The sequence below is a fragment of the Schistocerca nitens genome, chromosome 3, assembly GCF_023898315.1.
Source record: "Schistocerca nitens isolate TAMUIC-IGC-003100 chromosome 3, iqSchNite1.1, whole genome shotgun sequence".
Taxonomy (NCBI): Eukaryota; Metazoa; Arthropoda; class Insecta; order Orthoptera; family Acrididae; genus Schistocerca; species Schistocerca nitens.
This window is the reverse complement of record NC_064616.1, coordinates 437769146-438057503: the sequence shown is the minus strand read 5'-3', so window position 1 is coordinate 438057503 and position 288358 is coordinate 437769146. Positions and strand designations below refer to the sequence as shown.

Sequence of the window (288358 nt, the reverse complement as noted above, 5' to 3'; positions counted from 1 at the left end):
CTTCATCCATCACCTCATCAGACAGTTCTACCATCTCATAGAAGCCTTCGATGTATTCTTTCCATCCATCCGCTCTATCCTCTACGATTAACAGCGGAATTTCCTTTGCACTCTTAGTCTTTTCGCCCCTGCATTTCATTTCATAAAAGGGTGTTTTGACTTTTCTATACTGAGGCAGTCCATCCGACGATCATTTCTTTCTAGATTTCTTACAATATTTTTCCAACAGTTACTTCGCCATGCCTTTTTTCCCTTTCCTATTTATTTCATTCTTAAGTGATTTATATGTATGTATTCCAGTCTTTCTCTGAACATTTTTGTACTTCCTTCTTTCAGCGATCAACTGAAGTAGTAGTTCTGTTTTCTTTGCCAATTTTAAGTTACGTTACGTATCTCTGCTTTCATCTAACGGTTAGGATCGCTGATCCGACGTCCTCAATCAATGTACACGTGCACAAAGGACCGCTCAAACTAGGCACAAAGGGACCCCAGGCAACAGCAAAAAGGCAGCTTTGTGAAAATTATCAACTCTTGAATTATCAATAACCACGACCTGTATATCTTACATACCATAATGCTACACCGTGGCATCATCACAGACTATTCCTTGTCTTTCTTCAGGCCTCACAGCAAACATAAAATGACGAATAATTTATAGTTAATATTTGATACATTATATTCAAGCCGCTCTGATCGTGTCAGAGACCGATTTGCCAGTAATTGAGATGTAGCGATACAAGTTTGCCAGCCCTAAACAGTGTGACATCACAACAACCTCTGGAGAGTGTCTCCTAGAATATCAGAGGCCTTTATTTCCTTTCAGTTTCCGGCTTTGGACTATGTTGGTGGGAATCTCTTCTTGTGAAGGAACTATTTCGTCAGTTATCGTCACATCAACAAAAGAAAAACATTGTAAAAAAAAAGGTTAGTACGCTAAGGTATTCATGAATGGCAATACAATAAAAAAAAACATATGTTTATCACTGCATTCATAAGCAAAAGTAAGGAATCCGTTGTAATGACCTCGGCAGGCGCATTGTTCACACACTCATACACGGTGTTTATGTAGAGACGATGTACTCTTCTAGGGGGTGGGAAGAGCACAGCTGTCATTGCCGCTGGAAGGAAAGACTCCAGGGCAGCCGGCGGCCTGCAGAGGGCACTGGCGTTAACCTAATTCGGCGAGTTCCCGCCGCGGGCAGGCAGGTCTAACTTCTGGACGGTGATCGCTCTCTCCTGCCGCTCAGGGCACCTGGAGAAATACAAAACTCTGAGCTACCGAGTATACTGGACCGGAATTACACTCATAAGGAGGAGGGCCAGTTTTCCGCAAATGCAGTGGACTGATTACGGTGTTACTTCGTCACTTGGGAGCCGCAGAGCTGTGTACGACACTTTACTTTCCTCAGTCACACAGTTGAGGACCTAACTACTTGGAACAGCTTACAGGAGTGCGGTGTTTTATCAACTCCACCCACTGTCGTGGTTCTGCTTATTACACACTTGTTACTGCCTACTATGTATGAAATTTACACGCATTTAAGCACAGTTATGGTAAACCTTAGCAATTTAAACTTTCAGCTTAACTTGTAGAATTTATCATAAATAGTAAACTGCAGAAACCAGGAGTGAAATCTTCCCCGTGACTAATAGGACATTCATTGTAAAAGCTTCCATCCCAAACAGAGTTCCATAAAGAAAACCGTAAGTAGGGTTTATCTAGGAGCCCAGATGTGCTCGGTTGCGTTTGTTGGCACTTTTTGTGGAGGTTACCCATTACTCTTAGAGCCCGACAAATGCCCTATATCACATAAATTAATTAGAAAAGTCAAACATGTTGCACCCAGATGTAGCTCACCGGAGCACCAGAATTTTTATTGTAAACGTGGGATATATACAAATAGGTCAAATGTCTCTGAGCACTATGGGGCCTAACATCTTAGGTCATTAGTCCCCTAGAACTTAGAACTACTTAAACCTAATTAACCTAAGGACATCACACACATTCATGCCCGAGGCTGGATTCGAACCTGCGACCGTAGCGGTCGCGCGGTTCCAGGCTGAAGCGCCTAGAACCGCTCGGTCACATCGGCCGGCAGGGATGCATACGTGTCAATCGTTCAACATCAGTATCCAGCGATCACAGTCCCTATAGACCCTGCACCACTCCCAAGAACTGCCTCCATTTCTTTTCTGTTTTGTCGTCGGTTCTTCCAGGAGTCTTCAATCCCCAGCACTGCCAGGTCCTTCGCCAGGCCGTCCGTCAAGCGTTGCCATCAGGTTCTTCTTCTCTTCAACTTCTGCGAGATTGTTGGTTGTCACAAGAAGAGGTATATTTGGTCACTCTTCTTCTTCCTTCATTCTTCTTTACCTAAGATGGGTCCCCATATGTTCGTTATTACTCAAAGAGAGCAAAAAATAAAAAATCACTCATTGCAATGAAACATAAGGGTCATGTTCGGTTATTAATAGTTTTTTTTTACACCGAGAGGAATATTTGCAAAGTCTTTAATTGGTGGGAAACACCTCGCCAAGAGTAATCATGTCTTAGATAAAGGAGCGCAACGTAATAGCTTGTCATACTGACAGCTATTTTACACGCATGACGTATTTCCGACATACTTGTTTCTTTACTCACACAACAAACTGCGGCAGACACTTCGGAGTAATCTTCACCTATTTATAAACTGAACTGGATTAACCCCTGCAGACTGTTTCTTGCCAATGGTTAGTATTGCAAAGAGTAAGTGCGTGGAGGCTGCCTGTCCTTTTTCTCTTGTTACAATACTAACTCTGTGCTAAGTGAATAAAAAAGTGTGTGAGAGGGGGAAGGGGGGAAATAGAAGGGAACAAAATTAAAAAGGAATAGAAATGAAAATTGTTGATGGTCGTCGCCTGTCCCATCTTATCTTAAAAATTCCTTAGAGCAGAAGCCTCAGACAACTGATCGTCTAATCCAGTGACAGTCACGCCGATGCTGGCAACCAATTGCTAAGCTTCAACATTTCGGAGAATATACTGTGTTTCTATACATGTTTCAGGTGTGTGGAGTGTAAGTCGACAAGACGTCATGTGGGTGTTGTGAGAAGAGTAAAGCATTCGGAATACCTGAACGTAGTGGTTGTTGTAGCCAAGTTCCAGATGCAAGACTTTCAAAACAGATGCTTTCGTTCTGTCAAGGTGAGGGAAGATCCAGGCCAGACTACGAGGGCATCTTCTCACTCGTGTAATATTTATCACTGCCCAAAGGCACTACACCTCGTTAAACAACAAATTGGTACTTGTATCAGAATGCTTAACTCTAGATCGGGCATGCACTTGACAGATGAATTATTTGGTTTGAAAGAGTGTTCCGTGGGATGACTGAACTATGTAGGATAAAATATAAAACATCCTTGAAGAATATTCAACAGTCACATTTACATCTAGTGTTCCTTGCCGTCCAGTATCAATCAATATAGGTATTTTGCTTATCTGCCTTTAAGAAATGGAATTCTTGAACTTACTATTGATATGGTTTCCACTGTGTTCTCCAGCGTTTGGCTGAGGCAGAAACAGTCAGCCCCTACCCTGTTTTCTTCACAAAAATGTCCGTCGTATGGAGGACTAAACTTAGCTCTCTTACTCTCCATGGTGACAGACTTTTCATGGTTGAACTAGGATCAAATCTGCCGTGCAAAGCTGGGTATACTTGCGTAGTTCACCATTTCGTATATTCGTTTACTTCCTTTAACTCGCTATCTTTTCTAAAGCCGTCACAATCTTTGTTACCGCACTAGCCCTGTCCAGAGGAAAGGTCAACATTTTTTTTTAATATGTGGTGCCGTTCCCCCTCTTCGAAACATTAAGTCCTTATGCGTGGGTAAGCTGGTCCATCGAACAGTGATGCCGATTCTCTTGTGCACCGTATCTTAACTTCGACGCCCTGAGATCTAGTTGTCCTTCCTGGTGATGGAACGTATTTTACACTCGCTATGCGCGTGACCCATAGCATATATCATTCGAATATTGTGCCTCGGCTCAATCCTCAGCGATCGCTAACTGCTGCGAACGTTACTAATTGAGAATTATTGTCATGGTCATCTTTGTTTAGGTGACTCGAGCACAAGATTTTTTGACCGCCATTACGTTCCATTCCAACGAGAACTCATCCTTCGCCGGCAGTAGTTCTGACGCTCGATCTATCCTTTTCAATGGAACACTCAATAGCTGTCAACGCGTCCAATCAGGTAGTCGTTCATGTTATGACAGTAGTCCCTCCTGGCCCATAAAGGGCGAGATGCTGGGTACCATACGCTTTTTAGAGCCAAATATAACGCGTCGTTCCAAATTTCGGATGGTAAGAGGCTCCGGTCATAATCCGGAGCTTAACCTGCTGCTGTTGCGCCCTACCTAAACACTGCAACAGAAATTCAATGTGTTATTCCCTGAACATCCCGAAAAACTAATCTGTCAACTCTCGCCAAAGCTTTTTGTGTGATAGGGGGTTTCAACTGAATAATATAAACTTCTGGGTATCTGTCAGCTGAGCAGAGGCAAATTATTCCCAAAAATATTCAACGAAATCTAGTGGGTGAGTTTGAGTGCCGAAACCTCCAAATTTTTCCCATGTGAAACTTAAATTTACGCATGGCGCAGCAATCACTTGCATGAGTTTGCTTGCGTTTTTCCTGCTTGCTATTCTAATTACTCTTTGGTCACAAATGCCATCAGCTATTACTGAGTCTGATGTTGCGCTCACAGCATAAAGCATGTGCAACTCCCGTTCGTGTAAACATGATCTTTAGGCTAGGTTTGCTACCTGCAGACGAGATCCTGAAATCATCCTAGGCCTATGCAAGAGCTCCTCCATGACCTTCTGAACTACGCTGCTTTATCAGAGCTCATCAGGGGACTGACCGCTTCTCCACACTTCGGAAATGGTGCACGATAGGCTCCTACTATCCGCTGAGAAGTTCCACATGCAGAAACCTACCTCTCTAGGGATGCGCTGGCCCTCTTGACAATCAACAATCTTAATATTTATAGCGTTAACTACTGATTTAACACTACTCTCGGTCCTACATTCTCTGAAGCAAGTTGAGTGAGATTACTGGTGAGAGAATGTAATTCAGTTTTCAATCTCTTCAGTTTTCTCCCTTACTGAAAAACTTCACTACGGACATCAGCGAAGTAAGGGCTGACTTCTGCAGATCTAACTGCATGTTCATGCTATCCATTTTTCTAGACTGATAATTTAATTTAATGTTTATTGCATAAAATTGTTTGTTTAAACTATCAGATTATTCTTTAATATGGTTCCTAGTTCAATAGTGGTCATTTTCATAAATTTTGACGGAGATAGATTCTTTAGCATTGTCTTCTTCTAAATGTCAGGATCGCTGCTCTGACGACCTTGCAACACACATAAAATCAGCAATAACTTATAGTAAACATTGAATATCTTTGAGAACCTCAAAGACTCGTTAGCCTGTAATCCCGATCTGGCTATAATAATTTGCCGGACATAGAGAGTGTGAAATCACAATAAACTCAAGAAAGTGTTGCCACACCTTGCTACCCTATCAGTTTGCAGCTTAGGGCTTTAATAAAGAGTTTCTTCTCTAGTCGATTAACAGTTGCTACTCTATTATCGTCACATATATAACATTTTTTAGAGAGCATATTGTGCTCATGTGAGAATTCCTGCGATCTTAGCAACCAGTTTATTGTTTTACAAGCATTAGATCGCTCCCACATGAGCACTCTGTGCTCCCTACAAAATAGTATGCCAAGCCAGGAAGTGGGAAACATTTATATAACATGAATTCCTGCGATCTTGGCTATCAGTTTATTGTTTTACATATACAAAATCAAAGCCATTACACAGTCAGTAGGTTATACGCCAAACTGTTCATAAATGTAAATACAACAAAGAAACGACATCATGATACTCGCAAAGAAAGGAAGGAAAAAGTAGTAATAACTTCGACAAGCACATTATTCCAACATACAGACACAAACAAACACACACGTACACACACTCAAACACACACACACACACACACATACACACGCACACACACACGCACACACACACACACACACACACACACACACACACACACACACACACACATACGCGCGCGCGCGAGGGTGAGCGCTCGTAAGCACGCACCGTCCTTGTTTATGTGTGGACAATGCACTCTTCCACGGTGGTGGAGAGCTGGCACTTTTCACAGTTGCTGGTCGAAATGTAGGTCAGGTCCTTTCAGGGAGCAAGCAGTCTGGAGAGCAGTATTTACCTTATTCGTCGAGTTACCACCGGTGAGCAGGTAAGTATAACCTCTGGATGGTGATCGGCGTCTATATCCTCAGCAGGCACCTGGACGAATACAGAGCTCTAAACCACCGAAAGGTACTAGACCGCACCCACCCTGATAAGGAGTAGAGCTCAGGCTTTCGCAAATGCAGCCGAATAATTACACTCTTATTTCGTCAGGTGGTACCCACACAGTTGTCCAGCCCCCTTTCCTTTCCAAAGTTAGACGATTAAGGAGTCAACAAATTTGGCGCAACTTGCAGTGGTGTGGTGTGTTACCAACTAACCTGTCTCTCTCCAGAGATTTGATACGGATGGCACGTATGTCGATGGAGAATGCTTAGGGCATGCTCATGCCACTTCCTCTTGTAATTGCGGGGGAACTAAAGTATGGATCAACTGCAAAAGTAGCAAGAACATTAATTTCCCCGTCTTCTGTGATCACTTGATTCCTTTTGGTACGTTCATTAGGTGTTACACACCACTGTCTCGTAACTGATTGAAGATGCTGATAAACAATTACCAAGACAGTTAACGTCTATGGGGATATCTTGCCGCATACACCGTACAATAACAAACTGCATTCTTCTTACAGTCTGCAACAGCATAATCATGTCGGTTTTTTTCTGCATTGATAAACCCCATCGCCTAATAACGGCCTACTGCCATCAAGTCGCAGTGTACTCAAGGAACACACAAGCAAACTCTAAGAAAACATAACAACATCGTACCTAACAACTACGCGGGTTGAGTAGCACAAACAAGAGTCGATGCGGAAACTTTTCACAACATGGTGCCTCGTAAACGACTCGCACTAGATTCCTGTAACATATACCACTGACACTCTAATTTACCCTACTAATGTCCACAGACATGATGACTGGGTGTTGTGTGATTTCCTTAGGTTAGTTAGGTTTAAGTAGTTCTAAGTTCTAGGGGACTGATGACCATAGATGTTAAGTCCCATAGTGCTCAGAGCCATTTTTGAAAATTTAGGCGTCCAATTGCACTTAATGGTCCTTATTCAAATCCTCATGGAGGTTAGCCATTATTTTTATATCCAGACAAATGTAGTCGATGCAACACAATAATTAAAAAAAAACTGACTTGGTAGACTGCTATGTAACTCTTCTGAGCAGCAGAACATTTAATGCAAACATAGCATATATACATATGTAAGAGGCCAAACATTAAGGAATCACTTAGTCTAATGAGAGTTAAATGCTGTGTTCGGAGTTTACTTAGGACGAAGAGAGGTATAGTTGTGAGACCCTACAATGAGTGGGGAACATCAATCCTAGGGTAATCACCCTAGCCATTTCTTAGTGGGATGGGCAGACAGTAATCTCTGGACGTAGTCGCAGTTGTTTTTATGTTCATGATGTACTTCTGAAACCCTTTTTCTATACTCACAAAAATAAAACTGATCACACAAAATGTTTTTTACACATACTAGACCGTATGTGTTCAACAAATGTAAACAGAAGTGCTATTGTCTACCCATTTGTATAATGTAAAAAGCATCTGGAAGCAATATGGGCATGACCTTTTGGGTAAGATGCTGTGTGATTTTAAATACACACACCAAAAATAGTTTGCATCACCTCGGTTCCGAGAGTTCCGGAACCTGTACAGAAAATTGGAATAGAGATCAACATAAACATCATTTCTGCCCTTTTTATTGCTCATGAAAACCACACATTGCATGTTGTCGCAGCATACAGCGAGACCTTCACAGGTAGTGGTCCAGATTGCTTTACACACCGGTACCTCTAATATCCTGTAGCACGTTCTCTTGCATTGGTGGTTAGTGTTTAACGTCCCGTCGACAACGAGGTCGTTAGACACGGAGGGCAAGCTCGGGTAAGGGAAGGATTGGGAAGGAAATCGGCCGTGCCCTTTCAAAGGAACCATCCCGGCATTTGCCTGAAACGATTTAGGGAAATCACGGAAAACCTAAATCAGGATGGCCGGAGACGGGATTGAACCGTCGTCCTCCCGAATGCGAGTCCAGTGTGCTAACCACTGCGCCACCTCGCTCGGTATTGATGCATGCCTGTATTCGTCGTGGCGCAGTATCCACAAGTTTATCAAGGCACTATTGGTCCAGATTTTCCCACTCGTCAACGGAAATTCGATGTAGATCCCTCAGAGTGGTTGGTGGGCCACGTCGTCCATAAACAGCCTGTAACACTTCGCTACTGCGCACGATACTTATTACAGCCTGTACTATGGTAAGTTGACGGGCTTCACCTTATAAGAAAGGATTTTGGTGTATATGTTGACCGTGTGTACCTGAATGGAGGCAAAATCAGACTTTCACCCACTCAGTAACAACAATGATACGTCAAGCAAGCCTGAAGTGCAACTACACGTCAGGACGGACAAGAAACAACACAGCAGACGCTACCAAATTGTTAATAATACGGTCGCCAGCCTAATTAGGCATTGACTGAGTTTCTTCCCAGTACAAGTTGATGCACGTTCATACAAAACAACACGTAACAACACTGCATACTATGGTAAATTTTAGAACCAGAAAATCTACTGAACTAATAATTTCACTTTCTGTACTAATATTAACAAGCCATAAATACACAACAATACACTATAATGTTTACTACAAACTTCGTACTGTCTATTGATCTGATTAAAATCGGGTATAGGTTACCCTAGATATAGCACTTTCGAAACACACATACAATGTCAATTTTGGAAAAGGTAAAACACTAATAAATTTTGATTTTATATTGACTAAATTTTGCTGGTCAAATCAGTTCAGTACACTTCAGAATTTGAATGAATAGAAAAGAAAAAAGGGGGGGGGGATGAAACTGTTATGATCACTGTACTGAGATTTTAGTTTATCGAAATCGTTAAGCACTCAAGATTTCCAATACATGAGTTACTACTCTTTTTGTCTTATTTCTTGCTTATTTAACTATCATTATTTTTGTCTCAAATTAATTAAACTTCATTACTAAACCAATTTCAACATTATCTTCCAACTTAGTCAGACCTATATTATTTGACTATATATTCATTAACAACAAAGTTCTTTAAACATCATGCTAACATAGATCAGTCTGCAGGTAATTATTATTAACAAAACTTTAACCCTTCATTTCGGGACACTCGGATTGCACAACATGTGGAAAGGAACCTGTCTAGGTTAGTGATGAGGATAATTAAATGATAGGACAGTTCTGGTAAAAATTAAGTTATTATTGAACAGTCAGGAACAAAAGTAACACTGGTCCACACGAATACAGTACTAAAAGTTTCAACCTGTTCGTGTCGATGCGGCGGTTGGCGGACGGCGAGATGGCGAGGCGCAGAGCACACATACAATCACAGCTATGGCTCTTGATGTATCGGCACTTTACTTCCTCATAGCGTCGCAATAATTTTCCATTTAGTGCCTATAGAATTTTGCCATGCTGTATAGTCATCGGAACCGGCACATCCGAGGCTCAATGAAACTACGTTTTCCAGGAGAGCCTCCTCGATCCAGAACGTGTTTCTCAGACCGATGCCCAAATCCGACTACTACTGCTGAGCCCGTTATCCCGTGCCGCGCCAGTGTGCATTTTCCCGCGCTCGCCTGCCATCCACCTTTTACCGCTCCCCTACAGACAGGGTATTCACCAAAGGTTTTTCATTCCACATATCCTAATACATTGCCTACGTATGGACCAGGCGCATAAATACAACTTTAACATCTTACAACAGTTTCAACATTCCTTACATTTCCATTTTGTTATAATATTGCTTGCAATTTGACATAAACATTAATATTCACATCGAAAATTGGTTACAGTTCCTTTAACATCATAGCATGAAAAGAAAAAAGAAATGAAGTCAGAACATCGCTTACACCAATTTATCGAAAATCAGAAGAAAAAATTTATTATATGTACAGCTGTTGTTGTTACACATGCCCCTGTTTCCAGTAAATTTCACTAAGTGCAAATTTGATGGGAACACTAATTTTTATATTTATACAGTGGTTCTGAATCTTTGTGTGACTTTCCCATCCAAAAAAATTTATACCACAAGCTTCCTTTCACTCACATTATATAGGTCTACACTTTTTAACATATCAAGAACATTTACTTATAATTTACTTAAGTGCCTTTGGCACAGTCCACTCTCCTATCACAACATTATTTAAATAGCAAATTACTCATTTTTTCTAAATTTCTCAAAGGAATAATTTCAAAATCTGGAACACAAACATTTAACTACAAAAGGAAATGCAAATATCTATATACACAATAAGACAATTTATTGCTGCTTGCATTGAATAGCAGTTCATTTCCTTACTTACTAATAAACACACAATAATATTTAGAAAAATCTCTACATATATTTGCTGCCTATTATTCAGATTTGGGCAGTCCATTTCGCATCATTTTACCACATCACCTGTACCACACTTACAATTCTCCATTGACTATTTATCTGCCCTCATTGGTGTTTGGCAGTCCTTTATATTATGACTCATATACTGCCCACTTTGATTTTTGACAGTCCCGTCTTTTATTTGGCTTGCAGCATTTACCCTTTCTTTTCATCCCTTTTTTCCATACATCTTTACATTTACAGTACATTTGGTAATCTGAAACTCACATAAGTACATTAGCACACTGATATTGGTAACTGTATATTTACAAAGATTAGTTACATTTGGAATAAATTAGTTTCAGCATAAGATACAGCATATTTACCGCAAATTGCTCTCTGAGTGTACTTAGGTCACTCACTCCTAGGAACATACAGTTTCAGGTCCATAACATTTCTTACACCTAAAGGTTTTTTTGGCATTTGGGTAGATCAGGCAGTAAGCATTATCGTGTGGAATGTTCTGTATTATATACGGCCCATTGCAAATATATTTAAATTTGGAAATTTCATGGTTCAGTTCACTAGACTTTTCGTGGGTTTTTAAAAGAACATAATCCCCAATTTTAAATTTTGAAACTTTCAGATTTTTATCATGTCTTTTAGATCTAGATTCAGCTTTTTGCTTTGCCCTTGTTCTGACAAATTCTTTCTTTTGACTCAACCCTAAACTTGTACAAGGTGGAAACTCTAGTTTTTCCTCAATTAAACTTTTACTTCTGCTGCCTAACAAAATTTCTTCCGGTGGGAATCCAGTAGATTCATGATGTAAGGTGTTCATGACATTCTCAAAATCCGATATAAATCTACCCTAGGCTCTATGGTTATGACTGCAGTACGTTCTACACAATCTCCCGATTTCTCGCATGTACCTTTCAACCGGGTTGCTAGCAGGATGATAGGCTGCGATATATTTAACCTCCACTTCATTTTGTTCCATTCCTTCTTTCCAAATTTTGGATATGAACTGGGGACCATTGTCAGATAGTACTGCCTTGGGTTTCCCAATGGTTCTGAAGTATTCAACCATCCTACTAAATACAGCTTTTGCTGTTGCTTTTTTCAAGGGGTATAATTTCACAAACTTTGAGAATACTTCCAAAATTACTAAAATATATGCACAATTTCCCGAAGTCTTTGGGAGGGGACCATACAAATCTACAGATAATAATTCTAGGGTGTCTTCAGGTAATGTACTTTGCATTGGACCTCTACTAGTTCTGTTCGGTACTTTGGCCTTTTGACAGACATCACACGACTTAATCCGTTCCTTTACCTTCTTACTGACACTACCAGCAATCACTACTACATTATTCAATTTATCCAAACATTTCTTTGACCCACTATGCCCCAATGCTAAATGAAAATAATCTATGACATCAGTATCAAACTGGTGTGGCCAACATACTCTCCATTCCTCAGTGACTAAATCTTTCCGCCTATATAAAATGCCTTTAAAAATTTTGTAATATTTCTTAATTTGAGGATACTGCACACTGTCAAAATTTACATTCACAGATTTCCATGTCGGATCCTCATTCTGATGGTATCTAATATTTTTACATATTTGCTCAATTTTCCTTTTTCCTGAAACCTCTTTCATATACCTGATCTGAAAAGTACCCTCTTCACCATTTTCATTGGGCGCTTCACTCATACCATTAGGCAATCGAGATAAAGCATCTGCCACATAATTCTCGTTACCCTTAACATAGCAAATCTCGTAATCAAATTGTTGCAGGTACAAAGCCCAACGAGTTAGCCTACCATTAAGTAAACGACAATCTTTAAGAAAAGTTAAAGCTTTGTGGTCAGTATGTATGATGAGCTTATGGCCCCACAGATAATTTCTGAATTTCTTTAACCCCCATATAATGGCTAAAGCTTCCTTTTCCGATATAGTGTAGTTTCTCTCGTATTTTGTTAGAGTTCTACTTGCAAACGCGATAGTCCTGTGTTCGATTTCTTTGCCATCACAGATTTCTTGGAAAACTTCTATACCAATTCCATAAGCACTGCTGTCAGTACTCATGTGGAAAGGTTTTGACAGTATGGGGTGATGCAAAATATTGTTATTCAAAAGTTCACTTTTTAAATTTTCAAAATCTCTCATGCACCCTACAGTCCACACAAAAGCACTATTTTTCTTAAGTAGATTATTCAAATGAGGACTATTAAAAACTTGCCCCTTGACGAATTTTCTATAGAACCCACTTAAACCTAAAAAGGCTTTCAACTGTTTTCTATTTCTAGGAGCTGAACACCCTGCTATTGCACTTAACTTTTCCGGGTCCTTGCCAATACCGGTCGTAGTAGTAATGTGCCCCAGAAACTTTATTTCCGACTTCACGAATTCACATTTTTTCCACTTAAGTGTCATGCCCCCTACTTGTAGAGCACTAAAAACTTTTTGCAATAATTTACAATGCTCTTTCCATTCTTCTGTAGCAATCAGTAAATCATCTACGTAAATGGTTAGCCGGGAACTCAATTCTCTCCCCAATACAAAGTCCAGTGTCCTAATAAATACTGCTACAGAAGTGCTAAGCCCAAATGGCACTACTTTATACTGATATCATTTCCCGGCGAATAGAAAAGCGGTATATTTGTGGGATTCTTTACCCAATGGGATTTGCCAGTATCCGGCGGTCATGTCCAGACTGGTTAAATACTTCACGTTATAAAATTTTTGGAGCATTTCGTCCAGATTTTCAGGTCTGTCTATTTCCTTCTTTACAATTTTGTTCAAAGTCCTGGCGTCAATAACTACTCTCACTCCCCCATCCCTTTTATTCACGATGATAAGGGGATTATTATATTCGCTGCTACTCCGTTCGATTACACCCCATTCTATCATTTTATCTATTTCCACTTGCACAGTCTGCCTCTTTGATATGGGTACCGAAAACGGTCTTACAAAGAAAGGTTTATGCTCTATTGTCTCAATGTGGTATTCGAAGTTCTCAACTAGGCCAGGTTTGTCCGAAAATACGATACTATTACTTTCTAAAATATCAAGCAATTCTGTTTTCTGATCAGGAGATATCTCCTTCAAATTTTCTACAATTTCTTTAAAATTATGCCCCTGCTTGTCACTCTCATCTATTAACCTCTGGACATGGTACACCTCATACATGTTTGTCAAACCATCATTCCCTTGGTCGATCACCAGCAATAAAGAATCAATTTCTGAATCGAACACCTTCCCATTTTTCTCAAATTTTAATTCCAAATTTCTATATGCATTATTAATTTTGATCACTTCCTGGCTACAATCAATAATAACCTTTTCTTTATCTAACCAATCTATTCCCAGAATCATTTCAGTACTCAAGTCTGGCACAACCAAAAAATCGTGTTCAAATTTTTGTCCTTTTATACTAAATTCAACCAAAATCTGGTTCTTTACCGGCTTGCTAGTTTTGCCAGTAGCACCAACAATTTTTACACCCGTCATTGACATAATTACTAGTCCAGGCTTATCACAAATGTGTTCGAAAAACGACTGGGAGATTGCACTTATCTGAGATCCAGTATCAAGAAGTACTTGCAATTTCATATTATAAATTTCAACTGGTATTACAGTTTGTTTAACCGTCAAATGCTTTTCATTGTTGTGGTCTTCCCTAAGCAAATCCGGGTCGACGATAACATTGTCCCAAGATATGCTTTTAACATTCACCTCACCTATATCTGGCGGTTTCTTTGGTTCCGGGAGTTCAAAGTCATTGATTACTTGAACTCTTTGTAAAATAGACCCTGAGTCGTCAGGTGGCTCTTTCTTTCTTTGTTCAGTCTCAACATCTGGGTTTTGTTTTGAAACGTCATCATCAATATATACAATATCGCAATTAACTGTATTTCCATTATTTCCACTATTACCGAAATATTCGTCATCTGAACTATCGTCAGAATCCGACCATTCTGGATCGCTTTCAGGTTCTAACATAAAAGCTATTCTGAGACAGGCATTAAGTTCTCCCTCTGCATTTTCGTCAGGCTTTGATTTTAATTTAATATCCTCTTTTGGCAAAACGGCCTCATTATCAGCTTTACTCACATCCACTGTTACTTCATATTTAATGTAATCCTCGTGGACTTCAATTATTTTCATGTAATCACCTGCCTCTTCCCCACGGTGCCTTTCGGTAGCAGCTTGTACTGTTGGCAGATCATTAACGGAAAGTTACTTCCTCGTCTATGCTGAGGATTTCATTCTCCAATTCCTTTCTATCTTTAACCTTCGACATATCGGCAGCACGCGTACTTTGCGCGGCGCTATTTACTCTCTCCTCTTTAAACTCGGGCCACGTCACCCTATCGACGTCCCTACTATCTCCTTTTTCACTAATTAACTTCCTTGCTTCATACTCCTTCTTAAAATCCTCCCACTCACATTGCTTGAGGCCCTTGTACAGATCGTCGATCTGCACACGCCAATTACTTACTTCCGCTAATTCATTCTCGCCTTTCACTTCATTGCTAACACTGCTAACCGCACCTCTCTGTGTATCCACAGTTTCATCTATTATTTCCTTCGCCACGGAATTACCACTCGTAATGTATTCACCAGCTCTTACGGCAATGTTCGTATCTAATGCAGCCTCATCGCTAGCGGCTTCTCTCTGAACAGCTGTTCTGCTAGGCTGGGCCGTTGCCCTCTGATGCTCCAGTCGCCTGTTAACAAGTATCGCTCTGCGCGGCAAAGATGACTCATTCGCGCTCGCACCTGACGCTTGTTTAGCAACAACACTTTGCGTCGTTCCACGCCTGTCTCTAACCTGTCTCATAAATTTACTGTCGGTCCGGTAGCATTTCTTAAATCGGGGCCGGTATATACTGTCCGCTTCCATTTGGCCCGCAACGTTCGCGGAAATCAGTTTCCCGCGTCGTTATTATTTTGCGCGGTGTACCCTCTACCGCGACCTGGATAACTTCCTCTTCCTCTTCCTCTACCTCTACCTCTCTGTATCATATTGACGCGAAACCCATCGCCGTCATTTCTCTCGTAATTATTACGGTTATTCCTGTTACTAAAATTTTGATGATTGGCACGACTTTCGCGCCAATGTTCTTCGTCTTCGACCCTTTCGAGAAACGCTTGGAAGCTGCGATGATTGCTTCCAACATATCTCTTCGAATCTTCTGGAAGCTTTTTATATAACTCCCATATGATTTCCGAATCGGATCTTCTCCCTCTTAAATGCGTCAACTTCCGGTACCAATATTCGGAGAAGTCTTTCAAAGAATTCCTGCCCCTGTTATCATGAAGCTTGGCCATGATAAACTCGCGCCATAAATGATCCTGTTTTTGTTCGGACCAGTATTCTTCCGCAAACTTTTGCTTAAATTCTTCGAACGTCATTCGTTCGGTATTCAAATTAATTCCCCAGCGCTTAGCATCACCTGCTAAGGCGCTAATTACTACGTTTGTCTTTTCCTGATCAGACAAGTGTTCAGGAAATATCCTCTCGCAATTTATGATGAAATCTAACGGATGCCATCCGTTATGTTTCTTGGCGGGATCGAAGCGTTCCTCGCCTTCTAACAGCTTCGTAAGTGGTGTGCCACTACAGACAACACCAGGTCTATCTTTAATTTTACTCTCAAGATCGAAAATTTTGCCTTGAATTTTCGAAGTATTTTGTTCACATTTTTGTACACATCCGGTAACCTTCTCACCTAAATCTCTTTCAGTGTCTGAAACTGCCTTTTTCAATTGTGAGATTCCGTGTTGACATTCGTTTACGATCTCAGTTTTAAGACCGAAAACTTTTTCGTCTACTTTTGTTTCAACCAGAGGCTCTACTTTCTCTTGGATGTTGAGGATTTCAACATCAAATCTACTGTTAATGTTGTCAATTTCCCCCTGCATAGTATCCATATTCTTGTTAATTGTGTCAATTTCAAATTTCATAGTATTTACTACAGAGCTTAAATTACCCACTTTTTGTTCTACCTGTTCTATTCGTTTACTAATTTTAATTCCTTGTTCTTCGACCTGTGCTTTAAGCTGCCCAACGTGTGTTTTAAGCTGCTCGTTCTGTGTTTTGAGCTGATTACTTTGTGTTTTAAGCTGCTCGTCAACGTGTGTTTTAAGCTGACTAACCTGATTACTGACTTGTTTCTGAAGCTGATCATTCTGCGTATTGAGCTGCTCTGCAACGTGTGTTTTAAGCTGATTATTCTGTCCCGCAATTTGTTTGGTTAATTGTTCAAATACATCGTTCATGCTTAAAATTTTCACACTGTTTTGTTCTACGGAATCTGTGTGTTCCGATCCTACTTCAAAAGTTTCTTTCGGTTCTTTCTTTATCTGTGGAGAATCAAATATGTCAGTGGATTCATTCACATACCCACTATCATCTACAAAGTCACCCTCTACTTCTTGATTTATCCCTTGCTGTGTTCGAGGCACTCTCGACATTTCAATCTGTTCGTTAACATGTTCGTGATATTGTATGTACGCCTATTGTCTACCGCTAACGCCATCTGTTATCTGGCTGCGTACACTCCTGTCATTGCCAGCCGCATTTTCCATTACGCTCGGCACACCTACTTTGTCTACACTCCTGTCCATACTGAATGCAAATTACACCCCACTCCACCGTACGTGACGTTCACTGCTATTTACTTAACTAAATATTATTGCAATTCGTGCCACTGAACATCCACTGTTCGGTATTCACATTAATTTGTGACCGACAACAACTGGATGTCGTGTCACGGTCGCCACTTGTAACACTTCGCTACTGCGCACGATACTTATTAAAGCCTGTACTATGGTAAGTTGACGGGCTTCACCTTATAAGAAAGGATTTTGGTGTATATGTTGACCGTGTGTACCTGAATGGAGGCAAAATCAGACTTTCACCCACTCAGTAACAACAATGATACGTCAAGCAAGTCTGAAGTGCAACTACACGTCAGACCGGACAAGAAACAACACAGCAGATGCTACCAAATTGTTAATAATACGGTCGCCAGCCTAATTAGGCATTGACTGAGTTTCTTCCCAGTACAAGTTGATGCACGTTCATACAAAACAACACGTAACAACACTGCATACTATGGTTAATTTTAGAGCCAGAAAATCTACTGAACTAATAATTTCACGTTCTGTACTAATGTTAACAAGCCATAAATACACAACAATACACTATAATGTTAACTACAAACTTCGTACTGTCTATTGATCTGATTAAAATCGGGCATAGGTTACCCTAGATATAGCACTTTCGAAACACACATACAATGTCAATTTTGAAAAAGGTAAAACACTAATAAATTTTGATTTTATATTGACTAAATTTTGCTGGTCAAATCAGTTCAGTACACTTCAGAATTTGAATGAATAGAAAAGAAAAAAGGGGGGGGGATGAAACTGTTATGATCACTGTACTGAGATTTTAGTTTATCGAAATCGTTAAGCACTCAAGATTTCCAATACATGAGTTACTACTCTTTTTATCTTATTTCTTGCTTATTTAACTATCATTATTTTTGTCTCAAATTAATTAAACTTCATTACTAAACTAATTTCAACATTATCTTCCAACTTAGTCAGACCTATATTATTTGACTATATATTCATTACCAACAAAGTTCTTTAAACATCATTCTATCATAGATCGCTCTGCAGGTAATTATTATTAACAAAACTTTAACCCTTCATTTCGGGACACTCGGATTGCACAACATGTGGAAAGGAACCTGTCTAGGTTAGTGATGAGGATAATTAAATGATAGGACAGTTCTGGTAAAAGTTAAGTTGTTATTGAACAGTCAGGAACAAAAGTAACACTGGTCCACACGAATACAGTACTAAAAGTTTCAACCTGTTCGTGTCGATGCGGCGGTTGGCGGACGGCGAGATGGTGAGGCGCAGAGCACACATACAATCACAGCTATGGCTCTTGATGTATCGGCACTTTATTTCTTCACAGTGTCGCAATAATTTTCCATTTAGTGCCTATAGAATTTTGCCATGCTGTATAGTCGTCGGAACCGGCACATCCGAGGCTCAATGAAACTACGTTTTCCAGGAGAGCCTCCTTGACCCAGAACGTGTTTCTCAGACCGATGCCCAACTCCGACTACTACTGCTGAGCCCGTTATCCCGTGCCGTGCCCGTGTGCATTTTCCCGCGCTCGCCTGCCATCCACCTTTTACCGCTCCCCTACAGACAGGGTATTCACCAAAGGTTTTTCATTCCACATATTCTAATACATTGCCTACGTATGGACCAGGCGCATAAATACAACTTTAACATCTTACAACAGTTTCAACATTCCTTACATTTCCATTTTGTTATAATATTGCTTGCAATTTGACATAAACATTAATATTCACATCGAAAATTGGTTACAGTTCCTTTAACATCATGGCATGAAAAGAAAAAAGAAATGAAGTCAGAACATCGCTTACACTAATTTATCGAAAATCAGAAGAAAAAAATTATTATATGTACAGTTGTTGTTACAAGCCCTTTTCAATCTATCCCAGGCATATTCAATAGGGTTCATGTCTGTAGAGCATGTTGGCCACTGTAGTCGAGCGATGTCGTTATCCTGAAGGAAGTCATTCACAAGATGTGCACGATGGGAGGGCGAATTGTCGTACATGAAGACGAATGCCTCGCCAAAATGCTGCCGATATTGTTCCACTATCGGTCGGAGGATGGCATTCACTTATCGTCTCATAAAATTGTCTGGTTGAAGGTATATGCGACACACATCGGTGACGTTAACGTGATGCCAATCCCGAGCGGTCCATTCGGCATGTTGTTGGGCCAATCTGTACCGCGCTGCAAGGTGTCGTGGTTGCAAAGATGGACCTCGCCATGGACGTCGGGAGTGAAGCTGCGCATCATACAACCTATTGTGCACAGTGTGAGTTGTATCACGACGTTCTGTAGCTGCACGAACAACATCGTGGCTTCGTTTTCAGGGTTCCTACGAACCATAATCGGTAGGTTGTGGTCATCCACTGCAGTAGTAGACCTTGCACGGCCTGAGCGAGGCGTGTCATCGACAGTTCCTGTCTCTCTCTCTCCTCCATATCCGAACAACATCGCTTTGGTTCACTCCTAGCCGCCTGACACTTCCTTTGTTGAGAGCGCTTCCTGGTACAAAGTAACAATACGGACGCGACCGAACCGCGGTATTGACCGTCTAGGCATGGTTGAACTACAGACAACAGGAGCCGTGTACCTCCTTCCTGGTGGAATGATGGAAGGAATCGGCTGTCAGATCCCCTCCGTCTAATAGACGCTGCTCGTGCATGGTTGTTTGTATCTTTGGGCGGTTTTAGTGAAATCTCTGAACAGTCAAAGGGACTGTGTCTGTGACACAATATCCACATTAAACGTCTTCAGGAGTTCTGGGAACCAGGGTGACGCAAAACTATTTTTGATGTTTTTAATTTAGCTATGTCAAACGTTTATAATTAGGGAATCCGGCCCACTCGTCTCTTATAGGGGGCCTAGGAAGCTGTTTCCACTGATAAATAAACAACACACAAGCAAAACATGTTAATGGAGTTTATTACAGTCATTGAATTGACAATACTTAACTTCCGTTTCCACATGATGGTTCGCAAGCAATTGGCGGCATGGAAATAATCAGTGTCCTTTGACAGCTACAATTTCCATGCAAGCTAATCCCACAAGTTCATTAGTTACTGCAATCGCTAATATCACTGCGGTTCTTCTAGTGCCGGTCTACTAGTGCGGCCGCGTCGCTTTTATTCTCTTCGTGCAGATGCCGCTCCTGCTGTGGTGACGTCCTAGTCAGCGTGCTGTTGGCTAACGTCGTCTCACTGCCCTCTCTGCTGTATCGTTCTTGATATTCATGCAGGCACTCGTTGTTAGGCCAGAAGAATGATGTGCCAAGTTTTATCCACCTGACGTCTTGTGCATGACGTCAGAGTAAAATGAACATGGTTTACTAAAAAAAAAAAAAAAATTGTTTAAGACTTACAGATGACAGCAACGATTGTTCAACCGGTTGTCTTAAATAGAAAATATTTTGTACAATTTTGGCTTTTGAGTGGTATTGACAATTAAAACAGATGACTCTTAAATATTCTCTTAACGAGAAATTTCAATAAAAACCTGGGGCAGACACTTTGGTGCAATTTCGCAGTGTCAGTAGACCGAACTGAATTTACGAATGTAGACGGCCCTTGCGAGTGGTCAATACTGCAAAGAGAAGGTGCAATGAAACAGTTAGTATTTTTCTTGCCTTTGAGAAACTTATTATACGGCAAGTGAAAAGCATTTCGTGGGAAAACAAAAAGAATTGAGATCCATCACCTGTCCCAAGGAGATCACATTAATTTGAAGATACTTATATGCAAAGAATCGGGCATTAAAAAGTGTAATAGATCAGTGACCGTCATGATGATGTAGGCAATTAGCTGGTTCTTGTCTTGGAGGTTATAAGATTCACGCTTTAATGCAACTTGCTAAGTTTATACATTTTGGAATATCCACTGAGTACCTGCTCTTGTTTCAGATATATGGAGAGAGTCTTGTAACAAGGTGTAGACGAAGAACAAAGGACCTAAGGTACAGCATAAGTGAAAAACGAGCAGAATTATTCAGATACAAGTTAGGCGGACCTATCTGGGGGTGGGGTTCAAGTTCGATATTGCAATAAGTATTAGGAGCGTTACAAAATTATGCATATTTTTGAAAACCACCAAAAAAATCTATAGTTCTGTTAAAAATGAAAATAACTAAAGATGTAAATTCATCGGAATCGGAAACGATAACAGAGATAGGTACATTGTAACTAAAATAGCCACAGGCATAGGTTCTTTAGACTGAAAAATGACAAACATAATAAGTTCGCTACAATCGAGTGAAGTAAACTTAATAGCTCTGAGAACTGAAATGCAAGCAGACACTATCAGAAAAAAGTGATGTTGGAATCTATTAACAAAGGCTTCTTTTCCGTGAGGACGGTACTGGTTGCTATGAAGACAGGTTCTGATGTGAAAATCGAAACAGTGGAGAAGGAAGGTGAATCGGTTAAAAATATGTTTAATGAACGAATAGAGGCGACTCAAATCCGTTTAATGCGACGGATAAGCGAGGCACATGATAAAGTAACCGTCTAAATCAAGAACATTAGGGAAGGGACAAAACATAATCTTGAAACGAGTTTTTAGGAATTTGTTTTGACTTGGTGGGGGAATGTTATGAAAGGCTGTCTCGAATCGCGGACTGCACTGAACCACCGACCTATATGGGAGATTTAATCTATTTCATAGGCCGGAGGTTACGAGTGCAAGCACAAACGCACGTTAGTGTAGCAAACATCAATTTTCATCCATTTCTGAGTGAAATAAAACGAGTATTTATGTACTATAGCAGGGAAGAATGTCAGTAGTATGGGGAATGAATGAGATCCAGAGACAATGACAGAATAATGATTTTGAATGAGATAATTTCAGATGCAAATTAGGACTGAGAGGAGGAAGACATTGAGGATGTTATCGAGATGTATATAATCCGAGTGATGGGGAACATTATTGGAAAACGATTCCTCGCATCAGTAAGGGGCTCAGCTGGGCAGATACTGAGCAGTGGCCCAATAACTTTTACAGCTGATGCGTTCTGAGAAAGAGGAGAAGGAAATCGAAATCAAGTAGAAATAGTAATACCGAGGGATGGAACTAGTTTAATCATTGTGGAGAAAATAAGGCATTCTTATGGACAGTTAATTCAGGGAATTTATTATAAGAAGGAACAAGTGTGGATCACAATGAAGTAAACGAATCATAGCTGACGTTTAGGGAAACAGTTAAGGAGATTTGTCCAGAAGGTAGCCTGAGTAGTAACGAAAAACAGGGAATTTGAGAAACAAACATTCGAAAAGAAGAATGAGAAACCTGATCAACCTAACAAGAGACGAGAGGAAGCTTTACTGTATTTCATGGTGGTAGGGAAGAGGAGAAGGAGTCAATCACGAGTCTATAAATGATACTTTGAAAAACAGGTATCACGAATCTCGGTCAGCAGAGTAGTGCCCAGAGGAGAGAAAGCTACTTATTATGGGGGCAGAATTTGGAATATAGGGAGGAAATAGGTCAAAGTTAAGATACGACAGAATGGAAGAAAGAAGGAAATTATAGGCAAAAAAGATGAGTATGAAAATGAGACAGAAAATGATAACCACTATGAATAGAGTTTAGATGGAGTGGATTTCGAGGAGGAATTTGGAGATGATTCGAAGAAAGACGAACAGGAAGATATACTACGTGATTGCGGCACCGACAACGAAACAGTTACAGTATAAATACAAAGATTAAAAATAAATGAGAATGATGAGAATGCCGAAACTAAAACCCATACATATTATAATAACGTATGTATGAATGTTTACATGTATGTTCTACACCTACTCCTAAACCATTGGATTTATTTCAACCAAACTTGGTTCACATACCATTAACTGCCAGAAAGAACCACTATGTGAGTAAGGACCACCTAGCTCTGAAAGGGATTCGGAGTGACGGTGAAAAAGTAGCATAACTCGTGACGTGCAATACCCAGACTTCATACATCCAGTATTTCAAAAGGAGAGCAGTTGAAACATGTTCATAGCAAGCTGTTCATGAATATCTCAGATACTTTAATCCAGTTTGTGTTAGATAACAGGGGCGATAGATGGTTTTCGAAATGATCATAGATCCTTGCTCCATTATGAGCACAATGAAATTATGAACGATGTTGATGCTGCCGTTTCCATAGAGCAATTGATGCTGACAATCGCGATTCTGCCAACTGCTTAGGTCATTAACCAGTTCATGCAAAACGATTCACCAAGCGAACTGTGGATAATAGGGTGCTTGAAACCTTTTGGAGAGCAAGAATATTTATAATTATCATAAAAAAAGTCCTCATATTTTAGTAAAAAGGCTTATTCACAACAGAAAATATTTTTGACCAAGGATTACCAAATGATCGGTGTGACAAAGTTACGGGTAGTAGTTCTCTCATATAATAATGAGAGTGGGCATACACGATTGAAAATTAAATAATTGTAATAAATTTGAGTTTACAAGCGTTAATGACTGTGTCATCCCTAATAACGTAAATCCTGATATATGCAGTATCGCGGTATTAATTTTCATCTGGGTTAACTGCCATTGTCATAGAGGCGTGTTCTCTAGTTGTCACTTGTCGTAAACATTCTGAACAGTCAAAGAAAAGAGATCAGAATACCTACTATATAACAGAACAAAATAACAAATTCTACATAGTATCTCCTTTTACTCCTTTTTTCAAGCGAACAGTGTTTTTTACTGGTATTTGAGTAAGACAACACCATACATCCCATAATTTCAAGTGGAAAATTATTTGCACACTTTGATCATATGTTTCGCATGGACTTCTGTAATGTTGATAAGGTGCTGCCTATTCGAATTTAAGGGAGATGAAATTTCATCAGCAGTAACTGCAAGGCCATTGTGGGATATAATATTGGATACAGTTACTGATTTCAGAAATGTGCACCAACACCTTAGGTACGGTCTCATATAACGCCACTGTTTCGTGTGAGGTAAGGGGATGTGGCAATGTTGACGGGTATCTGTGAATCGCAGAGTCCAGTCAGTTCTTTTCAGCGACCATGTCAGTACTATTCAGGAGTAGAACACAGCTTATTCACTCTAAACACTATAATGAACTGATTTCACCGATACTCCGAAGTTATTTCAGTACAATTCAAAACTACTCACTCAAATGGATCACAGAGTCTGACCTAATAACGACGAGAAGTACTAAAAAGGTACAAAAGGATAATTACAGGTTACCATCTTATCAACGGCTAGATCATTGGAGAGGTACTGGAAGGTCGAATTGGACAAGAATGGACATATAAATCGTCCGGGCCTTGGTTTAGGAACCATCTTGTCATTCTCTTGAAGTGATATAGAGAAACCATTAAGCCTCCTCGTTCCATGGAAAATACTACGTGTATAATCATAGTTTTCTTCCTCATACTCTCTTGAAGAGAGAAGAGCTCTGGAGATCGAGTGGAGAGAAAACCGTCTTGAAACGCGTTCCATAATAGAGTATCTCAGAATAATGTTACATCACACATAGCGCTTTAAATAATTTTGCAACAAAACGAAAAGTGAAACATGCGCTCGGGAGAAACTCATTTAGAAAATGACTAGCAAGGCATGAAATGTGAACCTTCCTCCAACCCCCACTTACACACAGGCACAAATTGTCACCCACGGCCTGATTTGGGATATGTTGCAGGAGCTTGGAGTGGTTCAACACACATGCAGTTTGTCGAATTTGCAATAAATAATACAGCGCGTTCAGTGACGGTATGCCTAAAGCTGACTCCAGTCCATAAACTCAGTCCAACAGCTACACCTCAAATCACAGTGTCTAGTCGCAGGAAAACTTAAGTAAAACGGACCCTTTTCTCCAAAGAATCACACAGATATCGCCTAGTAACCACATGGTGAAGAGAGTTTGGTAGACCAGAAGCCCCAGCCTGTGCTGAGTCAGCCATACTCTATATGGAGAGCCGCAAACCACACCATAATTGAGGTTTCCAGATGCCACACTAATAAGCTGACATAGGTCTTGTCGATTGAGACAGAAGTTTAGTGTGACGGTCGAGATATCCTACAGCTCTCTATGTAACTTATTATTCCTGGCCACACTATAGGTTGTCCTCCTCTAGGCGGTTAAGAACCCCAGGCACAATTTCGTGCTTCGATCAGCACCCACCAAGCTGGTTTAAGCTACAGTGACATCAAGCGTACGTGGATTCTACTTGCACCCGCGAGTAAAACTTAACGTGATGCCACTGCAGCTCCTATTATGAGATGTAACCGTAAATTTGAATAGGTCTTGCCAGATATTGACGAAGTAATTACTGTTAAAAACTTTGGAAATTTTACATCTAGCTGAACACCGAAAATATATAAATGAAACGTACGCGAAACACTGAGAGCTTTGCGGAATCAACCACGTCTGAAGGAAAACTGAGCTGAACTGTTGAGAGACAGTTAATTAAAGCAATTTACAGATTAGACCAGGTGGTAGCGACAAATTTCAGCAAACCGCCGCTGAGTTCTAGCCAACACTACTAGTGAGGTGTTCACAGGTGTCTTACCGGAACTGTGGCACCAGCTCTAAGCACCATGGTACTTAACATCTGAGGTCATCAGTCCCCTAGACTTAGAACCACGTAAACCTAGCTAACCTAAGGAGATCACACACATCCATGCCCGAGGCAGGATTCGATTCGAACCTGCGACCGTAGCAGCAGCGCGGTTCCGGACTGAAGCGCCTAGAACCAATCGTCCACAGCGGCCGGCACCAGCCCGGATAGCCGCGCTCGTTAAAGCGCCCACTTCCGGAACAGAGAGACGCCAATCCTGGTTCAAATCCGTGCGGCGGGTTAGCGACAAGGATCGGTGTGCCGACCAGCTTTGGATGTGGTTTTCAGGCGGTTTCACACATCAGACTAGGTGAACACCAGGCCAATACCTACGTCCCATCTCAGAAACACGCTACACAAAAATTTAGAAAACTGTGTCACAATTTGACGTAGAACTTATTCTAGACACAGACAGTTGGAGAAAACTGATTGTCTCCTGAGAGGAGAGAGTGTAAATAATTGTCTAATGATCGTAGACAATTACTCTCCTTAAACCCATAATCAGGAGCAGCCGGAGCTGTGGTCTAATAATAATCGTGCGTGTGCGCGTTCCGAAAGAAAGTGTTTTAATTCCACGTGCAGTGTCTCTGAATATTTACTAATTGAATACACAGTTAACCCTCCATCAGGCATTCTCCAAAGAGGGACAAGGCTAGAAGCGCAGACTATGGTGGTAGCTAATTTAAAAAATAAATTTAAGTTTTTCCTGTATTTTGTTTTCATTTTATTTTGTAAGTTCCAACGCCCTTGCCGCAGTGGTAACACCGGTCCCCGTCAGATCACCGAAGTTACGATTCAAATGGCTCTGAGCACTATGGGACTTAACATCTATGGTCATCAGTCCCCTAGAACTTAGAACTACTTAAACCTAACTAACCTAAGGACATCACACAACACCCAGTCATCACGAGGCAGAGAAAATCCCTGACACCGCCGGGAATCGAACCCGGGAACCCGGTCGCGGGAAGCGAGAACGCTACCGCACGACCACGAGCTGCGGACACCAAAGTTATGCGCTGTCGGACTTGGCTAGCATTTGGATAGGTGACCGTTCAGTCTATCGAGAGTTGTTGGCAAGCGGGGTGCACTCAGCCCTTGTGAGGCAAATTAGCTAATTCATAGAGAAGTAGCCGCTCCGGTATCGTAAACTGACAACGGCCAGGAGAGTGGTGTGCTGGCCACTTGCCCCTCCGTATCCGCAATCGGTGATACCTACAGGCTGAGGATTACACGGCGGTCAGTCAGTACCGCTGGGCCTCCCGAGGCCTGTCCTGACGCAGTTTAGTTTACGAATTTGTGATTAATATTAAATTTTTTCATTTCTTCGATATGAAAGGGGCAAACGTACATAAAATCTCATTTTCAAAGCAAGCGAATAAACACTAAGTGACAAAAAATGAGTTTATGGAACAAAACAATTTAAGGTTATAGCTGTTTTTCATAACACAAATCAAAGACAAATGGACTGAGAATGTGTAAGAAGGAGGAAAAATTTAGATCAACATTACGGGAATTGATTTAACAAAAATAAATATCACATCATGAAACATTTTGTTAAGTTATTAAGAAAGTAATACTTATTTGAGTCACTATTACCTTTCTCATCACCAGCGTTATCACTTGAATTTTCCCGAGGTTCCTCTGTGTCGACTTCCTGTTCTGATTCCGTGTTGTCTTCACATTCCTCATAAAAGTCTTCCTGCGACTGATCTTCATCTACATCTACATCTACACCTACATTTATACTCCGCAAGCCACCCAACGGTGTGTGGAGGAGAGCACTTTACGTACCACTGTCATTACCTCCCTTTCCTGTACCAGTCTCGTATGTCTCGCGGGAAGAACGACTGCCGGAAAGCCTCCGTGCACGCTCGAATCTCTCTAATTTCACACTCGTTATCTCCTCGGGAGGTATAAGTAGGGGGAAGTAATATATTCGATACCTCATCCAGAAACGCGCCCTCTCGAAACCTGGACAGCAAGTTACACCGCGATGCAGAGCGCTTCTCCTGCAGAGTCTGCCACTTGAACTTGCTAAACATCTCCGTAATGCTATCACGCTTACCAAATAACCCTGTGACGAAACGCGCCGTTGTTCTCTGGATCTTCTCTATCTCCTCCTCGTCAGTGGTTCAATCACAATCGGCAGGCTGTCATCATCATCATCATCAGCATCACATTCGTTGAGCCTTTGCAGCATGATATTCGGGTCACTAGTATGTTGAACCTACTGTTTTCTTGATTATGACGTGTCCCAGTGAAAACAAGAATTGCTTTAAATTTGTAAAATAAAAGACCCTGATCTTTCCAGTAAAGAGAAAAAAAGAAAATAAACGTACCCTCAGAGAGTGATGACAGATGTTTAGTTTACTTACGAAGAATACGTTAATATCTGCTACAGCTCACTAAAAAAGGTACATGGCAAAGACATTTAAAATAGAAAATATGAAATCCGTTAAACTAAAAGAAGTAGAAAAAAAGCACTTTCGGAACCGAGGTGATGCAATACCTTTTTTGATGTGCTTAGTACATCAAGTGAACTGTCCTAAAGTGATTCTGGTAACCTGAAAGTACAGTACCCGACATGGGTTTGCAGACGGTTACATACAGGAGGGCACTGTTGTTATTGTTGTTGTTGTGGTCTTTAGTCCTGAGACTGGCTTGATGCAGCTCTCCATGCTACTCTATCCTGTGCAAGCTTCTTCATCTCCCAGTACCTACTGCAACCTACATCCTTCTGAATCTGCTTAGTGTATTGATCTCTTGGTCTCCCTCTACGATTTTTACCCTCCACGCTGCCTTCCAATGCTAAATTTGTGATCCCTTGATGCCTCAAAACATGTCCTACCAACCGATCCCTTCTTCTAGTCAAGTTGTGCCACAAACTTCTCTTCTCCCCAATCCTATTCAATACCTCCTCATTAGTTACGTGATCTACCCACCTTATCTTCAGCATTCTTCTGTAGCACCACATTTCGAAAGCTTCTATTCTCTTCTTGTCCAAACTGGTTATCGTCCATGTTTCACATCCATACATGGCTACACTCCATACAAATACTTTCAGAAACGACTTCCTGACACTTAAATCTATACTAGATGTTAACAAATTTCTCTTCTTCAGAAACGATTTCCTTGCCATTGCCAGTCTACATTTTATATCCTCTCTACTTCGACCATCATCAGTTATTTTACTCCCTAAATAGCAAAACTCCTTTACTACTTTAAGTGTCTCATTTCCTAATCTAATCCTCTCAGCATCACCCGATTTAATTTGACTACATTCCATTATCCTCGTTTTGCTTTTGTTGATGTTCATCTTATATCCTCCTTTCAAGACACTGTCCATTCCGTTCAACTGCTCTTCCAAGTCCTTTGCTGTCTCTGACAGAATTACAATGTCATCGGCGAACCTCAAAGTTTTTACTTCATCTCCACGAATTTTAATACCTACTCCGAATTTTTCTTTTGTTTCCTTTACTGCTTGCTCAATATACAGATTGAATAACATCGGGGAGAGGCTACAACCCTGTCTCACTCCTTTCCCAACCACTGCTTCCCTTTCATGCCCCTCGACTCTTATAACTGCCATCTGGTTTCTGTACAAATTGTAAATAGCCTTTCGCTCCCTGTATTTTACCCCTGCCACCTTTAAAATTTGAAAGAGAGTATTCCAGTCAACATTGTCCAAAGCTTTCTCTAAGTCTACAAATGCTAGAAACGTAGGTTGGCCTTTTCTTAATCTTTCTTCTAAGATAAGTCGTAAGGTTAGTATTGCCTCACGTGTTCCAACATTTCTACGGAATCCAAACTGATCTTCCCCGAGGTCCGCTTCTACCAGTTTTTCCATTCGTCTGTAAAGAATTCGCGTTAGTATTTTGCAGCTGTGACTTATTAAACAGATAGTTCGGTAATTTTCACATCTGTCAACACCTGCTTTCTTTGGGATTGGAATTATTATATTCATCTTGAAGTCTGTGGGTATTTCGCATGTCTTATACATCTTGCTCACCAGATGGTAGAGTTTTGTCATGACTGGCTCTCCCAAGGCCATCAGTAGTTCTAATGGAATGTTGTCTACTCCCGGGGCCTTGTTTCGACTCAGGTCTTTCAGAGCTCTGTCAAACTCTTCACGCAGTATCTTATCTCCCATTTCATCTTCATCTACATCCTCTTCCATTTCCATAATATTGTCCTCAAGTACATCGCTCTTGTGTAAACCCTCTATATACTCCTTCCACCTTTCTGCCTTCCCTTCTTTGCTTAGAACTGGGTTGCCATCTGAGCTCTTGATATTCATACAAGTGGTTCTCTTCTCTCCAAAGGTCTCTTTAATTTTCCTGTAGGCAGTATCTATCTTACCCCTAGTGAGACAAGCCTCTACATCCTTACATTTGTGCTCTAGCCATCCCTGCTTAGCCATTTTGCACTTCCTGTCGATCTCAATTTTGAGACGTTTGTATTCCTTTTTGCCTGCTTCATTTACTACATTTTTATATTTTCTCCTTTCATCAATTAAATTCAATATTTCTTCTGTTACCCAAGGATTTCTACTAGCCCTCGTCTTTTTACCTACTTGATCCTCTGCTGCCTTCACTACTTCATCCCTCAGAGCTACCCATTCTTCTTCTACTGTATTTCTTTCCCCCATTCCTGTCAATTGTTCCCTTATGCTCTCCCTGAAACTCTCTACAACCTCTCGTTCTTTCAGTTTATCCAGGTCCCATCTCCAAAATTCCCACCTTTTTGCAGTTTCTTCAGTTTCAATCTGCAGTTCATAACCAATAGATTGTGGTCAGAATCCATATCTGCCCCTGGAAATGTCTTACAATTTAAAACCTGGTTCCTAAATCTCTGTCTTACCATTATTTAATCTATCTGATACCTTTTAGTATCTCCAGGATTCTTCCAGGTATACAACCTTCTTTTATGATTCTTGAACCAAGTATTAGCTATGATTAAGTTATGCTCTGTGCAAAATTCTACCAGGCGGCTTCCTCTTTCATTTCTTAGCACCAATCCGTATTCACCTACTATGTTTCCTTCTCTCCCTTTTCCTACTGACGAATTCCAGTCACCCATGACTATTAAATTTTCGTCTCCCTTCACTACCTGAATAATTTCTTTTATCTCGTCATACATTTCATCAATTTCTTCATCATCTGCAGAGCTAGTTGGCATATAAACTTGTACTACTGTAGTAGGCATGGGCTTTGTGTCTATCTTGGCCAGAATAATGCGTTCACTATGCTATTTGTAGTAGCTAACCCGCACTCCTATTTTTTTATTCATTATTAAACCTACTCCTTCATTACCCCCATTTGATTTTGTATTTATAACCCAGTAATCACCTGACCAAAAGTCTTGTTCCTCCTGCCACCGAACTTCACTAATTCCCACTATATCTAACTTTAACCTATCCATTTCCCTTTTTAAATTTTCTAACCTACCTGCCCGATTAAGGGATCTGACATTCCACGCTCCGATCCGTAGAATGCCAGTTTTCTTTCTCCTGATAACGACGTCCTCTTGAGTAGTCCCCGCCCGGAGATCCGAATGGGGGACTATTTTACCTCCGGAATATTTTACCCAAGAGGACGCCATCATCATTTAATCATACAGTAAAGCTGCATGTCCTCGGGAAAAATTACGGCTGTAGTTTCCCCTTGCTTTCAGCCGCTACAGGAGGGCATATGTTTTGGAAAATAACACAAGAAGAGAGTTAGTAGTGCTGAATGATGGTTCGGTAACTGGCTTCAGCATACCTAGACAAGAAAATCCAACAGTTGAATAACTATAGTATCAGTCGAACTGCCTTGTATCATGACGTGGCACGTACTAGAAGGCACGTTATGATAGGAACACAACCGTTGCTCACAAACTTCCACTACCAGGAATAGTTGTTTTAAGCACAGTCATGTAAAATTGTTCAAAAAAGGGGACGTTTCATAGTCTACCGAACTTCGTTATCATTTGTATGTATGGGATTCATCTAAAGCTGGTTGGGATGACTACAAGAAATACAAGGATAACAACATGGCAGTAACTAAGGATAAACATGACATTTTTTATACAACTTTTACAGAAGCCTTCACCAAAGCGGCTACGACGTCGATACCGCAAAAGCAAACGAGCTTTTTGCGAAGATGAGCTCTAAGACCATGGTGGAATGAAGATTGTCAAGACGGAAAGGAAATAAATATTGATAGAGATTTCAGGTGATACAAGGAACGCACCATATCACAAAATTATCTTCCCCTTAAATATGCGACAGCACAAGCCAAAATTACTTTGTAACACAAGTGGACAAGGATCTAGGAAGACTTCTGTTCGACTTTAACAAAACAAACACAACTCACGGAAATTTGGCTGAAAATTACGCGCATCGCCAGCAGACGGAGGACTAGGTGGGAGATTTGTCCAGTAAAGAACCTGTTGAAGTTAGAAGGAGTACTGCAGAGCTGGTATTCCCTACGGCAGATCCCATTATATTACACATGATATTACAAATGGTGAACAGTTGACAATAAATGTTTTCATATCCCACCATCAATTAAAATGAATTTGTACGCTCTTGGGAGAACATGTTTTATTGTTTGCTTGAGTTCTTCTACACATTCCTAAATGTTATCATCAGGATCTATGATGCGATCAAGCTGTTTATTTCGCGTATTCACCTTTCGTTTTTACGCCTCATACATCATCCGGTCTCACAAACAAAAATCTAATGGCGCAAGGTCTTTTGGACAGTTAATTTCAATTCCAAGAGCAGTGCAGCTGGTAGAGGAAGTACAGTTTCGATGTTCCATCATACGTCTCGTAAAATGTGGAGGAGCTCTGTGACGCTGGCAGTACATTGCAGTCCGTGTGTCCCAAGGAACGTTTACAGGGTGTCCAAATAACGAATTTTCCAAAAAAAAAAATTCAACTAATTTTGTACCGTCATATACTGTTCTAAAACGACTGGACCTATCAACAACTGGACCTGATAATGTCGCACCAAACACTGACCGAGAGACGAACTTGTAAATTTATTTCCACTGTATCGTGCCAGTTTTCCTCCAACCATCGCGATTATTTCGTGTGTAGTTGATTCCATTCCGTGCCAAAGTGGCTCCATTAGTAAGTGGTATTAATGGACGCAAATGGTGATTGCGATTTAATCGGTAATAAAATTGAAATCGCTTGTCATTGTCTCCAAGGTGAAGTTTTTGGGCGCGTGTATGTGAAATGATTACAAGTCTTCTGCATGTAATGTTAGCCATAAACGTGTTTGTGGGACATTGATGTGTGCAGAAAGTTGATGTGTGGTGGTAGCAGGACATGGTGCCACATTATAATACTGTGTTGCTATTCCTGCACAGGTTTTTGAACTACACGTTGAGAAGAAAAACGCGAACTCATAAGAATACTTTTTCACGCAGTGTACTGAAAACTCCGGTAAACACTCTACGATCAGGAATTCGACTTGTAGGAAAGCACCGACAGATTAGTGTAGATGTGTGGCATTTTAACCAACGTGCCTACAAACACAGTTAATCGGTGTTTCTCTTTTAGGCACTCTCAGGCCCTTGCACTAGTTTAATCACAACACACCACGTACAACTGTACCTTCAACGGGATGATTAAGGGGAGAAAGACATCCCGAGCCAACGGGCTGAAAGCAAGAAAATACGTTGGGCTAGTCTAAACCGTCAGCGAGGTCGGGTGGGTAAGACACATACCAGAGCGTCAATAGCCGGAAAATATATGTACATTAAATGAGTTCTATCTCGCAAACCATTGGGAACAGGGCATATGTCAGTATATTGACCATTCATCCTGGGACACCCTGTATATACTGAAGGGATTTACATGATGTAGAGATTGATAACCCTAACATCATGCACTTTGCTAACGACCTTTGCATCTGTGCAAAGGGAGCGACACAAAAGTAGATAATTGAGACATCTATGTAAAAGATTTAGGACACGATCTCACCAGCCGTTTTTGATTGCTTGCAGACGATGCTGTCATTCACCTTGTAGTAAAATCATAAGAAGAACAAAACCAAATGCAACATGATTTGGTTAAGTTATCTGGTTAGTGCGAGGAGTGGCAATTGACTGTAATTAATGAAAAGGTTGAAGTTATCCTCATGCGTAACAAAAGGTATCCTTTAAATTTCGGTTACACTATAAACGCCAAAAATCTAAAAGCTGTAAAATCTGCTAAATAACTATATATTATAATCACGAACAGCATAATCTGGAACAATCACATTGAAAATCTGGTATGGAAGGAGAACCAAACACTGCGTTTGAATGACGGAACACTTAAAAAAGATGCAACAGTTTAACTAAAGAGATTGCCCGCATTACGCTTGTCTATTCTCTTCTGAATATTTCTGTGCGGTATTAGATCTTCACCAAACTGGATTGACAGAGAACATACAAAGTTCAGAGAAGAGCGGCTCATTTTGTTTTTATAGTGCTAACGGGGAGAGAGCGTCACAGATATAATAATTGATTTGGTATATCAACCATTGTAACAAAGAAGTTTCTCGTTACTGCGAAAGCCTTTAACGATATTTCAATCACTAGTATTTTCCTCTGAGTGCGAAAATATTGCGTTGACGGTAGCTTACATAGGGAAAACGATCATCGAAATAGAATAAGAAAAATCACAGCTTGCATGGGAAGATTTAAGTATTTGTGGTTTCCTCGCGCTATTCGAGAAGAGAACGGTAGAGAAATAGTCTGAAAGTGGCTCGACGAACCGTCTGCCGGCCACCTAAGCGTAAACTGCAGAGTAGATGTAGGACAACTTGCTACAATAGAAATAGCATTGAGCTGCTCGATAATACTTGTTGCTTGGTAAAAATAAAATTAATAAAAGTGTATCTAAAGTACTAATCAGATTTAAAACAACGTTGTGTTGATAGTGGATGCACCAAATCTAAATAAAATACCCCAACTGCTTGCTGATAGGTTTCAGTAATAATGTTTGTTGTCCTTAATATCACGTTAAATTTTGTGTGCTGGTGATAAACTCTACGTAATAAAATAAACTGAAATCTAGTTCGAGACCAAAATGGAGCGGTTAGCAAACACGCTATGTAAATAAAATTGGTGGAACACACAGGCGGTGTTCACTATTAAAATTAATCGATATGATACTCCGCACTAACATACGTAAATGGTATTTTATTCAACACACGATGCAATAACCTTGAGTGCCGATCAGTCTCGAAAGTATTTCAAGTTCCCTCTGGGAAACTTATTTAAACGTCATACTCAGTGCAAATAACTCAAAGCCTAAATCAGATTCTCACGTTAAAAGACAAGTTCTGCTGAGCAACAGGAAGAAATAAAACAAGTCCTGCCCGCCACAGAATACCTCTCTGGTCCCAAAGCAATGATGTGAACTATTTCCGTCATGACCGATAACACGGAAGTTTCTGTCACCGGAAACTGTGTTGCTAGATCACCGCTCAGGCTAGCACAAGACAAGAGTCTACAAAAATGTGTCAAATACTGATAAAGAGAAAAGTGGTCGAAGCCCTTTTCAGTGTTATTATCAGGAACCAAAGTAATTCATGATCTCTTTGTCTTCACTAATTGTAGTTCTGACACGTGTGACACTTCTACCTCACCGAAATATGCCTGCTCTTTCCACTACCACAATCAGAGCTAATTTAAGTTTGGTCAGTTTTGAATTGTGGTAAAACCGAGCAAATTTATAAAAAAATAATTAAAAATATTAATCTTACAAAATAAATGTTCTAGGTAGTGCGTAATCACGTCTGCCAACACGTACTTCATTGCTATCTATATAGCTGTTTTATATAAAATGATATTCTAGCTTTAATAAAAACTTCAATTAAAACGTCTCTTAAAGTTTAAATAGTAATTTTATGAAACATGTGAATAACTCAGTCGGTGAGCGTTAACGAGTGCTGCAAATAGACTGTTGGATCTATTTTGTGTACTAAAAATTGCAAAAATTTGTTAATTGTTCATTAGATTCCTGTCAAACATATGGAAATGCCGTTTGGCTAGGGCCTTCCGTCCGATAGACCGTTCACCTGGTGCGGGTCTTTCGAGGTGACGCCACTTCGGCGACTAGTCAAACATATGTGCTTGGCGCTATTCAGAGCATAACTGAATGTCAAGAAAATCGCCTTCACTTGCTGTTTGACATGACATCGGGCTTTTAAGTATCTACAATAGTTTGCGCTGCAAGTGCATAAACGTGGACAAAGTAAATCTACCCTTCCTGTTCGCTACCAAGGGAATCTAACATCATGCCAGGAGCATTCAAAATCTGACAGGTACACATGCGGGTCCGGCCATACCACTCTGCCAAGCCATGTCGACAACCGCATGTCAGAGAGTGCTTGCCTGTTCCCTTCAAAACAGTGTATGCAGACCAAACACAGTGTCCCACCAGGAAAAAACACTAATATTCAGATGTGACACGTCGTGTCACAATACCTTCATTTATATTATTCGTCACGCAGTGTGCAAGGTAAGAGAAGTAGCACAAAATTTAAACCATTTCACCAAAGAGAATTATGTTATCAGCAAAACTGAAATTCATAAATATAGAAGTGTAATATCTTATCTTTTGACAGGCTCGGTACATGTGGTGCGTTTTTGGCAGTTCAAACTAAACATACAAATATATGTATGTTTAACATTTCAAAATGAAATGAAACCACATTCTCATCCGGAAAGACTTCCGAAAGTAAACTAATACTGTGTGTACTTGTTCGTGTGAGACAAAGTAACACACTCTAGTCAAATAAAACATTTAAATATAGACACTGTCTCAGATGTAAGCAATCAGTGCCTGTGCTCATATGAGGTGATTAACACAATTAACACGAATTTAAAAAACAAAATTCTCTGGCTTTAAATGCCCCTTCTTTCAATCTGATGAGGACTTTTGCGGTACTTCGTAGTTTGTTTACAATCGGTCTTTGAAATAACACATTCGAAACCCTTTACATTTACTATACAAAGCACTTGATGTGTCGAACTGCTTACTGTGTTAGCCGTTCCCATGTGTCGTCCTGCGACACTGACAGTCTCAGTGCAACCATCATTGTTGCGTTGTTCGTAAACCTTGCCAGCCAGAGCATTCTCTAATGAAGAAAAAAATGCAAACCATGAGGAATCTGAACCACTAATCTGAACACGCCTCTCATAGGGAACCCAGGCATTCAAAATTCACATTAGAGAAATATCGTCAGAAAAGAGAGGCAAACACATACAAAAAAAAAAAACACTGTGTCGAGAAGAACACGGGCAACTATAGTTTTATTATTTCTGATGCTGTGATACGTGTCTTCACATAGACAGAATACTGACCACAACACTGCACCCATCTGAGAACGGCCTCTCACTTTAATCAAGGTCTGCTCAATGCGAACGAAAAAGTATCGAAACACCAGCTGTCACCATATACAAAAATACAACAAAAAACTAATAATTTAAAACATACACAAATTAATGAACTTGCAATGCTACCCCACCGCAAAAAATTTAAATCACCGGATTAATTACAAAATACATAACAAACACACAATCAATTACAAAATTCACAAAATATCTTAACATCTACCTACGTACAAGTTTGTCACCAATCTTTCACCAGCAAGCGAATCTTTACAAGCCTGGTCTGGTAACTGATGTCGTCTGCATTTTTGGTACCAACAACAGTCATTGTTCACAAATAACGATATCAATATTTACTCTGAAAACGGCTTCACTTTTAATTGGACTACTGTAACTTCCAGTAGTCTTTTTAAACATAACGCAAGTAGGTAGACACGCTGCATTACCCTACTATTTACATTATTAAATAATGATTCGGAGACACAACTATCGTTGCATAACGTATTAATGCACACTTCGCTACAAAATACAACTTCATCATCTTAATCAAATACTTCGTCAGAAGCAAGAGGTGTTGTAGTGGTATAAACTGACTTCCACTTGAACTAATTAGTTTCCTGGCTACTTTAAACTTCTCAGTCGCTCACCTTTGAGGTAACAACCTACTGTTTAACCTGACCTGCAAACTATAATATACTGTTTGGAATTCCCACTCCCCTTTACTGAGCCAATCAGATATCAACTCAACAACAGCAAATTACTCATTCTTATCAACAACAATTAATTCATTCTTATCAACAGATATGAATGTTCTCTTTTTATCCCGGCTATCAGCTATGTTTAGACTATTATTACTCTGATCAGAGCCCAGTATTCCACTCACTGTTAGCCGGCCTAGTGGCCGAGCGGTTCTAGGTGCTACAGTCTGGAACCGCGCGACCGCTACGGTCGCAGGTTCGAATCCTGCCTCGGGCATGTATGTGTGTCGTCCTTAAGTTAGTTAGGTTTAAGTAGTTCTAAGTTCTAGGGGACTGATGACCTCGGATGTTAAGTCCCATTGTGCTCAGAGCCATTTTCGAACCACTCACTGTTCCTGTACCATCGTTCACTTAAGTACCCTGCTGTTCAGTGAATATATTGTCAGCACACACAACACGCTTTGTGTGTCTGACCTCTACTTATGCCGCGATAGGTTTCACTTCCTGTACGCTAACCGCGAAAATTTCTACTGCTGGAACTGCTTCAGCCCGGTCAATACAAAATTTCACACTGCCTTCGCCATTGGTTGCCGATATTGATTCCACCCTCTGTTTATTCAGCTTTGGTGCTGCCAAGCCGACATCATTACCCCTTCACAAGATTCCAGATCAAATAAATCACTTAAATTTGCATGTATAGACGTAACTCTTTGCCTCTGTTTCTCTCTTATAATTCTCTCTGTTGCCTCCAGCCTCTCCACCTATCTTCGCTCCCCAGCATTGTTTCCCTATTAAACACTCGAGCTTCTATTGCGACTATCATTACACATTCTTGCAAATCCACCTTTGGTCTTATTTCCGTCATAGCGAGTCCTACTCCCTTGACGGTCCACAGTAGGGGGAAAATATATTTTTGTGGCTGCTGCCGCTGCTGACTTGCATTCTACTGTCCACTGTCTCCTTACCTACTACTATCTGGCCTTTGTCTGTTCAGCTGACTTCTGTGGTTAAGCAAATGATGCTGAAAATCACTTAAGCCTCACTGAATGCGCTCCTATTCTACACTCTGCAGTCCTTGCCAATTACTCCCTCCTCTAGTTTCATCATTATTTCTTAGATTCTCAGTTACCCTGTAGCGGTAAATTATGGCACCATGTATTCACTCAACAAAGTCAACGAAACCGTCAACTGTTTCAGTGGTCCTGAGGACCAAATCCCACGGTAAATAGTAAGGAAATCGTCTCTTCACAGTGGAAAGTACGGTAAGAGTGCCCAGCGCTTTGTCCATATGAACCAACTTTTAGAGTTCACACTCACAAAACTCGTACACACTACCTGTCTGAAAGACATGCTACTTCTAGAGTTGCCTTTTTACCCCAATATCCGGCCGGCCGGAGTGGCCGTGCGGTTCTAGGCGCTACAGTCTGGAACCGAGTGACCGCTACGGTCGCAGGTTCGAGTCCTGCCTCGGGCATGGATGTGTGTGATGTCCTTAGGATAGTTAGGTTTAAGTAGTTCTAAGTTCTAGGGGACTGATGACCTCAGAAGTTAAGTCACATAGTGCCCAGAGCCATTTGAACCATTTACCCCAATTTTTGTTTAGTAGAAGAGCCTCAAACAGAGGGTAGTCACAAAATGCTACCGCGTTTTGGTTCTCCAGTGTCTGTGCGCCACTGTCGAGCTTCCGCTTCAGAAATTTAAATCTTGCCTTGTCAGGAATGCCCTCAATAAAACAATATTTACACGGTGCTAACTATCTACCACTTGGTATTTGTTTTCCCCTCAATGTAGTGTAACTTAGGGCTTGCAGTGAAATGGGTAGACACTTACCCTACCTGACACGTCTAAACAATGCTTACTATCACCTTTAATATATGCAGTTTCTTTTGGTCAGGCTTAAGCGTCTTTAAGCAAGACAGAGTGTGGACTACTTGTCTGTAAAAATGGAATGGTCCAATAAGACAGGTCGAAACCTACCCTGAAATTTTTTACAGAGGAAGAAGACAACGAAAGAAATGCACTACCAAAATTTTTGCTGATAAGAGACACTGCAAGTATTAAAAAAAAAAAACCTGAATATTTCCAAATTCATAGCGCACCAGGCGGCGGTAGAAATGTACACCCCTGCTGGAGCTGTAACAACTGCACATGCTCAACTAGGCACACACACACACACACACACACACACACACACACACAGCCCATGTCGGTGCTACATTTGTAAACAGGAAACAGTTTCACAATAATGTTGAATCCAATTAACGTTCTCAATTTAGCAATGATGAAACATGGAGAACATGGCTTCCAGGCGAAATCACCTAATTCTCCTGACGACGTTAATATGTCATTTGTTAGTTGATGTCCTTGACATTCACTGTACTGATATCGACATTTCATTTGAAATTTTGGATACGTTAGAAACAATAGGAGATAACTGTGACGATTCCATGAATTGTGGTTGCGACGACGTCAGTGCCAGTAACAGTTCTGAAGAAGAATACCTTCCAAGCCAAAAAAAAAAAGTACTGCAACAGCTTTCAGCGACAAAGAAAAGACGGTGAAATACTTGCTAAACGAAGGAGGGAAAGAAACACTTGAAGTTACGCAGTGTGCGACGGCGTTTTTGTTTCGTAAAATCGTAGCGTGAACTGTACAAATTGAAGAATGAATTATATGAAGTAAAAAATATGCGCCAAACGGAAACCCGAAACCATCTGAATGAAAAGCTTTTCGGAAGATTTACAACTGGTCGTGAGAGGCTATGCATCGTTACAATGGAGATCTACGAGACTGGGCCCTCCCAATGGCATCTGACATGAACAGTGCCAATTTCCGAGCTTCGTCAACCTGGCTACGCACGTTCGAGAAATCGTACATAATGATAAATCTCAAAACGACCATGTTTACGTCACGTAAACGTGTAGAGCAGCTGCCAGTGATAAACAGTGCTGTAGAGGAATTCACGATTGACGTTAAGACGAAACTTGCTGTTCTCCCCGCAACTGCTGCTCCTAACGCTGATCAGTCCGGTTTCGTGAAAAACTTGCGTGCACACCGCGCTTTATCATTTAGGGGGGACAAAACGACGGAGTTGGTTGCCCAATCAATGAATGCAGTGACACAAGCATATACGATAATGCCAGTGAAAAGTATGAGTGGTTTACTGTTTCCGCAGCTGTACATCTGCTTTCAAGAACCGCAAGGCAAATTAGGATCAAAAATAAAAAAAATTGACTTGCAATCGACGTTTCAAAATCTAGAAAAATGGGAAACAATAATTTTCAACATTTCGTTCGAAACGTATTCTTACCAGCAGCAGAAACTAATTCGTGGCTTTTGTTGGATTCAAGGCCAGGATATAACGACGCCTCTGTTTTTGTGGAAGACGACGACAAATCTGTAGATGTAATGTGGATACCGCCTAGAATTACAAGTGCGATTCAATCTCTCGATAAAGAATTTTTTCGACAGTGGAAAGCATTTTTGAGGAAATTATCGGACAAAAAAATTTCCGGTACCTATCTCTCATTTGAGGTTTATCAGCGGAACAGTATTGTGAAGCTACAGTCATTTGTGCATTACCAGTTTTCTTCGCCACGCCTTACGACTTTCATCAAGTATGTCTGGTATGCAGCGCAATATGCAGAACAACGGCCGGACCATATCTGACTCCTTCCCAGTTCTGTCTAATAAAACTGGTGGTTACTGCGATGTGCCTGACTGCACCAAATTTTCCTTTGTCCGGTGTGTCTAATGCAAGAAAAATTTTTGTTTTAGTCATTCAATAGACACTTTGCATTTTTGTGATGATTACAGGCAATAAACAAAGAAATGTTTCATAGATAGCCAAATGTACAACATTCAAACATTATTACAAGGAATTGTTACAAAATGTAGTACCGCAAGAGACATTCCATTTCAATAAATTACAAGTCCTCATTGATGGAAGTCGTCTGTGACGTCAAAAACTGCTATGCTTTTATTTTCTCTGCTAGTGACTTTTATCAGTATTACATGTGCATGAATTGAACTGTCGATATTAAATCCATGTGAATTTAGTTGAAGAATAGCAATATTATCACTCGCGATAACCTTATAACGTGGATAACAATTAAAAAAAAATATATTTGTATAGTTTAAGCCAGGTTTTCCCCTAAGCAAACAAGCTAACAAGCACAAGCAAAAGAGAATTCTGTCTGGTGTACCCCGTAGGCCTCTTGTAGGTCTTTCAACTGGACGCCTCTGCAGCTACTTACGTGTCGCTAACATTACCCAATTACCTAATATGAAAATGGAGACCTGCAGTTTTGAGTGGTATCCAAACCACATGATTTTTGTGTCCACTCCAACGTCTGTGAAAAGTGAATGCTAGATTAAAAATCATGGTGAAAGATTTGTGGTCTTAACGGGATTTCATTTGCCACTAGACCAATTTTTAAAAAAAAGAAAAGAATATGTCCATTAGACGTTACATGCGTAGTGGAAGCGCTAACTGTATGACTTCTGGAGATGATGATCGACGTCGGTAATTAGTGTTCTGATAACAAATTTCCCCTCAATGGTAATGAGAAGCCAGGACAAACGGCAGCCGACATACAGAAAAATTTTGGAGCACTGCTAAGGCGAGAGGGAGATGCAATTCCGTGTAAAGTACACGATCTCCACACATGTCACACTTCCATACAAATAGAGACACTTAAATTCTTTCTTCCCTGCGCCATTTTACATACGCCGTCAAGAACAGTGCACTCGCCATGCAAAATAATCCTCACTGAATAGCAAAGTTTCGCATTGTGGCCGAATATTGCCTCGAAATCTAAAAACTAATAACACAGGGTTCACGGGCAATGTTCGCTACCTCGTGTCCTCTTCCGCTCCATCTAGTATAAACAATTCTACCCATATAAAAGCAAATGGTAGTGAATTTTCTGCAAATGCTCATTCACACGTGTTCGCTTCCATTTGCTCCATTTTAAACCAGGCTTTAGGTGTTTAAAATTTGTGTCTGTGAACTCCGGATAATTCCATTACCCGAAGCTGCATGAGTGATTTGCCGAGTCGCGTTTTAGGCGGGTATGGCTGTACAAACCGCTGTTGTAAGCTGTTCTTCCCACGGCAAAAATGTGTGACTTCACATTTTTTACAAAATAATTGCAGTGACCCTTAGCAGCTAAAATTTTGGCACTGTAAGTCTCTTTTTTTTGTCTTCTTCCTGTTTAAAAAATTTCAGGGTAGGTTTCAACATGTCTTATTGGACTATTCCCTTGTAAGTTCACAGAATTGATCTCTACTTTGACTTCCGTCTGGCACCGAAGAACCTGATCTATACTAGCTGACATTCATTTAGTGTAGACTCTGTGTCTTTTTCTCTGTTGTCACATCCAGTCTGTACAGTATCTATCCTCCCACCCAAATCTTCTCCACTGCATCTGTTATACCTCACGATTTTTCTCTACATCACTATTTTGTGTACTAAACCCCTCTAAAATAATATGGGTTTTAGGAATTTTAAACTCAAAATCCTTTCTAAGCCACTCGGGTGGGCTTATTACTGCAGACAATTCCTACATCGTGCACCGCCAAAGCGTTTGTGCATCTTTGTCCCCAAATATTTATTTTCTTCCCACATATATCTACCTGAACTTCCTATTTAACTATCTGTATGATCAGACCCACTTTCAATGGGCAACTGCTTAATCCCCTCAGTCATTGTTAGCTGGCTGCATCGCCAAAGCTTGTACAGTCACAAATGCTGCCAAAGCTTAACTTATGTGTTCGGTCGCCGTTTGCTGCTGGTGTCGATAGCTGCATGTGTCACGTGTCTAGCGCAACGGCACTATAGATTAAACAAAACTCGGATTATGGACTTCTACGATTGGCTGATGTGGAGGCGACAACTGCGTATCACTGTGAGACGTGCTGGAGATGTATCCTTGGAGCACACATGGACTGCGCAGCTGTTATAATGTGACTACTGTTTTGATGGTGACAATGCGCGTTCTCTGAGAAAATAAAGAAACCCAACTCCTCTATTGCAGGACACATCTGATTAACGTAACCTTCGGATCTAGCTGCCTGACAAACGGAGTCCCAGAGGAGCCCCCCAATTGTGACAACTCTAATGGAGTTATATTGGTCTATAAAACAGTTTTATTGAGAATTGTTCTTTCGTCAGTTCAAATGGTTCAAATGGCTCTGAGCACTATGCGACTTAACTTCTGAGGTCATCAGTCGCCTATAACTTAGAACTAATTAAACCTAACTAACCTAAGGAGATCACACACATCCATGCCCGAGGCAGGATTCGAACCTGCGACCGTAGCGGGCGCTCGGTTCCAGACTGTAGCGCCTAGAATCGCACGGCCACTCCGGCCGGCTTTCGTCAGTTATTGTAGCTTTAATAATAATATAAGTAATAAAGTTGTCTCCTAGTACTCATCACATTTGAAATAACGTTAGGATGATAGGTAGCTGCTGCCAATAATAATTCCAACTAGTGGTGGATAATTTTAACTAATAAGTTTTGTACTTCTTAAGGTCACACAAAATTTATAGGGCAGTGATGAACTCTACGTAATTACGTGAATTAAAAAGTAGCTCGAACCCCACATAAGTAACTAGCAAACACACTACCACTACTATGTGAGCAGGCCCAGTGGACCGCACGCATCTACAAGTTTCCTCCTCCACTGTATTCTGTCCATTGCTGCTATCCGCCATCCGCCCACATCTATTGACACTTAGTTTAAATCTTCATGGAGTCCATCCCTCCGACGTTTCTTGGGTCTCCCTGGCGGTCTCTTTCCTGTAGGTGTGAAATCCAGGAGTAAACACAAAAAAAAAAAAAAAAAAAAAAAAAATGCTGGGAAACGCAGACGGTATTCACAGCTAACTTTGATCTAAGTCAGCCTCCATATTAAGGCAAATAAATTGAAGTCTAATCGGCACACCATACAATGCTATTATGTTCTAATCAGTGACGTAAACTTCTGTCACCGGAAAGAGTGCAGCCAGATCACCGCTGAGACTAGCACGAGTGTTGCTTGTACCAAACAGTCCCAAACAATACGAAACTGAAAGATGGACCCGACCATTTAAGTCTTTAGCGCACACATCTCTAGAAAATTGAAGTGTCATTGTCAATAAATGTCTTCATACTATCATCCGCCTCTCCACCAACTTTTTACATACAAATAAAATTAGAAATCTTAATATGCCACCACATACATATTAAAAACCTTAGCCAAACAGGTACCTTATATTAAGTTCTACATGAAGTAGTTTGGCTATAAATTAATTTTAAATAATTGCAAATTTGTAGCAACATTAACCAAACTAATTCATAACCTCTGTGCCTACTTTAATAGAAGTATTAACATGTATAGCAAATTCTGTAGTGATCTGGACACACTGCTCAGCCGAGTCACGCCCACAGTCACTCATCAGAGGCACGCTCGCCGTGTCCCACGCCGCATTGTGCAAACCAAACAATGCATCCGACCAAAATTAAACACTAGTATTCAGATATGACACTTGGCCTTACAGACTGATGGAGAATATCCAACATTGGCTGCTAAATATCTGCTTGTGAGTATATCCTACTAAGACCTCCATCTGCATATTCGCTAGACACAAATGTGCAGACTTCAGTCAAATAAAACTAGGCCCATATACATTTCCAGTCAAGAGATATGCCAGGAATTTAGGCTTGGAAATATACTACAAACTGACATGAGACCCACATGTTGGAAGAGTAACACAAAAGTGCGGAAGAGTAATAACTATCCTACTAGCACTTTCGGGTATTCCTTAGAGAGCAGAAATTAATGTGACTAAGCATGTGCAGAGCACTGAAGAAAAACTTACCGTTAAAAACTTATACCATAGCTTTTAATTACTTATTGGATGATTAGTTTCAGGCTTTTCCCGTTTTGAAAGGCCACCTGTTGTTATTGAAATTTTCAGTACGTTTCGTCTTGCAGCTCTCAAATATTGATGAGAAGTAATTTTTTTTTTTAATTTTATTCCAAAGCTGTTAGTAATTTATTGGCTGAGTAGTTTCGGCTTTGCCCATTTTCACAAGTCACGTATTTAGTATTTAGGATATGTTATAAAGGTTTTCAGTACATCATGTCTTCTGCAGCTCTTGAATACCGAAGGAGAGACTCTTTTAAACTTTATACCAGAGCTGCTAATTAGTTATTGGCTGAGATTCCTCCAGAGTCTGAGAGCTGCAAGACGCGACGTACTGACAAAGTTTATAACATATCCTTAATACAACATGTGTGGCTTGTGGAAATGGGCAAAGCCAGAAAATAATCAGCAAATAATTGACAACTTGAGTGTAAAATTTTATGAAACATTAGACTGTATTCATTTTAATTGTTGTTGAGCTCCATTCCTCAGGATTATATTTTCTTGAGGAATAAAGGAACCACCGTCTTTTTTATGTATTTTTATTTATGCGACTACGCGTCTCGAGCTTTCACCCATCTTCAGTTGGCGTAATAGATATTTGCATGTTCAGTAAGTACATCTTTACAACATCGACGGCAGTTTGGACGCTGCAGCTAGCCTGTGCAAAATTGAAATTTGAAATTTGTAGTAAGGTCTTATGAGACCAAACTGCTAAGGTCATCGGTCCCTAAGCTTACGCACTATTTAATCTAACTTAAACTAACTTACTCTAAGGACAACACACACACCAATGCCCGAGGGAGGACTCGAACCTCCGACGGGAGAGGCCGCGCGGACCCTGACAAGACGCCTCAGACCGCCCTGCTACACTGCGCGGCTGTGCAAAATTATGTACTCGCTAAGCGTAATAGCCAAACAAAATTGTTACTTTTGCCCACGCCAGCCGCAGCTCCCATATTGCCATCGATGTCTTAGCGCTGTGCTTAATGAAGATTCAGCTAGGTATTACCCCAATTAAAGATGGTTGAAAGACTGAAACGCATATTGGCATAAATAAAAATACACAGAAAAGTGGGTGGTTGTTTTTCTTCAAATAACCTTTATACACGGTCGAATTACATGAATGTGCCACCGCCTATGTTCGACGTCAATGTGCAATAACCTCTCACAGACAGCAGATGGCCGGGCGGAGTGGCCGAGTGGTTCTAGGCGCTACAGTCTGGAACCACCCGACCGCTACGGTCGCAGGTTCGAATCCTGCCTCGGGCATGGATGTGTGTGATGTCCTTAGGTTAGTTAGGTTTAAGTAGTTCTAAGTTCTAGGGGACTGATGACCTCAGCAGTTAATTCTCATAGTGCTCAGAGCCATTTTGAACGGCAGATGGCAGCACTAGCAGTGGAGAGTATACAAAGGGTCACGGGTGGGCACTGATAACAATGCAGCCTTCTTCGTAACGTGGAAACAGAGCTATTAATTAGACATCCAAATGGGCACAATCATTGGCTTTTGGCCCAAGGGTGGATACATTTCCGAATGGCTAAGTGTGTAAACTGTTCGCGTGCCTCCATAGTTAAAGTATGCCGTGCATGGGAAAATGGCGCTATCCATAAATGGCACCGATGCAACTGTGATGCACCTCAGGCCACAGATGACATGGGTGAACGACAGCTGTGGACATATACTGAAGAGCCAAGGAAACTGGTACAACTGCCAATTTCGTGTAGGGCCCCCTTCAGCACCCAGAAGTGCCACAACATGACGTGGCATGGACTCGATTAATGTCTGAAATAGGGCTGGAGGAAACTGACACCATGAATCCTGCAGAGTCGTCCATAAATCAGAAAGAGTACGAGGGGGTATAGATCACTTCTGAACAGCACGTTGCAAGACATCCCAGATATGCTCAATAATGTTCATGTCTGGGTACTTAGGTGGCCAGCGGAAGTGTTTAAACTGAGAAGAGTGTTACTGGAGCAACTTTGTAGCAATTCTGGACGTGTGGGTTGTCCCATTGTCCTGCTGGAATTTTCCAAGTGCGTCGGAATGTACAATGGATATGAATGGATGCAGGTCATCAGACAGGATGTCTACATGCATTGTAACCTGTCATAGTTGTATCTAGATGTATCAGGTGTTTCATATCACTCCAATTGCACACGTCCAGCACCATTACAGAGCTTCCACCAGCCTGAACAGTCCCCTGATGACGTGCAGGGTCCGTGGATTCATGAGGTTGTCTCCATATCCGTACACATCCATCTGCTCGATACAATTTGAAACGAGACTCATCCGACCAAGCAATATGTATCCAGTCATCAACAGTCCAGTGTTGACGGGCCCAGGCGAGGCGTAAAGCTTTGTGTCGTGCAGCGATCGAGGGTACACGAGTAGGCCTTCGGCTCCGAAAGCTCATATCAATGATGTTTCGTTGAACGGTACGCACGCTGACACTTGTCAATGGCCCAGCACTGAAATCGGCAAGGGTCGCATTTCTATCACGTTGAAGGACGCTCTTCAGTCATCGTTGCTCCCGTTCTTGCAGTATCCTCTTCCGACCGCAGCGATGTCGGACATTTGATGTTTAATCGGATTTTTGATATTCATGGTACACTCGTGAAATGGTCGTTCGGAAAAATTCGCACTTCATTGCTACCTTGGAGACGCTGTGTCCTATCGCTCGTGCTCCGATGATAACACCACGTAAAAACTCACTTAAATCTTGACAACACGCCATTGTAGCAGCAGCAGCCGCTGTAACAACTGCGCCAGACACTTGTTATCTTATATAGGCGTTGCTGATCGCAGAGCCGTATTCTGCCTGTTTACATCTCTCTTAATACGCGTGTCTATACCAGTTCCTTTGGCGCTTCAGTTTATGTCCAGGCAAACAGACGTGCAACTGTTAAACAAGTGATCCCCCAAATGAACCTACGGGCTAGCAACAGTGTTTCCTCAACGACCATACAACGTACATCACTGCAGCAGGCACCTGGTTCGTGCTCCCATGCAGACTGCAGTTCATGGGCGATGAAGACTGGAATACGCACGCCTATACCGCAACTGGCCGTGCGCTCAGTGGCGATAGGTAGCCTTTTCTGAAGATTCATGCGTTATTCTCCATAGGATGTTGGCTGTTGCCGTCTACGGCCCTGCAACCATTGTCGGAAGGGACCAGGCTGCTGGAGAAATCGTCATGAGCTGCGAAAAGGCGCAATGGATTTAAAAAAATATGCATCTATCTCCTTGGGGTGCCAGTACGTTTTTTTCCTCGGGACGATGGCCTCTACAAGCAGGACAATACAATGTGACGCAGATCGCAGTGTACGTGAGACAAAATCGATCGGGCTGTTCGCGTCATGTATCGTCATTGGCATTGGAGTTGGCATGGCTCCACACACTGTCGGTACCTTCCAGAACTTCACTGACTGCCTCCTGCAAATTCTCGCCGCAAAATACGGTTATTCGGTTTTTTGTCAGGTGGTCACATCAATGTCACTGGACCGTGTAGTTGTCGAGTACTTATCTGTCTCTAACTGGACTATTCATGTATCTGCTATGGGTCTATAAGCACAACCATCCATTTAAACTATTCAAAATACAGCACAAAGGACTACGTATTTGTGTCGATGGTATCCCGATGGTGGCGCTCGAATTTTACCGGGCTCTATTAGGTCAGCAAACAAGCTCCGAGATAGATTGTAGATTACACTGAAATATAAGCTGAGCGTGATGCGCACCTCAACTCCAACGTGTTACGACAATTGTATCACACAAAAAAGTAAACCATTAAAATGACACCAATAATAATTTTCAGAGTATGATAAGGCGATACAAGAAGTGTTATACGACTCACAATGGACGCCAAATTGCTATATACAGGTGGGACCAAGAAAGCAAAAAGAACCGGGTAGCCGCGCGTGATTAGCCGAGCGGTCCAAGGCGCTGCTGTCCATCGACTGTGCGGCTGATCCCGGCGGAAGTTCGAGTCCTCCCTCGGGCATGGGTGTGTGTGTTTGTCCTTAGGATGATTTAGGTTAAGTAGTGTGTAAGCTTAGTGACTGTTGACCTTAGCAGTTAAGTCCCATAAGATTTCACACACACTTTTTTGGAACCGGTTACCGTTTCACTGGCCTGTCAACACAACCTTCTCGATATCGTAAGTTACCTGAGGAATATTAATTAAGACGATAAAAGCTAGCACCCATTTAGGAGCACTTAAGTCCGCGGGAAGCTGTATTGAGGGAAAACCATTATCTTCACCGTCTCCTATGCAGCATTCATGGTCCTGGAAAACCATTTTACGCTTCAAGAAAACTAACGAAACGTTAATGAAATAATGCACTAAGTAAGTAGGCCATAAACCCAGAAAAAGGGGTTATATTAATTTGGGTGAAATGCGACTGCGACAACCGCAGCAACACACAGGCCGACCAAGCAGCTAAACAGGAACGAAATGTCATCCAATGGTACCGCATACAAGCTCCGTACAACTACTTCCACTGTCGATTCGGATGATGTGGAACGAAGAATGGGTAAGGAGAAGCAACGGCAAAGGGAAACATCATAGAGTGATACACCTTGCAATTCCGACAAGCCATGGGTATATAATGCAAACGGTGCCAAGAGGAATTTATACAACCATTGCACGAATGAAATTGGATCACGATCGTTTTAAAAAACACTTAAATCATTTGGTACCGATAGACAAACCTATATGTACTTGTGGAGAAGAAGAAAGCATGAATCATACAATTTTAGATTGTCCCTAAAATACTATTGAGTGGTATGGGATACAAAGACCTCGACTGCGATACCACTCTTCTGAGAACAACAGACGTTAGGATATGTAAACTCACACAGGGTGACAATTATTGAAGTACATGAAATGAAATCGTCATAACTTCTGAAAGGTTTGCGTTAGGATGTTCGAACTGCACGGCTGTCCGCGGGGCATGATGGGAATTCGTATGCGCATGTATGGTTTGGTTTAGCGACACAGCCCACTTTTAATTTGTATGGATTCGTCAATAAGCTAAGTAGGCGCATTTGGGGTACTGAGAATACGAATTTCGTGATCGATAAGTCTCTTCACCCTCAACGGCTGACTGTGTGGTGTGCAATGTGAGATATTGCTTAGTGGCGCCCTGACTACCGACTGGTACGTGAGGGATTTGGAAGATGATTTCATCCCCATTATCCAAAGTGACCCTGATTTCGACACTATGTGGTTCATGCAAGACGGAGATAGACCCCGTCGAAACAGGAGAGTTTTTGATGTCCTGGAGGAGCACTTCGGGGAGCGCATTCTGCCTCTGTGGTACCCAGAGGTCACTGGCATGGACCTCCATTGGCTGACTGCCATATTCTCTGGATCTGAAAGCAGGTGACTCCTTTTTCTGGGGCTATATTAAAGACAATGTGTACAGCAATAACCCCAAAACCGTTGCTGAGCTGACAACAGCCAATCAGGAGGTCATCGACAGCATCTATGTTCCGACACTTCAGCGGGTCATGCAGAATTTCGCTATTCGTTTGCGCCACATCATCGCCAAAGATAGCAGGCATATCGAACATGTCATAACCTAAATCCGAGTATCTGTAGTGACGTTTACATGTTGAATAGAGGGTGTGCAAGACACAGTTTTTAACTAGTTTCCTTTTTTTTCATATAGTTCAGTTATTGTCACCCTGTATATACAGCTCTCCAAAAATTGCAAGGGTCCGTATGATCTATTGTGTCCGTAGTGGAGGTGGCCAACAAACACAGACAGACATCTGAAGACGGGTAACACATCAGTAAGTGTACTTACAATAGCCACACTTAATAAATGAGATATACGTAATTTTGAACAGCTTCAGGTTCCTCTGTGGTGCTGAATTACAAAGAGGGTAGTGTACTTGAGTGTAACAGATCGTGTTGAATGCTGATTCAGATATGTAAATTCCTGATACTCAGTAATGTTCAGCAGCGTCGTTCTACGTCGATGCATACTGACGTAGCAAATGGCATGGGATAGTAGGGCCAACATAGCACAGGTGTGTTGTATGCGCTCCACACGGCCCCTGTACCGATTGCAGTTGCATAGGAGGCCTTCTGAGAAGTAGTTGTGAAAGTTGTTTGTATAATATGCAACAGCGTCGTGAGCTGACGCCGTTCGAACTGAGTACGGTGGTCGGTGCCGGATGGGTGGGAATTTCGATTTCGGCAGTGGTGCAGGAATTCGGCTTCACACTTTCAGCCATGTCCACAGTGTATCGCGAATGGTTGAATGAGGGTATCACAATCCACAGCACACACCTTTGTTGACCGTGACCGATACCATCTGAGACGGATCGTCAGTAGCGACAGAAGGACAACAGTGAAAAAAATCACGGCTCATTTTAACACAGGACATGCTAGACGCATCTCCCTTTAAACAATCCGTAGTAACATGGATTCCATGGGGTATGGGAGCCGGCGACGCACACGGGTGCCACTCTTAACCCAACGTGATCGTGCACAACGTCTTGCATTTGTCGCCAATCACAAGCGATGGACACTGGATCAATGGCGTAACGTAATATGATCGGAACAGTCATGCTTTCAACTACACCATACCGATGGGAGGCCCTGTGTGTGGTGCAGACCACTTATGTCCATGTATCGCGCCTTCGAAGAAGGTGTGGTCCAAGGCGGTGGTGTCTCTATTATGGTCTGGGGTGCATTTTCCTAGAGTGGAATGGGCCCCTATTTGTTCTGGAACTGATTTTGGGATCTGAATGGTCCACGATATGTCGCGCTGCTCGGGGACTATTTCCATCCATTTTTGATCACCCAACGCACTGAGGGTTCTGCGGTGTTTCAAGATGATAACGTGCAGCCTCATCGCTCTCACATCGCCCGGGAATGGTTCCGGGAACATGCAGGGGAAGTCCAAAGACTCAGATGGCCACCCCAGAGCCCAGATACACATCGAGTGTATCTGTGATGTCATGACACGCAGGCTCCGTGTCATAGATTCTGCACCCACGAAATGACCAGAACTGGCTGCTGCTCTGCAAACGATTTGGTGTCAGCTGCTTCCAGAGGACTACCAGGGATTTGTAGACCCACTTCCAAGGCGTCTCACTGCAGTATGCAGGGCCAGAGTAGGCCCCACGCGATGTTCGGTGTTAAGCCCGTGTATTGTCCTCACAGCAGTTTTCCACAATAATGTCGAAAATTCTATAGATGCACTAGTGTGGGGACGAAACTCTGAGTGCGGCAGTTTAAAAAGATGCCGCAGCCAGTCAGAGTCGCGAGCAGTGAGGTCATGTCAATTTGTTCTCTGGCGGCTAGTACGCGTAACGTCACCCGACGAACAGCGAGCGACGCATAGCGAGCTCGTCCAGGTGGCGATATGGCTGAAGATTTTTAAGCGCCGTCTCTCGCGTAGCTGTGAGCGGCCCGCGGCGCAACGGGTGCGGTCGACAGAGTTTCCGTCGATACCACTTAATCAGCCACGGTAAAGTCTAGATCCTGCGAACGAAATGTCATAAGACACAAAAAGTGTAGTGAATTCACGTACGTTTTAATAAAAACAGTATTCCTTTTACTGTAACTGAATTTAATTTTCTTTGTATAAATAAATAGGCATAGTTTATACCTAGAAATTTTATAAGAGTTATAACGGTTTTGCTGTAAATGGGTTTAAATGTTGTACAGAGATAACTGTAAAATTGGCAGTGTTTTCCAATACGTATAGTTACGGTTGGCTGTATTGTTATGACACCAAAAGCCAATAAATAAATAAAAAGAAAAAAAAACTTGTTCATATGTGTACTCTGCAGAAAAATTTATTATGTTCATCAACCACCTTTCATGTGTTCTATTCATAATCGACAGCGATAAAAAAAGGATCAGACAATAAGTAATTGCTGAAAGGCTATTTGTGGGAGTAATCTGCCTTTTGCTTCGAAAATTCATTTCATCAACTAAGTAGAATCACTTTAGTGCATAATTCCAACTAAAAGGTGTGCTATTTTGATCTATATCAAAACGTTATCTTGATACTGGCGTTTACGAAGGTCGCCCTCTTTTACATGTGACCGTCTTCAGGATGAGGTACGTTTCTAGAAGGAGGGTATGCTAGAAAGCGCACCTCGTGGTTACGATGTCACACAACTAAGTGCTCGGCAGAGGTTAAGAGGATTGGGTTGTGGTGAGACGAATGAAAGTGTCATCGTTCCAGCTCACTGTAAGTTGCTGGTCTCCGCTTCCTCCAAAACTACAGCCAGTGCCCTCTCCAGAGTACCAAAAATGATTGTTTGTACAAGAAGCGGCTAACAATCTCTCAAAACCACAGCTCTCACACCTGAGAAAACGAGGGGGATCAGTGATTAAATAACCGCTCGACGAATCAGGTTCATACTACTGTCCAACCAGCCAGATTTATAATTTCTGCGATTTTCCTAAAACGGTCACTGGTAATTTCCAGTATACCATACCTCTCATCCTCAAGCAGTTTTCTATTGTCCTGGCTAATTCACTGAATCTTATTTCATTTCTTACTGTCGTCTTTTTCTGGTACCATGGTGTCCCAGGAAGAATTGCTAATATTTAGGGATGTGACAGAAACGACCTTAGGACCAAAAACGTCTACTGTATATAGGCTCTCAAATTCATTCCTTCAGAGCTAAGGGCACTTTTCATCTTCGATTATGTGAAACAAATTCCTTCTAATGCAAGCTATTTGCTACCAGATTTTGGGATTAGGTAGTGTAGTGTGCGTACTATAAGACCTGCGGTAAACACACCATCAGATTATTTGACTTGTCGCTCTAGCGAAGTAGGCGAGTGTCAGCAATATGTCTCGTGGTCTTATCGTGACGTGTTTATCTTCTGCCGTTAGGTCAGACGATAGATATGCCACTTGCACGCTTAGAGTAGCAGATTGACGGTGACCAACTTTAAACAGAACTTGAATAATTTTCACACACATTCATTAAAATAATAATAATCATAAACCTTACTTAACTTGATTCTGGATGCTATTTACAATTGACAATCTGAAGTACCTTTGGTCTTGGTACTTTACTCAAAAAATGGTTCAAATGGCTCAGAGCACTATGGGACTCAACTACTGTGGTCATTAGTCCCCTAGAACTTAGAACTACTTAAACCTAACTAACCTAAGGACATCACACACATCCATGCCCGAGGCAGGATTCGAACCTGTGACCGTAGCAGTCGCACGGTTCCGGACTGCGTGCCTAGAACGGCGAGACCACCGCGGCCGGCGGTACTTTAATCTTATTCTCACATATGTCTGATACTTGACAAAGTGCCTCTTCATTTATCTTCATGGCTATGTACAGGAATATGATAATCTTATTAGGCGCTGACTGAAACTTGACTACAGACTAATGCAGACTGACTAATCGGATGTCCGCACACTCGCGCGATCAGGTACCACTGCGCGAGTGTGATCCGCGAGGAGAAAAGGTTCTACGTTAGCAGCAATATCATTGGCTGCGTTACATATTAATAAGCGGATCGGCGGAAGCAGAATTTGGTCCGTCTCTAAGACAGCGCCATCTCGTAGTGCGGAGACGGACGAGCGCAGCGCCTGCGCTGTTGTGCTTAGCGGGGCGCGCTCTAATGGGAAAGTTGTGCACGCGCTTACTACGCGGAACTATGTACACAACAGGTAGTATGAACGAAAATAAGAAAAAAAATTCCAGTAAATACGGTACCCAAAAGGCGTACCTTAAGAGCTATGAGCACTTGTTCGGCAGCAGAGGTGAGTGAGTTTCACAGTAGCGAAGATGAACAAGTGCTCATAACTCATGAGGTATGCAGCTTAGAGGCCATGTTTAGTCGACATATTCTTCTTGTTTAGCTGTATGCCATCACCCCTCAAAATATGGAAAGCAAAGAGCTTGCTGTAGAGCTTTTTGTTTCAATAGTTTCGAAGATGAAGAAGAGCCCGTAGCTCTTAAGATAAGTATTTTAGATCCCATGCTTCGAGCGATCGTGCCTGTCACGTCCCTGAAGATTGGTCATTACTCCTACGACATTCTGTGTAGTACAAGAAGGATTTTCAGTCCCAACGAGTCATAGCTTGTTGCCTCTTTCAAATGGTTCAAATGGCTCTGAGCACTATGGGACTTAACATCTCAGGTCATCAGTCCCCTAGAACTTAAAACTACTTAAACCTAACTAACCTAAGGACACCACACACATCCATTCCCGAGGCAGGATTCGAACCTGGAGCTGCCATATAGGTTAAAATCAGTCATAGTGTGAAAAATCTGGAAATTAAAATTGTGAAATTTTCAACTATTTTTGAAGAACTTGGATCTTTGTTGGACCATCTGTCAGACAGAGGAAAGCAAATTATCGTTTCTCGGGGTTTCAATGTAGATTTTCTGAAAGCGTCCGATAGAAAGCTTGACCTTGAAGTATTACTCGGTCCTTTCAATTTGACATCACTTATTGATTTTCCTACTCAGGTGGTGCAGGAAAGCAGCACACTGATAGATAATGTTTTCATAGACCAAGATAAATTTATTCAAATAAAAACTCTTCCTGTAAAGAATTGGCTGTCTGATCATGACGCACAGCTAGTTGCAGTATATCATATAGCTCCATACAGTAACTCTGCACAGTCCTCCAAACCAGTGCGTTCAACTAACGATTTAACAATTCACAATTTTAGAGAAATCTTGTAACTGTTGGACTGGGATGAGGTGTACAGGGAACATGATGCTAATTTGAAATTTAACCTATTTCATGATACCTTTATGAGTTTATTTGAAAACAGTTTCCCTAAGAAAACAGTGAAATATAATTGTAAGAAACCATGTAAAAAGCCATGTTTTACTAAAGAAATAAAAATATCTTGTAAACAGAAATTAGAAATATATCCTACAGCTAGGAGGAGTAATGATCCCAAAACAGTGAAAAATTATAAAAACTACTGCACTGTATTAATAAAAGTTATTAAAAAGTCCAGAGATATGTGCTTTATGTCTGAGATTAGCACATCTAATAATAAAATTAAAACAAATTGGAATATTGTTAAAAGTGGAACAGGGCAACCGAGAGCACAGGAAGTCTGTATGTCATCACACACAATGAAAAGATTGTTAACAAGAAGTCAGAAGTAGAAAACATTTTTAGTAATCTTTTTAAGTGTTGTACAGAAAATAGGATCCACGTATTCGTTAGAAATTGCTAGACAGTATTTGGAAGAGGCAGGACCTATGCAATTTGATAAAATTGAAATTCAACCCACCTCTCCTACTGAAATTAAGAACATAATAAATTCACTCAGAAGTAAAAGCTCATATGGGACTGATGGCATTTCCAACAGAGTACTAAAGCTTGTTCCCAACAAATAAGTAGGATTCTCAGCCACATATGTAGTAGCTCACTGAAACAGGCAATTTTTCCAGATAGACATAAATACGCTATTTTTAAACCATTGCACAAAAATAGGATGTATCTGATGCTAACAACTACAGCCCAATGTCACTTCTGACAGCTTTATTCAAAATTCTACAAAAAGTGATGTATTCAAGAGTAGAATCAGATATCTGTAAAAATGAAGTACTAACAAAATGTCAGTTTGGTTTTCAGAAAGGCTTTTCAACAGAAAATGCTATATATGCTTTTGATCTCTCAAAGGCTTTTGATTGTGTGAATCATGAAATTCTACTAGATAAGCTTAACTACTGTGGTAAGAGTGGGACAGTGCACAAATGGTTGAATTCATACTTAACTGGTAGAATGCAGAAGGTTGAAATTAACAGTACAGAGTCCACTAACTGGGGAGGTATCAAGAATGGTGTCCCACAGGGTTCATTCTCGGTCCCTATTGTTGTTTATATAGATTAACGACTCGCCACTCTATATTGATGAAGATGCAAAGCTAGTTCTTTTTGCTGATGATAAAAGTATAGTAATCACACCCAACAAGCAAGAATCAGCTGAAGAAATTGCAAATAATGTCTTTCAAAAATTTATTAAGTGGTTCTCTGCAAATCGACTCTCACTAAACGTTGAGAAAACACAGTTTACACAATTCTGTACAGTTAATGGCATAACACCATTGATAAAGATAGACTATGAACAGAAGTCAGTTGCTAAGGCAGAATACTCCAAATTTCTGGGTGTGTACATTAATAAGAAATTGAACTGGAAGAAACAAATCGATGATCTGCTGAAACGGTTAAGTTCAGCTACTTACGCTATTAGGATTATTGAAAATAAAAATACCAGTAAATTAGCCTACTATGCCTATTTTCATTCTCTGCTTTCATATGGCATCATATTTTGGGGCAATTCGTCATTAAGAGAGAAAGTATTCATTGCACAAAAGCGTGTAATCAAAGTAATAGCTGGAGCCCGCCCACGATCACCTTGCAGACATTTATTTAAGGAACTCGGGATATTCACAGTAACTTCGCAATACATATATTCACTTGTGAAATATTTCATTAGTAACCCATCCCATTAAAAAAAAAAAAAAAAACTGCGAAGTGTATAGCTACAACACTAGAAGAAAGGATTATCTTCACATTCTGGATTAAATCTCACCTTGGCACAGAAAGGGGTGAATTATGCTGCCACAAAAATCTTTGGTCATTTGCCAAATAGTATTAAATGTGTGACTGATAGCCAACCAACATTTAAAAGCAAATTAAAAGAATTTTTGAATGTGAACTCATTCTACTCAATAGATGAATTCTTAGATATGAGGTAGTAACTGTAAAAAATAATTTATAAAATTAAGTATTCTGTGTAAAGAAAACTTATGTTAAAGTGATACGTTCCACATCATTACGAAATGTCGCATTCATGATCTATGGAACAAGGACTAATATATGTATGTATGTATTGCCGATGGGCTGCTGGTACGCCCTTAGATACACTACCTGCCGGTAATGGCGTCACTAAGCTCACGACATTGCCATATGTGGGGGCATACGTTGATTCGATTTTCGCTGCCCCCACTCCAACCTCGCTACCGCTGGATCCAACGCCAAGCTGAACTGCTGGCTGACGTCTCTATTAGGGGTGTTATCAGTCATTTTTATTTCCATGGCTTCTATAATTACATAATACCAGATGCCGTCAGTGCGTGTCATGATAAAGATTAAAATTATATCCGGTAACCGTTTTTCAGAACATGCTCATGTGGCACCTTTTTCTCGGAGTACGTTGTCCTACACTACGCAGCGTTTTTCCACCGTAAGACTGGCTACGCTCGCAAGATATCTTGTGTTCTCAGACATGCCGATACTTTAACTGGTCCCAGTAATTGCCGTAATTTTCTCGCAGGCCTGAAGATCGATTTTGTTTTGTGTCTTCCCAGCAGGACACGGAGCCACAGAACGGCAAAAAGCAAGTTTCTTTTCTGTTTCTCGTCGGTGCTCTTATTGTGATTTTTGCTTTATGGCTGCAAGTTCTAGCCTTCATTCCCAAAGACCTTGCGTTGGTTGTTCAACTCATAGGCCAGGGTATCGGCGTATGATATCGTTCTTGCACGTTCTGCCAATTTTTGTAACACAATTCGCGTCTGTGCCAGGTGATAAAGGATGATGTCGTGAAAGTATAGATCGGTGTGTGTGGGTTTTCTGTAGACGCAGAGGCTAAGAGATCCATTTCGTTTGCGGCTGACAGTGACCTCGTGGAAGGCCAGTGCATCGCCTTTTTCAAAAAATGGCTCTGAGCACTATGGGACTCAACTGCTGTGGTTATCAGTCCCCTAGAACTTAGAACTACTTAAACCTAACTAACCTAAGGACATCACACACATCCATGCCCGAGGCAGGATTCGAACCTGCGACCGTAGCAGTCGCACGGTTCCGGACTGCGCGCCTAGAACCACGAGACCACCGCGGCCGGCTCGCCTTTTTCACTTCCATGGTGAAGTGGATATTACTGTTAATGCTGTTGATATGTTTCAAGAAATCGTCAAGCTCTTCTAGTCCGTGGGACCAAATGACGAACGTGTTGTCAGTTATTGGAAGAAGAAACTAGGCTTCAATGGCTCCACGTCTAAGGCATTATGCTTGAAATTACCCATGAATAGCGTTGCAACAGCTGGCCCTTCCCATCGCGACGCCGTCAGTCTGATCGGAATACTGATCGTTGTACAGAAAATAACATGATGGGAGAATATGCTTAAATAGCTCGAACACGTCACTCACATAGAATTAAGTTACTAAGTAGAAAGAAATTTTGAGAGGCACATTCGTTAATAACGCCGCCGCATCATAACCGACCATAATGTCACCCTCACTAACTTGAAGACGGTTGATTTGGAAGATAAAAGCGGTTCAGTTCTTAATACGACTTTCACAGTGGAGGACATCCAGTTGATACATGTCTCAAGACAAATTTGCTAAAAGAAGAAAGAAGAATAAGTGGCCTGCATGTAAAGCGATGTGATTGCAGAAATATTTCGCTGTGTTGTATGTCGATGAACTAATGGTGGGTACGATGAGGTAAAAGAGCGCCCCTTCCTTTTCGATCGTCGGTGAATTATAAGCAGTAGGTGATATAGGTGCCTGAGGGAAAAGCTTATTGACCACACTGTCTTCCACTAAATTGCGCTTAAGAAACTCAAATGTCTTTCTTATTATTCTCGATGTTGCGTAGCGTGGGAGCTTCCGGTAACTATGTTCGTCCATTTGCGTGCAGATATTCGTATAGTTGTCCGGGTATTCCATCATTACGACTGTGTTGCCCTTGTCAGCAGGAAGCATCACAATGCTTTCGCCGTTGCGCAGTGCATCCAGGCTACTGCGCTCAGCGCTGGTCATGTTGAGATGCTGGTAGCTTTGCTTTCGCGAGAATGCGGCTATTTTCACGCCGTATTTTGCCCACTGTTTCACCGGGGAACTTGCAAACTGCCTGTTCTACGCCACTTAATATTTCACAGGCAGCGACAGTTCTTTAAGTACTCACAGTTCACTCGTGTGTGGGAGTATGTTTCTAGCCATCAATTTATGACAGTGACTTCTGAAGAGCAATGGTCCGCACCATTTTATGGTTGTTAAGCCGGCCTAACTTCCCTTACTGCTTCTCTGTAGTTTGTTCCTGTGATGACATTTGTTGGTAAACCGTAGTATCATCAACTCAGTGAGTGACCAAACCTGTGAGCGTCCTTGATAACACTTACAGAAGGACGTAAGATCGCACTTTGCCGAGGGAAGCTCAGAGCGGGTTCAGCTCCAGAGATCTGAAGGGTGAAGCGGCGCACCGAAGGCCTAGTCAACGCATGCTCAGATATAGCGATGCAGTGAGCATCAGTGGCGTCACAGCCGGCAGCTAGAGTGTATAAATGCGTACCGGCAGACCATCGACAGTCATGCCACTTGGTAATGGCGAAGGACTGCTTGATCGAATGCTCGTGCCATTTCAGCCTGTCATCGCGGTTGGAAGGCTCTAGAACATTTTATTCCATTATGGAAAAATTTCTAAATTTTTATCCTTACAGCTGTTCAGTCTTGTGTTAAAAGTTTATATCAAACTACACGCGTACATTTCTGCCAGTGGTTTCTGAATGAAGCGGGATAGGAGCAAAACTCTTCATGTTTTTCATTTCTTCAGATTAGGCCTTGTTCAGAATATCAGGTGAGGTGAACTCACAGACCATGTGTCATTATGCTTTAGAAAATCTTCATCATTACGTTGAACAGTTGTTGACAAAGTATTGCTTTTTGTGTCTGGTGTGCCATTTATGATCCGTTTTATCTCTGTTACACCATACTGACTCGTATTTACAGCCCTTGGGTCACTACAGGGACCACTTAGTAATAGCTAACGAGGGAGATGGAGCAGTGGTGGCGGTAATATTCACATTCGGAAGGAGCACGTTTTAGGTCTGTGTCTGGCTATATATATTTACATTTTGCGTAGGATCCATAAATCTTGTAAGGTGAATGATCCAACAGATGGGTCGAGAAAGACACGTGGAGTCCCCTTCCTCTCATCTCGAGCTGAACAGCTATTTCGTAAACTTATGACTACTTTATGATACAAAATCCAGAGCTGTCATTATTTATTCTTTATTCAGTTATAATACGAAGCTCACTTCTTGCTCGAGACTTCAGTTGTCTATCTTAGTGGGTTTTAGATGCGGATTAACGAGATTGTGGATGTGTGTTCGATATGAACATCAAAGGGAAACTTTAACCAGAAGTACCTTGAAGCATGTAGAATCTCATTACAACTAAATAGAGAGAAAAGATAACAAAGACACATAACTATTTTCAGCCAAATTCCTTTACCGAAGACCGAGGGAAGGTAGTGACGAGTTCTCGTCAAATGTCTTTTCGGCACAACGTTCTTAATCCGCCACAAACGGTTGCTCTGCGTAAGCAGGTGTGTGACGGAAGAAGTATTGAGCCTCGCAAGGGTTTACGAGTGGTTTTGGCGTTATGGAAGTGGCTACATGTTTACCTGAAGGTAATGAAGAGCTGAACCTGAAGCTCTATTTGAGCACCACACGAGTGCTCTGGGCATTGACTTACTGGGCTGATAGGCCCTCGCCTCCCTCTGAACTTTAAACAGACTTATCCATCCAGCTTTAGCGAGACCTACGTTTCAACATGGACTCCCAACTACGGTGGAACTCGGCATCTTCCCCATCAAAAACTGTCAGAGATGAAAGAAATGATAAGTGACACATAAATGTCCTGACCAGGCATGACCAGGGCCTGAACCGCAGACTTCCGTGTCTGTAGTCTGGCACTTATCCAGCGTTTTTGTTGTAAGACTGACTTCATGTCTACATGATCATTCAGAGGACCATAGTCATAATCATCAAGTAATACGGGCTGATAATTGATAAAACAAGTAATTATTAGTAACAAAACAAGAGGAAAAGATTCTGCGTAATCAGGAAACTAATTCACGACCTACTGTCAATTTTTTATTTATTTTTTTATTCTTTGTTCATTTATTTATTTATTTGTGGAAAAGAAAGAAAAGAATAAAACCAGGCTTCACGTGATTGGGAAGCAGAAACAGGGGCGAATCAGACAACATAGGGGAGCTAAACCAATGCCCTCTCGACGAAAAATAAGAAAAAGCATATTTGCAAAAAGCCCTCGATGACGTGGCAACCGCAGCCACGTCCAATGCGCACTCTCCTGATACTCGTGATAGACACAGGGATCAGGTAGTTCCCTCCTTCAGCAACATAGTGAACGCAGTGATCCAGGAGCCAGACGATCGTATTCAGTTTCGTCTCAGGAAAAAAGGATACTTCCGGACCAATAAGAAATTCATCCGATAGAGCTGATTCAGGCCCTCGGGAAAGAACAACCAACAGTCGACGAATCCAGAGCCAATGACCCCGTCCACAAGAGATCAGTCTGTGAATGAAGGTGTCAGTATGATGACATGCGTCAAATTGTTCAATCGGACGAACACGTGTGCGAAAAAGGCGATCGACAGTCGGTGTCAGACGATGAATGGCCCTATACCACGACGATGCGAGCTCCATCGGTAATATGGGAAGGCTAAAATGAGACTAGACAGACTGCCAGGATGTTGACCGGTAAGCTATTTCGATAAGGAAGGGGCAAGATCCTCCGAGCTTGCAGGGCCTCGCCACCACTTCTTACTGAACTCAGTCACTAAACCACCGAACGAATCAAATTTTAGATAAATTGATCTCAGTATATCCCCGGATTTGATTATCACAGAAGAACTGATGAACTGTAATATACAGAATATTATTTAAACTCCATCTCGATCAATCATGTCCATGTAATAGTGTGGCAGGAACAGGAACAACAGACATGCGTCTTGACGCGACGCAGAAACCAAGCAACAATTGAGCCAGTGGAAGAGTGCTTCATCACCGTAGCAAAAAAGATGAAAACCACCGTGAATACGACGTTGGTTTCTTTTCTCGATATGAAGGGGATAGTCCACCCTGGTACCACAGTTAAATAGCGTTACTCCTTTCAAGTTCTATGCCAACTGCTGCCGAAAAAAAACTGCCTGCGATGTTGTGCTGAAGTACTCGTAAGTGTCTCCACGCTCCCGAGCACACAGCGTTGGGCGTCCTGCAGTTTTTGGCGAAGAAGAAAGACGAAATTGGTGTCAAAGCCTCCCTATTTACCGGAATAGGTTTCCCGTAACTCATTTCTATTCTCTAGGGTGAAACGGAACCGAAAAGGGCGAGATTCGATGTTACAGAAGAACTGAAACAGAAATCGCTGGAGGCGCTACGCAGACTAAATACATACGACATTGAAATGTGTTTCCATCAAATGTAAAACGTTCGAACAAGTCTTTTAAGTACTATGGACACTATCGTGAATGTAACTCTAGTTTTCAAAAAATGGCTCTGAGCACAATGGGACTTAGCTTCTGAGGTCATCAGTCCCCTAGAACTTAGAACTACTTAAACCTAACTAACCTAAGGACATCACACACATCCATGCCCGAGGCAGCATTCGAACCTGCGACCGTGGCGGTCGCGCGGTTCCAGTCTGTAGCTCCTAGAACCGCTCGGCCATCCCCGCCGGCTCTAGCTTTCCAATTTTGTATGATGAACAAAAGGCATACAAGAATATTTGTCCTTACTTTTTGTTTCCCCCTTATACAACTCTCATTTCTTTATAATAAAGTACTTTTCAAACAACTGTCAGGTACTGATAACATGGAGAACATGCACAGACTGGAGAAAATAGACTGAAAGAAATCAATGTTAGCTTTGGATGCTTCGTCAACGTCGAAGTCATTTGAGACTGCTCAGCGTCTCAGGTCATGACGAATGACAAAAGGGAAGGAAAACTCCGACATTCTCACTCCTCTCTTCCTAGCGTCCATCCCATTGAATGGGCTTCACCATTTTCATGATTTGTCAGATTTATTTTATTTTAACCTTGTCGCCGGAATCCATTCTGGATGCTACAGTTGTCAAGATAACCTGAGGGAGGGAGGACATGTGTACCATCTGTTTGTGAATGTGTAAAATTTCTTGTGTGTGTTATCGTACATTAACGGCATGTGTACCCAGTTTTTTGAATTGAAGCTTGGAAACTCCAAAGTATTCACCTAAACGAGTGTGGAAAGGTGCCTAAGAACCTCAGACATGGTGGCAGGTGTGTCAGATAAAAGGTCGTTAGTCTACAGAGCTGATTCTATCTGGGGTTGAGTCACACTACAAAGAGGAAATTGCTGTGCAAGCCTCCCTATCTACCGGAATGGGTTTTCCGTAGCTTTTTTCTGTTCTCTAGGGTGAAACGGAACCTAAAAGTCTCGAGACTGGTGTGCTGAGCGTTAAGCTACACGAGCAGGTAAAATATTTAGGAACTCTATATTCATTACCGGTCAATCAAAGTCCTAGTAATGGAAAACATTTTTTATTGATTTCCACTAATCTAGGAAAACAAAAGATAAGTAAATTCCAATCATCCAGCTTGTCTGAAATAAACTACTCTCGATTCTGAATATACTGCTGTAAAATTTACGACTTTTGCATGATGAAACCTTAGGAATGTTTGTGTCTGTTCTTTCGATTCTAGTAACAAAATGCGTGTTCATCAACATGAGAACCTGTATACTTTTGTACTGAACTGAAGTCTGCTTAGCCAGTATGATCACAGTACATATAAATTATCCTTGTGGCTGAGGTCGATAGCTCGATGAACCTGTCCATGGATGGCGCAGTATTACAAAATTGCCGAAAAATGTAGAAGGCTCCGCAAAAGTCTGCTCTTGTTGAAAACACTGGCAATTAATATATTGCCATGCACGTAAATAGGAGTAAAGGACTCGATGCTGTTTGACTACTTCAGAGCCATCATTGTAAACAGTTGCAGCCTTCATATTAAGAGTGGAAATGGAAAACCTTCTAAGAGCCAAATCTGATATTTATCAGCAGAATGAAAAAAAAAAAAATGAGAAGGTACCTTGATACCATAATAATACTGCTCACCACAGCACCGTAAAAAGCAATGAGACAAATGGCAAAACAAATACTTTATTACGGAAATCCTAAGTGCAATACAACGAAACTAAATGGTTCTCAGTGCCAATAAAGTTTTTACACGTTGATTCTTGCAAAGAAGGAAACAGAAGTAATGCTATGCATTTGCACGAATAGCAGCGTTACCGGTTTCCAAACAATATGTTCATTGCCAGACGGTTGCTCTCGTTTATATTACATTTGTTGTTGTTTACATCAGTTCTGGCAGTTCTTCTTTTCGACAACCATGGTAAACAATATTTAAACGCGAACAGCATTCTCAAGATGAACCAGTCAGTTCGAGTAGTGAAATGGCGCTCTTTGTGTAAATTAGTAGCGTTACTAACAGTGCCAGGTTGCTGTTTCCTTCTTTTCAAGAACCAACTTGTGTTTTGTACACAGTCACTCAATCATGTCAGCTTTCGACAGAACAGCAGAACGAAAATTTTTGTTTTAAGTTCAATTAATACTGAAACTCTACGTTTTATTTTTTGATAGCATAAGCTCACGAATACAGCATTAAGATTTTAACTGGTAGAACTGTAGTCAACAAAATCCACCTATCATATTTTTGAAATGTTGTAATTCTAGAGTGAAGCACAGGTTTGCACTAGGACCATGGGCCTTCTACTAAGAAAAGTCTGAAACAATTTCTCCATGGCTTGGCTTCTGGATCAAGTCTAGGGAAATGCAACAGAAAACCGAGAACATAAAAGCACTAAATTCGCGTTTTGTAAAAACATGGCACTTAGAACGTTTTCAATTTCTACTTTTCAAATATTTACTCCTATCCATCCGGAGCGATTTAAGGTGGAAAGGCAGTATAAGCCCAGTTGTTGAGAACACGGATGGAAGATTCAAATTTATTGAAACCATCCAAAATAGACGTAACGTTTATTCATAAAAGTGGTACTCACAAAATTCTTGTGGGGCAGAATCTTGAGGTTGTAGCATAATACTTGACATTGTGCAACACGGTTTAAGCTTAATCTTTCCAAGAATGGTCATTTCATGACAAACGAAGGTACTTAATGTTTATTTTCCCATACATCTCACGCAATGAGCGCCACGGTAAAAACTGGAAGAATTATGGTTTTCACAGCATCACGCGGGCCTTTACTGTCCACCTGTTTCAGTCGTCAATGGAAATTAAAAGGAATGATGTCAGGACGGAAGATTAGTTTTAATTTCCCATCGACGACGATGTTATATGAGACAGAGCACATGCACTGGGAAAGAAATCCGCTGTGTCGTCTTCAAAGGAACCATATTGCAGTTTGCCTTAAGCAATGCAGGAAAAAAGACACGTAAAGCCTGAATATGGGTGCTCGAATGGGTTATTTGAATTTTGAAGCCTACTCCTGATAATGAAGTACTGCGTTTTAGCTACCTCGCTCGGTGTGAGCGAAAGCCAAGAGTCGGACGAAAGTGATACTTGTACGTTGTTACGAACGCGTATGGTGGCTTGTACGGTACCAATGTAGACAGAAACGTATAAATTGCATTACACATACAACTAAATAAATTCAACTCTTATATGAATTTCTACAACTAGTCACCTTGGTGTAAGTTTTAAATGATTTGTATACTGCTACCACATTTTTAACGAAGTTAAATAAATTGTGCTTAATATTAACAAAGTAAAAATAAGATTTTAGTTTTTCTAAAATGTATTTCACAAATTTTCAAGTACTTTATGCCAACAAATGGTATAACAAATACATACATTCCTTCATGCACGAAAAATTAATTATATTATTACAATGTGATATACTCAATCACTTTCCGCTCCCTTTTACACTAAGGATACGTTAGATCATGAAGATGGAGAGGCAATTGTCAGTAGGGGTCCATGAACATAGAAGAAAAGACAATTCACAAAGCTAATGTATACATTTTTCTAGTTTTTCCTGTGCCTTTTCTAACTCTGTGCCATTGTTCAAGTGGACTTCACTCACTACGATAATCCAAAGTGAAATTTTTGTCCAGTGCTGAAAATGGAATGGGGTGTTCCTAGAACAACAAACGATATCCAAGAATATTTTTCCCGTGAGTAAGAGTACTCAGGGTTTTACATTTGCGCCGACAACAATAGATTTCTATTCGGTGGATTATGTCTAGTTTGCAATGAAATCCTCATAAGAAACTATTCCCACTCGTTTATGAGATGCTTCATCAGTCAGACGTCTTTTATCGCTTGAAATATTTATCAAATAATTTTATGGTACCAGCATGTTCTTCTTTTCATGTGAATCTGCTGTGGAACATTGTGCTTGATCGGCTCGAATTTTAAGTAAGAAGTTTCGACACAGAACAAACGTTCGTTAGAGCGGTTGTACATGTCTTTCATTGGCTCAAGTAGCACTTTTGACTGTAATGTCGTATACTTTTGTTCCAATACAATTATTACGCTTCTTATCTCGTCTCTACGTAGTAAGCTATAATCTGCTTCTTTAGTAATTCAGAGTTTAGCGTACAGTATATCTCCTACAGCTCAAAATTTTATAAAGCACAATGGAGAACATCAGTTGTATCACTTTTTCTATTTTTATGTAGATCATCGTAATGTGGTATGCAGCCAGTTGAATTTCAAATGTAACAGATAATGACATGTCAAAATATTCATAAAGTTTGTCGAGATTGTTTGAGTATGTAATAGTGTTCCCACCCTATTATGAGTGTACTGTACGGAACATCGCCATACAGAAACAAGTGGTTAGCTCCACTCTGAAGTAGGTAGATTTTATTTTATTTCCTTCATAAAGGTCATTATCATGTCATATCGACATTAAACAGTGAAAAAGTTTTGCTATGCGTACACAACATGCCTTTCCTAAGGACAGATTACTTATGCAATTCTTATTTTTTGCTTATTTACAAATAAACATCGTACCATGCTGATTTTTATATATATATATATATATATATATATATATATATATATATATATATATATATATATATATATATAGTTTCTCATCCACGTTCCAAAAAATGAGTTCTCTTCCGTTCTGTGTCTTCTAAAACTGACTCACGAACAACAAATTTATTTTCTACCTGTATGTCTCACCTCAATCTTTCGTATATGAAGGAGGTATGCTACCAGCCTCTTTTATAAGGAGCACAATAACCAATCAGTCCTCTCTATGATGCATGAAGTTAGCATCCAGGCAGCGCTTCAGCCAATCAGTTAAACTGAAATCAGTTGTTCAATAACTTTTTTCGCAGCTGCCTATGTTTAACAATCATTGAATATATTCACCCAGTCTCGTATCTCCGAGGGCGTGCTGAAAAGTTATGCCTCCGAATTTTTTGTGAGATGACTATCCAAGTTTCTTATATGATAGAAACGTTATTAACATTCTACATCTTCATTCTTCATGTCTACTTATTTGCAGCCCTCTGCCGCAAGAGGGCTCCGAATTGTAGCATGTAACATGGCTCTGTGTAGAGTAACTATGTCGCTGCGTGACAAACAGCGTGCTGTATTCGAATTTCGAATTCGAAGCGTGGCTCCACACATGGAACACCCTTTCCTTCAGCATGAAAACGCCAGACTACACACGACTGCTGCGACATCTGCAACAATATATCGCCAGGGATTCTCTGTCATCGCTCATCCTCCCTGCAGTCTCGACTAGGCCCCACCCGATTTTCTACTGTTCCAGAAACTTAAAGAACACTTTCAAGGACTTCACTTTGATAGTGATGAGGCGATGCAAGCAGGGGTGAGGCTGTGGCTCCGTCAACAAAGTCAGACGTTCTACAACGATGGTGCCAACCAACTGATCTCTCGTTGGGAGAAGTGCGTTCGTATCCAGGGTGATTATGTTGAGAAATAAACATGTAGTCATGAAGAATAAAGACGTATAATGTTAATAACATTAGTTTAATTATAAAGACTTAAGAGCCTTCACACAGCTAATTGGGAGGCATTACATTTCAGCATTCCGTCGTATTTTCTCTACTGCCCGTTTACTATATGGTCATCTAAAACCCTGCTATACGTCTGCTGCTTCGTACTGCAAACACATTGTTACTCATATCGCCTGCTTGTCTTTGCTTATTTTCACTGACTATGGGACTGCTTATTGTGAAATGTGGCCTCCGTCCTTCGATAAGATATATTTACAAAGACTGACTTTTCTGTGTAACAGAAGTAATTATTCTAGATGGACGAGTAACAGTATTCATGACGACAATTTTTTCTTTGGAAGGAACTAATCTTTCTAGAATAACAAGTAACAAGTCAAGGAAACCTTACACTTAAATCGAATTCGATACCCTTTGAATCACACTGTACCAATGAAAGGTTGTTACAGTCTGTGAAGTGGCAGATTTGTATGCTTTATTGGCTAGAATAAGCACATTTCCTGAGTATACGCATAACGGAGACTCTCTGCATTAGAATGGTTAGGATGTTAACAAGTAGTTAGTTCGTGGAAGCGAGAGCAGCTAGGTTGTCGAGTGTTGTCGCAAACAGACGTGTGTAGTGTTGCGTAGGCCTAATTTCGGAATGCTGTTTCTGTAACCTGGAATGTATTAAAGAGGGTAATATCCAGCCGCGAGTGCTGGCTTTGCAGAAAATGTGATGCCGCATTTAGGAACTATTTTCAGTTTTGCTTTGTAAATTTTTGTAACCTGCGTTGTTTGTCTATCTGGTACTGCTGTTTCCGTATCTCGTACAATCATGAGCTCAAAAAATGAAGACATCACGCCTTAACCATTTTCACCTTTAAACACTGAATGCAACTTTTGTTTGAAGAGTTAGTTTTTAGAATGTTTGAAGTTTTGCCTACAGAATTTATTTGAAGAGCTTTGTGTTTGATGTTCACATTATAGTAACAATGATCAGTAATAGAGTCATGTGCAAATTTGTTTAATTTCGGTGACGAAAATGCTAACCTGAAGAGAAATTAGTTTTTCAGATTACTCGACGTTTATACTCTACATTCCATTTACTATTAAAAATTTTTAATAGAAAAATTTTTCGGATTCGGAGTGTAGTTCGTGGGATCTGACTGTTAGATGTATATTAAGCTGGCGCAGTACTTTGCATTTCACGTGGCAAGATTATTTAGATGTTGGCAGAGCAGTGTGATTTATTTCAGGCAGGCATTTGCAAAGCATAGCTGTTTATCCTTTGTCGCTCAGGTAAGCTAGACTGATTATTAGGGCTAGATCTGAATGCTGTCTTTTGCACTTATGTACAGTATTCGTCCATTTAGATTACATTCACATTGTGATATTATTTAGTTCAGTGGCAGTGTAAGTGTTTTCCACTGGAAATTTCAATACTGAAATTACTTATAAAGTTCATACAGCAATATTGTTATCACATGTGGTAGGGCAGAATATTACTACTGATAAGAAGTTCATACAGTCTGCATAATTATGTCCGTAGGTGCTTCTAACACATCACGTACACAGTCAGATTAAAGCCTACAGGCTGCACCGAGACGCATAAGTAAAAAGTCTCTTTTGAAAAATTACCTTACACTCACGTTGAATATTACTCTTAGCATGAAACTGACACTTGTAAAGCTGAAAGGTTACCATGAGTACCAGCACAGAAAACTTTAACCCAGTAGGTCAATTTGATAACAGCCGTTGAGCAAGTGTGTTTTTTCGTGTTCAGAAAATACTGGTTCTGTAATTTTGTACGCGCCATGAACTCTGTTTGCATATGTTATCTCAGTCGACATGCAAATGATGGGGAAGGACAATTTCTCGGACATCCCAGTAGAGCGCAATCTCTCACAAATTAATAGTTAAGATTTTGACAGAAGTATAGCGTTTTTTCCAAGAGCTACTTCTCCATATCATTCAAAGTCTGCGTGGTACCCTTGTACATATTTAAACAAACTGCTCCTGGAGCATTTATTTCATATCTAAGAATTTCTCCTTGGTTCAGTTGCTTTCATCTGTGGATTCTTAAAAATCATCGCTACCATTTATGCAACCTGCAAAAAATTAAAAGTAAGTAGTTGATCAGCCTCAGGTATTTTATCGACGTGCAAATTCACATGACACTTCAGTATCCTATAACCAAAATTTTTGTGAACTTTCTCTGTTATTGATACATATTATTACGCAGTTAACTGTGTTGAAGGGATGATGTAAGTGAAGTTATTATTGGATTTATAATAATTTTTGTCTTTTCACTGTTAGGAAGTGTTTGGTAATGTGTTTTGATGTTGTGATTTATGCATAGTTTAATACCGCAGAGAAGCACAGATGTTTGTCAAATAAGAAGTGAAGTGTGAAGTTGCGTAACATAAACAAAAGATTAAAAAATGGTTCAAATGGCTCTGAGCACTATGGGACTCAACTACTGTGGTCATAAGTCCCCTAGAACTTAGAACTACTTAAACCTAACTAACCTAAGGACAGCACACAACACCCAGCCATCACGAGGCAGAGAAAATCCCTGACCCCGCCGGGAATCGAACCCGGGAACCCGGGCGTGGGAAGCGAGAACGCTACCGCACGACCACGAGATGCGGGCTAAACAAAAGATTAAAAAGGGGGTAGCAGCGAAAAGGAAACAAGTTATGTTTCACTACAACTATGTATCCAAATTGAGATTCAGTTTTACAGGAAAATCTTTTCTTCCGTGACTGCTCATAAAATTTTCAACACCCGCTTATTTCCGGATTTCGGTGACGTTTTACTGTTATTGTATTTTTTGTCACCATAACATTTTTAAAGTAAACTCACATTCACTTGAACCAATTACAGTCACCATAATTACATGGTTATAAAGTGCGTTTGATGCATGAAACCGACATTTATATCGATTTTTGATTTACGTCGTTGCTTAAGCGATATAATGCTTCTTCTATCGAAATATAATAACTTCAGATGAAAACGAAGATCATAGCAAGCAAGAAACCAAACTTAAGAATGACAATATCCAAACCACAGCAGAAACATTTTGCTTAAAATCTTCTAGTACAGAAACTGTAGAAAACTTTGTTACAAAAACAAGAAATAGGAACGTTGAATCCTGGAAAGTGAATAAAAGAAAAACGCTAAGAAACCTTGGACAAGAATATAGTTGTACAGCAGGAAGAATTATGCATGGAAGTGTATTCCAGTCATTCCATTAACCATGAAGAGTATTGGAAAACTGGTTACTGACGACAAGAAAAGCTCTTTATAGTAAAATGTGTTTCATCTACCAAACCAAGACGCCCAAAACTAAACTGTAAGAAGTCGAAAACACAAGGTACTGAGATTAAACTGAACGTAACCAAATGTGTAACAAGCTCTTCTTTAAGGCACGAACTATAAACAATCGACGTTTTACCACTGCTGCATTAACCCAACCAAGGGAGGGAGGTCTATCTCTTGTTGGCAAATATAGTAAACACGCTCCAGAAAATAAACTACCAAGTGATAGCCCCTAACGGGGCACATAATCCTAACAGGAAATAACTATCACGGGAGTTATCTGTCTCAAAAATGAGTAAGCTTTATAATGGCAAAAGTGAAGAAGAAAATCTTTGCCAGTGAAGGCCTTCATTTAACGTCACGTGCTGAATTTAGAATTTAATCTGTCATTTTATGGGCTAACAAGTGACAACTGCTATAATTGTGACAGATCAGAAAATTTAATCAGAGCAGAGGCAGATACCATTAGAAGAAAATGGTTAATGCTTGAAAAAGAGCTCCACCTAAGAAGAGTTCATGAGGGAAGAGCCGCTAAGAAAGGAGATGTACAGATATGAAAATAAGGCTCAGCACATGTAATTACTTTCGATTTTGAAAAAGAGGTTTCCCTCTTTAATGCTAACTTCCTATGCTATTCACTACAAGAGACAGCTGTGGACATTTGATCTTGGAATACATGACTGAACCACAGATCACACTTTCGCATATATATGATCTGAGAATGTAGCCTCACGTGGCCCTTCATAAACTGATTCAAACTTACTGAATTATATGAAGTCGTTGCCATTTGGAAAATAAAAATGTTATTAACTACAGTGATAGTTGTGTTGGACAAAGAAGAAATTAAATAAACGCCCAATGTTGGTCCTATATTGTTGCTCATATACCTATTGAAAACATTGATCATAAGTTCCTCGAGACTAGTAATGGTTACCTTGATACTGATACAAATGGTTCAAATGGCTCTGAGCACTATGGGACTCAACTGCTTTGGTCATTAGTCCCCTAGAACTTAGAACTACTTAAACCTAACTAACCTAAGGACATCACACACACCCATGCCCGAGGCAGGATTCGAGCCTGCGACCGTACCAGCAGCGCGGCTCCGGACTGGAGCGCCTAGAACCGCACGGCCACCGCGGCCGGCGATACTGATACAATTTTTTCTCACATTGTTTGGAAGAAAAAGAAAACCCATTTTATACTTGTGCATCAGCATTATATGAATCGTGTAGTAAACGCCAGGACAACATTTAATGTGTACGAAATGAGACAAGGTGATTTCCTGTCTCAGAAATCTTTTGCAGGTCTTCTGACCAACAGAAAACTGGACACTGAAAAGCAAAAGGTTGACTGGTTGACAATGAGACGAATGTAATACAGGGAAGCTGAACCATCAGCTTTCTTCTTCGAGGAGACGTTGAATGAACACATATAATTTCGAAAAGAAAATCTTGTGAATCCATGTAGGCCTGGTATGGTACCTGTGCATCTTCCACCTCTTCAACATGGAGCTGTATGTTAAAAGAAAACAAAACTTGAAGACTTGACGCCGTTACTACAGTTTATTCCTCCATTGCGCCACAACTTTCATAAGAGCCTAACACCGATACTAATCATACCAGAAATCTAGCCTCGACGTCGCGGTTGTCCTCGAGGTCACGGTACAAATCAACACCACTTTCATACTTTCCGCAATACATTTCACAGCCGAACGATTCTGCACAGTCAAGTGATGAAGAATGCTACCCTGATAACTGTGAAAGTGAGGAAGCGAATGAAAGTGAGCAAGCGGAAAGATTGTATTCGTTAATGGAATAGTCATAAAATTGACACTTTACGTAGGCATCTTGAAGGCATACTGGTACAAGTGAAATCTCTGAACTTTTTAAATAGTGATGTCTTACACCAGGATCTTCAGTTACTTACCTTACTTACAGTGACGAGTCAAAACATTATGACCACCTGCTTAATAGCTTGTTTGTCCGTCTTTGGAATGAAATACGTCTCTGCTTCTGTGTATCAGAGATCCAACAGTTTGTCTGTAGATTTGTAGAGGTATGTGGCATTAGATGTCTACACACAGGTCATGTAATTCGCGGTACATTTCGGGCCGCTGACCTGCGTACGCGGTGGTGGCACCCGATAGCGATCCTGATGGATTCCATAGGATTTACATCAGGTCAATGTGGTCACCGAGACACCAACGTGAGTTCATTATAATGCTCCTCAAACCACTGTAGCACGGTTCTGAGATAAGGACAGTTCTACCGGTGAAAGATGACATCTCCGTTGGAGAAGACATCAAGCATGAAGGGATACAGCTGGTTCGTAGCCGTCAGCGTATCTTCGTTTACCACCACAGGTCCCACGCAAGAGCAGGAGAATGTCTCCCATAGCATAATATTGCTCCCACCAGCCTGCGTCCGTGGCGCGCTGCACTTTTTAGCCACCGTTCACTTCGATGACGGTGCTTGTGGAGGCGACCATGGACTTAGTGTAGCAAAAATGTGATTCACCCGAAGAGCCGAGACGTTTCCATTGATTGACGGCCGAATCCCAATGGTCCTGTGCCCACTGCAATCGTAACAGAGGATGTCGTTAGGTAAACATGTGAAAACCTATGGTTAGTGTGCTTCGGAGCTCCACGTTCAACAATGTACTATGAAGGGAGTGCTCCGAAATATTTGTGCGTGCACCAGCATTGTGCGCTTTAGGCAGAGATGCCACAGATCACCATCTATCGTACTTTACAGAACAGACAAGAATCCGAATCCTGTGTTTCGTGAAGAGTCGTGGACGTTCAAGTATTTAGCGCGTTCACTGTCCTTCTACCTTTTTACCGTGAATGCCCACGATAGTAGCACGTGAACGTTCTACCAGCTTCACCGTTTTCGTAATAATAATCTCCCCCTTGTCAGAGTCGCTTATTTCAGCGGAATACCCATTTGCAGCCCATATCTTCGCTACGTTGATCCCTCATCTGCGTCTGCTCCGCTTACATACTTTGGTCACTATGTGTCAGTAACGCCACCAGGCGTCATCCAACGTCGCGTTTTTTCTTCTTTTTCTGAATAAACTCTATGCTACTTATACCATTCTGATGTTTACCCTTTCAATTTATTGTCTGTCACTGTTGATGTATATGTTGGTGCCTGATCGTGAATGACAGAACAATCTTACGCAAGCTTCTAGCATTTTTTCTCAGTGAAAGTAGTTAAATTTTTCAACTTCTTCGTCAAATTTATCTTTCAGTCATCCCAAATGTTGTCTCGCTTAATGAAGTAACCATAGTAGAACTGTACTAACTTAACACAGGTTAAGTTAACTCACAAATAATCTTTCGTAGGAAAGCAAGTGGCAGTACAGTTGCTCGTTAGACTATAGTTCACACTTACTTCATCACACTTCTGAAGGTAAGAGCTCGTCCTCGTTGTTCTTTTTCACTTATGTTCATAAGGACGGAAAAAAAAACATTCTCGAAAATTACATATTTTGCAGCAGCAATTATATCGTAATAAACGAATTACCACTCTGACAACGAGACGTATTCTCTAACCAAAATATTGTGTAAGTAACATCTGCATTCCAGCCGACTCTGCTTCAATAAAAAAAGTCATTAGCTCTGTTTTAGCCTTAGACAGCCGTGACAGTGCTAGATAACGCTCATTACTGGTGCTGATGAAGGTTTGCGTTTTTTAAGCTGTTGAAGTTCGCGTCCGGTGCTATTCTTCTAGGAACTATGATTTTGTTTTGTAGAGTTTATGACAGCACGAATATCTTCTTTTTCTTTGGTTAGTTCTGATCATATGAATGCCTACAGTTGGATGTAAACCTAATCTGTACTGAAAACGTTACAGATTCTTTTTCATACTCGTCTTGTGGTTGAACCTCTTTTCTTGTCCGTGTTTGTTTCCTACAATGTAATAAGAAAATGATGTTCTGCCTTGAGCAGACAGAATTTTTCTTTTTTCAATACCCGTACAGGTTTCGGAGAAGTTTCTCCTTCTTCAGTGGGTTTAGTTATTCTTCGTTAAATGACACATAAAGTAGCTATGTATTATGATACATACCACTTATTGAGGATATAGTATTCACATTAATAAAAGTATAGACAAGAATATTAAAAGGAAAAAATAATAATATACCTTAGTATAACATATTGGGGTTCACATGGCTGCTGATATTTGCAGCACAACTACCCTTCAGTACGTCATCTCCAATTAAGAAGAGTTTATCAGTGTTTTGTTACCTACTTTGCCAAATTTTAGGCCTAATATGAATTTATCGATGATTCGTATTTCTACATTTTATAGCACTACTCTATTATACTTTGTCCAGTCACTTTAATGCGACAAGCTGCCAAAAACTTTAATAACCACATGTTGTAGCTCGGAGTCAGATTGTGCAAGGTGCCGACACGAATGTAGAGCCATTCCGACTTTAGTGACTTGGCCATCTGCGATATCTTTCTCAGTTGAGGATCCACGAGGTGGTCCCGAAGGCTCTCGACTGGGTTTTAATCCGGAGAGTTTGATGGCGTGGGGAGTCTTCTAAGCTCATCTTGGCGCTTTTCGAAACACGTACCTGCACTATGAGCCGTGTGACATGTTGCATTGTCCTTCTGATAGATGGCATCGTGCTGTGGAAAAACGAACTGCATGTGTGGTTGGACGTGGTCCGCCACGCTTTATATCTCATCCACTGCTAGTGCTGCCATGTTCCATCTGGTAGTAGTTATTAAACGATAAAATCGAACATAGACAGTTCATACATTAATGTTACTGTGCAGTGTATTACTTTCCGCTATAAACGAAGATTAACTATTTTACTCTCTGACTTGTCTTTTTTGTGTTAAAGTACAAGTTTACGTTGATGTTATAGGAGAGTGCGTGTCATTTTTTTTTTTTTGTCCTGTATGCCTCTTTTCAGACGTGTTGTGTTTGTTTGTGATATAGGTGTTTACGTTCTGTGTGCCTGTGGTTGTGTGTTGGAGTTGATCTCTTCGCTGATCTCTGCTGGATACGTTTTCCTTTTGGTTTAGCTTGCCTAACATGTTTGTTTTGTATCTACCTAGTGTTTGATTATTTTTGCGCCTGTCCTCGTTGTATTCAGTCTGTGTAGCATGTGTTGATAATCATCCCCTTTGGGTAATTGGATGGTTTGATTTTTGACATGTGGTGCTGCTGGTATTTGTGGGTTTTCTGAATATGGAAAAGTGATGTTAGTTATATTGTTTGCGTATTGTGACCAACCTTTCTGCTTGTAAGCTGAATTTTAAAATTGCTACACCACGAAGATATGCAGATGATAAACTGGTATTCATTGGGCAAATATATAATAGTAGAACTGACATGTGATTAACTTTTGACGCAATTTGGGTGCATAGATCCTGAGAAATCAGTACCCAAAACTACCACCTCTGGCCGTAACAACGGCCTTGATACGCCTGGGAATTGAGTCAAACAAGGCTTGTATGGCGTGTACAGGTACAGCTGCCCATGCAGATTCAACACGATACCACAGTTCATCAAGAGTAGTGAGTGGCGTATTGTGACGAGCCAGTTGCTCGGCCACCATTCACTAGACGTTTTCAGTTGGTGAGATATCTGGAGAATGTGCTGGCCAGGGCAGCAATCGAAACTTTTCTGTGTCCAGAAAGGCCCGTACAGGACATACAACATGCGGTTCTGCATTATGCTGCTGAAATGTAGGGTTTCGCAGGGATAAAATGAAGGGTAGAGCCACGGGTTGTAACAAATCTGAAATGTAACGTACACTGTAGAAAGTGCCGTCAATGTGAACAAGAGGTGATCGAGACATGTAACCAATGGCACCGCATACCATCACGCAGGGTGATACGCCAGAATGGCGATGACGAATACACGCTTCCAATGTGCGTTCACCGCGATGACGCCAAACACGGATGCGACCATCATTATTCTGTAAACAGAACCTGCATTCATACGAAAAAATGACGTTTTGCCATTCGTGCACCCACGTTCGTCGTTGTGTACACCATCGCAGGCGCTCCTGTATGTGATGCAGCGTCAAGGGTAACCGCAGCCATGGTCTCCGAGCTGATAGTCAAAGCTGCTGCAAACGTCGTCGAACTGTTCGTGCAGATGGTTGTTGTCGTGCAAACGTCCCCATCTGTTGACTCAAGGATCGAGACGTGGCTGCACGATCCGTTACAGCCATGCGGATAAGATGCCTGTCATCTCGACTGGTAGTGATACGATGCCGTTGGGATCCAGCACGGCGTTCCGTATTATCTTCCTGAACCCACCGATTTTATATTCTACTAACAGTCAGTGGATCTCGTCCAACGCGAGCAGCAATGTCGAGATACGATAAACCGCAATCTCGATAGGCTACAATCCGACCTTAAGTCGGAAACCCGATGGTACGCATTTCTCCTCCTTACACGAGGCATCACAATAACGTTTCACCAGGCAACGGCGGTCAACTGCTGTTTGTGTTTGAGAAATCGGTTGGAAACATTCGTCATGTCGCCACCGGCGCCAACCTTGTGTGAATGCTCTGAAAAGCTCATCTTTTGCATATCACAGCATCTTCTTCCTGTCGGTTAAATTTCACGTCTGTAGCACGTCATCTTCGTCGTTTAGCAATTTTAATGGCCAGTAGTGTAATAAGTATTTATCACAGATCACACTGCGACATATACACTGAGGTGACAAAAGTCATGGGATAGCGATATACACATATCCAGATGACGATAGTACCGCGTAACAATGTGTAAAAGGGCAGCACATTAGCGGAGATGTCTTTTGTACTCTGATGATTCGTAGGAAAAGGTTTCCCGCGTGATTACGGCCGCATGACGGCAATTAACAGACTTTGAACGTCGACTAGTAGTTGGAGCTAGAGGCATGGGATATTCTCTTTCGGAAATCGTTGGGAATCCAATATACCGAGATCCACAGTGTCAAGAGTGTGACCAGATTTCAGGCATTACTTCTCATCACGGATAACGCAGTGGACGACGGCCTTCACTTAACTACTGGGAGCAGCGGTGTTTGCGTAGAGTTGTCAGTGCTAACAGACAAGTAAGACTGCGTGAAATAACCATTTATATCGATGTGGGACTTGCGACGGTCGTGTCCGTTAGGATAGTTCGGCGAAATTTGGCGCTAATGGGATATGACAGCAGACGACCAATGTGAGTGCCTATCCTAACAGCACGACTTCGCCTGCAGCGCGTCTCCTCTGCTCGTGAGCATAGCGGTTGAACACTAGCCTTGTCTGATGAGTTTCGATTTCAGTTGGTAGGAGCTGATGGTAGAGTTCCAGTGTGACGCAGATCCCTCGGAGCCATGGAATCAAGTTGTCAACAAGGCACTTTGCAAGCTGGTTGTGGCTCCATAATTGTGTGATCAGTGTTTACATACAATGGACTGGTTTCTCTGGTCCAACTAAAACGATCATTGATTGGAATTGGTTATGTTCAGCTACTTCGAGATCACTTTCAGCCATTGATTGACTTCGTGCTCCCAAACAGTGATGAAATTTTTATGGGTGACAATGCACCATGTCACCGAGCTACAGTTGTTCGTAATTTGTTTGAAGAGCATTCTGGACAGTTCTTGCGAATGATTTGCCCACACACATAGCCCGACATGAATCCTATTGAACATTTATGGGACGTAATCGAGAGGTGAGTTCATGTACAAAATCCTGCACTGGCAACAGTTTTGCAATTATGGACGGATATCGAGGCAACGCGGCTTAATATTTCTGCACGGGAGTTCCAGCGACTTGTTGAGTCCATTCCACGTCGAGTTGCTCTTCTATACCAGGCAAAAATTGGTAAGACATGATATTATGAGGTATCCCACGACTTTTGTTACCTCAGTGCAAACAGTGTGTTTGTTTTAACTTGAGGCAGCTAAATATCTCGAAAACGACATATTCTACGGGAGAAAAATATTCTAGGTGAAAAGTTAATATAGTTAAAAAGGACATCAGTCCATGCTGCAACTGGCCATCTCCTAACCACCCCTCCTGCGTGGGTGGGGAGACCTTTGTATTTTCAAATGGGAAACACCCATTTTTATTGCATATTTGGATTCTATGCCAAAACCTACGTTCGGTTTACCAGACCATTGTTTCTCATTCGACAAATAACGAGTGTGCCTGTACTTACAATTAAGAAACGACGCACTTCATTCTACATTTAATTTAAGATATAAATCTAAATCTTTGTGTCTCGAAGGTTGATGAAGATGATCAAGCGATCCTTGAGTATTTTCAATTGTGACTGTATAATACAAATAATATGGCTAGACATTGACGTGTCTGGCAATTAAGCCACTTGATTGGTAACATAGTTTTCTGTTCCTCGCGAGGTTGAAATTGGTGAGTCTCCAAACCATCGGAATACGTCAATTCGATGGTCAAACTAGAACCCCGCCGTCAGGGTGACTGATTTCGGTATGTGTTTGCGTCCAACTTCCGTCACTACTGGCGGAATAAAAATCATAGCCGATGTAATAAGGTAGATCGTCCATGAAGTGAGAGTAAGAGACGCACTTGCTATGGATGCTCACCCAAATCAAGCACCCCGTGACGAGAGGCAAGCAGACTCAACGAAATCAAGCATCTCTATTGCACCGACTACATCATTCCTGGATCACGCTAAACATAGTTTCTAACCATATATCTCTATACAATCAAATTTGCAACACGACAGTACATTTCGACCATAAATATCAACTGTTAGAACACAAATACTTAGAGTTACATCATGAATGAAATGTAGAATCAAATGCGTCGAATCTTAGTTTCAAAAACAGACACACTTGATATTCGTCAATTACAGGGCCATCTACTGCGAATGGAAGAAAATGGTAAACCTTACGTGTTTTTTGGCACAGAATCCGAATATACAGTAAAAATGGGGGGCTCTCGTTTGAAAGTACAAAGTTGGCCTTGCCTACGCAGGAGGGATCGTTAGGAGGTTGCCAGATGTACCACACACAGATGTCCCCTTTAGTAGCACTAACTTTTATCCCACAAAAATTTTTTCGTATGATGGATCCACAAATAAAATTCACCTGAGAGGCAGGAAAGTGAAACAGTGCGTGTTAAGAAGATCCAGCAACCACGTTATAGAAGCGTGAAAACGAGACATCCACAAAAAATAAGTACAGACATTTACATACATAATCCGCCCACCATCCAACCACACTCGCTTTTTCATGTGTGTGTGTGTGTGTGTGTGTGTGTGTGTGTGTGAATTCCCAAAGGACCAAACTGCTGAGGTCATCGGTCCCTAGACTTACACACTGCCTAAACTAACTTATGCTATGAAGAACACACACAACCATTCCCGAGGGAGGACTCGAACCTACGGCGGGAGGGGTAGCGCAATCCGTGAAATGGGCCTCAAACCACGCGCCGCGCTTTATCACAAAGCCTTTTCACAGTCAGCATACAGTTGAACATACTTTTTGAAAACTAGTACTGCAACCTAGAAAATGCAAGTCAAAGAGTAAAATAACGAATCTTCGCTCAAAGCAGAACGTAATATCATGACAGTAGTGCTATAAAAAAATAGTTAACTTCATATGAGACCTAAAATTTGGCAATTTACGGAACAAAACATTGATAAACGATTACTAATTGCAGATGACGTAACACTCTTTTAAGTTATATTGCATAAAAATTTTGAAGTCTTATTTAACTGAGAGTAAATGAAAGTAATGAAGAAGGAGAAACTTCTCCGAAACTTACACGGGTGCTAAAACAGTGTTCACGACAGTACGATATTCCTTATTACGTATAAGGAAGCAAACACGGACGACAAAAGAGCTTCAATCACAAGATGATTATGGAAATGAATCTTTGTAACGTTTTCAGTATATATTCTTTTCGTATTCTTGTGGTCTGTGTAGCCAAATAGATTACGCAGATCAACAAAGCCTTAAGGCCAGCAACTCATATGTTCTTACCAAAAGGAGATATTACAAAGGGCAGTCAAACAGAAATGAGACAGACACGAAAACTTAAGTAAGCTGTTTAATATCTCAAAATTAATGGACGTAACTTCTAATACGTTTATCCTGCTTTGAAACAAGACGATCAGTGCCTTCATGGAAAAATGTTTGCAGTTGCCTATGGAACCATGACTGCACCCAGGCACGCACCTCTTCGTTCGCAGTGTCTTTCTCCAGTACTCCCAAAGCAAGTAAATCGCGTGGGGAAAGATTTTGACTCTCTGTAGGATGTGTAAGTGTTTTCCAGTGAAACTTCTGCAGCCTACTTGGAACAGCCTTGACAACATGGGGCTGGACAACATATTGCCAAAGTTGTCTGGACTAATACGTTTTCAGAAAACCGATTAATGATTCATTGAAAAACGTTGATAACGAGTTATTCAGGTGCTTTCTCTTTAACTGGATGATTTTTAGAACTTGTGTCGTCTGCAAACATTATTGGCTCTACTTGAATGTTAGGTGGAACCTTTCGGAGGTAATACATGATTTCCAAATTTCGACGGAGACCTTTTCGCCAGCAGATAGTCGAAAAGTTCATCTCCTTGTCCAGAATCTACGGTCACGGTAATTTTACGACCTTGGCCACGGACGCGCGTGAAACTGTATAGTTACGATGACACATTGTTAAGAGCGCGGACTCGCGGATGACATTGAAACTTGTCTGCGCGTTAGGTAAGCGGCTTTCTAGCAAGCCGCTCCAGCCGCGGCCAGTTCTCCACCAGAGAGCAGTGTGGGCGCCGGTGCGGGCGGCAGCAGTAAACATGTTCTACCGAGTGCGTAGTTCCAGCAGCGCTACTTCACCTCTTCGCGATTTGTTAATTATGCCGATTCCAACGCCTACGGAAGCTCGCTCCCTGTGGAACTGGAGATAATTTGTCGTTCGAAGTGTTATCTTAAAGAACAATGTACGTCTCTGCAGACTGGCATATGGTAAGGCACTAAATTAGGGCAGGCACGGTGATGGGTATTTCGGGAGTGGCAAGTAAAGAGCACGGCTGAGGTTCAAATAATCATCACTTTCTCTTCCCCTTCAAAGTTACTTGTGCTTCTTACGTGAGTAGTTGCCTTTAACACTGGAGTGCAACTGATGTGATTTCATTCGGAAGTTTGTGATGTATCCTTGCACCTTAGTTCGATATATTAGGGTTTAGTTGCGAATCCAGTTGAGTCATATGGCATTTACTCGTACGTTTTCACTGCAGTCTGTGCAGAATATTTTGTACGTATAGGCTTACCTGAACAGGCTGCGACGTGAACGTTTTAAAGACCAATAGTGTGAAGGCAAGCACTTGTGACATCGTTCTGTGGTTAGACAATGTTTTTTTAATGATTTTCCACAAATTTTGTTGTGTTACAAAACGCTTACTCCTGCCTAGTCCTAGATGAAACTGAATCATGGTTGTAGCTAAACTCCTGATAGCGAGAAGAAGTTTCTATGAATTGTTGCTTAGAAGACTTCAAGGAGCCGAGGAGTAGATGAAGCACAGTAACTGTAAAGCTGCGTTTTCCTACATGCATACTAATGCTTCTTTTTCGCGAAGTGTCATTTTCGTTTGCTAAATGTCTAGCGTAGGTGAATTTGTAGACTGCAGTATTTCGTTTGGAATATCGATAATAGACAAGTGAGATAGCGATTGTGGGTAACAGTACGGAATTCACTTCTCTATAAAGAGTGTCCCTATTCTTCCAATAGATCACTGTGCAGTGTCATGCAGCCTCACTTCGGGAGACATCTGGAACCGAATCCTAGAAAGGACCGATAATTTGGTGATTTACTGTTCGCCATCACCTCTCACCATCGAGCGACATATACTGATGAGAAAAATGTTTTCTGTCACCAGGAGTTGCAGTAGTACATTAGCAACCTTAACCACAGAAACAGATAGTTTGATTTAAAATACAAGCTTAACGGGAAAGACGATACAGAACCAAGTTCTGGGCTATGTGGTGCGTTAGGGTGCCATTACTTAGCCAATATGCGATACCCTTGAATTACCCTGAAGAAGAAAACGTGGTGCGTAAAATTAAATAATATCTTAGTTTATCATTTTTTCCTTCCCTTGCTAGGCTTCGTCAAGCATTTTGTCTGTTTTTGACATATTCCTGATATTAAATAGAAAAACCCTAAGTAAATGAAGCAAAGTGCAGGAGATCTCCACTAGAAATAATGTCATATCGAATGTTACTTAGCTCTGACGAAATTGTAGTCGGGCCCTCTACAGCAGCAGATATTCTCTTTCTTGGAATGAAGAATCCATGTCCACAGGGTGCGCGTACCCGAACACACATTATAACATGCATTGCATGTGTACTTTATTTCAATAAAATAACAGTCACTAATACGGTTTGTTAATAATCTGGTAGATGTGATGTATTTGTGTTTGTATCGTAATAAGTCACAGCTTAGCAGTAATTCAGATTTCTGAAATGTTAAATTCTGGTGACAAGAAGGGCTATGAAACGTTGAAATTTCTTCCCATCATAAGGATAGTGATGATAAGAATGATTGTATATTCCAAACAAAGAAAATTACTATTGTGTTTATTTTGGAGTATATGTATTCTTGGAACATAAACAGTAGTGCCCACAACGGATACTATGAATGACAGAAGCTGTAGATAAAATCCTTCCCGTAAGTTGTAGTCATCAATGTGGCCACGTGTCCACCAAAAGAAATTTTAAGCGCACTGGAGATAATTACACAATGAAAAGAAAAACATTTGGTACAGTGTCTATTGTGTTCAGTTGTTCTATAAGAGGAATCTGCAGTAAAGATAGATAGGTTGAATACAGGATAAATTTCAGATTAAAACCACAAGTAATTATGGCACATAAATAAGAAAGCTTAGCTACCAATTCCTATGATTTTATAAGTAGGTGGAAGAACACTCCTATCGAATCCATAGAGGAACACGAAATCACATGATTTGACTATAACTTAACCCGTATCCTCACGAGGCAAGTGTTAAAAAATGAAGGACCAGGCGTATCTATATGCCAGGAGCAACTGTAGATCTGTTGACAGATCTACGGAAACCTGAGAAGCGACAGCGTTAATTGAACAAAGGCTCTCGTCAGTGGGAAAAACGTCCGTAAAACCAGTAGATGGCAAGGTCAGCAAAAAACCGAGATCTTTGGCTGGTCTATGCACGTTTTCTTCCTTGCACGATTCCTAAATGATGATTAAGAGCTAATGTGGTTCGAGCGTCCAGCAGAACCGTTTATCGTAAGTAGATCAGGAAATGTTAAAGACACTTTCTAGTATCCTTGTGAACACCTCAGTTATAAATGTACAGTCTTCTAATATTCTTTCCCTTTCAGCTTTATTTTTTTGTGGTCATATAGTCGGGACCGTCAGAGGACCTAAATTAAACTTCAAACAAAATCTGAGGCGGTGGCACAATAGTGCTTGTTTTAAACGTACGGCTGTATCAGGTCACAGTACATCTACTGTAAGTTATAGTGCCTCGCTGAAGCCGAAATACAAGATTAATCTCGCAGTTTATCTCGTCTCTGACCTTTGTGAGTTTTCCGGCAGCTTGACTGTACACTGTGTATCTAACTGATGATTAATCAGTGAATTAAAAAGAGTGGTCTTTGTTGATATGGTTGTCGTTGTTGTTGTGTGGACGCAATTTTTTGCTTTTTTTGGAGCTAGTTTAAAAACTAGAAATAATTATACTTCTCAGCTCTTCGCTAAAATCAGTGTAGTAGACGAAGAACAGAAAATTTATGTGAAAGATCCAATAATACGATAAAAGCATTAAAAGTTGTGGCTCTTTGACCACCAATAGAAAACATAAGGGAGCAAGTCTCTCTGACCTTATTTACGTATGCTTTCTTTTCACTCGATTTCTATATGGTGAGTAAAATACACACACAGTTCAATGTTTAAAAATTCTGTAGTAGTCAGAGGATGAAATACTTCAAAGTAAGTAATGAAATAAAACGAGTTAACCTTTTTCTACAAATGGTTGTGATGAAAATCCTAAATAAAATGGGAAACAACCAATCACTCCTATGCAAGTTACTCACCTTTGCCATATTGTTATAGAGAACTGTGCTGTAATTTGACACTTCGTTGGAAACTCGTACAATCGTCGTCTACAATAGGAAGCGAGCCTGTAGGAAACTGTAGCACAGGAGAGAATGACGCTGAGTGTGATTCCTTGTGGGACGCTGCAACCCTATTCACACCGCTCTGCTACGAATTCCTCAACTCAGTATCTGAAATATACCTTAAAGGAATGAACCATAGAAAGACGGGTAGTCATCTACTTAAGCCGCATTGATGGAACTGTCTGACGATGAAATGTCTCCAAATGATCTCTTAGAACTTCTTCAAATCGAAAACGACAACTATGAACAGTTGCCTGCGTAGGTACGCCTCCAGCTGGGTCAAATTACCTATGGTGGAATCATATTTCTTGAATTGAAACTAGGGTCAAATAGAGAATCCAAAGAATATGGCAATTCACCACACATTCAAATAACTTTCCTACACTGTTCTTCAGAGGAAACCTACAATAGCCATTGACGCTAGTATCAAATGGTATTAGTACTTCGTAGTTCCATGAAACGGAATGAATGTCTGTCCTGTTTCAAATATCCTATTTAACACGGCAAAGAGGATTTCTTTTGCATTCCCTACGAGATGCCACAACTTGGTAACAGTGTACTGTGACCATGTGTCGTGTCACTAGTCAAAGACAATGCCGAATTCAGCTCCTCTATAGAAACCGGCATTTATAAACTTCCTTGGCGTCATATCGAAAGAGCAACCTGCCCGACTCGGCCACAGTGCTCTTACAATGGAGGACTATAATGAACGAATGATAGTAGCTATCAGTTTTACGAAATGTTCCTTATTTGCCTTAGTTATGTCTCCTTTGCTCGTGAGGTGAGAACCATTGTACATTATCCCTTTACAGCAGTTACTGGATACCCCCCATCTCAGTCTCAAATACTCCTGATAGTCTCTAATACTAATGTCTAAATGGTAGAGTGATGTACTTAATTCAGGAATGCCACCATCTCTTTTTGCTCTCTTTAACAATTTTGAGGTACTTTTCTCTACACGGAAGGCTCCGAAGTTATCTGCCACTTACTGATGTTTAAACCGTCGCTGCGCAGCACGCCTGAACCTGGCTGCAGAACAGCAATCCTCGTTCTTCCAGGGGTTGGTTGTCTGCTTGGTTGATCTGCTGGCTGTAATGGATGCATCAGTGGCGCTGTGGTTCACAGTCGTAATGTGATTCACTCATTCCTGGGTACTGACACCATGTCAGAACACAGACAGTTGGCTGTAGAGTGTCTAGTTATTAGTAATTTTTATTGTGTTACACTGACTATGATGTAGGCAGTAAAATTAGCAGTTTGTGGCAACCAGAAAGATAGTTCTTGTGGTGAGTAGATAAGAACATACTATTTGTGTTACCATATGGCTGCCAGAATACTGTAACTTGCTGTATAAACACTGTGATAGGTGCAGAGGACCGAGCGATGCCGACCAACCGCCGTGTCATCCTCTGCCACAAGCCATCATGCGAATGGTATATTGAGGGGCATGGCATGGGTACACCACTCTCTCAGCCGTTGTGAATTTTATAGACCTTTGTAGTCGCTACTTCCCAGTCAGGAAGGTTCTCAGTTGGCACCAGGAGGCAGTTCCAGTCCTTCCAACGAGGAAAAATCCTTAGTGTTACCGGGAAATGAACACGACTTCCCCGCCAAGCTGTCAGACATACTGACTAATCATCTATAGAGGCTCATAAAACATGCTACACAAAGCTAGTAAAAGGAGCATAATCTTTCTGGGAAAAGCTTTATTTCACTGAAGCCCATGTGGTGATACATTTTTCCTCATTTTCATACAACATGCAACGCAAAGTTAGTAAAAGGAGTATAATCTTTCTGGGAAAAGCTTTATTTCACTGAAGCCCATGTGGTGATACATTTTTCCTAATTTTCATACAACGGAACAGTACGTTTTTCACTATAGAGATCCCATATTCACTTTGTACAATTATTTACGACATTACAGTCATTCTACCAGTTAATTTCCACTAGTTTCCCTTAATAAATACATTTTAATGATAATCATTTGCTTTAATTTTTTTACTATTCATGAAATTTCAGTATATTTCACAATATATATAAATGACCTTGTGGATAACATCGGAAGTCCACTGAGGCTTTTTGCGGATAGCAGGTATATCGACGGGTTGTAACAATGGAAAATTGTACTGAAATGCAGGAGGATCTGCAACGAATTCACGCATGGTGCAGGGAATGGTAATTGAATGGCAATGTAGACAAGTGTAATGTGCTGCGAATACATAGAAAGAAACATCTTTTATCATTTAGCAACAATATAGCAGATCAGCAACTGGAAACAATTAATTCCGTAAATTATCTGGGAGTAGGTATTAGGAGTGATTTAAAATGGAATGACCATATAAAATTAATCGTCGGTAAAGCAGATGCCAGACTGAGATTCATTGAAAGAATCCTAAGGAAATGCAGTCCGAAAACAAAGGAAGTAGGTTACAGTACACTTGTTCGCCCACTGCTTGAATAGTGCTGACCTTAGCAGTTAAGTCCCATTAGATTTCACACACATTTGAACATTTTTTTTGTTAGGTATATGGAATGGAAAAGCACATTCATAATACAAGTGACGTAGTACTTTGGAGCTCATTGTGACGCTATAAGTATGGGAAGTCGTTTTGTAATGCGGGCTCAAATAAAATGTTCTTCGTTTTTTTAATGTATTGTGGTATCGATAATAGACAGGATGGAAACCCACTCCTTCGCTTCAAAGCGAATTCCAATACTCAGTACTGACAGATTTGTATAAGAAGTCAGAACCACGGAAGATGTAAGGAAAATTCATTGTCATCACTGATGTTTATTTGTGCAATGAAAAGAGAGCGAGAGAAATAAAGGATTATTGTTGTTTGTCAATGACAGAAAACTAGCACAACACGAGTCATTCGATGGTACAACAGTAGTAGCTGAAAGTGAATAGGAACTGGAGTGTGGGCTAAATGTAATGGGATATGTACTAGCTGTCAAAATGGCGAAGAACTAAATGTTACAGGTGGGATAGAGAATCTAGACTATATATACAATTTCATACCTACGACGCTGAATATGTAATCATGATAGGCACATGCATGGCAGAGAAGCAAGGACAAAGCCAAAAGTTTTTTTAACAATAAATAGCGGCTAATGTGCTAGAATATAAAATGTTTTCCTACTTGTGAATGTAATCCAAGGAGTTTGAAGTGCCGGCCGCGGTGGTCTAGCGGTTCTAGGCGCGCAGTCCGGAACCGCGCGACTGCTACGGTCGCAGGTTCGAATCCTGCCTCGGGCATGGATGTGTGTGATGTCCTTAGGTTAGTTAGGTTTAGGTAGTTCTAAGTTCTGGGGGACTGATGACCACAGATGTTAAGTCCCATAGTGCTCAGAACCATTTTTGAGTTTGAAGTCCATAAAGGAACTCTCAAAACGAGCTACAATTTACACACAGCATCAGGAAGTATGTGGCAAGCATGCGTATATACCCACAATCACTTCCTTTCGAACTGAAACATATCATGTCACAATGCTGAACGATTTTCTATGATACGGTTACGGCTCGGCTACTGCGAACTGTATGTATCGTATTACATTACGCACAGTTGTTATTATCATGTGTTACGTTTAGCATTAAGTAAGATATTAGTTTAATTATATTTCTCCTATTCGTACTACCAAAATCGCTACACCATTTAGTGACTGGGAATTATGGAAATAACAGCAATACAGACAGCTATTTCTCTGGTGACGTCATGCTATTCCTCTTTTACTACATGCCAGACTCTTAAAGCGCTGCCACCGTTCCATTGTCAGTTGCAACAGTGTTCAGTGGAACTGAACAAATAGTATGGACACTTCGTGTTTTCCTACACAGTACGTTGGTAAAGTCAAGGGGCATGCCTGGAACGATTTAAGGTTTAAAACTCACTATTGTTGAAGCTATGAAGGGAAAAGGCACACAGAAACGAAAATTATAACATCAGGAATGGATTGCAGACTCAACATTTTAAGTGCACTTGACTGGAACACTGTCCATAGTAAGACATTGGCAGTTAACTTTCTGATTTGGTAGGGATGCATTTAATAAGAAAATCACGTTGTAGAAGGGACACATTCTGAAAAACACAGTCCAATTTCCTAAGCTCACAGGTGCTAACGAAAATGTGAGGCTTGAAGAATTCATTTTGGCCTTGAAAGAATTACAGGGATACTTTTATCAAGATTTTGAAAGCATTATCAATCTTACATCTGTTTCCAAGCTTTTATCAAGACCGTTTTCCACTCCAGTTGAAAGCGCCCCTGTGCATTTGCAGATGTCACTGATTGACTTGCAGGGTAATTCTAGTTTTAATGATATATCTTTTGTAGTGTCGGCAGACTTGCCAACACTACGTACACTAATTGAAGGAGGCGGCCAAGATGCACGCGCTAACTCACGAAGGATGGAGTGAGGTCTGAAACAGGATTCGTAATGAATGTGATAAAGAAAAGAACGTAGCTACTAGAACACTTAACTTTTATATCGTCCTTTGGTATACAGCATTCTTGATGATACAAGTGAGACTATCTTGAGATACATGCAATGGTACAAATGGCGCCTTGCTAGGTCGTAGCCATTAACTTAGCTGAAGGCTATTCTAACTGTCTCTCGGCAACTGAGAGAAAGGCTTCGTACGTGTAGTCGCTAGCAATGTCGTCGTACAACTGGGGCGAGTGCTAGTACGTCTCTCGAGACCTGCCTTGTGGTGGCGCTCGGTCTGCGATCCTGACAGTGGCGACACGCGGGTCCGACATGTACTAATGGACCGCGGTCGATTTAAGCTACCACCTAGCAAGTGTGGTGTCTGGCGGTGACACCACATCTTTTAACGTTAAAACTGTTCAGGACGTCTACATTGCTTATCAGAGAGAGTTTCCACGTCTCCGTGAAGACGCTACAGAAGTACTACAATATTTCGATCGACATATTTGTGTAAAAGTCTCCTTATCGATTACGAAAGTAAATAAATCATGTATACATGGCCAACTGAGTGCGAAACTCTGTTAAATTGTCTGTGTCTGTCGGTACCCTGACAGTGCGTATCCGATAAAAATTACATTATGCCTTCAGGGGGCAAAAAATTATTAAATAATACTGAAAATTTGTTTTGTTAGTGACCTATGTTGTTGAGAAATGTGAAATACAAAACCAAGTTGCATGCAGTGCGGCTGTTCTGCCATTTTAATTCTGCGCTTTCGCAGTCTTCCCCTCTGCCCCCTCCTGGCACTCCGACAGCTTGGCGTAGCGGTGGGGGAAATATAATGCGAGGCTGAGTGCGTGGGCACTCATGCCCAGGCATGGCCCGCGTGCAGAAACCTTCGCTGCTCCTTCACTATGGAGTTCTGCGGCTGTTTATCATGGACTATGGTAGGTCAAGTCTTTGTTCCAGCTGCACCAGAAGAATATATCTTTCATGTGTTTGTGATTTTAAGAGCTTCTAGCTAGAACCAACTATTTTGCCTCTGTCCTTTCGTAGTATAGTTCTTGAATTTCTCACGTATTTGTGTAGTGCAGGTCTCCACCATGTTCAGTAGATATATGGACTGTGAATGCTGCGTTCGGATGCGAACTGAACTGGGGACCTTTCGCTCATAGCTACAGGCAGTGTTCACTTCGATCACGCTGAGGCCGTTGCCAGTGGGTATCACAGTGGTGGAAGGAATCTAGGGTTCCAAGAGATGTCAAGCACGTCAGATGTGTCTCCTGATCGGTCGGCTACTGTGGTCGGCACAGGTTGACCCCTCACGCTTCGTTGGGTGGAACTTAGTTTCAATGTGTGGCGGACAGCGAAAGACTTTTTGAGGGATCAATCAAAAGACCTCCCAGGTTTGTCTCACAAACTTGTTTAATGCGCTGTCTGTGGCTAGTGTAGATCCTGAGCCAGATGCAGTTGCTTTCCTTGTTCCAGAGGAAGCATCTTGACTTGCAAGCTCTGGGAATTCACAGAGTGCGGGATTACTGGTAGTTGGGAGCTCCTATGTTAGGCAACTGCAAGAGTCTGTTACACATATGGTTGCCAAGGAGGAAAAGAGGTCCAGTGTGCATTGTTGTTGCATACCAGCGAGAGTCATCCCAAATGTAGAACAAGTCCTTCTGGATGGTACAAAGAGCACAAGATGCTGCCGACTGCAGGTGGTGGCTTATTTATACTAATGATGTGTGTCGCCTTGTATCAGAATACATCCTCTCCGGTTTCTGGCGGCTATATGAAGTGGTAAAGACAACAATGTCTCTCCAGCAACAAAAGGTAGAGCTCACCGTCTGTAGCATAGTCGACAGGACAGACTGTAAACCTTTCTTTGAGAGCCGAAGAAAGGGTCGGATGGTTCTGCGACTGTGTAGGGCGCATATACCTTGACTCGCGCTATACTCTGATAGATTACAGGATTCCGCTTGGTAGGTCTAGGGTCCATTACACACATGAGGCAGCTACACGTAGTGGGTGCTGTGCAAAGTGAACTTGGTTGTTCTTTAGGTTACAGGGTAGAAAAAGTGTAAAAAGAATGGTTTACTCTCAAAGGCTGATGTCCAAGTACAGGATGATGGTAGAACCAAGAAATATTGGTTCAGTAGTCGTAAATTTTCGTAGCTGTGTTGGGAAAGAACCAGAGATACAGGTGCTCATTGAAAGCAGTGAAGCAAATATGGTATTAAGTACTGAAAGGTGGCTAAAGCAGGAGAGAATTTCACTCGAAGTTTTGAACCAAAAGCCTAATGCTATAGACAGAGGACACATTAAATTCACTTGGTGGTGGCGCATTTGATGCTGTCGGAAGTAACAGGTAAACTGAAGTAGACAGCCGCTGAGAGTTACGAGGTACGTTCAATAAGTACTACAACACAGTGCTTCTAGGCCACTTTCGGTGGGAAACAGGCGTAACTTGTTGTAGGAAACCATAGAAATTCCAACTTCAGCCCTCATAGATAGGTGGCGGCGCTATACGTAGACTTCAAAATAGCGTCTGTAACGGAGGTGCGTTCTAAACAGAGAGCTTTTGGCGGAAAAACAGAATAACGCAGATATTGATAGACACTTACAGAATGTATACGGAGACCATACAGTGAATAAAAGCATAGTGAGTCGTTGGGTGAGGCGTCTTTCATCATTGCAACAAGGACGCGCAAACCTGTCCGGTATCCCCCGTGCAGACCTGCCGCACATATTGTGAACAATTATTGAACTGAATGAAATAAAATCGTTATAACTTCTGAACGATTTGCGTTAGGACGTTCAAACTGCACGGTTTGCCGTGGGGGATGATGGGAATTAGTGTGCACTCTATGGTTTGGTTTAGCGACGAAGCATACTTTAATTTGGATTGATTCGTCAATAAGCAAAATAGGTGCATTTTGGGGACTAAGAATCCGCATTTCGTAATCGAGAAGTCTCTTCACCCTCAACTGGTGACTGTGTGACGTGCAATGTCCAGAAACGGAATAATCGGTGCGATATTCCTTCGTGGCGCCATGACTACCGACTGATACCTGAAGGATTTGTAAGATGATTTCATCCCCATTATCCAAAGTGACCCTGATTTCGACAATATGTGGCTCATGCAAGACGGAGGTCGACCCGATCGAAGAAGGAGAGTGTTTGATGTCCTGGAGGAGCACTTTCAGGACCGCATTCTGGCTCTGGTACCGAGAGGCCACTGGCATGGACATTGATTGGCCGCCATATTCTCCGGATCGGAATAAAAGTTACTCCTTTTTGTGGGGCTATATTAAAGATAAGTTGTATAGCAGTAACTCCAAAACCATTAATGAAATTAAAACAGCCATTCAGGAGGTTATCGACATCGTCAGTTTTCCGACACTTCAGCGGATCATGCAGAATTTCGCAATTCGTCTGCGCCACATCATTGCCAATGACAGCAAGTACATGGAACCTGTCACAACCTAAATCCGAATATCTGTAGTGACGTTTACATGTTGAATAAAGTGTGTTCACGGCGTAGTTTGTAACTAATTTACGTTTTTTTCATGTAGTTCAGTATTAGTCACCCTGTAGCTGTTACTCTAACCGTGTTGGAGTGTGCTGACAGTCTCATTCGAGATGAGCGACGGATCGCAATCAAACACCTCACTGCACAACTGGACGCCTCTGTTGCCAGTGCTGAAACACTCATCCACCAGTTGCGGTACTCAAAGGTGTGTGCTCGCTGGAATTCTCGCCGCCTAACGGAAGAGCATAGAGAGCAACAAAGGACCGACTGTGCGGAACTGTTTGAGCGTTACAAGTTTGATTGTGACGATTTTCTATTGAACATCGTCACAAACTATGAAATATGAGTTCACCACTTCAAACCGTAAAGAAAATGCAATCCATGGAGTGGCACCAAACCACAATCCTCAGAAGAAAAACTTCCAGTCCTTACCCTCAGCTGGTAAAGTCGCAGCGTCGGTATTCTGGTAGGCTGAAGGAGTTATTCTATTTGATGCTCTTCCTCATGGAGCAACGATCAACTCTTACGTTTATTGCACCCCCCTCAGGAATTTGAAGAAACCACTCCAGCGTTTTCGTTGCCACAAAAATTGAGACGTACTTCTCCTTCTCTATGACAATGCTACGCCTCACACAAGTGTGCACACCTGAGAGGAGCTCACAAAACTTCACTGGACTATTCTTCCTCGTCCACTCCAGAGCCCGGATCTCGTATCTTCCGACTTCCATCTGTTTGGCCCAATGAAAGATGCACTCCACAGATAGCAGTATAGGGGTGACGTGGAGTCTTTTGTTGCAGAAAGACGTTGGCTCCGAAGGGGACCATTAGAGTGCTACCATACGAGCATAGACGCTCTCAGTAAAGCGGCCTAAGGTCATCGCATTGAACAGATATAATGCTGGAAAATAGGGTTTAGTAGTCAAGAGAGTGGGAGTAATATGGAATCCTGGATAAAACCCACCTGCTTTGATCAAATAAAATATGTTGTATTACTTTTTAAACGCCGCTCGTAGTATGGGTAGAGGCTACACTCGACCACCGGAATAATTAATGATTGTATCCTTTTACCGAGCTCATGGCTCAGATGGGGTGAAGGGTTCAACGAAAATTCGAGTCTACTTTCGAATTGGTACCCGACCCCCACAGTTATAGTTGGTGTTGACTTCGATCCATCCACTGTATGATGGCGAAAATACATGTTTCAAGTCGCTGGTAGCCATTAAACATCGTCCGACATCTTACTACACGCATTCTTCAAAAATTATTTTGACCATTTACTTCAGGAGCCCTCACAAAGTGTAAATGTTTATGATGACATACGAAACCTCTAGGCAAGAAACAGTCCTCATCAAGTACGGAGCATGATTGGTACAGGGATTAGTGACCACAAGTCGTAGTAGCGAGACTGAATGCCGTAACATTTAACTGCATCAGAAATAAAAGCAAAATATATAACTGTTTAAAAAAATCAGAAAAAAATTCGCTTTAGCGTTTCCTAAGAGACAGCCTCTATTTCTTCCAAACGAATGTGTAAGTGTTGGCCAGATTTGGCTCAAATTTAACGAAATAGTATTGATAGTAACTGAGATAGTCATACCAAGTAAACTGTTAAGAGAAGAAATATATTCCTCATGGGACACAAAAGGGTCAGGACACTGTTACAGGAGAACAAAAAAATGTATGCCAGACTAAAAAGAACGGAAAATCTCTAAGAAAACATCTGTTTTACAGAAATTCGAAATGTAGCACAGGCTTCAATGTGAGATACTTTTAAAAATTTCGAGAATGAAACACTGACGCGATATGTGGTGGAATATCCAAACAGATTCTGGTCGTATGTATAGTACTCAAGCGGCAACAGGCAACAATATCTTCATTTCGCGATAGTTACGAACAACTAAAACGAGCTTACTATAGACAGATTTATGAAATTACTTCACCAAAACAGATACAGTAAATAAGCCAGAATCCGAATCAAGAACAGTTGCCAATATGAGTAACTTACAAGCAGAAATCCATGGTGTAAAGGGCCATCTAAATCAATTACCAAGCTTTACTCTTCCAGTCCAGACTGTATACCAATTAGGTTCATTTCGGAGTATGCTGATGAGACAGCTCCATATTTAGCAAACATGTACAACCGCTCGCTCGATGAAAGCCCTGTGCCTGTGGGCTGGAAAGTTGCGCAGGTCTCAAATATTTTTTAGGCAATGTGAGCAGCCTCTCAGGTTGTTTACAGATAATGCTGTCGGTTTCTTGTCTAGTAAATTCATCAGAAGATAAATACAAATTATAAAACTTTAAATTAGATATCTCTATGGTGCGAAAAGTGGAAATTTGCAACAACAGGAAGTGTGAGATCTTCTACATGCGTACTAAAAAGAATCGGTTAAATTTCGAGTACACGATAAATAGTAAAAATGTAAAAGTTGTCCACAAAACTAGATACCTAGGAATTACTATTACGAACAACTCAGGCTGGAACCATCATACTGAAATGTTGTGGAGAGAGGCGACGCAAGAGACTACATTTTATTATCAGTACACTGAGAAGATGTAACAAATCTACTAAAGAGACTGCCTATTCTACGCTTCACTATACTCTACTAGAGTATGGCTGTGCAGTATGGGATCCTTTCCAGACAAGATTGACACAGGACACTGAAGAAATTGAAGAAGGGCACCTTATTTTCCGTTATCGCGAAAAAAAGGAGAGAGTGTAACGGATATGATAACTGAACTACTGTGACAACCATTAAAACAAAGCCGTTTCTCGTTGCGGCGAGATTTTCGCAAAAATATTTAATCATAAACTTTCTCCTCTGAATGAAAAAATATTTTTCTGACTCCCATCTAAGAAGGGAGAAATGACCATCATATTAAAATAAGAGAAAAAAGAGCTCGCAGGGAAACACTTACGTATTGATTTTTCCCATGTTATATTCTACAGTGGAACTGTAGAAAAATAATCTGATAGAGAAATAGTCTGACAGTGATTCTGTTAACATTCTGCGAAACACCTAAACGTGAATTGGTGTGCATTGATGTAGATGTAAATGTATATGCCTCCTTATATGCCGCTGTGAACAATAGTCTTCAGTGAGATACCTGACTCCAGTTGTCCATTGCATGCAGATAACTTTGCAATGTTTACCCTTGATGTTTAAGACTGAGCTGGTTTTACTAACAGCAGCTGTCAATGTCGAATTTATATCAATTGTTATTAACAAGGCGTGACACCGGTCTGCTCTCCCTGTCGGTTACTGTCTTTCTAAGACCACTTTTCGAACGCCATGTCACTTGTATGTCAGCTTTACACCAGTCCTTGTACACGCGGTGTGCGGTTCGCGTTGATACACCAACAAATCGGGCTACTTCATTCAGAGTGTGGTCATGTGCATTTTCAAACACGATAGCTGCTTTCTGGCATTCTGTCACATCGATACATCTTACTGTGCTGATTCCATGCAACGGAAACATACGCACTATTTCATTGCAATAACCTGGGTCAGCTGTGAATGGTTACGTGACTGCCTGGTGTCATTTCTATGCTATCTATACACTACAGCGCTACAAACGAAACCGTGTGCTCTTTTAAGGGATTGATTAACGTTTTATCCGGCGGGCTTATGTATATATACGGTAAAAGGAAGTTCGTTTTAGAGTCATGTATTACTATTGGTGTTGTAATCTTGCAGACGTTCGTGCATCATCCATAAGGATAACGACCTCTCCTGATAGTGTGCTGGAAGTTTGTTTCTGAAAATACGACATAGTTAACGCAGTTATAGGGGTGGATAAAAATATGGAAACAATGCCATAAATGCACGCTTGAACACAGACGCTAGCCAAGCCTGCAGGTTTCGCTGTTGTATTTGACCACAAACGCTGCCTGTACAGTGTCCTCAATGTCTTGTAAGTGTGCTTCGTGGTCACAATGTTACAGTTGTGGGTGGATAATGGTGAACCTAAGTGAATTCAAAAATGGGCAAATGGTTGGTGTTCGTATGGTGGGTGCTTCCGTAACCAAGGCAACGGAAGTGTTAAGTGTTTCAAGTGCCATACTATGGAATATTTATACCGCATACAGGAAAAGCGGAAAACCTGATGCGCTAAGTCACAACGCGGTCGAATGTGTGTGCTGAGTGATGGTGGCGGAGTCATTGAAGAGGATTGTGACTAAAACTAAGAGGACAAGAGCTGCAAAAAATCACTGCAGAAATGAATGTCGCATTCGTGAAACCTGTCAGCACCAAAAGAGCGCGAAAGGAGATCCAGAATCGGGGAATTGAAGAGCCAGCTGGAATTGCATAACAACTCATCAGTAGTGAAAATTCCTGTAACAGGAAAATGTGGCGCCGCAGCCATAAAACCTGGATTATGGGGCAATGGGAAGATGCTATTTTGTCGGAGAAGTCTTGATTCAAACTGCTTCTAGCTGCTGGCGGAGTTTACATCCCAAGAGAGAAACATTGCAGTCCGATGATGATTTAGGCAGTCAAGTCGAGGTATTACGTGGGCCACGTGGTTACTCTGTAAGGTCTCACTTTTGCCAAGGGTTATGTGGCCATGTAGGCTGAGCATATGATACTGTAAGGCCAGATGACACGGCCCCTGTTCAAATAGCACGCATCTTCCTGCACTTGTTTTGTGAGCACGAGGATGAATTGTCGTATTTCCCCAGGCCACCCAAGTCACCAGATATCGATATTATTGAGCCTTTCTTTGTGGTCTACTGTGTAGGGAAAGGTGCGAGATCGCTATCTACCTCCATTATCGTTGCCTGAACTTGCAACTATTTTGCACGAAGAATGGTATAAGATTCCCTTGAAAATCATACAGGATCCCTATTTATCCAACCCGATACAAACGAATGCCAACGATTCTCCTACACCCTATTAAACGTCATAATGTGATGTGTTCGTTGCGTTTCCATATTTTTGTGGACTGCCTGTATGTTACTCGCCATGGGCTGCAGATGGCAGTCGACATAAGAAGAAAAGAATTCTTGGAACAACTGATGATCGAGAACAAAATTAATTTGCGGGCGAAATCGAAAAGTTTAGGTGAGTACTGTACTGACGAATAATTACTTAAGATAGGAGTAACTAATGACGATCAACATTTAGACGTTTTTGAAATCAACAACCAAAGGCTCATAAGCGTATTAACAATCAAGACGTTACGAAGACCTTCTAAGGCCACACGTCTGTCTGTGTACAATGTCGCATAAGCGTGTATTATCTAACGAGAAGAACAATCCTAGACACTGAAATCGTTGGAGTCTCAGTCCATGAGATTCCTCCACGGGTCTGAAGCTATTTACGTCACTTCTAATACAATATGGGAACCTCCCGCGGACACAGGATACAGTTGCCCAGTAATTTCTGTGAACTTTACAAGGATGTCCCCCTGCTGACGTTCCAGACGAAACTTGCAGTTAGCAACATGTGGGAGTGCGAATTCTAGCCATTACAGTCCTCGGACACACATTGATTATAAGCTTCACCCTAAAAGTGTGCACGCGCTAGGACTACCTAAGAAAGGTGCGGTAGCTGCTGTGATCCTATTGTCTATGAAATGCTTGACGGTTTCAGTGGCATTAGCCCACTGAGTCTAAAGCAAATAACTAATGCATGATTTTATTGCGTAATGATATTCGGTAGTGTATGTCGGTTAATATCCTTTACATTAGATTGGATCTACATCTGCATCTACATGACTACTCCGCAATTCACGCTGAAGAGTTTTGCATAGGGTCCCTACAACCACATTCAGGATATTTCTTGATAATTCCACTAAAGAACAGTACATACAAAAATAAATAGCTAAATCTTCCTGAACGAACTCTGATTTCTCGTATTTTATAAGGATTCTCCATTTCCCTGTGTAACTGGTGCTCGAGGAAACATTTTCGCATTCGGAGGAGAAGACTGGCGATTGAAATTCCATGAAAAAATTTCGGCTGCCACGAGAAACGCCTTTGGTTTAGTGATTGTTTCCCCAACTCGAGTATCACATCCGTAACAAACTCTTCCCTATTTCACTATAAAACAAAATTTTTTCGATGCTGACTCTTCACTGAAATTTACTCACTGTGGCGCTAGCTGACTATTAGTGTCTACTAGAATGGACTGATTCCCAGTTGCACGCTCTCCCTGCGTACTTTTCTTTCCGAATGACTATCCCGACACGTTTCGCTACCTGATGCCAATCTTCCACCTGTCAGTATGTCTGTGCTACTTTTAAGGCTCTACAGAGGCTATCATTCTCACTTACCACACTGGGAAAAGAGTATCCGCTCTGGAATGTCTTAGGTTCAGCTTTACAGTGTCCTTATGTGGCGGACTGTCACTCCTCTGAAAGTCGTTTGTCCCAGAGGAGAAGGTCGGTAACGTTTTCAATCTCTGCACAGTTCGAAAGTGTAGTAAGAGGCAGTTTTAATTATTTAGTTGTGTACTGCACATAAAATAAAAGGACTGTCCTGTTCCATATACGCTTATCATCTTCTCCCAAATCCTTTAATACGCGTTTTCATGAGCATATTATTAATTGCTTTTCGTTTGGTGTATATCTCAATATCGAATTTTTTTTGCTAAGTTCTTTCAAACGTTCCATATTCATGCAATATGCGACAAAATATCGTAGGTATGGAGGTACTTCAGTATAACTTACAGTGATGTGACAAAAGTCATGAGACTCCTAATATCGTGTTGGACTTCCTTTTGCCCAGTGCAGTGCTGCACCGCGGACGGGGCATGGACTTAACAAGTCGTTGGGAGCCCCTGCAGAAATATGGGGCCATGCTGACTCTATAGTTGTCCATAATTGCGAAAGGGTTGTTAGTGCATGATTTTGTGCACGAACTCACCTCTCGATTAGGTCCTATAAATGTTCAATCCATGTCGTGCTACCTGGTTGGCCAAACCATTCACATGAACTGTCCAGCATGTTTTTCAGAACAACGCGAAGAACTGTTGCCCGATGAGATGGCACACTGCCATCCGTAAAAATTTCATCGTTGTTTGAGAACATGAAGTGTCGTCGTAACTGCCGTCCGCTTCACGTCTGCTGTGCAGCGAGCTACCTTAATTTAAGTATCAACTGTATTTTTCTTACTTGTCACTTCTTCTTCCGTGTGTTTTTGCTTTTAGGAAGCTTTGTCGAGTGCTAGTAATAGTGTTCCATAGATTTCGTGTTGAATACAGTCAGAGAGAGTCCCTTTAGTCAACCATAGCGCCGGTAGTGCTAGTGTTTGTTTTCAATACAGTCCAGAGACAGGTGGTGCGATTTTCATTGTTTTCTACAAGAAGTGGCTAGCAACCACAGTTTAGTCAACAATCAGCCGCCTTTAGTGAATTAGCAGTCTAGTTAAAAGTTGATTAACTCTCTACAGTAAATTGATTTCTTAGGATGGATAGGATGTGTGACTGCTGTGTACGGACGCAGGAGGAGCTGGCCACTGTTCACGTACAGCTGAGCGTGTTGATGGCCGCGATCAGCCGTCTTCAGGCTGCTGCCTCGGAGTGTAGCGGCAGTGGGGAGTCTGTTGCGTCGCACGGTACACCCCGGGTGTTACATGCTTCACCCACTGTCCCTGCTGTCGAGACATCTTCGCGGGTACCGGGCGCGGTAGGGCCACTCTCTCCCCAAGGGGAGTGGCGGATTCAGCGGCGTTCGCGGCGCACGAGGCGGAGGGTAAATGTGGAGGCTGGCCGTGTGGCATCGCCCGCTCTGCCTGGGAATGGACATGTGGCCGCTCCTTCAGCAAGGTCCGAGCAGGCACACGAGGGGAGTGGTTTATTAGTTATTGGGAGCTCCAACGTCAGGCGGGTGATGGAACCCCTTAGGGAAAAAGCAGAAAGGTCGAGGAAGAAGGCCAGTGTTCACTCTGTCTGCTTGCCTGGGGGTCTCATAGGAGATGTGGAGGAGGCCCAGCCAGCGGCGATAGAGAGCACTGGATGCACCCGACTGCAAATTGTTGCTCAATGTCGGCACCAATGATTCCTGCCGTCTGGGTTCAGAGGTCATCCTCAGTTCGTACAGGCGGTTGGTGAAGGCGGAAAGCCTCGCTCGCGGGGTCGAATCAGAGCTAACTATTTATAGTATCGTTCCCAGAACCGATCGAGATCGTCTGGTTTGGAGCCGAGTGAAAGGCTTAAACTAGAGGCTAAGACGATTCTGCGGAGATCTGGGGTGCAAATTTCTCGACTTCCGCTATCGGGTGGAGAATTGTAGGGTCCCCCTGAATAGGTCAGGCGCGAACTACACGCCGGAAGCGGCTACAAGGGTAGCGGAGTACGTGTGGAGTGCACATGGGGGTTTTTTAGGTTAGAGAATTCCCTCCCTAGGCCCGACAAGACCTCTCCTGAGACACGGCAAGGTAGGATTAGGCTAAATGCAACAGGGAATAACAATATTAATGTGCTAATAGTAAACTGCAGGAGCGTCTATAGGAAGGTCCCAGAACTGCTCTCATTAATAAACGGTCACAACGCCCATATAGTACTAGGGACAGAAAGTTGGCTGAAACCAGACGTAAACAGTAATGAAACCCTAAACTCAGATTGGAATGTATACCGCAGAGACAGGCTGGGCAGTGAAGGGCGAGGCGTGTTTATAGCGATAAGAAGTGCAGTAGTATCGAAGGAAATTGACGGAGATCCGAAATGTGAAATAGTTTGGGTGAAGGTCTCTGTTAAAGCAGGCTCAGACATGGTAATTGGATGTCTCTGTAGGCCCCCTGGCTGAGCAGCTGTTGTGGCTGAACACCTGAAGCATAATTTGGAAAATATTTCGAGTAGATTTCCCCACCATGTTATAGTTCTGGGTGGAGATTTTAATTTGCCGGATATAGACTGGGAGACTCAAACGTTCATAACGGGTGGCAGGGACAAAGAATCCAGTGAAATTTTTTTAAGTGCTTTATCTGCAAACTATCTTGAGCAGTTAAACAGAGAACCGACTCGTAGCGATAACATATTAGACCTTCAGGTGACAAACAGCCCCGAACTATTTGAAACAGTTAACGCAGAACAGGGAATCAGCAATCACAAAGCGGTTACTGCATCGATGATTTCAGCCGTAAATAGAAATATTAAAACATGTAGGAAGATTTTTCTGTTTAGCAAAAGTGACAAGAAGCAGATTACAGAGTACCTGACGGCTCAACAGGAAAGTTTTGTCTGAAGTACAGATAGTGTTGAGGATCAGTGGACAAAGTTCAAAACCATCGTACAATATGCGTTAGATCAGTATGTGCCAAGCAAGATCGTGAGAGATGGAAAAGAGCCACCGTGGTACAACAACCGAGTTAGAAAACTGCTGCGGAAGCAAAGGGAACTTCACAGCAAACATAAACATAGCCACAGCCTTGCAGACAACCAAAAATTCCGCGAAGCGAAATGCAGTGTGAGGAGGGCTATGCGAGAGGCGTTCAATGATTTGGAAAGTAAAGCTCTATGTACTGACTTAGCAGAAAAACCTAAGAAATTTTGGTCTTATGTCAAAGCGGTAGGTGGATCAAAACAAAATGTCCAGACACTCTGTCACCAAAATGGTACTGAAACAGAGGATGACAGACTAAAGGCCGAAATACTAAATGTATTTTTCCAAAGCTGTTTCACAGAGGAACACTCCACTGTAGTTCCTTCTCTAGATTGTCGCACAGATGACAAAATTGTAGATATCGAAATAGACGACAGAGGGATAGAGTAACAATTAAAATCGCTCAAAAGAGGAAAGGCCGCTGGACCGGATGGGATACCAGTTCGATTTTACACAGAGTACGCGAAGGAACTTGCCCTCCTCCTTGCAGCGGTGTACCGTAGGTCTCTAGAAGAGCGTAGCGTTCCAAAGGATTGCAAAAGGGCACAGGTCATCCCCGTTTTCAAGAAGGGACGTCGAACGGATGTGCAGAACTATAGATCCATATCTCTAACGTCGATCAGTTGTAGAATTTTGGAACACGTATTATGTTCGAGTATAATGACTTTTCAGGAGACTAGGAATCTACTCAGTAGGAATCAGCATGGGTTTCCAAAAAGACGGTCGTGTGAAACCCAGCTCGCGCTATTCGTCCACGAGACTTAGAGGGCCATAGACACGGGTTCACAGGTAGATGCCGTGTTTATTCACTTCCGCAAGGCGTTCGATACAGTCCCCCACAGTGGTTTGATGAACAAAGTAAGAGCATATGGACTATCAGACCAATTGTGTGATTGGATTGAAGAGTTCCTAGAAAACAGAACGCAGCATGTCATTCTCAATGGAGAGAAGTCTTCCGAAGTAAGAGTGATTTCAGGTATGCCGCAGGCGAGTGTCATAGGACCATTGCTATTCCCAATATACATAAATGACCTTGTGGATGACATCGGAAGTTCACTGAGGCTTTTTGCAGATGATGCTGTGGTGTATAGAGAGGTTGTAACAATGGAAAATTGTACTGAAATACAGGAGGATCTGCAGCGAATTGACGCATGGTGCAGGGAATGGCAATTCAATCTCAATGTAGAAAAGTGTAATGTGCTGCGAATACATAGAAAGATAGATCCCTTATCATTTAGCTATAAAATAGCAGGTCAGCAACTGGAAGCAGTTAATTCCATAAATTATCTGGGAGTACGCATTAGGAGTGATTTAAAATGGAATGATCATATAAAGTTGATCGTCGGTAAAGCAGATGCCAGACTGAGATTCATTGGAAGAATCCTAAGGAAATGCAATCCGAAAACAAAGGAAGTAGGTTACAGTACGCTTGTTCGCCCACTGCTTGAATACTCCTCAATAGTGTGGGATCCGTACCAGATCGGGTTGATAGAAGAGAGTATCCAACGGAGAGCAGCGCGCTTCGTTACAGGATCATTTAGTAATCGCGAAAGCGTTACGGAGATGATAGATAAACTCCAGTGGAAGACTCTGCAGGAGAGACGCTCAGTAGCTCGGTACGGACTTTTGTTAAAGTTTCGAGAACATATCTTCACCGAAGATTCAAGCAGTATATTGCTCTCTCGTACGTATATCTCGCGAAGAGACCATGAGGATAAAATCAGAGAGATTAGAGCCCACACAGAAGCATACCGACAATCCTTCTTTCCACGAACAATACGAGACTGGAATAGAAGGGAGAACCGATAGAGGTACTCAGGGTACCCTCCGCCACACACCGTCAGGTGGCTTGCGGAATATGGATGTAGATGTAGATGTAGATGTAGAAGTCAATGAATGGCTGCAAAAGGTTTCTAGGTAGCCAAAATAGCCATTTCCAACCAAATATCAGTTCATTGGTACCAGAGGACCCGGTCCATTCCATGTAAACGCAGCGCACATCATTTAGGAGCCACCATCAGCTTCCATAGTGTCTTGTTGACAACTTGCGTCCATGACTTCTTGGGTTTGTGAAACACTCGATCGAACTCTACCATCTGCTCTTACCTGCGAAATCGGGATTTATATGATCAGGCCACGATTTTCCAGTGATCCAGCCGATATGGTCACGAGCCCAGAAGAGGCACTATAGGCCATGACGTACTGTTAGCAAAGGCACTCGAGTGGGTCGTCTGCTGCCATAGTTCATTATGGCAAAATTTCACCGCACTGTCCTCACGGGACGTCCGTCATAGCCCCACATCGATTTTTGCGGTTCTTTCACGCAACGTTACTTGTCTGTTAGCATTGTAAACGCAATGCAAACGCCACTGCTCTCGGTCGTTAAGTGAAGGCTGTCGGCCACTGCGTTGTCCGTGGTGAGAGGTAATGTGTAAAATTTGGTATTCTCGGACGTTTCTTGACAGTGTGGATAATGGAACAACGAATTCCGCAATGATTTCCGAAATAGAATGTCCCATGCGTTTACCTCCAACGACCATAACGTGTTGAAAGTCTGTTAATTGCCGTCGTGCAGTCATAACCATGTCGGAAACATTTTCATATGAATCACCTGAGTACTAATGACTGTTCCGCCAAGGCCCAGCCCTTACATATCTTGTGTACGTGATACTTTCGCCGTCTCTATATGTGCGTATCACTATTCCATGTCTTCTGTCGCCGCCCGTTACATTCAAGATGCGGTAGTAACTCTAACTTCCGTTCTGTGAATAGCAAACAGTTACGATAACGAAGAGATTTTCCTTAAATTTATGAAACAGATTAGACAGATCTTCAGTTAAAACTCTGATATTATTTTCTGCTGACAGTATTTCCGTGTAGACATACACCATGAAGAAGAACTTCATGACCACTGTCAACCGTCACGAATGGAGAATGGAGAATCATGCTAGCGACGATACGAGCCGCAACTGCAGCAATCCACTCACATAAGCGACTCTGACACAGGGAATGTCATTATGCCCCTGTGGCTGGGAACTGCCATATCTTAAACGTCAAAGATGGTTATCTGTTTGCGCTCTTACATCGTGAGCATCTATGGGAAGTGGCTTTAGGACTGTGGAACTAGGAGTAGACGACGGAGTGTTTGATGTACGCTCCTCATCACAGGCCATGGCGGTCGGAGACTTGCCCACACTGTGTAGCAGGATAGGCGGCGATATGTGTCAGGTCTGGATACAGGGCTGGAGCAAGTACAAGTGTTTTGGAGCACACCATTCAGCGCACATTGTTGAATGTAGAATTTCGCAGCACGCGATCCTTACGACACTGTCAGTGACGACTGCAGTAGGCTTATCAAAATTGGACGGTGGATTATTGGAAACGTGTCGCTTTATTGGATGACGTGCTTTTCTTGTTACACCAGGTTGATAGCTGTGTCCGGATGCACCGCCGTTTGGGCGAACTACTACTCGAAAGCCCTATGATACCTGTGGAACAGATGAATATCATTGCAGACCATATGCATCATTTAATGCTTGGCCGGCCGTTGTGACCGAGCGGTTCTAGGCGCTTCATTCTGGAACAGCGCCACCGCTACAGTCGCAGGTTCCAATCCTGCCTCGGGCATGGATAGGTGTGATGTCCTTGGGTTAGTTAGATTCAAGTAGTTCTAAGTTCTAGGGGACTGATGACCTCAGATGTTAAGTCCCATAGTGCTCAGAGTCATTTGAACCATAAAATCAGAATCACGCTATGATGCTCAGAATAGCGTAATAGTAAACTCAAATTGATGTCTTGCCCACCAGGAAGGCACCTGGAACGCCATGAGCGCCAAATACGCTTCCACAGTCCACCGACCAGTAATTTGAGGAAACTGCGTGAGCTGTGGTAGATATCTAGTGTCCCATACCACCTACCAAGGTCTCTGTCGAATTTATGTCACGCTCATCGGTGTATGTTCAGGGAAACTTTAGTAAAATTGCGGTATAAACTAAGTATTATTTAAGAAACAACTGTGAAACCCAAGCCAAGTGTAATGTCAATGTGAGGAGTACAGAGTAGACCGACTCAAAAAGAGAGTAAAGCGACCAAAAGGGGAGAAGTAAACGAAATGATACACCATCCCGGCTAGCAGTGCGGTCTAAAGTACTGCTTCCCGAGCTGGAAGGCGTGCCGGTCCCCGGCGCGAATCCGGCCGGCGGATTATTGTCGAGGTCCGGTGTGCCAGCCAGTTTGTGGCTGGTTTTTAAGGCAGTTTTCCATCTGCATCGGCGAATGCGGTCTGGTTCCCCTTATTCCGCCTCATTTACACTATGTCGGCGATTACTGCGCTCCGCTGGGGGCCGACCCGCACAATAACCCAAGGTTCGCTGTGGGGCGGTGGTGGGGTGAGTGGAGTGCTGTAGCCTGTTGTGGGGTTGTGTACCACTGAAGGCTACGGCGGGAACGAAGCCTCTCCGTCGTTTCTAGGACCCCAGTTCAATACATACAGACATACTTACAAACATAATGAAACTTAAGACGTTGAGAGAACGTATGGTGTTGTGTTAGTCATTACAAATCCCAGTCAGATTCATAAGGAACTTGGGCTTATGAGCCCAGCCATCACTACAACCCCATCTGACCTGGATACCTGTAACGATCCATTTGGGAAATGTGTCACATAGTGGTTGTATCGTCTTCGAGGTAAGCTGGCCCAGAAATGTAACTGACCCTTGGTATCCTGGGTACTGGCAATGGGATTTCTGAGCTGATCCCAGATATGTTCCATCGGGGGTAGATCTGAAGAACTCGTTGGCCACGTGAGTACATTTGCTTCACACAGATGGTTCATAATGACACGAGGTATGAGTCGACGAGTGTTGTTATACGAAAAAAGGCACCATGATACAATCATGTGATGTACCGTAATGGCCTCAGAATTTCACAATCACTGCCGCCATGGCTTGAAATAATACCCAGTGGTTCCACACACCACGACGACCAGAGTAACTCCGCTGTGTCCTTCATAAACCTTGAAAATATAGAATCTACCCTAGCTCAGAGACATTCGCCGACTATGGTTATTACAGGTTATGCAGAATCACGTATAATTCATGAACACAATGTGACAGAATTATTCAGCACTCCATGCTACACCACTCCAAATGAAGACGTTTGCATTATGGTATTAGCAGCAGCCTACGCGCAAGACGGTATGCCTCTAGTTCGGCTGCCATTAGTCTTCGACTAAAGCTGTGGGATGACACAGAATGATGCAGGAGGTGTCTTCCTTTTTTTCGGATGGCAGGTGCAAATTAGAAATTGTTCGACCATCTGGCCAAATGGAGTTCCACAGTGAGTTCCCTTTCAAAGTTTGCGAGTTGCTGATAACACTGCCTCACATAAGTACACGGCAGCTTTGTCTCCTTCACAGTGATCAATCAACATCTGACGCTATCTATGCCCTTTATATACCATATGTAGCAAGTAACAACACTAAATAACAAATGTCCAGTCTCGTTCATCTCATTTCGATGTGTCTCATTATATTACAAGACTATACTGGACTTGTGGTATGTTTTGGAAGGCGACAAGCGACTCTGAGTTACTGTCCTAACAGCAATCACTTTAACTACTAAACCTTAATGTAGACAACCTGCCCCATTCATCTACTAAATTTATTTTGCCATTTAATTGTTTTATTGTTGATAGTCTGCATTAGAGGTTATTACAGTTATCAGAATCTAAATGAACCAGAATACTGAAATAGTGTTAATGAAATGGTGGCCTTGTCATTATTTTTGTCTGCTGCTGATGGGTGATTAATATATCAACACGGGATTCATCTTTTATAAAAGTTAAAGCACAACTTTATTGATTAAAATTGGACAAAAATACATGTTAAGTGTATTGACAAAAAGAAATATGATCTGATGGTGGCAAAAGTATGCAACAGACAGTTGACAACAATGTGTGGCGGCTGGTTGGCAAAGACGAAGATGGGCCTGACTGAACTATTTACTCTGGCTCAAAATATGGATAACGCAATCTGAGATTACCTAATACTGAACAGACTTTGGTGGGTTTATTCTAGACAAAAAAATGTGCTAGTTTAGTGCAGCAGACAAAAAGTGGTGAGATTGAGATCTTATTTCCCCTAACAAGCAGGAGCAGCAATATAATACACCTTTTCTCGATTTGCGGCGCTGTCTCAGGTGACGGTCATGGTTCAAGCGTCTGCAGAGCAGCGATGTGTGGCGCCTGTAATTCCCTGCCACGGCCACGAAATATGGGAAGTCGCAGCTGGTGGTCTGTTAGATGGATCGCAATTACTCTCTAACGGAGCCCTGAAATCTCGGCAGATTCCACCGTATGACACTCCCATTGGCCAGTCATATAATGGACCAACTTGACTCACTCATACAGAAGTGCACACAAGGAGATCAAACATCAGAGCGATAGACCTGTCACGAATAAGACTGCCCTCAGCACAGAGAGTTGTCAGAGCCGTCAGTAGAGCTAAATCCTCACCATAGTTAAGTCCTCCCTCCTTAACACCAGTGCTAGAGCGGAGTAATTGACTGGACAACCGTCCCAAGGGCTCCCGCCCCCCTCCCCCCCCGCCCGTCCCCCCTCAAATAACAGAAGTCAAGACCAGTATCCTCTCCAGAACTGAATCTGAATCAGAAGACCCACTCGAGACAGGGTTCTGAATTGGGAGACTCACTCCAGACAGGAGTCTGAGTCAGAAGACCAGGTATCTCCTCTACTCACTTTCCATCAGACCTTGGAAAACTCCACAAAAGCACTCCCACAAGCACCCCCCACAAGGGTTTTGTGCCAATCACAAGACTCCACGAGCTCCATGTCTCGCCTCTGATTCGTCTGCTCTACTCATTGGAAAATACTAATCAAAGTTAACAATATTTTTCTCTTTGCAGGAGAAGCAACCAATCCCTGATTCGCAATTTCCTGTGCAGACAGTGCAGAGAGGATGAGATGTTGTGCTGCCAACCTGAATTCTCCCCGCAGCCTCTATAGACAGTGTTATTTTTGAGTTTCCATAAAGCTCTAAAGTGAACAAAACATTTATCACAGAGATCATTAGCTGGACGGGCTGAACGCTATTGCTTGTCCGACCAGGGGCCCTGGCTAAACCAAGAGAAGTGCTTTTGTGTTCCAAAAGGTTCAAATGGCTCTGAGCACTATGGGACTCAACTGCTGTGGTTATCAGTCCCCTAGAACTTAGAACTACTTAAACCTAACTAACCTAAGGACATCACACACATCCATGCCCGAGGCAGGATTCGAACCTGCGACCGTAGCAATCGCACGGTTCTGGACTGCGCGCCCAGAACCGCGAGACAACCGCGGCCGGCTTTTGTGTTCCAACATAGACCATTTCAGACCAACCATAAATGTTGCGTTTCTTCTAAATTTGTTTTGAAGGCTCGAGGCTTCCCAAAAACACTCTGCAGGCTGAGGAACGACCCCACTTGATGGGTGCTTCGATAGCGTCCTGTCAACGTTGAACATGGAAACTCTCGAATTTTCGTGGCTGTCATTCCTTTTCACAAAGGACATTTATGATGCTGTGGTAACATATAGGCTGGGTGACCTAGATTTCTCTCATACCCCCAACTCAGCTATGCCAAGAGGCGCCTAACAACTAGGTCTAGGTGTTACGTTTTCCCACCTCCTCGACCCAAACCGCAAGAGGAGTTCTTGAGCCCAGAATTATGTCCCAAGTAAGTGCTTTGAAATACTACTTTCCTAATAGCTGCACGTCACTTCCAAGCTCCAAACGTTCACTGCAAAATGTACTGTTAAATGACCAAGCTGCTTATTCTCAACTCCAGAAAAATACTATTCGAAGGAGAACAACCATAAAAATCCCATATGCATTAACAACGTACACCCTTCCACCAATGTTGGCTCATAAATACGATGTCTTGGATGAAAAATCAACATTAAATTGTACCCTCAAATATGGAGAATAGTGTGAGATTTACTTGTCCTCTCTCAGTACATTTCAAGACACAGAAATCTATGTAATACATATGTAATAGACTTGGCTCAACCAATTATTCCCGCAGGTTCAGTAAATCTAGGTTGCACCATCTTTCTAAGTCACGATAGATACAACCAACGAACGGCTTGAGTAGATGCGCACATACACTCTGATTTAACACTTACTGTGCTACACATATCCAACAACTATGAAGATAAACAGGTGGAATATATGTTCATAGAGATCAAATTCCTTAACAGAAAGTGCCTGATATGTGTCCTGTACAAAATTCCTAAAGTAGGCAGGTTTGCGCCATGGATTTGTTACTTAGCTGACATCCAGTGACTAACCCTCTCCGGCCGCGGTGGCCGTGCGGTTCTGGCGCTGCAGTCCGGAACCGCGGGACTGCTACGGTCGCAGGTTCGAATCCTGCCTCGGGCATGGGTGTGTGTGATGTCCTTAGGTTAGTTAGGTTTAAGTAGTTGTAAGTTCTAGGGGACTTATGACCTAAGATGTTGAGTCCCATAGTGCTCAGAGCCATTTGAACCATTTTGACTAATCCTCATTCAAAACTACTCAGCTCTTCTGATTAATCCACTCTGTGTTTCTACTTCTTTACTGGCAACACAATGCTCGCTACCTGGTTTTACACTTGTGGGTCAGCCTTTCGTAACATCTACAGGTCTGTTCTTCGATACAACATAGGGATGTCTGGATACCTTTGATTAGGTAGTGTATATCCTTCGCTTCGATTATAGATCCGAAGTGTATATACTATAAAGAACACACAGAGAAGCCGAGAAAGGCAGAAATCGAGAAACTGAATTTAATGTTGACATAGTTAAATTCCATATGTTGTTATAAGCATGTGTTCTTGAAACTGCAATGATGTATTAGTCAAAAGAAATTCGATGTAGGTTAAAAATCTAGAGGCTTTTATTAAGATTTTATCATTTCTTAATGGTTGTATTTAACGCTATCCTTTTTGGAATAGAGTTTCCACTGAAGTTACTAAAGTTGAGAGAACCTAGCCAAATTGGTTTTCGTGAGAGTTATTAGCGAGGACATTATTTTCAATTTCCTAATTGTGTGTAGATCCACTTTTGACCCTGAAGAGAAGTTCAGTATTGGGCATGACATTAATTACAAAAGTAGGCTACATGTGGATAGCTATCGTCCTAACAGCGTCAACAATGTTCTCTGCATGCTGCTGGAATGAATGGCGAGCTGGTGGTTGTGTTTGGTCTTTGAGTCTTGGGGCCTTCTGGCCCCATCCGAGGGCAGTTTTCGCCAAGGGCGCTCCACCAATAACAACTTGATATACCTGGAGTCTGCCATCCGAACGTCCTTTTTCCGGTGTCAACACCTTATTGCCGTTTCTTTTGATCTTACGAAAGCCCACGATACCACTTGGCCACAACACATCCTTGTTACCGTGCTTGAGTGGGTTGTCCGGGGACCGCTCCCTATTATAATACGGAATTTAACTGTCGCTCCGCACTTTCAGACTTCGAGTTGGTGATTCAGACAGTTCGCCCCATATTCAAGAGAATGGGGTCCCGCAGGTCTCTACCCTGAGCGTCCCACTCTTTTTAATAGCCATTTATTGTCTTGCAGCAGCTGTGGGGTCCTTAGTGTCCCCCTTTTCATATGATGACGATTTTTGTGTTTCCTTCTACTCCTCTTATATTGTTGTGTTTGAACACGACTGCAGGGAGCCTACAAAAGGCACAATCAGGGACCCTTAATCACGGCTTTCAGTTTTCAGCTACCAATACTTGCATCATGCACCTCTGTCGCTGTTGTACTGTCCACCCTCATCCGGGACTTTACCTCGATGACCAACTACTTAATGTAGTGGAGACTTACCACTTTTTACGACCGGTTTTCGACGCCCACCTAACTTGGTTTCCTCATATTTGTCAGTTTAAGGAAAAGTGGTGGCGGCATCTAAATTTTATTCGTTGCCTGAACCAGACCGACTGGGGTACAGATCACCCTATACTACTACAATTGTACAAAGCCCTTTGACTATGGGAGCCTGATGTATGGTTCACCATCGCCCTCAACGCTGTGGCTGCTACACCCTATGCACCACTGTGGAGTCTGCCTTGCAACGGGAGCTTTCTGAACGAGCATAGTGAACAGCCTCCTCGTGGAAGGTGACCTTCCTCCATTGCGGATCAGGCGACAATAGCTGCATGCAAATTATACCGCCGAAGCTCGTAGTTCACCTCATCATCCAAATTACCATCTCCTTTCCCTTCACACGGCGATCTGTCCCCCGCAACAGCGGTCCAGATTGGGGATTCCAATGGCAGTCCACGTCCTGTCGCTTCTTACTGAAATCGACACTTTCCCTCTATCACCTTTCCAGAGGGTCCACTCACGTACATCTCCATGGTCCATGCCTGGACCAAAGCATTGTTGCATCTATCGCAAGTCCTAAAAAAGCTCACTTCCACCTGAGGCCCTCCGTGACAATATTTCTCTATTCTCAGCGGGATCCAAGGCTCAGAAATAGTCTACACAAATGGCTCGATGGTCGATGGTTACGCTGGCTGCGCTTATGCTCATGTTGGCCTTACTGAACAGCGCAGAGTTGTCAGCCATCTCTCGTGCTCTTCAGCATATCTGCTCCTGCACAGGTGATTCCTTAACCATCTTTAGTGACTCCTTAAGAAGCCTACAAGCGCTCAACCAGTCCTTCCCTCGCCATCCTTTGTTAAAGACTATCCAGGTGTCTCTTTATGCCCTCAGAAATATAGGACGTTTAGTGTCCTTCATTTGGACCCCAGGACATGTCGAGATCGCTGGCAATAAATTTGCTGACAAACAGGCATAACACGCTCCAGTAAACTAATTCTGGAAATCTGCCTGCCTCAGAGTGATCTCTGATTGGTCTTAAGCTATAATTTTTTTTCTTTTTTTTTTTTTTTGGATTTGGGGTACTGAATGGCGCACCATCAGCACACCAAATAAACTACATGCTATCAAGGAGGCAACGAATGTGTGGGGGTCACCCATACGAGCCACTCGCAGGGACTCCATTTTCCTTTGCCGGCTCCGAATTGGCCATACTTAGGTGGCTCATGGTCACCCACCTCAGTGTCGCTCTGGTTCCCACCTGAGTATGTCCACATCTTCTTGGACTGCCCAGTTTTATAATACCTTCCAGAATTTTTTTCCTTTTTGTGTACGTTTTCCCCTTTTGGTTCGCTTATTTCGTTTTTTTTCTTTCAGTGTAATTCCCAGTTAGTTTTACACCTTTTTACTTTCCCCAACTCCTTTTGGGGATGGTTTTGACCCGAGACCTGTTTGAATGTAGGAAAAGGGACTGATGACCCTGTAGTTTGGCCCTTTACTCTCCAAACCAACCAACCAAATGTTTCCAGATACATATTTATGGGATCTTATGTGTAATTCTCACCAGGACTATCTGTGAGCATGAATTTGCCTGCTGATGGCATGGTCTGGAACTATTTTGGCGCTGGCTGTTCTCTGTAGTGGAAATACTCTGATTCTACCTCGTATTGTGGGTCAAACTGGTGAAACCAGCTTTGATCGCCTGGCATAGTGTTGTAAAAGATACCATCACCCTCACGTTCAAAATGAAAAAGAAATTGTTAACAGATGTCTAGTCTCCCCCGTTTCATGCCAGGAGTGAGCATTCAGGGCACCCACCATCACACAATTTTCTGTATCGCATTTCTGCTGTGACGGCCTGTACACGCTCTCGTGATATGCCACACTTACCCCAGAATTGTGTTGGTCTTATCCGACGATTTCCTCTAGTGAGTTCATCGCCCCGATTACAATGAGTCTCGTGTCCGTTGCCATACGTAGTCGTCCACATCGAGCTTTTTCGCACACGTTGAGGTTAACACCGCCGTTTTCATTATTAGGAACATGATAAGTAGAACGTCGCACATTACTGATGTTGGTGCAATCATCACCGTACACAGCTTTCACTTTTTTCTGGATTTCAATTGGAGGCACGTTTTCTTTGGTTAGAAACTCGATTACGGCATGCTGGTCCTCTCGCACCGACATAGTTACGTTAGATACCGCCATGTTACACACTACAGTTCGGAACCATCTAGCGGGAAAGTCGACCGAGTAATATACATGACATCCAAAACGCTAAGCGATTCTGAGAACAGACTAAGTAGTACGGAGGCATTAATATTCATTAGCCCTCATATGTCGACAGTTGCTATCATTTGCCGGTCCATAACACATAATCTCATCATGTTTGCCATTCCATATGTGGAAATATAGGTTTCCATTATTCTGTTCAGTACAGTGGTAAAACTACGAGGTAAAAAAGCATCTCACAAACTTATCAAAACAAAATCTGGTTCCATTTCAACTAATGCTTGTTCTGCACTTACCCACAGCTGTTAATATGGTTTACAGTAAAAAAATAAAATAAATAAATAAAAAAAGAAAAAAAATGTGATCTGCGTGCTGTATCCATGCACAATAACAGAGGAAGCGATTTCATTTGTTTACTGCATTCTGTACGTCGTTCATAACAGCAAAGAATTGGCAGTAGAAGAGTCAAGTTTCACAGTACTACAGTTGAATAAGGGCTCGTAACTGTCAAGATATGAGTTTCGAAGCGTATGTATCCTGCATTCTTTTTCTTCTTTCGGTCCACACTGCCACCTATCAAAACATGGAATAATTTTTTAAAACCTTGTCTCCTCCACAAGCTACCGTACAGTGCACGTCGGAGAGTTTTGGTATCAATGAAATTCATTTTTTGTCCCATTCTAATCACTTATTGAACGATGTTAAAATTACTGTCCATATGCATCTGCACGCCCCGATCTTTTGCTCGTTACCTACTCGTAATACACAATACTTGTAGCAGGACTGTCGCAGACTTTAATTAGAAGACGAATTCCTTGAATTCATCCTAGAGATTTTTCAAGAACTGCGTCGTCTTCCTTGGAAAGGTTTGTATTCAAGTTTCCCGAGAATCTGTTACAATTTCGTATGGCGCATATCGACCTGTAACGATCCAAGCTCTGTATTTTTGAATTCATTGTTTGTCTGCTGTCTTACGCACTTGATAAGGGCTTTACTAGCACTTTCTATGCGATTTTCTTCACAGACGTGCTACGCTTTCTTAGAGCCTTTCCAACTAATCTAAAGGCTACACTATTACTGAATTTATGTGATCGATCCATTTCACATCCTTTCTCTAATAATTACAAAGTCGGGTCAAATTAATTTGACACCGCCTATGTTCGACATAAGTGTGCAATTACCATTCATAGGCGCCAGATGGCTCTCTTACTCTTTTACTCTTTTATACAGTACTTACATTTAAAACATTTTCTTTCTGATAATTTTATAAACAGTACTTACTTTTCAATGATTGATCAGTATATATACATATATATGTATACCATGTGTGTGTGGAATGATGACTAGCAGTAGCAGGTGGGGGAGAAACGACACACACACTGAAATATATACATCCACATGTACATAGATACCTGCAAGCCACCGTAGGGAGCGTGGCTGAGGGTACCCTATACCACTACTTGTCATTTCCCCTCCTGTTCCCCTCGCAAATAGAGCGAGGGAAAACCGACTGTCTGTACGCCTCCAAATGAGCCCTAATTTTTCGTATCTTATTCTCGTCGTCCTTGCTTGATGTATGTTGGCGGCAGTAGAATCGTTCGGCAGTCAGCTTCAAATGCCGGCCCTCTACATTTTCTGAATAGCGTTTCTCGAAAACAACGTCGGCTTCCCTTAAGGGATCCCCATTTGAGCTCCCAAAGCATCTCCGTAACACTTACGTGTTGTCCGAAACTACTGGTTACAAATATAGCCACTCGCCTCCGAACTGTTTCGATGTTTCCTTCAATCCGACCTGGTACGGATCCAAAACACTCCAGCAATTCTCAAGAATAGTTCGCACCAGCGTCCTATCTGAGGTCTCCTTTACAAGTGAATCACCCTCTCCTAAAATTCTACCAATGAACCGAAGTCGACTATTTGCTTTCCCTACTCCAGTTTTCTCATGCTTGTTCCACCTCATATCGCTATACACACACACGTATTGCGCGCACAATATATACCCACACACAGCGTGCAGTCAGGCGTGCAAACTCGTATACATAATTATTACAGACAGTTTAACCAATTATTCTGGACAGATGCCCACTATTTTACAAATAAAGTAACCAGCGACACTCAGTGGATATTGTGAGTTCGGGAGGATCCCAATCCTATGAGCACACATTAACGTTTGTCGTCATGGTGTGACATTCCGTCTTTCAGCTGCTGTGCAGTAGGTTCCACTTGGCCTGCCTATAAGAATGCTACTTCGAGCACGATATACAGAACGGTGCTAATGTCCTCAACAAAGCTTCTCTTGTAATCCTCTATCGAAACAGACTTTGATGCTGCACAAGTCACACCTTTAGCCTATCTCCGTGTGGCACCAGAGTTTAAGCTAGCACTTTCTTGTTTTGAGTTGTTATTCCTAAAGTATTATCGGCCACGTATCCAGACTTGTCGAATTGTTCGTGAATGTATCTAATTATTTCGTATGGATCGCAGCATTTCACCCAGCATATAAAACTCCCTGTGCTGATACCAAGTAATTTGAAATAAGCAAAGTTTGGCTTCTGAAACTCATAGTGTTATCGGTACATGTGGAGTTTGGAGACATCCAGAACACGCATACCGATATAGATTAGCTTCGTAAACTGTAATGAAACTATATGCATCTATACAGCAACTAGTCCTGAAGATGGTGGCCAGCTTGAAACCAGACCAGACAATACAACGTCTTGTGCTATAACGCCCATCGCAGTGGTAAACTAAATGAATTTCACGGTTGTCTCTAACGGTTTCCACTGTTTCCCTACTAAAAAGTTTCATCCCCAGCGTGAGGCATTGCTGGAGACTTCTGTGGTGTAGAATACATCGCTGCCAATTCGTCAGCGTTGTAATCAGCTTGGGACTTGAACCTTTGTACAGGACTCAGCATTCCACATACACTCCCAAGTCGCAGTGCGCGTCATGCTAGTGGGCGGGGCATTCCAGCTCCTGCCTCGAGGACATAGGCCTCACCAGAATCTTCAGCCCCATCATGGCTATCTTCCTTCAGTCTGGCGATTTCCCTTTCGGACGTCCATTGGAACCATCCAGTTGGGGTGGACTGTTGAGTGGCATGCCAGTAGAGTTTTCTTACATCCAATTAGTGGATGTAACTTAAATCTTCAGGTGACCTGTATTTTTTTCTTTCCTCATCTGTGGGTTATTTACCTTGGCGTACCTGTGCACACACTGGCGAAACCCTCGCTGAACCCCGTGTTCAAAGCAGAACAGCATGTCAACATTAGTCAACAGTTGGACTGCAATGTACAGCTCGTATGATCGTTACCGTGTGCCGGCCGCTGTTGCCGAGCGGTTCTAGGCGCTTCAGTCCGGAACCGCGCTGCCGCTTCGATCGCAGGTTCGAATCCTGCCTCGGGCATGGATGTCTGTGATGTCCTTAGGTTAGTTAGGTTTAAATAGTTCTAAGTTTAGGGGACTGACGGCCTCAGATGTTAAGTCCCATAGTGCTTAGCGCCGTTTGAACCATCCTTGCCGTGTGAGGCTGACGTGCTGGGTTTCGGCAATGGAAAGTGCTATCTGCCTGCCACACTTAGTGCTCATCACACAAACGATATGCAAATTGGTGTAAGCCCTACATTGCCCTAAACCAACAAACTGCTAGTCACAGAAATTGAAAGTTCTATGTGATTCCAAGACTGTTAAACATAAATGGCCGAAATTCTCATCAATCGGAAACAGACCAGGCATGTTGTTACATTTCCGCTAGCCGCAAGCCCAACAGGGGAGAGCTGAAGCCGTCCTGCATTCATAGTGCTCCGATCACTCAGATCCGTCACTGTACCCTTACAAGCCTGCCTCAGCGATGTAAGGGGATCTTAACCAGAAGCCGCTAAAAATGTATTTCCTTCCAGCACAGTTAAGTATTTTAAGCTGTCAATTTTACTCATTATTGTAAAGCGATAAATGTGATGGTACTGTCACATCAGCCCGTCTCCTCCTGTTTTTAAGGAATAAAATCCTCTTGATGCGATTCACGATCGAAGCCTATTACTGATTCTACGAGAGAAAAGAATTCCATTCCAAATTAATCATCGGAAATCAAAAGTCCCGAAACGCCCAGAGACTCCCATCTATTGATAACAGAAAATCTGATAATATAAACTATGAGAAACTTCGTCCCTGAATCAATGAAAAATTAATACAGTAGCATCTTCAGCCTGGGTCTTACATGGCAGACCTGTAATGACATATAAACAGAGTTAATAACACTATCTGATTACAATGAGGTGACGAACGTCATATGATAGCGACATGCACGTAGACAGATGGTGGCAGTATCGCGTAGGCAAAGTATAAAAGGGCAATGCACTGGCGTAGCTGTGATTCTGTAAAGAAGTTTCCGACGTGGTTATGGCCGCACGACGGTAATTAACATCCCTTGAATGCTGAATGATAGTTGGAGCTAGACTCGTGGGGCATTCCATTGCGTAAATCGTTAGGGAATTCAATATGCCTTGATTTACAACATCACGACTGTGCCGAGAATACCAAATTTCAGGCATTACCTCTCACCACCGGCAACGCGTTTGCCGCTAGCCTTCAGCTATCGCCCGAAAGCAGCGGTGTTTGCGTACGGTTGTCAATACTGAGAGACAAGTAACGCAACATGAAATAAATGCAGAAATGATGTGGGACGTACGACGAACGTGGGCTATGGCAGCCTTTGCTGACAGCACGACATTGGCTGCAGTGCCTTTCCTGGGCTCGTGATCATATCGGTCGGACCCTAAACGACGGGAAATGCGTGGACCGGTCAGACGAGTGTGGCACAGATCACACGAAGCCATGGACCCATCTCAAGGCACTGCGCAAGCTAGTGCTGGCTCCCAAGTCGTATGGACTGTGTTTAAGTGAAATGGAATTGGTCCTTGTTATGTTAGGCTACTAAGAGACCATCTGCAGCCATCCATGTCCCCAAACGACGATGAAATTTTTTTGGATGACAATGCGTCATGTCACGGACCACCACTGATGCGATTTGTTTGAAGAACATACTGGACAATTCTAACGAATGATTTGGCCATCCAGAAATTGCACGTGAATATTTATGGGACATAATCCAGTGGTCAGTTGGTGCACAGAATCGTGCACCAGCGACACCCCCACAATTATGGTCGGCCACAGAGGTGGCGTGGCTCAGTGTTTATACAGTGGACTTCCAAGGAGTTGCTGATTCCATACCACTTCGTGTTGCTGCACTACGCTCGGCAAAAGGTGGTCCGACACGACACGTTGAGATATCCCAAGGTTTTTGTAACATACATCGACATCTATATCTATATGGATACTTGCAAATCACACTTAAGTGCCCCGCAGGGGATTCATCGCACCACCTTCACAAGGATTCTCTGTTAGTCCACTCTCGAACTGTTCGCGAAAAAAAAAACAGCACATATATCCATCCGTGTGAGCTCTGTTTTCCCTTACATTATTATGATGATCGTTTCTCCCTTTGCAGGTCGACGTCAACAAAATATTTTCGCATTCGGAGGAGCATGTTGGTGACCGAAATTTCGTGAAAATTTCCAGCCGCAAACAGAGACGCCTTTGTTTTAATGATGTCCACCCCAAATCCTGTATCGTGCCCTTCGACACCCTCATCCCTACATCTTGATAGTACAGACGTGCTGCTCTTCTTTGAACTTTCTCGATATACTCCGTTAATCCCATCTGCGAAGGATCCCATACCACGCAACAGAACTCCGAAAGACTGACGAGCGTATTGTAGGCAGTGTCTTCAGTGAATCTGTTGCATCTTCTAAGTGTTCTGCCAATAAATCCCCGTCTTCCCTACAACATTTTCTGTGCGTTCTTTCCAATTCAAGTTCTTCTTAATTGTAAATCTCAGGTATTTATTTGAATTTATGGCCTTTAGATTTGACTGATTTATCGTGTACCCGAAGTTTAACGGATTCCTTTTAGAACTCATGTTGATGACATCGTACTTCTCATTATTTAGGGTTAATTGCCAATTTTCGCACCATACAGATATCTTTTCTAAATAGTTTTGCCTCAAGATGTATCCACCAACATGATCTTTCAGAATTATTAGAACATTTGAATGTTTGTAAGAAATTAAATAATGTTACTTACCTCATAGCTTGTAATGCAATAACCTTGTAGTGGTTACCTCATTCGGCTAGACATATGCATAAAATCAAAAAGCTAAATTTAATTTTTGAATTGCTTAAGCATGATCAGCTCAAAAAAATAATTATTCTAGTCTCCCAGTGCGTAATGTTATGCCTCTCGTAGTTAATGTAGCAATAACGTCGTGTATTTATGCATAACTGATTATGTGGGCTACTTTAGCATAATTAGGTACTTCAGTGTGTCTACACCATTCGCCCAAGATGGGAATGAAAGAGGAGCATTACAGACAGCGCACAGGCAGTGTTTATGAAACGTTAGCTTTAGCATAATTAGGTACTTCAGTGTGTCTACACCATTCGCCCAAGATGAGAATGAAAGAGGAGCATTACAGACAGCGCACAGGCAGTGTTTACGAAACGTTAGCTCTCCTACGCACGCCGAGAAGGATGGAACACGACTTGCCGCCTTTTGAGGGATTAGTGTTCGGCAAGCGGTGTGCCCGACCCATCTCTTTCTTCTCGTGAACGCCACCCTCCTGGGACACCTCTTGTCCTTAGGACCGGCAGTGTCGCCGTCTCTAAAACATTCGAAGACTGTAGTGAGCCCACCAAATATTTGTTTTTCATTCTCTTTACAACCTTGTCAGTCGATCCTAACATTTAATCTTAATGAGGTATTACTTTTACTATTTGAAATGATCTCTGTTCAAAAGAAACAAGAACGATCTACACTGTCAAAACGAAGCGCAGAAAAAATGTCAGGTTAGGTGGTGGTTAGTGTTTAACGTCCCGTCGACAACGAGGTCATTAGAGACGGAGCGCAAGCTCGGGTTAGGGAAGGATTGGGAAGGAAATCGGCCGTGCCCTTTCACAGGAACCATCCCGGCATTTGCCTGAAACGATTTAGGGAAATCACGGAAAACCTAAATCAGGATGGCCGGAGACGGGATTGAACCGTCGTCCTCCCGAATGCGAGTCCAGTGTGCTAACCACTGCGCCACCTCGCTCGGTGTCAGGTTACCTGTATAATGAAATCAAGAATAATAAATGACTTTCACCTCCCCCCCCCCTTCCCACACAAAAAAAACAAGTAAAACTTACGTCTGAATGTACAGTCGCTACTCTCATTCTAAAAACAATCCGCTTAGTAGGCAGTTATGAGTTGGAGTTACTGTATGAGTGTTTCGTCAAGGGTGACTAAATATATTTGCTACGTTTGCGAAACAATTTATTAGGGTTATGGCGAGAGACTGAACACACATTATCCCAACGTAAATATCTGGTCTGACACGCTCAATACTCTCAGGGCTAAAACTGGCACATGACAAGAAACATGATTAAAAAGACGGCTGTTTCCCTGAGTCGTACACTAGCAGCCGGTCGAAAGCCGAATTATCCTTCCATGTGACCGCATCAAAAAGCTCTCTCCCGTCAATGAAAGCATAAAGGTCACACTCTTCCTAGCACTACTCATTCGTGGCAATGATCAGCAGTTTCTCACTGCTAGAATACTTCCGAACTCCGTAATAACAAAATACTGCTTTCAACAAAAACAAACACACACACACACACATAAAGAGTGATGTACCGTATAAGATAATACAGAGAATGTAAGAATTCGGTGGAACGATACTCGACATTTTATTACCTCCCGCAGTTGAAATTTCCGGAGCAAAGAAAATTAGAAATTTCTCAACAAAGAACATCAGTAGTATTTGAAGCTAGCCGCGGCTTTGACTTCATCTATACCTGCAGGAGTCCAGCAGGAATCCAGCAGAAATCGCGTATTACTTTTCTGACAGTGAAAGGAACTCCATCAAACGGTTGTAGAAATTAAAGCAACCAACAATGCATTTGTACACAGACATACACAAACTCTCCCAAACCACAAGCGAAGCGAGCGAGATATACCCCAGCAAAGTAACTATACGCTTATATTAATCTAGCAAAGACAAAAAAGAAACTAAATACAGCACATACTAAAGTAAACACTTATTTCTATGATTGGACACACAGTCCATCTCGGCCAGTAAGTAACTTCTGACATCAGCCATATTTCAATATGTTTCGAATGCAAACCCGGCCCTCGTGCACATTCGTTATCTGCTGCGCTATCAAATCATGATTGTTGGCTTGCGGGCTGGAACAGGATCCCACAATTCTATCATTTCAATAGTTCCTATCAAATCATGATTGTTGGCTTGCGGGCTGGAATAGGATCCCACAACTCTATCATTTCAATAGCTCCGTTTTCCCGCTCCATATGCAGCGCAGACATTACGTGATTTCTGAGGTGTCTCTTCCTCGTAACTGCTGCAGCTTTTTGTCGCGCTACCTCGGCCTTGTAGCATGGCCTCTGTTCCCTCAATATGCCCATCTACAATCCTCTTCGTAGCTCGCTACTCCAACCGTTTTCGTATTGGAGTGAGTCGTACGCAAACCCATCTCTCTTTTCCTCAAACTTGGAACCACATAGGTCAAACAGAATTAATTTGAAAACCTCAACGTCTTTCCTTTGCATATCTGTGAGCTTTCGATTATGCTCTGATGGCATGGAATACAGTAATAATAGTAACTGGATCTGCTCGCCACTGTTATGTATTTGATCCCCTTGTCGATTCATTCTAAGAAATTTCTCGAAATATATGTCGCGCCACTCATAACGCTTCGCTGCAAGCGGCGGTGCTATAGTAATACTCAAGCGTACCGCACTCTGTTCCACCGCCGACTCATACGACTTCATTGTTTCGGACTCAAGACCCATGCTCGTTGCGCAGTTTTCTATTACTGACAACACACCAGACATTTCTTCTCCACTCAAACAGTTATTAACGGCCGCGCGGAATTAGCCGAGCGGTCTAGGGCGCTGCAGTCATGGACTATGCAGCTGGTCTCGGCGGAGGTTCGAGTCCTCTCTCGGGCATGGGTGTGTGCGTTTGTCCTTAGGATAATTTAGGTTAAGTAGTGTGTAAGCTTAGGGACTGACGACTTTAGCAGTTAAGTCCCATAAGATTTCACACACATTTGAACATTTTTGTTATTAACGAATTTTAATTGTACACGGACAGGGCATTAGTTTGTTAGGCTACTTTTAACTTTGGCCACCCTGGTTTCGAAACGTAGATCCGCACCTACAGTGCTCATTAAAAGTTTCCTCGATGAGAAGCAGTGTGTTTTATCAAATGACCTCTCGTATCTAGACATGGACGCCGACTCTGTACTCTCTTCTCTAATAGAGCCTCTGTCCGAACGGGACAGTGTATCGCTATTCGACTCTGAGTCCTCGTTCACAATATTCCTACCACGCGATACTTTGAAAAGAGGTTCCGGCACTTGCGTTCACTCAGTTGTTCTTTTCTAATTTTCCATATTGTGTTTCAATGAAACTAACTGTTCCAGTTCAACGAGTTACACCAGCTCGGTCTCTTCGGAAACTGGCCGTTCCTCAAGACTTTGCATTGCATGTGCAAGTTCTTCATTCGTGCCTTCAGTCGTTTGCACCTGTTCTGTCTCGGCATGGAGAAGTCTACCTTGGGAAGTCTTCAGACGAGATTCGTCTGTCCTTTCTAACTCTGCAATGTGCCATGACTCCAATACCTCAAGAAATCGAACTGCTCGGCGCAACGTCGTTTCACTGTCGTCAATCAGATCATTTCCACTCTGCTCATAACCCTGTTAGCTTTCCTGTGTTTCAAAAATGGTTCAAATGGCTCTGAGAACTATGTGACTTAACTTCTGAGGTCATCAGTCCCCTAGAACTTAGAACTACTTAAACCTAACTAACCTAAGGACATCACACACATCCATGCCCGAGGCAGGATTCGAACCTGCGACCGTAGCGGTCACGCGGTTCCAAACTGAAGCGCTTAGAACCGCACGGCCACACCGGCCGGCTGTGTTTCAAGCTTGGTGATATTTACCGCTGCCTGCCCCCTCAGGAAATTCAGCACTGATATGTGCCATGTCTACTGGACTTTCGTCTAGCGTAATTTATCTGGTGTCTCTCAAACTACCACCATTTGCCCTTTCCATACACTGGAATGACTCAAATCTAATTTATTCGTCGATAAACAGACTACTAGAAATATATTAAATATATATACTCCTTATACACACTAACCATCTTCACACGCACTTTTATCTGTCTTTACACATAACGTCATTAAGAAAAACTGAACGTCCAAAATACAAATAAAACATACAAGTTATTCGCTGGCAGGCCAACCACTGCTGAAAAAGATTACAAGCAAGCGAATTGGTGAGCGAAAAACTGTCGCTACAACAATAATATGCACACTTAATTGCGTCTCACTGTGCTGTCTTAACTGCGATTGTCAGACCATTCCAAAGGTAGGAATCCTGGATCAGGGTAGATGTGAAACGTGTAACTTGTAGGATCGTTTCTATGTAAATGTGACGTGCTGGGACTCAGCAAGGGAATGTGTTACCTGCCTGCCACTTTTACTCGCTCGTCACATGAACAAAATTGGTGTAAGCTTTATGTTGCCTTAACGAAGCAAATTACTAATCACAAAAATGGAAAGTACTCTGTGATTCCAGAACTGTTAAACCTAAATGAGAGCAATTCTCACCAATTGTGTATTAATGTATATTAATCAAATTTTATACCATCCATAAACAGTTGGAAAAAAATTAGTACACCCTTTTAGAGGTTTTCAATTCAGTCAAGAGTTATTGTTACAACAGCGTATATGGAGTACATGAAAAGATTACATTTGCAGATCGATAGCACAAGAGGTTCTGAGGTACCAGGTATCGACCCATACTAAAACACCCATATTAGTACGAAGTGTAGCCTCCACGGGCGGCAATGGAGGCGTTTACTCTGGCATCCAGTCAATCGTACAGATGACGAATCCTGTCCTGTGATACGTTATTCCACACCTGCTCGACCTGCTCGCGTGGTTCTGTTAGAGTTGTTGGATGAGTCGCACGACACACTTCTCGTCCCATCATATCCCACACGTGTTCGATTGGAGCCAAGTGCTGAGATAATGCTAGCGAGGGAAGTTGCTGCACATATTGCAAAGCACGGTGAGTTTCATGGACAGTCTGTGCGAGAGAATTATCCTGCTGTAATAAATCATCACTTACCTGTTGCAAGTGTGGCAAAAGAACGGGTCTAACAACATTTTGCATGTACCGAGCGCTGGTTAGTGTCCCCTCCAGAAACACCAAAGGTGAATGAGGGGTGTAGCTTATCGCACCCCAGACGATACGGTTTGTGGTGGTGCCAGTGTATTTTGGATGAATGCACTCTACGAGGGAGCGCTCACCAGGTCTACGAAGTACGTGCAAACTACCACAGCTTGTGTGCAGGCAGAATCTGCTTTCATCGCCGAATACGACTGTGCACTGTCTAACTGACTGTGATTTACTTTAGAATTGTTTCAAATTCGCGGTTGCTAAGGGGCAGTCACTGACGTAACCCTCATGTGCTAAGACTGCGCCGATACCTTATTAAAAGGTGGCGACTGTATTTGTTACTGGTTTCCTTGGATCGAAGTGTATAAGACGACTTCGACTAAGTAAGGTACCCATTAGTTTCTGAAGTGATTGTTGCCAATCTGGAATCCATTTGAAAGCATGATTTTTGTGTTCGAGGCCATGTAATGATGCTGCAATTTTAGCTATGTTCAGTATAAACCTTGAAGTAATAATTAACCTTCCGTAGAGCAGGTTATATTTCCTGAAGATTGTGAGGAGAAGGTAACAGTCGGATGGCCTCTAAAAGTTTGGTAGTAGGACGTGCAGCATGAGAATCAATGATACGTCCCAAATATTCAATTTCTTTATTAAAGAATGAGCATATTACTAGGTTGCATTTCAATCCTGCGTCTGCTAAGACCTGAAAAAAGCATTCCAAATATTACTCAGATGCCTTTTTGGCAACTACTGTGTCGTCCACTTTGTACTATCAGAATATGACGGGACTTTCACCGTTTCTAATTCGGAAAACCGCTGCAACAAAGCTAGAGGTGAAGTGTTTCCTACGGAAACGCGCTAATACTGATAGGCCCACAAACTTTCAGGTGTCTTTATTACCATGAATTTAATTTTTTCTTCGTCGAGAGGATGTAGCAGGTAGACATCTGCTAAATGTGTTTTAGAGAAGAATTTTCCTTCTTCCAATCTGTCCATTAATTCCTCGATACTTGGCTGTGGGAATGGATCTATCACTGTGTGAGCATACACAGTTGCCATGAATCCTGCTAAGACTCTAATTTTCCCGTTTTCTTCCCTGTTGATTACTAGAGGATATGCTCATTGGTATGTTGAAATGGGTTTCGGGACTCAAATTTGTTTTAGTCGTTTCCATTTGTAGCTACTTCACATCAAAAACTGTGTGGTAGGGAACGTGCTTTGTACAATTTAGGTTTGTCTTTACCGTTAAAGGTAATGAGCCCTTTGAAGTCCTTCGCATAAGTGTGTGTGCCATCGAAAAATCTTAATATTTCTCACTTAACTGTTTAATGGTCTCTTGTGAAATCTGAAAACTGACAACATGCGTGTGTTATTGAATTCCCAGACCGAACGAATCAAATGTGTCCATACCAAATACGCTTTTGCTAGTGCTGGATGGACTACAGTGAATATCACTGCGTTGTTCGCATTGTTATACAGGGTGATTCAAAAAGAATACCACAACTTTAGGAATTGAAAACTCTGCAATGACAAAAGGCAGAGCTAAGCACTATCTGTCGGCGAATTAAGGGAGCTATAAAGTTTCATTTACTTGTACATTTTTTCGCTTGAGGCGCTGCTGACTAGGCGTCAGCGTCAGTTGATGCTAAGATGGCGACCGCCCAACAGAAAGCTTTTTGTGTTATTGAGTACGGCAGAAGTGAATCGACGACAGTTGTTCAGCGTGCATTTCGAACGAAGTATGGTGTTAAACCTCCTGATACGTGGTGTATTAAACGTTGGTATAAACAGTTTACAGAGAATGGGTGTTTGTGCAAAGGGAAAAGTTCTGGACGGCCGAGAACGAGTGATGAAAATGTAGCACGCATCCAGCAAGCATTTGTCTGGAGGGGGCCATATTGAACATCTCTGAACTTGTTTTTGAGTGAAAAAAAAGCCTTTTTAAATGCTCTTTGTAATGATGTATAACAGAAGGTTATATTATGTTTCTTTCATTAAATACACATTTTTAAAGTTGTGGTATTCTTTTTGAATCACCCTGTATTTTGTTCGTGATCTACACATCTCGAGAACAGAAATTATTTCACGATTATATGGTGTGAGATGTAGATCTGATTGCTGCAGGTTTGAGAATTCTAGTATTTCGTATGTTTTCTGGTTAAGTAACTGAAGCACCACTTTCTAACAGAAATTTCGAATTCTGACTGACATTTTGTAAAGTAATGGACAAGTTGTGATTGTGCCTTCGAACTTAAGTGATGGTGAATCTGAGAGAAGGATTCGCTTTGAATCCGGATTGAGCTAAAACGAATTTTCAGTAGCGAAGTTTTAGTTCGCGTTTCCTGTGTCGTGCTTCGTGCGACTTTAGTTGCCATTAGAATGACCCTATTAGTAGGAACACCTTTGAACATCGATAATGAAATCAAGTATATTTCCATTTCTGCAAATAAAGTCAATGTGGAACTAAACTCAATTATGTAATCACACTTGCTGAGTGCGTCCGATTTTATAACAATGTTGGCAATCTGCTTGAAGGAAAAAGCTCTGTGGCTGCCAGTTATTAAGGACTAAGCACGTGACATTGGCAAGCCAGGGCTGTTGTGCCGACTCGGTCCCTCTGCCATTTGTTTGAGCTCACGGTGCTGAACAGTATGAACTGTTCGTGATGTGCGGATTCACTTATACAGGGATTCATAGACATCTGTACGCGGGCCTCATGCGGCAACCCATTGACCTTTTGGCGGCACCTATTGGTTCGTGTGAACGTTTTTTTCCCTTTTTACTCATCTTTTATTCTCTCCCTGAAAGGAGGAAGCGTGCTCTTGTAGAACTTAATTCTTTTGAGATTTTTTTTCTGCGGTTCTTATTTAGTCACAGTGAAGGTTTTCGGCTCCGTGGTAATAGCAGGTCAGTACAGCCCTAACGTGGAGCAGTTAACGTAAAAAACTGCAGCTATGTCCACGGGAGTATCTAACTCCACAAAATCTTGTACTTCAGTAACTCGTAGGATGTTGCTCAGGAACGGTATGCGATGTCTTAAGATTTCTGCTCTCATTCTGTTATTTACTACACTTTGGACATTGGCATCACGAAGCATTTCGTCTCGAAATGATGCTCCACAAATACCATTAAAGATGAAGCTTGAAGACATGCCTTTAATTTCTGTTATCCATTCATTGCAGGACGGGTTAGGCCGTCTACGCAGTCTAAAAAAAAAAAAAAAAAGTACCGAGCAGCCACCTGGTGTTTCTGAGATTCATAATATTTGTGTAATTTATTGATTAGAACAGCATAGGATAAAGTTTGCGGCTCAACTTCAGAAAACAATTTTCTACCGAAACTAAAGGTTTCTACTCCAACCCAAGACGAGATTCACCGTGAATGTTTTATGCAGAGAAGTGCTGCTCGAGCCGCATCTAATATTAGGATCACTCTTCTACTTTGGCTTCGATAGGCTAAATGAAGCAGGTGGCACTGGAACTCCGTAATTCTGAGCCTCATTAGTTTCTTGCTGTGCTTCTAGCTGGTTTTCTTTTGTTTGAATCGATTTTGTAATGGATGTCAACAGCTCTTTAACTTGACGACTTAGAAATTGAAAAAGCGTGGATAATTATCGCTCTCCATTGCGTCCCAGTTTTATACAAGTAGTCATTAAAATTAGAGAATAGATTGTACAAAGTGATTCAAGTATATGATCCGCTAAACGAGCCACAAAACAAAGACAAAACAAACAAATTTATCCGTCCAAACATGCCGCTCCAGTCTGAAAAGAAATGTATAATCTGCCGCCTGAAAGAGAAGAAAACTAGCAACTGTTGCGATTAGTTTCTGCCAACAGCTTTCTGTCTGCTTACAGTACAGCACTCATGTCATTAACCCAGCTTGAATTCATTCAGTTGCCATCTGATGACTCAGCTCGATGGATGTTTCAATCCAGTGGATGTTTCAGTATGATCTTCGTCGCTAGAGATGTCGGTTACGTCTGCAGTTGTAGGGCGTGGATACTTGGTAGACATTTATACCACAAACACAAAGATTTCCGAGGGTTTTTTGTGTCTTCTTCTAGAGCTCAGTGTGCGACGAGTTAAACTGAGGTTCAGATGAATACAGTCGCCATTAGCGGCGACCTCTAGCAGCATCTGTGCCCCACCGGTGACGAACCAGGATTTACGATACTGGGCTGACAACGGAGCGCCGTGCTGTCAGCATTGTGTGCGGTCGCAGTAAACACTGCCGATCCCGTAAAGAACACTTTCTGTAATCTACCCCTTTACCTTGCTTTTAATACTGTTGCGTGCAGATTATAGTTATTCTATTCAACGATACTCGTTTTGTTAGCTCAGTTTTCCTGTCTCGCAATTGCTGCAAACCCAGCTGACCTTGGTCGAACTACTTCCTTTTCTACCTATGCCTACCTGGCCCACTCGCACCTGTTCTACTACAGCTGACTGTGCCCCTTCCCATGGCATTTCTTATGCATCGTCTCTAGGCGAGCGTTGACCATATCTCAAATATCGCATCTAACAGTGATACCCTCACATACGGCACACCACAAGGCACCATATTCCACCGCGCAGATACAAATGTCCGACATCTGCCACCTCATTTTTATCATTTACGTCATGTATTTCAAGACGTAGACATCTGTGAAATACTTCTGTCGCAGACCTGACTCTAGCAAAGCATTCTCAAAAGTTCGTGAATCCAGGGAGCTATACCCTTCCAAGAAATGACAGATCAGGGGCCTGTGTTGCAGAATACATACTCGTACTCTCTGACACTTTACCTACTATGCTGCCTGCATCTAACACTAACAAAGACAAAGAATTCGAATATGCGTTTGCAGGGATAAAACCTCTTAACAAAAATTGTCTAATCCGCATCGGCTAGAAATCCATGAAAGTAAGTTGGTTGGCCTGCTTCTAACCTGGCCTTTCAAGTCTCGCTTTTGCATACGACAGTTCAATTATTGTCATTGATAATAACAGCCCATCTGCCGTTAAAAATCAAGCAAATGCGTTTTCTTCAAATACTATAATACTTCAGCTTGCATCTACATAATAGCAACAGTCTCATAGATATATATGCAATGAAATAACAGAACAGAGTGATTTGTTTCTCTCAAACATCTGCTCTTCCCATCTCTGTTCAAGTCTAAATTTTCATAACGTATTCCTTAGGCTGTCCAAAAAAGACGCCACAGCTGACTACATACAGAAACCTTAAATACATAAATCTATGAGATCTAGCAGGTGAGGAGCTTGGGTGACAACTTAGGTTCCATTCTCTTACATAAACTAAAAACTTCATGGAGTTATTAACCAACGCGCTCGACTAGATTACAAATATGCTCCCCTAAATATCGCATAACTGAGATGGAAACTGCTCCTTGGTTAATGCATGAGATGAAACAGATCTCGAATCTCAGAACCATTGCACTCATGACTACAAACTTCGACCTACCGCCGAAAAACATATCGTTTACAGTCGGGAGTTGTGAGAAATGTTAAACTCAGGTATGTCTATAGATCAACAAGCAGCAGACAGGGATTAGCTGTCCTAAAGTAAAACCTTCATGGTGTTCGGATAGGCATTGTGAAGCGTGAAGCCGATATTCGCCGATAGAGGAACTAAACTGATCTTTCACTTTGTTTGCAACTTCAGCTGAAGCGCAAGTAAAACGGAGACTTATTATTTCGCGAGAATAAGTGAGGATAGCCACAAAAAATCTAGAACATGTTACTGACAATATTGTCAGAAAATTCATTATTTATAGCTGATTAGCATTCACTTGACACGATTCCACCACAGTCTAAATGATCGAGCATATTATGTACCCGTTGTTGCCCACATTACCGTATATTTTGGTTCACTTCGTGACTGCAAGCGTTCAACCTGAGAACCGGTAAGAGGGACTTGTGAAGTCGTTATCCAAGAATGCCGCTGCCACAGCACCCTCTGATTACCGTCCTATTTCCATTCTTCTGGCATTGTAAAAGACCTTAGAATAGCACGTACAGTCCATGAAAAAATAACCAACTAATTAATCGCAGAAAAGTCACTGGATAAATACCAATTAGTTTCCGTAAAGTTCGCAGGACATTTGCTTTACTAATAGTCCGAAATGAGCGGAAGCTAGCCATGTGCTTTTTAAATTTTAGCTAAGGTTTTGACACTGTCGGGTTCCATATTTTACTTGCCCAATTCAGCAGCCTAAACATACCTCAGAGTTCAGTTCGGTGGTTTCACTCGTACCTGACATATCGACAACAAAGCGTCATGTCAGGAATAACTGTCATATTGACGATAGGTGAAATTCTGCGTAGCCCTCTTGCTCGTTATTGGGATCCACACTCTTTTCATTGTACGTTAGTGACGTGTCATCAGTTTAGTCTAGTTGAAAATACTACATTAGTGCAGAGGACCTCCGTTTACACCTATGTGAAGAAACCAATCAAACTATATCTGTCGCTAGTGTCAACGCTGACCTGTCTACATTATCGAAACGCGCACATACTAGGGGATTAAGGTTTAGTCCATCAAAAACAAAATAGATCCCGGTCGTTCAGTCTATGTTCATTAACTAGAAATTTCGGGAATCCCTACCATCGTTAATTCCAAACAGGACAAATATAAATTTCTCCCCTTCACCAAAGAGTGTAGAAACAATAACAGATGGAATCCTAACTGGATTGAACAAATAACTGTATTCTACAAGAAGGCGTCAGTATGTATACATATACAAAAAATATAAAACGGTGTTTCCTTTTGACCTGAAAAGCAAAGCTGTGGAAATGATTGTCCTCCCAATAGAATGATGTTACCCTGCAAGATCTCTACCATGAAAGCTCCTGCCACTTTGTACTGGTGACGAACACCTGCGTACGATATATCTATGACGTTCGACTTTTTGATCAAATTTCAGCATATTATGAACAGCTGTCGTGGCCACGTCCAGAGAAGCACAGATAATTTCACACACTCGTCTTCTTCGCCGTCTTATTAACGTATACAGTCTCATATACCTATCCTCGACCTCAGCGCTCCTTTCTGAACAACATAGCAGAAACACATCTTCCCCACTAGAGAAAAATTTGTTCTGACTCATTCGATCCCTTCAGTAACAAAACCCCAACTCTGGAATGTTCTCTTACACTATAACAGAGAAATGAATACCAATTATAGTTTCAAATATTGTTATGACATATAAGCATCCGCTACTCAATTACAACCAAGTACCCGTCTTTTCAACCAGACCTTCTTTATTTTCTAACCTGGAGGAATCTAGTTAAATGCGTCTCCCTCAGACCTCCCTATGTTAGAAAACATCACTTTTGAGCATCTGTAAATACATTTTGTATCTTCCACTGTCACTATTATTATCTGTGTTATTTTTAGCATTAGCAGTATTACTTCAGCAACAATTAACGCAGTTAATTCTTATTCAGTACTGTCATTCTCATACTCATTAGATATTTCAAATCTTCTTTCAAATCGTTTTAATTCAATTTCAATCATTTGATTTCTATTTATCATATTAAAATTATTGACTTTTAAATAATTTAGGGTGTAGAAACTACTGGTCCAATCTAAGAAAAGACCTGCCAGCATTTGATCAAGATAAATAAATGAAATATTTTAGATGTTTGTCTTAGCTATACTTATTTAGTAAATTCTGAATTCTATCCGCATGCGCCGTATTTGACAAAAATATGGGTGACATGTAGATAATCCTGTGAGTCATACATAGCCGCTGCTAACAGACCGTAATTGCCAGCTAAGCTGACGGGACGTGGTATGGGCCGTAGCGACGGTCCTGAGGGCATTGCTCCAGGGACTACGACACACGGCCGACATGTCCCCTGGTAGCCGCAATCGAGCGTATCTGCTTCCAGCCACAACTGTCACCGGAGGCCCCAGCGGAGAGGCGCGTCCGTCGCTAATGGTGATCTAATTGTTTTACTGAAGCTGGCGGTTGTTAATTATTTACTTGTATCCCCCGCTCCTCTGCACGGAACATCTGACATATTCCAGGGTCGAATTACGCCCAGCGCTGAACGGAATAATACGTTTCACTCGGTCCATATAATTTGTTAAACTTGGCAAATAGATCTGGGCCAGATATTTCATATCCCACCACTATCGTAAGTTATGGAGTTTATATATGAGTTTATTATTCTTATTTATTGTTTATTTAGCCTTACCAGACTAGGGTCCTCTGGTTCTCTTCTGCACAGGACAAGTAACAATACGTATCGAATAAAATTACAAAACATTCTTAATTTCTTCACATACTCGTGGTTGAGTTATATACATCTGAGATATTATTATGAGGATACTTATAATTACCAGTACATAAAAAATAATACGTTTTAAATAACACCAGAGACAGCTGGGACAGTGACAGAGGGCACGACTGAAATAAAAGTTACATTAACTGTTAAGAAAGAGTGGACAGTTACAATAGATGACTGTATACCAGAGGATGAAAAAGCGTGCTTTAACTAGAGTGACATGCAGGAAAATGTGTTGAAGACAGAGCAGGTAGATCATTAACAGTCATATGAAGTTGGAAATGAATTTGAATCTTCTAATAGTGTTAGGAGGTGCGTTCGAAAGCAAAATTCCTCATAAATTACAATATTTTGAGAAGATACCTCCGTTATGTAGGGGTGTGAAGAGGATTTTTCTTCGTTGAGCCGCGCGGGGTAGCCGTGCGGTCTGGAGTACCTTGTCACGGTCCGTGCGGCTACCCCCATCGGAGGTTCGAGTCCTCCCCTGGGCATGTGTGTGTGTGTTGTCCTTAGTGTAAGTTAGTTTAAGTAGTGTGTAGGCTTAGGGACAGATGACCTTAGCAGTTTGGTCCCATAAGACCTTACCACAAATTTCCGATTTTCTTCGTTGAGAACGAGTTTTTCAGCTATACTGCTCAAATAACAGTGTTAGATTGAAGATAAATGATTTGGTTAGTTTTAAAATTCCATAAGTCACACTTCTTGACAAGTAAGTGTGCTGTGTACAATGGCCGTGGCGCGAACGTAAAAATTTGCTTTGTTTCTGAAACATCGTTAAGTCACTGATTTGCGCCGTGTGCCAGGTTTACAACGTTTTACCGCTGGAGTATGTTGTTGGTATCTGCTGTTGGTAACCTGAATTTCACTAAACACTAATCGCGGGAGGCACACTGTTATTGAAACTTCTCTGATTGTTTAAGCTGTGCAAGCTTCTTCTGACATACCAGTGTTAGTGACAAAAAGAAAACAAGGAATCAGAAATACACACATATGTAACTGTAACATAATAAAAACAGTGAGAATGGAGTGAACCTCATATGTAGGCTACAATAACAAAGTAGTGCACCAAGAAATTGTAATGTTCCTTACAATTAAGTTTTCTAATTACTGTGTTACTTACACACTAACGAAACACGATTTTATGGTAAAAAACTGTTTACTTACTCCAATCTTTTTGTTTATAACGTTGGAATCTGTGTAAGAAAATATATGTCACGTTCAGTAAAACCTGAGGTGTAACTACAATACTTGTTCTTATTACTAGGTGACAAGAAATGTGATACGATGTACACTCTGATGGAGTACGTGCCACTGGTTACTAATGCATCCAGGAAAAACAGAATCACAGTCTTGTAGAAGATAACCGTGCTGTTGCTTATGAAATTTTATTACTTCCCTTTTTCAAGAAAAGTGCCCTATCTGTTGAATCCTGGAGGTGAGAAAGTATCAAAAAGATAACCATTTTGCTCACTCGAAGGGTCACTCAAGGAGAGCCAGTGGGTTGTATACCTCACGTTCAGCCCTAAAACCTGTGATCCCAGCACAATTGCGTTGCAAGAAACTTCCAACTGATATAAAGAAAAGGGAGTGTCCAAGAAAACTAGAGGGATACCTCCATAAAGAGGAGGAACTTAATAATAGGAGTACCACTAGCAGGGGGTGAATTGGGAATTTTTTTTTTCATTTTCATTTAAGAAGCAAGTTCTATGCATCATTAGCTATTAAAATATTTCTCTTGCGAAAATTGGGCGCATCGTGGCATTTGTCTGATGTAATTTAGGGAAACCAGAGAAAACCTGAAGTTAGTTAGTTTCCTGTTCCATTGATCATTTGCATGATAAACCGTAACGATGTGGAAAGAGTCGTTTTACATTTATGTCACAAATTAATTTGTTAATATGGCTCCACGCCGAACATTGATAAGTTTGATTTCGTTTATACTTCTTTTTGTTTTTTACTTATTATTATTAAATACACTGATGATAGTGATTCCTAATCATCTCCTTTTGTTCAGTAGAACAACATAAATTCTTATACAGAACAGAAGAAATTCTGAAGGAGAAACTTTTTCAATTTGTTCTCAAATTTCACTTTCCTGTGTGTCAGTTCTGTTGCAAGTATGTTTGAGTCTTCACACCATGTCAGCTGAGAAACAATATCCATTCCCAGAAATTTTGCATCTGCTACACACTCTATGGAGGTGGCATCTATATTTAATTTAATGGTGTCAGTTTCTCCCTTCGACATTAAATTCATGGAATTAGCTTTCTTATATTCAGGGCCGTTTTATAGCTTATTCACCAATTGTAAGCTTCCTTAAGGGTTTCATTTACTTTTTTTGTGAAGAATACTCTTGCATTCCAGAAACTATAATACTGCTCTGATCAGCAAAGAGAAATTTCCCGCATGACTATTGCTACTGGGAAAGTCATTATGTATATGAGGAATATTTTTGGTCCATAAATGCTGCCCCGAGGAACTCCTACATTAATGTATTTTTGTTCTGATAAATGTGTACAAAAAGTTTACACTTATTTGAGGTATGTGTTATCTCCACTTTTTGTGTACCATATCTGCTATGTATCATTGGAACCATTTATTAGATACACCCCTCCCTCTTACTCCTGAGGACGATCTAAAGGATAACTGTATAAAAAGCCCTTCAGAGAGTTAAGAACCTGCTGGTGACACATTCATCTTTATAAAGAATTTAAAGTGCCTCTTTTATTGATTCTACTATGTCTGATTCCGTACATCTACCGCTTCAAAAACGAAGTCTGTTTAAATTAAAAGGCTGTATTTATTCAGATAATGATAATCTGACTTTTATAACTGATCCTATAATTTTTAAGAATCATAACAGCAGGGAAATGGACCCTTAACTTTCTGTGTCTTCTGCATTACTTTTATTTCACAAAGATGTAACTCTTGCCTGCTCTAAATGCTCTGTAAATTTGTCTGATGTGAAATATTCATTTATTATATTTCTTAAGGGAACCTGTATTCTCTGTGTTCATTGTTTCAGCACGGGCACTCACACTTTGTCTAGGAATACTTGCTTTTTTATAATTTAGGTTTTGTTTACTTTTACTGATTTCATGCTCTGTGATTAGTAGTAACATCACTGTACTTGGTACGCAATTATATTAAAATGTTATAATTGTTGTTGTAACTTCTCTGCTATACTTGAAAATGCTCGTTCCCATAATTTGCTTCGTGATGAGGATTATTTACTACTTTATACTCCTCTCTTGTCATTATATTATTAAACCTCTGTTCACCTCTTCCTTTTACCTTTTTATGACATCTTACAGTGCTTTGCTTTTATTCTCGGCGCTGTATATTATTTTGTCATTAATTTGCTTTTTGCAGCAATCAGTACCTTTCTATAAATTATTTATTTATATAGCGTGTAGCACTACTCGTGGAATGCAGTCAACAATACATAAAAATGTATAAAGAGACGTAAATATAGTTTATACATTAAAAACTGGTGTTATATTCTAATGCTCAGTCTGCTTATCCAGTCAAGTCTTGAGACTTATACCATGAAAAAGTCATCTGGGCCACCCAGGTAATCTCTCAGTTTATACTCCTTGACAATGTTCCAGATGGTCTGGTTCGGTGCTCCACAGTCACAGTTTCAGGAGAAATGCACACACAGTGTCCTGTTAAGACCTATTGTTTCTGCAATAAAAATTTAAGAACTCTGGCTCATTACTGCTCTTCTTCATGGAACTGAGGCACTTATGGGTTTGAGAGGATATATTAATACCTACTGTAATCCATTTTTGTGGGTAATTTTGGAAACGTCTTTCCAAAATTGGATTTAAATAATGTTGAGAATTTTGAGAATTTCACATTTACTTTGGCCTCTCTATATACTTCATCCCTGATTTGGTTTGGAAGTTCTTTTGAAAAATCTTGAATTTTGATAAATGTCTTTTGTAGGCCTGCAGGTAAGGAAATATTTCCATGCACTGTTGTACTGTTATTATTTTGATGAAATAGTCTGATAGCCCAAAATCTTTTACAACTGCATATCCTGGCCATATTTGTAGCGACATCAATTACTGACACAGTGATAGCAGTAACCCATGTTGCATTATTGACATGGGGACGTTTCTAAAAGATATTTATGCTGGCGCTACTAGTTTCATTTATATGTGTTTATGTTTATGGCTCCACACAAAATTATGTTGACTTTTGTACTGGAGGCTTTATATTGAGCTTCTGTTAATTTAATGCTAAGGCTGTGAGCACTACCACTGGGAGATGGATACACACCGAAAATGATAAAATTCTTGGTCGTGTGAAACCCTGTTAATTCCATAACTGATTTTTCAAAGTGTTTGTCTTTAGTTATTGTACTAAGGTCATGTATAGTCTGGAACTGTGTTCCTTTGCTGATATAAATACATGATCCTCCACCCACTGAAATAGTTCCACAGTAAGAGCCTATGCTTTCAAATAACGATAATACTACATGTTGGATTTCTATGTCTTCATACGAGTACTCAGTGACGAAAACTATTGAGCAGTTCTAAGATTGGAGGTCAGCTTCAGATTGCCGTATTTTAATTTTTATAGGTTGCACGTTCTGATGAAGTATTGTTAAGTCTGTGAAATGTCCCAGTCATTTTTAGAATGATTTCTTTCCCTTTATGAGACGTGGCATGTGTGTCATTGGATGTTTTAGAATTTAACTTGTGAGTAACTATTTCTGAATTTTTTTTTAAATTACTGAATATACTCTTTAAGCAGGGAAATTTGCTAGCCAGGTATATCCTAAAAAAGACCTACTTCTCCTACCAGTGAAATCAAGACATTTGACCACGTATGGCCTGAGATCCACGCAGTATACGTTCATGAATCAGGTGTATCACTCTTCACTTCGCACTCTTGTTTACGTGTAGACCTTGCTATTGAAACCCTATTCATTGATAGTTCGTATAGGCACCAGAGCATTAGGATCAAAATATGTTTCGGTACACCGCCTCTAATAACACATTAATCCGCTTCATAACTCCATTAATGTGTGGCCGATAATGATGCTGGAACAGATGAACGAAGTGTACATTGGTACTCTGAATCAGGGTCACTATCTTGTCAAAGTCACCGCCTATGCCATATGCTCAATCACCGTTCAAGCTGTTTCCAGCCCCGGCCACTGTCACTACATGATCCTCTTTTAAGACGCCTTTACGTTAGGCCCTTAAGCATCTCTCACATGATTCAGCCCTGTATTTGGTTTGAAAATGATGCCGCCTGATACGGTGCCCCTAGGCTTTCCCGTAACTGAGGACCTACAACTCGTCCATGGCTACTACCTAGCAACCGCACTTTCATCTTCCTAACACTTGGCTAATTCATAGGTTTCCTGATATCGGATGAAGAGTGCTGCACATTTCCTGCCCCTCTTCGTTGTTGAGGGTATTCTCTATTTATATCTTGTAGTGATTGATACTTGTTTTTAGTGTTAATAATAAAACTGTCAGATCGCGCTCTCTTTCTCCCTAACTTCCTAAGAGTTGTCAGTTTCCAGCCAGCCTCCATGACAGAGCCTCTTCCATTTACCCAGCGTTCTCCCCACAACCGCCCCCCTCCCCTTTCTCCAGTGAAAATATATCCTACGTGTCCCATTTGTGGTCAGTTTCGAAAGAGATATTAAGTTAAACTTTAAATAATGCATCAAGTTTGTCAATGACGCGAGTTTAGCTGTATATAAACAAAAACGACACTGAAGTTTTATGTGCTGTTGTCGCCGTTATTGTACTGATTTAGAGACATAATGACTGCAGAATCACTAGTAGTTACGCTGGTAGAAGATGGGGGGTCGAATCATCGATTCAGTCCACACCAGTTGTTTTGTCCCTGTATTCAGCTTCATTATGGATGAAGCTATTTGATTCGTTATGATCTAGATAATCTCGATCTCTGGCCACACTGCACCATCTGCTACAGTCTCGTCACCGCATACTACCTTCTTTCGATTCCTCGCCTCCTTTGCACTTGTTTTCTGTGTTTCCTTCGTAATTTAATTCTTAAATTCCGTTTCTTTTTGTCTGTTTAAGAGGTAAAATCTCGAGTTTTTGTAACTGTATGAGTAGATTTTTGCGGTCTATACCACAGTTGTTATATCACTTGAACTGCGCGGTATACAGCTGAGTATGGGTCAGCCTCAATTGGTAATGCGTCAGCAGGGTAGCAACTTACACCTCTAGCTTTCTCTTTGTGTTCTTATAGTTTAGTACGAACGTTAGTCGTGCTAGGGTTGGTAGGATGTGGTCTTGCTGTACGCTGAGCAGGTGGAGCTGGCCTCAATTCGCGAACAGCTGAATGAGCTTTTGGCTACTGTCAGCCGTCTTAAGGCTGCTGCCTATGGAAGTAGCAGTGGCAGAGAATCTGCCGCGTCACATGGGACACCTCGGGCTTGTTTCGCCCGTGGGCTCTACCGCCTAAGCACCACCGAGTGTACATGACGCGGTGGATTCGTCCTCAATGCAGGGTGAGTGGCTGGTGGTAAGGTGTTAACGTCGTTCGAAGCAGGGAATCAAAATAGAGACTAGCCCTCTGGCCTCGCCCATTCTCCAAATGAGTCGACAGTTGATCACTTCTGTAGCAGTGTCCGAGCAGGCACACGAGGGGTGGGGTTTTGGTATAGTCCGATTCACGAAAGATGGCGGTTCGCTCAGATCGAGACGCGGACGACAACTGCATTGTTGCCAGTTCCAAGCGACGGTTGCGGTAAGAAAAAACACACGCTGTGCCCTTAAAGAAAGCGTGTATGCTGCAAACTATGCCTCTCGCTTGATTGTGCAGATTTTTTTCGCTTACCACCACAATCAGCCGTGACACCTCGTAACAGTTAGAATAAAAATTCACTAAATAACTGCTATGATCATAATGAGATTTTCACTCTGCAGCGGAGTGTGCGCTGATGTGAAACTTCCTGGCAGATTAAAACTGTGTGCCCGACCGAGACTCGAACTCGGGACCTTTGCCTTTCGTGGGCAAGTGCTCTACCATCTGAGCTACCGAAGCACGACTCACGCCCGGTACTCACAGCTTTACTTCTGCCAGTACCTCGTCTCCTACCTTCCAAACTTTACAGAAGCTCTCCTGCGAACCTTGCAGAACTAGCACTCCTCAAAGAAAGGATATTGCGGAGACATGGCTTAGCCACAGCCTGGGGGATGTTTCCAGAATGAGATTTGGAAGGTAGGAGACGAGGTACTGGCAGACGTAAAGCTGTGAGTACCGGGCGTGAGTCGTGCTTCGGTAGCTCAGTTGGTAGAGCACTTGCCCGCGAAAGGCAAAGGTCCCGAGTTCGAGTCTCGGTCGATCACACAGTTTTAATCTGCCAGGAAGTTTCATATCAGCGCACACTCCGCTGCAGAGTGAAAATCTCATTCTGGAAACATCCCCCAGGCTGTGGCTAAGCCATGTCTCCGCAATATCCTTTCTTTCAGGAGTGCTAGTTCTGCAAGTTTCGCAGGAGAGCTTCTGTAAAGTTTGGAAGGTAGGAGACGAGGTACTGGCAGAAGTAAAGCTGTGAGTACCGGGCGTGAGTCGTGCTTCGGTAGCTCAGATGGTAGAGCACTTGCCCACGAAAGAGAATCGAAATCGGGACCTTTGCCTTTCGCGGGCAAGTGCTCTACCATCTGAGCTACCGAAGCACGACTCACGCCCGGTACTCACAGCTTTACTTCTGCCAGTACCTCGTCTCGTACATTCCAAACTTTACAGAAGCTCTCCTGCGAACTTTGCAGAACTTGCAGCACTTGCCGGCGAAAGGCAAAGGTCCCGAGTTCGAGTCTCGGTCGGGCACACAGTTTTAATCTGCTATGATCATGTTTAATGCTCGGGTTGGCTACGACGTTCACAGCAGAGCGCGGAGAATACTACCGAACGCTCATTGACTGTCGACAAATGCGTGTTATAGATGCGCAGAACAAGCATAAGCTCCTGTTCTCATAGATTCAACTGAGCGTATTTTAACGGATTTTACTTTTAAATGAATTTTATTTCAATTATTTTGTTTATATATTAATAAGTTATGCATGCATCAACGACCTCTAGAGTCGCTTTGCGTCCTAAGTACTGTTCAAATGATTCAAATGGCTCTGCGCCCTATGGAACTTAACATCTGAGGTCATCAGTCCCCTATAACTTAGAACTACGTAAACCGAACTAACCTAAGGACATCACACACATCCATACCCGAGGCAGGATTCGAACCTGCGACCGTAGCGGTCGTGCGGTTCCAGACTGAAGCGCCTAGAACCGCTCAGCCACATCGGCCGGCCTAAATACTGTATATGCTGTTGAAGCATGCGAGGCAGTTTTAACTCGATTTCTTTATACATGTTATGACTTGTGGCTGTACAGCAGAATGAGAGGTATACCGTGTTTTTTTATAACTTCTGTCATTTGTTTTTAATCTCTCAGTGTAGTAACTAGTAATGTACTTTCGCTTACTTATACTGTAGAATATGAAGGGGGTACTGCATAGCCGAAACCGATAATTCTAATCAAGAAGCTGTGCGACCAAGACAATGAAATAAAAATTATGTACACCATAATCGATCACCACATCGTCATGTTGTGCCAGATTCTGTTCAACCAACTAAATTTCCGCTATTGACTCATGCTCAGCACACCGTATCCGTGGTTATCCAGAGTATTGTTGCACCATAAAATAATATACTTGGTGCCACTGAATAAAATAAAGGCATAACCCTCGCATGCTGCAGGACACCAGAGGAGAGCGTCGAGTTGGCTGAGCTACGCAGTGCGGCATGCTGATTCGGCTGGAACAGCTGCTCTGGCACTGACAAACGAACAATTCAGTCAGACATGTCGAAACGTGCCCTGCAATTGTTTCTACGGGAAGAATACACCAAAAGAAAGTCAATGTCAATATTTTAACTGCTAAGACAGACTGCAAGTATTTATCGAAAGAAACGTTGAGACTTGCCAAGTTCTTAGATCGCCAGGCAGTTAGAGAAGTGTACTCGCTTACCATAGCTTCGCATGCACAACATCGCAGAGATATATGGAGGTGGCACAACTCGCTCGTAATTTTTAAATCTCATTAGTAGTTTCCTTTGCGGCATCGCTAAGCGTTAACAATGGAGATGAAACAGAATTACCTGTTTTATGTTTTCTTCGTATGTGCTTTCTAATGGCATCTGACTTTGTGCAGTTTCAGGGTTCCACAGTAATACGGAATCAGATTACTGTTTCCGACTTTGGAAAGATGAAATATGAAGAATATGGTATATAACAGAAATCACCTACTTCTCCTACAGACTTTCGTATGCCTTATGTATTAGTTAATTTAGTAGACGTTAATCCGAATGATGACATTTCGTTAGAAATAGTGGAAACATAAAGGAAATAGAAAATAACTATGAAGATACAGTGAACTTTGTCTCGAAAGATGATTGTTGTGTTAGTTAAAGTCCAGAACAAAAATACCATACCTTTCAAGCCCCCTGAAAACTTGTTCAGTAATAACAGTCAGCGACAAAGAAAAGATTGTAAATTTTTTGGTTAAGTGAAGGAGGGATGAACCGCTTAAAGGTAAGCAGTGTGAAAATCAAATCTAAATGTGAATTGCATAAATGGAAGAAAGATTTACGCAAAGTGTGAAATACACACCAAAATAAAACTCATAGAAGTGTGAAATAAAAACTATTCTAAAAGCTTAGAAGTGCTTGTGGGAGTCAGTGCACCATTACTGAGGGATATCTACGAGACTGGATCCTCTGTATTGCAAGTAAAGTGAACATGACTAATTTCCAGACTTCTTAGATCTGGTTAGACAGATTGAGGAAATTATACGAGAAAAGAAGTCGCAATATTATGAAACTTATTTCAAGTAAACTTTTAGTGGAGATGTCATGAATAGGCAATAGCATAGAAAAATTCGTATCTGATGTGAAGACAAAGCTCCTTGTTATGCCCTAAAATCCTGTGTATAAAGCCAATCAGTCTCGTTTTGTGCAAGAACTGCATGCATACATCACGTTATAATTTCGGACGAAGAAACAGAGTCGCTTTGCAGTCTATGAATGCTATGACACAATCCAACAATGCCAGTTATAAGTATCAGTGGATTACTGTTTCCGTTGCTTTATATCTATCTTCAGGGAGCTCACGGCAAGGACCAAAAATTTAAAAAAGGGAATGTTAGTTGCAAAAATCTTGTCATCATCGTAGTAAAATATGGAAAATCGGAGAGAATAATTTTCAATATTACATCCGCAATATCTTCTTACAATTTTCAGGAAATAGCTCACTGGTTTTGTTCGACTCTTGGCCTAGGTGTAATGCACCATCGTCTTTAGAAGGATGACGAAAAGACTGCTTAATTTTACTTAGTCTCCACCTGGAACTAATGGTGTGATTCAGCATCTCGATAAAGAAAATGTTTGTGTTCGTCATCTAATACTACAATTCACATTTTCGTGACGATTACAGGAAATAAACAACGAACTGTTCCGTTGTTAGTAAGGTATACATTATGCAAAGATTACCATAAAAACTTTGCCTTACACGGCGCTATGTTCTCGTGTCATAGCTGAGTCCGCTTATTCGTGGATTCGTGCGCAAGATGTGAAGCGCTCTACAAACCGCTGTTATAAGCGGTTCTTCGTGCTGCAAAAATGAGTAGCTTCAATATGTTTTAAGAAATATTTACAGTACGCCTTAGAAGCTACAATTTATGTCAGTGTATTCATCCTATGTGAAAAATCTCAGTGTATGATTCGACATGACAGATTCGATCATGGCCTTATGAGGTAGTTACTTAACTCTGTTGCCAACTGGAGCGGCAGATTCACATGTGTAACTACCTACACAGCAGAAGGATGGAGAATACACCATGCAGGCGACCCGGTTACCTCATGCTCACGCCGAGTTTCTGTTGTGAATTGAGTGGAAGGAACCAATGGTGTAGCGAAGCAAACACGACACACGCCCATATGTGTATTTCACATATTCAGCTGGAGGTATCTCAGTCCGCCGTCATCCAGCTATGAGTAAGAAGTCTAGTGATCCACAATCTTCGCAGCAACTGACGTACGAGTTCCTTGGCTCTACACGTCTTTCCCTGCCGACTTGGATCCTGCTAGCTGCGGCTCTGTTCTCATACAGAGTCCGCTGCTCAGGACTTGCCGCTCAGCAACCGGAGGGCTCTTGATGACCTCTTCGTGGCAGAGCCCGCAGCTCTTAGTCCGATACACTCTGCCACTGGGGGTTGCTCCTTCTGCACACTCCCTATATCGTGGTCGTACTCGGAATCGTCTGCTCCCGAGGCTGCTAGCGGCCACTGGGTCGTGTGATTGATGCTGCAAGTCAGCTCTGTGTAGTCGGCAGTCTTTCGCTGTTGCTGACGTCGCTGCTACATGCGCCACTGCCCGCCTGAGGCTGCAATCCACGTGCTGCTCAGCGCTTGCCTCAATAGGAGTGCACTACCGAAGCCCTGCGGGCAATGACTTTCCTGAGCGACATCAAGCATAATGATGTATCCTCAATAATAAATATATGGTTGGCCAAAACTGTTTCAATGGCACCTAATCGGGAGTCTGGCAGGTATCCTCTCACCTCAACACCACTCACCCATGCACTGAAATGGTGGTATGTCAACATCCTGACCTCAAACTGCCCATCACCACTACCACCATAACGGCCAATGAACTTAACCGTTTGGGTGTATTCAAAATGTGAATTTAGGTTCTGAGCTTTCCGGAAAATACCAAGCTAGGGCTAATGAAACTGTTTCACTGGGTTGAAAACGTTTCCCAGCCACAAATACCATTAGGTGTGGGAATAGCTAGAGGTCAGTGGATGTTAAATCTACTGAATGTTCCGTCGATTCATGATTCATATTCCATCAGTTTTCGCTTTTTAAAGCTATGTTTCATTGTTGTTTTTATTTTATTTTCAATCTATCTAAATCTACATACAAGGGGTCAGCAAATTTCAGTTACGAACTTCTACGACATGTAGAGGGGACTGACTACATAATATTTAGAACAGGAACCCATGTCTGGAAACGTACCGTTTCCGCTCTACAACTGTTTCGGTCCAGATATTTAACTCATCTACTTCTGCTTGAGGAACTGAATTCGGTATGATGCAGTACAATTATTAGGTAACAGTGCGAAAGGAAATATAACGAGTCATCCCTTTATCAATTAACACATTAGTTTGTATTAGAACTTACACATTACTTGTTTACATTATTCAGACACACGAAGAACTCAGCACACTGCATGTACAAACCAGTACTGATGCATTACAACAGCTGCTCGATCACTGTCCATCTATCCTGGTGTCTCTTCAGGCAGCGGCAAGAACTCGGGCCAGCAGATCTTCTTCTCTCTCTGCAGGAATCTTGTAAGTTGAACTTAGCATACGACCCCAAAAGAAGTAGTCCATAAGAGTTAAATACGGCGGTCGCATATCAGGACAAGCAACACTCTGACTTTTCTCTTTCCATCAGCAAACGTGGACGCGTTACACATATGAACTGAAACCATAGCGGTAGGTTTCCTGGCGTGGATTTCTATTCAAACTATTATTTACTCACTCCCCTCTACGAGTCCTAGAAGTTTGTAACGGAAATTTCCGAACACCCTGCATACTCTCGTCAAGCCACTATACAGTGTGTGGCGTACCCAAAACTCCCTTATGTTACTCCTGTGATCGCTACTCGACCTATATGAACCTGTCTGTACTCAGCGGAACTGAGATAGTTTTACTATGTTTCTCATACCTAGTAAGATTCGACGTAACAAAATCGCCTTTCTTCAGAAGTTTCTAGTATAGTTCCTTGAACATCAATGTTCTACTGTCATATGGGCTTTACTGGCTGTGGATTCCAAACATTGGAACGTTACTCAGGTACAAGTCACTCTCGGTGTTCTATTTGCCTTCCCTTCCTGTGAATATACGTGTCAGCGTCATTTCAGTTACTTGTTATTGTTGAAGGTAAATTCTGTGGCTTTCTGCTGGTGAACGGGCTTCTAGCCTAACTGTCGGTATAGTTCAGCCTTTAGTTCGCTATGGCACTAAGAAAGGAGGGTGGTCAAGTCCATCGCCCCAGCCTTCTTTACCCACGAGGCTGTGGGCCACGAACCGTCCTTAAGAGGCGCTAAAGAGAAAATTTCTATACTTCTATAGGAGATTGAACCCGGCCTTGGAGGTCCGGTTCTACCGGCTAGACCACCCAGGGTTACGGATTATTACTGATACCCCCACATATTTAAAGGATGCAAGGGGTTCCAAAATTTGCTACTGACCTCGCAAAGTAATACTACGAGGGCTGTTCATATAGTAAGCTCTGATCGGTCTCGAAATGGAAACCACCTCGAAAATCAACAATGTTTTATATGCAACAGTTAGTTACACCTCCCAGCTACTTCTCTCCGTAGTTGCCCTCCGACTTACAAGGGGAAGGCCTCATACACGGCCAACCGATTTGGCTCAAATTAGGCAGATCGCTTGTGTACAAATTAAAACGAAGGAATCTAAGATATTTTGGGTCAACACCCCTGCTTTTTTTAGAAAATCACCCCTAAACGTTATGACGAGCAGTCGACCCAAAATTGGCGGGATTGATAGATAATTGTAAATAGAGCATTTTTCATCATCAGGTATGGGATCCGCAAGCGCAAACTTTTCCAGAAACCGAGGAAAGAAACTTTTACAACTGCCGCTTCTGTACCCACATGGTAAACGCTTTTCGCCGACAGCACCGATAGCATGCCGGCACGGTAGCTCAGCGTGTTAGGTCAGAGGGTTACCAGCCCTCTGTAATAAAAAACTGAGTTAATCGATGAACAACGAACTTAAGCGGATGTCTTATTACGTCTGCACCGAGCAGATGCAACGAACGAAAACGAACAAAATGAGATTAAAAAGAAAATAGCGCAACAGTCAAGGTAACTGGCTGGGAATAGGAGAACCCGAGTTCGAATCTCAAAGAAACCTAGTGGATGTTCTTTTCGTTTGTATTTTTCCATATTTCAATTGATAGGTATAAGAGGGTTAATAAGGTAAGTAAATCAATAAGGAATGATAATAATAAGGTAGGCAAATAACCCTCCTATCCCTATCAGTTGAGATACGGAAAAATACAAACGAAAAGAATAACATCCGCTGGGTTTCTTCGAGATTCGAACCCGGGTTTTCCGATTGCCAGACAGTTACGTTTTTTTCTGTTTTTTTTCCATTTTGTTCGTTGTTGATCGTTGGGTTTGGTCGTTGCGGATGACATCCGTTCAAGTTCGTTTGTTGATCCTTCCACTAAGTTTTTTCTAATTACAGAGGCCAACCAGCTCTCTGACCGAACACACTGAGCAACCGTGCCGGCTTTACCTTGGCCTTTGCGCTATTGGGGCTGTCGCGAAAAGCGTTTACCATGTGGGTACAGAAGCAGAAGTTGTAAAAGTTTCTTTCCTCGATTTATGGAAAAGTTAGCGTTTGCGGACCACATACCAGATGATGAAAAATGCTCTATTTACAATTATCTATCGATCCCTCCTATTTTGAGTCGACTGATCGTCATAACCTGCAGGGGTGATTTCCTCAAAATCGCGGGGGTGTTGACCCAAAATATCTTAGAGTCTTTCGTTTTAGGTTGCACACAAGTGACCTGCCAAATTTGAGCCGAATCGGTTGGCCGTGTCTGAGGCCTTCGTTTTGTTAGACATTTGTCGTACCGTTCTACCAACTTTCCAGTACCCTTGTCAAAGAAGGAAGCCGCCTATGCTTTCCGCCAAATCTGTATGCTGGTCTGCAGCTCACGTGGAACCAATTATGGGCTCTACTGAGGGTGATCAAACACGTCCGATCGTAAACGCTGAGGGAGCACCTACATTGGTACTGCAGAGTGCGACCGAGAATTGTTATGAAGAAGGAAACGCATGACGGAATTGTTGCGTAGGCTGAATGACATCAGACGAATTCCCTCGCCAGGTCCTCGTATTTGGTGGGAGCCTTTATTCTCTAGGCATGTTTAAGTGTTCACTGTGTGCTTAGATCTGTAGAGAGCGACGTGGCGCGATCGATGGGCATATTAGAGACTCCGCCTGAAACATTTCTGCAAAGCTTCATCGGATTTTCACTGTGGCTTCCATATCGCACCCGATCGGATCATACTTTACTAACAGACCTCGTATTAGGTGCTTCTTTTAGCTATGGGCATTAACTTGTAAATATCCATATTTAAAAATACACTCCTGGAAATGGAAAAAGAACACATTGACACCGGTGTGTCACACCCACCATACTTGCTCCGGACACTGCGAGAGGGCTGTACAAGCAATGATCACACGCACGGCACAGTGGACACACCAGGAACCGCGGTGTTGGCCGTCGAATGGCGCTAGCTGCGCAGTATTTGTGCACCGCCGCCGTCAGTGTCAGCCAGTTTGCCGTGGAATACGGAGCTCCATCGCAGTCTTTAACACTGGTAGCATGCCGCGACAGCGTGGACGTGAACCGTATGTGCAGTTGATGGACTTTGAGCGAGGGCGTATAGTGGGCATGCGGGAGGCCGGGTGGACGTACCGCCGAATTGCTCAACACGTGGGGCGTGAGGTCTCCACAGTACATCGATGTTGTCGCCAGTGGTCGGCGGAAGGTGCACGTGCCCGTCGACCTCGGACCGGACCGCAGCGACGCACGGATGCACGCCAAGACCGTAGGATCCCACGCAGTGCCGTAGGGGACCGCACCGCCACTTCCCAGCAAATTAGGGACACTGTTGCTCCTGGGGTATCGGCGAGGACCATTCGCAACCGTCTCCATGAAGCTCGGCTACGGTCCCGCACACCGTTAGGCCGCCTTCCGCTCACGCCCCAACATCGTGCTGCCCGCCTCCAGTGGTGTCGCGACAGGCGTGAATGGAGGGACGAATGGAGACGTGTCGTCTTCAGCGATGAGAGTCGCTTCTGCCTTGGTGCCAATGATGGTCGTATGCGTGTTTGGCGCCGTGCAGGTGAGCGCCACAATCAGGACTGCATACGACCGAGGCACACACGGCCAACACCCGGCATCATGGTGTGGGGAGCGATCTCCTACACTGGCCGTACACCACTGGTGATCGTCGAGGGGACACTGAATAGTGCACGGTACATCCAAACCGTCATCGAACCCATCGTTCTACCATTCCTAGACCGGCAAGGGAACTTGCTGTTCCAACAGGACAATGCACGTCCGCATGTATCCCGTGCCACCCAACGTGCTCTAGAAGGTGTAAGTCAACTACCCTGGCCAGCAAGATCTCCGGATCTGTCCCCCATTGAGCATGTTTGGGACTGGATGAAGCGTCGTCTCACGCGGTCTGCACGTCCAGCACGAACGCTGGTCCAACTGAGGCGCCAGGTGGAAATGGCATGGCAAGCCGTTCCACAGGACTACATCCAGCATCTCTACGATCGTCTCCATGGGAGAATGGCAGCCTGCATTGCTGCGAAAGGTGGATATACACTGTACTAGTGCCGACATTGTGCATGCTCTGTTGCCTGTGTCTATGTGCCTGTGGTTCTGTCAGTGTGATCATGTGATGTATCTGACCCCAGGAATGTGTCAATAAAGTTTCCCCTTCCTGGGACAATGAATTCACGGTGTTCTTATTTCAATTTCCTGGAGTGTAGATGTCATTCATCACATGTTGGCTTATCATCGCACTTTTATTCATCTAGTTGGCCCAGAAGACATGCGTAGCACCCACTCTGTCTAGCAGAAAGCTTTTTCGTAGTTAATTCTTCATATAAGATGCAGCACAGACTTCTTTTTATATACCCAGCATTTCAGTCGTTTCACACAATTTTAATCCCCGATCGTCCGTTACCACACTGTGCTCTTTACCAATGTTTCCATATGTGGCTGCAGTTATGGGCTGTTCTTTGCTTGGATAATCTCCTACAGAAATTCAGCCGGATCTGAATACGTCCGTACGTTCCCTACTGTTTATTTTTGTGGTAAATTACTACGGGACCAAACTGCTGTGATCATCGGTCCCTAGGCTTACACACTATGTAATCTAACTTAAACTAACTTACGCTAAGGACAACACACGAAAACCCACGCCCGAGGGTCGACTCGAACCTCCGACGGGTGGAGCCGCGCGAACCGTGGCAAGGTGCCTCCCTACTGTTTAAAGAGAAGGAGGAGACTCCTTACAAAATTCATCAATTATACATAAACAGTACGAAACACAAACATCATTTGCCTACTGTTTTTGTACTTTGTCGATTTGAGGGAAACATAGACAGCGTGACAGTTTTAAAAAAAGAGAATTTTACAGTCTGTCCTCAAATTTAATTCCGATTTTTCTTTTACCAACTATAGTGGATGGTAAAACATATTTCCTCTGGATTTCTTAATGTGAATTACCGTGAATACAGCACTAAATTTCGTAAAAATATTCGCACTTTGTGACTGCACGTATTGCTGTAAAACACAAGAAATTGTGTATCATTTTAACAAGTACTTCACTATTAAGATATGCTGCCTAAATGAGGCATGGAGTCCTTATTATCGAAATCACGATACAAGATTCTACAAGTTTATCTGTGTCTACATATACGCTAATTTACCTCCTCTATTTCCAGTGACAAAAAAGCATCGAAATGTAAAAGCTAGATGAAGAAGTTAAAACCTGTCAGCAAATTGTGAAGCAATGTTCTGTGTCCCCATAAGGCGAAAAGTGGGCTCTTTTACTCATTGTTTCCAACTATACTTCTGCTTGAAGACATGTTACATTTATGTGACCTACATTCACACAGCGATAAGGAAAATAAGATCACTTCTAATACGTCAATTACACGGAAGCAGTCTGTTTTCGTACACTGCACTCTTTCATATTATTACTGTTTTTGTACTGTTCATGACCTCCTAGTAGGCTATGACCCTTTAAGTGCCACCAGTAAAAATATCCCTCTGGTGGTACATGCCGTTAGTAGACAGCCTGGGAGAGTTTTAGTACAAAATGCCCTACTCCAAGACTTCCAATGCATCGATGACATCATAAACTGTTGCCAGATTTCTATCTTCCCACCACTACCTGTGGCATTGACGAGTTGTCCTTGGCATTAAACGATGGGAAATTCAAAATTTGGCAGGAGATTCAGAAGTAGCACAACTGTGATAGTGGGACTTTGCCCCACTACTATGATGTCAATATAGAAGCAGGGCTATTGCCCTCAGTAAAAATGGGCTTGAAATCTATGGTGCATTTGGTGAAAGTGGGTCACTTGTGCTAAGTATAGAATCCAAGATAGAGGCTACGTTTTAGCCTGGCATCACTCGCCTAGAAAAAGAAAGTTTGTTTCCCCTGCAGGTCCAAGCCTCGTGGTTATTTACAGGATATCCAGGATATGTAAGCACGTTTTCGCCATACAACTAGTAACTAGCCTACTTATCTACTTCACAAATTTTCCCAAGCTGCAATGTTGCAGACCTGCATTTAAGCAGCCAGGATACAATTCCAGATGGTCAGAGAGTTTTTCCCCCTGATAACATACATACTGCTTCTTAACTCCCCTAAGTTTGGATCCATCCACTTATGCTTTGTTGGGAAAGGATAGGAATATTTATGACTTTATTTTCATTAAACACCATACCACAAGACGAGCCCCTGCACCACCGGCGTCTGTGGCAGCAGATCACAGGAAAGTGTGCGCCGTGCTACACCGGGCCAGCCATCTGCCGCCCTCCCGCTGCCCTTGTGCCTCCCCACTCTGCCCCCGCACTGCCCCCACCACCTCTTCTACTGCTGCTGCCACAGCATGCGCGCAAGACCACACTCGGCCTTGGCTGCAGGAGCATTCTTGTCGGTGCATGCAAGTCGCCAGCTGCACCGCGCCAACCAGCAGCCGCCGCCTCATCTTCCAGTTTCTGCTTCCATTTTTCTGTTGTGACTGTTGTTTTCACTAAATATTCCAGTTTCCTTTTTTGGACTTTGAGGTCCTCGTTGTCCAGTTTTCATTTTCGTATGTGTAGCACGATGACTGCACTTATGCGAGTAACTAGTTTCATAGGGAATATTTTAACGCCATTCGACACATTTGTTTTGTTTTTTTTAGACTTAACATTTTTTGTGGGAACATGATTCTCCTGGTTCAGTAAAATTTTTATGTAAAATACTTACGTCATTTTGTAGGTGACTGTGTTAACGATCTCTATGTACTTAAACCTGTAAGCAGACTGTAACGTAACTGGTCAATGCTGATACTTTTGTCATGTAGTGGGAAAAATACTACTCATGCTGAATTGAAGATACAATTCAGTGGAATCAAAATTATAGCTCTGCATTTATTGTAGTTCACTATAACAGAGCTAAAGTAACCTTATCTTTATTACAAACCGAAAAGAAACTTCTGAAAGTAACGTAAGATCTATTTTCAGGATACGTATTTATTCTGCATATTTTTCATTTGATTTGAAATTGTAACTGTATTTAAAATTGTTGTCAGTACTCCTATTTTTATTGTTTACTTTTAATATATTAGTAAAATAACTAATTCTGTATTAACATCTCTGGAAGTAAATCGATAATGTTTAACATGGAATATTTTAACCATAGTGTAATGGGGGAGTTAAAAGGCAAATTTAAAATATTCGAATACTCTTGTTAGAAATGTTAGATGGAATGGAGCTAGTTATTAAAACCATAAAAGAGACAGTTTACAAAAAAATTATACACATATTGGAATTTGAGAACATACCTTCTTTTTATGTAATACAGAGGCTGTATTTTACTAAAAACGTCTGTCTTACTGGTATTAATATACTCACAGTTGTTTCTGTGAAAGGTATTAATATCATTCTTATTCTGTGTTGGTACTTTTGAGACATCTGCGACCAAGTGACAGAATATACTCTTCTGATAATTTTTGATATAAACAACAGCAGAATCAATTCACAATAACGTTTTGTACATTATGAAGTATAAAGCTAATATATGAGTCACTTGTAAGCAATTTACAGATAGGTCTTTTTTATGCATCGTGCATTTAAGCATCTAGATTGTGGTAAATTCATTTCCTAGCTACATCCAGTTTTACTGATTACTCGTATATGCTGTGAAATGCTAATGAATAGTGGATGTTTCAAATAATATTGCTTCACAAATTGTCTTGAATATGTTAGCCACTGAGACAATATACATGTTAGACGATTACAGAAATTGTGCAACAAGATGGAAACAGTTTATTCTCACACTTGAACGTAATAGGCATATTATTTATTCACGTTTTGTTGGTTTTTATATATGGTTAGATGATTCATAGTGACATACCAGAATTTATCATTTATATGTATGAGAATGACATTATTGAGGTGGCCTAGTTTCATAAGAAATTAAGTTCTGGCTGATCGTGTAATGAACTGCGAGTAAGAGGTTACAGAAGAGAACGGAAAATATTCAGCTTTTGGAGGAGACTCTGAAGCAGATGGTTAGCTGCAGTTTCTACAGCTTCAAGCACTATTGCAGTAACTGATGGTAGTCTGAGTAATACAGTGTCAAGTGGACTAGTGGGTGAAACGTCTAGTACAGACGCGGTAGGAAGGATAAATCGTCTGCTTGTGCTTGAAGAAGCATTAGATAAAGCCGTGAAACTGATCTTGGTACTGAAGCGATTGAAAGTATGTATTCATATGGATGGTCTAAAGTGACTATTTACCAATGCTTCGGGAAATAATATGGGATTGTGGGTCACCCTTTTGGATTGTGCGTCCACTTTGACGCAAAACATTTTTTTTTTGTTTCATATTTATTTTCCTCCCAAAACTAGTTTCAGCGACAATGTTGCCATCATCAGTAGGTTTTTCTTCATTTAAAAACATGCAAATTAATATTGTCACAAACGTTACAAAACGTTACAGCTAGAGTACTGTCTGGTTCCAGATACTGTATTTTGTGGCTATTTCTATAACACTTTATTTACTTTTAAACCATAGCACAGATTTCACGCTTGTTGCCGTTTTTCGCTATATTTTCTGTGGTTTTCTTTTGCCATTTTTAGCATTCAGCTTATAATCTGCAACTGTATGAGCGGTTTTTGTTAACAATTATGAAAATATGAACGAACATACGTCGGTGTTATACTTTAAGAAATTTCGATAGTGTTGTGGATACAATCCTTGTGGTCACTAGGTTCTTATGTAATCAGTTACCCTGTCACGTTTGTTGGTCGGCTTGCAGTTGCTTTAAAAACACAGAAAAACATAACTTTTACATCTTGTCATAATTAAAAAATTACGCCACCCTGATGTTCCCATGTGTCGTGAGATGTAGCACTTACTTCGAAAAACTGTAGCGGGTATTCTGACGGCTTCTGTTTCTTATTTAAGCCCTTGTGTGTGCTGAGGGATCGTGCGCGAGCGCGCGCGTGCGCTTGTGTGAAAAGTGTGTAGGTGGGGGGGTGGGGGGTGGGTGCAGTTTCTTTTCTGTGTCCTGTGTCAGTTCTCTTATAGTCTTTAAGAGTGTGTTGTTGAAAAGTGTTATGTTTTCATTTATTAAAGTTTTTGCCTTCCACTATAGCCTTTTGTACGTAATAATGTTCTTCTGTAGTTAGTTTTCAAAGTAAACTGTTGCTGTGTTTCAGGATTTGTAGATCAGTTTCGATATTAGTTGGGTGGTGGTTTAGTGGAAAGCATTCTGTCGCTCTTCAGATCTTTTACGTACTCTGAGTACCTTGTTCGGAAGTTTCTACTTGCTCGTCCTATGTACAGGGCTTAACAGGAGTTGCATGCGATTTGACTGAATTTGCTTGAAATTCTTCTGTCTGTCTTAGCCTTTGTTGAACTGTGTCCTTCACCTCAATGTGGAGGAGTCGAGTGACATTATAGTGAGTGCACTATCCGAAAATTACCTCGAGCAATTAAACAGAGAACCGACTCGTGGAGATAACATCTTGGACCTACTGATAACAAATAGACCCGAACTTTTCGACTCTGTAAGCGCAGAACAGGGAATCAGTGATCACAAGGCCGTTGCAGCATCCCTGAATATGGAAGTTAATAGGAATATAAAAAAAGGGAGGAAGGTATATCTATTTAGCAAGAGTAATAGAAGGCAGATTTGAAACTGCCTATCAGATCAAAACGAAAATTTCTGTTCCGACACTGACAATATTGAGTGTTTATGGAAAAAGTTCAAGGCAATCGTAAAATGCGTTTTAGACAGGTACATGCCGAGTATAACTGTGAGGGACGGGAAAAACCCACCGTGGTTCAACAACAAAGTTAGGAAACTACTGCGAAAGGAAAGAGAACTTCACTCCAAGTTTAAACGCAGCCAAAACCTCTCAGACAAACAGATGCTAAACGATGTCAAAGTTAGCGTAAGGAGGGCTATGCGTGAAGCGTTCAGTGAATTCGAAAGTAAAATTCTATGTACCGACTTGACAGAAAATCCTAGGAAGTTCTGGTCTTACGTTAAATCAGTAAGTGGCTCGAAACAGCATATCCAGACACTCCGGGATGATGATGGCATTGAAACAGAGGATGACACGCGTAAAGCTGAAATACTAAACACCTTTTTCCAAAGCTGTTTCACAGAGGAAGACCGCACTGCAGTTCCTTCTCTAAATCCTCGCACAAACGAGAAAAGTGTCCAAGGAATAGAAAAGCAACTGGAATCACTCAACAGAGGAAAGTCCACTGGACCTGACGGGATACCAATTCGATTCTACACAGAGTACGCGAAAGAACTTGCCCCCCTTCTAACAGCCGTGTACCGCAAGTCTCTAGAGGAACGGAAGGTTCCAGACGATTGGAAAAGAACACAGGTAGTTCCAGTTTTCAAAAACGGTCGTCGAGCAGCTGCGAAAAACTATAGACCTATATCTCTGACATCGATCTGTTGTAGAATTTTCGAACATGTTTTTTGCTCGCGTATCATGTCATTTCTGGAAAGCCAGAATGTACTCTGTAGGAATCAACATGGATTTCGGAAACAGCGATAGTGTGAGACCCAACACGCTTTATTTGTTCATGAGACCCAGAAAATATTAGATACAGGCTCCCAGGTAGATGTTATTTTCCTTGACTTCCGGAAGGCGTTCGATACAGTTCCGCACCGTCGCCTGATAACCAAAGTAAGAGCCTACGGAATATCAGACCAGCTGTGTGGCTGGATTGAAGAGTTTTTAGCATGTTGTTATCAATGGAGAGACGTCTACAGACGTTAAGGTAACCTCTGGCGTGCCACAGGGGAGTGTTATGGGACCATTACTTTTGACAATATATATAAATGACCTAGTAGACAGTGTCGGAAGTTCCATGCGGCTTTTCGCGGATGATGCTGTAGTATACAGAGAAGTTGCAGCATTAGAAAATTGTAGCGAAATGCAGGAAGATCTGCAGCGGATAGGCACTTGGTGCAGGGAGTGGCAACTGACCCTTAACATAGATGCATGTAATGTATTGCGAATACATAGAAAGAAGTATCCTTTATTGTATGATTATATGATAGCGGAACAAACACTGGTAGCAGTTACTTCTGTAAAATATCGGGAGTATGCGTGCGGAACGATTTGAAGTGGAATGATCACATAAAATTAATTGTTGGTAAGGCGGGTACCAGGCTGAGATTCATTGGGAGAGTCCTTAGAAAATGTAGTCAATCAACAAAGGAGGTGGCTTACAAAACACTCGTTCGGCCTATACTTGAGTAATGCTCATCAGTGTGGGATCCGTACCAGATTGGGTTGACGGAGGAGATAGAGAAGATCCAAAGAAGAGCGGCGCGTTTCATCACAGGGTTATTTGGTAACCATGATAGCGTTACGGAGATGTTGAGCAAACTCAAGTGGCAGACTCTGCAAGAGAGGCGCTCTGCATCGCGGTGTAGCTTGCTGTCCAGGTTTCGAGAGGGTGCGTTTCTGGATGAGGTATCGAATATATTGCTTCCCCCTACTTATACCTCCTGAGGAGATCACGAATGTAAAATTAGAGAGATTCGAGCGCGCACGGAGGCTTTCAGACAGTCGTTCTTCCCGCGAACCATACGCGACTGGAACAGAAAAGGGAGGTAATGACAGTGGCACGTAAAGTGCCCTCCGCCACACACCGTTGGGTGGCTTGCGGAGTATAAATGTAGATTTACATGTAGATGTTATTGGAATACTTTGTTTCTTCCTTAAATTTCAGATCTATGAGCTATTTTGTCATTGTATATTAGTGTGTTCTAATTTGTTCATATTTCATGGTGTAGTGTGGTCTGCTGTGTTGTCTGTGTGTGTAGCCTCTGTGTTTCAGACCCTTTGTTTATGCTCTTGACTGGGTAGCCACTGTCATTATATTTCATTTTTGTTGCTTGCCTGTTGTTGAGCTTTTTATGGTGTCTTTTTTGTATTCGTTTTTAACATCAATTTGATTGATTGTATTTAGTTGATGTGTTCAGGTTTAAGAGATGTTGTGCTTATCCTGTGGAACATGTATGTGCAACTGTGGAATTTTTTCCCCCTGAGGGCCTATCTTAAGAAGTCTTAAGACGTAAATAGATAAACATCGGCCGGCCGGTGTTGCCGTGCGGTTCTAGGCGCTTCAGTCTGGAACCGCGTGACCGCTACGGTCGCAGGTTCGAATCCTGCCTCGGGCATGGATGTGTGTGTTGTCCTTAGGTTAGTTAGGTTTAAGTAGTTCTAAGTTCTAGGAGACTTATGACCACAGATGTTAAGTCCCATAGTACTCAGAGCCATTTGAACCATTTAGATAAACATCCATAAGCTTTGTATGATAATGTAGAGAAATAAGTCGAGACCCACAAAAGTGGGCACAATGTTGTCGAAACAAGTTTGGGTAAAATAAACCCTGTATACATTGTGTTTTGCTGTAGGCTGAATTTAGAGACATAAATGCTACAGGAGCTACTAACAAACCAAAAGAGTAAGTCCGGGACAGGTTCAGGCAATGAGTGTTATTTGAATGATTGGAATGGATAGAGGAACTACAGTTTACGCTAACCAGCCACGCAGGTATCACATTCGAACGACTTAAGGAAACCACAAATACGCTGTTTCATGAGGACCATAAAATGCTGAACGATATGGATTATTCCGTTTCTAACGATGCCTGGGTGACCAGAATAGCACCCCATTACGCACTGTGTGTGGAAGCAATGTTACTTCCTAACGTTCAGGCAGGTTCCGGCGTGTGGCGGTAATGCGTGGACGTAAGAAAGCAGTCCGAGGAAGAATGGTGATAAGAGCGGACGCAGTATACCTCGGGGGAAATACCGGGCCGCCGTCACTTGGTCCCCCTCCGCTCGGCTGACAGCGCCCAGCTCTCACCCGCCAGTGGGACGAACGGAGACCGCGTGTTTGCGCCGCCGAGTACACAACACGACTTACCGTAAAGTGCGAGTTCTCGTAACGCGCCTCAAGCCCTAGTCGATGTAACTGCGATGCAAGACTAGCTGCCGTTCGGGGTTGTGAATACACGTGACTTTCTTCTCTCATACAGGTATTTATTACAATTTCTCTCTGTGTGCAACAACTGTGTGCGTAGTGGCCCTTGCAGCTAACTGCGACAGATAACAGAAGTCTGATCTTAAAGTTATCTTCTAGTAACTAAAAGCCTCCGGTGGTGAGACATTATAAAAAAAAACATGAGTTCTTTAGTTTGGAATTATGACTTTCAAAATTATATCTGTAATAACGCAGAAATTATCAGTTACCCTGAATTACAAATTATGATCTCCTTGGTAGCTTTGCTACATTGTTTGCGAAAAAAAAATTGTTTGTCACGAAAATAATGTTGTGCACGCAATGGCCTAATATGCCGTATTTGATTGCTCGACATTCTGCAAAAGTCTTAAATTCACGAAGAACAGTTCGAAATAACATCTAACTCTATAATGGCTTGACAACTCCTGTAACATTTTTCTACTTAGAGCTGTGCTAAAATGTCACATTTCTTTGCACCGTATGTTGCGGCCAAAACGTAGTGTAGTCACTTCAGTTTTTGTTCAGCGCTTGCTGCACTTCCAGTAAAGTATTTACTTTATATCCTATATTGTTAAGCAGTTCTCTTATCTGCAATATTGTACCAGTGTATTTATTTCTATATTTCATAAAAGTGTATCATTTCCCAAACACTCAGCTAAAAGACGCTGCTATGCATTTCCTGTCGTACAAAAGTGTGTAAGTAGACGTATATATCGCTTCGTTTTACTGCTGTTCCTGTAAGTTATTGCCGGCCGGTGTGGCCAAGCGGTTAAAGGCGTTACAGTCTGGAACCGCGTGACCGCTACAGTCGCACGTTCGAATCCTGCCTCGGGCATGGATGTGTGTGATGTCCTTGGGTTAGTTAGGTTTAAGTAGTTCTAAGTTCTAGGGGACTAATGACCTTAGAAGTTAAGTCCCATAGTGCTCAGAGCCATTTTTTTTTGTAAGTTATTCCATCGAAATCCTTAGAGCTCCCCTCTACAGAGCCCACGTAAGCTCGACTAATGGTAAACTGATTGGAAATGGTTCCTTTTTATGTATTAGAAAGTAGTACTTAGAGGCTGGAGGGGTGTTGGATACTGAATTGCATAACGGATTAATATTTCAAAATTTCATTGAGTAACTTTGGATAGTAATACTTACTGTGCGAAAGCCATATACACGTATAATGCACAGAAAAGAGAAAGTGCTTTACTGTAGAGATAATTTCCCTGTGATTCACGTTTTGGAAATTATTGAAATGTTTATGCCTCATTTATTGGTTCCAACAGGGCTATAAAAAAGATGTGGCAAAAATATCTGCCGCAGTTTAAGGGGCAACTCCCACTTCTGAACAGTAAAAATCGATACAAAGAAAATACAAGGAATACAACTGTAAATATTGCATTTCTACGCAGCACACAGGACGCAATTTTATCCAATCACTTTTAAAGACATATATTACCATTCTGCAAATCACCGTAGATGTCTCGTGGAGATTACTCTCCATTAAACCATGTGTTAGGATTCCATCCTGTTGCATTCGCAAACAGAACCAACCCTACATTGCCCCACCAGTCAAATCAGCTCGTGGGAATTCGTGCTTCCATTGTTTACCTTCTCCGATTTCCTGTGTTTATTCTGCCTTGTATGATCCCAGAAATCTATACTACTAATAAATATGAAAATCCATCATATCTGCCTGTTTGTTTGAATAGGGTGATCTCCAAAACTACTAGAATAATTTTTATAGGGCCTTCACAGGTATTTTGAGCATAGCTTGAATCAACGTATAGGCTTTATTTCATCAAAACTGGATCACGAATCAAAAGGATACCGTGATTTGAAGTTTTATCTAAATCCCTCATGTCTGTCTGTTGGTACACGGTAATCTCCAAAACTACCATATGAATATCCATGGGGTTTTCACAGGGAATTTATGTGTAGCGTGTGGCAACGTGTAGCATTTATTTCACCAAAATCGGATTACTTTAACTTCTGTTATTGAAGACGATCGTGTCGGTTTGTCTCTCGAAACATGGTAATCTCCAAAACTGTTACACGAATTTTCATCGGGTTTTCACAGGTAACTGGAGCGTAGCTTGGGGTAACATACAAGCATGATTCAATCAAAGTCGGATCTGTGTGTGTTTCCGTCTGAGTGTGTGTGTGTGTGTGTGTGTGTGTGAGTGAGTGCGTGTGGTTGTGCGAGCTGGTTTTTAACTGTTATTAGGATCTGTTTGTGTGTTAAGGGAAATCTGCGTAGTCGATGATGCTGCTGGCTACTCGCACGAGGGGCATTCAATAAGTAATGCAGCACATTCTTCTTTCTCGGACAATTTCGGGTAAAAATATGTGGAATTTGTTGTGAAACATCGCGGAATATTCTCACTTCAGCGCCTGCAGTTCATGTATTCTCGATGGGTGGCTCGCTATACGTAGCCTTCAAAATGGCGTCTATAAGAGAAGTGTGTTCCAAGCAAGAAGGTGTCGTTGAGTTTCTTTTGGCAGAAAATTGTAGATATTCAAAGGCGCTTGCAGAATGTGTACGGGGACCTGGCAGTGAAAAAAATGCACTATGAGTCGTTAAGCGAGGGGTCTGTGATCATTGCAACAAGTCTCGCAAACCTGTCGTCCAATCTCCCACGTACTGTCCGGCCGCCCAGAGCTGTGACTCCTGCAAACTTGGGACGCTGGGACACTCTCATTCGAGGTGATGGACGCATAACAATCAACCACCTCGCTGCAGAACTGGACGTCTCTGTTGGTAGTGCTGACACATTCGACCACCAGTTAGGTTACTCAAAGGCGTGTGCCCGCTGGGTTCCTGGCCCCCTAACAGAAGACCATAAAGAGCAACGAAGAACCATCTGTGCAGGATTGTTTGCGCGATACAAGGCCGATCGTGTTAATTTTTTGTCGAATATTGTCGCTGGTAATGAAACATTTGTTCATCACTTCGAACAGAAAACATAACGACAGTCCATGGAGTGATTCTGCATCACCTCTCCTCGGAAGGAAAAGTTCAGAGCCCTTCCTTCAGCTTGTAAAGTCGTGGAAACTGTCTTCTGGAACTCTGAAGGGATTATTTTGTTTAGTGTCTTCCCTCACGGTATAATGATCGACTTGGAAGTGTATTGTGCTACCCTCAGTAAACTGAACAAGCGACTTCAGCTTGTTTGTCGCCACAAAACTTCAAAAGTACTTCTTCTTCTCCATGACAACGCAAGGCTGCACATTCCGCGCTGACCAGTTGCAGCTGTAGCGGCGCATCGAAAGCTAAGTACTAATTAATTGTTTGTGTATAGTAGTTTATTTAGGAACTTTAGTAGTCTTCAACCGGTGGTCTTGGTGTTTTCCGGTGAAATAACTTCAGAAGAAATTTTTGCGAACTACTTTCAGTTTCGTTGCTGTCATTAGACGTTTGATTTTCTTTCTGTGTTAGTATTTTGTTATATTCTCATTTGTTGTTGATTAATACTGTCAATAATAGTAGTTACTTCCCTTGTAGAGCAAGTTTGTGATTATTGTAGTCAGTTTATTAACATCTTCTTATTGTAGTAGCGGAACTTAGATAAAGTTGTTTTCTTGTTTCAATAATTGTAAAATTTTACCATGAGTGAGAAGTGTGGGCTTTGCCGTAGGTTCGTGAGCAGTGGATTGCGGTGTGAGACTTGTTCGAAGTATTTTCACTGGGGGGAATGCAGTGGGGAAGCCAGTGGGCATTCTGGTGAGATCCTCTCCTGGAACTGCAGGTTATGTAGCAAGAGTAAGTTGATAGAGGAGCAGGAGCGTAAGATCTGTGCCCTTCAGGTGCAGTTGAAAAACGCACAGGAGGAGCTAGATAGGATGAGGAGGGAGAAGGGGGTTGGGGAATGGGAGCTGGCTGTTGGCAAGAGATCTGCTAGGAGAAGGAGATTTTCAGATAGTTTTACTATTGGTGTTTGTAATAGATATGACCAACTGTCAGAGTCTAGTGGAGAGGAATCTCTAGTAGCTGTAGATGTAGGAAGTATGCAGCAGACCTCAGCAGTTACGGTGGCTAGGACAGTTGCAAAGTCTAAGAGAAAGAAGAAGGTTCTGCTGTTAGGTAGTTCTCATGGTAGAGGTGTAGGCCAGCAGTTGCAGGAAGTTTTGGGGAGTGAGTACCAGGTCACCAGCATTGTGAAGCCTAATGCAGGATTGGCTCAGGTGACTTTTAACATAGGGGGGTTATGTAGGGATTTTACTAAAGAGGATCAGGTAGTGATTGTGGGTGGGGCTGGTAATAGTATTGATAGGGATGGGGAGTATGACATAGATGGTGACCTGGAAAAGATAGCCACTCAGACTGGCAACACGAATGTGCATTTCGTGGAACTGTTTCAGCGTCACGATCGGCCTCGTCTTAATACAGCCGTCAGGCGTAATAACATGAGACTTGGGGGTGCGCTGATGACAGAAGACATGAGTCACATTTCAGTGGTGTCGGTGGAGTCTATCGGCAGGACGGGTTTCACTAGACATGGCCTACACCTCAACAGGTATGGGAAGGGGAGGTTGGCAAAACTTATAGGTGACAGCATAGGTGGGGATGGTGGGATCACTCATGGGAAAATTCCGGTAGTTGTGGGTGTTAGAGCTGTACCTTTTTTAGATTGAAGTCAGCTGATAGGTATTCCTGCTTAAGGGAAGTCTCCCTAACAAAGAAACCACTTTCTACAAAGCTTGGGTATCCGATTAATGAGAGAATTAGTATATTTCATCAAAATATACAAGGTATTAGAGATAAAGTTAGTGAACTGCTTATAGATGTTGACTCTGAAATTATTGGTATATCTGAACACTTCTTAAATAAGGAGATAATTCAGAGGCTTCCTTTACCAGGATACAGGTTGGCTGGCAGCTTTTCTAGGAGCTCTTTGCGGTGTGGGGGAGTAGCCATGTATGTGAAAAACGGTATCCCATTTGAGTCAATTGATGTTTCAAAGTACTGCACTGAAAAGGTGTTTGAATGTTGTGCAGGTGTGGTTAAATTTAGTGGAGCTAAACTTCTTACTGTTGTTATTTATAGATCCCCAGGCTCCGATTTCACAACATTTTTGCTAAAGCTAGAGGAGGTTCTTGATTCACTTTATAGGAAATACAAAAAGTTAGTTATATGTGGTGACTTCAATATTAATTGTATAAGTGATTGTGCAAGGAAAAGGATGCTGGTAGACCTCCTTAATTCATATAATCTTATGCAAACCGTATTCTTTCCAACGAGAGTGCAAGGGAACAGTAGAACAACCATAGACAATATTTTTGTTCATTCGTCATTATTAGAAGGGCATTCTGTTAGCAAAAAGGTGAATGGCCTTTCAGATCATGATGCACAAATTTTAAGTCTAAAAGATTTTTGTGCTGCAACACATGTTAAATATAGTTACCAACTTTTTAGGAAAGCTGATCCAGTTGCTGTACAGACTTTTGTAAACCTTATCAAGGAACAAGAGTGGCAAGATGTTTATAGTGCTGATACAGTAGACGATAAATATAATGCTTTCCTCAAGACTTTTCTCGTGCTCTTTGAAAGTTGCTTTCTGTTAGAACGTTCAAAACGGGGTACTAGCACAAACAGGCAGCCTGGGTGGCTGACTAAAGGGATAAGAATATCTTGTAGAACAAAGTGGCAATTATATCAAAACGTTAGAAACAGTCACAATCTAAATGCAGCAGCCCATTACAAACAGTATTGTAAGGTGCTTAAAAAAGTTATTAGGAAGGCAAAAAGTATGTGGTATGCAGATAGAATAGCTAAGTCTCAGGATAAAATTAAAACCATATGGTCAGTCGTAAAGGAAGTGGCTGGTCTGCAGAGACAGGTCGAGAATATAGAATCAGTGCGTAGTGGGGATGTCCGTGTTACTGATAAGTCGCATATATGTACAGTACTTAATAATCACTTTCTGAATATAGCAGGTGAACTAAATAGAAACCTAGTCCCAACAGGGAATCATATAGCGCTCTTAGAAAAAAGTGTTCCGAGACTGTTACCTGAAATGCTCCTCCATGATACTGACAAGAGCGAGATTGAGTTAATAATTAAATCACTAAAGACCAAGAACTCTCATGGATATGACGGGGTATCTAGCAGAATACTGAAGTATTGTTCCACGTATGTTAGCTCAGTACTTAGCCATATCTGCAACTATTCCTTTAGGAGTGGTCGGTTTCCTGACCGATTAAAGTACTCGGTAGTGAAGCCACTTTATAAAAAGGGAGACAGGGATAATGTTGACAATTATAGACCTATTTCTATGCCATCGGTGTTTGCTATAGTTATCGAGAAGGTTGTATATACAAGGTTACTGCAGCATTTAAATTCACATAATTTGCTGTTAAATGTACAGTTTGGTTTTAGAAATGGCTTAACAACTGAAAATGCTATAGTCTCTTTTCTCTGTGAGGTTTTGGACGGATTAAATAAAAGGTTGCGAACGTTAGGTGTTTTCTTTGATTTAACGAAGGCTTTTGACTGTGTTGACCACAAAATATTACTGCAGAAGTTGGAACATTATGGAGTAAGGGGAGTAGCTTACAATTGGTTCGCCTCCTACTTTAAGAACAGAAAGCAGAAGGTAATCCTCCGCAATATTGAGAGTGGTAATGATGTTCAGTCCCAATGGGGCACTGTTAAATGGGGCGTTCCCCAAGGGTCGGTGCTGGGGCCACTGCTGTTTCTTATTTATATAAATGATATGCCTTCTAGTATTACAGGTGATTCAAAAATATTTCTGTTTGCTGATGACACCACCTTGGTAGTGAAGGATCTTGTGTGTAATATTGAAACATTATCAAATAATGTAGTTCATGATATAAGTTCGTGGCTTGTGGAAAATAATTTGATGCTAAATCACAGTAAGACTCAGTTTTTACAGTTTCTAACTCACAATTCAACAAGAACTGACATTTTAATCAGACAGAATGGGCATGTTATAAGCGAGACGGAACAGTTCAAGTTCCTAGGCGTATGGATAGATAGTAAGGTGTTGTGGAAAGCCCATGTTCAGGATCTTGTTCAGAAACTAAATGCCGCTTTATTTACCATTAGAACAGTATCTGAAATAAGTGACATTTCAACACGAAAAGTAGTATACTTCGCATATTTTCATACGCTTATGTCATATGGTATTATTTTTTGGGGTAATTCTTCTGATTCAAAAAGGGTATTTTTGGCTCAAAAACGGGCTGTTCGAGCTATGTATGGTGTAAGTTCGAAAACCTCTTGTCGACCCCTATTCAGTAGTCTGGGAATTTTGACATTGCCCTCACAGTATGTATTTTCTTTAATGTCGTTTGTTGTTAGCAATATTAGCTTATTCCCAAGAGTTAGCAGCTTTCACTCAGTTAATACTAGGCAGAAATCAAATCTGCATGTGGAATGCACTTCCTTGACTCTTGTGCAGAAAGGAGTGCAGTATTCTGCTGCATCCATTTTCAATAAGCTACCACAAGAACTCAAAAACCTTAGCAGTAGCCCAAACACTTTTAAGTCTAAACTGAAGAGTTTCCTCATGGCTCACTCCTTCTATTCTGTCGAGGAGCTCCTGGAAGAGCTAAAAAAAAATTAAGCAAATTCCAGTGTTACATTCTTGATTTTCTTTATTTAAACTAACGGCTTGTCGCCTGAATATGTTTCTTATATTTCATTTCATTCCGTTTCTACAATCGTGTTATAATTTCATGTATTGACTCGTTCCATGACCATGGAGACTTCTCCTAAATGTGGTCCCACGGAACAATAAATAAATAAATAAAAATAAATAAAGTCTGTGCAACCGAGAGGGGCTCACAAAACTTCATTGGACTGTTCCATCCTACATCACGGATGTCACACCTTCTGTCTTCCATCTGTTTAGTTCAATGAAGGATGCACATCACAAGAACCAGTTGTGGGTGATGGGGAGGCTATTGATGAGGAAGACGTTGCAGTAGAGTGGTACCATGCGAGCACTCTGGCCATCCCAGTAAGATAACATAGCGCCGTCGCATTGAACGGAGATTATTTTGAGATACAGGGTTTTTTACTCAAAAGAGTGGTGATAATATGGTGTATTGCAGTTCTGAATAAAACCAACCTGCGTTCAGAACAAAATGTGTTGCATTACTGACCCTAGTATAATCCCTTCTGGCTTCGCATAACATATAGTCCCTGATGAAGTTTATTTTACTACGCGTATAAAGCTACATCTAGTTTTGAAAGCTACTATATCCTCACATAGCGTATTAGAAATAATTGTGATATGACTTTTGGGAATGAAGCTTCCATTGACTAGAGTTGCTTGTGCAGATTGCCCTTTATTCGCATGAATAACAATAGATGAAGGCATTCCACCAAATGAGTTCCAAGTAGCATCGTGACACAGTTGTGCTTGTCATGTTGCAATTGCTCTTGGAAATACTCCAGCGTCTATTCTACTGCTTGGTAGAATACAGGATGTCGTCTATTTGCTATATTTTACGTGTTGCCGACAGGTAACAAACCTATTCGCCTCGACGGCCAGCAACGTAGTTAATACGTTGTACAGTTGTCTAAATCGATAAATGTGGTAGAAGTCGGAATTCAACGAGAAAATTATTGTCGGACTGCACTAAAACGAACTTTCGTAGCGCGATATTGTGGGTCGTTTTAGGCCTGATACCAATACTTGAAAGCATTTGTTACTTGCAACTTTGTACCACGAAGAAATACTTGCTTGTACGCCGTATGAAAAAAAAAGAATGTAGATTATAATCCTCCCCATTTTACTACAGCTACGGCTCTTGAAATGTCAGCTTCTTACAAGACAGCCTGAAGTAAGTAAATAAAATGCATTCTCTAAATGTTACTAATGCCGTGATTGAAGGAAACAACGACATACTAGTTCACATAGAGCTTCTCTGTCTTGCAATCATTGTAACTTCCGTAAATCAATCCCGACACAAATTTACAAGGTTCTTAGCTCCCATCAAGAAACTGCCTTAAGTACGGGTGTAAGATAAAACAATATGACCACATCATTAAAAGATCTCTGTTACTGACCACATAATTAAATGATCTCAGTTACAAGTTAATTTCTCCGACACTTATAGCACATTAATGTTGTCCTTGGTTTTCGCTTGTGTTACAATATCTTTAAAAATAGACTGAACTGACGCTGGATCTACAACCTCTGACAATATATTTCGGTGAATAGTCCTGTAACATTAACGTAGATGCTTTTGGACATACTGTCTTGTCGAATTTTTACAGTTCAGAATAGAGCGCATTGTCGGTACGCCCTTAAGAAACGGATTCGTGAAACAGTTAGAAACATGTTAAGGGCTTTTAGTGCTAGAGTCTCTACTTAATAGCAACACATAGAATTCACATATATACTTTGCCTGTTAATCTCAGTAGTGGAAGAAAAGATAAGCTAACTTGTGTGGGAAGGAGGGAATTAGAGTGCTTAGTTCCTTCTGCAGAAGTCATTGCTCATCTCATTATGCGCCAACAAATAAACTAAAATAACGAGGATTACTGGATAAATAAGACAGTCATTGTAGAACAGTCTATTGCCAAACCTCCCGAAAGGTCGAAAATAATGTGAAGAGACCGTAGTGCAGCGCCGGGCAAGAACTGTGGACTACCGGCCAATGTAAACATGTACTGCTTTCCATAATCTACTTCTACGTCTTTACATGCCACAGAAAGTATTTGCATCCAAAAAGCTACAGAAAATGTATCATATAGACCTTCCTCATCAAAGTGTGAAGCATTATCGAAGATTCTATAATGATCTGGGATTTCATGTCTCTGTTTTCAGGACTGCTATGAACACACTGAAAGGGAAAAAATTGCTCTGAGCACTATGGGACTTAACATCTGTGGTCATCAGTCCCCTAGAACTTAGAAGTACATGAACCTAACTAACCTAAGGACATCACACACATCCATGCCCGAGGCAGGATTCGAACCAGCGACCGTAGCGGTCACGCGGTTCCAGACTGAAGCGCCTAGAACCGCACGGCCACACCAGCCGGCTACTGAAAGGGAAAGTAACGTGATATTTTACAATATATAGTGAGTCACATTTTGTGAGGTATGTTTATTGTTTTAAAATCTTAAATTGACCTAGCTGGCATTATGGTTAGTACACTGGACTCGCATTTGCAAGGATGACGGTTCAAACATGCGTCCGGTCATCCACATTTAGGTTTTCTGTGGTTTCCCTAAATCGCTCCAGGGAAATGCCGATAGGGTTCCTTTGAAAGTGCACGGTTGATTTCCTCCTCCATCCTTGACATAATTCGAGCTTGTGCTCCGTCTCTAATGACGTCGACGGGGCGTTAAACTCAATGTTCCATCCTTCCTTAAATTGAAAGAATTTTATGTCTGTTTATGAATTTCCTCACGTCACGCTGTGACCACTCAGTATTCGTTTCACGTAACTCTGTCATGTCAACAGTCCTGATCACCTACATCGGTATTTGTTTATGTGGTTGCCCATCCGAGAGGGTATATTACCTTTCTTCTAAGTTTTGATTTCCCTGTTCTATTTGCAAACACGAGTTGGTTCTACGATTCACCAACAAATGACTAGTCTTTAGCGTAACGAACAGTGAGAAGTTTAATGTGGGGAAGAAGAATAAACATGGCTAGAGGTCATGTAGGTCATGTCGCAATTCAAGTGGAGTAAGAGTCACGTAGGGCATAATCCCCTATAAAAGTTAGGTCTTTTGAGGAAGCTATCATAGAGATGGACAAAGGCTTACTAATCAGACTGAGCAGATTTCTAAAGAATTCGTACAAAGTTGAATGTTTGACTAGCTGTTCAAGTAACTTCGACCACATAGATATTCTTAAACATTACACAGAAGAATTTAGTTTGCTTCAAGTGAAATTTAAAGTGTTACTACACCAAATAATACTGAAAGTTATTACGAAGCTTTTTTATCAACATCACTGTCACCTTGACAGGAGCTTGTAAGGCAGACCGGGTGATAATCAGTGTCAGTAACCGTCATAGCAAATCGAATGCATGAAAGTACAATACAAGTTTAGAGTCGAATGGAAAGTTACTGCGAGTGGAGGAATCTTTTGAGCAAGAAAAGGGATCGCCTGCATTACATTCAGTCAATAATTCCTCCTCTATTACGCTCAATTAAAGTTACAACGTCAAGTACGCGAGGGAGGACGATGGGGGAGGGGATGGTTTCTTTTACATGCGTTTCGATGTGTTCACATTTCCCAGCAAGGCAGTGGCCACGTCAAACAACTAAGTTATTTTATTTTATTTTTTTCTCCATGAGTCATCAGGAACGATAATTTATTGTGTATAAAGTCTTCCTGTTCGACAATCATGTAAATGAAACTACGTGCCAAATTTCCCATCGACATACGCTAGTATGTCTATGTTGATGGTTCAAATGGCTCTGAGCACTATGGGACTTAACATCTGAGGTCATCAGTCCCCTAGAACTTACAACTACTTAAACCTAACTAACCTAAGGACATCACACACATCCATGCCCGAGGCAGGATTCGAACCTGCGACCGTAGCAGTCGCGCGGTTCCGGACTGAGCGCCTAGAACCGCTAGACCACCGCGGCCGGCATATGTTAATGCCCGAATACTATTTTTATTGATGCTGTTAAAATATGTCCCTCAGAAAAACAAGTTCTGACCCTTGACGTAATAGTAGAATCGAATTCTTGAAGCTGTTTGGTTCATCGTAAATAGCTGCAGGTATTTTCATCTTTTTTCTAGGAACATACTCTCGATAATTTTTTGTAACGTTTTGTTGCCCCTTATTCGCAGTCACATGTCCACAGCTTCTATTCTGAGAGAGAACTAGTAGGTTTTTTAAGCAGCCCTGTAACTCATAGGCCCTCATTGTTCCTGAAAATACTAACGTCGCATACGTTGTTCCAGAAAAGCAAAGTCGATCGCTTTGCTGGTAACATCACAGTTGCAAATAGTCGCTCAGAGATGTGTTTGTTCCTGTCCCATGAAACGTCGTAGGCTGAACAATGCGTTACCTAATTTCATGGGGATCTTAAACATGCAGTGCACGGCGTTACTGCGAGGCAGCCACTTGCCACATGTCCTTCATAATTCCACATCAAACGCTATACAGAGAAGAAAATGTCTTATACTCTCCGTACATCTTTACTTATCTTTCCTGTATTTTATATGAACGGAGAGTGTCATGGCTACTGCTCTTAAGTCATTTATAAAGGGGATTAGTAGACTGCGGAATTTCATTAGAGAAGGATCTGGTTTGATAGGTTACACCTACTAGAATGGGTGGATTTCAGGAATGATTTTGTGGTCTTGAAGGGGAAGGTAGTTAAATCTACCGCGAGGAAGTTTGAGGATTGTTGGGAGATGGAGTGAAGGTGTGATGTGCTGATAATAGGCTAGGTAGCGGGCAGAGATTTCACGTTAGAGGTAGGACATGTAAGAATGTTCCGGTTGTGGAACTTACTGAACTGGTACTCGCTATGGATGCGAGGAAGTGGTGAGTCGGAGTGCATGTCGTTGAAGGATTTGAAGAGAGCCGTAAAATCTTGGAGGAGCTAAAGTCGATGCGATGTGTTTAGAGGTGAGAATGGGACGGATAACTGTGTGCTGCGTATGGGTGAGAAAGGATAACAGTTACGAAAACAACCTGCCCGTATTTATTTCCGTTATTTGGTTTTCTTGGAATACTTTAAAAGTTTGAAGTGCAAGCTGTCTCGTATTTGTGTTGTTAAATGCATCAACTAGTTCGCGAGAATGAACATAACAGCGAGACATAATGTTATCAGTTGGTTTCGGGGCCAAGGATCAAGCCACACGACTGAATACGACAGATGAATTTTATGTCCTAACATACGTAATGTATGTGTACACAGGTGATGTCGCGGGCAAACGGTAGTAGGAAATAACGGTCGGGTAATATGAGTAATCCTTGTGACGCCCGTAGGGTAAATCTCAACATACGAGAAACGGCACTGTTTAATTATACGTCACATGCATGGTCAGTTTTATATTCTTAAGATAGATTTATCGCTGCAGAACACTCGACTTGCAAGATAAATATCCAACTACACTTCACCATGGAAAAGTTTGTAAAATTTGCTATGAGAAGCGCTTGGAAGAAATCATTTGAACGAACTAACGTCAGCTAATGCAATTCTTGAGTATTATAACGAAGTCAGTCATCTGCATCCTTATGATAAGCGCAGCGACGTTTGTTGAGGTGTAGTACACTAAAGTATATCGTTTGTCCCTTGTTCAGTAGAGTACTCAAAACACATCACCTCCCGCAGTTGTATAAGTAAACTGATCTTCGACTTAGCCGTATTCATTCCAAAGAACTCTACTTGTCCATGAACTACCACAAAAAAAGAAAGCCTAGGATCCTGAGGCTTCAGGAACGGTCCAGCGAAATCTATATTAAAATCAGGATAGCTACTGTTAAGTAACGGCTCTACAGACTGAGAGACTGACAAAACATCCAAAAACGAAACTGATACGTTCTATCAGGCCTCTAGACGTTTATTACCGAATTATTTCATCGGTATTAATGAGTTATCTTCTACAGTGACCTGATGACGTGTTGCTTTCGGAAGGATCAAGGTCAAATCAACCACGAATATCTAGCTGTAAGTCTTCGTTGATTTCCTCAAATCGCTAAGCCGAATACCAAGAAAAGAAAACCAGTTTCCTTTCCTGTCCTTACTCAATCTGAGATTGTAATAAGTCTGTACTGACTGCTTCGTCGATGGGAAACGGAACCCTAATATTCGTTTCTTATTTTGATTCTATGTTTATTCGTATTGGTGAGATATTTATGAAGTCTGGTATCGCTTGCAGTCATCAACGACACATTGACATATAGCAATTCCATAAACGGACGCTGCTTATTGCACAGTAGAGTATTAAATATCCAGATACATAGAATCTTTTAGTAGCACTTGGACTTAAAAATTCAAGCTTTACGTTTACCTGTGAAACACAGAGGCTTAGTTTGAGTACCGGTCCGTCTAACGGTTTAATCTGTGAAGAAGTTTCGTTGCGGGTGACACTTTGCTGCGGAGTGAAAATTTGGCTCTGTATGTCAGTAAGCATCTAACTGCTGGACACAGATATTTAGATATATAATTTTTTTTCAGAATATTGAGCTGCCTTGACCATGTGCGGTGGGAAGGAAAACCTATCTATGCGGATGGTTGAGATGGCTGTAAATAAGTAATCGTGTCTACAGTTTAACATCACGTTTCCTCAATTACGGTTAGAGTTTAATAGGACCTCCACTATCTGCTGCGACGCGATGTGAAATATATTGTCTTCCTAGATTTTTCTTAAAGGCTTCTGCCACTTTTCTACGACACTCGTTCTCCACAAAACACAAAATTGTTTATAGGCCGCCGGTAGTCACTTGCACGTGCGTGAATTGCCACAACAACGTATTGTAGACCAGAAAGTTTGTCTCCGGTAGCTGCTGATACAGTAGTCTGTTATTTGTGTCAGCCTGCAGTCTGGTTTCCCTAGCTCATTCAGAATGAGGAGGCAGTAAACAGCTTCAAGGTCCCTGCCTAATGTAACGCTACTCGGACGAAAGGTCCTCTTGCTGAGAGAAGTGGCAGCAGGGCTTTTGGCTTCGACCAAACGGACACTCATCTGGCGCAGTGTTCATCTCGCGTTATACCTAAGCAAGAGAATGTCTCTTGCTATGTTGGGTTTACTGAAGAGCAGCTATATGCTAAAATATATGCTGCTGCCATTTGTGTTTTGGTGTAGAAGTCGAGAGATTCCTAATGAGATAATTCTCGTAAGTGGAATAATCTTCTGTTACATGTGTAGGGCTTCGGGATGTACGTATAATCCTTCAGAAACTAAAAATATTTGGAAATTGGCAACGACGCCAATATTCTTTTATGATACACAGCTACACTAAGAAAAAGTAGTAAGATATGTTCTGTTTAGCAGCGTATCAGTATCTCTTTTATCATAGCTAGCACCGACTCGGCTTCCTTCGTTCAATTGTATTCGTGTTTTTTTCTTCCATCTCACCGGTTAACTTTATCCTATTACTTCTCGTTCTTTCCTAAACCATTCAACTTATTCTACATTTCTGAAGACCTTTGTTGCTGCTGCCGTGAATTTCTGTTACTACTGCATTGCCATCATTTGAAAGGAACGTTATGTTATGAAAAAATTACTTAACACAATGTTAATAGCACTATCATTACTATAACCCTACATATTAATTAGTGGAACGTTATTACTACTGTTATTATTATTATTATCATTATTATTATGCACAGTTAATGTTACGTGCATCATGCTGCTATCTCTCTCTAACTGTACATTATCAGATTTAAGAGAGGTAAAAAAAGCCCTAATCGTACCAAGTGAATTAAATGCTCAAGTAAAGAAATAAACATTTGACATTTGATGTAGAATCTGTCTCGCTTTAAGCCTCTTTACTGTGAGTATTAATCTTATTCTCACATCTGATGATTTGGAGGCCGAGTGACACCTCCGATAAAAACGCGCCAAATATAGGCACCAGATTTATAATAAGAAACTTCGTGGGTAACCAATACATCGTTGCCGTGGTTAACAAATAGACAATCTGAGGAAGTCAATAGAAGAGACCGTCGTAGGCCACAGAAAACATGATGTTGAATTACAAGTGTCCACGAAGAAAACTAATCTCATTAATGTTCAACAAATGAGATGCGATGGACTGTTAGAAAATGGGGAGACACGTACATAACAGGAGTACACTATAATTAAAAGACTGAAGCAAATTTTTAAGTAAGGTAGCATTAGACCAGTTACAAGCTGATCAGAAATTACTATAAACAATACCTGTAAATCTTTTGAAGTGAAAAGTAAAATCTACTACTGTGGAGACTATAATGATAAAGATATTTTCATCAGGTACTAAAGTAAAATATCAAATAAACCATTTTGTGTGTGTACATGAACTAAATTAAAAAGAAATATCGTGTTATATTTACAATAAAGGTAGTAAGGCTGATTATCACTTCCTACGCATATTGTTGAATGGTTACTGAGAGAAAGATGTAATAAAAAATGAAATTTATATTTGGATCAAATAAAGACGACTGTAATGAATGACGCTTTCTTAAACCTCCTATTACTGTGTTGTCTCCAGTTACCTCAGAGCATAATCTTCTGTAAAATGGGCCTTATTTTATATCCCTATGAATTATGAAAAATCAGACATTTCCTGGAATAAGTAATAGTTTAATACTGCATTAACATAACTTTTTGAATACATAGAGTTTTCAGAAAATCATGACCGAACCATTGAATACCACTGGGATCATATGCTACTCCATTTCTTTCTTGGAGTTTTACAATGCATTGATACTGTTTTTACAATATACAATTGTTGCTGCATTTCCTTTGTTACATTCTTGGAAATATTGCTATTTGCTCTCAGGACTTCATACGCCGTCAGTTTTTCGTTCCACGTTTGTGACATCAGTTCTGTGTCTGCTGCATTTAGCTGATAATGACTCATCACCTTTCCACAAAGGACGTGCTGGAAATATTCCTGCAAGATAATCCTATCTTTGGAGAACCAAGTACTGATACCAGCGATGTATATTTTGATATCTCATGTAGTGAGGGAGAAACGGACGTCTTGGAAGAGAATATTCATGAACAAGGCGGAGGTTTGGAATAAGATTTGGGCAGTGTAAACGTACAGCCCGTAAAGGAAGTGATACATACTTCTGAGTTTTATAGGCAAGAACGCGTTGTATTGTAAGTTAGTATATACATGCGGCAGCGTCTGGTGCCACGATATATAATTTTTATCCATTTCATATAGATAAAAAAACAGTGGAAGTGTGGCAAAACCACAGTTGAGACGAAATTCTGGATAAAGGAAAGGTGCTACGTAACACGAATAAAGCCAGGCCCAACAAAAATACAATAAAAAGTACCATCAGTTCTTCAGTTGTTTCCTTGGAAGAAAGTAGTTGATGAAATACTGAAGTGGACTAACAAAGAGGGAAGTTTTGTTTACGGCATTAGATGGAATTCAGACGCCGCTGAACTGAAATGCTTTATGGTTGCTAGAACGTAGCAGGTGCTTACAACGCCCACAGTGAATCAATTACATATCTGTGGAATGAAGAGGAAGTTAAACCAAGGCTTTAGTGAAGCAATGGCTTGAAATCATTTCACCCAAACTTCAAGATGCATTTGATTTGACGATGCGCATGCGAGGCGTGGCAACCGTGCTACTGACAATTTGACTCCCATCAGAGAAACATTTGAAATGTAGGCAAAGGCACTTCATGACACTTATGTTCCTGACAGCAACGTAAGAATTGATCGGCAGCTTGTAATACTTCGTGTTAGATGTCTGTTTCGGTAACAAATACCCTCAAGACCAGGAAAATATGGGCTGAAGTTCCGCGTTGTATGTGATGAACCAACATTTTACCTTCTGTCTGCAGGTTTACAATGGTCGACAAGAAAATGAATTACGTGAAATTGTTTAAGGCAAGAGACGTTTTGGATCCACATTCCCAACATGTCAACACCACTACGTTCGCAGTGCGCCTAATAGATGTTTGCCCATCATACTCATTACTCGTGGCAGATTAATCTACCAAGTCCCGTACGAGTTCGGGCATAGCGTGTGCGTTCGCTCACGGGGAGCGTGCAAGGGATAAGTCCTGCAGTCGCGCTATTCATCTGTGTCCTCGGTGGCTCAGATGGAGAGAGCGTCTGCCATGTAAGCAGGAGGTCCCGGGTTCGAGTCCCGGTCGGGGCACACATTTTCAATATGTCCCCAATGAAGTATATCAACGCCTGTTTGCAGCTAGGGTGTCCATTTAATTATCATTTCATTTCTAGCAAGCTGCATGGTCATCCACGGTAACTGTTCTTTCGGGAACAGATACTACCGTCATACACAGTTAATCGTGATTGTATTTAACACTTATTAAAACTATCCTTAATAAGTTAACAGGTTCTAGTGAGGTCACTAGAGGACCAAAGGCACTCATTGCTCACTGTAGCAAAATTATTCGGTATTAGAAGAATGAACAAGGAATACGTTTTGATGTCCAATGTTGATTATGAAAAGTTAAAGCAGTATCAGGAAATACATGGGTAGAGCATGGAACTATACGAAAATGTTATTTTAACGATGGAAAAGTCATATCTGGGTGAGCTAGAAGAATAATATGAAATAAAAATGGAGCTGAAGGAAGAGTTCAAAAGCTTGGACAGGCAAGAGAAGGCTTGTAGATGAAACAGCAGAAATATAATTATGTGAGAAAGTCTAAGTACCAGAACAGATGTAGTGCAAGATGGATCGTCTTTACTAATCTCGTTTTGGAACATGTTCTGTAGTAATTGGAGTAAATGTAAGACAAAGCAATATATAACACCGCTAGTGTAGAGCTTAAATTGAAGTAACGATAAGGAAACGGCGATTCGTAATGATACACTAAATTAATATCACATTTATAGTGCTGATTAAATTTTATATAGAAAGTTTACTGAGACAAAAATCATCCATACGCCTTGTGTGAAGTTGTAACTGGTTACAGAAGGGGTACTGCTTATATGATGCTTCAGTGTGATATGTTTGGAGTTGAGAACGGATATGGCATCCATTAAGTGAAACTTAATCAGTGATGTGACTCCCTGTTCTGAAAAGATCAAAGGATTTGCGTACAACTAGGTCGCTTTAGTTGAGTCATTTGCATAACACCTTACCTGGATTACCTGTCGAACTAGAGACAGTTCTGAAGGTATTCGAAAGTACTCCCCTGTTTCACAGAATGACACGGTTCATATCATACATATGACGGTTACTTTTCACTGCTTGAAAAATCTAATCTGCTAGTTACAGCAAATTCCTAACGGCAACCATACCAACCAAACGTGCCTACCAGCTATAGGGGCCAGGATTGAGACTCCAACTGTTGTCCGGATGACAGAACATGAAGTGTGGTGAAGTAGGGAGATTAGCCACTGGGTGATAATGATACAACAATTAGAGGAATAAGAATTTATTAAATTAAAGTTTAGAAGCATGTGATGATACAGAAGATGACCTGGCGTTACATAAGATGATACACAAGAAACCCTGGCGTTGACCTGATGGAAATGCTCTAAATTAAATGAATACAACTGTGTAAATAGTCGTTGGAAGTCACCATTCTGATACACATCGAGCTATCGTTGTGCGGATGTTGGATAACGCCACTTCTTGGTTCAAATGGTTCAAATGGCTCTGAGCACTATGGGACTTAACATCTATGGTCATCAGTCTCCTAGAACTTAGAACTACTTAAACCTAACTAACCTAAGGGCAGCACACAACACCCAGCCATCACGAGGCAGAGAAAATCCCTGACCCCGCCGGGAATCGAACCCGTGAACTCAGGCGTGGGATGCGAGAACGCTACCGCACGACCACGAGATGCGGGCACCACTTCTTGGTTCGAGTGGATTTGAAAGAGATGTTTAATCACACAGCAACACCAATAACCCAAACGATCGTTTGATGTGACGGAGCTAAAAGACAAGGAACTTAAAAATTCGTTCTTAATTTGTCTTAAAAATCGATTTCAGCGACCTCAATATCTACCTGATGTAGTCGAAAGGCAATGATTTAAATTCTAGGATTCTGTGTGTATATATGTTGAAGAGACAATTGGGTGACAAAGTGGAACAGAGAAAGGGAGACGGATTGAAAACCGAATCTGACACCTGAGAGATAAAACAAAGATCGTAAAACAACAACTTGAACAAGCAAAAGATGATGAAGAGCTTCAAACAGCCAAACAAAGATATGCCAGGATAGACCGCCCAGCCAAACGCAGTTGTATAGCTGACAAAAACAGTGGTTTGAACGAAAGGGTAGAATGGTGCAAAACGATGCCTCTCGAAATGATAAAAGGACATTATACCGTATTTTTCGACAACTTACTGAAGCCCATACTTTTTCAAACGGCTCCATTAAGGATAAAAATGGCAAACTTCTGATCAGAAAAAGCTGCCCGATGGGTTGAGTATTTCGAACAAACCTTAAACCAGCCTAACCCAATTAATGCTTACAATTTCGAAAAGGAGCAAAATGTAAGAGTTAATGGCAAAAATAGGTGATATGACACAAGCAGAGAGGTGAGCAGCAATCTTAACTCTTACAAAAACAAAAAATCAGATTGTTTTCATGAAATATCAACCGGAATTCTGAAATATGGAGTTCCGAACTTAAGTCACTACCTTACTGAACTGTGCAATACCTGCTGTCAAATACGGGAGGTTCCAGAAGACTGGAGGCGTGTCATCATTGTTAAACTACCCAAGAAAGGAAATCTCAGCGAATGTACAAACTGGTGTGGTATCATTAATCTGTCGGTGTTGGGCAAAGTATTTCCTTGTAAAAAAGATGGAAGAAGCAGCAGTTTGTCGACTACCGGCTGGGTACTTGAACTGGGAGATACTTTTCCGAACAAATATTCTGCGAAACGTAATAGAACAATGAATGGAATTTAACTGTCCACTACACTTAAAATTCACTGATTTTTTTCTTTTTTAAAAACCTTTTGACACTATACTCCGAGAATCACTATGGACATATTGTAATGCTATATGGAATTCTTGAGCATCTGACTGAATTTTTCAGGACCCGTATGTACATCCGGGTTTCTATATGGGAACACGAAAGGTAAACACCCCTTTCTTTAATATTCTAACAGGCATCAGCAAGGAACGCATTCTGTCACCACTACTTCTCATGTTAGTCGTAGATTTTACAATCAGAGAAACTAGCGACAACTCCAAGGGTTTAAATTTGAATGAGCAGTCTTATCTTACGGGTGTGGATTTTGCTGATGACATCGTTCTTCTGGCAGAAAATCCACTAATACCAAGAGGGATGAAATGACCAGCCCTGCAGGGAAAAAAGAAATAGAGATAAAACAAAAACAGTTAGCACAAAAAGTGGAAATTTATCTACTCAAATTATACTGCAGATGAAGGCACTGCCAGATGTTGACAGTTTTGCATACCTCGGCATCCCTACCTATAATAACGGGGATGTAGATTTAGACATCACCAGCCAAAGTGGAAAAGTTTCTGCAATCTTACAACGAATGCAGTCGATATGACATTTAGATTCTATACGTTTGTTCACAAAGCCTCAGCTTAACTCCACTACTATCCTACCAATGGTCATACTTGCGTGTGAGACCGAGAAACATCAGCAGAATCGTCACATTAGCTCAGTGTTTTTCACTAACTTTGCTTAGGGTGAATTTTGAAGATCATCTATCGCCACTACGCTTCAAACGATGATGTGCTGAGAAGAAGCAGTCCACGCAGCCTGCATAAAATAGTTGCTGAAAGAAGACTGAAGATTGAGGGGATGTTATACGCATCACAGATGGAAGAAATCCCAACCTAGCTCAGTTATGGAAACCAACGGATGGAGGCATAATACAGGAAGACCTTGTCACGAAGGAAACGGACTTTTGGGAAGTATCTTCACTACACTGAAACTTATTGCCCAGGATGCTACTTAGCACTGGAATAACTAAATGTAAGTAAGTCTAATAACACCGTAGATCTGTTTATCTATGGCGGTGTACCGTAGGTCTCTAGAAGAGCGTAGCGTTCCAAAGGATTGGAAAAGGGCACAGGTCATTCCCGTTTACAAGAAGGGACGTCGAACGGATGTGCAGAACTATAGACCTATATCTATAACGTCGATCAGTTGTAGAATTTTGGAACACGCATTATGTTCGAGTATAATGACTTTTCTGGAGACTAGAAATCTACCCTGTAGGAATCAGCATGGGTTTCCAAAAAGACGGTCGTGTGAAACCCAGCTCGCGCTATTCGTCCACGAGACTCAGAGGGCCATAGACACGGGTTCACAGGTAGATGCCGTGTTTCTTGACTTCCGCAAGGCGTTCGATACAGTTCCCCACAGTCATTTAATGAACAAAGTAAGAGCATATGGACTATCAGACCAATTCTGTGATTGGATTGAAGAGTTCCTAGATAACAGAACGTAGCATGTCATTCTCAATGGAGTGATTTCAGGTGTGCCGCAGGTGAGTGTCATAGGACCGTTGCTATTCACAATATACATAAATGACCTTGTGGATGACATCGGAAGTTCACTGAGGCTTTTTGCAGATGATGCTGTGGTGTATCGAGAGGTTGTAACAATGGAAAATTGTACTGAATTGCAGGAGGATCTGCAGCGAATTGACGCATGGTGCAGGGAATGGCAATTTAATCTCAATGTAGACAAGTGTAATGTGCCGCGAATACATAGAAAGATAGATCCTTTATCATTTGGCTACAAAATAGAAGATCAGCAACTGGAAGCAGTTAATTCCATAAATTATCTGGGAGTACGCATTAGGAGTGATTTAAAATGGAATGATCATATAAAGTTGATCGTCGGTAAAGCAGATGCCAGACTGAGATTCATTGGAAGAATCCTAAGGAAATGCAATCCGTAAACAAAGGAAGTAGGTTACAGTACGCTTGTTCGCCCACTGCTTGAATACTGCTCAGCAGTGTGGGATCCGTACCAGATAGGGTTGATAGAAGAGATAGAGAAGATCCAACGGAGAGCAGCGCGCTTCGTTACAAGATCATTTAGTAATCGCGAAAGCGTTGCTGAGATGATAGATCAACTCCAGTGGAAGACTCTGCAGGAGAGACGTTCAGTAGCTCGGTGCGGGCTATTGTTAAAGTTTCGAGAACATACCTTCACCCAAGAGTCAAGCAGTATATTGCTCCCTCCTACGTATACCTCGCGAAGAGACCATGAGGATAAAATCAGAGAGATTAGGGCCCACACAGAGGCATACCGACAATCTTTCTTTCCACGAACAATACGAGACTGGAATAGAAGGGAGAACCGATAGAGGTACTCAAGATACCCTCCATCACACACCGTCAGGTGGCTTACGGAGTATGGATGTAGATGTAGATGTATGTAGTTTTTTTACGTCCTGTTTTTGGGTGATGGTTCAATTCCGTCAGTGTAACACCACTATTGTAGGAAACGAAGAGATAGAGAAGATCGAACGGAGAGCAGGACAAGGATGGGGAAGGAAGTTGGTCGTGTCTTTTTCAGAGGCAGTATCCTGGCATTAGTCTTGAAACGTAATTCTAAAAGGCGGCACTGGTATTTGAATCCAGTTCCTTCCGATACTGCTAGCTAAGCATATTCGTCGGCGGAGGCATGCTCCTCATGTTCCATCCTCATAATGTCGCCGAAATCGTTCAAAATGGTTCAAATGGCTCTGAGCACTATGGGACTCAACTGCTGAGGTCATTAGTCCCCTAGAACTTAGAACTAGTTAAACCTAACTAACCTAAGGACATCACAAACATCCATGCCCGAGGCAGGATTCGAACCTGCGACCGTAGCGGTCTTGCGGTTCCAGACTGCAGCGCCTTTAACCGCACGGCCACTTCGGCCAGCGGCCGTAATCGTTCCATCAGCTATTGCACAAAGGTTGTTCCGTCATTGTCAGTGACTGCACTTGATATTTAGTAAACAATCACGGGCACTTGTCATGACGTATCCTGCCATGCCTGGTATTCATTATGGAGACGTTATGTCTACCAATTTTTTCAATGTTGCAATGTATCGAGATTCTCGTATGATTTCTAAATGGTCACACTCAGTGTGCGATAAACCGGCATATGATGATACCTATCGGTCACTAATAAGTCGTTTAGTGCATTATCATGGTTCCCTGTTTGTAGTGAAGGTATACTTTAGTTTGTCAATGTTATTTCTACTGTTACTTTTCTAGTGTTAGAACTTTCTCGGTCGATAATTGTCACACTCCCGTGAACAAAGGTTGGCACAAAGTTTCCATTTCGTGCAGAAAAATATGTTTTCTAGTGTCGACATTTTTGCACATACCGCATTCATGGGACGTGCCTGTTTCATTGCTCAGTAATTTGTTGAAGCCTATCTTAAAACCTCAGTGCAACAAATAAGTTTCTGCAAAATAACCACCGTTGCAGTTCCACGAAGAAGCATACTAAACCATTACTTCTAAGGAAGCTTAGGAAATAACACTCGAACAGAGTGATGATGCAACAATACTAAATAGAGGGCGTACCTCACTAAGGCTGAGAGAGCCTGGCGTCATTCGAGTGAGGGGTCGAGCAGATACGGGAGTGCGTGGGAACCAGTACTAGCATGTGCCAAGGCTGAAGGAAATGTTACTCCTATCGTTAAATTACAGTACACAATGCATTTTGTACATATCGCCTGTCGATCACATCCCTTAGTACTTTAGGCATTGTATAGAACTTCATTGGGTAACGTTATATTTCTTTAAAAACTTTTTGTTAAATCATGTTTCTTGCCAACTAAGAACGACATCGACACTATTTCTCTTTTCCTTCATACCTTTCTAAAACTTTCATTTTCTCAAAATAAGCTCTTTTCCTCCCATCTAACCATTTGACGCCAGATGTTTTTCAGTTTGTTTCATCTTATTTACAACTTTCAGATTACTTGACTTTCAGTCTGAATTTATCTCAGTTGAGCAAGGTCTACAGTGCAGTCTGCGTTTCTTTTGAGTCCATTTTTGCAATGCCTGCCAACCTATTTTCTTTGTCTGTTTTCCTGTTTTGGAAGATTGTGTGGATCTTCTTTATTAAGCTGTCTTCCTTCGTTCTCTCTGTATATCCTAAGAATGTACCACGTCCTTTCCTGATCACGTCTCTTATTTTATGGTAGAATTTCAATATACTTATTTACTTGGTCTCAAAACACTATTTCTTTCTGTCTTTTTTATTGAAAATCATATTTATCTCAAGGTTTTCCTTTCTTTCTTTTCTAAATCTTCTAATACAATTACGTAATACATTCCCCACACGGCGAGAGGCATGAACAGGTAACGCAACCAGGGGCATTGTCAAACTTTAACGATTTCGTGATTCACCGGTTGTGCTAAGGGGAGGCATAATGTTGTATGGCGGTACTGACCTTAAAATCTTTGAACATGGCACACTCACCGATCAAGGTTATTGTGACACTGAACTTCTTCCCCCTGGGTGTCTTTTCAGGATGTATTTGCTCCTGACTTCATTTTTATTAATGACAATGTGCAGACACATCGATTTGAGCAGGTGGAGGAGCTTCTGGAACGAGAGGATATTAGGCGAATAGACTCGTCTGCCCGTTCCCCCAGATAAATCCCAACAACCACGAGTGGCATTCGATGATGAGACCCATTGCAGCACGCCCACATGCACCAACAACCATCCACTGGTGGCCAACCGCGCTGGTGGAGGGAGGGAAAGCCCTGTCACAAGAATTCCATATCAATATTGTTCCCATCATGGCTGCACGTTGCAAAGCATGCATTGCCACCCTATTAAGAACCATGTACCGCCTTTTGTAATTTTCAGGCGACAACTATAAATCGCGGCGATTTTGTTATAATTACTGTGTTTAAATAAAGTATCGTATCTGTTCGTCTCATTGCTTACTTTTTTTTCAGTTACCCGCTGTACTATACAGTACCAGTTCCTTCTGTTTATGGTACATGCTTCATCGAGCCATGTTACTTGGCAGTGCCACATCACGCGAAAGTGACTTTCGTCCTCAAGTTTAACTCACCTCTGTAGTCTCAGACTCTAACAACTCTACCACAACAAAGGTCAAAATTTTAATAACGATTGTGGTGTTGCTCACGCTGCTAAATACTGCATTTTCGGGCAACAACAGTCATATTATGTGGCAGGTGTCATTAGAGCACAGTTAACAAACTTATTTCATGTAATAATAAAAAAACTAGGCACTCATCTTTTTGTGTTTCCCACGCTGGTCTCGTATTATCATGGCTCAATCGTTGAAAATCTAGGTGGTTATGATTCCAAGCTCGGATGCAAAGAGGCCTAGGTTTTATTCTGCTACATTCAAAAGTTTTGTAGATGCGCTTCACAAAACATTCTTCAAGATTAAACGTCTCAAAGTTAGCACAATGGTGATGTAAAAAAATAATCAGCACTCCGAATTTAAGCTACACTTCCTTTTGATTGCTTTTATAGCAATATCACGTAAACATAAAACATCACTTCACAATACAAAACATACTTGAAAACATCTTCCTCACAGTCACTGTTAAAGTTCACATTTTATAAGCGGACTGCAATACGCGTCTTTCCAACATGATGTCCAAGACTTGACCTTCTCAAGGTCCGACTCTCTAACAAGTTAACAACTAACCAACTAATAATCGCTTACGCGCCCAAAAATCGGAGTTACAAGTACGTCAAAGATCATAGTGACAAAAGAAAGAATACACATAAGAATAATATCATTGCAATATAAACATATCGATGTATCAATAATGAAATCAAATCTGAATGTTGACTCAGAAATATGTTAAGTAGTTAACAGAAATACAGTAGAATATTACTGGTATGGAGAGGTTCAGGTGAGGTGCCGTAATGGTTGCGTAATTCAAGTACCATTACAAGACGCACTAAACTATGTTTAATCCCATAACGGCTCTCATACGGTAGTAGAAGCCTCTAGCAGTATTCTGGCCCAGGTAAAACCCTACACGTCAGAGTGTTAAAGAGCGTTAGATACTGTACTGCGAAAATGGGAATGTAACGAGATTGGTGTTGTAATCTGTTCACAACGAACTGGGGTTTATTATTCTATGATACTGAAGAAAACGTTTTTGTGATAATTTAGGTGTTTCTTTGGTAGACCTCGAGGTCCACAGACGCTAATCATATTGACAAACGACTGAATGCCTTTAATTTCCACATGGGCCCGTTCTTTAAGATGAAGCTATCTGGGCTCTCCTACGACAACTGTGACAACGTAGAACGGGCTTTTCCCACTTTATTATTTTCACAGGACATGTAGTTCAATAACAGAAGCTTTTTTTAAAATTTATTTAGGAAGAGGGATGGTAAACGTCCCATCAAAAATTAGGAACACAAGCACGAACTTGACAAACGATATGTAACTGACCATGACCTTCCCAAAGGATCCGCCGTGGCGATTGCCTTTAGTGATTTAGGGAAATCATATATTTGATTGGAAGGACAGGGAACAGAACCTGTTTCCTCCAGAAATCAGACTCCTCGGACTTCACAAATTGCGACGCTAGATTCATTACGAGGTATAACAAGATTCGTAATAGAAATTGGACGGTTCAGTAGAGCATCTGTTTCCATTTCCACTGCCTTCCATATGCGGCCCAGATGTGGCAAACTAGAGAAACTCTTTTCGAAACTACCCTCATTCCAAGGGCTCTGTACTGACTGCCCCACTCTTTTTAGTGGTCATTAATGGTAACATAGCAGCAGTGGTGTTCTCTTTATCCCCCTGGTTGTATGCTGATGCTTTTTGTATTTCTTTCTGCTCCTCTTCTATTGGAGTGGCTGAACGTCGATTGCAGGGAGCCATACGAAGGGCGCAGTCATAGGCCCTCACTCATGGCTTTGAGTTTTCAACCACCAAGACCTGGGTCATGCAATCTGTCGCCATCGGATCGTCCATCCGCATCCAGAACTTTCTCTCGATGGCCAACTGCATAATGTAGTGGAGACTTATCGCTTTTTAGGACTGGACTTTGATGACCACTTAACTTGGCTTCCCCGTCTTATTCAGCTTAAGGAAGTGTGCTGGTAGCTTCTTAACATTCCTCGGTTCCCGAGTCACACTGACTGGGGTGCAGATCGCCCTACATTGTTGGAGCTGTACAAAGCCCTCGTAGAGTCCCGTCTTCAATATGAGAGCCTAGTGTATTGTTTAGCATCGCTCTCAGCATAAAAGGTACTGGACCGTGGGGAGTTCGACTTGCAACAGGGTTTTCCGAACGAGCCCAGTGAACAGACTCCTACTGGAAGCTGGGGTTCCTCCATTGTGGATCAAGTGACAACAACTGCTTGCAAATTATGCCACCCACATTTGCAGTTCGCCTCAACATTCAAATTACTGTCTTCCTCTCCCTAACACATTGACCTATATCACGCAGCGGCGGCCCAGATCGGGAATTCCGACTGCAGTCCGTTTCCGGTCCATCTCACTGAATTCGAGTCTTACTCTCTGCCACGTTTGCTTCGGGTCCACTCACGTACACCTCTGTGGTCGATGCCTTGGCCACAACTTCGTCTGCACCAATCGAGTCCCCCAGAAGACCGAGTTCTCCCTGAGGCCATCCTCCGCCAGTTTTTCCCTATTATTGGCGAGTTCCAGGGCTCAGAAATCACTTAAGTCCGGAACCGCGCTGCTGCTGCGGTCGCAGGTTCGAATCCTACCTCGGGCACGGATGTGTGTGATGTCGTTTGGTTAGTTAGGTCTAAGTAGTTCTAAGTCTAGGGGACTGATGACATCAGATGTTAAGTCCCATAGTGCTTAGAGCCATTTTTCAGCTCAGAGATAGTTTACACTGATGGCTCGACGGTCGATGGTCGCGTTGGTTTCGCTTACGCTCACGCTGGACATACTGAACAGCGGTCCTTGCCGGATGGCTGGGTTTTCACTGCATGCTCTTGAGAATATGAGCTCCTGCACAGATAAATCCTTCCTCGCCTGTAGTGTCTCCTTAAGCAGCCTACAAGCTCTTGTCCAGTGCTTCCCTCGCAATCCTTTGGTAATGACTACTCAGGAGTCTTTTCCTGCCCTCAAAAACCATGGATTTCAAGTGACCTTAATTTGTACCCCAGGACACATCGGAATCTCGCGAAATGAACTTGCTGACAGGCTGGCCAAACAGACTACTGAGCTGTGCAGGATAGCCGCACGGTCTTGGCACCTCGCCATGGTGCGCACGGGTCCCCTCGTCGGAGGTTCGAGTCCTCCCTCGGGCATGGGTGTGTGTTGTCCTTAGCGTAAGTTAGCTTAGGTTAAATAGTATCTCAGACTAGGGACCGATGGTCTCAGCAGTTTGGTCAAATAGGAAATTACCACAAATTTTCAAACGTCCAGGCTACTGGTAAACCAACTCTGGAGATCGGCACGCCGGAGATTGTTCTCCGATCGGCCCTGAAGTTTTCGGGACCTTTGATACTGAATGGCACACCCTCAGTACACCAAATAAACTACGTGTCACCAAGGAGACAACGAACGTGTGGAGGTCATAAATGCAAGACATTCGCAGGATCTCAGTTGTCCTCTGCCGCCTCAGGATCGGCCATACTGGACTACTTGGCTGAGTCACGGTCACCTCCTCCGTCACGAGGACCCACCTCAGTGTTGCTGCTGTTCCCACTTGACTGTCGTCTACATCTTGTTGGACTGCCCAGTTTTAACCTTCCCACCACGTTGCCTACGGTGTTAGGTGGCAAAGTCTCAACGACTGATCTAGTTTTACGTTTACTTCGTGAAGGGGATTTTTATACCACAATCTAAGGGTGGGCGTTTGGCCATCTCTCCACGTCTTCACTCTCCCTCCATTTTATTTCTTCCTCACTCTTCCTTTGCTGTTTGCTTGCGCTTTCTCAATCAATGTTTCTCTATCCCTATCCGTTAGGCTGGAGATTTTAGTGTGTTGCAGAGCAGGCCATTAATGCTTATTTTCCAGTGGGCAGTAGGTCAGGTGTTGACTTGGGGCCACGTAAACTCAAAACGGTAAGGTCTGTTTGCCAGAAACTTTTCAATCCAATCACATAGCTGGTCGGATATTTCGAACGCTCATACCTTTTTTATTAGGCGGCAGTGTGGTATCCTGTTAGGTATCTCCTGCATTCTGGATCTCGCGAACGTACAAAGCGGGTTAGGTAACATGATCGTTGCTTTCGGAACCAATTTTAATATCTACAGAGGACCTCATCAGTCACCAGAAGAGTCATTATATTAGAGCCTAAAACATGTTCCTAAATTATACGATAGACAAACATGTGAGATGTAGGCTTAGTGTTTCGTGCGTCTCTTGGAGGATTGTTCGCGTTTCTTTTTCCAATCATTAAGAACGCTTTGTTCCTTCATGACCTACAGTACACAGCTACTAGAAGAGAAACAAGTTCCTTCGCGTACTGTGTGTAGAGTCGTCTAAGTATCCCGTCAAGGCCAGTGGCCTTCGGTTTGCTGAGCAGTTTCAGTGGTTTTCTGTCTCATAGTCACCTATTTCATTACCTGTCATTTCGACGATTTAAAAGAGAAACAACTTTGTTATCTTATTCCGTGAAACGGATTTGGGAAAAGACAGTATTTCAGTCTCTTCTGTGTCATACTCAGTTTTGATGCCGTTATGGTCACAGAATGTCTAGTTTGATGGTTTCGATCCGTTTCCAGATTTAACGAGAGACCAAAAACTTTGAATTTTCTGTCAGTTCGGTAGACAGAATTTTACTTCCCAATTCGTTGAACTCTTCATGTATGGCTTTCCTAATGCTAATTTCTGCTTAGTTTGACTTTTTTTTCTGTGAGACTTTGGCTACATTTGAATTCGCCGTGAAGCTACCTTTAGTGATGGTTTCTGTGATCGTATTTCAGTATATTGGGCATAGCTATCCTCGATACATCCATAGAACTGCAGATATTTCTATAAACTCTGCTTGCATTACCGTCTTATCAACGTGTACAGTCCCTCATAAATTTTCTGGAACTAAATGGTCTTACTTGAACAACACACCAGAAACACTTGTCCCCATGAGAGCGAAATACTTTCAATTCCACTCCGTCATTTAGCCACCTCTCCAAGGTAATTTTTGTCGGCTGTACGTTGTGGTACGATATGATATTTCTTACTGTATCCAGGAACCACATAACCAGCTTCAAAAGGCGGTAATGACATATATGCTGAAAGAACTATGTCTGTCTTACCACATTAGAACTAAGTACCCTTTTTTCCAACCAGACATTCGTAATTTCCGTAAGTCCGTAGACTGTGCAGTACATCTGAATTTCTCTACGTGAGAACTCGCTCTGTCCTACAATCTCACTGTCGTACTCCCAAACACAGTTTATATCTCCTACTGTTAGTATTATTACCATTCCCTTTAAAAGTAGTAGTATCACTAGCACTATAGCTATTTGCTCTTACATAGCACTTTCACAAACTCAGTTTCATGTTCTAAGGAGAAAATAGCACACTTCCAACATATCAGCCACAACAGTCGATCCCAAAAGAAAATTTGGGCCACAGTTTTGATAGTAAGCTATTTATGATCTTTAGAAAATACAGCTTTTAAACTCTCGCGCGAACCAGTTGTTTCTCACTTACTCCGCCGCACTGTAACTAACTAATGCCCGAGCTCGAAGTGTGTAGTGGAGTGATAACCAGAGCCCTCCTATTCCTGGGATGACGAAGCTGAGCAAAACGAAGGTGGGAGGTGCATTCATCCGCCAAGCAAGTTGAAAAATCAAGTTCGGCAACACATGTTAATCAACGTGAAGATAGTGTGTAATATGAATACATAAAATATCAACCTCACGCTCACATATGTTCAGGCACGCCGCTGTGACCGAGAGGTGCTAGGCGCTTCAGTTCGGAACCGCGCTGCTGCTACGGTCGCTGGCTCGAATCCTGCCTCGGGCATGGATGTGTGTGATGTCCTTAGGTTAGTTAGGTTTAAGTAGTTCTAAGTCTGTGGGACTGATGACCTCAGATGTTAAGTCCCATAGTGCTTAGAGCCATATGAACAATTTGAACATATGTTCAATATTATTCAAACAATATTCTACTACTGATATTCTGCCATTGTATATCGCCTGAAAATCAAAATGAATAAACATAAGAAAATGAAGAATTAATATGAAGCGAAATTAATGATTTTCTATTTGTTGCTTAATCATGGACATCACGTTGAAGAATAGCACATCTCCTGCAATGTACTTCACTTTAACACTATCATCTTTAACATCCAAAGAGCGATGTTAATAATTAAATGAGCTTACGCTACTTCTTTATCGACTGACTCATTCGTTTCAGTTCAAAAATGGCTCTGAGCACTATGGGACTTAACGTCTGAGGTCATCAGTCCCCTAGAACTGAGAACTACTTAAACCTAACAACCTAAGGACATCACACACATCCATGCCCGAGGCAGGATTCGAACCGGCGACCGTAGCGGTCGTGCGGCTCCAGACTGTAGCGCCTAGAACCGCTCGGCCACTCTGGCCGGCTCCGTTTCAGTGATTTACACTGCGTTTATGAATCTCAACATAAAAATGTTCAAAACAAGCAGATCTCTGGTGGAACTACGGTCTTTGACACAATGGTCAAAGCATGTTAGCAATGTGAAAACGGTAATTCAGAAACCTCTTACTCACTCCACCGTACCGTACTTCGCGATCGGGCACTAGGCGGCTGCAATGGGGAGGAGCGAGTGACAGACGATTCGTGATCATGTTTAACAGCTGTAATTTCAAAAGGTCGTAACTGCGTACTGTCAAAAGTAGGGCCCAAATTTTCGCGCAGAGGTGATTTCTGGGACTCATATCTGACATGTGCTCTTTTTTATCCTTAAAATTGAGGTCAGACTGGTTTTGTTTTCTAGTTAAACAGTTAATTTGTTCCTAATGGCATAACATACCGTCACATTTTGTTTCAAATCATTTTTTATTCTATTACTACCATCCACTACATTTCATTGTATTAAATTTATTATAGTTCCGTACCTAAGTGGGATGTACACTGATGAGCCAGAAAGTTTTGACCACCTTTTTTCTCTATCTTTGAAACGAAATACACCACTGATTCTGCGTATCAAGGATCCGACAGTTTGTTAGTAGGTTCTTGCAAATATGTTGAATTAGTCTATGCACAGGTCATGTAACGAGTAAATAACGGGCCGCTGATTTGCGTAATTGGTGATGGTGCCCGACAGCGACTCAGATGGGTGCATAGGATTTACATTAGGTGAGTTTGATTTCCAAGACATTAACGTGAGTTCACGAAAATGCTCTTCAAACCGCTGCAACACGGTTGTGGCTCCGAGACACGGACAGTTATACTGTTGAAAGATGTCAGGAACGTTTATTAATTGTGAAAGATGACATCGCTATCGGGGGAGACATCAAACATCGAGGGACGCAGGTGGTTCGCAACTGTCAGCGTGTCTTGGATTACTACCTCAGGTCCCATGCAAGCGCAGGAGATTGTCTCCCACTGCATACTGCGTCTCCGACCAGCCTGCGTCCATGGGACTCTGCACGTTTCGAGCTGCCATTCACCTCGATGACGGCGGATGTGGAGCTGACTACCGACTTAGAGTAGGAAAAATGTGATTCACAGACACATTTCCATTGATTAGCGGTTGAATGTCGCTGGTCACGTGCCTACTGCAGTCATAATTGACGACGTCGTTGGGTCAACATGTAAACGCGTAGTGGTGGTCTGCTGCAAAGCGCTATGTTCAACAATGTACGATGAACTGTGTGCTCCGAAACACTTGTGCGTGCACCGGCATTGTGCTCTTTCAGCAGCGATGTCACAGATCACCATATACACTGCCTTAAAAAGCAGATAACCCTCCGAACCTCACGTTCTTTGAAGAGTCGTGGACGTCCAACTATTTAGCACCCAGTAGTATTTTCGTTGTCCTTCCACCTCTTTCCGTGGATGCTCACGACAAAAGCACGTAAATATTCGACCAACTTCGGCGTTTTCAAAATACTTGTTCACAAGCTTTGCGTAATAATAATCTGCACTCCTCCAAAGTCACTTATCTCAATCGATTTCTCCATTTGCAGCCGATATCTGTGCTGTCTGCTGCACATACATACTTTTGTTACCGCCTCATGTATCCACAACGCCACCAACGGCATCCAACGTCGCGGTGGGCAGTGGTCATAATGTTTTGCCTGATCATTGTAAACAGTGTTATGTGTGTAGAAGCCTGGTCTAACGTAAAGGAGAGTCTGTACGCACTTTTCTGATTATGCCAAATAAATCAATTAATTAAAATGAATTGAAGATGCTATGACGTGATGTGAAACCAGAGAAAAAATTTCGGAAATGGTGAACATCGGAGTATCGTGACAAATTATAATTTTTACGGAACCTGGGTTTCCAATTTGGTTAAATTAAATCAGTGAAGATGTTAATGCTTAAGTAAAACTCTTCTTTGAGTTACATATAAAACAACTAAAATTTTTCTGTGGTTTTCAGCTTAATCGAAAAAGGACACAAACTTTATTCTTTCTCAATCACTTGATTGTGTTTTGATTGTTGTTCTTAACATCCCTTTTGCAGATTCATTTTTACCTTTGACGTAATGCTACTTCTGATCTCCATTGATAACTGTTCGTAGGATAAAATTAGTTAAAACTTAAATAAAATGTTAACGATCCAGGTTAGTCATAACTGCAACATCAGTATTTCTCATCATTCAGATTCCTACACTTTTACTGCTTTATTCTCTCTCTATCTCTCTCCCTCTCTATCTCTCTATCTCTCTTTCTCTCTCTCTCTCTCTCTCTCTCTCTCTCTCTCTCTCTCTCTAAAAAATGGTTCAAATGGCTCTGAGCATTATGGGACTCAACTGCTGAGGTCATTAGTCCCCTAGAACTTAGAACTAGTTAAACCTAACTAACCTAAGGACATCACAAACATCCATGCCCGAAGCAGGATTCGAACCTGCGACCGTAGCGGTCTTGCGGTTCCAGACTGCAGCGCCTTTAACCGCACGGCCACTTCGGCCGGCCTCTCTCTCTCTCTCTCTCTCTCTCTCTCTCTCTCTCTCTCTCCGTTTAGGGCTATATGCCGTTACCCTACGGAACCAGTATATGTTCTGTGTACGTCTTTCAGCCAGACTCAAACTTTCGTAGCCATTGGCGTTTTCTACTATTTGTTCGAGACACTGCAACCATACCGTCTCCGACAGGGTGTGTGGGAATAGTACCACTGGGAAACCGATTTGGCGGAAGACCGTGACTTACACTGCCACTGAATTAAATTCGCTGAATATTATCCAGGATAAAATCATAAAATGTTATCAGTGAACACCGTTCATAGATGCCAAACATGCAATGTAATCAAATGTTCGAATCTGTGTGAATCCCTAAGGGACCAAACAGATAACTTATGCTGAGAACAACACACACGCCCATGCCCGAGGGATGACTCGAACCTCCGGCGGGAGAGGCCGCGCAGTCCGTGACATGACGCCACAACCCGCTCGGCCAGCGCGGCGCAGTGTAATCAGTGTTGTTTGTAGCTCCATGGCAGGATAAGCACTTCCCTCTACCAGATTCGGTCCCCCTTGTTAGTATTTCTATGTACTCAGGAAATGTGCAAGGTTTTAGTATTTGAAAGTAATGGGAGAAACACCAGTGGCAACGTAGATCGGTTATTTGCGAATAAAGCCGTGTGGATCGCTTTTCGTACTTACTTTAGTTTTATTACGACGTTTGGGCTACTGCTGTCACCAGAAAAAGACTTATAACTCGTAAACAAATTCCGGTGTTAGCGGCAGTAAAAATTACGTCTGGTTAGACATTGGTTTTGTTGAAGCTGACACTGAACTTTGTGTTATGAGTTTTATGTTTTGATCTGATGATAGCAGTAACCAAGACGTTGTAATTGTTGTGTACAGCTTCATACCCAACTGTAAGGAAATGTGGGCTACAGAGTGGTGAGCCAACTGTCGTCGTAGGAAAACTGGACAGAAGCAGCAATGATTAGCGAACGTTTTAGCACAGTAAACAGGAGATTTACATGCATTTCTCATTACAAATAGGACAGCAAGAGACAGAGTTCAGCTCTCAATGTCAACAAGGAAGAGGTCCTCTGAACTACAGCACAAAAGATGCTGCTAGAGCCGCGATTAGACGGCGTCTGCATAGCATTACATAGCGAAAAGGTTACACGTGCGTGTTGTGTTTGGTGAGTGGCTGCTACCAACCATTCTATAGTGCCGCAGCGTAGGACTCTCGTAGCCCAGAACCACGGGAGGTGTGGCTCAGTGGGCGCACACGATTGGCTCCTACAGGTCCCACACGACCGCTATGGGCGTCTGACGGAAACTTGCATTTCCATTGCCGGTTTTGACGCTCGTTGGGTGGTATCAGCGTGCGCTGTCACAATAATAAATAACAAAATTCAGTAAGTGATCTAGACGGTTTTATTTGAAAAAACTCCACCATGGTTGTAGACCTACAGTATTAAAGGGATTTATTTCGTTTTATAATTATTAGGTTTGTTCAAATGGTTCAAATGGCTCTGAGCACTATGGGACTCAACTGCTGTGGTTATCAGTCCCCTAGAACTTAGAACTACTTAAACCTAACTAACCTAAGGACATCACACACATCCATGCCCGAGGCAGGATTCGAACCTGCGACCGTAGCAGTCGCACGGTTCCGGACTGCGCGCCTAGAACCGCGAGACCACCGCGGCCGGCTATTAGGTTTGTATCAAATCTGGGGGCGTGCTTGGAAAGACTAATGTTTAAAGCTACTGCTTACAGCAAGCTGAAGATTCGGGTTGGAATCCCATCCCAGAAAAAATTTTCATTACGTCGAAAGTTGGTCGCTATATGTGCAGTATTGTTGTCTGGCCAGGACGTAGCTGGCATGGACCAGTCGTGCCTGCACGAGGGCCTGCCCGCCGTGCCCGGGGGGCTGCCGCTGCTGGCGGTCCACGCGGCCGTCGACGGCGTCATGCTGCTGCTCATGCTGGCGACGAACGCGTCCATCGTGGCGGCCATCGTCCGCCAGCGCCGCCGCCTCGCCGGCGTCTCCTTGTCGGCGCGCTTCGCCGCCAACCTCGCGGCAGCGGACGCGTTCGTCGGCGCTGCCACCGTCTTCTACCTGTCCTACCGCTACGTGTGCGCCTCGCGGGTGGGGCTCGGTGGCTACAAGTACACGTGCGTGTTACGCTTCGTGGTCGTCAGCAGCGCCCACATGACCTCGGCCTACAGTCTCGTGGCCATAGCTGTCGACCGCTACATCGCAGTTGTGCACGCACTCCGCTACAAGGAAATCATGAACGTCAGGTACGTATAAAACTTTAGAGACCGACGCACTCAGTGCGTGATTTTTATTTACCTGTTATCTACACTGTTCAGTCAAATCTTCATGACCGCTTAAGGGTACAGGAACCGTATGCAGAATATCTGAATTCAAAAGAGTCTTGATTGCAATTAATTTTTTAATAACAACGCGTTTCGCAATACAGCGGAATGAGGCTTGCTGAGGATGCACATAGGTGGGGCTCAAAGTGGTTCTGCAACAGTCAGCATATTAAAAGCTTACAAAAAAATATCTAACAATGGTCGATTGGCTATAATGAAAGTAAGCGATTACAATTAATCATACCAAAATTTCCCCTAACGAACTTTATAATTAATCCAAGTAGATAAAATAGTGACATCAGCCGTAACTAAATAAAACAGTAAGATAACCATCAAACGTGGACGTCATCCCGATGACTAGGGATAAAAAAATTATTAAAACCCGAGGTCCCGATCAGACTTTAAAAACATGTCGTCTAGGAATGAATCATTCAGAGGCAGGGAGAAGGGCTGATGAGAAAATAGGTAAAACCGAAATGTAACCCATTAAAAGAGCATAACGAAATTTATGTAGAAGCTTTAAGAACTGACATCACTGAGTCTTAATAGCCTTGGTTCCTACCAGTGAGCTGATAATTCAGCAATAATTCGTCGACCGTACACATATGTTTAAGGATTTCCAAATCTTCCAGTAAATCAGCCAAGGTTACACGATTTATTAGTTATTTTTGACTAGGTTTATGCGCCTTCGTCTTATTCGACTTGTGCTTCAGTATAGCGCAGAGCCGTTTTATGGTTTCTAAGATGCTGTAAATGGGAAAGGTCTCTGCCTGTTCATCTGGTAGACGCGTGTTTCAGTGTAGCACACAGACATGTTTTTGTTTTTATACGTTGTGAAAGGAAAATTTTGGGATTGGTAACAGCTCCTTACTCACATTTAGAACCGTGAAGCCAGGACAGTACCTTACTGTCTGATTATTTTGTTATCCCCATAGATAAAATGAAGATGCCTCATGAACGCTCAACCCGTTGTTAATGAAAGAATTAATTGTTTTAAATTAAAAAACTATGACCAATTTCTTCTCAGCGTGTGTGTCTACCTTTGGAATGCAATACAGCTGCCATTCTGCGTGGCATGAATTCAATAACTGATGCTGATATAGCTTAAGTTTTTAAGCAAACCACAATGGTGCGGCCATCAGTCTCCTACTCAGCGCGCAAGACAAGCAGTGTAACCAGTCTTCCTGTGGATAAATTCTGCTTGCAAGTGTGAGAAAGTATTATAAACGTAGGCATAGAATGTAGCTATGGTGTAACATGGTAAACAGCTTTGTATTCACTTAGTGGGACGTGGGAAACAGCCTAAAAACCACAAAGATGCTCGCCAGCAGACAGACACCTCTTCTTAATCTGGGTAGATACGATCAGGGGCCGGCATACCTCCCCGTCCTGGAAGCGGTCGCGTTAACACGTGCAGCTACCCGGGCGGCTGATTCGACAACTCCTTGGTAGTTTTGTGGAGGTATTTTTCACCGGACGTCTATGCACTGGTCATACAATTCCCGTATATTACGGACCGGTAGTTTGTGTGCACAGAGCTGGCTCCCGACAGCAATCCAGTCGTTTCTGATGGTGTTATCGTCAGATGAATTACGTGACCAGAAATCAACACGAATTCACTATCACTCCCTGCATACTTCTGTAACACAGTTCTGACCTTGTTAAACAGATATTTATCCTGCTGGAAGATGTCATCGTCATCGAGAAATACAACCGAGCGAGGTGGCGCAGTGGTTAGCACACTGGACTCGCATTCGGGAGGACGACGGTTCAATCCCGTCTCCGGCCATCCTGATTTAGGTTTTCCGTGATTTCCCTAAATCGCTTCAGGCAAATGCCGGGATGGTTCCTTTGAAAGGGCACGGCCGATTTCCTTCCCCATCCTTCCCTCACCCGAGCTTGCGCTCCGTCTCTAATGACCTCGTTGTCGACGGGACGTTAAACACTAATCTCCTCCCTCCTCCTCGAGAAATACATCAAGCACGATGGGATTGAAGTAGACTGCTGTAATGTTGATGTATACCACAGTCGTCACGATACATTTGATTGCTACCACAGCAGAAGACTCTTCCCCCCCCCCCCTCCCCCCCCCCCCCCGGCCAGCGCCTGTAGCACAGTGCATGTTTAGAAGACCTGTTCGCCTGGATGATGGAGTAGCCTGGAATTGCTATTGATCTGTTGTAACTAGAAACTTAATTTATCCGATCTGGTGACAGGTTTACACTGCCCTCAGGTCCATTTTGGATCATCTTGCGCTTATTAGGATCGATATCGACGTTGGTAGGTGAATCAACATCGGAACATGGCCGCGCGGAGTGGCCGTGCGGTTAGACGCGCCGTGGCAACGGGCATGGGTGTGTATGATGTTCTTAGCATAGACTAGTTTAAGTAGTGTGCAAGTCTAGGGACCGAGGATCTCAGCATTATGGTCCCTTAGGAATTCTCACACATTTCAACATAGAAACATGTAGGTGTCGTCTATCTTGGAGCTCCACATTTAACAACGTACACTGAACAGTTTGCTCCGAAACACTTTTGCCTGCGCCAGTATTGCACTCTGTCGTCAGATTTGTCATAAACTGCCGCTTGTTGTGCTTTAAAGATTGAGCAAGCTCTGTTTCTATTGTGAGGCATGAAAGTCTAACACCTTTTTGTCTACTCATAGTTTCAGCATCCTTCAACCACTCTATAAAGACGCACACGATATTAGCACATGAGCGGCAGACCAGTTTCACCTTTTTCGAAATGCTCGTTTCGAGGATGTAGGCTATAGCAATCAGCCCTTTGTCAAAGTCACTTATATCACTGTGTTTCATCATTTGTGACCCATGTCTTAGTTAGAAATCTCTCATTCGTCTCAGCTCTGTTTACACATAGGTAATAGGTATAAGTGCATGTATTTCTATTGGTGACAAAAGACGGTGTAGTGATCAGCATTACATTAGTATTTATGTCATTTGCAGACTAATAATTATGAGCATTACAAGTCATATGCTTTTAGATTGGTTAGTACCAGCAAGGGCATGCCATCAGTGCTTATGTTTCAAAAATGGTTCAAATGGCTCTGAGCTCTATGGGACTCAACATCTTAGGTCATAAGTCCTCTAGAACTTAGAACTACTTAAACCTAACTAACCTAAGGACATCACACACAGCCATGCCCGAGGCAGGATTCGAACCTGCGACCGTAGCAATCCCGCGGTTCCGGACTGCAGCGCCAGAACCGCACGGCCACCGCGGCCGGCGTTTATGTTTCCTTGGGCAGCAGATCAGATGTTGAAGTGGGGAAGGGTGGACGTAAAACAGTTACACTATACTCACAGGCACTGCGACCACGCAGAAAGAAATCAGATCGTAAAGTTGGTGGCGTGCTTGTGGGAAGATTGTCGCACGCAGAGGAAAAATCAAGCAGAACACAGATGTGAGTACATTTTAACGTACCACATATAAAATTATCTGCACTTACACCCGTTACGACCTGCATATTATCCGTATTGCGTTACATGCCCACAATGGCATTCGATGTTGCAGTGTATGGCGTTCATAATTCTTTGGCTCGTCTTTTATGCATTCAGCCTGCATTTGCAGAAGACATGTTGTTAATTTTATGTTTAGAAATACGAACCTTAGCTTGGATGACTGCTTCTGTATACACTTACAGAAATCTGGATGTGAAATATAATTTTCAAAAACTGTAAAACTCAGCAGTTGTGGATCTCTAGATAGTACGACAGTAGCGATAGGCCATTCGTGAGCTTCAGGGGTCATAACGATTCACTCTTTCGAGAAGTGAAATGGATGGTCAGGATTTAATTGCCCCTCGACGATAAGATAATTAGAGATGGCGCACAAACTCGAATCGAAGGAACTGTCCCGGCACTTGCCTTTATAATTTAGGGAATCCATAAAAAACACAAGTGTTGATGGCCGAATGGGGATTTGCATCTCGTTACTCCCAAACCCCTGAGTAGAATTTACAGAACGTGGTCAACATACTTACGGAGACGATCCGCTGTTTTTCACTCAGTTAGGCTGCACTCACGTTGAAATTCCTATTTCTGGAGGCTCATCTGTTGTTATACAATCCTAGGCACACCTTCCTTCCATAAAAAGGAAAAAAAAAATAGTTTGCCAAATGTTTCCTGCATCACTAGTTACTTATAAGTTTGTGCTTGTTTTTCGTTTTGTCCTGTCGGTTGAGAAATCCATGCTGCAAACAGTGCTTGCTTGCATTTGTCTAGTCTGCCTGCCGCTTCCTTCACGTCACCCGGATTAGCGAGTTACCTCCGTTAGATAGTATCCTTCCTTCATGGTCCCGGCCACTGTGCGACTTGTCAGTAGGTAACATTCATTGCAAAACTTACCAGGACAGGAAAGGGGAGAGTGGAAATCCTAATAGCTTCCGGCGTAACTCCTCAGATACAAGGCTAATTTGCGGCTGATTAATTCCAGGTGGCCACCTGTGTGATATTTATGCAATCAGCCTTATAAATCACAGCTCTTCCCTGAAAGGAGAACGGGAAGATAAGAGTTTAATGTCCTTTCGACGAAGAGGTCATTACAGACTTCTGGGGCGACCACATAAATCTAAATATTAATCTAATCGTTGATAAGATAGGTACCAAACACACATAACTAATCGTAGGAAAGAAAGGTGCTAAGATTCACTTGAAGGATCAGGAAGTAAAGTGTAGTCTACCAACTACTGAGGTATCTTACAAAACCCTCATTTAATTGATGTTTGAGTATTGCTCCTCATGCTTGAGTCTTTACCGGGTAGGATTGATAGACGAGACAAGGAAGAGTCAAAGAAGAGCAGTGCGGTTCGACATGGGTTTGTTTAGTAAGGACGTAATCGTCAGGGGGATCCTATTCCATTGGCATATAGTACCAGAGAGACATTGTGTATCACGATTTGATTTGTTGTTTCAGTTCTGAGAACGTATACTCCCAAATCAACCAACCAATTTATAGCTTCTTCAGCCGGCCGTTGTGGCCGAGCGGCTCTAGGCGCTTCAGTCTGGAACCGCGCGACCGCTAAGGTCGCAGGTTCGAATCCTGCCTCGGGCATGGATGTGTGTGATGTCCTAGGTTAGTTAGGTTTAAGTAGTTCTAAGTTCTAGGGAACTGATGACCTCAGATGTTCAGTCCCATAGTGATCAGAGCCATTTGAGCCATTTTTATAGCTTCTTTCTAAAGATATCACACGAAATATTATGAAGGTAAAAGCAGAGATTTCCGATGTTACATGAATGTTTATCATCAGTACTTATTCCCACATACCATTTGCGACGGGAAGAGAAAATGGCGAAGTGATAGTGATACCCAAGATATTACCCGTCACACACTATAAGGTGGCTGGCAGAGTATAGCTGTGGATTTAGATGAATTTGGGATGGATCTGCTTCTAGCATTTTTGGCCGCAATGTAATATGGGAATTTCTAACGATTGACACTCAGTGCAGTCTCGTAAAAACTTTTCCTTCGCTTTATAGTAATGTTGATACATACAAGACAGACATTTCAGTTATCTCAGGTTGCACCTGATAATTCGCCTACATGTAAACAGAGCAACACTTTCACTCTATTATTAAGCTGTCAGTTTTACAAATTTCCTAAACCAGCTGTGTTGGCTTTGGAATTCAACATGAGCTGTCAAATTCTCTAGCAAACATTCAACACTTAAGATATTCTGTATAGTGATCAGATGACTTAATGTTTAATGACAGCAGGTACGAACTGATCTACTCTTGTAGATCTTGTAGCTGTATTTAAAGAAATATTTCTGTATACAAGTTATAGGTGGAGAGTGGAAGAAAGGAAAGGAAAGGAAATGGAGAGAATCACTGTCAGCTGAATCGGGACATTACGCAGAAACAGAGGCGACCAGTGGAAGTGTGTTCTATACCAGGACTCGAACCCAAGACCTCCTGCTTACTAGACAGGTGCCTTAACCACTGCACGATTCCGGACACAGCGTTAACGCAACTGCGCGAACTATCTCAGCACGCCTCACTGCCGATTCACATTCCCACTGAGCGCCACCTATTTGCAGTCTCTGTCCATTTTCTCAATGTTCGCTCTCTGAGATTCCCAAAAGAGGTCGGACGTATTTGTACATCCGTAATGAAGAAGGTGGATCCATTGCCCAACTAGGCCTATTAAATTAAATGAATATGTAGTGTCTGTTCTCTCGAACGTGTCCGAAAGAACAGACACCACGCATTAGCTCCGTGTGGAGCTGCCGCCTTGTTTGTAAATATTATTCAAGTTATTCCAGCCTCCAGGTATCTAAAGGGTGTCCCATGAGAAATGATCAGTAATCAGGGATATTTCTGGAGCGATCATTCGAAGCAAAATGTCTTGTAAACGTGGGCTCTAAAATACATACCTTGAGAGCTGCCGCCACGTGTTCATCATCGCTGCTGTGAAATACATCTCTTCCACTGAACAAGTGCTCATAGCTCATAAGGTATGCTTTTTAGAGTCCATGTTTACTGGACTTATTTTCATAGAATGGTAGTCCCTGTCATATCCCTAAATGCTGACCATTTCTGCTGGGACATCCTGTAGAGACGGACTCGTAAGGTTGCAGCGATGTAGTATGTACGGTTCGTAGTTCCAACTACAGTAGCTGCAGGGTCTAGGTGTCGCTCATATTGATCACATGGACATAGCCGTTAGTCCTCTACCTGGCTTTTGATGCAGGTTTAATAGTCTGTATTTGATTACTGAAGCCATAATCACGTCAGCTCTCAACTTCAGCTATTAACTTACTTTTTGAACCCAGATTTTGATTTTGGAGCCCTGCTGCCGTCTGTGGCGCTGTGTAAGACGATTCTGGGTATTGTTAGCGGCACTGATTCGGGCACACGTTAAATGATGTCGTACTGTTCCCTCGCCAATGTACTTTCGGATATCGAATCATCTTCGATCTAAGTTTCAAGACACTACATGGCCAGCGACAATGACCTGCCTAGCTTACTGACAGGCTACGACACTTCAGTCACGAATTACAGAGCGAAGTATGTGCACAGTCGTAAACATTCCCTGTCAATAAAACTGGCAATTCTGGGGAACTTCCCCCATAGCAAAACACGAATTGTATTCGAAACTGACGTATGAGACAAAACAGAAGAAATTTACTCTCTGATACTCTCTGGATGTGATTTTAAGCGGTTTCCTATAATACTTTAGATACCGCCAAATGAATAACATAATACACACATCAGAAAAAGTTTTGCATCACCCCGGTTTCCAGAACTCCTGAAGATAGACGTTGGCTGTGGATATTTTATCACAGACACAGTCCCTTTGACTGTTCAGAGATGTCGCTAGATCCGCGCAAAGATGTAAGCAACCATGCTTGAGCAGCACCTATTAGACATAGGAGGTCCGACAGCCGATCAGTTCCAGTCATTCCACCAGTAAAGCGGCTCGTTTTGTCCGAAGTTCAACCATTCCTAGACGGTCACTACCGTTGTTCGATCGCGTCCGCAATGTTACTTGGTGCCAGGAAGGGCTCTCAACACGGGAGTGTCCGGATGTCTCGGAGTTAACCAAAGCGATGTTGTTCGGACATGGAGGAGATACAGAGAGACAGGAACTGTCGATAACATGCCTCGCTCAGGCCATCTAAGGGCTACTACTGCAGTGCATGACCGCTACCTACGGATTATGGCTCGTAGGAACCCTGGCAGCAAAACCATCGTGTTGAATAACGCATTTAATGCAGCAACAGGACGTCGTGTTACGACTCAAACTGTGCGCAATAGGCTGCATGATGCGCAACTTCACTTCCGACTTCCATGGCGAAGTCCATCTTTGCAACCACGAGGACATGCAGCATGGTACAGATGGGCCCAACAATATGCCGAATGGACCGCTCAGAATTGGCATCACGTTCTCTTGACCAATGAGTGTCGCATATGCTTTAAACCAGACAATCGTCGGAGACGAGTTTGGAAGCAACCCGGTCAGACTGAACGCCTTAGATACACTGTCCAGCGAGTGCAACGAGGTTGAGGTTCCCTGTACTTTTGGGGTGGCATTATGTGGGTCCGACGTACGCCGCTGGTGATCGTGGTAGCCGCCTTAACGGCTGTACTATATGTGAATGCCATCCATCGACCGATAGTGCAACCATATCGGAAGCATACTGGCGAGGCATTCGTAATCATGGATGTCAATTCTCGCCCCCATCTTGCACATCTTGTGAATGACTTCCTGCAGGATACTGACATCGCTCGACTAGAGTGGCCAGAATGTTCTCGAGACATGATCACTATCGAACATGCCTGGGATGGATTTAGAAGAGCTGTTTATGGACGACAGGACCCATCAACCATTCTCAAGGATCTACGCCGAATCACCATTGAAGAGTGGGACAATCTGGAGCAACAGTGCCTTGATGAACCTATAGATATATGCCACGACGAATACAGGCATGCATCAATCGAAGAGGTCGTGCTACTGGGTGTTAGAGATTCCGGTGTGTACAGCAATCTGGACCATCATCTCTGAAGGTCTCGCTTTATGGTAGTACAAAATGCGGTATGTGATTTTCATGAACAATAAAAACGGCGAAAATGATGGTTGTGTTGATCTCTATTCTAATTTTCAGTACAGGTTCCGGAACTCTCGGAACCAAGGTGATGTAAAACCGTTTCTGATTTGTGTATTTGTGTTTGTATTACTAGATCTCGCCGCGCGGGATTAGCCGAGCGGTCTAAGGCGCTGCAGTCATGGACTGTGCTGCTGATCCCGGCGGAGATTCGAGTCCTCCGTCGGGCATGGGTGTGTGTGTTTGTCCTTAGGATAATTTAGGTTAAGTAGTGCGTAAGCTTAGGGACTGATGACCGTAGCAGTTAAGTCCCATAAGATTTCATACACATTTGAACATTTTTGAACTAGATCTCTATGAAAGATAAAGAGCAATGCCTCGTTCTTGATAGAACAATGATGTGGGTTCATGAAAGCTATCGTGTCACAGAAAGAAACGAGCACATCCGCCATGAGGAAGTCATCGACAGGCGTGGAAAGTGCAGTTTCCGAGCTACTCGACGAATAACACAAATAAGGTTAAAGTACTGATTCGAGACTGCAGAAGATAGGGAGGTAGGTTAGATTCTTTTTTTCTTTCTCGCTTCGGAGCACGGACCACACAGAGAAAACCACCTACACATGTGTTTTTGTTTACATCCATCAACACATACCTATGTCTTCTACATGCAAGTTTTCATCCTTCTCGTTTAATAAGTACATATTATAAAAGTGGAGGCACGCAAGTATATGCAGGAACGTATATATGTATGTCTGTCTGTATGTATCAACTGAAAACTGAGGTAACAAACCGTGAGAGGTAGCGCAGTGGTTAGCTCAGTGGACTCGCATTCGGGAGGACGACGGTTCAAACCTGCGTCTGGCCATCCAGATTATACTTCCCCGTGATTTCCCTAAATCGCTCTAGGCAGATGCCGTGATGTTTCCTTTCAAAGGACACGGCCGATTTCCTTCCCTATCCTTGACGCAATCCGAGATTGTGCTCCGTCTCTACTGACGGATGTCGACGGGAGATAAAAGCCAATTTTTCTTCCTTCTTTCCTGAGATGAACAAAAGCGATGGGATAGCGATAACATATATACAGATGACGGTATTATCGCGTCCACAGGGTATAAAAGGGCAGTACATTGGTGGAGGTGTCATTTTTACTCAGGTGATTCATGTGAAAAGATTCCCAACGTGATTACTGCCACACGACAGGAATTAACAGACTTTCAACGCGAAATAGTAGTTTGAGCTAGACGCATGAGCCAATCCATTTCGGAAATCGTTAGGGTATTTAGTATTCTGAGATCCTCAGTGTCAAGAGCGTGACGACAGTACCAAATGGAAGGCAAAAAAATGGTTCAAATGGCTCTGAGCACTATGGGACTTAACATCTATGGTCATCAGTCCCCTAGAACTTAGAACTATTTAAACCTAACGACATCACACAACACCCAGCCATCACGAGGCAGAGAAAATCCCTGACCCCGCCGGGAATCGAACCCGGGAACCCGGGCGTGGGAAGCGAGAACGCTACCGCACGACCACGAGATGCGGGCAAATGGAAGGCATTATCTCTCACCACAGACAACGCAGTGGCCTTCGCTTAACCACCAAGAGCAGAAGCTTTTGGGTAGTGCTATCAGTGCTAACAGACGAGCAACACTGCGTGAAATAACCGCAGAAATCAGTGTGGGTTGTACGACAAACGCATCCGTTAGGACAGTGCTGAGAAATTTGGTTCTAATGGCCTATGGCAGCAGATGATCGACGCGAGTGCCTTTGGTAACCACACGACATCGCCTGCAGCACCTCTCCTGTGCTCGTGACGATATCGGTTGCACCCTAGACTACTGGAACACCGTGACTTGTTCAGCTGAGTTCCGATTTCAGTTGGTAATAGCTAATAGTAGGTTTTGAGGGTGCCGTTGACGTCACGAAGCCGTTGTCGAAGTTGTCAACAAGGCACTCTGTAAGCTGATGGTGACTGGTTGTGTTTGCATGTGATGAACTTAGTCCTCTAGTTCATCTAAACCAATGGTTGAATGGTTGTGTTCGGCTCCTTGGAGACAATTTTCGGCCATTAATGGGCTTCATGTACCCAGAGAACGATGGAATTTTTGTTGATGACAATGCGCCATGTTAGCCTGCCACAGTTGTTCGCGAATTGTTTAAAGAACACTCTGGACAATTCAAGCGTATTAATTGGTTATCTCTTTGGCCCGACATCAATCCCATTAATCACTGATGGGACATAATCGAGAAGTCATTTCGTGCATAAAATCCTGCTCCGGCAGCACCTTCGAAATTATGGATGGCTGAAAAGGCAGCATGGCTCAATATTTCTGCAGGGGACTTCCAGCGACTCGTTAATTCCATGCCACGTAGACTTACTGCACTATGGAAGACAAATGGAGGTCCAACACGTTGTTAGGAGGTATCCCATGACTTTTGTCACCTCAGTGTATGTATGTTACGTTCACCATCTCCCCCAATTGGTTGATTTCTGCCAAACTTGGTACACATTTCACTCACTGTCCGGAAAGAACCAATGTGGGTGAAGAACCATCTAACTCGCAAAAGAGTGGCGCTGGGGCTGAAAGAGTAGCGTTGCTCATGTCGCGCAATATAGGGAGGCTTCATTCGTTCAGTATTTGAGAATGACAGCACACAGTAATTTGGAACCATGTTTACACAAAATGTCCATCCTATATGACCCTTTTTCTCACTGACACACGCCACAAAACGGTGAAAGAATAAAAATTTATCGCTTACTACATTTTCCCCGTTCATGCAGTAGAACTGTCGCATCAGGCAAAACCTTATAGTTTATTACTTATTTACTGTTAACTCTATTTGTAACGCATTTTACAGACGGCATTACCATATACCACTATATGTACCTGCAAAAATGTATCGCTATACGATACATGGTTCAGGAGATATGACGTCATAAAAACTGTGATGCATGAAAAACTGCCACTTCATATATGTGGTTTTAATTTATTGCGTCTTTATTACTGTTTCTATTCGCAACAAATTTTGCAGGCAGTATCCACATGTTTCGCTGAATGTTCGTGCAAAAGTATGTCATTTTATGGCACATATATCACGAGATATGATGTCAAATAGTGAGATGCGTGACAAACTGCTGCATTTTGCATGACTTTTCAAAGACACTATTCAAGTATACCACTAAATGTACCTGCTAAATTTTATGGCTGTGTGAAACATGCACCGGTGTCCAAAATTAAAGCAGCGAACCTCTATTTCACCTTCTTGTGTCTAATTCACGGCATAATCATACACACTGTCAACAGATGTCCGTACGATGGTGTTCTGCGCGGAAGGTGGCATTCCGGTCGATGGAGAACCACGCTAACGATGGCACTAGGGCACCTATCAAACGGGGCAGCGTTTGCGACTTAGTCCTACATCCACAATAGCTGTGTACACAGTCAAAGTATGGCACAAGGAAGACGCCTATCAGACTCTCTGCTGTGGAGGGCCATGAGAAGAATAGAAGAAATGGCTCTGAGCACTATGGGATTTAACTTCTGAGGTCATCAGTCCCCTAGAACTTAGAACTACTTAAACCTAACTAACCTAAGGACAGCACACACATCCATGCCCGAGGCAGGATTCGAACCTGCGACTGTAGTGGTCGCGCGGTTCGAGACTGTAGCGCCTAGAACCGCTCGGCCACTCCGGCCAGCAAAAATGGAAGAAGGACAGTCGCAAACCGATGTGGCCGAGGCTGAAACAGTATCCCGAAGATCCGAAGATCAGGGCAAGGCCGACCACGTATGATATCAAAAAGAGAGGAGGGTTATTTCGCTGTAAATACACGACGGTACCCCCTTAGTACTGCATGGCAACTGGCATCTGACCTCGCAGGGTCCGCTGTACGTGTTGTATCGAGATAAACGGTGAAAGAAGGCTTCGGCAGAGTATCCTTTATTGTTGGAGAACTGCTGTGTGTGTACTTCTGATGCGTTTTCGTAGAAGGAAACGTCTAGAGAGGGGTCGTCAACATACCACGTCGAATAGTGGGTCAATGTTCTTTTTTCGGAGATGAGTCCCGATTGGGTCTGGAGACTGATTCTCCTAGCATTCGTATCCGGAAGGAACGTGGAAAACGTTTTCGGGACCCAAAAACTGTGGAAACAGATCGATATCGAGGAGGATCCCTTACGATGAGGGCAGGAATTATATGGACCTGTCGAACACTAATTCTTGAAATTGTAGTGGTGTATCGGGAAGGTTTCAGATCTTGGGACCTTATAAGCCGTTGTTGCGAGGTGGTGTGGACCCAGATTTCGTATCGATCGACGATAATACTCGACCTCATAGAGAACGGGTGGTTGATGTTTTCATGGAAACGGAAAATGCTGCAAGCATGGCGTCACCTGTTCGCGCTCCCGGTTTGATTCCCATAGAGCATGTCTGGAATGCACTAGGGAGACAGGTTGCATCACGTCAGCAACTAGCAACCGCTCTCCAAGACTTGTAAGCAGCTGTGCAGGAGGAATGGGCGTTATTGCCTCAACACGAGATTGATGTCGTCATTCATAGCATGCTCCGTCGATGTCGGACCTGCATTGCTGGCAGAGGTGGTCACACCCTATACTGAGCTCATTCATCACTTGTCAGAATTTGTGCGCAAATCCGTTAAGTGGGAAAAAACGAGAAAATTTTCGTTTACCGTTATACATGTAGCAGCTATATATGTTCTACATCTGCATCTACATCATACTCCGCAAGCCACCTAATGGTGTGTGGCGGAGGGTATTTTCGGTACCACTATCCGATCCCTCCAACCCTGTTCCTCTCGCGAATATTGCGTGGGAAGAATGATTGTCGGTAAGTCTCTGTATTGGCTCTAATATCCCGAATTTTCTCCTCGTGGTCAATACGCGAGATGTATGTGGGGGAAGTAATATGTTGTCTGGCTCCTCTTGGAAAGTGCTGTCCCGAAATTTCAATAGTAAATCCCTCCGTGATGCACAACGTCTCTCTTGTAACGTCTGCCAGTGGAGTTTGTTTAGTATCTCCGTAACGCTCTCTCACCAGCTAAACGATCTCGTGACGAAACGCTCCGCTCATCGTTGGATCTTCTATATCTCCTCTATCAATCCTACCTCACAGGGATCCCAGATAGATGAACAATACTCAAGAATCGTGCGAACGAGCTCCTTATAAGCCACTTCTTTCGTGGATGAGTTACATTTCCTTAAGATTCTTCCGTTGAATCTGTATCTGGTGTCTGCTTTTCCTGCTATGTGTTTTATATGGCCATTCCACATAAGGTCGCACTAGATAATTACGCCAAGACATTTTACGACAAACGCTGTCTCCAGCTGTATGTCGTCAATAGTGAAGCTGTACAGTAGTGGATTTGTTTTCCTACGTGTGCTCAAAATGTTACATTTATTTACGTTCAGGGTCAACTAACAGAGTCTGCACCATTCATCAATTCTCTGCAGGTTGTTCTGCAAATTCTTACTATCTTCTGCCTTTGCTACTTTGGTATAAACAACTACATCATCCGCGAATAGCCTTAAAGAGCATCCGACAGTTTCTACTAGAGCATTTATGTATACTGTAAACAGCAACGGTCCTATCACACTTCCCTGTGGTACTCCGGATATTACCTTTACATCTGCCGATTTAGTTCCGTTAAGAGCGATGTGTTGAGTTCTATCTGTAAAATAGTCTTGAATGGCAGATCTGCTCTCCTTAAGCTCGTATTTTTTTCATTAAACGTTAATGCGGGACGGTGTCAAATGCCTTACTAAAATCAAGAAACACGGCATCAACCTTAACGCCGTTGTCCACTGCATTGTGGATATCATGGAGGAGCAGAGCGAGCTGAGTTCCGCAGGATCTCTGTTTGCGGAAACCTTGCTGATTTTTGTAAAGGAGCTGTTCATTTTCCAAGAACGTCATAATTCTTGAACGTAAAACATGTTCCATAATTCTACAACAGATAGACGACGATATAGGTCTATAATTGTGAGGATCTGTCTTACGGCCTTTCAGAAAAACGGGAATGTGCTGCGCTATTTTCCAGTCGTTAGGTATTTATCTTTGCTCAAAGCGATCTACGATAAATTACTGCTAGAAGGGAAACAACTTCTTTCGCATAATCCTTATAGAATCTTAGAGGTATCTCATCTGGTCATTAATCCTTTCCACTACTAAGCGATTGTAGCTGCTTTTCAGTTCCGCGTTCGGTTAACTCACTATCTGCCATTTCGACGTTCGCACGACGATTGAAAGGAGGGACAGTGTTACGATCTTCGACTGTGAAACAACTTCGGAAGACCGAATTCAGTATTTCGGCCGTCTCTCTGTTATCTTCCGTTTCGGTGCCGGTGGGGTCACTGAGATAATGAATAGATGATTTTGACACACTTACTGATTTTACATACGACCAAAATCTCCTAGGGGATTTACTCAGATCGGTTTACAACGTCTTACTTTCAAATTCATTGAACGCTGCTCTCACTGCTCTCCTTACGCTCATTTTCGCTTCGTTCAGCTTTTGTTTGTCAGCTAGGTTTTTACTTAAATCTGAGATGAAGAGTTCTTTGTTTACGTAGCGCTTTTCTAACACCGACATTAAACCATGGTCGATCTTTCGCGTCCCTTAAAACCTTACTCGGAACATACTTGTCTAGGGCATATCGAACGATGCCTTTGAATTTTTTCCATTAGTTCTTCACATATTCGTCCTTATCGCCGAATATTTGATGCTCACTTCTGAATTATTTTGAAATTTTTGTCCTATCACCCTTGCTGAGCAAATATATCTTCCTCACTTTCTTAACATTCCTTGTAGGACCCGTCGTCATAGATGCTGCCACAGCCTTATGATCACTGATATCTTCCTCTACGTTAACTGATTCGACAAGTTAAGGTCTGTTTTTTTTCCAGGAGGCCTAAGACGTTACCCCCACGAGTTGGTTCTGTAAATATCTGCTCAAGGTAATTTTCGGACAAGACACCAGAACAATGCCACACGATTCTCTGTCTCTGGCACCAGTTTTGATGGCATAACACTCCCAATCTATACCTGGCAAGTTGAAGTCACCCCCTATTACAGCGGCATGATACGGAAAATTGCTAATGATATTCTGCTAGCTCTGTCTGCAGCGTTCTACAACTACAGATCCTGACCCAGGTGGCCTATAAAAGCATCCGATCACCATTTTTTACCGTTCTTTAATATTCAATTTCACCCAGACTAATTCACATTCGTAATCCGTAATAACATCGCTAGATTTTTATCGAATATTTTACTGCAATAAACACGCCTCAACCATTGGCGACTAACCTATCCTTACGATAAACATTCCAGTCTGAACTTAGGATTTCATTGTCACTGACGTCTGACTACAACCATCTTTCTGTTCCCAAAATTATCTGTGCATTATAACTTTCAATAAGCGATAATAATTCTCGGACCTTTCTGAATTCTTTGCGTTGTTTCTACTTTACTATCACCTATTTATACCGTTTCGTGGCAAAATAAACGCAACCTTGAAAAATTTCCGCTTGATACGTTAATTCTGGACAGTAGTGTAGTTCACAAGATGTGACGTCATAAACATTGAACTGGGTGGAAACGTAACCGCAAGGTGAGATTCGCTAGAGATACAGGTGAAATATGTGTACAAATACGTGTGAAATATGTTAAATATATATGAAGTACATTGGAATTGTGCGTACACAAGCAAAGCAGTGGATAAACGCTGCTCCTAAACCCCTGGATCGATTTTAGGCATTCTTGGTACAGGTATTATTTACTATCTAGAAAGGAATATTTTGTGGACAAGAACCAGCAACGCCCTATTGAGAGGAGGTGACGGCTTGGAGAGAGAAGGGGAGTGGAGGGGGTGAACAGACAGAGGGAGTGAAGTAGGAGATGCAAAGAAAGGTATGAGTAGGAGATGGTCACCGTGGGCGAGCAGATAGATAGATAGGTGCAGATGAACAGAGAGAGATGCAGAAAGAGATAGAGAGTGGAGGGTGGAGGAAGTGTGCAGAGTGAGAGAGGGAAGAAGAGATGGACATAGTGATGAGGATGGAGGAGAAGGACTAATAGATGACCGAAATAAATACATACCTGGGCAACGCCGGGCACTCAGCTAGTCTTTCGTTAAAAGTTGGAGTCCATTGTGGAAATTTTTTATAAGTAGGCTCTCGGTTATGTAAGTTACTTCGTTAAATTGTTTGTACATAGGGCAGTTAGTGCAATTAGAAGAATCGACGTTGATTTTTACTGTCATAGAATGCCTTTGCAGTTTAGACATAATTTCATTCCATTCCCAGTAGCTGATTACTAAATATAAGTAATTATCTTTACAAAGTAGTACTAAATACAGTGATAGACAGCAGGCAAGAACATCTTGCTCTCTAGCACTAGAGGAACAAAAATTAATTTGTTACCCTCTAATCTAATGATTTTTCTCCATACATTAATAAAGGGAAACTTGAGCACATTTCATTTAAGAAGATCTTACAACTCCTCTTCATACTCTACTTTCCTTATACTACAGAGTATTTCTTTTTTTAAATGTAATGTCGAATCGTTTTATTCAGCGTCTGCTTTCGTTGTTTTGAGACTCGCAACTCGAACAATCCTTATCTGCACTAATACGCTAAAGTTTCGTTGCAAAGAAAGTACACCAGAAGACTAGCCCCACTATTAGCAGTCATGAAAATTGTGACTTTCGTTCTAGTCAACATAAGGAAGATGTTCTCTCACATAACGTCCCGCTATCACTGATGACTTAAGAACGCTGCAGTACACTTAGCTCATCTGTTGAAACTCATTAGATGTAATGCAATGTAAAATTTGCAATTTGTATGTTAGGAATGACAGATTTTATGTTCTACGTGAGTCACTGGTAAAAGTTCAAAGATATTACTAAACATAACATTGATATTTGAATTACAATTAGTTAACTGTTGAAACTGTTACATTAAAATTAATTGCTGTCACTAATCACACCATACAAATATTGAATACTTGATGAGACTTACACTTTGGATCTCTCTAGAATGTCATTACCAGATTTTTTATTTACTGAAGGCATGATTAGATACTGGAGTAAATATATGAGAATGTATATTGGAGTAAATTTGTGGGAGTGTTGTGGTAATTAAATATATACTATAATTACGATTTATAGCACGTTATGTGAAATAATTTTACTAAAATTTTTCCTAGGTTACTGTATGAAATTATTTAATACGTTTACTTTCATGCTGCAAGTAGCTTTTATTGGGATGACTTCTTGTGATGTGCCAATCCTCATAACCCTTTGTCACAATATGGCCTCGAGGACTTGATTTAAGAGTGGATCTCAAGCATTTCATTGGCGTGATTACGTAATTGTCACTTCGTTGGCTAAGATGGACGTACCATATGAAGTCTGTTGCCACATCCGTGTAAGTTAATGGTGCCTCCGTCAGCCTGTGTTTAGTGATGACTCATCTATGACCGCTTTTCGTGGGTTAGTCCCACCCTATTTCATATTCATAGCAGGCAGTGTCTTGTGCAGTTAAGTGTTTCTGTCCCACCTAATTGGCTCATAAACGAGATGTAGCAATGTCGACGTTTTAAATGCTTTCTAAGAAGCATCAAAACTGCCTTCATCAACTCAAATGGGTCGACTGGTCCGTCTCTGAGAGGCTAACCATATATTTGACTTGACACGACAAGGGATGAATTAAATACATAAACGTGTAAACGACTCACCGTAAATATAGAATGAGAGTAAAATTTATCACGTGCTTCCATAAGTGCTCTAATGATATAATCAGTAATAAAACTTGCTGTAGGGTATTCAGTTGTGAGTGATACTGGAATACACTGTTTCAGAGTAAACTTATCAGAGGTAATTATTCTAAGCTAGAATTTTGGAGTACTTGCTTAATAAGTTTCTGATTAACTAAATAAAAAATTACTTCCTTTGTTGTCGAGAGAACTAGCAGTACTGTGCGCAAACTAGAGCAACTGAGAAGAAACTTCGGACACAGTTCAACGGTGCTTATATTATTAGTAAAGGAGCAGGAATATTCAGATTTTTCCACTTAGTCCCAAAGACGTAAGACTTTGAAAGAGTATCTAAATTTATTAATATTTTAATAGGACTGTGCTGCTCCGATTTTCAGTACACTATGTGTGCAAGTGCGTCACGCTGAGTAGTTATCAGCTGACGCTTACTTTTAGTGTGGCTACCACAGAACCGAAAGCACCAGTGAAAAAAATCATTCTATCTTTAGCAACTTAACTCCTATGTCTTACATGATAACTGAGTCACTAAGATACACAACAAAGGGTTCAGAGCGCTCTAAATTATTCTGTGGTTGCTTTAATATTGTGATCCTACTAACGCTACACATTTACCAGCAGCTAGGGAGAAATTTGTTTTATCTTGAGTAGAAAACTCCATTACATAAGATGTCACTATAAACACGTCAGCAAGTTAGCCCAAAACCACAGAAATGCTTCGTGGATGCTCGTCAGAGAAACCCATTACGCGAGCTACAGCGTTCTGCGCCAGCGTCGGGTCCCAGAAGTCATTAAGACGACCAAGTCAGTCTCAGCAGTTGTTTTCCATTCGCTGCTTCTGCACCGCCTCTCACCGTGTTCCACTTTAGCAGTTCCAAACAAAGCTACTTAACCGCATGTTCGACAAATGTCATTTCCATGTTAATCGGTTCTTCAGACGAACTGATTTATCGTCTTACCGGGCAGGTCTCCAACCTGCCCCTCAAAAAAACATGAAACACACAGAACGAGGCTTACACGAGGCAAACGAGTTTCCTGCCTTACGTTAACTGGTGGATGTTGAAGCGGTTAAGTCACCAGAACCACCAAATCATGCAGTATGTGTACAAGCAACAGTCTTCTTTCCTTTTGTAGTGCCTTTGTTGCGAATCGGTTCAGGGTCGATATGACTGTTCGCGAATTTGGCATGGCTGATTTAAGGAGTGGCCGAATACCCTTAGTTTCGTCAGTCCCTTACCATCCGTGGCGGAATATGTGTACCCAAACTTTTTGTATGTAGTGTTATTCGTGTTAGTTCTCTAAACGTTTACGAATGGTGTAACTTTGGCGTGATTAGGGTACCAGCCCGTAATTCACTTGCTGGGATGTAGGAAACAGCCTAGAAACCACATCCAGGCTGACAGGCACACCGACCCTCGTCGTAAATCCGCTCTCCGGATTCAATCAGGGGTCGCCGCACCTCCCCGTCCCGGAAGCCGCTCTATAACACACCCAGGTATCCCGGTCGGTTTATAATAATAATAGTATCAACAATAATCTAAATAACAACAATAATTTATGTAACCGTATCCATTCACATAACAAATTTAATATGTTTCATTTGTTATAACACTACGCATATCGATGTTTCGTCCATCACCTAGTTACACATTATATACAGAACTGTCAGACAATATATTTCGTACTCTGTAAAATAGATCCTACCTTACTTTAACCTATTGTAATAGTCCATTTATTGCAACGATGTCTACCCAGTGTTTGTCAGATGCTGTGTGGCTTCTGCGGTCCTACTAATTTCAATAATGCTGAAATAGATAAAACAAATTTTCAGCATTATGTGTCAATACAGACAACACAAGTAACAAACTGATAGTATTACCTAAGCGTACAGAATGTTTCAAAAGGTTCATCCTATTTCACAAGATCATGCATGAAGACAGAAAAAATGGTTCAAATGGCTCTGAGCGCTATGGGACTTAAATTCTGAGGTCATCAGTCCCATAGAACTCAGAACTACTTAAACCTAACTAACCTAAGGACATCACACACACCCATGCCCGAGGCAGGATTCGAACCTGCGACCGTAGCGGTCGCGCGGTTTCAGACTGTAGCGCCTAGAACCTCTCGGCCACCCCGGCCAGCTGAAGACAGAAACTTGAGATGATTTTCAACTTATGCTTTTAAAGTAAAATTTTATCGTGGGGACAATTGTTAGTTTCTGCCGGTAGGGGGTTTCCTGGTGCAGCTCTCTCATTCTTTCATTACCCAGTATGAGTCGAGTCTTGATGCCGATAAAACAGGAAAAAGTCGAGTCCTGCAGTCACTGTGTCGTCATATGCAAGTCAATTATATCACGTTTTAGTCTTATAGTCATATAAAGAAATTCAGTACAGAGTAAGACCTTATTCAGAGTATAAAAAGAGAGTAATAAAACTTAAAATTGAAACTTCCTGACAGACTAAAACGGTGTGCCGGACCGAGACTCGAACTAGGGACCTTTGCCTTTCGCGGGCAAGTGCTCTACCAACTGAGCTACCCAAGCACGACCCACGCCCCGTGCTCACACCTTTAACTCCGCCAGTACCTCGTCTCCTACCTTCCAAACTTCACAGAAGCTCCCCTGCGAACCTTGCAGAACTAGCCCTCCTGGAAGAAAGGACATGGCTTAGCCACAGCCTGGGGGTAGTTGAAATTTTCTCTCTACAGCGGAGTGTGCGCTGATATGAAACTTCCTGGCAGATTAAAACGGTGTGCCGGACCGAGACTCGAACTCGGGACTTTTGCCCAGGCTGTGGCTAAGCCATGTCTCCACAATGTCCTTTCTTCCAGGAGTGCTAGTTCTGCAAGGTCCGCAGGAGAGCTTCTGTGAAGTTTGGAAGGTAGGAGACGAGGTACTGGCGGAATTAAAGCTGTGAGGACGGGGCGTGTGTCGTGCTTGGGTAGGTCAGTTGGTAGAGCACTTGCCCGCGAAAGGCAAAGGTTCCGAGTTCGAGTCTCGGTCCGGCACACCCTTTTAATCTGCCAGGAAGTTTCATATCAGCGCACACTCCGCTGTAGAGTGAAAATTTCATTCTAAACTTAAAATTATTTGAAAAACCCAATGCATTCCACTTCAGTCAGTTACTGAAAATAAGGGCCCCGCAATGAATTGAAAATGACTCACTGACAGTGCTACTCAGTACAGTACGCAGTGGGTACTCTGAAACAGTTTACTTTAAATGGAGAAAATGGAAATGAGCGTTTGGCGTCATTGGCAGGGAGGCCCGTTGCTGCAGGTCCGGCCGCCTTGGTGCAGGTCTTATTACATTCGACGCCACATTGGGCGACCTGACCGCCGGATGGAAATGAAATGATGAAGACAGCACAACACCCAGTCCCTGAGCGGAGAAAATCGCCGACCCAGCTGGGAATCGAACCCGGACCCGTAGGACGGCAATCCGTCACGCTCATTTTTTATCTATATTTTTCGTTGAATTAGTTCGGAGCGGACGTCCGATGACACTCGTTTAGGTTCTACGTTGATCCATTCACTCAGTTTTTATTTACAGGGGGTAGCTAAACCTCTGACACAACACGCTGAGCTACCGTGCCGGCATAAAAATCTCATGTTGTTCGCTTTCGTTCGTTGCATCTGCTCGGGGCGGACGTCGTAAGACGCCCGTTCGTCGTTGATCGGTTAGTTCAGTTGTTTTATTACAGAGGGCAGCTAACCCTCTAACCGAACACGCTGATTTACCGACCACTCAGCTATCGGGGCGGACACATTAAATTATCACGCCAGATTCGCATGCGCGGGAAACAGTGTCAATGGCAGGACAGACTGTCAGAAGTAACAGCATAAGGAAAATCTAACGAAGCTACGATCGGTATAAATCAGATAGCAGGAGAACAGCTTTCTCAAGAAACAGATCGTATGACGAAATATGCGACCTATATATGTTACGAGGATTCTGGGGTGGTCATGACATTTGGATGAATTCCCTGTATTTCTTGACAGTTGTGGTACGGTACTTCCTATATGAATAAGAATCATCTTCAACTCAAGAACAAAATCCATTGTTTTACAGGCGATGGGCTGTCATAATCGCAACTGTATGGCTGGCCTCCATACTGATAAATCTCTCACTCTTTGCGTGGAATAAATGGGAGCCTGGAGCTGAATGCGAACTGGACAAAATCGTTCCTCTGGGTTACATGATAGCAGCCGGGATCGCAACCCACGGCGGCATCATCGTGGTCGTGGCACTGGTGCATTACCGGATTCACAGGTTAGTCTGCCTATCTAAACACATTCTGTACTACAGTTCTTAAAGGTCGAGTATTTTTCACCCAGGGTCGGGCGAAAAATTTATCATCATTAGATCTACCTGATTAAAATATGAAATACCATTTTATATCCTCCTACATGCTGTGAAAATAAAGCACAATATGCTAATACTGGTGAACATTTATTCCTGAATTGCCTCTGTAACCAGGATTATTTAATTACAGTATCGTTCTGATAGCTCACCAGAAGGTAGCACAGTCGAATGGCGTTTAAAAAATAAATTTTCCTTAACAATATTAAGCAATCAAAAGGGGTATATACCTTGATCTATGCACTGAGAGCACTAGACTCGTATTCGGGTGCAGCTGTTTTCTGAACGCCGATCAGCCGACTTGCTTTACATTTTCTATATTATACAGATGTCATTTGAATCAAACAGTGAAATAATTTATTCAAAGAGACAAAGCCTCGTTTCCTTCACCATCACTCTGCAATTAACCTAATAGTCAGTCTCTAATGGTCTCAAGGTCAACGGGACGCTAAATTACAAACTTTCTTGATATTTCTCTGCAGCGGGATATAACACTGTTGATGGTGACTGTTCCACTAGATATGGACAGAACGGGCTAAGACTCCCTAAGTGCCCGGCAAGAGAAGTACGTAACGAGCCGTCACAAGTTTTCGTCTAGGTCTGTTGATTTTTGAAAAATATCGGTAATTCGATATATCTATATTTAAATACATCATTATTGCCTCTCGATATATCGAAAAAAGAATCTATGTGTCGCGGGAAAAATACCGACGTACCGGCCTATAATAATATCGGCAGCACACTGTAAATATAGTGCCCATTTTAGAGCTTTATAATGAAGTATTTTATTATAAGGTATCCTGTACATCAACAAGCTAGCATCCTGCATGTCCCTCTTAGTGCAACAATTGAAAGGAAAACGATGCGTGTTCACGATTGGCGATAATCACTTCGCTAACAATGGTAACTGTATATAAGCATCTTTTCATTTCTGCCAACGCCAGCGACCTGGCAGTTGCAGTTTCAAAGCTGCGTGGTGAAGCTAAACGTTGCAGTTTCCGTCCGTACCGCCGAGCGCCGATTACGTCACCATTTCACCTCACACGTCCCCACCTACCACAAAGACCAATCTCGCCATTATGATTTTTGTTCACTATTTCCAGAAACTGTTTTTGAAGAATGCCGATGTGGAGAAATAGCACACTACTTGCGTTAAAAATCGTTTTTTAACACAACTTTCTTGTTATTGCTATTTCTTCACATCGGAAATCTTGATATTCCATTCACACCGTCAGCCCTCCCACCCCACCCCTCCCCAGAGCCCAGTAAAATCGGACTTCTTCTTTTGCGCGAGCTACACTTGCTTCACACATTCATATATAGAAAGATTGGACGTAACGAAAGCTAACAAGTAGTAAGACTCCTTCACACAGTGAAAATGAAATTATGCTCTGCCACTGTTTCAAAGGAAAAGCTTCAAATATTTACCGAAAATTGTGAAAAAATATAATGTAAAATAAAAATATCGGCACTCGACATTAACATTTTTATAGCGATATATCAATGTATCTGCGAAAATACTCGCCGATATGTATCGAGATTTTTTGGAAAATATATGGACATATCGATATATTACCAACAGCCCTAGGTTCGTTCACTCTCTCTCTCTCTCTCTCTCTCTCTCTCTCTCTCTCTCTCTCTCTCTCTCGTTCCGACAATCACCGGTAACAATGCAAAAAAGTCTCTCTTCCCAAACTAATTGTTCCTCACAGTGGCATGCTACTGCAGACAGTGGTAGAGCTTCCTCCATGTAATATGACGGTATGCATTGGACTCTTTGCTGACGTTCGTAAAGATGAGCAGATTTACGTTTACGCTGTTAGCGTGCTCATTATTTTCGTAATATTAGGACTATCAATTTCGACATGCGTTAGTGAACTGGTATTGCTTCATAGCTGCTAAACGGAATAAATCTATTATCATCTTCTAACGATGTAGATGTCGTTGTGTCTGCAATCAGAGGACTTTCTGAAACTCGAACACGTATGGTGTTTCGAGTAGAATCCGGGATGAAGCACGTGCTAATTATCATAAGACAAATTTCTTTGGCAGTAATTAAATGCCCTAATAAGTAAATATGCAGAAGAATATAAACATAAACAGGTATCTATCATGAAAAATAGCGAACCATTCATGCGTGTTACAACCATTTTTAATATCTATCCAGTGGATAGTCTTCATCGTAAATAGTAGCTTCTGTGCTGGGAGTGTACTTCACTCACGTCCTTATTGGGCGCTGTTATGTTGGAAGAACCATGCAAAGCGTCGCCTTGAAACTGGACTAGATGGTTTTCTTTCCTATAAGACAGTTTAAATCAAATCAGTCAAGACGGCGGAGCTATGATACTGCCCATAAGCAGGTTTCGGATCTATGTTTACAGCATTTCAGCATTTTACAAGGCGAACACTGGGAACGTTCGTAAAATACGGCTAAGCCTGAAACTAAATTGTCGTTTACCTTAAGTACAAGATACAAATTTAATTCGTCTTGTTATAGCTTCAAAAATACAAACAGGATACATTTTATGAAGAAAGAAGGATCATTACAGCATTATGATTATCATTCTCACGATAACGAGACAAGTAGGAGAGAAAACAAGTTGGAACTGAACGAAGATGAGTCAAGAAGCTCAACATTTTCGTCTTGGTTGCTAGACCTTCTATTGGTACTTATTTTTCTATGGAGGCAAATCTTTGAGTTCTGTATAGTCATGTTTTATAGCACAGAATTCAGTTTGTGTTAATTTCAGGAATGAAATCTTATTCCTAGAACAAAAATGGTTGTAACGCATGTGAGAGATGTTCATTGAAATAAGATTTCGGCCGAGGCAAAATTCCTGTCATGGATTTACCTTCGAAAATATAGCAAGGTCGAATTCCATCAAGCTAAATGTGCCATTTCAGTACAGCACTATCAATGTCACCAATGACTACGAGTATCCAGACCACATATACAGCACAGTCATCAAGGTAACATATACTGATAATGATGGTATATGTGAGATGCATAGGTATAAATAGAATGCCTCTTTCAGATTTTCTATCACCTCTGAAAGCGTTTGAGGAATACAGTAACGTACCTCTCAAGAGCAACCCAGCGGCCCTAAATAGTAGGCTGTTGAAAATATTATTCCAGGACAAAATCTCTGTGCGATTGAATGTAAGTTGAAATTATCATTTACTGCATATAAGTAAGGACGTAAAAAGTTCTAAGAATACTGTATGCTTATACAGGTAGGCCCAAGAGGAACTTTCAGTACTGAAGGATATGGCAGGAACGCTCAGTCGAAGAAAAAATGTCTCTTAAACATTGCCTCTAAAATGCACACCTTAATAGGTATGTGCACATTTTCAGTAGAGGAGACGTATTTCACAGTAGTGAAGATGAACAAACGCTCATAGTTCTTAAGGTATGCATTTACAAATAAGAGCCCATGTTTAAAAGATAGTTTCCTTGGAATGATCGTTCCTGTCTTTACCTTGCATATTGACCATTTCTTTTGGGCTACTTTGTGTACCGTGTAAATGACTTAACTGTGGTTACATCGGAGATGCACTGGGTCGTTATTTGTTATTTTATTCCACATGACCCTTTCTTAAATGCTACATGCACAACTGCCGTGTATTATATTAATATTAATAAGATGATTTCGGTGGAATTAAAATACGTTACATAAAGGAAATTGCCTCTGAGATTGCATTTGAATGAGAGCCTGGAAGTTGTATATCACGTAGCGGAGACGAGCTCAGATAGCCATCTGCCGACAACATAAGATACAATTTCCACCATCAGAGTCACTAAATTGTTCAAATGTTTTAATGCGTATCACAATTTACATCAGGCGTCTCACGACAGAACTGACCTACAATTCTTTGTCAAGGAGATGGGCTACTGAGCTTATCTGTTTCTACGAGGGGCGTTCAGTAAGTAATGCAAAACATGGTTGGAAAAAGGCCTAATTTGTTGGGGGCATCGTAGAATATTCCTGCTTCGGCCCCCATTGTTTCCTGAAGTTCCACTAGGAGGCGGCACGAGGCATAACCTTCTAATTGATGCCGGTAACGGAGGTGGGCTCCAAGCAGAGAGCTGTCATTGAGTTTCGTTTGGCGGAAAACTAGGGCATCGCAGATATTCATAGTCACTTGCAGGAGACCTGGTAGAGAACAAAAGCGCGGTGAGTCGTTGGATGAGGCGTCTGTCATAATCGCAACGTGGTTGCGCAAGCATGTCCCAGCTCGCTCTTGCCAGCCGGCAGCACATGGTCGACGAATCACGATCAAACAACTCGTGGCACAACTTTACGTCCCTGTTGGTACTGCTCGCTGAACTTCATTGGACTGTTCTTCCTCAGCCATCATACAGCCCAGATCTCGCACTTTCCGGCTTCAATTTGTTTTACCCAATGAAGGATGCACTCTGCGGAAAGCAGTACATGGATGATGGGCAGGTTATTGATGCAGCAAAACTTTGGCTCCGACACATACAATGGTTGAAACGGCTCTTAGCACTATAGGACTTAACATCTTAGGTCATCAGTCCCCTAGAACTTAGAACTACTTAAACCTAACTAACCCAAGGACATTACACACATCCATGCCCGAGGCAGGATTCGAACCTGCGACTGTAGCGGTCACGCGGTTCCAGACTTAAGCGCCGCTCGGTCACACCGGCCGGATCCGACACATAGAGGCCCTTCCAGTATGGTGACGTGAGGCTGCAGCAATGAACGGACACTATGGTGAAAAATAGGGTTTGGTAGCCAAGAGAGTGGGGATTAATACGACATATCTGAATCCTGAATGAAACCAACCCGTATTCAAAGAAAAATGTGTTGCGTTACTCATAGAATGCACTTCGTACATGGAACTACAAGGTAAAAGTACTTCTCTCAAATTTAGTTGCTCAGTTACATACCTCTACGTACGTATCTTCATGCCACGAAAGCTATGTTGCTAACATGTTGCATCTACTATTATATCTGTACGCTGTAAACCACTAAAAAGGGCATGGCGGAATATACTTACCATCATACCACATACTAGCGTTTCTTCCTTTTCCATTCGCGTAAAAAGCCCGTGAATAATGGTTGCTTGAATGTCTGTGAGAACCATTAACGGACTGGCCGGTGTACCAAGCCAACTGTTATTAGTCAGAAGCGTCGATCCGGTACGCGTTTGTTGTCTCATGCAACGAGCACTAAAAAATTTTAAATTCGTTTAATTGCAGATTCTTGTGCAGTGGTAGGTGGGGTGCCACGAACCGTATACTAAAAACTCTGGCCCGTGGTGTGTTGGGGCGGGATGGAGGTCGTGTAGGGGTCAAGTGGAGGTTTGTTTGAAGGTAAATTTTTACGTGTTTCTTGAACAAACCGAAAACGACACCCACTAGCCAAAATAAAATTAACTTAAATTTACTACAAAAACAGATCTTACTAATATTTTTCTTTAGGACAAATAGTTTAGACGACGTAGGAGACTGAAAAATAGCAAATAATTGAAAATTGCATGTTAATTGTACAAAATTATAGTTCATTGTTAAATTAAGCGAGTAAAGAACAAATATTAGATGAGTGTACGACATTTAAATGCAGCAGAGCCATATTAAGGGATATATTGTGTTATGTAGGTGTGACGCCGTGGAAAGGGAAACGGGTGTAGAAACAGAAACCTGTGGGAAAGAACATCGCCAGAACCACTTCCCTCCTTTATGGGTCTGCAGCGTGAAAAGAGAACATTTCAGTCTTCATTTTTTCCACCCCATTATGTTACAATAAGCAACTGCAGGGTGTGTCACATGTTGCGCTGACTCCTTTCGCAGCGCACCTTATAAATCAGTGGCAACAGAGTGACGAATACACCAGGAGAGTGGATGTTTACTTTTCACAAAATGGGAATAATTCTACATGGAATACAGATATGAGTTATTGATAATACAAACGCGAGATACACATACAGACAGAATCTACATAAATCACTACACACTGCTAGTGGGGAAATTAGTTCTTAGTTATCCTATAGAAAACTGCTCACTCTGCAGAGTTTACCAATAGACCATACCTCCCCAGTATTTTCCATCCAGTTCTGTTATGTGAGCATACAAAATTCCACTGTGATTTCGTATATATATGGTGTTATTTTTCAGTTTATTGAATGATTACTCATTTGCAGTTATTATGTGAGTTTTAATGGGAAATACGCTCCTATAAACAATATCTGGGAACTGTTTAACCTGTAAGTGTGATACTGTCAGTGACCTATGTGATGTTGGTGGGAAATTGTTTGGACTGGCAAATACAAGTTATCTGGGGAAGAAATGCGAGTTATCAATGTTTCAGAAACAAAAAAAAGGTATTTTCATGCATCTTGCAGAAAATAGTAAACCAGAGCAGACTCAATTAAATGAGGTGACTCATTTTTGAAAGAAGTTCTGGCAGAGTAACAGACTACATTATAGAGCTTCAAGTTTACATTCGGCTCACGTAAAATTTTGTTTTATAACTATCTACTCTGTGCGGAACGTGGTGGCGATGAGTTTCTTGATAAACAAAAGTCAGAAACTGAACAAATGCCACGAAGGAGTTTTATGTTGAATCCTTCATTTAGGACAATATAATTACAGCTTGTGCGCAGGAGAGGACGGGCAAATGGGGAGCCACCATGTGAAGACATATCGGCTCTGTTGTGGCTGTGTTAGCAGCAGATGCAGATCATCATGACGATCACTATACAAAGTTCTTAAGAGACATACGATCTACATCGAGAAGAAGACGACACCCTCACCATGATGACATTTTTGCATCAAAGGGGGTGATTTTCAGTTACATAGAGATTAATGACAACTGCTGATTCACCTTGGATGAGCTGTTGGCGTTAATTTCCGGAAAAATACCTCGTATAATGTCAGTGACGGACAGAACGAAAGACACACGTGGGGTCTATGGTATTACTTCTCGATACCATCCCAGAGGCGTGGCGAAGTTAGCAACGGAATTGTAAGTTTCCGTCAGACGTCGATAGCGGTGGTGGGCAGACCCAACAGTCCACGCTCACTGTGCCACGCCTCCAGCGGCTCTGGACTACGAGCGTCTTCTGCGCCCCGAATAGGACGGCCGGCGGCAACCAGACGACCCGCTTGCATTTGGAGCCCATTCGATGCAACGCCATCGTCTGTGCTTAGTGCAGCGAGCATCTTCGTTGTTGTTTCTATTTCTTGCTGCACTATTTGTAATAAGTCTTCGTATATCCATCATTTTAATTTGCAGCTCCTTGTATTGGCCGCGTTTGCATTTCAAATTGTTGTATGTGAGGTCCGCCAGTTATGCAAAACACCGTTTTTCTCAGTACCCAAACATGTTTCGGCACCACTGTGCCATCATCAGTGGGTTTTCGTTTTCATTTATTCTTTACATTTGGTGTGCATGAATTTTCTGGATCACTTGTGTGTTGATTACTACAGGTAGCTTATCATGTTTTCGTGTGGCAAGTACTTCCATTCTCCGCATAATGCTGAGATGTTGTGACGCACACGTAACTATGACACACACAGTGTTCTGGTGAAGAGAAAAGTGTTTTACTACGTTATTTGTGAAAAATACTTGTTATAGTTACGTGTGCATCACAACACCTCAGCATTATGCGGAGAATGTAAGTACTTGCCACACGAAAACATTACAAGTTACCTTTAGTAATTAACACACAAGTGATCCAGAAAATTCATGCACACCAAATGTAAAGAATAAATAAAATCGAAAACCCACTGATGATGGCACAGTGGTGCAGAAACATGTTTGGATACTGAGAAAAACGGTGTTTTGCATAAGTGGTGGACCTCACATCCAACAAGTCTTGGTATGTTTGGAGAAATGCCAGTTAAGTAAATCTTCTGTGTGTTAACTTGTTCGCTAATAATTTCGGCTCCAGTCCAGCTTTCTCTATGAAGACAGTTGCCGCACCACTCTGTAACCCACACCTCCGTATCACTGAGTATGAAGTAGTAAACAACACGGAGCACAGTGTTTTCAGCACAATTCGCACCAGAAAATCTTTGATGTGTTTTTGTACTTCAAGGGAAAATTTTTAAAATACGTGTGCCGTTCTTCAAAGAGCAAAGACAAACAAGCAGAACAGAAGTGAATAGTAAAACCATCTGCCACAGTTATATTGGAGGATAATAGCACATGATAGTTTGCAGACACCTTTTTTTCTGCAAAGTATGACAGTTTATATGGTATGTCGACGACAGAGAAAGAATCCTGCGATGACTGCAGATAGTGCCGCAGGTTGCCCCAAAGTCGTAACACAACACACACATCTTATATTAACACGTGTAGATCCACTTGATGATGGAGGTTTAAACCACAGAAACATGTTGTGGATATAAATAAACAGTGACTGGGAACACTAAACTTGTTGTTTCATTCGATATATTGAAAGACATTAAGTCACTATCTATCACCATTTTTTTTTCCATCTTATGACAAATTCTGTCGAGGAGCTAAGGAAATAGTACCTCATATAGTCTTCTTCTTCATGGACTGCATTTCAACGAATAATAGGGCTAAACAGCAACTTGAAAAAAAGTGGATACTGCAACCATTCGCCATCAGTCGTTCATATCTCTTGTCGTCCATATTGCCAACCACATCACTCACCGGACATACGGATCACAAACTTGACCAGTCTCCTTTCTGGTTTGGGTTTCAGTGAGCTTACTACAAAACTCAACAATTAGAGCTATAAGCTGTCTGCCGGCCGCGGTGGTCTAGCGGTTCTAGGCGCGCAGTCCGGAACCGCGCGACTGCTACGGTCGCAGGTTCGAATCCTGCCTCGGGCATGAATGTGTGTGATGTCCTTAGGTTAGTTAGGTTTAAGTAGTTCTAAGTTCTAGGGGACTGATGACCACAGATGTTAAGTTCCATAGTGCTCAGAACCATTGGAACCTATAAGCTGTCTGCCACACTGATGATACAATACTAAGGGAGAAAAAAATGGTTCAAATGGCTCTGAGCACTATGGGACTCAACTGTTGAGGTCATTAGTCCCATAGAACTTAGAACTAGTTAAACCTAACTAACCTAAGGACATCACAAACATCCATGCCCGAGGCAGGATTCAAACCTGCGACCGTAGCGGTCTCGCGGTTCCAGACTGCAGCGCCTTTAACCGCACGGCCACTGCGGCCGGCCACTAAGGGAGATATTCTGTCACTGTATACTGTATATTCGAAAATGTCGACTTCCTTTTCTCAGCGACTGGGATACTTTTCACAGCATGGGGGACAAAACACAGCATCCCGACCTCAACTCTCCATCATATGAAGAGGTGCAAGTCTTAAATCAACTCTCTCTGCAACAAAAGTAGACCATCTGGGTATTACAGAACTTAAGATATCAGTGTTCTAGACTTGAACACGATCAGTCCCATTCCACCCGACGTATTGACACGCAGTTTGGAATATGTGTTGTGAATGTCTGGTAAGTGACAACAGTCGGTGTAGCCTACTCTATAAGGACCAATAATTTCTGTTGCTAGAGTTTTATTCAGTTTACCAGTAACACAACTGATGGTGAATGAGTGAAGTAAGTTTGCTGTCATTCATCGCCAAGTAACTACTACACGGTGTACACAGGTTTACATATCTATTCCATTTCCCATCAGCATTACATAGGTCACTGACAATATCATATTTAATATTTAAACACTTCCCAGTCATTGTTCCTAGGCAAGTATTTTACATAAAAACTAGATAACTGTAAATATGTACTAACTCAATAAACTGAAAATAACGCCAGTATATAAACACGAGCAGTGTGCAAGTTTGTCTACTCACATTAGAGAACAGGAAGGGAAATCTATGAAGGTGTGTCTTATTGCATGGACGAGGGACTTCAGCTGATAATGCATGTGAGAAAAAGTACCACCACAGCTGTATCTTGTGAATGACTTTATTCTATCACACGACTACTTTCGGCGGCACATTACCGCCATCCTCATGCTCCACGACTGTCAAAAAGTATTTGATTTCCTCGGCGCATTTACTGTGGGATCCTTGTTACTAGCACACGTGTTTACAAAACGGTGTCGAGTATAGACTCTTGATGAAAGCTAGCCCACGTGTGGTAATAACAAGGACCCCATAGTAAATGCGCCAAGGAAATCAAATACCCTTATGGCAGTGGTGAGGCCTGAGGATTGCTGTAATGTGCCGCCGAAACTACTCGTGTGATAGAATAAAGACATTCTCAAGATATAGTTGTGTTGGTACTTTTTCTCATATAGGATGGGAAACGCTCGGGTGATACTGTCTGTAAACCCCAGTAACAGCAACGCTTGTTGTGGGAAAAGTGGCTTTTCCAAGAAGAAAGCTATAACTGCCATGAAGGATGACAAGTACCACACTAGCACTGTGCAGCGATTTCTGTAAGTTTTCTCTGTACCTGTTTCTCGTGTTAGTATTGTCAGTAACTCATGTGTTACATTTCATGTAGAGTTCAAAATTGGTTCAAATGGCTCTGAGCGCTATGGGACTTAACTTCTGAGGTCATCAATCCCCTAGAACTTAGAACTACTTAAACCTAACTGATCTAATGACATCACACACATCCATGCACGAGGCAGGATTGGAGTCTGCGTCCGTAGCGGTCGCGCGGTTCCAGACTGTAGCGCCTAGAACCGCACCGGCCGGCCATGTAGAGTTGACCCCAATTTATGAAACCTAAACATCCTCCTGATGGTGTATCTGCGCACTGTGCTCCCACTGATTTGTAAGTCGCGCTGTGAAAGAGTTGTTTAACTTTGTGAAGTATCTTGTAGTTGCTTCTCGTGACATAGTGGGGTAGAGAAAGTGAGGACTCACCTGCTCTCCAGTTTGCAGGCGGAGGTGTTTGACCACATTCTGGCGACCTGCTTTCCCTTACGCTTCTACCCTCCACACCATCACAGCTCCATTTTCAAAAATGTTAAAATGTGTGTGAAACCATATGGGACTAAACTGCTAAGGTCATCAGTCCGAAAGGTTACACGCTACTCAACCTAAACTGTCCTAAGGCCAAACACACACACCCATGCCCGAGGGAGGACTCGAATCTCCGCCGCGACAAGCCGCACAGCCCGTGACTGCAGCGCCTTAAATCGCTCGGCTAATCCCGCGCGCCTCACAGCCCCCATCACATGCTTTCTTTGTTAATGCGACTCTGATACAATTAGATACGCTACACATATTTAATAATTGTTATTAAGACACTTAATTTTACAATAAACATAAATTTTATATCTTTAAAACACTAGTTTTAATAATTTGTGTTTCTTCTATCCCCTGCATCAACCAAACTATTTCCACAAGAGGGAAAATGAACGGAATTTCTGTTAGTAAATTTAGTGTAGTTTAATTTTGTATTGGAACACGTTTTCGCTAGAGGATATGCCTTTCGAGTTATTCAAGAAGGACTTAAAAAAATCGACCATCATACGCCACGCTCACACCCCCTCTTCTCCGACAGGGAAATTTAGTGTGTTATTTATAGCTCTCCCACCTAAAAAGAAATTCTGACTACACGAATTATGTATCCTATTTTTAATTCGTAGGCTGTACTACTGTACTGTACTGTACTACCAACGTAGCGTGTTGCGTGTTAAGCTAGGCGACCTGCGAGGTTAACTGGAGAGTATGGTCCTAATTCCAGGTAGTGCTCCTCCTCCTACTCCCCTTTCTCCTCCCCCCCCCCCTTTTCGACAACGTGGCGAGCCGACGAGGAAATGGAAGAGGCGCTTATGTGACGAAAGGAAGCGTACAGGCATTGACATGATAGTTATAATACACCTTGCGTATGATAGAGTAGCAGGTATTTTAAAATTTATGTAGATTCGCAGATTCTTCTTGCAAAACTGCTTTACCTGAGAATAAGATGGTCTGCTGAGAAGTAAGGCCTCAGAATTTTTTATGTGAAAACTGATAAACATTTTAAATAAACAAACGCTTTCAACATTCTACAAATTTATTCTTTATGTTTACAGATATGTAGCCTTCTGCCACTAGAGGGCTCCGAATTGTAGTGTGTAGCATCGTGGTGTGTAACGAACTATGTCGGTGCTCGAGAAACAACGTGCTGTAATCGAGTTCCGAAAATTCGAAGAGTTCGTCCACACATGGAGCGCCCTTTCCTTTAGGCACCCGGTCAGCTACTCGCTTGTGACTAGAAAGCGCTCACGGAACTGTTTCTTGATCGCAGGATAAGAAGTGAACACCTACTCCACTCTATTGTACCTACGCTATTGTACGCAGAAGGTCACGCAATTGGTTGCATGTGTGATCCACTTAACTGTTCCATCAACAGAGGTACTGAAGCAAGTATGTATTTTTTTAAAGAAACCATTATATTTGATGTGTGATCCACTTAACTGTTCCATCAACAGAGGTACTGAAGCAAGTATGTATTTTTTAAAGAAACCATTATATTTTTGACTTTATTTTGAATGGCAGAGTAATCACGTAGATGTAGAAAGGCTCGGGAAATATTTGAGGTCAATAGCTGACCTGAATTGTCAGGTGTTCAGATTGAACTATTAAAAACGTGGACCCTTTTTATTCCATGAACCGTCCGAGATTCCAAAACGAAGTTCTTGGCATATAATTGTACGCAGAAGGTCACGCAATTGGTTGCATGTGTGATCCACTTAACTGTTCCATCAACAGAGGTACTGAAGCAAGTATGTATTTTTTTAAAGAAACCATTATATTTTTGACGGTATTAGAAAGTACTTGAAAAGTCGAGTACAGTGAAATAATGTTTGCGTTGAAACTTTTCACAGAAGTATCCGAGAAAGGAGGTAAAATTAAAACGTAAGGCGGTCGGAATCCGGTATTGCCAAATGAAAACGGCAAGACGCCTAACACCCCGCGGCTACTGCCCGCGGCTTTCCTGGTTTCCGACACCTCCACTGCCTCCACTCATATCCGACTACTTGCGGATTTTGTATTGTATTTAATTTTGCTGTCTCTGTATCAGTTTCAGTGCTGTTATGGAGCTCGTGTGCTGTCTTGATCATAGCATCCATTATTTTCTACAAATCTGATGATCATAGTTTTCCTTGATAGTCCTTTTTGCCTAGAGGTGTTCTACATAAACTGACAGCTGCCATTTTTTCCTAATGAATAACACTGAAAAGAGAATTTTTGTAGATATAATAGAAACAATCAGGTACAGATATGATTCATTGACAGACCACAAGAACATACGAACAATTAACAGGCATATATAGTATACACTACAACATTCAGACGACTATGTAAATACAGACAGAAGACACAATACTGTATCTCATCATCCAAACCACAAAATCCAACAGAAGACACAGATTCAACATTTTCCGAAGCAAAACAGCTACAGACATGATAATTAGCTAGGAATCAAACCACCCACATTCTCAAAAACTGCAGCCAGATATATGATATGCCGACTATGCAGAACAGTCGTAAGCAAAAATAACTGTCAAGAACAACTAAATATTGTTCAAATGTCTGTGAAATCTTATGGGACTTAACTGCTAAGTTCATCAGTCCCTAAGCCTACACGCTAATTAACCTAAATTATCCTAACGATAGGCCGGCCGGAGTGGCCGTGCGGTTCTATGCACTACAGTCTGGAACTGAGCGACCGCTCCGGTCGCAGGTTCGAATCCTGCCTCGGGCATGTATGTGTGTGATGTCCTTAGGTTAGTTAGGTTTAATTAGTTCTAAGTTCTAGGCGACTGATAACCTCAGAAGTTAAGTCGCATAGTGCTCAGAGCCATTATCCTAAGGATAAACACACACGCCCATGCCCGAGGGAGGACTCGAACCTCCGCCGGGAACAGCCGCACAGTCCATGACTGCAGCGCCTCAAACCGCTCGGCTAATCCCGCGCGACAACTAAATATTATCATCAGTGTAGCATTACAATGAAATCAACAGCAGCCCAGTATCAAAGCTTCACAACAGCCTTGAAATTAATATAAAAGCAGAAGACAGTTGTCCCATTTTCAAGTATGACATATATGACGCCTGACTATTGCAACTAGATGTGGCGAATGGCCCTGTGTAGATAATGAACAGTCTGTTACACAAATGTTTGCAGGGACCGTGGCGACACGTAGAGGGTTATCCGCCTTTGAAAATGGGACGGTAATCTGTGCAAGGCGGACAGGTCATAGCATATCTGCGATTACATACGAATGCAAGGTCAACTGTCTCTAGTGTAGATTCTCAGTTTCGCAGATGCAATGTTTCAAAAAATGGTTCAAATGGCTCTGAGCACTATGGTACTCAACTGCTGAGGTCATTAGTCCCCTAGAACTTAGAACTAGTTAAACCTAACTAACCTAAGGACACCACAAACATCCATGCCCGAGGCAGGATTCGAACCTGCGACCGTAGCGGTCTTGCGGTTCCAGACTGCAGCGCCTTTAACCGCACGGCCACTTCGGCCGGCCAGATGCAATGTTTCCACACGAATAAACTGCCACATAGGAAGACCACAAGTGTTCAGCGAATGGATGTCACATCGCCTCCACATCATCAACGATTTGCTCTGGGTCAAATCACCACCGAGTTGAATGTGTGGCTTCGACTACCCATTTCTGTCACAATGGCACGGAGACAAATGCTCATCATAGACTTCAGTAGGCGACTACCAACTCGTGGTCACCGCCCATTCGCAAGATTTCGCGGCACTCATTGCACAGAAGGTTTTTTTAAATTCTATTTCGCTCGTTTTTTAAGTCTATCCTGATGACTAAACAACCGAATGCTTCTGCGCTACTATTAACTACATTCGTTGCCTTTTATTACAGTTTGGTTCCATTCACAAAATGGCTGCGGTAACTAATGTACCATCTATTGTATTTTGTTTAGATTTTCAGCTTTGCTGCAGGCCGAGTTATTCTGCTAACTTAATGTTATGTGGTATTTCGAAAATTTACTGTTCTTCTCATTCTGTTGTACTTTAATGTATTTCTTGCCCTTGGTGGGATCTCTGTTTCTGGAATTTGGCTGACAGTTATGGGTAACCATCAAAAATACCACTAAGTGCAATTTCTATTAGCTCTTATCGGTTTCGTTCTGTTGAGTATTTTGATCTGTTGTCTAACTTTCGTCATCCTCCACTGTAATTAAATTTTCTGGTCCTGGTTTAACGTTTGACAAATCACCAGTATTGTGTTTCTATCGTCTGTATAATGTTCTTTTGCATTTCAGCGACATAGAAGTAGCTCCCAAAGAAGCCATCTTACTTGCGTGTGAGCCTTCCTTACTCCTTAAGATAACAGGAGTGCTATACTGTGTAACCACCTGAGACTCTTATAGAAGCTAATGTCGTTACAGAAACCACTAATGCGCGTTTCGTGTAGCTCGAGACTCGTTTGTAACTGAGACAAAGAAATGAGGAGCCTTTAAGAGCCTTCGACCATCGCAATGAAATGTGAAGCAACTTACTGTAGTAAGCGCGCATTAAAAGACAGTTTTCTTCATTCCTCTTTAAATACATATGCACAATTTGGCCTACAGTACCTTCAGTGCAACTCACTAACGATATGGTAGAATAAAGAATCTCTTTTTCTTCTCTTCTCAGCACGTACGAGGGTGATATGTTCGAGAAAATGAGTGAACGCTGGTTTTCTCATTAGAAGTAGTTATCAAAATATATGGCCATAACTCACAAACCAAACACACCACCTAGGATCAACCATATATTTAGTCATGAAATATGAAGAATATTTGCGTACAACAGATATAAGTGGACGTAGAGCTCACATTTATCAACAACGTTTTCATTAAGGCCGTATCTTTTCTTCTTCGTCCCAATTCATGTACCACTTTCTTCCATAAGTTCTATATAAATATTACACAGCAATGTTATAATTTCAGTAACATGACATTACGTGTAATTCATTGAATTAGTTTATAACTCTTCAGGGTGTTCAGAGCGTACAACTTGGATGCACACAATATGACGAACCTCATTGTGGGTTAATCACCTCTGAATATGGCAATGAAGTGCTGAAACCAGTTATTAACACTGTAATTACAAGGCGATCTTGACGTGATAAGTAATCATTATACACTGCACAACACAATTAAAAGTTAACTTCTTCGAACACCTGCAGTTGCCTCCCATTGCGACGCCTAAGTTTGAAATTTGACTCAAATTTTCCTGCAACATTCCTCTGTAATGGTATAAAACTGAGGCGCATTGCGATGTCACCCTTTTGCTCGGCGTCGCTTCGAACAGCAAGGTGTCGACACATGCGGAAACAAGGTCATAGCTCAGAAGTTCGCATGTGGTTTAAAGTGGGTTAATGATCTCACATTGGCACCAAACTTCAGCACAACTCTGTCCAACGCCATCATGTAGTTGTCACAGGATGGGATGGTCGTCACACCCACTCTTACCCATATTTCAGCCCTTCTTTTAAGGCCTCTGCGATGGAGGTCAGCACTGCGACACGCAACGCTGAAATCAAGCGGTTTTCTTACGGGTGACCGTGGAAAACTTTTCAGACAAACCGCCATTCAGAATCGACACGAAAATTCATCAGGAGCTGGCATAAAGGGCAGCAATGAAACACCACTTACCTTGGGGCATTGAGTCCCACACATTTCGCGGTTGAAAACGACAGTTCGCAATGCGATGAGCTAGTGGACGACATTCTTTACAATTTTCGATGCAGCGACAACCCCCACCCACTCACCCACTCTAAGGAAATCGTAGAGCTGTAGCCCTGCTGAACGAGATCTGGACCCTTTGGAGCAACTGCAGTTTTTGCTCTGGTATATACTTTGAAACCACAAAGGGCAGTTCAAAAGCATTGTACGAAATTTGAACGTGATTTGAAGCAGCAAATGGTGTTTATGCTTTTTCAGCCCTCCTGTTTGTTTTAGCCCTCCTGCTTACGTTGGGTACCTCACTGCTTCTGAAATTAGATTCAATGAACAGTCACGATGTTCTGACGCTGTGTTCGAGGTTTCATATAATACTGTAATTAAAGATGAAAATATTTCGATGTATGAAGAAATTCCTAAGCAAAGGATGGTTTCACTCGAGGCTACCTGGATATTTACGGCGCTGGAGATGATGTAAATAATAAATATGAAGTAAATATTTTGTACGAACCGACGAACGGGGTTCTACGAAAACTAAAGATGCAAAACTGTTTTCGGATTTCATATCAGGATTATAACTGCATTATAAAATGTAACAATCTTGTCAGATATCGGCTATTTGTTTATCAGTGTAATCAAAAGTCAATTCGACCCACAGTCGGTTGCTGTTAATTTCTGGTTGAAGCAAGGTTAGAAGTAACGCACAGAACAGCAGAAACTTTCACTTACAGCGGACAATAGACAGGACTCCTCAAAGAGGAGAATGTATTGTTAATAGCTATTTCAGATATTTTTGTGTCTAAAGTATTGTCGTGATGGACAGCATTCTTGGAAATACTTTGACGTTTCCCACAATTTGCATGAACGTCGAATCTTACAGATCTTACAGCAATGAATCGAAAATTTCATACAAATAATCCGTCTATTAAAATAATCGAGCAGCACTTGCGAATCAAATGTCAACGTTGAAGCAGCTGTTTCCACTGACTCATTTCGTAATGACATACTCATTCTTGAAGTCCTTATCTCTTAATTCCACAAAACGTTTTATTCTTTCGATGCTCACTACGTTACTGTTAATTTGCATTAATGAAAGTTGCTTATAGTGGCAATAAAACAGTGCACTCATTAATTTTCCTTCAGGGGGATCGTGACGTGCTGAGATGGCGCTGTCTCTAGTAACGTTATTTCTTTTACGTTTATATCACATGCTAAGATCTGAAATACAAAATCGTTACGCTTGTAAGTCAGTCCAATAAAAATATAAAGCCATTTTTGATACTCACAGTCTCATTCATCCAAACGTATAGGGTACTTAGCGTTAAACTAAAATCATGAAATTTGGCAAGAAGCACGCTTTAACAATAAAAGTAAAGGAAAAAATTCAAAAATTTTTGGTTTGTAATTATAGCATACAAAAAATATCTTTTGCGATTACAAACTTACACTGCATTTGTAACCTGTTAAAAATCTCAGGAACTACTGTAGGATTTTTATATGGGTTTTTACTAGCAGGTAGATTGCATCACGAGGAAGTTTTCTGTGTATAATTTCCAAATATTTCGTGACAATTGGCTGAGCTACGATGAAGTGAAGCCTCCTGGCTCTGTTAAAACGATGCATTTGCCATCTAGCGATGACTGGCGTAAGGACACCCGACTCCCGAGCCACATCGTCTCATTCTCTCAAATATTCCCTGACAGTCTATGCTTCCGACACGTACAGCATCTGTAATGTTTCAGAGCAAAGTATTACTCGTAAATGATGCACCATTGCACTTCCATTTTTTGGCATGAGGTTTCAAAAGCCCATGAAATATCCATTGAAGTGTTCCACAGAACAATTCGAGATTCGCATGACACCAGTAGCCCTATGGCCGGCTGTACCGTTCTCTTCTCTACTGACTTCCGCAGATCTTACCAGTAATCGAAAAAGGCAGGAGGTCAGACGGAGTCAGAGAATCTGTAGTTAGAGAGAGCTTACGTCGCCCATCGAAATCGCAACAATGTGCTTACATTTCACGATGTGCGGTTGCAGCTGTAGCGGTTCTAAAGCTAAGTGCTGACAAAGTCATTTGTGCACTGTATTCAGATATTAAATTTCAGTAGTTTTCAATCGTTCATCCAAATGTTAGCAATGTGTTCACATTTTGCGGAGTGCAGTTGCAGCTGTAACGGTTCTTATGTTCTGACAAAGTTGTTTCCGCTCTGTTATTTGTTTATTAAATTTAGTAGTCTTCAACGGTGTCTCGTGTTGTTTCTGATGATATAACGGATTAATAAACTTTCAGAAAGTTTCGCCCACTGTGTTTTATAGATCTGTTTACGCACTGAAGTCATCTATTAAATTTAGTACGGTAGTTTTCAGTTGACGTTTCTTATTGTTTGTAGCGAAATATTTCAGTAAAACTTTCGTTCACTGTGTTTAATTTCTCTGAGTGTTCCAGTAGTCGCTTGGAGTTTTGGTTTTAGATTTTTAGATAAAAAAATTGTGTGAAATTTTTGTGATAGTGGGATTAGTTGTGGTTCAATAGTATTAATAAAAGTAGTTGCTTTTTTAGTACAGAGGGAAATTCGAGATCACTATTGTTAGTTCTTTAAATAGTTCTGCTGTTGTAATTGAACTTAGTTAATGTAATTTTCTCAGTAATTTTTAACATTTTACTATGAGTGAGAAGTGTGGGCTTTGTCGTAGGTTTGTGAGTAGCGGGTTACGGTGTGAGATTTCTTCAAGGTATTTTCATTGGGGGGAGTGCAGTGGGGAAGCCAGTGGGCATTGTAGCGAGATCCTCTTCTGGAAATGCAGCATTTGTAGCAGAAATGAGGATAGAGGAGCAGTGCCTAAGACCTGGCCCTCCAGGTGCAGGTACAAAAAGCAAAGGCGAAACTACATAGGTTGAGGAGGCTATATGGCGCTGGGGAATGGGAACTGGCGGTTGGTAAGAAGGCAGCTAGGAGGAGGAGATATTCAGACAGCTGTACTTTCCATATAACTAATAGATTTGACGAGCTGCAGAGTTTAGTGGAGAGGAGCCTCTTGTAGTTGTAGCTGTAGGAGACATTCAGCAGTCCACAGAAGTTAGGATGCTTAAGCCAGTTGCAAATTATAACAGAAAAAAGAAGGTCCTCCTGCTGGGTAGTTCGAAAGGCAGAGGTGTGGGCCACCAGTTACAGGAAGTGTTGGGGAGTGAGTACCAGGTCACCAGCAATGTGAAGGCTAGGGCAAGGTTGGCTCAGGTGACTGAGAACATAGGGGAGTTACGCAGAAATTTTACGAAAGAAGCCGGTCGCTGTGACCGAGGGGTTCTAGGCGCTTCAGTCCGGAATCGCGCTGCTGCTACGGTCGCAGGTTTTAATCCTGCCTCGGGCATGGATGTGTGTGATGTCCTTAGGTTAGTTAGGTTTAAGTAGTTCTATGTCTAGGGGATTGATGACCTCAGATGTTAAATCCCATAGTGCTCAGAGCCATTTGAACCATTTTACGAAAGAGGGTCAAGTAGTGATTGTGCGTGGAGCTGGGAACAGGGCTGAAAGCGACGGGGAGTATGATTTGGTGATTATCTGATAAAATAGCTATTCTGACTAGTGGCATTAATGTGCATTTCGTGCAACTGTTTCAGCATCATGACCGGCTTCATCTTAACGCTGCTGTTAGGCGTGTTAACATTGGGCTTGTTGTGTTGTACCCAATCGTCTAATATATGGTGCCTAGGAAACCTGCTTTCTCGGATCGTTAGACAACAAATCGAGCAAATCGTATTAATGGAGTTTATTACAAAATGAAATGATTATAATACTTATCTTTGTGAGATATAGACGTGTCGCAAGCAAGGAGCGACTGACAAACATAAGGAAGCTCTTCAGTATGTACAATTCGTAATAAAGGTGAACCAATACAGTTTCTGAGTCACTGCTGTAGCTTTTGTAGGCCGCCTCGTCTTCAACTAGGGCCGCGACCAGGCGGCGCGACTCTTATATTCCCTTCTATTACAAGCCGCTGCCGTCTCGGTGTCGTCCTAGAGAGGGATCCGTCAGAGCACTATTGGCTGACATCGTCTCACAGCCCTCTCTGCTATAACATTCCTGGCCGACGTGCCGGCGCTTAACGTTACGCCGGAGCAGGGCTGGAGAAGGCGCTGATGGCGGATGGCATGGCTCACATTGCAATGGTGCCAGTTGAGTCTATCAATAGATCGGGTTCCACTATGCACGGCCTGCCCCTCAATAGGTATGAGAAGGGGAGGCTCGCAGAGCTTATAGTTGACAGTGTAATAGGCGGTTGTGGAATTACTCATGGGAAAATTCCTGTATTAGTCGGTGTTAGAACTGCACCTTTTGTAGACTGAAGTCAGCTGATAGGTATCCCTACTTAAAGGAAGTCCCTCTAACAAAAGAATCACCGTCAGAGGAGGCCAGATATCCGAGCAGTAAAGGAATTAGCATATTTCATCAAAATATAAGAAGTACTAGAGGTAAAGTTAGTGAACTGCTAATATATGTTGACTAACATAACTGGCATATCGGAGGACCAATTAAATCATTTGACAATTCAGAGACTTCCTTCACCAGGATACAGATTAGCTGTGCTTTTGTTCTTGCTATAGAGTTTTCGTAAAGGTTCCGAACTGCTTTAATTATGATAGAACTTATATTAAACGCGTTTAAAGCTTTCCACAATTTACATATGGATATATTATCTTACGCTTTTTCTATACCTACAAATACTAAATGATGGGGTTGATTTTAATTTTTTCTTTTCAATTATTTGTTGAAAGCAGAATATATGATCTATCATTGATCACCCTACTCTGAAGCCAGCCTGTGCCTCGGCCTTCATTTAATTAAACTCTGTTTCCAAAAATTGTTTGATAATCCTTCCATAAAGTCTGTTAAATACATTAGTTACCGTTAATCCTCTGTAGTTCTCGCACTCAACTTTTCTTCCTTTCTTGTGGATTGTTGATATATATCTTACTTTGCAGTCTTCTTGTATGGGCTTGCCATTTAACCATTTTTCTAAAAGCCTTCTCGAAAGTTCATGTTACTTATCTATATAGTATTTCACCAGTTCAGATGGTACTTCTGCAGTTGTAGTAACACTTCGTTGTAACTGATTTTTTTTTACTGCTTCTGTGACCAGTGAAATGCTGCCATTATTTTCTGTTTCTTCTATATCGTTCTTAAGTGTATCCCAAAATCTTCCATGTCTCTGAGCCTCTCTTACCTCTAATTAAATTATTCACTTTATTACAGGTATTATCCCAATTATTATTTTTTGTTGTCACCATTTTACTAATATTTACTTGTTGTGCTCTTAATTCTATCGTGTCCTGGATACTTTGTGTATTTAGCCATCTTAATTTATACCTCTTTCACTATTTCTGTATCAAAATACTGTAAAGATTTTTTTTCTCATACATAGTTTTATTAGCCTAGGGCTTTTTTGGCTGCTTGATGCAGAGCATTAGCAATATATTCATAATGTGTATCTGTACTCTCAAATTCTGTTTCGGTTAACCTTTCATATTACCTTTTTTCTTAATAAATATACCGTACGTTCATTTCCTAGGCTATGTACGTTATGATTTCGGATGCTTATTTCAGTTTTAAAAACTTCCTCTTCATTAACAATTTCTTCTTTACTTTTTACAGCTGCATATGGAAATACAATTTTATAATTAACCAGATTATGGTCGTTCTGGATCACTCCGCTGTATTCTCTGACGTCTTAGATCACACATGAGATAATGTGTTAATTATTTGAAACTAAGCATGCAAGCGAGAAAAATTTTAGAGAATGGTTTAAATGATTTTTAAAATCCGTTGGAAGTCGTGAGTGCACTTTGAGAGGAAGGTGGTTCCAACCACCACAACGCATGTTTCCAGATAGCTACTTGTATGTGTACCAAGTACGGTTGGAATCGATTCAGTAGTTCGGGAGGAGATGTTGAACATACATACACAAATACGTCCGTACATCTACTTCTATAAGATACTAGCGACCCGACCGAGGTTCGCATGCGTAGCATTAAGTATCTACGGACAGATGATTCATGTGGCGTAGCATATTTTGCTTGCGGCCACTGCGTAGAGATATGAATAAATTATATAGAACAACGTTAAATAACGGACTATCACCACTTTCATATAACTTCTGCAATGTAAGTAGCGCACCAGAAAAGTTGTCTGGAGGCCGGGATGCTGTGTGTTCTATACTGAATTGCTGTTTGGACTGACATCTTATGGAAGTGATTGGAGCACATCGTGATGTAAGTAATATGTTAACAACGAATGTAAATATTTTATACTAATCATGGGTGAATGTGCGTGTGCGTGATTCAGTATGTATCGGAAGCCGGCTGATGTGGCACAAATAAAAGAAAAAAAAGATAAAACATACATCATTTACATGTTTAGCAAGTGTTGCAGCACACCTATTGTGAAAGGTAGTACGCACTGTGAAACTTTGTTGAGACTCATTACAGCAGTTCCTTGTCGTGGACCCGTTATGGTAGCATTCTCTGATGTGTCACAAAAAGAATCGAGTCCACATCTAGGTTTGATTCAAGCACAGCAGAGAGCTGAAATGAAGCAAAGTTGCAAAAGTTGCTAAATTAGTTTCTCGGAAAACGTTTTATTTGTAGCTTTAAAAATAAGATACACACATTTTGGTTTCACAATTTTTTCATCAGATAATTGTTCTTAGACGATTGTAGGGAAACTATTGGATAAAATATCGCACTATTTCAAACTGTAAATCTCACATCACAGTGTGTTCACGAGATGGTTATCTTTTCGTTATTGCTCGTAGTTATTACGATGCTCCAAAGTTAGGTAACTTACTACCAGTTTTCTGAACTACTTCCAGTGAATTAAGATTGTTAACTACGATTGCTTATCTGAGAGAAGCAGAAATTGGCAATACGAAATTGTCATATTTTGACATGAATATTTCTTTATCATTGACAGATGAATACTAGGTTAAAATGCAGAGTGAAAAAAGGTCGACAAGACGAGATTCGATTCTACAACGTTCCAGTTTCCAGCTAAATGTTCTTTTGCTACGCCCCCAGACCATATGTCAACTAGATGCCACATGCTGCGTTCCCGGGTCACCGCGGCTATCCCAAGTTGTGGTGGCTGTTCGCTAGGTGGTAATATCGTAGATTTAACAACATAAACTTACTCAATCATAATTCAGAAAATTTGTAGGCAATATTTGTAAATTACATACAGAAACCGTCCCCATTTATCAATGTTTCTATTAGTCAACACTAGATCTAAATTCCTACAGCAGTTCCCGAGATAAGACTCCATATACATAAGGTCGCGAGCAAGTGACTTCAATTTATGTACAGAGGGAAAGAACAGAAGAAGACGAAGAAGAGCAGGAGGGAGAGGATAAGAGATAACAGCTGTAATTTGGTGATATCAGCATATGATTTTTCCCATTTTCCACATCACTATAGAAAAATAGGACTTAAAGTGAACCACATTCTGCAGCTGCCTATTGCTATGTCGAACAGGCGGCCTGCAATTTTTCGCTACAGAGCCATGAAGTTCATCAAAGAACATTTTTCTCCTGGTCAATAACAGTGCAGACTATGAAATGCTTAAAGCTGACTTCCAAACATTTGAACTGGTTGTTTTCGGATAACCCACATTACGTTTTCAATGAATGATGGGACTGTCACGGAGCAATGGTCCTTATGCTTTTGCAAGATAAAGTATAACCTGTTCAAATAGCATGCACATTCTGAATACATGACTGCCTCACACAAACACGTCACAATATTCCTCATGTCAGTCTGAGCTTCACGCATTTGCTTTAAATTCGATGTTCTTGTTTACACAAAACAAAAACATCAAATGTAAAGCACACATGTGATTTAAAAACTGACATGAAGAATATTATGAAGTGATAATTATAGAATATGTGTGCTGTTTCAAATGTAACAGCTTATACAGTGTCCTGGAAATGTGTGAGGCCCGCAGCGGGACAGAGCGCTGTCCACTGGATCACTCTGAAGGCGCGGACGACATGCTGCTGAATGAAACACTAATGTAATCGTAAACATTAGACGTCTAAATATGGACGTGATAGCATGCACTGAAATAAAGCATTTTAAAATAAATTGTGGTTGGGTGCGTCATTTACCAATAATCATTGGGATTGTTCCTGTGGGTATGAGAGAACTACGTGTGACGATAGCACGCCTGCATAGGAGCTGCCTTACGCCACTTTCAACAACAGGTGTGAATTAATTATGCAAGTTGCACAGATAAATAAGATTACATATTACGAAAGTGTGCCTACCTGATTTTTTATGATCACCAACAGATTGTGGGTACATGAAATTTCACATTTTGATATATAAATTCCGACTTTTATTCCAGAATCGAGTTTCCCTATCTCAGTTTGCCATTCTCCACCAACCCGTAAAATTATTGGTGGAAGATGTGATAAAGAGGCCACTCTAAAGGAACTGAATTTTCACCAAATAATTTTTACTGATAGAAGCTTGCCGCTTACACAGTGTCAATCTGCATACTAAAAGGTATCATACAAAATATTTTTATATGGAAAGGGAAATAATAAATAGGAACTGTGTGCATATCTCGGAAGACTTACGTAGTGGGCATTTTCCACTACCTAGAGGGAATTTTTAGCCAGTGACATCGCAACAGCATCCCGTGTTCGTTCTTCCAAGTTCTGGACGCAGTTTCTAGGCATCTTGATGTCCTTAGAACCTGAAACAGTATCAAGCGGCTGGAAGAGACCATTTTCAATAGTATTTTTCATTATACCAAATTTAAATGAACAGAGACAGTTTGAAATATTACAAAGTAACTAGTTGTAAACCGTCACAGGGCTATAGAATGACGAATGACAGTTTCTATATAAATAGGTTTAGAAGTGAATCTGATCACTAATACTATCACGACATACAGAGTTTCGGAAATTAGTGTTACAAGCTTCTAGGACTTGTAGAGGGGAGTGAGTAGGTAATATCCTGAATTAGGACCCATGTCCAGAATAGTACCGTTTCCGTGCAACAATTATTTGAAAATATGTTGGTAACGTGACCACCTTTAGAAGTAAATGATTCGGCATGACCAGTTTATCACTTGTTTTGCAGTTCCGCTCTTTAATAACCAAAGAAATTGCTCCAGTAGTCGTTGAATGGTTCTCTTGAACGTGATGCAGTACGGGATCTTCCAAGTCGAATGTAAGATGTCTCCATCGAGCACCACAGTCACGCTTGCTGACAGTTAAGGTAAACTTCCTCAAAGAAGTAGCGTGATTGTGGCAAAAAGGGTATGCGAAGCACTCGGACAATTTGGAGAACGGTCTTGATAAAGGGGACGAGCAGCTCTTCCACTATCATAAGCTTTGCCATTCAAAAGGATCATGTCGGTGTATTCTGCAAACGTGTACTCAGTCATGTTGCTCCAACACTCAGATACTGAATGAGGCTCGAACCAGGTCAGAGATATAGATTAGAAGTCAAATGAAGCAGTTATTTCGACGTAACATCCTCCACCATCACTACACTGTTGCATATCTACCTAAAAAACACATTTTCAAACGACTGCAGCACGGAAACAGTACGTTTCCGAACATGTGTTCCTGTTCAAAATATTATGTATTCGCTCCCCTTTACAAGTTCTAGAAGTTTGTAACGGGAATTTCTGAACACCCTGTTTGGATTTAACTAACTCTTATAGGTATAAAACACTGGGCCACTCTTCCGGACAAGTAGTGTGGCCGATTCTCCCGATCTTACATACCGTTGACAATAGTGGTTCACAGATGACTAGCAAACCGAAAAACACTACAAGGAAGTACATTTGTACACAAAAAGTTGTTGTTCAAACTTTTAAATTCTAAAAATGTATTGCGCTGTGTGTAAGTGAGATATTAAGAACAATAAAAATGTCGTTTCTAGCATCAGGTGACTCAAAATCAGAAAAGGTTTTACTAAGAAGTGACAGAACCAGATTCTTCTGTCAAACTCACTGACAATAATTATGGTGCATATTAGAACTAGTCTGACATCTTCTCTGCAGGCAGCACCTAAGTTGAAGGCAAAAAATATGTAATGAACGCTTTTCCCGCCCTGGCTTCTTTACTAAACTTTTCCCACTATCATCCCGCTGAAACAGAATATACGTTTTTTTAATATTTTGTGTCCACCCACTGAACTGCCTTTGAAATAGGTAGAATTAGATTCTTTTCGTTTTGTTTCGCCTATGAGAGTGATGAGAATGCTTGTGTGTCCTGCAGGGAGGCAGTTGCGGTGAAGTGCCGACGACTGACGGGCGACAACCAGCCATGCCCCGGGGGCTCGGCGGCCAACGTGCTGCGACGCACCATGAACACCAAGTCTGCTCGCGTCCTACTTCTCGTTACCTGCGTCTACCTGGGCTGCTGGGCGCCCTACACGCTTCTATACCTAGTTAAGGTCTCCGGAATCTCATCCCCAGCCATCGACCTTGCCCAAAACCTCGCCTATACTTTCGCCAACATCAATTACCTCGTCAACCCATTCATCTATTCGTGGAAGAACGCGAATGTTCGTCAGTGTATTGTAAGGACCCTCCAAGACCTGGGACTGTACGACAAATCTGTATTGAGTAATGCAGTCAAGAGTAATGTTTCTGACAGGAGGACTAGCAGCAGGACACCGTCGAGTGAGCAAATTATTCCTACTTAGTGGTCCATCATTCCAGTGCTTCGTTCGTCATTGAGGATTCAGCATTCGATTCGTATAGAAGTGTGCTGCCGGTATTTTGTAAATGAACGAAGTAGCAGGAGAAACGACCTGTTGAAAAATGTCGTTTGTCCTTCGCCAATGTCAGTGTAATGTGCAAAATCTGTTGAAAAATGTCCATCCAACGTGCATTTCAGCAACGTTCAGAGAAGTATCCAGAACATTACCATTGTATAAGAAAGACATAGCATATAATTAGTAAGTGCTAGTCTGAACTAATTTCTTTTCCTTTTTTTGTGTATATAGTGTTGTAAATTATCACCGGAGAACGTCTTACAAGTACGGATTTTACACATGCGTAAAGACATAATTATGAAGGGGAATACTTGTGTAATCTTGGAAAACGTGAGTGTAATTAATAACTAAGTTGAAGGACGTTATAAAGCACACATACGTTCTTAGACTAAGAATTAGTAACAAAAATGTTAGATATTATGCATTGGCTTTCCTCTCCTATCTTTTTTTTTAGTAATAAATCTTACTACATAAAACGAGAATTTCGAATATCCTCTTTTGATATAGTAATTGGTGAACATCTCATTCATAGACTGGAAATGGGTACAGTTGATAATGTAATCACACATAATTTTCTCTGCTCACTGTGTGTGTGTGCGTGTGTGTGTGTGTGTGTGAGAGAGAGAGAGAGAGAGAGAGAGCGAAAGATAAGAACATATTGGTCTTTGTATAAACATTTTTAATTTGATGATGTAACTATGGTTAACTGTTTTCTGTGTCAAATATACATTCGATTTTCCTGTTTTACTTGTGGTAAAGTATTTGTTGAATTTTTAAATATACAGTCAAACACATAATTTTTTTCTGTGTAAACTACTGCACCAAACACAAACGGAGCTCTGTCTCCCTCACTTTCCTTCTTTTTCTACATTTTGTCTCTTGTTGCATTAATTTATTGAATAATATATTTGAGACTTTTTACTTTAATGGATATAATTCCCAGCTTAAATCGGTGAGTGTTTCTATTTTTGTACATAATCAGTCATAGCATACCTGTAGTGATTAATAACTTACGAAGTAGTTGTTCTTGTTTCCATTATCATACCTCTAGTTTAGTCATATCTCTACATTTCAGGTACAGTGCACCCACATCTAGCATATCAACTTTCGTTACATCATACTCACTGTTATCAAACATACACCAAAATGTAAACAGTCAGGCAATGCTGTCACTGATATACCAGTGTGAACATAAACACATCCTGCATCACAACAAATGAGGCTCTGAGAACCATTAGAGCCTTAAGCGCAGAAACAAAGTTTGGAGAAAAATAGACGTTTGTGAAAATGAAATTCATAGGCTAACCAATGAAGGTGTGAACTGTGTTTCGATCAAGCTCCACCATCCTGTATTTCCTAGAAAAAGTAGTGTGCATCCATTTTATGTTATGAAACATTAATTAATATTTAGGATTTTATGTATTTTTAATGTTAATTCACAAAATTTATATATTTAGGATAGTAAAAAAAGTATCTTTTCAGAGTTGCAGTGTTTGTGATTATGTGAAATTAGAATCAGAACATAAAGATTAGATACTAAGTGTGCCACACACAAAATAACTATGACCTTTTTCAACACTTCATGGTCCTCGTCGTCATACTCGTTAAACACATTCTGTGTTTCAGGTGAAACTGCTGATACACATCTAATTATGAAGTATTACTACAGCGTGTATGATGTAGCACTAAATTATGTTGTCAGTCCTAGATGGCAACTGAGAAGTGCAAAAATACAAAATTTTGGTTTGTGCCTTTGGACCATACGGAAATTGAATATCCAAGAAATCAGTGACACAACTTTTTGTAAATGTTCATATATTAAGTGTGGATACAGATATAGTGTGGATGTAGATGGAGGTGAAGCTGGTTCACCATACAATCTACAGGTAACAGGATGATGCATACATGCCCCAGTCTCAAAACTTATAACAGTGTGCTTTAGACCCCTGCAGTTCTCAGCACCTCAAATGTTTTATTTTATCTGCTACACCATCAACTTATTTTTCACAATTTATCTGGCTGTGGTTCTTGGTACTAGATGAACTGAGTTAATTTAGATGATATAAAATGACTTGTGTGTAGATTGTAATTCTTGCCTCATCACAGAATAATGAAAATTTCAGTCTACTAACGTAATTGTTATGTATTTCAAATTATTTTATGTATCTAAATTGATATCTATTGTATACCATTTTCCATACTGTCTCTTTTCTCCTTCATCTAATTAATTATAGTAATATGAAGTAGTTAAAAAACAGGTTTTTAATAAGTTGCTCTACAAAAGAAAATATGAATCATTCAGTACACAAATTTGTACATAAATTACTACATTTCTTAAATTGGACAACCTGTTTTCTATTTTTCAAGGAAGAAGTTTTAAATCGTCTACATATTCTCAGAAATATCTAGAGAGTACGATGAATGTCGTTTTTGATCAGGTACTTTTGGGTTAACATGTTCTGTGGTTACCTTTGCTTGATGAGGTGGCATATAACTTTCTTGACATTTGGAGTGACTAATTAAAGAAAATTGTGGATGTTTTAGAGCAGTTTATTGCAGTAACATGTTGTTGTTGTTGTGGTCTTCAGTCCTGCGACTGGTTTGATGCAGCTCTCCATGCTACTCTATCCTGTGCAAGCTTCTTCATCTCCCAGTACCTACTGCAACCTACATCCTTCTGAATCTGCTTAGTGTATTGATCTCTTGGTCTCCCTCTACGATTTTTACCCTCCACGCTGCCCTCCAATGCTAAATTTGTGATCCCTTGATGCCTCAAAACATGTCCTACCAACCGATCCCTTCTTCTAGTCAAGTTGTGCCACAAACTTCTCTTCTCCCCAATCCTATTCAATACCTCCTCATTAGTTACGTGATCTACCCACCTTATCTTCAGCATTCTTCTGTAGCACCACATTTCGAAAGCTTCTATTCTCTTCTTGTCCAAACTGGTTATCGTCCATGTTTCACTTCCATACATGGCTACACTCCATACAAATACTTTCAGAAACGACTTCCTGACACTTAAATCTATACTCGATGTTAACAAATTTCTCTTCTTCAGAAACGATTTCCTTGCCATTGCCAGTCTACATTTTATATCCTCTCTACTTCGACCATCATCAGTTATTTTACTCCCTAAATAGCAAAACTCCTTTACTACTTTAAGTGTCTCATTCCCTAATCTAATCCCCTCAGCATCACCCGATTTAATTTGACTACATTCCATTATCCTCGTTTTGCTTTTGTTGATGTTCATCTTATATCCTCCTTTCAAGACACTGTCCATTCCGTTAAACTGCTCTTCCAAGTCCTTTGCTGTCTCTGACAGAATTACAATGTCATCGGCGAACCTCGAAGTTTTTACTCCTTCTCCATGAATTTTAATACCTACTCCGAATTTTTCTTTTGTTTCCTTTACTGCTTGCTCAATATACAGATTGAATAACATCGGGGAGAGGCTACAACCCTGTCTCACTCCTTTCCCAACCACTGCTTCCCTTTCATACCCCTCGACTCTTATAACTGCCATCTGGTTTCTGTACAAATTGTAAATAGCCTTTCGCTCCCTGTATTTTACCCCTGCCACCTTCAGAATTTGAAAGAGAGTATTCCAGTTAACGTTGTCAAAAGCTTTCTCTAAGTCTACAAATGCTAGAAACGTACGTTTGCCTTTTCTTAATCTTTCTTCTAAGATAAGTCGTAAGGTTAGTATTGCCTCACGTGTTCCAACATTTCTACGGAATCCAAACTGATCTTCCCCGAGGTCGGCTTCTACCAGTTTTTCCATTCGTCTGTAAAGAATTCGCGTTAGTATTTTGCAGCTGTGATTTATTAAACTGATAGTTCGGTAATTTTCACATGTGTCAACACCTGCTTTCTTTGGGATTGGAATTATTATATTTTTCTTGAAGTCTGTGGGTATTTCGCCTGTCTCATACATCTTGCTCACCAGATGGTAGAGTTTTGTCATGACTGGCTCTCCCAAGGCCATCAGTAGTTCTAATGGAATGTTGTCTACTCCCGGGGCCTTGTTTCGACTCAGGTCTTTCAGTGCTCTGTCAAACTCTTCACGCAGTATCTTATCTCCCATTTCATCTTCATCTACATCCTCTTCCATTTCCATAATACTGTCCTCAAGTACATCGCCCTTGTATAAACCCTCTATATACTCCTTCCACCTTTCTGCCTTCCCTTCTTTGCTTAGAACTGGGTTGCCATCTGAGCTCTTGATATTCATACAAGTGGTTCTCTTCTCTCCAAAGGTCTCTTTAATTTTCCTGTAGGCAGTATCTATCTTACCCCTAGTGAGACAAGCCTCTACATCCTTACATTTGTCCTCTAGCCATCCATGCTTAGCCATTTTGCACTTTCTGTCGATCTCATTTTTGAGACGTTTGTATTCCCTTTTGCCTGCTTCATTTAATGCATTTTTATATTTTCTCCTTTCATCAATTAAATTCAATATTTCTTCTGTTGCCCAAGGATTTCTATTAGCCCTCGTCTTTTTACCTACTTGATCCTCTGCTGCCTTCACTACTTCATCCCTCAGAGCTACCCATTCTTCTTCTACTGTATTTCTTTCCCACATTCCTGTCAATTGTTCCCTTATGCTCTCCCTGAAACTCTCTACAACCTCTGGTTCTTTCAGTTTATCCAGGTCCCATCTCCTTAAATTCCCACCTTTTTGCAGTTTCTTCAGTTTCAATCTGCAGTTCATAACCAATAGATTGTGGTCAGAATCCACATCTGCCCCTGGAAATGTCTTACAATTTAAAACCTGGTTCCTAAATCTCTGTCTTACCATTATATAATCTATCTGATACCTATTAGTATCTCCAGGATTCTTCCAGGTATACAACCTTCTTTTATGATTCTTGAACCAAGTGTTAGCTATGATTAAGTTATGCTCTGTGCAAAATTCTACAAGGCGGCTTCCTCTTTCATTTCTTCCCCCCAATCCATATTCACCTACTATGTTTCCTTCTCTCCCTTTTCCTACTGACGAATTCCAGTCACCCATGACTATTAAATTTTCGTCTCCCTTCACTGCCTGAATAATTTCTTTTATCTCGTCATACATTTCATCAATTTCTTCATCATCTGCAGAGCTAGTTGGCATATAAACTTGTACTACTGTAGTAGGCATGGGCTTTGTGTCTATCTTGGCCACAATAATGCGTTCACTATGCTGTTTGTAGTAGCTAACCCGCACTCCTATTTTTTTATTCATTATTAAACCTACTCCTGCATTACCCCTATTTGATTTTGTATTTATAACCCTGTAATCACCTGACCAAAAGTCTTGTTCCTCCTGCCACCGAACTTCACTAATTCCCACTATATCTAACTTTAACCTATCCATTTCCCTTTTTAAATTTTCTAACCTACCTGCCCGATTAAGGGATCTGACATTCCACGCTCCGATCCGTAGAATGCCAGTTTTCTTTCTCCTGATAACGACGTCCTCTTGAGTAGTCCCCGCCCGGAGATCCGAATGGGGGACTATTTTACCTCCGGAATATTTTACCCAAGAGGACGCCATCATCATTTAATCATACAGTAAAGCTGCATGTCCTCGGGAAAAATTACGGCTGTAGTTTCCCCTTGCTTTCAGCCGTTCGCAGTACCAGCACAGCAAGGCCGTTTAGGTTAATGTTACAAGGCCAGATCAGTCAATCATCCAGACTGTTGCCCCTGCAACTACTGAAAAGGCTGCTGCCCCTCTTCAGGAACCACATGTTTGTCTGGCCTCTCAACAGATACCCCTCCGTTGTGGTTGCACCTACGGTACGGCCATCTGTATCGCTGAGGCACGCAAGCCTCCCCACCAACGGCAAGGTCCATGGTTCATGGGGGAAGCAGTAACATGTATTTAGAAGAAACAAATGCATAGCACAGTTGATGATCCTAAAAAGTTCTGAAATCTGTCTATCAATCAATTATGTCTCATTCTGTCTGTTGTCCATATTTTAGCCACTAACAGGGAAATTACATGAGTATTAGTAACTGTTTAAAGTATTTAGTAACATCTGTGGCGTTTATGTTCACTGTTCATTAATGGAAAGCTTACATTGCCTCAGTAAAGATATTTCTTTGTTCTTCCGCTGCATTTTTTCACACAGGAAATCTCAACTTACACCGATTCTTCTGATTATAGTGAAACAGGAGCACTTCAGTTAATTCTGTAAGCCTGTTAGTGTTCTTCAAACTTTAAAAGAGTTTTTTTATATACTTACATTTCGCAACTATGACTAATCAGAATTGTTATTTATTACAATCTTCACGTAACACAGTATGTGCAGCTTTGGGAGGAAATATTTTGCGTTTATGTTTCAGCAGTTATTCAAATGTATAAGACCCAGTCAAGGCAATAGCTAAGGCTACTTTTATTTCTTAATATTTTGCTATTATTACTCTAACAAATATAAGATCTACTTAGAATGCCAGCAGAATTAACTGTGAAATTTAGGTTGGCCAAAATGTAATGAATTAGGAATTCCCTGAAGGTATCTGAAATCTGGTTAAGCATTCTGCCTGAAGTACTATCAACATTTTCACATAAGTATCAATTAAAGTCTCTGTTGCAGTCCATCGTTAGAGCCCTATAAATCTGAACGACTATATACAAGAAAAGCAGTTGTGAGAGTTTGAAGGACCGGACTATTTTCTAATAAGAAAGCAGTAATTCTGAATTCATTTTACAATAAGTGAGGGAAATATCAGTTTCCTAATTTTCATATATTTTTTGAAATATTTCTTGTGTGATGACCTTAAAGAATCATGTAAAGCATGAAACTTCTTCATAACCACAGTGATCATATTTGATTTACATACTTTTAACAAATCTGTTTCAAGTAATTTCGTTTTAGTGTTTTCCAGGTATTTCAGTGGTTTTTAATAAATAACAAACTTATTTTGTTAACACAAATTAAGTTACAATTAATAAAATGTTCCATGCTGTTATACTGTGTCGAATGAATTTAACTCTAAAACCCACCGTTTAGTCCCTATCTGGGGAGGACGTTTTCAAGGGGGATCGTAGCTTTGTTGAACGTCCGGTTCACACCCAAGCTCGCTACTGACTACAGCAGAATTCCGCTTCCGCGGGCTTCCACGTAGCGGCGTGATGTCACATAATTCGAATACGAAAGCGCATTTGGCCGTTGTCCACTAACGTCATCTGCTTTTGCTGTCACCCCATTGTGGAACACTGTTGCACTTCTCCTTTAGCACCGGAATCCAAATGTCATTCATTTTCACGCTCTCTTCTTTCCTACTGAAATTCCTGGAGTATTTTGCAGTCTCTGTGGCCTCTCTGTATAGCATTCGTGATGCCCGCTCGTAGCGGCCAGTACTTGAGTCCAATCAAAATGAATGTGCTGGTCTCCTGACTGTAAGACATGTTTCGCAACAGCTGATTTGTCAATCTCCCCTCTCCTGCAGTTGCCTTTGTGCTCTTCGAGTCGTTTTTTGACAGTTATTTTTGCAGTACCCACATACAACTCCCCACAACTACATGGAGTCCTATAAATTCCAGATTTTTTCAGCGGTTGGCGAGCGGTGATCTTGTATCTTACTTGTAGGAGTGTATATTACCGCGATGTTCCACTTTTTCACGACTTTTCCTGTGCGGTCAGTCACGTCCTTAATAAATGACAGGAAATCTTTCGATTTCATCAGCTCCTGAGCGTCGCTACGATTTGGTCTTAACGATCTTTTCACCTTAGTGAACGAATAACATTTCTTGAGCAATGCATTGGTGAGATGGTTGAATTCTGCGTCAAGTAGCTCTGGTTCGTATATTTTCATTGCTCTAACCGCCAACGTTTTTAAGATATCTCGCTTTTGTTGTGGGTGATGGTTTGGAGACCGGTGTAGGTAATGGTCAATGTGCGTGGTTCTTCGGTAAACCGTGTGACCCAAGCTACCATCTTTTTTTCTTAAAAACTCCTACGTCAAGAAAATGTAATCTTCTCCCTGTCTCTTCCTCCTCGGTAAACTGAATCTTCGGGCTGACTCCGTTCAGATGATAGTGAAAAGGATCCAGTTCCTCCCTGCCATGCCACCACAGAACAAACGGTCATCCACGTAACGGAACGGCACATTCAGTCTCTTGTTCGCAGTTTCCAATGCCTGCTTGTCGAAATTTTCCATAAACAAGTTCGCAATAACCGAGCTTAAGGGGCTCCCAATTGCGACACCATCCGTCTGATCATACAACTCTTCGTTCCATTTGAAATACGTGGACGTGAGGCAATATAGCGTAAAGACCACCGCGTAGCAATTTTATCAATGCTCAAGCGCTGGAGAAATCGAAAGTTCTCCTGCCATTCATTAAGGACTTGACTGACCATGTAGGCAAAAATCCCGAAAAAGTGGAACATCGCGGTAATCTACACACCTACACGGAAGATACGGAAAATCGGCCAACAATGCTCGCAATCCCCTGAGAAAAACTGGAATTTATACAATTCCATGTAGTTGTGGGGAGCTGTAGGTGGTACTATAAAAAGAACTGTCAAAAAACGATTCGAAGAACACAAGGGCAATTGCAGAAGAGGGGAGACTGACAGATCAGCTGTTTCGGAACATGTCTTATAACCATTAGACCAGGACATCCATTTTGATAAGACTCAGTTACTGGCAGCCGTAAGTGGACACAATAAAAGTTTATACAGAGAGGCCATAGAGATTGTAAAGCACTCCAGGAATTTCAGTAGGAAAGTGGAGGCGTGAAGTTGAATGACATTTGGATTCCGGTGCTGAAGAAGAAGTGCACGTGTTGCACCATGGGCTGACAGCAAATGCCGACGACGACAGTCGACAGAGGTCTATTGCGCTCACGTATTCAAAACATGTGACGTCACGCCCCTGCGCGGAAGCCCGCGGAAGCGGAATTCTGCTGTAGTCAGAAGCGAGCGAGGGTGTGAACCGAACGTTCAACAAAGCTACGCTCCTCCTTGAAAATGTCTTCCTCAGATGGAGACGAAACGTCGGGTCTTAAAACGAAATCCATTCGACCACAGGATAATAGCCCGGAACGCTTTATTAAATGTGACATTTCCGGCAGTTGAACTTCACACTTTACACAAACTATGTTAATGTAACTCCATACAAGGGACTGTCTTTTCTGGGAAGATATCTAGTATCCGTAAAGTGTTATTATATTTGTCGATCCCAGACAGTTGAGTTGTTTCATTAATGTCTTTTACGAATAATTTTTTCCTGATTATCAATTTTCTGTCTATTACCTAGTATTCAGCCTTATGTTTTAGTTGCATATGCCATTAACTTCTTAATTTATTTGTATAGATACATATTTCGTGTATTAGAATGCTAGTATAGCTTTCTTCTTTTAAGGATTTCTGAGGGCTGAATTTTTCTTTCTTATGGAATGAGAGACTCCTATCTCACTCCTTATATAAAACTTTTTGCAATATGAACATTATCATGTTGTATTTTAGAGAGAAATTTTTTTACCTTTTCTAAGATTTTGCTGAAAGTGATTGTACACGATCACCCATTTTTGTTACTTATTTGTGCCACATAGCTAAATTTAAACATAAGTCTATTTTCATGTCTAAAAAACATTTCAGTCTATTACGTTCACATTCATATTTTCTTATAAACATTCGAAACGCTTTCATACACAGACACTTTTCTGAAGAGTCACATTTTGCATAACTTTTACATTATTTTAATTGTTTATCAAATCATTAATACTTCTTCTGAATGTTGCGACAGTATCATAGAACAGAAGATATTTTTCACAAGACTTCTGTTCAGTGTATATTTACTGTTGTAGAGGGAATCGTCAACTGAGAATAATTTACATTCTTTGGAATAAGGGAACCAGACTGTATTTTAGTCAAAAAGGTACCAAAAAAGGAAAAGAATAGATAATAAGCTTAGTCTGTTCTTCTTCCAATGCACAAATTGAAATGCATTTTTGCAATATGGAATGGTACCTGCATCTGATAATCGTGGAAGAATGAGTAAATCTGGCACCTAAAAATTACGTAAAACATCAAAGGGTAGTTTGTCACGTTTATCTAATAGGAAAATAGCTGCTGTCAATTTAATATATTCAGTTTAATTCAGTGTATGATAATCATTTATAGTAAGTGAGTCTGCTACTACACTACTATCAATTCCTGTTGTTCAAAGTGGACAATCTTTCTTCAGAAAAGTTCAGAACTTCGTGCAATATATTATTCTATTGACAGGAATATTTTTCCACAATATTTATGCTAATGTCTATTAATTTAGAGATTTATGTTAAATTTCTTCATTTTAGTTCCCTCACTAATGGAAATTTTTATCTCTATACCAATTTCATTAAACTAAGATTAACGAGTGAAAAAAATAGTAATGCATTCTCCTTTCGTGATCTTCTGAACAATTTTAGCATAAATGTTAGCATTCCCAAAAATGTCACATAATCATATGCTAATATATATCTACATTTATACTCCGCAAGCCACCAAACGGTGTGTGGCGGGGGGCACTTTACGTGCCACTGTCATTACCTCCCTTTGCTGTTCCAGTCGCGTAAGGTTCGCGAGAAGAACGACTGCCGGAAAGCCTCCGTGCGCGCTAGAATCTCTCTTATTTTACATTCGTGATCTCCTCGGGAGGTATAAGTAGGGGGAAGCAATATATTCGATACCTCATCCAGAAACGCACCCTCTCGAAACCTGGACAGCAAGCTACACCGCGATGCAGAGCGCCTCTCTTGCAGAGTCGGCCACTTGAGTTTGCTAAACATCTCCGTAACGCTATCACGCTTACGAAATAACCCTGTGACGAAACGCGCCGCTTTTCTTTGGATCTTCTCTATATAGGATCATTAAACATCACTTGATGATGGAGGGACATCATATTTTATGTTTTGTCTTCCACTTGTAATTAAAATGGTCGATGTTTGCAGTTATTTATCATTTTATTGCAAATTAAATAATTTTCAAAATTTTGGTACCTTTAAGAAGTGTTGTTAATGTTTCATGACTACTACTGAACACTATCTGTATGGTTTCTTTTCCTGACGGTTTTCATCATTTTTCATGTAATATTCATCTGTGCATCTAAGTTTATTGCGATAGTAATAATGGCGTGTGACGAGGTCCTCCCGTCTGGTAGACCGCTCGCCTGGTGCAAGTCTTTCGATTTGACGCCACTTCGGCGACTTGCGCGTCGATGGGAAATGATGACGATTATTATTATTGTCGTTCTTCAACTACCTCAGATGCAGAACTAGAAATTACAGAAAGTGACAATGAGAAGTGCTTGAAGATTATTTTATACACACACCGACTGTTTAGCTCTAATTAACACCTACTTTTTACATTCAACTTGAAGATTAATGATGTACCAGTGATCTTACTGCAACACAGAAAGCATATTAGCCACTGAGAAGCTGTAACTTTGCTTTCAGTTACAGTGAACCTGATAGGAGACATAGAAAGGGGAATGCTATTTTTTAGAATCTGGGAGAGAGACTGCGAGAACTAATTTAAGATTTCGATTGATGAGTTACTGTATGTGAAGCTCTTGTTGAAACACATTCTTGCACTGAGTAACGTCTTGCTTTGTTGATAAAATGAACCTTTACTTGTAACCACACCGTCTCGTTTCACATAATACACTTATGGATATTGCACCTCACGATGGCACACGATATTCGTGGAAGGTATACTTCTCGGAGCGACCATTTTTTCTGTGCTGTTTAGAGGTCACCCAGGTTAATTTTTTTCACTTTTTAACTTTAACTTCATGCAGTTTTCATAGAAGTACTAATTTAGGTAGTTGTATTAATATACTGCAAGACCTGCTGCTTCATTCTTCTACTCCATTCTCACAATGGTTTCCCACTGATATCACTTCATACCAATAGTCAGTGACACCGAAGTCCTGTAAAAATGTAGGCCTTTATGGAAGAGATAATTCGCGTAATCTCATGTTTACGTAATATTTCTCCAATGGCCATATTACAAGAGTTTTCTCCATCAAAGTCCAAACGCCTTTAAAAAAAACAAAAAAAAAAAAAAACGAACACCGCCCGCGGTGGCCGAGCGGTTCTAGGCGCTTCAGTCCGGAACCGCGCGACTGCTACGGTCGCAGGTTCGAATCCTGCCTCGAGTATGGATGTGTGTGTTGTCCTTAGGTTGCTTAGGTTTAAGTAGTTCTAAGTTCTAGGGGAGTGATGACCTCAGATGTTAAGTCCCATAGCGCTCAGAGCCATTTGAACAATTTTTTTAACCAAAACCAAACCAAAAAAAGTTAAGAAAGAAATGTTGCAAGACGAATAACCTGAAACGTTTTAACGATAATTGTTCAACACTAGTTCGATGTTATGATTACTGATCTACATCTAGACAACATATATACTTTGCAAGCCACCGTGAATTGCGTGGCTGGGAGTAAGTCATACCATACTACACATTTCCTTTCATTTCCAGTCGAAATCAGAGCGAGGGAAAAACGACTATCTATAAGCCCCCGTAGAAGCCCTTAATTCTCTTGTGTTCGTGGTCCATACGCGATATGTTCCTTGTCGCCATTAAAATCGTTCAGAAATCGGATTGAAATTACTTTTTCAATATTGTTCCTCAACAAATACGTAACCTTGCCTTCAGGAATTCCCATGTGAGTTCGTACTGCACCGCTGTAATAGTTCTGTATTGATCTAACCAACTGGCCAAAAATCTAGCAGCCCACTTCTAAACTGCTTCGATGTCTTACTTTAATCTGATCTCTTTGGGATCCCAAATACTCGAGAAACTGCCCTTTACGGATGAACCAGCCTTTCCTAAAATTCTCCCAATAAATTGAAGCCGAGCATTCGCCTTACCCACTTCAATCCTTACATGTTCGTTCCATAACATATTTGCACTGCAGCGTTATGTCTAGATATTTAATACATATGACTGCGTCAAGCAGCGCACTACTAAAGCTGTATTCGCATATTAAGTTTTTGTTTTTCCTACTAATCTGCATTAACTTACGTTTTTCTAAATTAGGAGCTAGCTGCCATTCATTACACCAATTCGAAATTTTTTGTCGCCCTACACTTACTCAACGAGGAAATCTTCCCGGACACCATAGAAGCATCAGGAAACAGCCGCAGACTGCTGCTCATCCTGGCCGTCAGATCATTTACGAATACAGAGAATAATAGCGGTCCTAACACATTTCCCTGGGACATTCCTGGTGATATTCTTGTCACCTTCGATCCTGTAAAACAAATCTCTTCCACTGAAATCTATTTCGTTTCCATATTTTGGGAAAATTATTATGGACAAAAACCAGAAAAAATTGTCTGGTAAACATGGGATATAAAACGCATAAATTGAGAGCTATGAGCACTTGTTTAATGAAATAGCTTTTTCTCTGTAGCGAAAATGAACTATTAGTCACAGCTACTATTTAATTTGTGACGGTACTAACCGGCACCCCATACCGGTACCTCTGACAAAAAAAAATCGAAATCTCATGTTTTTAGATGTAGTACGGTAGAACTTTATTTCTTTACCGGTAAAAATGTTGTTTCCGCACTTTCAAAATACACAGAAGTAGCTAAAATCATGAAAGAAGGTTGTATACATGGAAGAATCCTGGAGATACTAGAAGGTATTAGATAGAGTATATAATGGTAAGACAGAGATTTAGGAACCATATTTTAAATTGTATCACATTTCCAGCGGCAGATGTGGACTGTGACCACAATTTATTGGTTATGAGCTGTAGATTAAAACTGAAGAAACTGCAAAAAGGTGGGAATTTAAGGAGATTGGACCTGGATAAACTAAAAGAAACAGAGGTTGTACAGAGTTTCAGGGAGAGCATAAGGGAACAATTGTCACGAATGGGGGAAAGAAATACAGTAGAAGAAGAATGGGTAGCTCTGAGGGATGAAGTAGTGAAGGTAGCAGAGGTTCAAGTAGGTAAAAAGACAAGGGCTAGTAGAAATCCTTGGGTAACAGAACAAATATTGAATTTAATTGATGAAAGGAGAAAATATAAAAATGCAGTAAATGAAGCAGGCAAAAAGGAATACAAACGTCTCAAAAATTATAACGACAGGAAGTGCAAAATGGCTAAGCAGGGATGGATAGAGGACAAATGTAAGGCTGTAGAGGCTTATCTCACTAGGCATAAGATAGATACTGCCTACAGGAAAATTAAAGAGACCTTTGGAGAAAAGAGAACCACTTGTATGAATATCAAGAGCTCAGATGGAAACCCAATTGTAAGCAAAGAAGGAAATGCAGAAAGGTGGAAGGAGTATATAGAGGGTCTATACAAGGGTGATGTACTTGAGGAGAGTATTATGGAAATGGACGAGGATGTAGATGAAGATGAAGATGAAATGGGAGATACGATACTGCGTAAAGAGTTTGACAGAGCACTGAAAGACCTGAGTCGAAACAAGGCCCCGGGAGTAGACAACATTCCATTAGAACTACTGATGGCCTTGGGAGAGCCAGTCATGACAAAACTGCTGTAGTCAGTAGCGAGCTTGGGTGTGAACCGGACGTTCAACAAAGCTACGATCCCCCTTGAAAACGTCCTCCCCAGATAGGGACTAAACGGTGGGTTTTAGAGTTAAATTCATTCGACACAGTATAACAGCATGGAACATTTTATTAATTGTAACTTAATTTGTGTTAACAAAATAAGTTTGTTATTTATTAAAAACCACTGAAATACCTGGAAAACACTAAAACGAAATTACTTGAAACAGATTTGTTAAAAGTATGTAAATCAAATATGATCACTGTGGTTATGAAGAAGTTTCATGCTTTACATGATTCTTTAAGGTCATCACACAAGAAATATTTCAAAAAATATATGAAAATTAGGAAACTGATATTTCCCTCACTTATTGTAAAATGAATTCAGAATTACTGCTTTCTTATTAGAAAATAGTCCGGTCCTTCAAACTCTCACAACTGCTTTTCTTGTATATAGTCGTTCAGATTTATAGGGCTCTAACGATGGACTGCAACAGAGACTTTAATTGATACTTATGTGAAAATGTTGATAGTACTTCAGGCAGAATGCTTAACCAGATTTCAGATACCTTCAGGGAATTCCTAATTCATTACATTTTGGCCAACCTAAATTTCACAGTTAATTCTGCTGGCATTCTAAGTAGATCTTATATTTGTTAGAGTAATAATAGCAAAATATTAAGAAATAAAAGTAGCCTTAGCTATTGCCTTGACTGGGTCTTATACATTTGAATAACTGCTGAAACATAAACGCAAAATATTTCCTCCCAAAGCTGCACATACTGTGTTACGTGAAGATTGTAATAAATAACAATTCTGATTAGTCATAGTTGCGAAATGTAAGTATATAAAAAAACTCTTTTAAAGTTTGAAGAACACTAACAGGCTTACAGAATTAACTGAAGTGCTCCTGTTTCACTATAATCAGAAGAATCGGTGTAAGTTGAGATTTCCTGTGTGAAAAAATGCAGCGGAAGAACAAAGAAATATCTTTACTGAGGCAATGTAAGCTTTCCATTAATGAACAGTGAACATAAACGCCACAGATGTTACTAAATACTTTAAACAGTTACTAATACTCATGTAATTTCCCTGTTAGTGGCTAAAATATGGACAACAGACAGAATGAGACATAATTGATTGATAGACAGATTTCAGAACTTTTTAGGATCATCAACTGTGCTATGCATTTGTTTCTTCTAAATACATGTTACTGCTTCCCCCATGAACCATGGACCTTGCCGTTGGTGGGGAGGCTTGCGTGCCTCAGCGATACAGATGGCCGTACCGTAGGTGCAACCACAACGGAGGGGTATCTGTTGAGAGGCCAGACAAACATGTGGTTCCTGAAGAGGGGCAGCAGCCTTTTCAGTAGTTGCAGGGGCAACAGTCTGGATGATTGACTGATCTGGCCTTGTAACATTAACCTAAACGGCCTTGCTGTGCTGGTACTGCGAACGGCTGAAAGCAAGGGGAAACTACAGCCGTAATTTTTCCCGAGGACATGCAGCTTTACTGTATGATTAAATGATGATGGCGTCCTCTTGGGTAAAATATTCCGGAGGTAAAATAGTCCCCCATTCGGATCTCCGGGCGGGGACTACTCAAGAGGACGTCGTTATCAGGAGAAAGAAAACTGGCATTCTACGGATCGGAGCGTGGAATGTCAGATCCCTTAATCGGGCAGGTAGGTTAGAAAATTTAAAAAGGGAAATGGATAGGTTAAAGTTAGATATAGTGGGAATTAGTGAAGTTCGGTGGCAGGAGGAACAAGACTTTTGGTCAGGTGATTACAGGGTTATAAATACAAAATCAAATAGGGGTAATGCAGGAGTAGGTTTAATAATGAATAAAAAAATAGGAGTGCGGGTTAGCTACTACAAACAGCATAGTGAACGCATTATTGTGGCCAAGATAGACACAAAGCCCATGCCTACTACAGTAGTACAAGTTTATATGCCAACTAGCTCTGCAGATGATGAAGAAATTGATGAAATGTATGACGAGATAAAAGAAATTATTCAGGCAGTGAAGGGAGACGAAAATTTAATAGTCATGGGTGACTGGAATTCGTCAGTAGGAAAAGGGAGAGAAGGAAACATAGTAGGTGAATATGGATTGGGGGGAAGAAATGAAAGAGGAAGCCGCCTTGTAGAATTTTGCACAGAGCATAACTTAATCATAGCTAACACTTGGTTCAAGAATCATAAAAGAAGGTTGTATACCTGGAAGAATCCTGGAGATACTAATAGGTATCAGATAGATTATATAATGGTAAGACAGAGATTTAGGAACCAGGTTTTAAATTGTAAGACATTTCCAGGGGCAGATGTGGATTCTGACCACAATCTATTGGTTATGAACTGCAGATTGAAACTGAAGAAACTGCAAAAAGGTGGGAATTTAAGGAGATGGGACCTGGATAAACTGAAAGAACCAGAGGTTGTAGAGAGTTTCAGGGAGAGCATAAGGGAACAATTGACAGGAATGTGGGAAAGAAATACAGTAGAAGAAGAATGGGTAGCTCTGAGGGATGAAGTAGTGAAGGCAGCAGAGGATCAAGTAGGTAAAAAGACGAGGGCTAATAGAGATCCTTGGGTAACAGAAGAAATATTGAATTTAATTGATGAAAGGAGAAAATATAAAAATGCATTAAATGAAGCAGGCAAAAGGGAATACAAACGTCTCAAAAATGAGATCGACAGAAAGTGCAAAATGGCTAAGCATGGATGGCTAGAGGACAAATGTAAGGATGTAGAGGCTTGTCTCACTAGGGGTAAGATAGATACTGCCTACAGGAAAATTAAAGAGACCTTTGGAGAGAAGAGAACCACTTGTATGAATATCAAGAGCTCAGATGGCAACCCAGTTCTAAGCAAAGAAGGGAAGGCAGAAAGGTGGAAGGAGTATATAGAGGGTTTATACAAGGGCGATGTACTTGAGGACAGTATTATGGAAATGGAAGAGGATGTAGATGAAGATGAAATGGGAGATAAGATACTACGTGAAGAGTTTGACAGAGCACTGAAAGACCTGAGTCGAAACAAGGCCCCGGGAGTAGACAACATTCCATTAGAACTACTGATGGCCTTGGGAGAGCCAGTCATGACAAAACTCTACCATCTGGTGAGCAAGATGTATGAGACAGGCGAAATACCCACAGACTTCAAGAAGAATATAATAATTCCAATCCCAAAGAAAGCAGGTGTTGACACATGTGAAAATAACCGAACTATCAGTTTAATAAGTCACAGCTGCAAAATACTAACATGAATTCTTTATAGACGAATGGAAAGAAAGGTAGAAGCCGACCTCGGGGAAGATCAGTTTGGATTCCGTAGAAATATTGGAACACGTGAGGCAATACTGACTCTACGACTTATCTTAGAAGAAAGATTAAGGAAAGGCAAACCTACGTTTCTAGCATTTGTAGACTTAGAGAAAGCTTTTGACAACGTTAACTGGAATACTCTCTTTCAAATTCTGAAGGTGGCAGGGGTAAAATACAGGGAGCGAAAGGCCATTTACAATTTGTACAGAAACCAGATGGCAGTTATAAGAGTCGAGGGACATGAAAGGGGAGCAGTGGTTGGGAAGGGAGTGAGACAGGGTTGTAGCCTCTCCCTGATGTTCTTCAATCTGTATATTGAGCAAGCAGTAAAGGATACAAAAGAAGAATTCGGAGTAGGTATTAAAATACATGTAGAAGAAATAAAAACTTTGAGGTTCGCCGATGACATTGTAATTCTGTCAGAGACAGCAAAGGACTTGGAAGAGCAGTTTAACGGAATGGACAGTGTCTTGAAAGGCGGATATAAGATGAACATCAACAAAAGCAAAACGAGGATAATGGAATGTAGTCGAATTAAGTCGGGTGATGCTGAGGGAATTAGATTAGGGGATGAGACACTTAAAGTTGTAAAGGAGTTTTGCTATTTGGGGAGCAAAATAACTGATGATGGTCGAAGTTGGGAGGATATAAAATGTAGACTGGCAATGGCAAGGAAAGCGTTTCTGAAGAAGAGAAATTTGTTAACATCGAATATAGATTTAAGTGTCACGAAGTCGTTTCTGAAAGTAATTGTGTGGAGTGTAGCCATGTATAGAAGTGAAACATGGACGATAAACAGTTTGGAGAAGAAGAGAATAGAAGCTTTCGAAATGTGGTGCTACAGAAGAATGCTGAAGATTAGATGGGTAGATTACATAACTAATGAGGAGGTATTGTAAGGAATTGGGGAGAAGAGGAGTTTGTGGCACAACTTGACAAGAAGAAGGGACCGGTTGGTAGAACATTATCTGAGGCATCAAGGGATCACAAATTTAGCATTGGAGGGCAGCGTGGCGGGTAAAAATCGTAGAGGGAAACCAAGAGATGAATACACTAAGCAGATTCAGAAGGATGTAGGTTGCAGTAAGTACTGGGAGGTGACGAAGCTTGCACAGGATAGAGTACCCCGGAGAGCTGCATCAAACCAGTCTCAGGACTGAAGACAACAACAGCAACTGTTAATATAAAATTTTAAGAGGTGTAAATTAAAAAAAAAAAAACCTTCTCCCCCCCCCCCACCTCTCCGGAAGAACACAGTACCAGAACCTCCTTTTCTTACAAATCAAGCACTGCTCATAGCTGTTGACGTATGGACTTTGGAGCCCATGTTTAATGGATTTTTTTGTTGTGTCGATCCATATTATTACCTCTCAAAAAATGGAAAACAAATACCTTGAGGTTGAAAATATTTGTTTGGCAGTAACGAAGCTGAAGAAGTGCACATAGCTCTTAAGGTAGGCATTTTTTTATTCTGTGTTTACCAGACATTTTGTTTCGGATGTTGTTTCCTGCAATGTGTCTGAATATTGACCATTCCTCTTGGGACATCCTGTATACAGGTGTTTCTGATACGACAGCAATGATCATTCGAATCAAAAAAGTCAAGTAAACGTTGGCTCTAAAACGTACACCTCAAGAGCTATGAGCAAATCTTGATCTTCTGTGAAACAAATCTCTTCTACTGCAAGTTCTTTGCTTTCCATATCTTGTGAAATGTAGTATGGAGCAAGCCAAAAAAAGCAGTAAATATGTGCTCTGAAATGCATACCTTAAGAGATATGATTACATCTTCGCTACTTTGAAGCACAGGTCTTCTAATGCCTTTTAACATATGCATTTTAGAGCACATGTTTACTGGACGTTTTTTTCTTGATTAGATCCATGCCACTACTTATAAAATACGGAAAGCAAAGAGCTTGCAGTGGAAGAAATTTGCTTCATAGCATAAAAGATGAAGAATTACTAATAGCTCTTAACTTATGGATCTTAGAGCTCATGTTTACTTGACGTTTTTGTTTCTAACGATCATATATCCCTGGATATTGTCCATCACTGCTAAAATCCCTGAATATTTGTTAAAAATTAATGGACATAATCACTGTGCACAGTACGAAACACATTAAACTAAATTATTGTTTCTCTTGTGAAGTGTACAAACGTTAGGTAAAATGGAAACAACACAGATGCTGCGCAAGAAAAAGTGGAATCATAAAAGACAAATATTGATGTCCAACCAGGTTTGTTTCGACTTTACCCTCCACTAACAATGAAGGAAGAAGCAGTGGACTTCAGAACATGTAAATTCGAACTAAACAACACTGTAAGTAAATTGTACGTCAATTTTATAACGAAATATTCTTCGTAATCTATTAATATCAGCTTGTAGAGATATATTACGTATGTCATATTTTCAGAATGATAATAAAAGTTGCTTTATAAATAACAGTTAGACGTGTTGAGTGGAACATAGTTTGTAATTTGCAGAGAGCTTAAGACAAAAACCAACAATAATTGCATTAATGTAAAGTTACAGCCTAAATAACAAATGTGGTCATTTCATCAACCTTATCACATTCCACTTTAGCACAAGGTCCCTCCTCATCTAATTATGGAAAGAACGTTAAAAGCTACCAAAGTAACAGACAGCAAACGCCAATGAGCTTATGTATAGATCTAATTCCTACCTGAATTACAAATTTCATAGAAAATTATTTTTCTCCATGTCATGGCTTATTGTATTTTTCCTGTTTCTCAGTATACACGCTGAGGCAATGACATGATAGTAAGAATTTACTTTAATTCGTATACATTTCCATCAACGAGCGGCTACATTAGTCAGACACCCTATGAGTGACGTGTGGTGTGACAATAATGATAAGCTCCATATGTTTACTATATTTAATTAGTTGTTCAATATGCTGCTTTATTTCCGAAGGCTTCAAGCCATCCTACAAATAGAAAACGAAGTGTCTTCTGAGCTAAAAGTAAACGTAGGCTTCCTCGGCCGTTGTCACAGTCAGTAAAATTCTTCTGGGTTTGAGGCCGCATTGCCATCTATAAAATTCCGACGTTTCGGCGACTGTTGCAACAGTCGCCGAAACGTCGGAATTTTGTAGATGACAATGCGGCCCCCAATCCAGAAGAATTCTACTGCCTCTTCTGAGCTGTTTTACAATATTCTGCGGCAAATATTTCACAACTGTCTTCCATTAGGAAAAATTCTTCGTTTTATAGTGTAGTCATTTCGAACAGAGGTAAACCGAATAACCTCATTTTTAAAGCAACCATCGCATACTGTCAGGTACGTTCGAAAATTGTTCCATTTGAATATTTCTACTTGAAATACACAATGGTGTTTCTGCAGTCAACTTTCACTAGTGTACAGACCCTAGTGCCCTTGATGATAGAGTTTAGTTTGCTTTCGCCTTCTGTACCACAGATAATAAACAGACGTGAAACACGTTTTCAGTGCTTCGTATCTTGCAGCCTTAAATATTGTAATAAAGACGTTCTCCTGCGTGAACCAAAGTTGCTATTTATTATGTTGGCTGACTAATTTCGTATTTAATCAGTATGGACAGGCAAGTATAGTGTGTTTCAAGCAACAAATACTTCGTCTGGACAAGTAAACGTAAGTCTTTAAAAATATTTGGTAATTTCTTATGCATTCAGTATTACATTATTTGACCAACATGATAATGCAAAGAGTGATGTAATTTGCCAAAGCTGTTGGTTTACACGTCACTTTCCTTTATAAAATAAGCCAGGGTGACATACAATACAGAACAACTGGAACATAGTCACCATGTCATGTACACCTGCCACAGATTTCAAATAACGTAATGAAGAATAAACAACCAGAAATGGGAAGAAAAATGTAATATTTTCCAGTCAAAGTAGGTATAGTGTTACATACAGTTACATCTATTGTGAATACACGTTATGACCTCAACTATTCAGTGAACAAAAAGAAAAAGAAAAATGTTCTTCTCTCGAGACATGGAAAAATTCTCCAAATGTGGGAAAACAGATAGTCACTTTAGGCGATCTGGCGTTCGTTCATAATTCACGTTGCGGATGGATTAAGTTCTCAAGGTACCGCAAGAGGAGGACAAGGCGACACAGACTATTGATTTGCCAATAAAGCGTAACCCAGTTTCCGCGGCGTCTTGTAGTTAACTGAAACGCTATTAATAACGCGTCGTGCTGGGGGACCTAATTCGGTCAAAAGCCACAGGGCGCATTAGGCTCGGGCTGACCCTAAATTATCCCAGCTGCCTGGCGCAGAGCTGTACACAGAGTTTCCACTGATGATACGCCAACTACACTTACTACGTTCAAGTTCTCACCTGATACTTAGTTTAAATGTAATTATATCGACTTCCCACATTTCCACAACGAACAGTTTCCAAATTTTCATCGTTGTCATTCGCACTAACATACGTCTCAAACTCATGACAAGTACTTCGCTCTCGGTGGTGATGACAAGATTCTGAGCAATTACGTGTCGTCCATTTGTGGCTTCATCCATCAAAATCGACTTGCTTGTGTTCTGCTGGCCTTATCGCGGAAAGCAGATTGCAGCTTACGGTGTTAAATTTGTTAGTTCAAAAATGGCTCTGATCAGTATGGGACTTAACATCTGAGGTCATCAGTCCCCTGGAACTACTTAAACCTAACTAACCTAAGGACATCACACACATCCATGCCCGAGGCAGGATTCGAACCTGCGACCGTAGCGGTCGCTCGGTTCCAGACTGAAGCGCCTAGAACTGCTCGGCCACTGCGGCCGGCAAATTTGTTAGTTGCTTACAGCCTTGAGCATTTAGGCCGTGCTTTGAAGCAAAATCTTACGTTTGCCGATCCTCGCAGTGCTGAAGGGGACTTCAGCAGACGATATGCAACGCGCGTTCAAGTTCTTGGACTTAAATTTTTTCCACAAATTTATTCTTTATACTTCACCAAGAACAGTTACACTGAATTTCCAAATTCAAAGTTTACCTGGATCGAGAATGACTGGGTCGTAGAACTCTTTCGGCAGCCGAATTTGCGCTATTTGCTTAGACTACGCTATAACTGTTGCTCCCCTCGGCCATACCGAGTAAAATGGTTATACATTCTTCCCATAATGTGTGGTGGCTGTGGGCCTGGAATCAGTAGAATAAAAGTTATTTCCTAAGCTGAATTAATGCTTTTTATTTCCTTTTCGAGTTATCCCCATCTTCTTTAATTACTGATAGATTATTAGATATTCTGTATAGCAAGGACGAGTCCTAAAACAAAAATTAGTTTCTGCAGCACCAAAACTTAGACGACTCTTATTTAACATATTTATCGAGTGATTTTAAATTCTGGGACCTATTTACTGATAGCCGTTTTCTATATATCCTGCAACCTAGATGATACTGCAACCCGTGACTACCAACAAAAACTAGTATTTTTTAAAGAGTCTTGTAGTCCGCTTCGGCAAAGCTTACCATTCTCAGTGGGAGTGTCTGTCTAGTAAAAGACTTATTATTACCTGAATGTGTGATGCTATTACGATTTGCCGTGAATAATACCGAATATTGATCATGGTTTCTATATTACGATTTTGCTAAAAAAATTCTGACACGTTGTTCGGCTTTTTTCCGACTTAAAAGACAGTATTTGCAGTTATTAGCGTGATCTACATATGCACTGCAAAGAGGCCACAAAAAAAAACCGGAAGAAACACTATTTTCCCCTATTCGTTTGCCCACATCCCGCAAAACATACGAAACAGTAAGATATGTGAGTGATTGTTACGTGTTTCGCTCCCGTTTTTGTGTCAGTTCAGCAATGTTGAATGGTAAGGAAATGTGTAGAAGGCCTTCCTGTTTCAATAGGCGATTGTCGATATTTTTTCTAGATTAATACAAAAGTGTTTCATATAAGCAACACTCACAACTACTTTTCATGTTTTGTGTGTAAAGTGTACTTTCGGTTACGAATAAATAAATTGTGTATTTAACAATCTAAATGTGGCAATAGTCACCTTTATAGTAGCATTACCCAAATCAGAGTCTTAAGTGGATGAAAGTAGTAACTGTAGCGAGAAAAATGATCTCCCCAGCTGTTAATGCCTCAGCCCATGAGTATATAGAAGTACTTTTGTTGTCATTTTTACCTGTGGTTACCAAATTCAGGCAGGCAATAGAAGATCATAAAGTAAGTATTTTAAGATCAGGAACCAATGGTAGGAAATGAATATTTGAAGTACTAAGAGGCCATTAATGACAATGTGTGCGAGTCACATGACTGTAGATTACATTAGATTAGATGTACTTTTCGTTTCGATAGATCCATTGTGAAGGGATCCTGCAGCATGCAGGACATGTCAGAAAAACATAACCGCTTATGTTGCTACCTCGACGTTGGTTACAATACTTTGTAAAATAATGATGTGGACGTTTCCCACGGAGTTACATGGAGTATCTGATGTATAAAACTGCAGTAATATCTGAAAAGGAAATGTTTTGTAGGGTGCTAGTTGTCCGTTTCTTAGTTCAACATGAAGTAAAGGTATTTGAGAGAGCTTGGTGACGTTTTATGTGACTTAGTTCCAGCCGGAGATTCGAGTCCCCCTCGGGCAAGGGTATGTGTGTGTTATTCTTAGCATAAGTTAGTTTAAGTAGTGTGTAAGTCTACGGACTGATGACCTCAGCAGTTTGGTCCCTTAGAAATTCACACACATTTGAACATTTGGTGTCTTAGTAAACATACATTGAGACTGGCAGTCGGCACATAGAAGTGTTGTTATGTTCTTAAGCTGTTCCTATTAGATGTGAGTTTTTGTATCAATAAAAAATTATATAATCGTTTCCGATTGTAAGCTCATTATCTCAAAATACCCCGTTTTCTGTCCTCTACACATGTATATTCTGACGCTGAAGACCTGGTACAGCCTACTGAAATCTTTATTTAAAGACAGAAATTTGGACTGGGAAAGCATTCGAATCAGATGCAGTTATCTGTCAAACCGGTGACTGAGGGCGCACATGTGGTAGCAGTCTGTGGGCATATAGCATTTCCAGGAAGTAACATCAGCACCCGAGCCGGTTTCTTACATAATGAAGTTTTTACTATGAGAGTGAGTTTAGTACCGAAGTATCCGCAAAAAGAGAAGCTCCTGCGAAGGCTCTCATAAAAAGGAACGGCGTTGATGCACACTCATACGGCTCCCTAACAAGCGCTGAGAGTTTCATGAGCCTTCTGCTCTTCCGCCGCGTGTAGCCAGAGATAATAAGACGCTGGCGGCCGTTCGCGTTTTCACACCACTTGTACGACGGGAAGAAGTGTTCCGACCACGGGAATAAGCGTCCAGTCCCAAGCTGCGAAACCGTGCCTCGTCTAACCGGCAGGGTTCGAAATCCCGCGTCTTGCTTTACTTAGCTTGAGGGTTTAGGTACTTCCCTTAATCCCCGTTAGACAGTATACATCATCCACACAGGATTAAAGTGGTGTCTTTGTTACATTTCAGTCTTAGATAAAATACTAACGCTGCTCACAACGGAAGTACGAACTCATCTTTGATAATGTAGGTTCAAATCTCGGCTTTTTTATCTTTAAATAACTAGCCTGTTCGACGTTCGTGGTACTTCTTTTCTATACACACAGCACAATACCTGTTTGACGCTCACTGAATTGAATACTTAGCTGTTTGCTTTCACTTTAACTCTTTTCTGTTTATGATTATCTTGTACTACACTATCTGCCTCACAGCAAAGTTAGTTCTCTTGAATATGTAATAAATATTGACCCTTTCCTTCTCTGCGTAAATATTTGTTACTTCACCGAAACTTCTTTGTTGGTAAGATGCCAATCATCCTTCTGAAGAAAAAAATATTCTCCATTCAACAACATCTAGTTCTTTGTCAAGACCACTTGCTCTTATATCAGCAAATATTTTAGCACAATCATACTACAAGGTAAATAAATCCTCTAGGTGAAATAACGCAATCAAGCACTGCATCTACAAACTGCACAACAAACTGGAATCTCTTACAACAGTTAACAACTCTCTCCGGTAGGAAGTAATCTCCGGAAACACTACTCACAGTGTGTTACGTTACCTATGGAGAGAACTGTGCCCATTAGGAGTAATTCCGCTTACTTCAGTTATCGTAACACCCATTTGAATTGTAACCGCACCATGTTTATCCATAGAGGACGCCGGTCCAGAAGTTGAACATAAATTTATAAAAAAAAAAAGAAAGTGGAAAGATAGAAGTAGAGTAATCACCTCAAACGACCAAAATTTTCCCGTAAACAGAAATCTTTGTATGTGCATAAGGGATCCCAAACCTTTACAGTCAAGTTTATACGGACTATAGACGGTTAAAAGATCTTAAACTGAAATAAGCTGATGGGCAGCTCATGGTTGGGAACGATTATGTAGCTTTTTGTTGACATAAATAATTTATGCCTTACAGAAAAAGTCTTAGTTCAAAGAAAATGTTCAAAGTTATGACCACCAGTCTCATTGCTTGAGTTGCAACAACGTCTAAAGTTTTGTCCCGTTCTCTGAAATATCCCTTGTATATGATGTACATTTTCATAGACAGCTAGGACCCAACCAACAAATTCTAGCCGTGAATTACCTTCTGCCGGGTTTCATTTGCCACCGATTTGATTTTACCCATGTGAGAATCCCTGGCGGGAAGGCGACGTTCTTTTCAAGGAACACTATTGGGAAATTTAGAGAACCGGCATTTGATTTTACTGCCGCCATCATTCATTGCGCTTGAGGACCACGAGGGTAAGATACGAGAAATTAGGGCACAAGTAGTGGTAGAGAGTGCCCTCCGCTTCGCGCAGTACCGTGGCTTGCGCAGTATCTGTGCCGATTTAGTTATATAAACAACATTGTGCAAGAGATTATTGTGAGAACGATGGTCATGGGACAAATCATCCGACTCCATCCAACGACGAGAATTATTGTTGTTAGTATGCTAATGGACAATAATGTCAAAATGGGGTGCTTCACAGTCATATTGAAAATATTCTCTTACAGACAAAAGCAGGTATAACTACAACAAGATCATTCGAACGAGGTGGCAGAAAATACGGGGCTACTAGTTTATCTTATAAAACTGCAGCCCCTGAGCTGATAGAGAATCGTTAAATGTGATATGAGAATCACTTCAGAAACTGCGATCGATGCGCTGAGAACATCATCACAGTGGAAGAGGCCTCATTCTAGAATAATACAAACTACACGGACATCGGCACTGCAGTACTGCGCTAGACGATCCTATGACAGGTGTCAACTCTGGTTCAGAATTAACTGACCCATGTACTGTTTATTATAGGGTACACCTTCGAAGGGTGTTTCTCTCGGACCAACGGAGTATTATTTATTACTGGTTGTAGTCCCACAAAACCCAGCACCAACGGCTCATTGTATACTGTGCGTGGAACTCTTTGGCGAGGAACTCTGGTAGCCCTATGTGGTTTCAGTCACACAGCTTTTCATATATTTATGTCCACGGCGCCAAATTTGGTCTAATTAGGATGACGCCTTTTGTGAAAATTTTCTGTGTACATTCGTATAGCTTTCCGGCCGTTGCGTCCTGTCGCACCATACATTAAATACATGACTTCAAGCACATGTTGACAACCGGTCATTCACTATAAATGGTAGTAAACTCCACCGTGGTCATCGCATAGACGACTGCGTATCGTTTTACGAGGTAACACCGCCAAGTTGTTTGTTATGAAACGAAGGGCGTTTAGTAACTCCTGTCCCATACGTATTACTCATTCATAGCCTCCTACCGTTTTAAGAGAGTGAATCCGGGAAGGATTGTAACCGGGGAATTGTGCCTATTTGCTCGTGTTACTTCACTGTGACAAGAGGTTGCAGCATCCAGTGGTCCACTGCTTCCCGGAGTCCAAGTCCCGAGCAGCCAGCAGAAGGCGCAGTTGAAAGGTATTTTTCATTTTCGAGAGCAAAAATACTGCAGTATGTTTAAGTACACTCCTGGAAATTGAAATAAGAACACCGTGAATTCATTGTCCCAGGAAGGGGAAACTTTATTGACACATTCCTGGGGTCAGATACATCACATGATCACACTGATAGAACCACAGGCACATAGACACAGGCAACAGAGCATGCACAATGTCGGCACTAGTACAGTGTATATCCACCTTTCGCAGCAATGCAGGCTGCTATTCTCCCATGGAGACGATCGTAGAGATGCTGGATGTAGTCCTGTGGAACGGCTTGCCATGCCATTTCCACCTGGCGCCTCAGTTGGACCAGCGTTCGTGCTGGACGTGCAGACCGCGTGAGACGACGCTTCATCCAGTCCCAAACATGCTCAATGGGGGACAGATCCGGAGATCTTGCTGGCCAGGGTAGTTGACTTACACCTTCTAGAGCACGTTGGGTGGCACGGGATACATGCGGACGTGCATTGTCCTGTTGGAACAGCAAGTTCCCTTGCCGGTCTAGGAATGGTAGAACGATGGGTTCGATGACGGTTTGGATGTACCGTGCACTATTCAGTGTCCCCTCGACGATCACCAGTGGTGTACGGCCAGTGTAGGAGATCGCTCCCCACACCATGATGCCGGGTGTTGGCCCTGTGTGCCTCGGTCGTATGCAGTCCTGATTGTGGCGCTCACCTGCACGGCGCCAAACACGCATACGACCATCATTGGCACCAAGGCAGAAGCGACTCTCATCGCTGAAGACGACACGTCTCCATTCGTCCCTCCATTCACGCCTGTCGCGACACCACTGGAGGCGGGCTGCACGATGTTGGGGCGTGAGCGGAAGACGGCCTAACGGTGTGCGGGACCGTAGCCCAGCTTCATGGAGACGGTTGCGAATGGTCCTCGCCGATACCCCAGGAGCAACAGTGTCCCTAATTTGCTGGGAAGTGGCGGTGCGGTCCCCTACGGCACTGCGTAGGATCCTACGGTCTTGGCGTGCATCCGTGCGTCGCTGCGGTCCGGTCCCAGGTCGACGGGCACGTGCACCTTCCGCCGACCACTGGCGACAACATCGATGTACTGTGGAGACCTCACGCCCCACGTGTTGAGCAATTCGGCGGTACGTCCACCCGGCCTCCCGCATGCCCACTATACGCCCTCGCTCAAAGTCCGTCAACTGCACATACGGTTCACGTCCACTCTGTCGCGGCATGCTACCAGTGTTAAAGACTGCGATGGAGCTTCGTATGCCACGGCAAACTGGCTGACACTGACGGCGGCGGTGCACAAATGCTGCGCAGCTAGCGCCATTCGACGGCCAACACCGCGGTTCCTGGTGTGTCCGCTGTGCCGTGCGTGTGATCATTGCTTGTACAGCCCTCTCGCAGTGTCCGGAGCAAGTATGGTGGGTGTGACACACCGGTGTCAATGTGTTCTTTTTTCCATTTCCAGGAGTGTATATCCAACGGAAACGTTAGGTGACTCACCCTGTATACATTTCTTTCCAATTCTAGCCTTGTGTTTATCGTGTACTCTATGTCTTGAACTATGTGTGTGTCAGTTACTGAACTTTTGGAACACGTAGTACAATTTGCATCTCACCCAGATACGCGGGAAAGACGCATATTGTCTTTACTGTAGGATAGACAATAGTAACACCTTTTCTTCTACATATTTTTGATTTGCAGACGATGCCTACAATATACTGAGAAGCATTGTAATCGATACTACATTCTTGGTGGATCTGGCAAATAAGAAACCCACACTCCTAGTGAATATGTAAGCCGAGAAATTACGCATAACGCAAATGTTGCAGCTAAGGCTGTGACCTTTACCGCGTTCTAAAAGATTACAACGATACCAAATGTGGAAGCACCCCGAAAAGGAGAAAGAAATCTGCATCTGTGTTGACAGACCAGGAAAAACTACAGATTTTGGAAACAGTGCAACACAAAAAGACTGATACAAAAAATTTCCTCCGTTCACCAAACGAGGGAGAAAAGTAAATTCGACTCCTGAAGATCATTAGTGTGTTGTGTGTAAAAGAAACTACACTCCTGGAAATGGAAAAAAGAACACATTGACACCGGTGTGTCAGACCCACCATACTTGCTCCGGACACTGCGAGAGGGCTGTACAAGCAATGATCACACGCACGGCACAGCGGACACACCAGGAACCGCGGTGTTGGCCGTCGAATGGCGCTAGCTGCGCAGCATTTGTGCACCGCCGCCGTCAGTGTCAGCCAGTTTGCCGTGGCATACGGAGCTCCATCGCAGTCTTTAACACTGGTAGCATGCCGCGACAGCGTGGACGTGAACCGTATGTGCAGTTGACGGACTTTGAGCGAGGGCGTATAGTGGGCATGCGGGAGGCCGGGTGGACGTACCGCCGAATTGCTCAACACGTGGGGCGTGAGGTCTCCACAGTACATCGATGTTGTCGCCAGTGGTCGGCGGAAGGTGCACGTGCCCGTCGACCTGGGACCGGACCGCAGCGACGCACGGATGCACGCCAAGACCGTAGGATCCTACGCAGTGCCGTAGGGGACCGCACCGCCACTTCCCAGCAAATTAGGGACACTGTTGCTCCTGGGGTATCGGCGAGGACCATTCGCAACCGTCTCCATGAAGCTGGGCTACGGTCCCGCACACCGTTAGGCCGTCTTCCGCTCACGCCCCAACATCGTGCAGCCCGCCTCAAGTGGTGTCGCGACAGGCGTGAATGGAGGGACGAATGGAGACGTGTCGTCTTCAGCGATGAGAGTCGCTTCTGCCTTGGTGCCAATGATGGTCGTATGCGTGTTTGGCGCCGTGCAGGTGAGCGCCACAATCAGGACTGCATACGACCGAGGCACACAGGGCCAACACCCGGCATCATGGTGTGGGGAGCGATCTCCTACACTGGCCGTACACCACTGGTGATCGTCGAGGGGACACTGAATAGTGCACGGTACATCCAAACCGTCATCGAACCCATCGTTCTACCATTCCTAGACCGGCAAGGGAACTTGCTGTTCCAACAGGACAATGCACGTCCGCATGTATCCCGTGCCACCCAACGTGCTCTAGAAGGTGTAAGTCAACTACCCTGGCCAGCAAGATCTCCGGATCTGTCCCCCATTGAGCATGTTTGGGACTGGATGAAGCGTCGTCTCACGCGGTCTGCACGTCCAGCACGAACGCTGGTCCAACTGAGGCGCCAGGTGGAAATGGCATGGCAAGCCGTTCCACAGGACTACATCCAGCATCTCTACGATCGTCTCCATGGGAGAATAGCAGCCTGCATTGCTGCGAAAGGTGGATATACACTGTACTAGTGCCGAGATTGTGCATGCTCTGTTGCCTGTGTCTATGTGCCTGTGGTTCTGTCAGTGTGATCATGTGATGTATCTGACCCCAGGAATGTGTCAATAAAGTTTCCCCTTCCTGGGACAATGAATTCACGGTGTTCTTATTTCAATTTCCAGGAGTGTATTACGAAAAAACGGACGGTAGGCGGACTGGATTCAGTGCATTCATATAAGAGGTGGCTTTATAAAACTTGCACACATAAGGCAGATATGTTTAACGACGGTGCTGCAGAACAGTAAATATCAATCGTGGAACGGTCGGTAATTGCAATATTAGCTTTTATTTTGTATTACTTGAGAGTAAAGTTCTAAGGCGCTGCAGCCATGGACTGTGCGGCTGGTCCCGGCGGAGGTTGGAGTCCTCCCTCGGTCATGGGTGTGTGTGTTTGTCCCTAGGAAAATTTAGGTTAATTAGTGTGTAAGCTTAGGGACTGATGAATTTAGCAGCTAATTCCCATAAGATTTCACACATATTTGACATTTTTTGACATTTGAGAGTAAAATACATAATAAAACTGGTGATATTGTCAAATTTTATTTCACAATCTTAGACTGATCTTCGGGGTGAGATGTCTACTAGTGCAAGCTCTAAGAAAATCACTTCGGGACATGAAAGTTATGATTTTGTCATACAAATCGTTATTCACTTTGAAGGAATCTTGTCGAACAGCTGTGATTAACTTCGTTTCTAAAATCTCGAAATACCGATCATAACTTCATGTAGAATCAGAAAGTATGGCATCTTACGCAGACGTACTATACGTACCTTTCCGAAAATTGTTTCTAATCTGAAAATACTCAGCTACCGATCCTCTGCTATGTGTATAATTTTGTCTGTAAGGGCTTGGGACACTCTATGTTGGAAACGAATACTAACTGCCTGAACAGGAATGTCACTCAAAGATAACGAAAAATAGTAGTGCTTACCCTTTATCCGAATTTTACAAACCAATGCCACAACGAAGACATTTTGATTTTGTTTTGAATGATACTCTCCTTCGAAACGGAAATAATTCTCTGTACCGTCCGACGTGTCTTTGTCGTTTCAAGGCAGGATATGACTGCCGTAGGACAGCACAAATTCAGCCAAGATTAAGGAGTTCATATGAGGGCAGACAACTGCACCACTGAATTTGAACATGTCCCCAGCACTGGTATCTGAAGAGCTTATGGCTGAATCAGAATACGGTGAGCACAGAGCTTTAGGCGCGTATTCAAGATTAAAACTCCTGGAGGATTAAAACTGTGTGAGGGACCGAGCCTCGAACTCAGGACCTTCCCTTTCGCGGGCAAGTGCTCTGTCGACTTTTTTTATCTCATTTTTTTTCGTTATTGTCAGTTCTGTTTGTTCGAGGCTGACGTCCCATGACGCTTGTTCAAGTTCATCGTTGACCCATTAACTCAGTTTCTTTATTACAGAGGACAGCTAACCCTCTGACCGAACACGCTGAGTTAGCGTGCCGGCATCGACTCAGCTGCACAAGCACTACTCACGGCCCCTGTGCAAAGCTTTACTTCTCTCAGTACCTCCTCCCCTACTTTCCAAACTTCACATAAGTCGTGCAGAAAATCTTGTGGAGCTAGCACTCCTCGAGAGTCTCGAGTTCGAGTTTCAGTCCGGCACACAGTTTTATTCTGCCAGGAAGTTTCATATCAGCGCACACTCGATTGCATAGTGAAAATTTAACTCTCGAAATATCTCTCAGGCTGTGGTTAAGCCATATATCCGCAATATCATTTCTTCTAGGCGTGCTAGTCCCACAAGTTTCGCAGAACTTCAGTGATGTTTGGAAGGTAGGAAGAGCAGTACTGGTGGAAGTAAAGACTGCACGTTCAACTGTGCTCCGCTCGTGCCACCTCAACCAGTTTGGCGAGGTCGACCTGCCAGTAAGCCCTATACTTCTCTTCCTCATGAGCCGGTTTGTCAACAACTCATGGCTCCTACATGAACATCCTGAGAGTAACGGCTTCCTTGGTACTCCTCGACGCTGACTCGGTGGATCAGTTGTGCGAAGCCGGCAATCAAGAGGGAGTTTATCCAGTGCGGCATAGATGCGACGGCGTGGCACCGGGATACTCAGCACTATTATTACACTGTATTACGCGAACCTTATGTCATCATACCGTCATCGGATGTCTGTCACGAACGCCAACGTATCAAAGCCAATTTCTGTCCCGTCAGGGCAACAAATTACGAGGCGTGGTGGTGCGGTCACACCGTCAAGACACCACCGATGAGGAGTGTCCGTCCATGCTTCTTGCCATATACGACCTCCGTCGTCGACGACGTTCCCTCGTCTTATCCCTTAACATCCAAGATGGCAGCCGCTAATCGTTACCGACCATTTTACAATGATGAAACGGCGGCGGCGCCGGCGGTTCTCCCACTCGTCACCCACACCCTTAATAAAGGGTGCGACCTCCTTGGTGATGGCGATCACAGCGGACGAGGTGGCGAAGAATAAATCCCCAGTCTCCGGCGGCCTTCCGGTTGAATTTTATCTGAACTTCAGCGATGGACCTAGATGTCCCAGGAGATGTTCTGTCCTTCCATCGGTCCATCCATCTTTCTCAACGGCGATCTCATACCAGGTCCTCAGCAGACAGGGGGAGTGGACCTCACCAACTTTCGCCTCTTGAAATTACACAAAGAAGATTACAAAACCTACGCGCTCTGCACATGCGTAAGAGTTACCTGCAGTACTTTCTCGAGAACAAACATCGCGAGGTTGCGTGTCCACCCTCCAGACGTCCAGAGGTGAATGTCGGGACCTTATTGCACTGACTGCGTCCTGCCGCCTCCGTGCAGCGTTGACGTGGATATATTTCAGCAGCGCCTTAGACTGAGTCTGACACCATTTTTTTTCTTGAATACGGAATGCATGTGGTTTCCCAAACCATTAACAGACGCCATTCACTGCTTATTTTACAATGCAAGTCCATGGCCCAGCTGAACTGACGATTGGCTGGACCGATCACTGTCTGATGTACGGTCAGCCGGGGATGCTCTCTTTCCACTATTTTGTACACGATCACCACGAGCCTCCCATCAAAGGCCTCCTCACATTGCACAGCCACATGTTCTACTGCCCGGACTATGTGGACGATCTCCTGTTTCTCGCAAGCTCTCCCACAGAAGTACACGATGACATAGCATGGATCTAATATCACAGACAATTGTCAGATGGTCACTTCAACGTTATTAAATGAATGGACGCAAATTCCAAGACATGGGACACTACCATGTCCTACTGTGACAATGGTCCGCTACCTGGGTATCGACTATACGGGCTCCACCCAGCGTACCACAGCGAAAACATACTGTTGAATGCGGCAGTCAGTTCCAGTTTTTTACCACATTCACCACTACCCCGCATGCAGCCTGAACTCACTACATATATGGCACCTAAATTGGTCCATGCCATCCAAGTACTACCTGTACCATTGCTCTTGGGACGTCAACACCAACAGACCCTTGGGTACTTCATTTCGGCTGGCACCATACTCAAAATACGAAACTAGATCCTCACCCTTCCTTTTACAAAAGGTGGCCTTGGTCTCGTCCTTTTCCTGGCCAGAGCCATCGCATTAGCCATATACACCATGCTGAGACATTGGGGGGAAATTTCATCATTATTTACGAAATGTATCTCGGAAATCCACATGCCAGACTCACCTGCGCAACCAATTAACGCGGCTCACGATATTCCACCGCTATCCTATGTTTCCACATATATCCTTGAGCTTAGTTATGTACACAATGCTTTTGCAACAATGTGCCCACAGTGGGAGAAGGATTTTTATAAGTTGTTATTGATATACACACCTCCATCACCGCCACATTGCATTGGAGGCACAATTCCGTGACTTACAGTGGCCGACAGTATGGAAGACCGTCGACGCACTTTTCCTTCCGTCTAACTTCATGCCATTTCTTACCACATTGTCAATGGCAAGTTTCCCAGCAACCAACAACTACACCATAATATCGGTCTGGCTGCATTGCAACTTTGCAGAAGTTGCCTGTGATAGGGCACTGACGAGCACCACCTTACATGCACTACGAAATGTGAGGTCTGGTTCCTAACACAACGTGTATTGCCTTACTACCTCCATGCCCCACCACCAACAGTCCCCCAATCTCCTACTTCTCCCACACACTTCTCATTTTCCCTTAGCTATGCAGCATGCTATCACTTGTCTACAAGGTCACTTCTTTGCCTGCCTTTTCTGTGATCCCCCACACTACACACTTGAATTTTGATGTCATATACTGGAAGCTTACGGTATGCACAAGTGTCCTTCCACTCATCGTCGGCCCTTTGACAACTGTTTCAGCAGTAAGGTCAACAATCTCCTCCTGTAGGTAGTGAGTACCCAATCTCCTATGTTGTTGACATGTGTGTCATCATTCTCGAACGATGTAGCATTCCAGTATCTCCAGAGGAGCGATCTGAATATTTGCAGGAAGAACAGCACACACGAATGCGTATTTCTCATTTTTTTCTGAATTTCAATTTTGGTTCATATGATTATATGCCAATGATGTCGTTGGCCTGTCCCATAAAGCTGACTCAATCTGGTCTCGAAGATACTTATGTTCAGAAGAATCAGAACACCTTGAACGACTAGAGGGACGTTCGCATTCACAGGACATGCACATAAGTATATTCTGCAGAAATTATTAGCATTTGAACTTTGTCTGCCCGTGGGTTCAATCTCAATATCGAGATCATGACGCAACACCACCTATAGGTAAAATGTTCCTGCAACTCTCGTTGTCGCTATATACCAAAGGTTATGGATCAGTGTGACTTAAGCAGACATACAGGATGCCTCGCAGATGTATGCCCGAACAGTGCCATCAGATCAGTGTGTTTGAAAGAGGGTGCATTATTAGCATGAGAGAATGTGATGCATCCGTCCGGGAAACTGCTTCTCGTGTGTAACGGGAGTGGGCAGAATGGTTCAAGGAAGGCGGTAGATCATGACGAGATGGGTCAGGTCGCACAACCGAGACCACCCCCCGAGAAGATCGACACCTAATCCGAACGGCATTGTAGTACAGATCTGCTTCCTTTTCGGCTCTGGCGCAACAGTGTAACAGTGTAACACATTGTACACTATCAGTGGTGACAGTCCATCGCCGTTTACTGCGACGTGGGTTACGTGCAAGTCGTCCACTTCTCCTCCTACCTTTGACAAATGTGCAAAACATACTAGACGGCAATGGTGTATGGAACGGTGTCGCAGGGGACAGAAATGTCATCAGAACGGGTTTTTGGACGAATCCAGGTTCTGTCTGTTTGAAAACTATGGCCGCATATTGGTTCGCCGCAAACAGGGGGAGTGGAACCACAGTCACTGAATTAGTAGAAGACATACAGCGCCAACTCAAGGCCTTACGTATGGGGTGCTATAGGGTACAACCGTAAATCACAATTTGTGCTTGTCCAGGGTACTGTGACTATTGTGACCAACGGAAATGACATCCTGCGACCTGTAGCTATACACTGTCTGCACAAAACCCATGGCGCCAGTTTTCAGCAAGACAATACACAACCACATGTTGCTGCATGAACACGTGTCTCCTTGGCGTCAAAGAATATCAGGCTTTTGCCCTGGCCTACCTGATCATCAGATTTGTAGCCAATCGAAAATGTGTGGAACATGGTGAAATGACAAGTGAAGTGCTGTCATCCTGTGCCAACCACCACAGAAGAACTTTGGAACCAAGTGGATGCAGCATGGAAGGCTACACCACAAGACGCCATTCGTGCCTTATACACATCGATGCCACCATGCATGGAACAAGTTATCAGCACCCATGGTGGACCCTTTGTCTACCAGGAAAAAGGACGCATGCTGAAGCGAGGTGACTGAAATGCTAATCATTTCTGCAGGACACACGAATGTAGATGTCCTGTGAATATGAACGTCCTATCTCTAGCCATTCAAGATGTTCATTTTTTACCATTAGTTTTGTAGTGGACTGACAAGGCAGCCAGTCCACAGTGAAGTAGCCGAAAGGGCACGCGTACACACACGCCGACTGGCGCGAAGTCTGGAACAGGATACGTGATGAATGTGATAAAGAAAAGAACGTAGCTACTAGAACACTCAACTCTTATATCGTCCTTTGGTATACAGCATTCTGGATGATACAAGTGAGACTCTATCTTGAGGTATATGCAACGTTACAAATGGTTAATGGCGCCTTGCTAGGTCGTAGCCATTAACTTAGCTGAAGGCTATTCTAACTGTCTCTCGGCAAATGAGAGAAAGGCTTCGTCAGTGTAGTCGCTAGCAACGTCGTCGTACAACTGGGGCGAGTGCTAGTACGTCTCTCGAGACCTGCCTTGTGGTGGCGCTCGGTCTGCGATCCTGACAGTGGCGACACGCGGGTCCGACATGTACTAATGGACCGCGGCCGATTTAAGCTACCACCTAGCAAGTGTGGTGTCCGGCGGTGACACCACAAGTTTATATTAAAAATTAAAAAAAAATTAAAATAATAAAATTAATAAAATAAATTAAAATTAGGAAACCAATGTAGTCAGTTATCGTCATAAAATTCCTTCCTGGACTCATCAGTCATAGCAGAGAAAGAAGGGACTTCACAGCCAGGCTTTGGGTTGTGAGATTTGCCTGCTTTGTGCTCCTGCCCTCCCCATCACTGTTCAGTTTTTGTGATCAGGTAAAAACTGTTTGTAGGTCACTTGTTTGCGAAATGAAATGGATCCAGGTTCGAGTCTCAGTCCAGCACACAGTTTTAACATGCCAGGAAGTTTCATATTAGCGCATGGAAACTACCCCCGGCTGTGGCTAAACTACATCTTCATAACATATTTCCTATCAGGAGTGCTAGCACGACACGTTTCACAGAAAAACTTTTTAACGTAGCACTTATTTAGGCAACCTATTCAGTCAACTAGGGCTGGTAATGGGGAGAGGTGAATCTGCTTGCTTGGTAGGGTGGCGGTCAGTGCTGTGAGGAGGCCTTTCGACTGCTCCATACAAGCTCAGGCACAAAGGCGATCAGCATGTGGCCAGCCATGGGCAATTCCAGAGCAAAGAGAATATGGACAGCGGTTGTTTGCATGGTCGGAGTGCAGAAGAGGTACCAGTACTGGTGCATTGGAAATTGTCTGCTTACAACTCTTATTCAATAATAAATGACAGTTCCATAGTAAAGCAAATCTAAAACATCTGCGATCTCAGAAAATTGAGGCACATTCAATGAAACAATAATTTGAATATCTTAAATATTACAAAAGTTAATAATTTACAGTTACTGAACATACACACAATAAACCTGGAAACTGACAATTTATAAATACTTCATGTTATTTCAATGAACATTGCCTCGGATGGTAATGTAGCTCTGTTGCTATCATCCCTGGAAGTTATACACGCGTATCTATTTGATTTATTGATTTATTCCCTTTTTATACATTTTTAGTTATTTAAATGTCTGTCAGAACATCATATTCTCCATAGTAACACAGTAACTGACTGCAGCATGAATGCCTCGTATCTTGTCATATTTGTATAGTTATTTATTTAATATTTTGTTATCGTTTCAGTAAATTTATTTAACTGTTGATTACAGTTGATATTATACACCATTGTAACTTAGAAGTGGTGAATCGCATGTTTTTGCTGAGACCCGCATTGAAGAGAGTGCCAAAAGACGTTTCTATTGAGCAGGTCTAAGTAACCGTTTAATTAATATTTAACAACATTCTACCGCCAGTTAATATAAGTGCACATGAACTAGAATGCTGGCTTACTTATTTCTGAAAAAACTAATGTTTACGCTTATTATAAATTGTCTGAGACTGACCAAATGATTATTACATTCCTTTTATTAAACACTGTTATATTTTGGTTAGTTTAGCACAGGGAGTGGTGAATTTGGATCAAATTGTGTCTTTTGAGCACAAGAAAGTTGAATTTTTGGTGGAGTTGGCTTTCAGCCGATGAGAATTAGGTAGTGAGGAACACTACTGGAATCAAGTGAAGACAGGAACTTTTTGAGAGGTGCTCTCAAGGGAGTGATTCGGGACACTTTACGTCGAAATATGGAAGAAGGCAGACCTACCAGACGTAACGTGTGACATTCAGTCTTGTAGGTTACAGATTCCGGGTGGTGAGTTGCCGCTGGAATACATTAGCTTTTGGAAGGACTTCTACTTTCGTGAAGTCTGAATGTGCTCCAGTTCAAGACTTTAACTTATTCTGTTTGCAATACAGAATTGAAACTAGACAGTACATGAGTATGTACTCTTTGTCTCTTGTGTGTTGAAGTGTAATTCGTCATGCTGAACTCTGAATTATGTTGAGCTGGAGCGAATTTCGTTTATTATGATCACGAAATTGACTTAGTTTTCGCGCATCTACAATGACTATTTAGTCTGCGGAATCTGCTGCCATTTTTGGGCCTCACTTAACG

At 41.8% G+C, this 288358-nt stretch overlaps 1 protein-coding gene and 1 non-coding gene across 4 annotated transcripts; both read left to right on the top strand.

Annotated features, from left to right (window-relative positions):
* The first annotated feature begins 83781 nt into the window (after nucleotides 1–83781).
* LOC126249621 (adenosine receptor A1-like) lies at nucleotides 83782–250786 on the top strand. 3 transcript variants are annotated; one of them, XM_049951293.1, is made up of 4 exons: nucleotides 83782–83982; nucleotides 198100–198533; nucleotides 221032–221232; nucleotides 250371–250786. In XM_049951293.1, exons 1-4 carry the CDS (start codon nucleotides 83956–83958, stop codon nucleotides 250372–250374), a joined length of 666 nt encoding a protein of 221 aa, XP_049807250.1. In that variant the 5' UTR covers nucleotides 83782–83955; the 3' UTR covers nucleotides 250375–250786. The 3 variants fall into 3 exon arrangements, with proteins under 3 accessions (XP_049807250.1, XP_049807248.1, XP_049807249.1); XM_049951291.1 differs by lacking the exon at nucleotides 250371–250786 and adding an exon at nucleotides 248243–249623; XM_049951292.1 differs by lacking the exons at nucleotides 221032–221232; nucleotides 250371–250786 and adding an exon at nucleotides 248243–249623.
* On the top strand, nucleotides 179318–179391 carry Trnat-ugu (transfer RNA threonine (anticodon UGU)). Its single transcript has one exon. It is a non-coding gene; the product is annotated as a tRNA-Thr (tRNA).
* Nucleotides 250787–288358: the final 37572 nt, after the last annotated feature.

Coding starts and splice junctions, on each gene's coding strand:
- LOC126249621 (XM_049951291.1), top strand. CDS start 83,956: ATGTACGTCTCTGCAGACTGGCATATG. Junction 83,983..198,099: donor TCTCTGCAGACTGGCATATG/GTAAGGCACTAA, acceptor TTGTCTGGCCAG/GACGTAGCTGGCATGGACCA. Junction 221,233..248,242: donor GTGCATTACCGGATTCACAG/GTTAGTCTGCCT, acceptor TGTGTCCTGCAG/GGAGGCAGTTGCGGTGAAGT.